General features: G+C 44.0%; 3 protein-coding genes across 3 annotated transcripts; 2 read left to right on the top strand and 1 right to left on the bottom strand.

Annotated features, from left to right (window-relative positions):
• Positions 1-72,675: 72,675 nt before the first annotated feature.
• On the top strand, positions 72,676-83,891 carry DBI (diazepam binding inhibitor, acyl-CoA binding protein). The gene is made up of 4 exons (XM_060261817.1): positions 72,676-72,925; positions 74,137-74,254; positions 82,387-82,449; positions 83,650-83,891. The coding sequence occupies exons 1-4, from the start codon at positions 72,857-72,859 to the stop codon at positions 83,724-83,726; spliced, it is 327 nt and encodes a 108-aa protein (XP_060117800.1). The 5' UTR covers positions 72,676-72,856; the 3' UTR covers positions 83,727-83,891.
• A 27,611-nt stretch (positions 83,892-111,502) lies between these two features.
• On the top strand, positions 111,503-124,250 carry TMEM37 (transmembrane protein 37). The gene is given in 3 exon segments (XM_060262031.1): positions 111,503-111,585; positions 123,639-123,879; positions 123,882-124,250. Coding segments are annotated over 3 exon segments (591 nt in total). The 5' UTR covers positions 111,503-111,564; the 3' UTR covers positions 124,211-124,250.
• Positions 124,251-142,234: 17,984 nt separating this feature from the next.
• SCTR (secretin receptor) lies at positions 142,235-245,849 on the bottom strand. Its single transcript, XM_060261815.1, has 13 exons — positions 245,723-245,849; positions 222,810-222,939; positions 214,392-214,502; positions 208,344-208,462; positions 197,803-197,900; positions 194,847-194,982; positions 194,188-194,341; positions 194,029-194,089; positions 187,484-187,550; positions 187,305-187,396; positions 167,445-167,583; positions 156,046-156,087; positions 142,235-142,625 (listed from the first exon to the last, which is right to left on the bottom strand). The coding sequence occupies exons 1-13, from the start codon at positions 245,765-245,767 to the stop codon at positions 142,419-142,421; spliced, it is 1,401 nt and encodes a 466-aa protein (XP_060117798.1). The 5' UTR covers positions 245,768-245,849; the 3' UTR covers positions 142,235-142,418.
• Between the last annotated feature and the right edge of the window lie 15,526 nt (positions 245,850-261,375).

Genomic DNA, 261,375 nt, shown 5'->3' with positions numbered 1-261,375 from the left:
GCAGCAGAGTAGGACTTATATTTCCAGCTGAACTCCAAATACTACTCCTGCAGACAGCAGTGGGGGGAGCCAGAGCTCTGCAGAGAGAGGAGGAATTGGCAAAAAAAAAAAATCTTCCCCCTTCACCCTTTTCTATCAGCAGAAATTTTCCACTGGATCCAATCCAGTGTTCAGCTTTCAGATAATCAGGATCAACCAACATGGTAATTCTAGTAGAACAAATTATGATAAACACCTAATTTCTGTTGTAAAAATATACCACCATCACCTGGAACTATGTATTTTGGTAAAATATAAACTGCCTTGCCTCGTGTCGGAGGCCCAAGGAAGTTTACCCAAGTATACTTACCCAGAAATACACAGCAATGAAAACCATAAAACCAATACCACCACCAGTAAAACAGTAAACCACATTAAAAGTCATATTCCATGCAAATTGCTGCAAAATTAATACAGTCAGCAGAAAGCCCTCAAACTTGTTTTAAAATCTCCATGTTGAATTCCCCCAAATAAAGGCTGGAGCAACATTATACATTCGCAGGCCTCAGATTCAGCAGGAGCTCACAGGAGAACAGCTCCTGAACCTTTCTGACAGTTCCCCCTCTTCCTCCCCACCTTCCTTGTCCACTGAATAGTAGTAAAGCTGCATAACAATCCCTGGATTAGGAGAGCAGGCAGCCAGCCAGCCACCAGGGGCTTTTCCATGCCCCCAGCAGCCCTCATTAACCCCTGGAGAAGCCCGTGTCACCCTTTCTCCACTTCTTATGTGATTTTGGGTGACAGGTGGCTTGCTGGCGTTTTGACTGTGGGGGGGGGGGGGTGACTGAGGAGAGCCCCAGGCAAGTGAGGCCTGCTTGGATTGGCTGGATCTCTAGCCAGCCCAAACAGGCCTCACTTGACCAGGGCTCTCCTTTCTTGCATCTGGTTGCTTTTGGTTGGGGGGGGGCATATGCTAATAAGTTATGCTAATGAGCTCCATCACCTGTTTTTCTACAAAATGACCCCTGTACGTTTCCCGGACCCAATATTACTGGCTGAAACCAGCTGGCAGCAGGGAAGGACTATCATGATTGAAAACATCACTATTTTGATTCCTTGTATAAAAGTCGATACGACGTTTCATTTGTTTGTTTGCAAGCTCCTGTCCTTCAGGGATTCAAGGCAAGTGACCTGAATACCAAAACTCGCTCTTTTAAATCTCCACGGAATTAGTTGCTATATCCCCAGCACAGGCTCTCAAACTGCTGTGATAAGCACATTGTGAAAGTTTTCAGAACAAGGGCACATCTGTGAAGGATGAGAAAGGCACTTCTTCCTACCACACATGCACTGGGCTAAATGAGAAGGAAATCCATCAACCCAGAACCATTTGAATGAGTAAGCAGAACTGGGGGCGGCGGGGGGGGGGGGGGGGATGAGAGAAGCTGCAGCAGTTTTAATAAAGTGCAGCTGAATGTGATGATGACCGTCGTGAAGAGAAACGCTTGAGCACCCAGTCAGCTGAGCAGTCCATGAAGTGGAACAAAGCTCTTGGAAGCTCCATCATGTAGACATCTCCCCACAAGTAATAACATGTATTGATCCCACTGGACAACATTAGTTAGCCAGCATTATCATGAGGATTATGCCTCATAAACTCTCAAATACCGCACAGCATATGTACAGAAAGGGCTCCTGCATACACAGTAGATGCAGAGGTGCAGCTCTATTACCATTACAGGGTGAAACCACTGAAATGGCTGGGTGAGTCTGTTGATGTCAGTGGAGTTAAGCAGTTTCATGCAGAACCATTGGTTGTTTTGTAGGACTAGTTACAAACGGGGGTAATCCAGGTCTCATTTTGGACAGGAGCTCACAGAAGCGGAGCTCTGGAACCTCTAAATTTTATTGTGCTTTCTTTCTCTCCCTCCCCCCAATACTTGCTTCTGGGCTCCATTGTTCAACCCCCCTGTGAGAATTTTGCTGAACTTTTAAGATTTGACAAACTTTCTAATATTTTTCCTCACAAAAAAAAACCAGAAGCTTTGTTTCACTTACCATGAAGCTTCTTTCTCGCTGGTCCTGGAGTGGGTCAGTCCTTACTACTGGGGATGGAGCTCCTCCTCTCCAAGGACAGGGCCAGCTTAAACTCGATCCTGGAGGGGAGGGGCTTATCCCCTGGTTTCCCAGTCATATCCAAGCCTCGCCTCCCATCTCCACTATTTAAAATAGGGAAGGAAAAAAGATGCTTTTCCTCTGTAGTCAAAGACCTACATTAGGGGAGCTCAAAAAAAAGACCCCAGGAAATCAGAGAACCCTGCTCTCAGGGGTAAAACACAGCATAATGATCTGTCTGAACCTGCATAGATCTTAAGCAAATCATCCATACTTGGAAGCTGCCCCATGTCAAAGGGTGAGTAGGACTGACCCACTCTAGGGCCACCAAGGAAGAAGCTTCTTGACAAGTGAAACAAAGCTTCCGTTCTCCGGTGGTCCTGGGAGTGGGTCAGTCCTTACTTCTGGGACGTGACAAAGCAGTGCATCCCAGGGTGGGTTTAGCAGCTTCTCCAGGCAGCCACAAACAGAAAAGCCCCGAAAGGCACACAACCGATGATGCTGCAAAGACTTGTACAAACTTTTATATATTTATAAATGCATTACTCATACGTGCTGACTTGTTGGAAACACTTGGCACAAATTTAGAACCCTCCTACTGAAAGCAATCTCTGCTGAGGCCAGCTTATCTGTCCTGTACTGCAGGGGCGGGGAACCTTTTTTCTGCCAAGGGCCATATGGATATTTATAACATCATCTGCGGGCCATAAAAAATTATCAACTTGAAAAACAGTGCTCCGCCAAGGGAGAATGATTCAGGCTAGCAAAATTAATGCAAATAATTGTTTTTCTATTTGAAGTCACGTGGGAAAAGCCTAATGTGGCACGCACACACACACCTGGCCTGCTGCCCCAGGCAAATGCATAAGTCCAGGGGTTTTTTTGTAGAAAAAGCCCAGCAGGAACTCAGTAGCATATTAGACCACATCCCCTAATATTAGCATATTAGGCCACACCATCTGGAATAATCAAGTGCAAACTGAACTGTGACAGTAACTTTTCCAGGCCCTGCAGCAATTCTGGCCGGACGGCCAGGCCCCAGGGAGACTTCCGCACAGTACATCTGGGCCCTGTGATCCCTGCCTGGCCCTGGGGAGGCTGCTGCACAGCGTGGCTGGGCCCCATGACCCTCACTGGCCAGCCAGGCCCCAGAGAGGCTGCCACATGGCTTGGTTCGGCCCAGCAATCCCCGAGGGCCACACCAAGTGACCTTGAGGGCCGCATTCGGCCCTCAGGACGGAGGTTTCCCACCCCTGCTGTAGTACCTGGTAAAGAATGAATTGACTTCCATGTGGCTGCCTTACAAATAACTTCCAGTGAAGGAAAGAAACTACAGGCTACCAGGGTGGCCACTCCCCTCAATGGGTGAGCTGTAAAACTTTGGGGAGGATCTAAATCTTCAGCTTCCTGATACAGTCCCTCAACCACCAATGTAAGGTTGAAGCCATGAACTGCTTCTGTAAAGATGCTCTCCCATAAGAGAGGAACAAGGCTTCAATGGATCTGAGTGGGTTAGTCCTATCTGGCCAGGACATAGGACCCTACGAACATTCAAACAGTGTCACTCTCTCTTTCTGTCAAGTAATGGGTAAGAACAGAATGAAGGTAGAATTACGTGTTCTGATCTGTGAAAAGAGAATTAATGTTAGGAGTAACCATCAGTGCTGGGCGTCACATAACCAATACTCCCTCTAAGCTGTGGAGTTGCCAGCCACCGCACAAACCAGTCCACTCTGGGGCTACACACCCTGAGCCAAGGTGAGCATGTGTGAGCCAGAGACTGAGAACTGAGCCAGCTCATACCAGCTCAGCTGAGAGGGAACGTTGAATGCAACCTTATCAACATGAAAAATGCATCATTTCTTGTCTATGGACAAGACCCTCAGCTCCAAAAAACCTCCTAGCTGATGTAACCCCCAGTAGAAATTTTGCTTTATACGTCAGCTCCTTCAGACTCTGGGAAGTCATTGGTTCACAGGGCTTCTTACACAGAACCTAGAATGCCCCATTCAGCTTCCTAGAAACTTCCCAGAAACTTCCTTTCTTTTAGGGAGCCTATGTACTGCCTCCTAAAAGAAACTCTTAACCTGTGGGTTATAAGACCAAAGACTTTCTCCTGTTTGTCCCCTGATGACTAAAATAGCCACCACCTGTCTTATCAGGGTAGTGGAACTAAGGCTTTTCTCTAGACCAGTCTATTAAAAAGGCCACCACGTAACTCAGTGGATCTAACCTGTATCTACATCTGTGACTGAAAGGACCCTCCATAGACCCTTGGCAGAGACTCTGTGGGGGGCTAACATATTGTGACCACTTGAGTGGTACCAATGCTATCTAGTTGTCACCGCTCAACCTCCAGTTAGTGAGGTTGAACATTTGCAGCTGGGTATGTGTCAGAACTTAAGAACTCCAGGCAGATCCCATACTTAGTTTCCAAGCTAGGATTTTATTAGAGAGAACTAAGAACTGTTAGATACAAGGTACAAGATAACAGTGATGGCGAGAGCCAGCACTGGCCCAGTTTTATATAGTAAAACAAACAACCCACAAAGCTTTAATTCACACCGTTACAGGCACATCTGTCTTCCCACCAGTGCTATCAGCAAAGACGTTGCCTCCTTACTCTGAAGGCCACACGATTCGGCTTCAAAGGGTGTCAGTGTGAGAAAGTACAGAGATACAACATTATTCAGTCTACAGCCCCCAAATACTTTGGATACCATCGGGGCAGGGTTAACTACTACTCAGGCACTTCAGGTTAAGAAAGGTTACAATATGGGGTCGGTCTGGTTCAACGCTCAGGTCCACTCTATGCATACTTGCCAACCATCAATTATACTGGTTCTACATTAAGCTAGCAATAATAAAGTTACAAGTTCTGACATACTGCCCCCCCTAAGCGCCCTCCCCCGGGGGGTGGCGGCTTGGGCTTGTGCGGGTACAGCAGGTGAAACTTTTTTAACAATTGCGGCGCAGCTACGTTCTGAGACTCGACCCATTCATCACAGCTCGGGGGGAAGTGCTTCCACCTGATTAAGTAATACAGTTTCCCCCGTTTGACTTTGGAGTCCAGGATTTCGTGGACTTCATGGTGACTCTGACCCCTCACTGTCGTCGGAGGGGGCGGCGGAGCCCTGGGATGGAAGGACGTGGCACCAGGGTCTTTCCGGAGTAAGCTGCAATGAAAAACAGGATGGATTTTGCTTAGAGACTTGGGCAGCTCGAGTTCTGCAGTCACCTTATTGATTACTCGTTTGATCCTAAAAGGCCCAAGAAACTTCAACGCAAGTTTGCGGCAGGGCTGAGGAAGGGGGAGGTTTTTTGTGGACAAAAAGACAGTGTCTCCCACTCTCAATTCCCATTCAGGAGAGTGTTTTTTATCAAACTGTTTTTTGTAAGCCTTTTTCGCTTCCTCCAGGTTCTCCTGAATTCCCTTCCAGCTCTCCCGAAGGCCTTCCCACCATTGTTGGCACGATGTGGGTTCTGAGGGGGTGGCAGGGAGGGGAAGCGTTGGGAAAGGCTTGCCCTCATAGCCATTTATGATTTGGAAAGGAGAGGTTTTAGTAGAGCTGTGAAGGCTGTTGTTGTAGCCGTATTCAGCGAATGGGAGTAGGTCCACCCAGTTGGACTGTTGGAAGTTAATGAAACAGCGGAGGTACTGTTCTAGAAGGCTATTAACCCTCTCCGTCTGTCCGTCCGACTGGGGGTGGTAGGCTGAGCTGAGGCCCTGCTCAATACCTGCAAGTTTGCAAAACTCCCGCCAGAAGTTGGCAACGAACTGCGTCCCGCGGTCGCTAATGACCTTGTCTGGGAACGAGTGTAGGCGTACAATGTGTGTAAAGAAAAGTTGGGCAAGTTTTTTAGCCGTGGGGAGCTGCTTGCAGGGGATGAAGTGGGCTTGTTTGGAGAATGTATCGACCACTACCAAAATAACAGTTTTGCCCTGCGACGGCGGGAGCTCCACAATGAAATCCATAGACACTACCGACCAAGGCCGGGTGGCTGTTGGGAGGGGCACTAGGTGGCCGGGAGGTTTACCCCCTCTTCGTTTAGCCATCAGACAGGTGGGACATGAGAGGACGAATTCGGAGACGTCTCTTTTGAGCCTAGGCCACCAAAACTGTCGGGTAAGGAGATTGAGGGTTTTGACATAGCCGAAATGGCCCGCCAGGCGGCTGGAATGACAATGCTCTAAAATCTGCTTGCGGAGGGAGGAGGGCACATAGATCTTTTCGTTGTGCAACAGGAGGCCGTCCTCGCTTTTACGGAGGTTCGGTGGTTGGTCTGCCTCCCGAGCAGTCTCCGCAACTAACTGAGACAAGAGGTCTGGCTCCGGGGGACCGATCCTCTTCCCGGAGCGGGTGGTGACCCCCCCCGCGATGGCCGAAGGGGGGATAAGGGAGTCCACCACCTCCTCGCGGAGGCTCTCATGCTGTGGCAGGCGGGAGAGGGCGTCCGCCAAGAAATTCTTGGCACCTGGGATGTGTTTCAGTACAAAGTCGAACTTGGCGAAAAACCCAGCCCACCGGATTTGTTTTGCAGTCATTTTGCGGCGCCCGGTCAATGCCTCGAGATTTTTGTGGTCAGTCCAGATTTCAAATGGGACTCTGGCCCCTTCAAGCCAGGAGCGCCAGGTTTTCAAGGCAAACATGACTGCAAAAGCCTCCTTGTCCCACACTGACCAATTTTTCTGCTCGTTCGAGAACTTTCGTGAAATGTAGGCGCAGGGGCGCAGAACCCCGTTGTCCCCCCTTTGCATTAATATGGCTCCGACGGCGGCGTCGGAAGCATCACATTGAACCACGAAAGGTTTTAACTCGTCAGGGTGGGCCAACACGGGCTCCGAGGTGAAGAGGCGTTTCAATTCTGTAAAGGCTTTTTGACACTCGGGCGTCCACGTTAGGCGCGCGCCCGGCTTTTTTGCCTCTGCCCCCTTCCCCTTTGTTTTAAGGAGCTCCGTAAGGGGTAACATGATGGTGGCGAACCCCTTTATGAAGTCGCGGTAAAAATTTGCGAACCCGAGAAAACTTTGGAGCTGTTTGCGGGTTCGTGGGGGCTCCCAGTCTAGCACCGCTTGAACCTTTGCTGGGTCCATTGACAACCCTTCCCCCGATACTCGGAAGCCTAGATAGTCTAGTTCAGTCTTGTGAAATTCACATTTTGATAGTTTGGCATACAACTTGTGCTTGCACAGGGTGCTCAACACTTTTCTGACTAGTGGTACATGTGACTTGAGATCTGGCGAATAGATAATGATGTCATCAAGGTACACCACCACCCCCTTAAACAGGAACTCTCGCAGAACCTCGTTGATAAAGTTCATGAATACCCCAGGGGCCCCCTGTAGCCCGAAAGGCATAACCAAGTACTCAAATTGTCCTAGCGGGGTATTGAACGCGGTCTTCCACTCGTCCCCCTCCCTGATGCGGACTCGGAAGTACGCGTCTCGGAGGTCGAGTTTTGTGAATATTTTCCCTGTGGCCACAGTATTCAATAGGTCCTTAATCAATGGGATCGGGTAGGCATTAGACATCGAAATCCCGTTTATCGAGCGAAAATCTGTGCAAAGTCTAAGCGACCCATCCTTTTTCTTTCTGAAGAGGACGGGGGCGGCATGGGGGGCTGTTGCCGGTCGTATGAACCCCCGCTTCAGGTTTTTGTCCAAAAATTTGCGGAGTTCCGCTTTCTCCGCCCAACCCATGGAGTACAGTTTCGCTTTTGGCAGTTGCTGCCCCGGGATCAGTTCGATTGCACAGTCCGTGGGGCGGTGAGGTGGTAACTCATCCGCCTCCTTCTCACTAAAGGCCAGTTTTAAGTCCCGGTATTCTTTGGGGATCGAGGCGACCTCCTCGAGGGTGAGGCAGGCTCGCTCATTCCGGGGAGGCGGATGCGGCCCCCATTCGGGGCGCCAATGGTGGTGTTCGCACCTCCAGTCCGGGAATCGGACGATCTGCTCCTCCCACCTTATGTCTGGCTGGTGGCGGGCGAGCCAACCCGAGCCCATCACCACATCAAACGAGCAAGAGGGGGCAATTACAAAAGTTTCGATCCCCCAATGCTCTTCGGTCCCAACGGGGACCGCCTGCGTTTCTAGCTTACATGGCTCTCCCCTCATGGGCCCCCCGTCCATCTGCTGGAAAAGCATGGGTAGCGGGAGGGGGGACGTGGCTAATCCTAGCGCCTCTACTAGGCGGGGGGTGATTAAGTCCCGGTTGCACCCCGAGTCGATTAGTGCTCGGGCATGCATGAACCGTTTTAGGTTCGGGTTGAGAAGGGTTACGGCCATAAACAATAAACCCCCAGTGGCTCTCACCGTGAGGAGTGCCGGCTGTTGCTGGACCTGCTTCGCGGCACCCATTAAAGCAGGTCGTTGTCGTTTCCCGCCGACTCGGTGTCGTCCGACTCCCCGGTCGATTCTTCCACGGTTTCTGGTTCGGCGGTAAAATCCTCGTCAGTCGCCAAGGTGGTGGCGACGGAGCCCCGTCCGGGCTCTTTCGGCCGACTACTCTTTTTCTTCTTGGGCCCCGATGCGGTTGGCCTGGCTGTCGGCGGGGTGGACCCCGCTTTGGCTGGGCAGTTGGAGGCGAGGTGGTCCGGGTCGCCGCACCGGTAACACTTTCGGGCAGTGGTGGGGGTCGAGGTTGTCGGGGCCCGTCGCCCCTCCGCCTTGGTGGGTGTGGATTTCAACCCCTTCTTCGCCAGTTGCTGTCGGCGAAGCCCCACGTGCTGGATGTTGGTCTCGACCTCTCCGGCTAGCTGGATCCACCCGACCAAGGTGTCGGGTCGCCCGTGGCTGTAGCAGCGGTCGAGGACGTTCGGGTTCAGCCCGTTACAAAAAGCAGTATATTTCATAATCTCGTTCCACCCTCTCACTGCCGCGCAGTAGCCCAGGAACTCCGTGGCATACTCGCGAATGGATCGGTTGCCTTGTTCGATGCGCTGGAGGGCTGCGATGGCTTTCTCCTCGCGGAGCGGGTCGCCGTACTGGCGGAGCATGGCGTGCAGGAACCCCGCTACAGTTGCTAGCTCGGGCTTCCTCGCGGTGAACAGCCCGACGTACCATTTGCGGGCTGGACCTCTCAGTCGGGACGCAATGTGGTACACTCGGCTGGCTTCGGTCGGGTAGTCCGCACCCCAGTGGGTAAAGAACGTGTCGCACTGTATGGTGAAGTACTCCACGTCCTCTGGGCTCCCGTCGAATGTAATTTTCAGCTCTCTCCCCCCCCCTGCGACCGGGGGTGCCGCGGGTTGGGGCACCGGGGCCGGCAGGGCCGGTAGGGCTGGTGCAGCTGGGGCCGGCGGCGCTGGCGGTGCGGGCACGGGGACCGCCGGGGGCGCCGGAACTGGCGGCGCCGGAGGCGCTGGGACCGGCGGCGCGGGGGCCCCCGGGGCCGGAGGCGCCACTGGTTGTGGGGCCGGTGGGGCTGGAGCGGGCACCACCGGCGGCGCGGGAGCCAGCGGGGCCGGTGGAGCCACGGGCGGTTGCCCCAGCGGCAGCCCTCCCACGGGGATCCCCAGGACCGCCGTCTGCAAGGTGCGGAGCTGGTCGTAGATCGCGCCTAGGTTCTGTTGCATCTCCTCGGCCATCATAACTCGGGAGGCGTGTACGTCGTTGTGAATTTCCCGTACATAGTCGAACAGGTCGTTGCGGAGGCTCCGGACCGGGTCGTCCCCGCCTCGCGGTTCTGGACCTTCGCCCTGGTCGTCGTCTCCGTCTCCGCTTGCCCCGTCGCCCAGCATACTTCTGTACCGCTGCTCCGCCGCGTCGATCGCCGCCGTGGACTTCCGCGGGCTCCAGGATCGGGGTGCGGCGAACGCGTCCACCGAGAAAGGTGCGGGCACCTTAATCTTGCGCCTCACCCCCGTCACCTTCGGGTCGAGCGGCGGGTCCTCCGTTGGAGTGGTGGGCTCTCCGTTGTCTGGAACCTTTGCAGCCATCGGGCCGGGTTTCCAGTTCAGATAAGCTCCGAAACAATGGGATCACTGTTATAATGTCAGAACTTAAGAACTCCAGGCAGATCCCATACTTAGTTTCCAAGCTAGGATTTTATTAGAGAGAACTAAGAACTGTTAGATACAAGGTACAAGATAACAGTGATGGCGAGAGCCAGCACTGGCCCAGTTTTATATAGTAAAACAAACAACCCACAAAGCTTTAATTCACACCGTTACAGGCACATCTGTCTTCCCACCAGTGCTATCAGCAAAGACGTTGCCTCCTTACTCTGAAGGCCACACGATTCGGCTTCAAAGGGTGTCAGTGTGAGAAAGTACAGAGATACAACATTATTCAGTCTACAGCCCCCAAATACTTTGGATACCATCGGGGCAGGGTTAACTACTACTCAGGCACTTCAGGTTAAGAAAGGTTACAATATGGGGTCGGTCTGGTTCAACGCTCAGGTCCACTCTATGCATACTTGCCAACCATCAATTATACTGGTTCTACATTAAGCTAGCAATAATAAAGTTACAAGTTCTGACAGTATGTTACACTGCCCCCTGCACTAGCAGGTCCTCCTGCGTCAGGAGTCTCCAAGAGTCTTCTACAGAGGGTCTGAACTGGACCCTTCTGAGCTAGGTGGGAGCAATTACTATGATCTCTGCTCGAACAGTTTCTAGATAATCTGAAGTGGTGGAAAGGCATATAGAAGACCCCTTGACCAAGCCTTGTTAAGCGTGTCTATGCTACTGCCTTTCGATTTTGTAATCTGGGCATTAATAGTATCAGATTAAGATGGTCCTCTATAACCAAGAGGTCAACTCTCAGTGTCCTGAATTTCTGACACAACTGTAGAAAGACTTCTCAGTTGAGCATCCATTATGTTCGCTCTTCCATTTGCCAATCAAGCTAGACCACTACCAAGTTGTTCTGACCATCGCATGAATAACTTTTGGGGACTAAAGATGATGCTCTGCCCATCAAATCAGTTGCCCGTCTCCTTGTGTAAAGTCTAGAAATGAGTCCCTCCCCCATACTTGTGGACATAAGCTTTGGCTGTAGTAGTGGCCATCTGGACCAAAACGTGATGTCCCTTCCAAATGTTCTGGAACTGCATCAGTGCCAACCTAATAGTACTCAGTTCCAAAAAGTTAATGCTTTACTGCTACTCTGGAGGGAGACCAGCTCCCCTGAGTCATCTGACCTTGAAAATGTGCTCCCCAACTCAACGGACTAGCATCCGTCATCACCACCAACCTCTGTGGACCCTCAGGGATTGCCCCTCGAGGAACAACATGAGACTATCTGATCTGAACTTCACCAGAAAGTGAGGTCTCAGCACCTCAGTGTGAGATGTAGGTCTAAGGACCTAGAAGGGGACGAGGAGCTGCTGAGGGGAAGGGGAACTGCTGAAAAACATGGCCCATAGAAGGATCTCATACACGGACCCTCATGCCTAGGAGATGGGCCAGAAGCATCAGCTTTATGGGATTCATCCCCAATACCTGTGACAACCTGTGAATGTTTGGTATCTTTATTGTGAGAAGAACACTCCATCTCAAACAATGTCGATCTGAACCTCTAAGTGAACAATCACCTGGGTTGGAAACAGAGTGATCCTTTGCACAGATTCATAGAATCATAGAGTTGGAAGGGGTCTCCAGTCCAACCCCCTGCACAATGCAGGAAACTCACAAATACCTCCCCCTAAATTCATAGGATCCTCATCGCTGTCAGATGGCCATCTACCCTCTGTTTAAAAACCTCCAAGGAAGGAGAGCCCATCACCTAATTAGGAAGCCTGTTCCACTGAGAAATCGCTCTAATGGTCAGGAAGTTCTTCCTAATGTTGAGCTGGAAACTCTTTTGATTTTATTTCAATTCATTAGTTCTGCCCCTACCTTCTGGGGCCATAGAAAACATTTCCACACCATCCTCTTTATCAGGGGTGGCCAACGGTAGCTCTCCAGATGTTTTTTGCCTACAACTCCCATCAGCCCCAGCCAGCATGGCCAATGGCTGAGGCTGATGGGAGTTGTAGGCAAAAAACATCTGGAGAGCTACCGTTGGCCACCCCTCTATATGACAGCCCTTCAAGTACTTGAAGATGGTGATCATATCACCTCTCAGCTGCCTCCTCTCCAGGCTAAACATTCCCAGCTCCTTCAACCTTTCTTCATAGGACTTGGTTTCCAGGCCCCTCACCGTCTTTGTCACCCTCCTCTGGACCCGTTCCAGCCTGTCTATGTCCTTAAAATGTGGTGCCCAAAGCTGAACACAATACTCCAGGTGAGGTCTTACCAGAACAGAGTAAAGTGATACCATCACTTCATGTGATCTGGACACTATACTTCTGTTGATACAGCCCAAAATTGCATTTGCCTTTTTAGCCACCACATCACACTGTTGACTCATGTTCAGCATATGGTCCACTAAGACCCCTAGATCCTTTTCCCACATATGACTGCTAAGACAAGTCTCCCCCATCCTATAGCCACGCATTGGATTTTTCCTACCTAAATGCAGAACTTTACATTTATCCCTGTTAAAATTCATTTTATTGATTTTAGCCCAGTTTTCCAACCTGTCAAGATCATCCTGTATCCTTTGTCTGTCTTCTGTTGTATTTGCAACCCCTCCCAATTTAGTAATCTGCAAATTTAATAAGCATTCTCTCTATTCTTCATCCAAATTATTTATAAAGCTGTTGAACAAAACAGGTCCCAGGACAGATTCTTGAGGCACTCCACTTGTCACTCCTCTCCAAGAGTTTGAGGAACCATTCACAAGCATTCTTTGGGTGCGATCTGTCAACCAGTTACAGACGGTAACAGGATCCAAGTTGATGACAAAGCTGTGGTCTCTCAGGACCTCCATAAGTTATCTGTAAGGACTTGAGAATCTGATCCCGGGAGACCACCTCAACTAGGTTGTCAACTGGAAAGGGAAAATGGTTCAGTTCCCTGCAGCCACAGAAAGCTATCAGGGGAAAACTAGAACCTTAGTGAAGAAAACCCCAAGGGGAGGACTTCAGACCCAAAGGCAAAGCCCAATATTGAAAATGAAGTTCGTTATATGCAAATTGAAAAACATTGCAATGGCCCAAAGCTATAGGAATGTTGAAATATGTCTCAGATAGATCTATGGAGGCCATGACGTCCCCCTGCTGGAAAGCAGCTGTGATGGCCTTCAGGGTCTCCATTCTGAATTTCCTGGTGCCTACACTTGGTTAATCCGTGTTAAATCCAGGATGACCCTACCATTCTTGTCCTTTTGTGGACTATGAAGAACACTGATTGTTCCTGAAAAGACACAGGCTCTGCAGCTTCTATGTCCAGCTGATATAGAAAGGCCAGCTGGAAAGGATTGTGTTTGTTTGGGAGATCAGTTCTTGGAAACTTCCAGGAAAATGATGGCAAGTACATTTTACCCCCAGCAAGCCGGGTACTCATTGTACCAACCTCAAAGGGATGGGAGGCTGACTGAACCTTGAGCTAGCTACCTGATCCCAGCTTCTGCTGGGATCGAGCTCTGGTCATGAGCAGAGTTTGGACTGCAGTACTGCAACTTACCATTCCATGCCACCAGGTTCCTATGCTGGTGACAGACCTGTGCCACTGGAATGCAAACCTCTGTAAATGACCCCCCAATTCTGATGCCATGTGGGTTTGTGGCATACTGAATTTGTTTCTTAGTTCCCTTAGAAGCTTGACTCTGTTTGCTGGAGAAGAAAGATGACCTATTCTCTCTGGATTTGCGCCGCCACTTCTCTTTAAAAGGTTTGTTGTAGCCTGGCCTAGGATCACGTCTGTCAAAAAAAAAAAAATCACAATAAAATGGTTAGCACCATTGAAAGAGACTTCTGCCATTTTAGCTCTTGTTGCTGGGACTGCACCCCAGTATCTGGTGCTGTTCACATTGGCCAGGTCAGAAGCCCAGGAGGTGGCTGCTCTAGTGAAGGAAGAACATGTGACTGAAGAACTGCAGGGATTTTAAAAAGTATCTCAGGAGCCCTCTGAAGGATCTGTTCTGTCCTTTGCCATGCCATCTGTGCCCATGGGGAACACTGAGAAGGATGCAAAACAACTGATAGGATCATCCACTGCTGGGAGTCTGAATTTTTTTGGAAGCTCCTGGTATGAGAGAATAAAACTTAGCAAAAAGAAGATTTAGCTTTAGGTTTCGCTGGCTGTTCCCATTCAGCTTCATCACTGAGTAAAACTCCAGCTGATAGAGGCACCCAAGGTGGATTTATTCCCTGACTTTGGCAGTGATTTTATCAGAGCCCTTGGGAAATTCAGCATCCTCATCTATTATCCCATTTGGAGTACAAGAGAGGTCCAATAAAGCTCTTGGGGAACCAGCCTGGCTGCTAGGCAGTAGGCAAAATCTCTGCCTCTTCCTCATATAATTCAACTTCTGCTTTAACAGAAGAGAAGTCTGAGGACTCAGAACCCCCATTTTGGTCACTAAACAGAGGACTGCAATCCCGGGGGGGGGGGGGGGCAGGCTGTACTTTGTTTTGTTCAAGTTGTCGTCTTTTTTAAATGGGTTAAAAAATTTACCCACACCCTCATCTCTATCCCATTTCTTGGGCTTAGGGTCTTTCTCTGTCTTGGAGCCCTCTTTCCAAAGGTCTCTACAGTTATCAAAGATTTCAGGTTTTCACGGCTGGTAACATCATTAGGGTTTGTAGAATCTTTCGGGCTCAAGTGCCGTGTTCTACTGGAGAAAGTTTTCCTTCCAGACGTTTTGTTCTCAGCTGCGGAGAACATCCTCAGTGGCGTTGCAGCCGGAGCAGGCGCTCAGACCTTCTCTACAGTTCTTCCTGATTCAGCCTACAGCCATGTAGGCTTTGGCACTTTCCCCTGAAATATCCATGGTTTGACTCTCAAACTGCATGTGATTATTGGATGAAGAAGAATTTGGCAGTTAGAATTCACATGATGAATCCCTGGGCTGCAACTGAAAGTGAAAGCAGTCCCTCAGTCTGAAGCATTAATCCCTCTAGGACCCAGGGGCTGATTCAGTATAAGGCAGCTCCTAAAATGGCCACCTTTCCCTCTCTTTATGTTGGGATATGCGTTTTAAATTCAGAGGTGTGGAGTGGCAATAAATGGAGACGAGGCTTAAGCTTATCAAAAAAAATAAAGTTTACTAGAAAAACATCAGGAAAAGGTACTTGAGATAATTTAGCTTACTAGCATGGCTAACTACGTCTGATCTCTACATGGCTACGGTTTTATTACTCTTTGTCTCCTGGCTTCTTGTTCCCAGAGAGCATTTGGAACAGGAAGCCATTGAGCATGTATACAAGATCAAAGCTTTTCACGCCTTAGGTGCTTTCTGACCAATAAGAACATAAGAGAAGCCATGTTGGATCAGGCCAATGGCCCATCAAGTCCAACACTCTGTGTCACACAGTGGCAAAAAATTTTATATACACACATACACTGTGGCTAATAGCCACTGATGGACCTGTGCTCCATATTTTTATCTAAACCCCTCTTGAAGGTGGCTATACTTGTGGCCGTCACCACCTCCTGTGGCAGTGAATTCCACATGTTAATCACCCTTTGGGTGAAGAAGTACTTCCTTTTATCCGTTTTAACCTTTCTGCTCAGCAATTTCATCGAATGCCCACGAGTTCTTGTATTGTGAGAAAGGGAGAAAAGTACTTCTTTCTCTACTTTCTCCATCCCATGCATTATCTTGTAAACCTCTATCATGTCACCCCGCAGTCGACGTTTCTCCAAGCTAAAGAGTCCCAAGCGTTTCAACCTTTCTTCATAGGGAAGGTGTTCCAGCCCTTTAATCATTCTAGTTGCCCTTTTCTGGACTTTCTCCAATGCTATAATATCCTTTTTGAGGTGCGGAGACCAGAACTGCACACAGTACTCCAAATGAGACCGCACCATCGATTTATACAGGGGCATTATGATTTTATTTATTTATTTATTTTATTTATTTGGGATTTATATCCCGCCCTTCCCACGAATGGCTCAGGGCGGCTTCCAACAATTAATCAGACTTAAAATTTAAACAATTTCAAATATAAAACAGTTAAATATTTAAACAATTAAAAACATTAAAACCAGAGTAATTCAGTTTCCTGTAAACAGATGGCTGGCCAGTTACCTCAAGTTGTTATCCTAGCTAAATATAGGCTAGGTATAGGCTAGCCGGAAGAGGGTCGTCTTACAGGCCCTGAGGAACTGCGCCAAGTCCCGCAGGGCCCTCACTTCTTCCGGCAGCTGATTCCACCATACGGGGGCCATAACGGAGAAAGCCCTTTCCCTGGTGGCCTTCAGGCGGGCTTCTTTTGGCCCGGGGATAGTGAGGAGATTTTGTGTTCCTGACCTCAGTGCTCTCTGGGGTACATGTGGGGAGAGACGGTCCTTCAGGTAGGCAGGTCCCAGGCCATATAGGGCTTTAAAGGTAATAACCAGCACCTTGTACCGGACTCGGTATATCACTGGAAGCCAGTGCAGAGTCCGGAGACCCGGCCGGATGTGTTCCCACTTTGGGAGACCCAACAGCAGCCGGGCCGCGGCATTCTGCACCAGCTGCAGTTTCCGGGTCCGAGACAAGGGCAGCCCCATGTAGAGGGCGTTGCAGTAGTCCAACCTTGAGGTGACCGTAGCATGGATCACTGTTGCTAGGTCGTCGCGCTCCAGAAAGGGGGCCAGCTGCCTTGCCCGTCTAAGATGAAAAAATGCGGACTTGGCAGCGGCTGCTATCTGAGCCTCCATCTTTAAAGAAGGCTCCAATAGCACCCCCAGGCTCTTGACCCTGTCCGCCGCCGTAAGCGGCGCACCGTCAAAAGCCGGCAGGGGGATCCCCCTCCCCGGGCCGCGGCGGCCCAAGCAAAGGACCTCTGTCTTCGTAGGAGATACTGGCTGATTTGTTTTCAATTCCCTTCCTAATAATTCCCAGCATGGCGTTGGCCTTTTTTATTGCAGACGCACACTGTCAATATATTGTTTAGAATTTTCCCGGGCATAGAAGACTCAGTTTCTAATTGGGTTTAAGCTACAGTACATCGTTTCCTCTTCCGGGTAAACAAACATTAACTCTATAATGGCTGGAATGTAAATAACTTGTATTCCAACATCCCCCTTCTCAAGTTATAATATTGCAGTCATTAGCAATTTCAATCAAGTTCATACTTTCACTTAGTCACTCAAACTTCAGTCTGTCAAGTGGCTTCGTCATGATGGCAACAATCATTTCTTCAGTAGGGCAATATTGTAGTTCAATCAGTCCTCCCTACTTGATGACAATATGTTTGTTATCCAGCTTTATGTTTTCAGCTTTGCATATACTTATGCATGCTTGGTTGTCTTCATACATGAGTACTGGTTTAGGTTCCTCTATTCCAAATTTCTTTAGAAGAAAAATAATCCATTCTAGCTCATTGCATGGCTTTTGTGCAGACACATTCAGCTTCAGCAGTAGATTGAGATATAATGTTTTGTTTCTTAGTGTTCCAGTCAATCACACTATCTCCACAGAAGAATACATTGCCACTTGTTGATTTTTCATCTTCTTCATTTCTCCCAAAGTTGGCATCCATGTAGACTACTAGTCATCACATGCTGAAATTAGTAATTTGTACTCGGCAGTTTTGGATAGATTTCTTGCCAGTCTTTTTATGGCGTTCCAGTCATGATGATTTGGTGAACTTGTCTTTCTACTCAAGATTCCAGAGCAGTAGAAATATTTGGTCTCGAGATTCTGCTTAAGTATAGTAGTTTTCCAATTGCTTCTCTATAATCACAACCCTTTTCAAGCAATCTTCCATCTTTCAAAGTTAAGTATGCTGGATCAAGTGGTGTACAAATGTTTCCATGTTTCTTCATTCCCAACAAAGTCCATGAATTCATGTGTTTGGTTCAGCAGAAAACTTCCATCTTCAGCTCTTTCAATTTGTATTCCAAGGTAATGTTTTATATCTCCCAGTTGTTTGACTTCCACATCTTTGTTCAGCTCATCAGCTATTTCTTTGATGTCTTCCTTGTAGTTTTTTTTAGTCTTGTAAACAAACAGGGTTCTGATTTCCCTTGTTGAAATCCTTGCTTCTTTAGTAGTTCTGTCAGCTTATCTGACCAACCTCTCACAGCTTGTTTTAATCCATAAATTCCTTTTTGAAGTTTACACATAAATTTTTCCTTTCCAGCTTCTTCAAATCCTTCAGGTTGTTCCATGTAGACTTCCTCTCTCAATAGAGGAAAGCTATTTTAATGTCCACGTGTTCAACTTTCGAGGCTGCAATTGCTAGGAGTATTCTGAACGCAACATGATTTATGACAGGTGCAAAAGTCTCTGTGTAGTCAATTCCTTGCTCTTGCTTGTATCCTTTTGCTACTAGATGTGCTTTGTATCGATCCACACTGCCATCAGGATTGTATTTTACTTTGAGTATCCATTTACAACCAATAGCTGTTCTTTCATGAGGTAAGTTTGTAAGTGTCCAAGCTTGCTTGTCATGTAAGGATTTCATTTCATCATTCATTGCATCCTTCTATTTCTTTCTTTCTGGATCAGATAGTTGACTTATTTCTTTCCAAGTTGAGGGTTCTTTGACAGGTTGCACTGTTGCACAAATGCCAAGTCTTGGTAGTGGTACACCTTTGTAGCTCCTTGCTGACCTTCTGTGGTTGTCTCTGCTTCTCTTGGGCTTCCTGCTTCCCCTTCTGATTCATTGCTTTCTTGTGAAGGTGGACCTGCCTGCTCACAGGTGGTCTCTGCAGGTTGCCAAATAGCATAGTCACTGAAGGTAACGTCCTGTATAGGATTCTGAACAGTTTGTACTGTGGATTCAGCTTGCATAGGAGCTTGCAAAACACTGTTGCCATCTATATATACCACACTGCATTCTTTTACAGTGTGTGCATTAGGGTCTAGGATTCTGTATCCTCTTCCACCATTAGCATAGCCCACAAGTATACCAAGTTCTGCTCTGGGGTCTAGTTTTCCCCTTTTCTCCTTAGGTACAAATGCATATGCTTTGGAACCAAAAGGTCTTAAATGTTTCAAACCGGGTCGTTTGCCATACAAATCTCAAATAGTGATTTGTTAGTCACTTTGGATGGAATTCTGTTATGCAAATAAACTGCAGTATTTATGGCTTCACCCCACATATATTCTGGCAGTCCAGATTGCAATAGCATTGATCTGGCCATTTCTAGAATGGGTCCAGTTCAGTCTCTCAGCTGCACCATTTTGCTATGGTGAATAGGGTGTAGTGGTTTTATGTTGAATGCCTTGTTCTTCCATAAGCCTTTGGAACTCACTGCTACTGTATTCAGTTCCATTGTCTGTAAACAATACTTCTGGAACTTTGCCAAATTTATTTCTCACAGCAGTAACATAGGCATTAAATTTGTCAAATACTTGATCTTTGCTTTTAATTAAGTAGACATAGACATATCTTGACTTAGCTTCTGTGAATGTTAAAAAGTACCTGCTTGCACCAGCCAATTCTTTGATTGGCCCTGCAGTGTCTGAGAATACTATTTCTAGAAATTGTTCATTGTTTTCAAAAAGTTTTATTAGTTTCAGAAAAGGAAGGGAATGGGAAAAAATAAAAAAAAACCACAATACATTCCGGTATTATTTTGCATAGGAATACTTTCAAAAAGCTGAATTCTACAATAATTTGTTTACATAAATTGTCCCCTATTATTTTGTCTCAACTGCACAGAATCCATTTTCAAATTTTATAGTAGAGATCGTTTGTTAAAATTGTCTAGTAATTTTGACAATTCCAGTAAAAATAAATTTTATAATATAAAGTACAGGAAAAAATAAGAAAAAATAAGTTCACATCAGAGAATCTTAAGAGTCTTGGTTATCCAGGCATAGAATTTCATCCAATATTTTCTTGCTAACAGCTGGGATAAGAAGTCCAACTCTGCTGTTTCCAGAACTTTTCCCACCAGTTCCATTTTTGTGGGGATTTTCTGAGATTTCCATCTCTGCGCCAAAAGGATCCTAGCTGCTGTATTAAAGTGTGCCAACAAGTGTCTCATCTCTTTGGAATAGTCCTCATGGAATATATTCAATAAAAATAGCTCTGGTTTGAAATGAATCTGCGTCTTCATGATCTTCTGTAGCATTTCGTGCACCATGAAATTGTTCATTGTGTACAGTATTTTTGCCCATGTATTTTAAGGCAGTACCTTTTGCTTTTAGGCATATATCACAACCAGCTTGCATTTGATCACAATCAATAACATCAACATTATAGTCCTTCAACAATTTTTGCATACTTTGCACACTACGGTGACCCATAGTTATATGCCATTTAAGAAGACATGATTTATGCTTACATACAGATTGCATTGTATTACATCAGTAACATTTTCAGCATCATTTTGCACAACATCATCATCAACATCATCAACAACAATATGCTTTAGATAATGAAGATCATCAACTACATCAAGCATAAGTTCAGTTCCAAATTCAGGATCAACAATATTTCCATTTTTCTTTCTGAGTACAATCTCATGATCTCTTCTGACAATTCTTTTTGTTGATACTAGGTTGCTGACTGCCTCAGGTGCAAATGCACACTCTGTTAGTGTAACCTTTTTAATTTCTTGACTTTCATCCATAACATTTAAGATTCCTGTCCCACTTCCTTCAACTTTCAGTAGCTGTCATTTGGCTTGCTCTAATTTAGGGCAATTGTTCTCATCCAATTCCACAAAATATTATTTTCGATTGCAAACATGAAAATACATTCTCGAGTCAAGATCCAATGATCCTCAAGATTTGCATTTGATTCAGTAATTGCATATGTAAGATTCCCACCAGACTGATAATTAGCCTTGGCTGCTGGTTTTACAGATTTAAAATCACGTTTTTGTTAGTTGCTATTCTCCACTTGCCCACTGGGTGTCGCTACTCCAGTAGAAGCATTTGCACTTTGATTACTTTGATTTTGTTTTAATTTTTTCTTACATTCAGACTGATAATGTCCTTTTAATCTACAAAAGTGGCAGATTATTCCCCTTTTCCCAGGATGGACTCTAATAGACATTTTATTATCAGTTTCAAAAAGCTCCCTCCTCCTTACTTCATCTCTCAAATATTCCAAAATATAATCCAGTTCCTGTTTCTCTCTCATCCTCAACAAGGATGCAGTATTATTATAGCTTTTAGGAAGGGATTTAAAAATAGCAGCAGTGATCTCTTCATCTTCAATGGTTGCCCCAATTCTCTTAAGTTCTGAAACCACTTCCATTATCTGATTCAGATTGGTAGCCATAGAATCTGTATCTTTCATCTTAAAATTGTATAGCTTTTCTCTAAGAAATATTCTCTGAGTCATAGAAGGCTTAAATCAGGGGTCTGAAACCTCCGTCCTGAGGGCCGTGTGCAGCCCTCAAGGTCACTTGGTGTGGCCCTTGGGGATTGCTGGGCCGAAACAAGGCATGCGGCAGCCTCTCTGGGGCCTGGCTGGCCAGTGAGGGTCATGGGGCCCAGCCGCACTGTGCAGCAGCCTCCTCAGCACCTGGCAGGGATCACAGGGCCCAGATGTACTGTGCAGCAGCCTCCCTGGGGCCTGGCTGGCCAGCCAGAATTGCTGCAGGGCCTGGAAAAGTTACTGTCACAGTTCGGTTTGCACTTGATTATCCCAGATAGTGTGGCCTAATATGCTAATCAGTGTGTGACCTAATATGCTAATATTAGGGGATGTGGTCTAATATGCTACTGAGTTCCTGCTGGGCTTTTTCTACAATAAAAGCTCTGGACCTATGCATTTGCCTTGGGCAGCAGGCCGGGTGTGTGTGTGTGTGTGTGTGTGTCAGATTAGGCTCTCCTCACATGACTTCAAATAGAAAAATACTTATTTGCATTAATTTTGCTAGCCTGAATCATTCTCCCTTGGCGGAGCACTGTTTTTTAAGTTGATAATTTTTTATGGGCCGCAGATGTTATAAATATCCATATGGCCCTTGGCAGAAAAAAGGTTCCCACCCCTGGCTTAAATGATTGCTTTTCTAAGAACATCCACATCTCCCTACTTGATTCACAGTCAAGCAATAAAACTGGTTCCCTTTCCGATATGGCATTCAGGATAATTAATTTTCCACAATTGTCTTTAAGATCAAAACCTTGGACCTCGTCCTTATTTTCAGTGATGACGGCATCAAAACAGTTTTTTTTTTTCATGAAAGAGTAATTTTCTTTTTAGAGGCCAAAATCTATAGTTGGTGGCGTTTAAACATAAAATTTTAACATTGAGTGGATCGTTACTTACGACCTGAGCCATAGTGTTTGCTGAGGTGTCATTTCTCACAACTGCGGAGGTAGAAGGAAGCTCCTTTGTGTCAGACATTCGAATCAGACTTCAGCAGGCAGGGAAAAAAGCAGTGTCTGTGGTCTTTCAGCTCCTCGCAGCCTTTGGGGGATGCAGAGTTTCCCAGCTTCTAATTGAAATGCAGATTCTTCTCAGCGGCATCAAGCAAGAGACAAGGCTTGCCTTCCAGGGGTCCTTTGTTCCTCTCAATTGTTCCGGTAGCAAGAATAGTGCTCTCAGAAAGCTTCTGTTTACTCTAAATGCTTTAACTGTCTATCCTGCCTTTAAAAAATCACTCTCCAATATGCCAACTCATATCCCAATATGTTGGGATATGCATTTTAAATTCACAGGTGCGGAGTGGCAATAAATGGAGACGAGGCTTATCAAAAGAAATAAAGTTTACTAGAAAAACATCAGTAAAAGGTACTTGGGATAAAAAGAAATACAACTTAGCTTACTAGCATGGCTAACTGTGTCTGATCTCTACATGGCTACAGTTTTATTACTCTTTGTCTCCTGGCTTCTTGTTGGCAGAGAGCATTTGGAACAGGAAGACAGGCCATTGAGCTTCCATACAAGATCAAAGCTTTTCACACCTTACGTCTTTCTGACCAATACATTGTTTAGCATTTTCCCGGGCATAGAAGACTCTGTTTCTAATTGGATTTAAGCTACAATACATCATTTCCTCTTTCAGGTGAACAAACATTAACTCTATAATGTCTGGAGTGTAAATAACTTGTATTCCAACACTTTTTCTCCCTGAAGGCCTGCAGCCTAAGGGGAACAAAGGGGCCTTATTACCCAGGGAAAAACAAACCTCTGGCTCCCAACAACACCAGAAGAAAGGGAGGGGGAAATTTTTCTTAGCCATTTGCCCACCAGGTTCCCTTTACAAATGAGTAACACTGGGGCCCAGGCAGAAGAAAAGGGAAAATGCTGGATCAGTGCCCAGGGCACAACCCTACCTTATTTGCAGGGTGCAGCCAGCTTGGCCCTTCCTGTCTGGTTCCCTGTTCGCCTCAGTTTCTTTTTATCAGGATCTTCGAGCTTGACAGACCTCAAACTAACACATCCTGCTTCAAGGGCTGGGAAACCAGAGGATAAGCCCCTCCCTCCAGGATCAAGTTTAAGCCGGCCCTATCCTGTGAGAGGAGGAGCTCCATTCCCAGTAGTAAGGACTGACCCACTACCAGGACCACCGAAGAATGGGAAAATAACAAAACATATCAAGCAGACAGATGGAAATCTCCGTCATGGCACTGTGGCCACATAGGAGAAAGTAATTTAAAAAGTATGATGGGAGTAAGGTTTTATTATGGCAATTATAATTCAAGACGCATTTTAAGGTAGATGCTGAGCTGATATAATGTCCGGTGATGTCAGGGGTGTCTGGCATATGCAAATGAATTGTGCTAATGAGCTCCGGCATCTCTTTTTCTACAAAATGACCCCTGATGGAGGATAAGACTAAGAGGGGGCTGACAGAAGGAACCATGGAAACCAGAATAAACCATTTTGCTACTGTGTTTTTTGCAAGAAAGGGACAGGAAGAACAACTGTAGGTGGTGCCTCTTGAGGCAAGAAGAACAGTGTGAGCCTGAGGGAAAATGTCTCGAGGGTGATAGCAGCAAACAAGCAGGCTGAAGGGCTACACAGGAAGACCGCAGGGCCACAGATTGGAGCCCCTCCTCTAGACATTTCATCTAGGTCCATCCTGCCTGTGGAGCATCCCTAGCCTATCTGGTGCCCTAGGCATGGTTAACTTCTGGTGCCCCCTCCCCCTTGAAAACCAAAGGTGATCCCTTTTACTTTCCTTTCAAGAAAATATAATCAGCCAAAAGCTTACCAGAACCGAATGCGTTTTCCCCATGCTCCCCCTCAGTCCATATCCTGTTGCATTCCTTCTGCCCTGGGAAGTGCATTGTGTTAAAAACAAGCCAACGGAAGGAAAACACCTGCTGGAACGTGTGGCAAGGCAGCTCCTAAGCAAACATGGATCCCAGGCTGTATTCATAAATGATTCAGGAAAGGCCCCTTGATTCAGTCATAGAAGCAGGTTAAGGATCAGGGCGGGAATTGGAGGGTACCTCTCTTTTCTAAAACCTAGGGGGCTGCATGTTAGAATCCCCATCAAAGTGCATTCATGGGATCATGGCAAGGGCACCTACATCCCCCTCCCCCAAAGCTGGTTTTAGACCTGGGGGGCTGCATTCCAGGTCCTTTATTGTAGTTAGCCATTGGCTGTTACAAATCTACAAAAATCTCAAGAAAAAGGAAAGCCAACTAGAAGTTAAAACATACAAAGTATTGTGTAAGGTATAACAAGGATATAACAACAGATGCAATACAATGGCAATAACAAAGATGAAGACATGAATCGAAATGTTATCCCTTCGCATTGCCACCTTGGCACGTATTTTCTTTGCTGCAAGGGCAAAGACTGAAACGTTCTGGGAGATATAAGCATCAATATCAGATAAAAGAAATACTATTTTTCCTCAACTGAATAAGCACTCAGGCCTGACAGAGGGAGGGGGCACACCGCTTGGCTCTTCGTTGCCTGCTCCAGCCTTGCACACTGTGGTGGTGGAGCCCCAAGAGTAGCGCCTGCCTTAAAGAGCAGATTTCCATTGTTGCATCGTGAACAAGAGAGCCATGTATAATGATCCCTTGTGGTCAAAATGTGAGAACCCAGATGGCCGTGATATCAGAAGATGCCCCTCTAGATGCCACAGTTGCAGCTGTCATTTCTTAAATCCAAGGCCAACTTCAGTATATTCACATGTAGAATTTGCCATTGGAAAATGAGGCCAAATTTCAAAACGGCTCCTTCAAGTCAAACATAGAACATTCTTTGCCTGCTCCCCATACATAACATTGAAGAAGTTAACTCATTTTGTTAAAACAGTTGTTCTCTTTTTTAAAAGTTACAGTGGGGGTGGGGAGAACCCTTTGTACATAGTCTCTGCATTTCTAATCCACAGTATCAGGAATATAAGGGTTATATGATGCTTGCTTGAAAATTTACTATGTTATTTTTGTATGTATATTCTGTATAGATATATTGCTACAAAAAGAAGAGAAAGATACGATGTATACTGTCTGTATCAATGTTTTCTGCGCTAATTTGTGCCTTGGGAGTTACTATCTTGCCTTGTAGTGGACCTTTTATTCTTCCTGCTGTCATAAACAAAATGTAATCAGAATATATCTATGAACAGGAAACATTGATACTACCTAACTTCTTTTTTAGCTTAGAGTGAAATGTCCTCTTGCCTAAATTCTGTGTTTTCAGCTTATGAGCCACATCGCTGCCCCCCCCACCTGACAACGGGTGAGGTATCTGGGTCGGGGTTGCCAAGGGCCAGGGAGGGAGAGCATCCCAACCAAACAGTAGTGCCATTTGTAACATTTTGGCCAAGAAACGGGAGAGCCAGTATGGTGAAGTAGTTAAAAGTGTCTAACTAGGATCCAGGTTCAGATCCCCATGCTGCCACTGCTGGGTGCCCTTGGGCCAGCCAGCCCAATCTGCTTAACAGTGTTAACACTGGACAAAAAGGGGGGATATAAATCGAATGCATAAAGTAAACAGGAAGGGAATACTGTTAATTTATCTGTGGGCCCTGGCAGTGGTCCATCCACAGGCCCAGCAGGAAAAGCCAACTTCCCCAGTGCCAGCTAAGGCCTCCAAGGGCCAAGCCAGCTGCTGCACAGGCATAAAGAGCTTCAGCTTCCCCCGGGGCTCCAGGAAGCAGAGTGGTGGTTCTGGAGAGGCTCCTTTCTGGCTTGCACCAGGCACTCCATCCCTCCTCTGGCTGCCACAGCCTGTGCATTGCTGACCCAGCCTGAGTGCCAGAAGTCAGGAAGGGGCCTGCCGTTGGGTCATCAAAAGGGACCGTGCTGAGGATCACATCCTTATGAGCTAAAACCATGTTGTGATGGGGTCAGGAGCAGAATTGGGTGAGACTGAATGAAAAAGCTGACTGGTTGTGACTAAAAAGAAAATTTAGAAGAAAATTTTAAAGTGCTGTCAGGTCATGAAGCTATCTAAGCCAAAAGCAGTCTTTAAACACTGAACTTAAGCATATTCCTTTCTCACATCCACCTGACAAATACAAGCTGCTGTACTTACAGGGCACTCCTAAGCAGTGTCACATACAGACTTCCATGGGCTGTAACTGCAACTTTGCACTGTTAATGGCACAGATGTTAATGACATGCCTGACCTCTCTTTATGTTCTCCTACAATCTGATCCTATCATAAACATAAATGACCTCTGACCAACTGGCAACTTACTAGTCATAGTAGGAGCCATTCATTGCCATATGATGAGAAGATTACCATATATCTGCGCCCAATCAGAAATACAGAGAAATGGGAAAGATAAAATTCTTATCACATAAGCAGGACCAGTGCATGGGAATAGGTGGGGTCAGCGGCTGCCTAGAGCACTGCCCTGCCTTGGGAGTGCCACCAGGCACCCCATTACTCTCCAGAGCGCTACACTCTCCCCTTACTCTGCAGACCGCTACACAGAGCAGTATGCTCTTTGGAGGCAGACTGTTTTAGCACTTCCTGGTTAGAAGCAGCCAAGCGGCACCTTCCCATTGCACTGATGAGAGCAATGGGAAGGCGCCACTCGGCCACTTTCAACCCGAAAGCGGCTGGGCAGCACTAAAATAGTGCGCTCTTTGGTGTGCTCAGCTTGAGACCCTGGAGAGCCGCTGCCAGTCTGAGCAGACAATACTGACTTCGATGGACCAAGGGTCTGATTCAGTAGAAGGCAGCTTCATATGTTCATATATATGTTCATATGTGCTCCGAAGAGCATATTGTATATAAGGGAATGTGGCTCAGCAGCACTCTCGTGTGCCACCCATTGCTCCCCCACCCCATGCAATGACGTCATCGCGCTTTGCGCACACACGCATTTATTTTCTTAACAGGCTTGGGGTTGGGGGCACAGCACAGGAGTTTGCATCGAGTGGCAGAACCCCTTGCGCCTGCACATAAGAAGCTGTTAGCAATTTTCCTGAGTCAACTAAGGTATATTATCGCTTCAGAAAACACATTACATCCAACCAGCATGTACAGAAAGTGCATGGAACTTTCCCATGTTCCTCTCCAGAAAGATCACTCTTAAAGTTGTAGGATCTGTATGATGGAACAGCTGCTTGGGTCAGGAGGCTGCAGTGAGAAGTGGGTGAAATCACCCCTCCTCTCTTCTGGCAATGAAGCTAGACTTCTGGGAGATTTCATCCCAGAAGAGGAGTGATTCCATCTCCTTGTCCTCACTGCAGCCTCCTGTCCTGCACAGCTGTTCCTTCGTGCAGGTCCCATGGCTCCAGGAATGACTCTTTCAGCTATCAAAGGGGCTGCAATAATGGACAGGGACACAGGAAAAATCAGCATTCATTGCACAAATGGTGGATACAGGCTGCTATCACCTATACTCATCCTCACTATTGTGGCATCCACTTTGAGTGGTTCTAGGCACCCTGTCTCCCTTTTCCCTTTGGAAGCCTGTTTGGTGTAGTGGTTAAGTGTATGGACTCTTATCTGGGAGAACCGGGTTTGATTCCCCACTCCTCCACTTGCAGCTGCTGGAATGGCCTTGGGTCAGCCATAGCTCTGGCAGAGGTTGTCCTTGAAAGGGCAGCTGCTGTGAGAGCCCTCTCCAGCCCCACCCACCTCACAGGGTGTCTGTTGGGGAGGAAGGGAAAGGAGATTGTGAGACACTCTGAGATTCGGAGTGGAGGGCGGGATATAAATCCAATATCATCTTCCTGTTAACCATGGCTCTCTTCAAATTCTGATTAAACATAAAAATAATAAAACCCCAACAACCATTTTCATCATATTTGGCTTTAGAAACATTCTCAGCTTTGCTTCACTTCTGTCTCAAATCTCTAGTTGGTTCCAGATTTCTACATCAAACCCTATTGCATCATCTATTGGATGTCCTATCCTGTTGATTGTACTGACTTTTTCTGTGCAATCTGCCTTGAATCCCAGTGAGAAAGGCTGACTATAAATAATTAAAATAATAAATTAAAAGTGACAGGACGGTTATTTGAAAAGGGTGCATAAATAGAATGCCCACATTGTTCTACATGGTGACCTGCATTCCCTGAGGCTGGAGGTGAGAGTTGGGCAACTTCTTTTAATGGAAGAGCCACTTAAGTTGGAGGAAGGCTCCTGAGGCCAGAGGAAGGCTTCAAACTTTGCTCACTGGAATGGTAAGAAACATGTCATTTTTTATGGTTATTTTCTGGGAGCTGAAGAGGAAACGAGAGAGAGAGAGATCTGAGGGAGATAACTGGCTGTGGAGCAACAGAAGACCCCAAAGAGCAGCATCCTGAAAGAACTGCACATAATTCTGAACACTTAATAAATATTTAAAATTTAAAATCAAGATACAATTTTAATGACATTTCATTTATTTCCTCCATTTGTAGGCCAACATTTCAGAAGTCAATGAGAGTCTTACAGAAATAGCTTCAACGTGAGAACTCACTGACACATTATTTAGAATAGTACAGGTATTCAAGAGGCTATTCAATATACTTCTTTGCCTCTCTATATTTTGGGTTCCTGTAACATATAAAAAAGAGTCACAATACTTATGATAGACACCTTTAGAGTTTATTAATTATTACAACAAAATGGAGGTGATGCTTACAAAAAAATCAGGGGGGGGTGTTTCTCTCCAAGTCTCAAAATCTTCACCAGGCTGCAATAGGATTAGCTTTATATTTTCTGTAATCATCCATGCAGAAAAATGCTAATACTGTTTCATGTGCTGAAAGGGAAAATAGTTAATGCATTTGGTAAAAATATAAAATTTCAAACCACAGAACACCAGAATAACATTATTTGGGATGAGAGTTTATGCGGTTTAAGGCTAGTTAGCAGCAGCACTGCTTTTGCATTAGATCTAAGTAGGACAGATAAATATTCAAAAATGAACATTTCAAATAATGTACTAGATCATATATGAGCAGACAGGGAAGAAGAGCCCTCTTGGTTAAAACTGTTCTTAAAGCCAAACAATTCACATGGCATTTTACATACTCAAAATAAAACTTTTTATTAAAAAAAAAAAATCTCTCGTTAGAATTGAAGAAAACAAGAAAGAATTGGTTTTTAAAAGTTTTTTATCTGTTCAGGGAGGGAAGAGTGTTCCCCCTGAAACTAACCTGTAGCCATAATAATTTAATACTTAGAGTAGAATATTTTACAGATCACTTTATATTCTCCCTCATGGCCCATCAAAAACGTGTGTCTGAAGAAGCTAATTTTTTGCCCTGCTGATGATTAATTCATGAGGCTTCAACAATATGCAAAGTGAAAGACACAAAATTGGCTTCTCCAGCAATACCTTCAAATGCCTCTAATTATTCACAGGGGATATGGCAGAGCTAAAGGACCCACAAAGGTTCTGAGCAGTCACAATTCCTTCCACCCAGCAGGTCAAGGACTTCCTCTTCTAAAACAATAAAGTCAGCAACATTACTAATTCAGAGTGGAGACACGGCTGACAGAGAGCCATCACAATTAGAAGACATGAAACTCTTTGAAGTGGTGAGCCACCAAGTTCTACACTTTTTAAAAATTAAACCTGAAGTTAATGAAGTCTGCCTATATTATGCAGAAAGGGGTGGGTGAGTGGGGGGTGGGGAGAGACTGAGTCTTGACTAGGAGATCAGTAGAATTTGTTGGCAATGAAATCTGAATACCAGAACTTGGACATGCAGTATATTGGGAGGGCAGAAGGAAACATGCTTGCTCATCAGATGATGGCTGCAGAAAAATAATTACTACTACTATTATATTTGGTAATGAAACTTCTTCAAATATTTCAATCCCGCATCTAGTGTTTAGGGGAGGGGAGTTAGGAAGGAGCTTCAGGCTTGAAAGTTCCCCAAATGTAATTAAAATTGTAAAAGAGAGAACACAAGGCAGAAGAAACGTCTGTACAGATGCACAGAGGAAACAAAGTGCAGATAGTACTTTTCCTTTCAGGTACAGAAGGCAGAACATTTTGTTAGCTTCAGACTTTGCCATTAAATATGCCATTTCAGGAAATGAGGTTCCTTCTTTCCAACTTTCTCCAGCCACTCTCATGCAGTTCCCTAGATCAGTCCTATAAAAAGAGTGAAAAGGTATTCAGTTCCCCACAGACTCCATCTAATGGTACTTCCAAATTCTAGGGATTTCACTTGGCAAAGCCTACATGACAACTACCACATTCTCGTTCAGTGCAATATTTGTTACTTATGCATAACATTTATATCCCACTGTTCTCTCTGTCCCAGGTAGCTGAAAGACACAACTTGGACATTTTCACTCAACAAGGCCAATTGTTCTCTGAACCACTGACAGTATCAGGAATGCCACCCTGATCCCACTGAATGAATCTTTTTTTAAAGCCAGTTTGGTGTAGTGGTGAAGTGTGCAGACTCTTATCCGGGAGAAGCGGGTTTGATTCTCCCCTCCTCCACTTGCACCTGCTGGAATGGCCTTGGGTCAGCCAGAGCTCTCGCAGGAGTTGTCCTTGAAAGGGCAGCTGCTGTGAGAGCCGTCTCAGCCCCACCCACCTCACAGGGTGTCTGTTGTGGAGGGAGAAAATATAGGAGATTGTAAGCCGCTCTGAGTCTCTGATTCAGAGAGAAGAGCAGGGTATAAATCTGCATTTTTTCTTCTTCTAAAAGAAAAAAGTAAACATGCCTTAATACATTGTACTACTTTAATATTTGTAAGTCTAAGCCACTGTTTCTCAGATTGGGGTCTGCTGATCCCTAGAGTTCCATGAAGGTACTCCACGGGGTTCATTGGACAGTCCTCCTTTTGCCACCCAGTGAATGTCAAAATGGAGCATTCTTCTCCATTTTTTTAGTTGAAGGGGAAGGGACTTTCCATCTCGGATGATAGAGCTGGCTTTCCTCCCATTTGAATTCATACAGCTGTCATCACTAGCAGTAGAACTGGGAGAGAGGGCACAATCTCTTCATCATTGTACCAATAAGAAATATAACATGCGGTGAAAAGCTGGAAGTGATGTCATCATGTCTGAGCAGCATTCTAGGATCCACCCAAAAGTCTATTGTTAAACCATGATGATCCTAGAGCATCATGCCTTTGCAATATCTTTTATGATACTGCCAAGGCCTGCAGGCCCCAGGGAAGCCTGCTTAGGAATTACTGGGGAAAGCCTACATCTCCCAGGATTCCCCCTGTCCCTCTGATTGGGTAGCAGGGGTTTCGGAGGGGAACAGGCCCAGAGAGGGGTGGGGTCTGGGAAGAGAATATATAAAAACCAAGCCCAGGGAGTGGGTGTTCTTTTCCTAGGAGGCAGAGCTGCAGAGGAGCTGCTGCCAGGAAGAGACCCTCACCCTGTGATGTAGGGTGAGTAGGCTAGGTCTGACTGAGACAGTAGGGACAGTAAGCTCAGACGCATTAGGGCATTTATTTTCCCTTCACCCTTTTACTGTTTTATGCACCTTGTTTTGTTATCTTGCACTGACCTTTTAATAAACCTTTTTGTTGTTCACTCTGTCTGGTCCTCATGCCCATTATTTGGCCTAAGCTAAGGGAGGTCTGGAAGGGTACTCTGGGCCAGAGTGGTGGCAGCAATTGGTAAGACACCCCCCCCCCCCCGAGTCATGAATTGGCATTGATGTGACGCCTAACAGCCTTCCCATTTTCCCTCTAGCATCCTGCCAAAAAGTGTCAGGGATGGGGCCCCTAAGTCACCACCAATACTTATTCAATTTCCAGATCACCTCAAGTCAGAACATGTGCTGAATGGTTGCTGGGAACTACATCACCCCTGTGGATGCCTGGCCCTAGATATATAGGGGGAATACAACCCTACTGATCTTCCCTACTGAACTTTAAATGGTTTTCAGTACTACCAATCATAGTATCTTTCTGGACTACCTTTCAGAGCTGGGACTGGGAGATACCATTTTACAGTGGTTTTAGTCCTACCTGGAAGGCAGGTTTCAGAAGGTGATGCTAGGAAACCACTGATCAGCTCCTGGCTTTTGACCTATGGAGTCTTGCAGGGTCCCATTATGTGCCCCATGTTACATGAAACTGCTGGGTGAAGTTATCTGGAAATTTGGTCTGGGTAGTCACCAATATGCTTATGACACTCAGCTCTATCTCATACATTGGGCTGATCCAGAGAGGATGTAGTGGTGAAGGATGTAGGCTAATAAACTAATACTTAATTCTGCCAAGACCAAAGCAGAATGAGTGAACTGGGAACTGAGGTTGTTGTAATGTGTACAAAGAGCTTCTAGGGGCAAGTTTCTGCTTTGCATGTCCTTCACATTTGGTCCTTCAGGGCCCCTGTGTGTGGCTGAGCAAGCAGATAAAGAAGCCAACTGAAAGAAGGCCCAGAGAGAGAATGGGTCAGAAAGTTAAATAAAAAATGCTTCCTAAATTGAAGCAAAGCTGACATGTCCTGTTGTTCATGATACTACAGAGGCATCTCCTGTTCTGGATGGGCTTGCAGTTCTCCTGAAGCAGCAGGTCCATATCTTGGGGGAGTGCATTGACACAGCCTTACTGCTTAAAATGGTTAGTTAGCGGCAGCCTTTCCTGAGCAGAAAATATCTGGTCACAATGAGGCATGTCCTGGTAACTTCAAAATTAGATAGATTAGTGCAATGTGCTCTACACATGAGGCTGTCCTTACAAAGTGTTCTGAAACTTCAACTGCTTCAGAATGATGCAGAGCAAGAATCAGAGACAATATCACTCACATCTTGGCTTATCTTTTCTGGCTCCCTTTTTTTTCTGAGCTCAATTCTAGGTATTCATATTGACCTTGAAAGCCCTATGGTTCAAAGGACAGCCTACTCCCATATGAAACTACCTGAACTATGTGCGAAAAGGATCTTAGTGGACCATACGCTGAACATGAGTCAACAGTGTGATGTGGTAGCTAAAAAGGCAAATGCACTTTTGGGCTGTATCAACAGAAGTATAGTGTCCAGATCACATGAAGTGATGGTATCACTTTGCTCTGGTAAGACCTCACCTGGAGTATTGTGTTCAGCTTTGGGCACCACATTTTAAGAAGGATATAGACAAGCTGGAGCGGGTCCGGAGGAGGGCAACGAAGATGGTGAGGGGTCTGGAGACCAAATTCTATGAAGAAAGGTTGAAGGAGCTGGGCATGTTCATCCTGGAGAGGAGGTGGCTGAGAGGTGATATGATCACCATCTTCAAGTACTTGAAGGGCTGTCATGTAGAGGATAGTGTGGAATTGTTTTCTGTGGCCCTGGAAGGTAGGACCAGACCCAACGGGCTGAAATAAAATCAAAAGTTTCCAGCTCAACATTAGGAAGAACTTCCTAACTGTTAGAACGGTTCCTCGGTGGAACAGGATTCCTCAGGAGGTGGTGGGCTCTCCTTCCTTGGAGGTTTTTAAACAGAGGCTAGATGGCCATCAGACAGCAATGAAGATCCTGTGAATTTAGGGGGAGGTGTTGGTGAGTTTCCTGCATTGTGCAGGGGGTTGGACTAGATGACCCTGGAGCTACATTCCAACTCTATGATTCTATGATTATGGTCTGAGGCCCTACTTCAAGTGCCCAGGCCTTGGAAGTTAGGCAGCCAGCAATCATAAGTAATTAACTTTTTTTCCTAGCTCCTTCCCCAGCCTTCTACCTAGAACAGGGGTGTTGAACTCCTTTGTTATGAGGACTGGATCTGACATAAATGTCACTTTGTTGGGCCAGGCCCTGTGTGCCATAAAATGTAACATGAGGTACCAGAGATATAAACTTTATAAAGATTATTTCAGATGTTGAATGGCAATAGCAGACTTGACTGAATGAGGTGTAATATGCAGTGGGGTAGAAGTCATGGAGATGTCAGTATTGGTAATGAGACAGGAAACCTAGGGCTCAATTTGGTACAGGAGGATTCAGCCCAGGAGGATGCAAAGAATAAATGGAAATAAGTCTGAAGAAATGAGGAATGAGTTTTCTTATAAAGGTATTTCAAAGGAAGACTAGAGAGACTGCTGAATTGCAACTGATAATGAAGCTCAAAGCAATGCATCCTCCTGGACTGAACTGAAACCTAGGTTTCTTCTCTCATTTACCAAGGCCTGCTATTGCCATTTAACATCTGAAAGCACATCACTTGCCAAGGTATCAGGACAGATGAACTCACATTCTAGCTGTATCTGAAGAAGCGAGCAGTAACTCATGAAAGACTCATGCCGTGCCATAACTTTTGTTAGTCTTGTTAGTGTCAAAACATCACGTTTCTGGGAGGGGTCCAGAATTTCCAATTGAGAGAAAAATTCCAATTAACAAAAATAGAAGGTTCCTTTTTGTCTGCTACTTGGTGCAAATTCACCCAATTAGACTAGTAATGAGGACCAGAACTCCTTCCAATTAAAATATTAGAAGGATACAGTTTATTTACAAGACAGAATTAAAAAAAAATAGAGGTGTACAGACAAACAAGAAAGACAGAAACAAAAAGACCTTACTAGTCTATCCTAACCAATACTTGCTATAGCCAGTAGCTTCTCAAGGTTGCTTGCAGTTTCTCTCTCAGCAATACAGTTCAAGTCAGGACACTGAGGCAATTACACAAACTTCTCTGAAGAGTTTCAACCTGTAGCTTGCTCCTCACAAGGTTTTATGCAGAGCATCCTCTTATAGTCCTCTGATTACCAAGTGGTTGCTTCTGTTGATTTCAGCCAACCACAGTGCCCCAGACACAGAGACCAATTTCCCACTCACCTTACACCGCTCTGAAGCTCCTCTTCTCAGTGGGGCTTCCCTCCAATTTCACACTATCTGCCCCAGGGCTGCAACTAGCATTGCTTTGGGTTGAAATAGAGGGACCAAAAGGAAATTTAACTATGGGAGTTTATTATCGCCCACCAAATCAAAAGATAGAGGACGATTATAATATGATGGAAGGATTAAAGATAGCAGCTAAACATAAAAACTGTGTCATAATAGGTGATTTTAACTATCCACAGATTGATTGGGTCAATATGTGTTCAGGTCGAGAGAAAGAGATTGAGTTTCTTGATGCTCTCAATGACTGTGCTATGGAGCAGATGGTCTCAGAACCTACCAGGGGTGGGGCAATCCTGGATTTGGTCCTAAGTAGTGCCCAAGACTTGGTGAGAGATGTAAAAGTGATTGCACCACTTGGGAGCAGTGACCATAATGTTATTGATTTCACCGTTTGTATAAATAGAAAGTTGCCCCAAAAGACCGGCACAACCATGTTTAACTTTAAAAGGGGCAAATTCTCTGAGATGAGGAGGCATGTGAAGAGGAAACTGAAAAAAAAGGTAAATACAGTCAAAACTCTTGGGGAAGCTTGGAGGCTATTTAAAACTACAATCCTAGAAGCTGAGATAAAATATATACCACAAGTTAGGAAATAAAAATATATTATACCACAATATAAAATATATACCACAAGTTAGGAAAGGCACAAACAGGTATAAGAAAAGGCCTACATGGTTAACAAACAAAGTAATAGAAGCTGTAAGAGGTAAGAAGGACTCCTTTTAGCGGTGGAAAGCTAGTCCAAGTGAGATTAATAAAAGGGAACAAAGGCAGTGGCAAATCAAATGCAAGACTGTGATCAGGCAGGCAAAAAGGGACTACAAGGAGCATAAAACAAAAAATATAAAAATTTCTTCAAATATATTAGAACCTGGAAACTAGCCAGGGAGGCAGTGGGGCCCTTGGATGACCAAGGGGTCAAAGGATTACTGAAGGAGGATAGGGAAATGGCTGAGAAGCTGAATGCATTTTTTGCCTCCGTCTTCACTGTGGAAGACGAGAAGTGTTTGCCTGCTCCAGAACCACTTATTTTGGAAGGGGTGTTGAAAGACCTGAGTCAGATTGAGGTGACAAGAGAGGAGGTCCTACAACTGATAGACAAATTAAAAACTAATAAGTCACCAGGTCCAGATGGCAAACATCCGAGAGTTCTGAAAGAACTCAAAGTTGAACTTGTGGATCTCCTGACAAAAATATGTAATTTTTCATTGAAATCTGCCTCTGCTCCTGAGGACTGGAAGATAGCAAATGTCACCCCCATCTTTAAAAAGGGTTCCAGAGGAGATCTGGGAAATTACAGGCCAGTCCTTGCTAAGGATATTCCCAATCTTTGTTTGTATTCAGTACAGTAACAAGGACTCAGCTATACCACTGATCTTTTGACCTTTTTGGTCTCTCCGCCCCCACCCCCACAGCTGAATAGACAAGTTTGAGAAGCCAGCTTTCTGCTGATGACTGAATTCTGCTTTCTTTTAATTGATTTGGTTTTTATGATTATGCTATACATTCTGAGTTTTCTGTTTTCAGAAAGGTTACATGTAGAGTTTTAAAACAAACAAATCACCAGTCCACAGCTTGGTTGTTTTTTAGTACATGGTTACTGAACCAAGGATATCTATAGGTTATGCCTAACTGGATAGAAGGTACAGAACTGAATTGAAGAACACTAGAACTCTACCTGCTGACTATTGGGAAACTATGACTGATCTCACCTAAAGCTGCAAAATCATTCACTGACCTCACCTGGAGTCATTCCCAGACACACATTTATTTATTTATTTATATTTCAATTTATATCCCGCTCTTCCCACCGAAGCGGCTCAGGGCGGCTTACAACATATAAAATCTAACAGGTTTAGCTTTAAAAACATCAATTTACAACAATTTAAACAGTAAGATAATAAAACATATAAAACAGCGGTCTGTCGAAATGTTACACTACATTTAAAGAACTTCTTAACAATAAAGTTAAAGATAAACAATAAACTAAACTTGCATTAAAAAAAACAATAAAAAGTTGAAATTTCCAGGATTCTGATGTGGGAACAAGAGTCCATAAATAGTGAAATGAAAGATTTTGCAGGATACACACCTGTGTATTTTCAACAACTGTTTAAATTCCACTTCAGATTTTAATTCTATTTAATCTAGCAAATTTGTACTTAAGATCTTTCCTGTTTACCTCCCGCTTCATTCTCATCTTTATCTTATTTACTATGTAAATTATTTCAGTGCATCAGCCTCTAATTCTACATTTCCATCTCCTGCTTGGCTCCCCTTTCTGACCTCACAATTAGTTGCTAGACATTGAAATGCAGAGGCACGCAGAGAGCTGCAACTTCAAAGGATTGTGGGTCAATAGCAGCACCAACATGCAAGTCAAGTTTAAAAGGCATTTTAGGAAGATGATAAAAAATTAATACCCCAAAGAAACCCCTGCCAATTAACAGTAGAATGAATGTGTCAGCTAACACTGAAATGAATTTCAAGATCTACATCGGCTATTCAACGAATAACTCTGCGAGGTAAAGTTCCACCCACCATGGAACGAGAATGCCTGATCTTTTCCCTTCCGGTCCCCCTTCCCTACCCACCACTGTCCAATGTTCCCTCTTTAGAACAGCATTTCTGCAGCATCCAGTTTTAAGCTGTTTAAATTTTTATTCCTTCAGAAACCTTCATTGCTCTTTTTCCTCAGCTAGTCCAAGTCCTTATACAAAGAAGTACTTTTGCAATCACACCAATGGCAGATGCCAGGCATGCCCCAGTAGTAAATCTGGAGAACAGGACAAATAAGACTTCTTCTTCCAGACATAACTAATATAGGTAGATTGTGAGGTATATTTAGAAAAAGTCAGTGGGAGTTTTAAAAAAAAACCATACACAAAATTCATTGTCCTTCAATGATAAAAACGTGACCCCTTTCAATAGCTTTACATCTGAAGAGCTGCAAATCACAGTAGTTTATACTGAAATAAATATTGTTAGTCTCTGAGGTACCACCAGACTTCTGTTGGTTTTGCTATAAGAGACTAACAGCGCTGCCCTTTGCAAGTTAAAATCCATTCTGTTTTGTATTCCATCGCCTAGGCAGAGCTTTTCTAGGTCCACTGAAGTCAATGGGCCGAGAGACCAGGATTCCACTGATATTTGGGGAAGCTTATTGCCCAGCTTCCCCAAACAACAATAGAGGCTGCAATATTCAGATCAAGAAGGAAAATGTCACCATAAAAACATTGCAGTTAAGCCCAGGAATATTCAACATCCATATTTTGATGAACCAAACTTTCCTGCAAAAAGCAGTCTGGAGATAAGTTGCCACACATATCCTCACAGAAGACTTAGGTTATATCACAAAGTTGGTTGCATCCAACAGTAAGGGCTTCTCAGCTTCCAGCCACTTGAAGGTGAGCACAAGTACCAAGGCATTGCATACAAAATATAAAGAAGGATGTTATGTTACAGTGTGGGCCCTTAAACCTCACCAATAAAAATATGCCAAGACCTTTTATCTTACTTTGAATTAAAATTCAGTAAGGCCACCAAAGCTAGACAGAATTACTCTTGAGGGCCAAATCCAGACTACCAGCCCCTATGGTCTTTGAAAGTCCATCAGATCACTTGAGGTGGCCTTATTTTGACACTGCGGCACAACTCGGGTTGTGTGGCAACAGGATTAAATTATTTATTTATTTATTTTATAAAATGTATATCCCATCTTTCTGTTTTCATAAGGGCCACCAAGTTGGCTAAAAAATAACAAGCATAATAAAGTCATACCTTTAAAAACCTTAGACCCAAGAGACATTGACACTTAAAACAATACCTAAAATACACACACACACAAATAGAAAAACAACAGGAGGAGGATCACTGAAGGAATGCCAAATTAAAAAAATGTTTCCACCTGCTGGCATAACATGGCAACAGAAAGAGATGGGAAAGTCTCCTTGGGGAGAGAATTTCACAGTTTTGGTGCTACAATTGAGAATCCCCTTTGGCTGCATAACCTCAGAAGGCAGGGGCATCTGAAACAGGGCTTCAGAAGATGACTGCAGTGATGAGGTAGGTTCATAACGAAGTAGACATTCCTTCAGGTATGTTGGTCCCAAACCATATAAGGCGGTGTTTCTCATTTGCAGGGTCGCGACCCAGCACCTGGCCATGAAAACCTCAATACCTGGTCGCAAGAAAAGCCACAGCTAGTCCCGCCCCCAGCAAAGCATGAGCTCTGCTCTGCTTCCTTCCTCCCCCAGTCTCTTTGTTGTGCAAAGAAAAGCAAGGCTTGAAGATTGACACAGATGCAAAGCCTGAGCTCTGTTTGGCTTCCTTCCTGCCCCCATCTCCGTGTTGTGCAGAGAAAAGCTACTCTTGAAGACTGACACAGGCTGCAAAGCCTGAGCTCCATTTGGCTTCCTTCCTTCCCCCATCTCTGTGTTGTGCAAAGAGGAGCTGGGCTGCCTCTCCTTCTTTCTCCCCCTCCTCCCAGTGTTTGAAAGAAAAGCTGGAGTCCACTGGCACTTTAGATCCATGAAGTGTACTTCAAGATATGAGCTTTCATATGCCTTGCAATATGTTCTTTTGGGGAGATTTCCCCAGGAGGCCTGGGTGGCAAAGACAGGGGAGATGTTTTTTTCAGCTGGGAGGGGTAGGGATTGGGCATTCCAGTAGCTTTTTTTTTTTTTTTTACCAAACAACCCCTGGACAGAATTGTTGCTGGCTGGGGTCATTTTTTTTCTTTGTCCTCAATTTGGTGTAGTGGTTAAGTGTGAGGATTCTTATCTGGAAGAAGAAGAAGAAGAAGAAGAAGAAGAAGAAGAAGAAGAAGAAGAAGAAGAAGAAGAAGAAGAAGAAGAAATTAGATTTATATCCCACCCTCCACTCCGAAGAGTCTCAGAGCGGCTCACAATCTCCTTTACCTTCCTCCCCCACAACAGACACCCTGTGAGGTAGATGAAGATATTGGATTTATATCCCACCCTCCACTCCGAAGAGTCTCAGAGCGGCTCACAATCTCCTTTATCTCCCTCCCCCACAACAGGCACCCTGTGAGGTCGATGAAGATATTGGATTTATATCCCGCCCTCCACTCCGAAGAGTCTCAGAGCGGCTCACAATCTCCTTTATCTCCCTCCCCCACAACAGGCACCCTGTGAGGTAGATGAAGATATTGGATTTATATCCCGCCCTCCACTCCGAAGAGCCTCAGAGCGCCTCACAATCTCCTTTACCTTCCTCCCCCACAACAGACACCCTGTGAGGTAGATAAAGATACTGGATTTATATCCCGCCCTCCACTCCGAAGAGTCTCAGAGTGGCTCACAATCTCCTTTCCCTTCCTCCCCCACAACAGACACCCTGTGAGGTAGATGAAGATACTGGATTTATATCCCGCCCTCCACTCTGAAGAGTCTCAGAGTGGCTCACAATCTCCATATCTTTCCTCCCCCACAACAGGCACCCTGTGAGGTCGATGAAGATATTGGATTTATATCCCGCCCTCCACTCCGAAGAGTCTCAGAGCGGCTTACAATCTCCTTTACCTTCCTCCCCCACAACAGACACCCTGTGAGGTGGGTGGGGCTGGAGAGGGCTCTCACAGCAGCTGCCCTTTCAAGGACAACCTCTGCCAGGGCTATGGCTGACCCAAGGCCATTCCAGCAAGTGCAAGTGGAGGAGTGGGGAATCAAACCCGGTTCTCCCAGATAAGAGTCCGCACACTTAACCACTACACCAAACTGGCTCTCCGGGTTTGATTCCCCACTTCTCCACTTGCTGGAATAGCCTTGGGTCAGCCATAGCTCTCACAGGGTGTCTATTGTGAGGAGGAAGATAAAGAAGATTGTGAGCCGCTCTGAGACTCTGAGATTCAGAATGGAAAGTGGGATATAAATCCAATATCTTTTCCTTTCTTTCCCTGAAAGTGATGCTCTGTCTGTATTCTTGGTGTGGGGGCGGGGGAGCAACAGTGAGAGGGCTTCTAGTGCCCTGGCCCCACTGGTGGACATTCTGGTGCTTTTGGGGCATTGTGTGAGAGAATTTTGGACTGCATGGTCCACTGGCCTGATCCAACATGGCTTCTCTTACGTTCTTTCTTTCCATGTATTTCTTTCCAAGTCTTTCTTTTCCTTTCCTTTCCTTTCCTTTCCTTTCCTTTCCTTTCCTTTCCTTTCCTTTCCTTTCCTTTCCTTTCCTTTCCTTTCCTTTCCTTCCCTTCCCTTCCATTCTTTCTCTTTCTTTCTCTCTTTCTTTCTCTCCTTCCATTTTTACTGGATTAAACTTTTCTGTTCATCATACTGTTGTTGCAGACATAGGAGCTCTGCCAATGAAAAGTTTGCACCCCAGTTGTAGCCAGCTGGCCTTTCTATGAGATTTCTCTGTGAGTGAGTGAGAGGTGTGGGACAGAAAGAAATTATCGGCGATTACTGCAGTATAACTCAACAGCACTGGAAGTGATGGTACTATGAACTTGGCACCATTTTACTGGTCCTGCTTTTAACAGCTGTCTGACATCAAAATTAAACTCCTCCTGTAGATATTAAAAAGGATGAAAGAAATTCACTGGCTAACTATTTGCGCAACAAGTTGCTGTTAAAGGCATGCGAAACACAGCCAGTAAAAAGCTGCAAGCCCCTCATAAATATCCTTTTTGGGATAACTGCAGAAAAGCTTGTATGAACTTCATATAACTTTAAATTAATTCATTAATTGCAGTACAATTCTCTGCTACCTTTCACAGCAATTTCCCAGTGTTTCAGCCAAGGAAAAGTATGAAAAATAGCTGTCAAAAGATTTTCTTGAAACCAAGCAAGCTTGGTTATAGCTTGAGTCAGGGTTCCAGTAGTAGCAGCTGAAGGAAGGGCCTACTAAATGTATAAGCATATTTTGAGGTAGAGCATCTGCCAGGGCCCAGTGTGAGTGGTACACAGTGCTGTCATTCCTGATGACAATGGCAACAGCACTTCCAACTGCATACACTGGCCAGAGCTGTTGAGGAAGGGGTGTGTAGGTGGTGCAGGGAACTGAACATGGGCATTAGGAGTGCTTACAAGCTGGAGAAGAACACACAAACAGGTGCATACAGATGTGGGGGTGGAAAGAGAGGACCCTAGGAATGTATGAAAAAGTTGCAGACCACCCACTTTCCACCCCCATTTTGGCTCAGCATGAGTTTCAGAGAGATTTTTCTGAAAACAAAGTTACTTCAGAAAATGTGGCAGGTTTGGGGGATTGCCCTGGAAGTGACATCACAGGAAAAGGTGGAGTTTTGGTTCAGTGTGCCCCGGAAGTTACATCACTTGGCCCTTGACTGGCAGTGACACCACAGAAAATGACATAATTCCTGTCTCCCAGCTCCACCCCCAAGTCTCCTGGCTCCACCCCCGGATTTTAGTGGGTCACAAAGGAGAAGTGTAAAAATGACGGGACCATGGGAAAGAAAAGTTTGGGAAGGCCTGATATAAGGTTTCAAAGATCAACAGTAGCACCTTGAATTGTATTGGGAGCCAGTATAAATAGGCCAAGACTGAAGTGATGTCTCTGTCACCTACTGCTGTCAATATCCTGGCTGCTAGCAAGGGACAGAGGAACTACAGAAGAACAACCAGTAAAATATCAAAACAAATTTATAGTCAGAACAAGTTAAAATATGGCAACAAAGTGATATAAGAATCAAAGTCCAATATGTTACAAGCATATGTATATAATAGAATAATCAACTCAAAAACATTTATAAAAAGCAGAGGGCAACATGGCATCTGACTAGAGCACAGCTTTCTTGTGCTCTCTGCTTCTCGACACCAGGGCTTAAAGCCAGGCAGAACCCCAGCCCCCTCCCTTTACAATACAGGGAGGGCCCCAGTGAAACCATTTTGGAAGCATGGAAGATTTTGGGTTTCCTTTAATTAGGGGATTCAAGGTCTCCCGGCTTCTGCTCTGTGGCTACCATCAAGCATCTCCCAAGAATGCTGGCTGGAAAACCAAGTAAGTTTGCCTGCCCTTTGCAAATATTTTCAAACAGATCTTACTCATAACATTATTTAAAAGTTCATCTCACTAACTTTTATAAGGAACTGGAACGTTATTTTCTTGCTATCTCAGTGGCATTGGAGAATCCCAGGGCTCCTTTTATTTAAACAGATTTTATTAAGTTTTCCAAAGGGTTGGGAGGGGGAAGGGTGGAGAAAAAAGAGAAGTTTTCAAATTTCAAAACTCACTTGGATTATCATTAGTCAATTCTATAGACATGTAACAAAAGTCAACGCAATAAAATAAGTAGTACATGATGTCCATGAGTAATATACATGTCTCTATACTCAATTCAGTTATAGTGCAAGATTAACCTGCCATTCATGGAGGGATACCCATATTTATTTTAAACCAATTATAAAATGGTGATCAAATGTCTTTATTTCTTTGGGTGTCACTTCCACTTAAAGCAGTTGAAAGAGTATCCATTTCTGCCACTTCAAAGATTTTTTCAAATAGTTCTTCTTTGGAGGGTGTTTCAGCATTTTTCCTTAATTTTGCCATGGCAATTCTCGCTGCTGTTATCATGTGTATAATTAAATACTTAGAATTTTTATCAATATCATTTGGTATTATATTTAACAAAAACAATTCAGGATTAAATGGTATTGTTCTAGATAACAATTTTTGTAGACATTCATGTATCATCTGCCAATATTTCTTTACTAAGTCACAAGTCCACCTACTATGATAATATATTCCTGTTTGTTTTTTACATTTCCAGCGTTTGTTAGACATATTTGGATACATCTTAGCAAGTTTATCAGGGCACAAGTGCCACTATAAAACATCTTATATATATTTTCTCTATACGAAACTGACTTAGGCATTTTCACATTACATTTCCACATTTGTGTCCAATTTTCAAAGTCAATATTATGCCCAATATTTTGGAACGTTTAATCATACAATCTTTAACAGTTTCATCCATTAGTTTAATGTGTAGCAGATACTTATAAATAAGCTTAATAGGTTTGGGTTCAAACCCACATAGTATCTTATCAAATATGCCATATTCATCAGAGAACCCATTTATTTTATCTTTTGTATAGCAAGATTCTAACTGTAATTGAAAACAAATCAGCCAGTATCATAATGCCCCTGTAGAAATCAATGGTGTGGCCTCATTTGGAACACTGTGTACAATTCTGGACACCGCACCTCAAAAAAGAGCATTGGGGAAAGTGCAGAAAAGGGCAACTATAATGAACCTTTCCTTGTGAAGAAAGGTTAAAATGTGTGGGGCTCTTTAGCTTGTAGAAACGTCGACTGCGGGGTGACATGATAGAGGTTTACAAGATTATGCATGGGGTAGAGAAAGAAGTACTTTTCTCCCTTTCTCACAATATGAGAACTCGTGGACGCTTAATGAAATTGCTGAGCAGTTGGGTTAGAACTGATAAAAGGAAGTACTTCTTCACCCAAAGGGTGATTAATACATGGAATTCACTGCCACAGGAGGTGGTGGCAGCTACAAACATAGATAGCTTGAAGAGGGGATTGGATAAACATATGGAGCAGAGATCCATCAGCAGCTATTAGCCACCGCGTATTGTTGGAACTCTCTGGGGCAGTGATGCTCTGTATTCTTGGTGCTTGGGGTGGGGAACAAGTGGGAGGGCTTCTAGTGTCCTGGCCCTACTGACGGACCTCCTGACGGCACCTGGGGTTTTTTGGCCACTGTGTGACACAGAGTGTTGGTCTCGATGGGCCATTGGCTTGATGTAACATGGCTTCTCTTATGTTTTTATGTCCTTAAGAGTACAGACCCAACCTTTTATCATATGTGGTGGCCTTATAACAAAGCTAAAAAAATATTGGATAAAGATCCATGAAGAAATACAAAAGATACTGAAAGTCAACTTTCCAATGAATAAAAAAAATTATTAAGCACAGTACCATCTAATGTATCAAAAATTCATAATGAACTATTTAAATATATGGTGACGGTGGCAAGAGTAGTATTTGCATCAAAATGGAAAGCTGAAACATGCCCAGAATTGGAAAAATAAACTAACTGATTATATGACCATGGCAAAGTTAACATCTTATTTGCATAATGGACCAGAATCTGAATTTCAATAAAAATGAAATGTATTTTTGCATATGTTGACCAGAATTAGGTTGCAAAGCTTTAAAGACTAAAATAAGAATAAAATGATAAAGTCCAAAAGGATTAAGAGACAGAATTGAGTAGCATATATTCAAAATGTTTATGCTTACAATGACCTAACATCAGAAATATCAAAATTGTCAAGAATGTTGGGGATATAAATGTACACCAGAACAAAATCTAAAGTATGTAAGTTACTTGCACTTAAAAATGTAAGAGCTGTTCAGCAATTTTATAGATAGAAAAATGTTATTAGTTACAACTTATTAGATAATATTGATGGCTTCTCTCATTTACTGATTTTTATGTTCTTGTTGGCCAAATATAATTGTTTATGTATAAATGAACCACTGTGGTATTTCTCTTATCCTACCTCTTTTTATGTTTCTTTGTTTTCTATGTTTGTCTATATAAAATAAAAATATATGTTATTCAAAAAATAAACATTTATAAAAAGCAGATGCCAAAAAAGTAGATAGTAGCAAAAACACTTTTGTGTCCCAGCACAAATCTAAGGCATCAGACTTCCTTCGTAAATCAAAACAATGAGAATTGATGATGGCAACGTGAAAGGAGTTTCGGCTACAACTCTCCACAAGTTGATTCTAATTTTGCCTTAGCATCTCCTTTTAACTATTTTTATCTACTAGATGTTGAAAATATGTATCTGTTTTGTATCTCCTTTGCAATGTTCTAAAGTTCCAGTCATTACAGGGTTAACACTGTGCCTGATTTCCTATTGTCTGCATGACCTGGGAAGAAGATACTGACTGCTGTCAATCAAGGTCTAGAAGCGGGAAAACCTGTTATGTCAGTTTGGTCAGTTAGTCAGGTGACTTCCTTTGTTCAGGCAGAAAGGTCAAGAAGGAGGAAGTACATGATCTTCTAGTGTAAGCATGTAGTTCTATAGTGTTTGTTATTTTCACCTCCCAGTACCCTTGCCCTGTAGAAATAAATACGTTTTTGCTTTTTCATGTTAAATGCCTCTCAATGATTATTTGATCCAGTGATCCATCGCACTGTTTGAGATAAAGAAATAGAATTTCAGACAGAAATCCCTAACACTAAATTGGCAATGGCTTAACGGTAGCAACTTGGAACAATATAAAACAAAAAAAGACACTGGTATTTTACATTGAACTTTTGCCAGAGAGAGGCTAATGCTGAGCTGATAGAAGCACCAGAAGGTTGTGAAAACAAAGCCTTGGTTAATTAATGTCAGCTCAACTACTTAAAAGGCAATTTTTGGATAGCCACGTTTGCTTTTTACTTGCTACAGCTAAGGAGGAAATTATTAAGAAGGAAACTACAGTATTTTGAAGTTTGTTATACCCCCAGAACTGCTGATAATATTACCTTGTGGTGAGCAGAAAGCATAATTCAAATAGTTCACACCTGTGGGGATGGTGCTGCTGGGAGCCTTGTGTTGGAACTGATAATACAACTCCCAGAAATGGGTCCCTGTAAAAGGCAGTGTGAACCAGAAGATTTATCTTCTCCACCAGTTAGTAAACAAAAAAGAATTGATGATTATTTGGTCTCAAGTTCACCAGTATTGTCTGTTATTCCAACTTCCAATCGCTTTACTCCCCTTATAAATCTTGACACTACTACAACTAACTGTATTGAAAAGAGGGAGGATATACAAAATTTGTCACAAAGGACACTGGATGATCCTGTGCTTGGTAATTATAGAATGCCTGAGGAAATGCAGTTTACTCCCCTTATAAACTTTGATACCACTGCAACTAATGGCTTGATGAGAGTAGGCTTCCCAATCCCCAGGTCCCAGAGGGGGATCCCCCGGTTTTACAGGCTTCCCCCCTCCCCCAGCCAGCTGGCCGGCAGGAGAAGCCCCACCCCCACAGCCATCATGCACCTCCATGAACGATTCCCATAGGGAATGATGGGGAATTGATCCACGGGTATCAGGGGCTCGGGGAGGGGGCTGTTTTTTGAGATAGAGGCACCAAATTTTCAGTATACCATCTAGTGCCTCTCCCCAAAATACCTTCCAAGTTTCAAAAAGATTGGACCAGGGGTTCCAATTCTATGAGCCCCAAAAGAAGGTGCCCCAATCCTTCATTATTTCCAATGGAAGGAAGGCATTTCAAAAGATGTGCCGTCTCTTTAAATGTGATAGCCAGAACTCCCTTGGAGTTCAATTATGCTTGTCACACCCTTGATCTTGGCTCTGCCCCTAATGTCTCCTGGCTCCACCCCCAAAGTCCCCAGATATTTCTTGAATTGGACTTGGCAACCCTAGATGAGAGAGAGGATATAAGAAATCTGAATGATTCTGTGCCTGTTAACTATAGACTGCCTGAGAAAACGTTGAATGAAGTTATTCAATTAACAGCTAAGACTTTGGAAGTTGTCCTGAATAGGATAACGGTAATTGAAAATGAAGTGGACCATCTTACTCAAACTATATTGAACAGAAATAAAAGTAATTCAAGTCCTGATGGGCTATCTCTGAAAAGTTTCCCAGTGTTAACTCAGAAATAGAACCCTAAAAAAGAAAAAGCCTGGCAGTCTGGAAAAGAAGCTAAGTTTCATTTGAAGTTACAAGTCAGGAAAATAAGCTTAACAACTGGTAGATACAAAGGCCTGAAGATATTATGGAATGCAAAGGGGAGAGTTATTCAGCATTTAAGAACTCTCTTACAGATAAAGAGGTCTATAATTGATTTAAACTCTGCTGAGTTTCTAAATAACTCAAATCAAGCACAAAGCTAAACACGCCCAGCTCCAACCCTTCTTCATAGGGCTTCGTCTCCAGTCCCCTCACCATCATGGTCGCCCTCCTCTGGACCCGTTCCAGCATGTCTGTATCCTTCTTAAAATGTGGTGCTCAAAGCTGAACACAATACTCCAGGTGAGGTCTTACCAGAGCAGAGTAAAGCGATACCATCACATACGTGATCTGGACACTATACTTCTGTTGATACAGCCCCAAATTGCATTTGCCTTTTTAGCCACCACATCACACTGTTGACTCATGTTCAGCGTATGGTCCGCTAAGACCCCTAGATCCTTTTAGCACATATTACTGCTAAGACAAGTCTCCCCCGTCCTATAACTGTGCATTGGATTTTTCCTACCTAAATGCAGAACTTTACATTTCTCTCTGTTAAAATTCATTTTATTGGTTTTAGCCCAGTTTTCCAGCCTGTCAAGCTCATCCTGTATCCTGTTTCTGTCTTCTACTGTATTTGCAACCCCTCCCAATTTAGTATCATCTGCAAATTTAATAAGCATTCCCTCTATTCCTTCATCCAAATCATTTCTAAAGACGTTGAACAAAATAGGTCCCAGGACAGATCCTTGAGGCACTCCACTTGTCACTCCCCTCCAAAAGGATGAGGAACCATTCACAGGCACTCTTTGGGTGCGATCTGTCAACCAGTTACAGATCCACCTAACGGTAACAGGATCTAAACCACATTTTACCAACTTGTCAACAAGAATAGTATGTGGAACCTTATTAAAAGCCTTACTGAAATCAAGATGGCTACAGCATTCCCCTGATCCAGCAAGGTAGTCACGTTCTCAAAAAAAGAGATCAGGTTAGTCTGACATGACTTGTTCTTGAGAAAACCATGCTGGCTCTTAGTAATCACAGCCATTCTTTCTAAATGTTCCAGGACCCACTGTTTGATGGTTTGTTCTAACACTTTTCCAGGTATAGACGTCAAGCTGACGGTCGGTAGTTACCCGGATCCTCCTTTTCCCCCTTTTTGAAGATGGGGACAACATTTGCCCACATCCAATCTTCCGGCACCTCTTCTTTTCTCCAAGAATTCTCAAAAATAATAGCCAGAGGCTCAGCAATTACATCTGCAAGCTCTTTTAGAACCCTTGGAAGCAGTTCATCTGGCCCTGAGGACTTAGTCTCATTTAAAGAAATGAGGTGTTTATGTACTACCCCTATGCCGATCCTAGGTTGGAACTTCATGCCCTCATTATATGTTCTGTTTTTGCCATGTTGAGCATTATTTCCCTCAGAAGAGAAGACTGAGGAAAGGTAGGAATTGAGCAGTTCTGCCCTCTCTTCATTACCTGTTACAATTTCTTTCCTGCCCTCGCAATAGGCCTGCCATGTCCTTGCTCTTTTTCTTACTCTGAACATAAGAAAAGAACCCTTTTTGTTGATTTTAGCATCTTTGGCCAGCCTAAGCTCATACTGGGCTTTAGCTTTCCTAACTTTTTCTCTACAAGCTCTGGTGATTTGTTTATATTCATTCTTTGTTATAAGGCCCTCCTTCCAATTCCTAAAGGAGTCTTTTTTATTTCTCAAGTCTTTAGAGAGCTGGTGATGGAGCCACCTCGGCTTCTTTAGGCTTTTTCCATTTTTTCTTCTCATAGGAATCGTCTGTGATTGCGCTTTCAGTACTTCGCTTTTAAGAAACTCCCACCCTTCTTGAACCCCCTTCTTCCTAAGTGTTTCTGACCACACACACACACATTATATATATATAATTTGTGTGTTTAAGAAACAGATTTGTTTTTGGTAGATATTCTTTTTTTTTAAGGGGAAGTAGGAGGGGAGAGGGGAGAGAGAAATAGACTTGGAATATTTTAAGCATGTATTACAATCAGATCAGAGTTTTAACATTTATTTAGTTGTATTATAATTTATATTTTTTGGTTCCGGATTGATAGAAATCTTACAAAACAGGTACATCCAGAAATGGAACATTATAGGGTGCAATCTTGTAATGTAAGAGGTTTGAATAATGGGATAAAAATAAAATGTTTGACTCTGTAACTGAAAAAGCATAAGCAGATTTCTTATTGTACAGGAAACACACTTTTAAAAAGGTGTTCAGAAATCTCTGAATCTAAAATGGTATGATTCACAATTCCTTGCCAGTGGAAATTCAAAATCTAGAGGGATTGCAATCTTAATTGTCAGATCAGTTCCTTTCCAAAAGATAGACTCTTATGCTGATCCAAGTGGTAGGTTTATTTTTGTGAAGGGTAAGATCTAGACCAAATAAATTACTCTGGCTTCAATATATGCCCCAAATGACCACCAGATACTATTCCTAAAATGGACATTCACATTACTGCAAAACTTCACTGAAGGGGATGTTATAGTAGGGGGAGATTTGACAAATCAAATTATAAGAAACAACAACAAAATCAGAAAGAATCTTCAATGCACTTTGTTGACCTATTAAATAGATTCCATCTGAGAGATGTATGGAGATTGGCCCACCTTAGCCAGCAAAATTACACATATCACTCACCCAGACACCTCATACTAGAATCAGTTATATTTTATTGTCCCAAGATGCGATAGCAATGGCGGACTCCCCTGAAATAATTCCAACATTATGGATGGATCATGCAGCAGTTACATGTACTATTGATTTGCAGGACAGAAAGAAGACAGAGAGAACATGGTCCTTGAATAATCATATTTTATTAGAGGAGAAAAGTAGAGAAACAATTATAAAAGATATAATTAATTTTTTGAGGACAACTTAAATGGGGAGGTAGACATCCAACAGTCTGAGATGCCTTTAAAGCAACAATCAGGGGGCGTCTCATAGCACTATCTGCACATTTGAAAAAAGTAGAGAACAAAAAATTAATATCTTGAAGGAAAAAATTAAGACATTAGAAAAATTAAATAGAATGGTAGCCAAAAAGAAAGAATCTTTTGGCAGAAAGAAGAATATTAGAATCTATAGAAATAATAAAGGTTCATAGAAGAAGTCGACAACATTGGATTTATATTCCGCCCTCCACTCAAGAGTCTCAGAGCGGCTCACAATCTCCTTTGTCTCCCTCCCCCACAGCAGACACCCTGTGAGGTGGGTGGGGCTGGGAGGACTCTCATAGCAGCTGCCCTTTCAAGGACAACCTCTGCCAGAACTATGGCTGACCCAAGGTCATGCCAGCAGGTGCAAGTGGAGGAGTGGGAAATCAAACTTGGTTCTCCCAGATAAGAGTCCGCACACTTAACCGTTACACCAAACTGCCTCTCTAGATATTTATTATCAATAAAGCAACATACATGGCATAGAATGCCAAGAACCTTAAGAATCTTAGCATAGAAAACTAAAGACATGAGAACAGCGAGAAAGATTCTTAATGTAAAGGATTAGGGCAAAAATGTAAAATTGAAAATTTAAGAAATCCTGGAGGAAATGGCAAGGTATTATGAGAAATTGTACACTTCAACAAATTCAAATCCTAAACAAATACAACAATTCTTCCAGAATAATAATCTCCATCATAATCTAATGGCTGAACACTGCACTTTTCTGTAGGAGGAGATAACTTCAGCGGAAAGTATACAGACTATAGAATTACTTAAACCAAATACTAATTATACAGACTATAGAATAACTTAAACCAAACACTGGTCTGCCTCCTATTTTTTATAAGACATTTAAAACAGAACTGGCTCAACCTTTGAATTTGGTGACTAATGAGATTCTTTTTTCAGCTAAAGCACCTTCATCATGGACAGGGGCCTTTATAGTTCCAATTCCTAAGGAAGAGAAAGATCTTGAGGAACCAGCCTCTTACAGACCTACCTCTTTACTCAATTGTGATGCAAAAATATTTACAAAAATTCTTGCAAATAGACTGAAATCAATCATTAATTTGTATATTGACCCATCTCTCTCCTGAATGTCGATGCAAAAATATTTACAAAAATCTTAGCTAACTGATTAAAACCAATTATTCCAAATTATATAAAATCTGATCAGACAGGTTTTATTTTTCAAATAAATATTACTGATAACACAAGGTGAATACTGAATATTATTAATAATTGTAATAACTCAAAAATAGAATCAACACAGTTATCATTGGATGCAGAAAAAGCATTTGTCAGTGTGGAAATATGGTACCTAAAAACTATTTTAATTGATATGGAATTTGGCAACATTTAAAAGCAATACAAGCTATTTATCAAAGCCAGAATGCAAAAATTAGAATTAATGGATTCCTATTTCAGAATTTTTTTCTTGAAAGAAGGACTAGACAGGGCTGCCCACTATTGCCATTGCTGTTTGCATTGGCTATAGAACAGTTAGCGGAAACAATTAGATTAAATCTGTGCATTAAAGGAGTTAGAATTGGAAATAAAGTGCATAAAATTTCTTTATATGCAGATGACATTGTTTTGTGTCTAACTAATCCTGTTGAATCATTACAAGAAGTTCAATTTACTCATGTCTCTGGCCTTTAATAAGAACAAATCAGAAAATTATCCTATAAATTTAAGACAAGATACAATAAACACAATTCATAAATGCTATACCTATACTTGGACAACCAAAAGACGGTGATATTTAGGCATCAATATTCCAATAGATTTTCAAAAACTATATAGCAACAATTTTGACAGTCCGTTTAAAGAAATTAAGAAATTAATCAATAAATGGAATTCATTTCCATTTATTAGCAGATAGAATAGCAGATAGAGTAGACCTGATCCGTAGTTTTTTATTACCAAAATTTACTTTGGTAAAATTTGTTTTAAAATTTGTTTAAAAAAACAACCCCTCCTCTCAAAACTGGCTTTATCCTGGGATGAGCATTTACTGATAACATCTGCTGCACAATTGATATCATTGATTTTTGGCAGATTGAAAAGATTCAATTTTATGTTCAATTGATATCGAGAAGGTGTTTGATAGTGTTGAGCCTGCATATTTATACCACTTATTGGAGGCAATGAACTTCGGGCAACATTTTGGGATGGCTATCAGTTCTCTACATAGGGCAAACAGGACAAACCCTCTGCCAAAGGATAAATGGACACAAATCTGACATTAGGAATTACAGAACTGAGAAACCTGTGGGGGAACACTTTAACCTTCCAAAGCATTCAAAGGGTGACCTCAAAGTAGCTGTTTTACTGCAAAGGAACTTCAAGAACAGAATGGAAAGAGAAATTGCTGAATTATAAATTATTATGAAACTTGGAACAAACACCTCCCCAGGACTGAACAGGGATATTGGTTTTTATCTCATTACAGATACTAAACCCACTCTCACTGAGTATAGATATATGTCCACAGTATTCCAATCTGTTTCTCTTTTAGAATAGTGTATCAGAATAATTTTTTATATTGACATACTCAAAATAGGGATATTGGCTGTTTATCTCATCACATATACTTTACCTATTTTCACTATATTTTATTGTATTCTTTTTCTCTGTGGCAAACTAGATGTCTACATGTTATAAAGTAAATTAGGTGGACAAGAACATCACTATCCAATGTATTTCTCTTTTAGCTGTTTTGACACACTCAAACAGGGATATTGGTTGTTTATCCCATTACATATATTGAACCATCTCCCACTATATTTTAATGTATTTTTCTCCTAATGACAAACTATATGTTTGTTGCATGCTAAAAGGTAAATTAGTTGGATGGGAAAACTTCTGAGATAGAAATTCCTTCCTTTTGGACCAGGTTTATAACAATAGAGTCAGTAACAGACACTCACATTTTGACATGCTATGGTTTTGTTGCTTTTGCATGCTCATGCTACTCAAATCAAAGATTTGCTCAATTTGTTAATTTTACTATTCTGTCATTGATCTTATATTTGTACCATTTTACATTCTAACCACTGCCTACCAGATAATTTTACTATTCTGTCATTAGATCTTAAATCTGTACCATTTTGCATTCTGAGCCACTGCCTACCAGCTATGTATGCCTCTGCTCACTGTGCCAGATTCCTCGTCTGATGAAGTGTGCTTAGAGCACATGAAAGCGTACGTTCTGAATAAAACTAAGTTGGTCTTAAAGGTGCAATTGACACCTGTTTTGTTCTACGACTTCAGACCAACATAGCTGCCTACTTAGAACTCTTTATGCTCAACCATTGACAAGAGTAAAGTCAAATGTCACACTCTCTAGGAAATTCCCTTTGGCCAGAGGTACCAAATAGGGTTGTCCTTTATCTCCTTTGCTTTTCGCATTGGCAATCGAGCCCCTGGCGGAACAAATTAGACAACAGCGGGATATTAAGGGGTTGGATCTGTCCTCTCAGGTTCATAAGGTTGCTCTTTATGCATATTGTACTTATCTTACCCAATAAACTCGCTGCAACATTTTCACAAATATTACAGGAGTTTCAAGACATCTCAGGTCTTAAGATGAATAATAAAAAAACTTTACTATTCCTGATTCATTTGAAGCAAGATACTTGTGCTGAGCTCAAAAAGTCCTTCCAATACCAATGGGTGTCTTCATCTTTCAGATATATGGGAATACAAATTGCAACAAAATTAGAAACCTTAACTAGCTCTAATTTTTTTTAAATATATCAAGAGACTAAAGCAATTCTCAAAAAGAGTTCTGCACAATATCTTTCGTGGGCTGATAAATTGAATATTATTAAAAGCTATATACTCCTGAAATATATTTCTTTTTAGAGCGCTTCCTTTAACAATTCCTAAGCATTTTCTTAAGAAAGCACAATCGGTTCTTTCAAAATTTGTTTGGTCTTATAAGAAATATAGGGTCAATTCTGTGACTGTTTCTCGTTCTGTTAAGCGAGGAGTTTTAGGACTACCAGATTTAATAAAATATCATGATATCTGCAATTTGGTTCCCATCTTGAGGATAGTAAAATGGTGAAATGATACTTTATTGAAGAATGTCAGACTACACCACTTACTTTGCAAGAAACTTTCTGGAATGCAGTCACTCCTCCAGTGCAGACCTCCTTCTCTGGACCCTGATGGGACTCAATGCATCTATGGAAGAAATAGAACCGAAAATTAATTCCAACCATCTCTCCTTGTTCAACATTACTTTATCAAAAATGGTTCCCACCTGGACAAGAACTAGGAGCCTTTAAACAGTGGAAGGTAGCTAACAAGCACAAAATACTAGACATGACTATAGCTAGAAAATGTCTTGAAAAAACCCAGATGGAGGAACAGATAGGAACTGTGATTCCTTGATTCAAATATTTACAATTGGTTCATTTGATTCATTCTAAATCGATCCAGGACTCCCTTATGAGAGCATCATCAGAGTTTGAACTTTTAATTAAGCAACATAATTCACATTCGAAAGGTGAGATTTCACACTTATATCAAATTCATTTCGGATACACCTAAAAAAAAGATGGTCTATCAAAGTCAGTGGCAAGCAGAAATCTCAGAATCCCTGTCAGAGAAGACCTGGCAGAACATTTGGAAAGCACCAAATTACAGTTCTAATACTTTTAATATTAGATCCACATATTTCAAGGTATTAACAAGATGGTATATGACCCAGCAAAACTTCATAGAATAAACCCAAAATATGATAAAAAATGCTGGAAGGGATGTGGAGTTACAGCAGATTGCAAACATTGTTGGTGGGCCTGCACAAAGATAGAAAAAATTTAGGAGGACATAGTAGATCATATTAAACAAATGACAGGATTATACTTACCTTATAATGTTGCGTCAATCCTCCTCCACAATCCTCCACTGAGAGCCAGTTTGGTATAGTGGTTAAGTGTACGGACACTTATCTGGGAGAACCGGGTTTGATTCCCCACTCCTCCACTTGCACCTGCTGGAATGGCCTTGGGTCAGCCATAGCTCTAGCAGAGGTTGTCCTTGAAAGGGCAGCTGCTGTGAGAGCCCTCTCCAGTCCCACCCACCTCACAGGGTGTCTGTTGTGGGGGAGGGAGATAAAGGAGATTATGAGCCACTCTGAGATTTGGAGTGGAGGGTGGAATATAAATCCAATATCTTCTGTCCTCTTCACTGGCCAGATGCATCCTATAATGAATCAGGAAATTATTAACCACATGTCTAACAGTTGCCAAATATTTAATTGCTTCTACAGTTAAAATGTGGTTTAATAGCTTATGGGACCACTTTATATTAGGTAAGATTGAGGTGACAAAAGAGGAGGTCCTACAACTGATAGACAAATTAAAAACTAATAAGTCACCGGGTCCGGATGGCATACATCCGAGAGTTCTGAAAGAACTCAAAGTTGGACTTGTGGATCTTCTAACAAAAATCTGTAATCTTTCATTGAAATCTGCCTCCGTTCCTGAGGACTGGAAGGTAGCAAATGTCACCCCCATCTTTAAAAAGGGTTCCAGAGGAGATCCGGGAAATTACAGGCCAGTCAGTCTGACTTCAATACCGGGAAAGTTGGTAGAAACCATTATCAAGGACAGAATGAGTAGGCACATTGATGAACACGGGTTATTGAGGAAGACTCAGCATGGGTTCTGCAAGGGAAGATCTTGCCTCACTAACCTGTTACATTTCTTTGAGGGGGTGAACAAACATGTGGACAAAGGAGACCCGATAGATGTTGTTTACCTTGACTTCCAGAAAGCTTTTGATAAAGTTCCTCATCAAAGGCTCCTTAGAAAGCTTGAGAGTCATGGAGTAAAAGGACAGGTCCTCTTGTGGATCAAAAACTGGCTGAGTAATAGGAAGCAGAGAGTGAGTATAAATGGGCAGTCTTCGCAGTGGAGGACGGTAAGCAGTGGGGTGCCGCAGGGCTCGGTACTGGGTCCCATCCTCTTTAACTTGTTCATAAATGATTTAGAGTTGGGAGTGAGCAGTGAAGTGGCCAAATTTGCGGATGACACTAAATTGTTCAGGGTGGTGAGAACCAGAGAGGATTGTGAGGAACTCCAAAGGGATCTGTTGAGGCTGGGTGAGTGGGCGTCAACGTGGCAGATGCGGTTCAATGTGGCCAAGTGCAAAGTAATGCACATTGGGGCCAAGAATCCCAGCTACAAATACAAGTTGATGGGGTGTGAACTGGCAGAGACAGACCAAGAGAGAGATCTTGGGGTCATGGTAGATAATTCACTGAAAATGTCAAGACAGTGTGCGTTTGCAATAAAAAAGGCCAACGCCATGCTGGGAATTATTAGGAAGGGAATTGAAAACAAATCAGCCAGTATCATAATGCCTCTGTATAAATCGATGGTGCGGTCTCATTTGGAGTACTGTGTGCAGTTCTGGTCGCCGCACCTCAAAAAGGATATTATAGCATTGGAGAAAGTTCAGAAAAGGGCAACTAAAATGATTAAAGGGCTGGAACACCTTCCCTATGAAGAAAGGTTGAAACGCTTAGGGCTCTTTAGCTTGGAGAAACGTCGACTGAGGGGTGACATGATAGAAGTTTACAAGATAATGCATGGGATGGAGAAAGTAGAGAAAGAAGTACTTTTCTCCCTTTCTCACAATACAAGAACTCGTGGGCATTTGATGAAATTGCTGAGCAGACAGGTTAAAACGGATAAAAGGAAGTACTTCTTCACCCAAAGGGTGATTAACATGTGGAATTCACTGCCACAGGAGGTGGTGGCGTCCACAAGCATAGCCACCTTCAAGAAGGGGTTAGATAAAAATATGGAGCAGAGGTCCATCAGTGGCTATTAGCCACAGTGTGTGTGTGTGTGTGTATATATATATATATATATATATATATATATATATATATATATATATATATATATATATATATATTTGGCCGCTGTGTGACACAGAATGTTGGACTGGATGGGCCATTGGCCTGATCTAACATGGCTTCTCTTATGTTCTTATGTTCTTAAATCAATATTTCTCAACTGATTCTGGGAAACACTGAGATACATTTGTGCAGATGTGGCTCCCAATAGTTATTTACCTTGCTGAACATGATATACTGATTTTTAAATTATTTGAAAGTAGATTATAGTTGAAAGTATAATTGCATAATAGTATAAATATTATATCATTTTATCTGAAAGATTATGGTAGAGGTATTTACCTGTAATAAGATTGTTGCTCAGTTACTTTATGATATTTGAATGTAGATTGTAGAATGCAGAATTTTGTATATTAATAAATTGTGGGGTGGGGGGAATAAACCAAAACAAGCTCATAATAGAATGAACTGTTTTATGAATTCTGCAAGTCCTTGAACCATCAGAGTATTGTGGCTTGTAGAAAATAGAATCTATTCCTACGCAGTTCTGAATAGTCAGTATTTCGAACCTGTTCTTTCCTCAGGAGAATCCGGGTAAGTCTTCCTTTACAGACATAAATATACATGTACAATCGAGGTCCTGACCAAAATATTCCAATTAGGCACAGCTCCATATCTCTCATCAGTTGAATTACCTCTCTGTTTTAATACATTCCACCATTATGCCCCAAGGGGGACATTTCAGGGGGTCTGGATTGACTTTCATCCAAATGCCACCCAAATTGCAACACAGTGAGTGCTGCCTTCTAAAGTATCCCCAAGTTTCAAGTAAATTGGACCAAGGGGATAAATTCCACAGGCCCCTGAACAAGCTGCTTCTGCTCTCTGTTTTCCTGGCTACAGCATTCTGCACCAATTGAAGTTCCTGACACTCTTCAAGGGCAGCCCCAAAGTGCACTGCCATAATGTAAGCTAGATAAACCCAGGACATGCACCACAGGATCAAGATCCTTTCTGCCCAGGAATGGTCACTGCTGGCTAACCAGTTGAAGATGGCAAAAGGCACTCCTGGACAAAGCTGTCATCTGCTTATCCAGCAGCAAATTCTTGGTCCAAGAGTACTCCAGATTGTGAACCTGTTCCTTCAAGGGGAATGCAACACCATCCAAAATGGGTAACACGTTAAATCCCCAGTAGGGTTGCCAGGTCTGACTCAGGAAATATCTGAGGACTTTGAGAGTGGAGCCAGAAGACTTTCCCATTCCCTAAATAAATAAATAAAAATAGGGCACTGCAGTTCCCCTGAATACAGTCTTCATTTCCACATCCTCTTTTTTGCCTGTCCTGGCAGCTGCACTTCCACTAAATAAAAGTGAAATTTGTCATACCCTCACAATTCCCCTTGTCAGGAAGGAATTCCAAGCATGGCTTTTTTAAAGAGGCACACACACATTCAAAAAGCAGCCAAAATAAACAGTTTGCAAGCCCACACTTTTGTGCGATCTTACTGAGGTAATCTACTCACTGGAAGCTGCTGAATGTAACAATCTGCTGTATTTCAGCCAGCTTCCTCAAACACAGGAACACAAATGGAAAACAGCCTAGCAGGGTGGAGTTTTCCTTCCTCCCGTAATCGAGTTCTAGCTAACTACTATTTTACTGTAGAAACGACTTCTGAAGCAAATCCAAAACAAATAGAGGGACTGTGCTGGTTCCTCTTCTTTTCTCATAGATTGATTCACAGCCACATGGCTCTGCCTGTTCACCCTGCAACTCTTCTCAGATTATTTAAAGTCACCTACACATTTGGAAACACAAAGAGTTGCAAGTGTCTCCTAACCCTGCCAAGATTTAAAGGCACATGGAAGCTGTGAAGGGCCAGCTGACTGCTGTTGGGGAGGAGCCTGAAAAGCTGGGGGATTTCCTACCTGGCAAGCCTAATCCCAGGTCAGGCCTACCTGTCAACAGTAGCACTTCCATCTTGTCAGGATTAAGGTTCAGTTTCTTAGCTCGCTTCCAATCCAAAATAGCCTCCAGGCCCTTATTCAGGATTTCTACACCCTTTCCAGGGTTGTCCAGAAACACAAGACAGAATTGAGCATCATCCACATATGATGACTTCAACCAGCAGTTTAAAGAAGATGTTAAAGAGCATAAAGGATAACATGGGGCTTGTAAGACCGCACAGGCCAATGGCCACGGGACTGAGCAACAATCCCCCAGCATCATGTTCTAAATGAAACCTACCCTCCCAAAAGAACCAGAAACACTGCAAAAAGGTGCCTCTCAGCCCCAGCACAAAAAGCTGGTATGGAGTTCCAACCTAGGATCAGCATAGGGGTAGTACATAAACACCTAGTTTCTTTAAATGAAATTAAGTTCTCAGGGCCAGATGAACTGCATCCAAGGGTTCTAAAAGAGCTTGCAGATGTAATTGCTGAGCCTCTGGCTATTATTTTTGAGAATTCTTGGAGAACAGGAGAGGTGCCAGAAGATTGGAGGTGAGCAAATGTTGTCCCCATCTTCAAGAAGGGGGAAAAGGAGGATCCAGGCAACTACCAACCGTCAGTTTGACGTCTATACCTGGAAAAGTGTTAGAACTAACCATCAAACAGTCGGTCCTGGAACATTTAGAAAGAATGGCTGTGATTACTAAGAGCCAGCATGGTTTTCTCAAGAACAAGTCATGTCAGACTAACCTGATCTCTTTTTTTGAGAAAGTGACTACCTTGCTGGATCGGGGGAACGCAGTAGACATTGTTTATCTTTAATTCAGTAAGGCATTTGATAAGGTTCCACATTCTATGCTTGTTGACAAGTGTAAGTTGGTAGCCTTGCAGGAGAAGTAGATACGGGGACTGGAGGCATGATTGTCCACACTACAGTGTATAAAGAAAGGTGAGAATTTTTTTGACATAATCCATTCAATCATTCAATGGGTGACCTCAAAGTAGCTGTTTTACTGCAAAGGAACTTCAAGAACAGAATGGAGAGAGAAATTGCTGAATTATAAATTATTATGAAACTTGGAACAAACACCTCCCCAGGACTGAACAGGGATATTGGTTTTTTATCTCATTACAGATACTAAACCCACTCTCACTGAGTATAGTTATATGTCCACAGTTTTTGGTCCCTGGCACTGCCACGAAGCCGTGGATCCACGATTTCTGTGTTGCAAAATCTGCCCAAGGACATGATATGTGATTGGCTGGTGATCTTGGGTTGGCCCAAAGCAAAAATCATGAGGATGTATGAGGATCTGTGGTTTGGAAACATGTTTTTTCAGTGCTGTGGCGCCACAAATTCGTGGAGGCATGATTTTTCTGGTGCTGCCTATAGTCTAAGAGAGGATCTACAACATGATGTTGGTTTGATTTCATTTCACCATAAAAATCATATGAATTCATGAGGATCCGTGCTTTGGAACCCTGTTTTTGCACTGCTGAGGCACCACGAATTCGTGGAGGCCTGATTTTTGTAGTCCTGCCTATAGTCTAAGACAGGATCTACAGAACAGTACTGGGTTTATTTCATTTCAATGTAAAAATCATATGAATTCATGATCCGACTTTTCCCCTCTTCAGTCATGTGTAAGGCAGCTCGGAAATAAAAGCTGCAGGATTTAAAAACCAAGCAATTGTACAAATACAAACAGATGAAAAAGCACACATCGAAGGCAGAACTGGTCTATGGTAAAATCCATACATAAAAGCACTGGTTATTGCACCCAACTCGCAGGGTTTCCCCACATACTGCACCGCCCCTTGCCTCCCACCAGGCGGCGCTGCCTCCCTCGGCCTCCGCGGCTTCCCCCGCCCACTCCCATGCGCCTCTTCGCGGAAGTGCTCGTTGCCTTTTGGCCCCACTCCTCGTCAGGGATTGGCTGCTGCATAAATATTCTGCCGCACCTATTGGCTGAGTTGCATCTTTGTTCTGCCTCTGCAATTGGAGCGCTTCCCATCCTCCAGCCTGTGAAGGCGCGGGCAGCTCCGTGTTTCTCCCGCAGGCATTTGGAAAATGTTATGCAATAAAACGCAGGAGTGTTTTGGGAACCTTCTGGTCCCTCTGCGATGGTGCTGGCCGACTTCTAGGAAGCAGCCTGTCCCAGAGGGCCGAGACAGCGCACCTGCGGGCTTACTCAAGCCGCTCTCGCTCAATGCAGTCATCAGGCTTCAGAGCACTGCAGGCTCTCCGTCAATTCGGCTGCAGTAGAGTAATAGCCTGGAGTTGCCAACCTCCAGCTAGTGGCTGGAGATCTATTATAATTGTTCTCCAGAAGAAAGTGATCAGTTCACCCAGAGAAAATGGCCGCTTTGGAAGTAGGGTTGCCAAGTCCAATTCAAGAAATATCTGGGGACTTTGGGGGTGGAGCCAGGAGCAACGGTGTGACAGCATAATTGAACTCCGAAGGGAGTTCTGGCCATCACATTGAAAGGGACAGCACCCCTTTTCAATGCCTTCCTTCCATGGGAAATAATGAAGGATAGGGGCACCTTCTTTGGGGCTCATAGAATTGGACCCCCTGGTCCAATCTTTTTGAAACTTAGGGAGTATATTGGGGAGAGCCACTGGATGCTATACTGAAGATCTAGTGCCTCTACCTCAAAAAACGGCCCCCAGAGCCCCAGATACCCGCAGATCAATTCTCCATTATTTTCTATGGGAATAAGCCTCCTTAGGGAATAACAGAGTTCCCAGCAGACATTTCCCTCCCCTCCCCTCCCCCCGCTTTCTGATGACCCTGAAGCGGGGGGAGGGTCTCCAAACTGGGGGATCCCCTGCCCCTACCTGGGGATTGGCAACCCTATTTGGAAGGTGAACTCTATGACATTACACCCAATTGAAATCTCTCCCCTCCCAAAACCCCACCCTCCTCAGGCTCCACCTCTCAAATTGCCAGGAATTTCCCAACCCCGAGCTGGAAATCCTGCAAATAATATTTTTTTAAAAATTAAAGATGGGGCATTTCTCTTGTCCAGAGACAGGTCCTCTTAGTTACTTTTGATGCCTTTGGGGTTTTTTCCTTGTTAAAAGTAAATGTGACTGGATGCAGAAATAGAAATACTTTGTCATTGCAGTGATACAACACAAAATGCCAAATGCCCATACTATTTCAGATTTTGATGTGGTGCAGCAAAAGTCAGGCTTTTTGAGAAAAAAAAATTAAATTGCATAAAAATGAAAATACACACACAGTCCAGTGTTATTGTTCTCATGGGGCAGGGGCTAGCAAGAAAGAAAGGAAAAGGTGACGGTTTAAACTTTAAAACAATCCTATCCCCATAATCTGGGGGAGGGGGAAGGTTGGAGCTGATTGATTTATGGAAATCCTGTAATCTCATGTAATGTGCTAACACTAGTTTATTATAGATTAGAAAGGAATGAGGAGCCTGGTGGTGCAGAGTGGTAAACTGCAGTACTGCAGTGAAAGCTCTGTACTCAGCTTGCTGGGGATAAAGTGTAGATCAGGGGTGTCAAACATGTGGCCAGGAGGCCGAATCAGGCCCTTGGAGGGCTCCTATAACCCCCCCCCCTCCCCGAGCAACTGGCTCTTGTCTGCTTCCTTCTCCCTCTCTTTTGCTTCCTTCTTTATCTCAGCTTGCTTTACACAAGACTTGCTCAATCGCACAGAAGCTATAGAGTAAAACCTCAGTTTTTTCTATTGGTTGAGGCTCCTCCCCCACCTGGTCCCCTGGGGAGGGAGGGAAAGAGCCAGAGCTTCCTTTGCCCAGTTCCCTGGATCCCTGGGAGAAATACAAAGAAAGCACCTTTAAGACCAACAAGTGATAATGTTTTAAGCATGTTTTATCTTAAGGTGTTTATTTAGTCATGTTTGTGTCCTTTTAAAAGTTTATATCTCTGCTACCTACTCTTAAATAGGTACACACGTGGCCCGGCCCGACCCGACATGGCCCAGCCCGGCCCAACAAGGTCTCATTTATATCAGACCTGGCTCTCATAACACATGAGTTCCACACCCCTGTGACTAAGGAAGGCAATGGCAACCCACTCCCTAAAAAGTCTGCCCAGAAAACGTCAGGATGTGACGTCACCCCATGGATTGGGAATGCCTCAGTGCTTGCGCCTTTACATTTTTAACGTGATAAGAATGAAAAGCATCTTCCATTATGATCTTCACTTTTCAGAGGAGATCAACAGATTGTTTCACTCAATCGTCCAGTATACAAAGGCTTTCGGAGCTGGCATCTAGCAAAGAGTGCTGTGGCTTGTCACAGAAAGGAGACCGAGACCTCTCGCTGCTGCTACACCATTTATTTCCCTTCTGCAAACAACCAATCAACCTCCGTTTCTTTTTATCCCCTTCTTCCCCGCTCCTGGCTGCTCACACAGCTGTCCTCCCTAACCCAGTGGCTCCTGGCCTCTTAAAGGGGCCGCACTCTCACATCCCTGTCACACACCCCTTCCCTTAGAGTGCTGCTTTCGCCCAACTGGGCTGCTTTCGCCCAACGTGAAAAGAAGTCGGCATTTGCATGCAGTCTTCCTGGTCGTTGCTGTATCTGGAAGGCACAGGGTCGCAAAGCTAGCATCCACCTCTGCACCCGATCATTGTGGTCTCCCCGATCCTTCAGCCATGTGAGGGCAGTGTGGTCTGTAATGAGGGTAAAAGGGCTGCAGAGCAGGTAATAGTGCAGGGATGTTGCAGCCCATTCCACTGCCGGGGCTTCCTTTTCCAGGGTTGAGTAGCGGCGTTTCTGCAGTAGAAGCTTCCAACTCAGGAAGGTCACGGGGTGCTCTCCTCCCTCCTGTTCTTGCATGAGGACCACACCCAAACCGAGGCGTCAGTGTACAACCAGAAGGGCTGTGTAAAGTCTGGCGCCTTCAACACGGGGGCAGATGATAGTATGGTCACCAGGGTCTTCAGAGAGTTCTGACATTGCTCTGTCCAGGGGAGGGGTTCTTGCACTCCTTTCTCTTAAGAGCTGAAAGAGGAGCTGTCAAGGAGGCATAGCGGGGCACAAATCTGCTATAATACCCCACCAGCCCTAACAATTCTCGCATCTGCTGTTTAGAGGTAGGGGAAGGCAGCCCCTTTAGAGCCACCACCTTGCACTGAACGGGCCAGACCTTTCCACTGGCCTAAGTATTGTAACCGGGAGCGAGCAAAGGCACACTTCTGGAGGTTAAGGTGCAAACTGGCTTCCTTTACCAACTCCAACACCCTTCTGAGGTATCGTGGGTGGTTGCCCCAGGAAGCACTATACATAACCAAATCGTCAATATAAGCTGCTGTATAATCTTGGCATCCTTCTAAGAGGAGATCGACTAACCTTTGAAAAGTTGCAGCAGCCCCGTGCAGGCCAAAGGGCACAGCAGTGAACAAAGCTCCCACAGAGTTGCAAAAGCTGTCTTTTCCCTGTCCTGTAGCCTCAGTGGGACCTGCCAGTAGCCCTTTGCCATGTCTAATGTAGTCAGGAACCATGCCTGGCTAAGTTGTTCCAGCAACTGGGGCACCCGTGGCATGGGGGATGCATCAAACTTCGATATTTTGTTGACTGCCCTAAAGCCAAGGCACACCCTGATGGTCCCATCTGGTTTTGGGACCAGCACCATGGCACTATGCCAGGGACCCTTGGAGGGTTCTATGACTCCCACCCACAACATAGGTTCTATTTCCCTTTTCATTGGTTTCCATGCCTTCCGGGGAAGTGGCCTCACCAGGTTCGCGTACGACCTTCCCTGGCTCCGTTTCAAAGGCAGGCTCTAGTAGATAAGTCTGTCCCGGTTGGGAGGAAAACACTCCCTTATAACGAACTAAAAGGGCCATCAGTTCCCCTTGCTGTTCTGTCAAATCTGGGCCTAAGTCTATTGTCTGAAAGGACCCTCCCTCCCCCTGTCGGCAGAGAGGGACAGCCTGCTCATCATCCACCTCCTCTGCCAGCACAAAGTGAACTGCCGTGTCCACCCAAGGTTTCAGTAAGTTGGCGTAGAACCAGCTCTGGGAGAGCCCCCCCCCGTACTCCATATACTGCATGTCCCCAGTGCCCTTCTACCTGATAGGGTCCCAGCCACGGGTCCCCTCCTGCCTTCCGAAGGGTTGTTGCCTTTACCAACACTTTAGAGCCTATGGGAATGTTACGGTCTTTCACCCGGCAATCATACTGCTGCTTCTGTCGCTCCTGCGCTACCCCCAAATACTGAGAAGCTACCCTCCTGGTTTGCTCTAGCATTTCCTATAAGCGACCCATGTAGTCTTCTACAGGCTGTGGGTCCTTGTGCGTGGGCAGTGCCCACCCCTCTGCTAAGATTGCTAATGCCCCCCCGGGGGCACGCCCATAGAGGAGTTGGAAAGGGGAATGACGAGTGGATTCCTGGGACACCTCTAGGGCTTCAAATAGGAGGGGGTCCAAGGCTAGGTCCCAGTTGGTTAGCGCTTCCCCTAGTGTTTTATGCAACATAGGTTTTAAAGTCTGGTTAAAGCGTTCTACCAAACCATCTGTCTGGGGGTGAGACAGCTATTGGGGGGTGTTTGACCCCCAATAGCTGACAGAGCTAATGGAAAAGTCAGGATGTGAAGCTGGGGCCCTGATCTGTAACTATCTCCATGAGGACCCCCACCCATGCAAATAGGGAAATCAGCGCCCGGACCACTGCTGGGGCTTTCATCGTCCTTAAAGGAAAGGAAGCCAGGAAGCGGGTGTCATAATCAAAGACCACCAAGACGTATCAGTTAGCCTTCCTAGTCTGGGGCAGGGCCCCAATGAAGTCCATTCTAATCCGGTGGAACAGCTCAGCAATCAGAGGTAAGGGCTGAAGAGGCAGGGGTAGAGGCCCATGAGGGTCTGCCCATTGACAGCGTGGGCAGGTTTGGAAATATCGCCCCACGTCTTCTGCTATTGTCGACCAGAAAAAATACGAGGGCCTTTTTTAGCTTCCTGGTCTTGCCCAGATGCCCAGCCCATTTGCTTTCATGTGCCTGCCTTAACACTTCTTCCCTCAATTACGGTGGCAAAATCAGCTGGCAGAGAAGGGCTGTGCCTCCTGCCCCCTTTGTCTCCCTCCACCAGCGCCCTTGTTCTTGCACAAACCAGGGTAGCCTCTCCCCAACCCAGGCATCTACTCTTGTCCCTTCTACAAGATGTGCCCTTACTGGCTCCAGCATTTCATCTTCCTGTTGCCAGCGGGGGAAGTCACCAGATCCAGCCCAGCACTCTTGTGTTGCCGCTTGTCCCTCTATGTCGCCCTCGGGGGTTTCTTTACTAATATAGCAAGGGCTGCCTGGAGCTCATCTGGGTTCAGTAGGCAAGGGCAGGAGGCCGCCCCAATGGTGACTTGTCTCCAGTAGGGATAATCCCGGCCCAGCAGCACCAGCACTGGGAGGGTTGCCTTAATATCCATTTTTATTCTAGCGCTAAACAAACCAATCCAGAGTGTCCCTCTCATGGTGCGCCACTCCTCTGATGTCCCGTGGACACATCTCACTGCTTGGGGAACGTCTGGCACTCCCCCGACCAGCACCAGGCTTGTTCTCATTATGGTGAGTGCGCTTCCCGTGTTGACTATGGCCCAGGTGACTTTATCCAATAACTCCACTCTCACAAGCAGCGGAGGATCAGTGGGGCTGCTGGAGGTTTGGAGCACTGGCACCGAGAGATCACATTCCATATATGGACAGTATCTTTAATAGTATCCCATTTGCCCACAGGTGAAACAAGCACCCCAAGGACCCGCCCCCAGCGGACAGCGTTCATTGGCTCCCCCGTGCTCTTTAGTTGTGTCAAGCATAGGAGTTTCAAAAGAACCAAGCGATGATTTGGATACTAAGTCTTAGTTTATTGATAAACCATTGTGCTCATGGATGGAACAGGTTGAAAGTGATACAGTTTAACATATAGCAGCTGGCTTTAAGGGATACATCAAAGAGGACAGTAGAGATAACTAGGAATTCTAACACAGGCGTGTGAATTACTACAATTATGCGTTTGGTTATCTTTTGCGGTTAGCAACATCCTGGGTCCCAGGCTTGAGCTTGGGAACTGTCCCGGGAGGCACTCTCTTCAAAGCAGACATTCCTGCATTTGTTACAAGAGGTGAGAACTAAGGAAGGGGTCGCATAGCTTCAATATGCATTAGCAGAATAACAATACAGCTTTCTATTAAGGATACTAATACTAAACACTAAGGATACAATACTAATACTAAGGATACAATGCTAAACAATACAGCTTTCTATTAAGGATAACTTGTATGCTTGACAAGTTGGCCCGCTCCCCTTCTGCGCCTCTTCGCCTTCCTTCTCTTCAGTAGCAGGAGGAGGCGGGATGAAGGGGAATCCGAACCACGACCGGCCCCGCCCTCCCGACTGCGTTGTTGGCGTTCGAGCTCGTCCCTCTGCTTTCCAGGCATGACCCATCTCCTTTGCTGCCCCGTCTTCCTGCCCCCTCTGATTCAAGGCTCTGAGGGCGAGGGTTTACTCTCTGGCGTGGGGAAAGCTCGTTCGGCTGCCCAATGATTATCCCACAGCTGGGCCACAGCCTCTACTGTGGAGGGCTGTTGACGTAGCACCCAGGCTCGGCACATTGGCGACATCAGTAAAATCAGCTGTTCCGCCACCACCTTATGCAGGACTTGCTCAACGGAAGCTCCATCTGGCTTCAGCCACTTTCGTGCTAACTCCTTGAGTGCATAGGCCACTTCAAATGGGCTTTCTCCTTTCCACAAGGTTTAAGTGTGGAGTGTCTGGCGATAGGTCCCGAGAGTGATGTGAAACTTTTTAAAATATCATTTTCTTTACCTTCTCATAATTGAACAAAGCGAGAGTCAAGTTGCATCTTTAAGACCAACCAAGTTTTATTGAAAATGTAAGCTTTTGTGTGCTCTCTAAACACACTTCATCAGACGAGGGGATCAGGTATTGTGGGCTGAAATACATTCAGTTTGTTGTTTAAGAGGGCAAACTGTGGTCACATGATAAAACAGTGTGGCTTGGCCATTTGGTCTGGATAGACATAAAAGGTAATAAAGTTCCCTGCCAATTGGTGTTTTTGCAAATCACAGAAGGACATGTATTTCCTAGTTGCAGGCTACCTAATTTACTTATCAGCATCAATCTATACATTATAGTAAGTAAGTAAGTAAGTAAGTAAGTAAAATTTTATTTATATCCCGCCCTCCCCCGCCAAAACAGGCTCAGGGCGGCTAACAACATCCATAAGCAAACAATACAGTAGATAAAAACATTAAATTAACATTATTTAAAACCAGTCAATACTTAATTAAAACATTACTAAATCTGACGGTAACATTGTTGTTTTGACACTATCCTTGTCAGTTGACATAATAATAAACAAGGTCCCTGAACCGAACCATTTTGGCGTTTTCCTTTATTACAACTATAATTCAGCAGTTCATATTATAAACATCATTCTAGTTTGCCATTAAAAAACAAGAATACATACTTATTTGAGTATGTCAATATAAAACTTTATTCTGATACACTATTATAGAAGAGAAATACATTGGAATACTGTGGATGTATAACTATACTCACTGAGAGTGGGTTTAACATATGTAATGAGATAAAAAACCAATGTCCCTGTTCAGTCCTGGGGAGGTGTTTGTTCCAAGTTTCATAATAATTTGTAATTCAGCAATTTCTCTTTCCATTCTGTTCCTGAAGTTTCTTTGCAGTAAAACAGCTACTTTGAGGTAACCTTGAGGGTATAAGTGAGAACTGAGAAACTTAGCATGCGTAGTGAGGGAAGTAGCCAATATCTCTGTTAAGTCCTGGGGGTTCCATTGTTCTGAGTGTTGTAATAGCTTGCAATTCAGCAGTCTCCTATTCCCATTTGTTTCTGAAGTCCCTTTGCAATAAAGCAGCTACTTTGAAGTCCCCCACTGAGTGTCCTGGAAAGTTGAAGCATTCTTCTGTTCTTGCATATGTTGGAAGTACTCCTTCAGGCATAGATGGCAGGAAAAGTCTTTCAGATCCCCAGACACAATGGACAAAGGGGCAACCAACTAGCTAATGGACATCAAGAATCACAAGACTGAGAAGCCTTTAGGAGAACACTTGAATCTTCCAGGACACTCATTGGGGACCTCAGAGTAGCTGTTTTATTGCACAGTTGCGTTGAATGAACAACAACTCTTTTCTGTTCTGCCCTAGCTCAGAGACTCCAGCCATGCATTTACCAAATGAAGGTATCTGTGATGCCATAATTTTGTAAATTTCAGTACAATGTTACCTTTATGAATAAGGCAGAAACAAGACACCTGTAAATGGACATCCAGGGAAACTTTTTAAAAAGCTTCCCTAAAGGCTTTTCTGTGTTGCCTTTTACTGTCAAATCTGTAACCATTAGTTTATCCTATGCACATGATATGCATGTTTGCAGATCTTAACGTGACTTTTCATTCTAATAGTGAATTTCAAAAACAGGACACAGCAGGAGACTTCTGAGATACTGCTAAAACCACTGGCCAACTCCCACCTTTTCCTGGGTTTGGCCCAGCCCAGGGGCATTGTTGGGGGGGGGGGTTCCTACTAAATTTCCTGGAGGCTTCTCCCTAAATTCCCCATGGCCCCACTTCCATAGGTAGCAATAATGGAGGCCCCCTCCCTGTGATGTCACTGACTACTCCCTATGATGTCATTGGATCCCAGTTCTTTTAGGGACCTATCACAGTAATGCCTCTGGCTGAGCTTCAGCAACACCCCCCTGCCCCGGGAAATTGGAAAGTCTATGCCCCTGCTCACTTTATTCAAGAAAGCTTACTCCTGGTGCATGTTGCACCCAAACAATGCAATTCTATGCAGACTGATGCCAGTGGTGCCATTCTTGCACAGACTTGTCCTGCAACTTTCCTAAAACCATTATATAGTCTTCTTGAAATTAGACTGTATAGCACAGGGGGGTCGAGCTCATTCGTTATGACGGCTGAATCTGACATATATGAGATCTTGTTGGCTGGGCCTTGTGTGTATGTATTTAAGATTAGGTAGCAGAGACATAAACTTTATAAAGGACACAGATAAACACAATTAAAGATTTTTTTATATAAACTTAAAATAAAACATGACTAAAACATTACCACTTCTTGGTCTTAAGGGTGCTTTCTTTGTATTTCTCCCATGGGATCCAGGGAACTGGGCAAAGGAAGCTCTGGTCTTTCCTGCCTTCCCCAGGGAGGCCTGTGATGTCATTGACTAGAAGTCAGGGAAGGAAGCCAATAGAAGAGAAGCTTGGCTCAGTAGCTCTGCTGTGCAATTGAGAGAGTCTGGCAACGCAAACTCTGCCTCGCCCCTTTCTTCCCCAAGGGAGGAGCCTCAGCCAATGGAGAAAATAGAGATTCTGCTCTGTAGCTCCTGTTTGATTGAGCAAACAAACCTTGCAAAGCAAGCGGTGATGCAGAAGGAAGCAAGATATAGGGAGAAGGAAGCTGATGACAGCCAGTTGCACATGGGCCTGATAGGAGCACTCCAGGGGCCTGATTTCATCTCCGGGCTGCGTGTTTGACACCCCTTGTATAGCATATAAGATCCCATTTTTAAAAAATTCAGTCCTAAATAGTTGTACCCGTGTAAATGCACTGGAGATGGTGGACATGTCTGTTTAGTTCAGTTGCCCCCTCAGCTCCCATTCTAGCATAAAACTTGTGCTCAGCACAATGCAGAAGCATAGTGCTCCATTCACATATGTGTGAACACCGTGTGCGCTTACCACTCTAATAGAGCCAAATGGAAAGTCCAAATAAAACTGGAAATCAGGAGGTGGGTATTTTACTTTTTCAAAAAAGCACCCCAAAAGAACAACATATTTGTATAGTATTTAGAACAACACATATTTTATTTATTTATTTACCTTAGATTTCTATCCTGCCCCCCTCTGCAAGCGAACTCAGTGACTGTAATGCAATAAAATTGAAATATACTGCACCCTAACTAAAAGAAAACAATGCTGTTCATTATGTTCATGCTTGAGGGGAGAAAGATGGCACATCATAAAGGAATTTGTTAACTTTCCCACAATTAGAAAATATTCTCTTACACACTTATCTCCTATTTTAACATCTTGATTGCTTCAATGGTGTCCCCCTTAATTGGATCCCTACAACTGTTGACCCTGTACACTGGGCTTGTTGTTCCTGGTTTGTCTCAAAATGTCTATACCATGTTATACGCTAATCTGCTTTTGAACCCTGTCTACAAACTTGAATGGTTTTCTACTCCCCCCCCCCCCCATTTTATTGTATCTGAAGAAGTGTGTCTGTGGAACACAAAGTTCATACCTTAAATAAAACTTTATTGGTCTTAAAGGTGGCCCTGAACTCTAATTTTATTCTGTTGTGGGGAGAGGAAGGGAAGGAGATTGTTAGCAGCTCCGAGACGCCTTCAGGCGGTGAAGCGGCGAGTATAAAACCAATGTAGGGTTGCCAAGTCCAATTTAAAAAATATCTGGGGACTTTAGGGGTGCAGCCAGGAGACATTGGGGTGGAGCCAAGATCAAGACTGTGACAAGCATAATTGAACTCCAAAGGGAGTTCTGGCCCTCACATTTAAAGGGACGGCACACCTTTTCAATGCCTTCCTTCCATAGGAAGTAATGAAGGATAGGGGCACCTTCTTTTGGGGCTCATAGAATTGAACCCCCTGGTCCAATCTTTTTGAAACTTGGGGGGTACTTTGGGAAGAGGCACTAGATGCTGTACTGAAAATTTGGCGCCTCTACCTCAAAAAACAGCCCCCCCCCAGAGCCCCAGATACCCGCGGATCAATTCTCCATGATTTTCTATGGGAATAAATCTCCATTTGGAAGAACAAAGTTCCCAGCAGACATTTCCCTCCCCTCCCCCTGCTTTCTTACGACCCTGAAGCGGGGGGGGGGGTCCAAGCCGGGGGATTGGCAACCCTAAAGCAATGAGCCTCTCTCCCCGCGGTGCTTTCCAAGCGCTCAGTCCCGCACATGGCGGAGTCCGCCTGCTGCAATTAGAAGCCGGAAGCGACTGCTGCGCGGAAGTGTCCCCGCCCCCTCCCCACGCCTGGCGCGCGGGCTTGAGCAGGAGGTAACAAGTCTCCGCCTCCCGTGGGCTCTTGTGATTGGTCGGGCTCATCTGGGCTGATGCGAGGAGCTGGAGGGGGCTCTGGCTGTGCTGCGAAGAGGAGCGCCGCTGCTTCCATCATGAGCCAGGTGAGCGTTTGCGGCCAAGTCAAGCTGGCGGCCCTTCCAGAGAGCAGGGCTTCCCCCTTCTCCGGTGGTGGGCTGGGCTCGCTTCGAGCTCTTTTGCAAAGCCCGGGGGGGGGGGGGGGTTGCACAGAGGACTACCTTTCCTTTCCTTTCCTTTCCTTTTTAACGCCCTCTCTTCCCACCCGCCGCCCTTGGTTTGGTGCTTTTCGCCCCTTGCCCTGTGTCCACGGGCGGGGGCGGGGGAGGCTTTCCTTCCTCTTGCGCGGCCCCCGCGGTGTTGCAGGAGAAATGAAAGCTGCGCTGCCCCGGCTTTCGTAGCAAAGTGCTTCCTAGACTTTTTAAGCACCGCACAAACTTTGCGTTTAGGAAGTGAATGGGGGCCCAAGTTGACGCTGGTGAAAGTCGTTCACTGCCTCTCCAGTGACGGCTTGCTTGCTGTGAACGCCCAACTGGAAGTCTTTCACTGTTTCTTTGCCGACGAATGGTTTTCTGCAGCCCCCCTGGACTCTGCTAAACTGCAGTCCTCCAAGCCCTTAACGAGAAGTGACATTTCCTTAGAAGCCCATGCTGTCAAGGAAGGGCCCATAGACTACCTAAGAGACGCCACCGAGTTATAGTGGAGAGCATCAAACTTGTGTGTGTGTTTTCTGGCTGATTAATATGGCTGAGAAAAATCATGGTTCTTTAAATGTAAATTCTTAGGCATGCCCAATGCCTGTTAGAACTGCCTTGGCTTCTGAAGGAAGGTGTGTCTAGTAATTGCTTTCATTTCTCTGTTCGCCCCCCCTGCGGGCTGTAAGAGAGTAACTCCCAATGCTGGGAACTCTGTAGAGGAAAGGGGTTCCCAGAGTAAGTAACTTTCTTGTTGCAACAAAGTCATGCATGAAGGAATTGTGTAACATGAAGCAGATCTCAGAGCAATGCTGAATCGCTCTTCCTCCTGCCAAGTGTCAGAAAGACAACTGGTTTTGTAATTCTTTCCCACCCACAGGGTGATCTATCAAGTTTCTGATCTCTCTTGCTATCTCTCCAATTGCGGCCCGGGATTCCTATTCCTTTAACACTAGAGTAGCCAGTATAGTTGAGGTAGTAGAACTGAACCTTTGGAAAGATTTTAAGGCTTTTGTGGGGGGTCTTCCAAATCTCAGCCTACTGGCGGCAGTGGCAAGTGGAACAAGCAAGAAAAAATTATTTCAATGTATTCACTGATACAGGCAGAATTCGATAAAGCTGCTGAAGAGGTCAAAAAGCTGACGGCTTTACCAACTGACCCAGAAATGCTGGACGTCTATAGCCACTTCAAACAGGCGACTGTTGGAGATGTAAATACAGGTATGAGCTTGGCCTCTGATATCGTTGCAGTCAGGCCCAAATGTGAGATATTAAATTAAACTTTTGCAGGGCAAAGGTGCTGTGAATCATTTGGCATAGCTTCCCGGACCTCTTGGAGAATAGGAAACTTCACCACAAACCACACATGATAAGACAAGTGACTTGTTGGGAGCATCTCTCATGATTGGTTAAGCTCTTACCTGCTTAAGCCTGGGTATCTTTACCATGTAGTGGTTACAGTGTCTGTAGGATGGGGAAGGTGTGGGTTCAGATATCTACTTGGCCGTGGAGGCATTTGGCCAGTTTAATCCTACCTAGCAGGATGGTTGACCTGAGCTGCTTAGAGGAGGTTGGGATAAAACTGGCTTGACAGATGCTAGATGTGATGCATATTTTAGATGCAAGGTGGATGAGCACATATTAAAAAGTCATGCAGGTGGCTTGCCACTAGGCAAGTAACGATTAATGAGCATTGGGCGATCTGTGCCATACTACACAGTGACATATGCATCTCTTGCTTTTGTGTGCATATATGATGAGATGGAAAATTTCTGCTAATCTTGAAGCCATGGGAAGAGAAAAATCTTTTCCCCACTATTTGGGAAAAAATGAAATATGTGCAATACCTACTGATTTCACTGCTTGAACAACATGAAATGCATCATGCATAACTTAGCATATAAAATTGTAGTATTTGACATATTTATGGAATTAAAAAATTATAAACACCTTAGTTTTTGGATAAGCAAAACTGTATATATACCCAGGACTTAAGATAAAACTGCTAGCAGATGCACTCTTGACTAGATTACTGCAATTTGCTCTATGTGGGCTTGCCCTTGAATCTGATATAGAAACTCCAACTGGTGCAGAATGAGGTGGTGCGCCTGCTTGCAGCAGCACCTATGCAGATGTGCATGCAACTGGTGCTCTGCCAGCTCCACTGGTTACCAATTGAGTAATGGCTCCAGTTCAAGGTTTTGGTTCTGACCTTCAGAGCCCTGAAGGCCTGGGACCAGCATATCTGCGAGACCGCTTCTTCCCAAGTACCCCGGAGAGCCTTGCGCTCCATGGATCGACATCTGCTGGTGATCCCTGGCCCAAATGAAGTCCACTTAGCCTCAACCCAGGCCAGGCATTCTCTGTCCTGGCCCCTACCTGGTGGGACAAACTCCCATTGGAGACTAGGGCCCTGCAGGGCCTGTAAGATGGAGCTGTTGCACCAGGCATTCCACTGAGGCAGGGGGCCTTTTGTTATTCTGTGGCCTCCCTGCTGCAGGGGCCCTGATGAAATAACTCTGTCGACCCATTTATCTTCTACCAGCTGAGGGATGTATGGGAGCAGTGGAGGCAACTGATATCACCAACTGCAGAATTAGAGGGTTTTTTTAATATTGTTATATTGTTTTTATATTGTTTTATTATATGAATCTGATTTTAACTTTGCATTATTGACAGTTGTTACCCGCTCAGAGCCCATTTGGGAAAGGGCGGGCTATAAATTGAATGTAATAAATAATAAAATCGTAGATGTCTTGGCACACGTGCCTTAATTTTTGCTGTCTGATTAGAGAGAACTAAACTTTCAGTGTAATCTTCAGTTTTCCTCTGAGACTTTGGTATAGTTTCTGCCCCACATCCTTCATTTTTTTCCCCTTTCCTGCAAGGTAGGGCAGTTAGCTACTTTTTACTCAATCTGTGGGTAAATATGTCAGAGTGGTTTGAGGGAGAGGTGAGAAGATCAACCACATCAGGTCAAAAGGACAACAGAAGCCATACAACATTTGAGAAGCCATGAAAGCCCTGCATACTCCCCTAACGAAGGTTAGATATCCTCCTTGGTGCAAAAATGCATCTTGGATTTAAAAGCTGTATTTTTTTTTTTAATCTAAGATTTATATCCCACCCTTCCCACCAGGTGGCTCAGGGCGGCTTACAACATATAAACTAACATAAAATCTAAAATTAAGCATTAAAATCAACATTTCATAAGTTATAGTTAAAAATCTAAACATTTGTATGTGTCTGACAGGGGTTCCCAAACCCATCTGTGGCCTGTTCACACCTGGGCCACCACTCCCTGGCCTCTGACACCCCCTCGCTGCTGCTGCCTCCTGACCGCCGCCGTCACCCCCCCCCCCCCAGCATGATGAGGCTCGGCTTGCCATTACCACCAGGGCCTGTCCCCTCCCTTTCCCCAGTGCCGCACCGTGCTCCTCCCCCCTCCGCTACCTGCGCGATTATAGAATCATAGAGTTGAAAGGGAGCACTAGGGTCATCTAGTCCAACCCCCCTGCACAATGCAGGAAACTCACAAACACCTCCCCCTAAATTCACAGGATCTTCATTGCTGTCAGATGGCCATCGAGCCTGTTTAAAAACCTCCAAGGAAGGAGAGCCCACCACTTCCCGAGGAAGTGTTCCACTGAGGAATCACTCTAACAGTCAGGAAGTTCTTCCTAATGTTGAGCCGGAAACTCTTTTGAATTGGTTCTGGTCCTACCTTCCGGGGCCACAGAAAACAATTCCACACCATCCTCTATATGACAGCCCTTCAAGTACTTGAAGATAGTGATCATATCACTTCTCAGCTGCCTCCTCTCCAGGCTAAACATGCCCAGCTCCTTCAACCTTTCCTCATAGGACTCAGTCTCCAGACCCCTCAACATCTTCATCGCCCTCCTCTGGACCCGTTCCAGCTTTTCTATATCCTTCTTAAAATGTGGTGCCCAAAACTGGACACAATACTCCAGGTGAGGTCTTACCAGAGCAGAGTAAAGCGATGCCATCACTTCACGTGATCTGGACACTATACTTCTGTTGATACAGCCCAAAATTGCATTTGCCTTTTTAGCCACCACATCACACTGTTGACTCATGTTCAGTGTATGATCCACTAAGACCCCTAGATCCTTTTAGCACATACTACTGCTAAGACAAGTCTCCCCCATGCTATAACCATGCTTTGGATTTTTCCTACCTAAATGCAGACCTTTACATTTATCCCTATTAAAATTCATTTTATTGATTTTAGGCCAGTTTTTCAGCCTGTCAAGCTCATCCTGTATCCTGTTTCTGTCTTCTTCTGTGTTTGCAACCCCTCCCAATTTAGTATCATCTGCAAATTTAATAAGCATTCCCTCTATTCCTTCTTCCAAATCATTGATAAAGATGTTGAACAAAACAGGTCCCAGGACAGATCCCTGAGGCACTCCACTTGTCACTCCTCTCCAAGAAGATGAGGAACCATTCACAAGCACTCTTTGGGTGCGATCTATCAACCAGTTAAAGATCCACCTAATGATAACAGGATCCAAACCACATTTTACCAACTTGTCAACAAGGATAGTATGTGGGACCTTATCAAAAGCCTTACTGAAATCAAGATAAATGATGTCTACAGCATTCCCCTGATCCAGCAAGGTAGTAACTTTTTCAAAAAAAGAGATCAGATTAGTCTGACATGACTTGAGAAAACCATGCTGGCTCTTAGTAATCACATCCATTCTTTCTAAATGTTCCAGGACTGACTGTTTGATTATTTGATTAGAGGAGGCTCAGAGGCCCAACCTGCTTCGACAGGGCCCAGCCTGATCAATGTTGTTTGAAGAGCAGGCTGAAGGAAGAGGAGTTTTACCCCTCCCTCACTTCCTTCAGCACACTCTTCAAATAATTTCCAATCAGGCTGGCCCTGCCGAAGCGGCCCGAGCCTCCTTGTGGTGTCCCTCTGATCCTCTAACTATAGGAACTTCAGCCAGATCACAATAAATCCTCATGAAATATTTCAGTACTTCTTTGGTGGTGCCCAAGGCCAGTGCATAGGAATATGCCAGGGAAGTAGCTGCCTAGGGCGCCACCTGGCCTAAAGGGGTGCCCCCTCTCCCCGAGTTTGTGCTGGCTTTTCACCAGGAAGGTGAGAAAGGTGGAGTGATGTGTGCACTCTTCGGATCTCACCTTCCCTTGCAAGCGCACATGCCACTCCACCACTTTGGACTTTGGGACAGAGTGGCATTTGCACTCTTCAGAGGGATGGTAGGCTCCAAGACCTGCAAGGGACGGCAGAACACACGTGCCCCGCCACCCTCGCCTTCCCAGATCAGGCAGGGTTAAAGCCTAGGGCCCTGGTGGTAAAAAATATCCCACACTGATGTGGGCAAATCAGTGATGTCGGGTCTGGGAGAGATTGTTTTATACTGCAATTTGCATTGCTTTAATTATTCCAGTTCATAGTACAGCCTGTTTTGGTAAGGCAGGAATACTTTTGATAAACAGTTTGCCTGGAGCTAAACTTATGCCTGCACCCTGGGTAGGCAGGCTGAGGGAAGGTTGGCATGAGTGGAGCACCTGAGCTGGCCCTGCCCTGCACTCATTGCCCAGAGGACTGCCTTGGTTGCACCCAGCCCTACCTGTGTTGGTCTGTCTGTCTGTCTGTGTCTGTTCATCTGTTGATTTGTGTTTATTTGTCTGTTTTTCCCTTCCCTCTGCAGCCGCAGGACCAGGCAGGAGGAGGGAGGGAGGGAGGGAAGGAAGGAAGGAAGGAAGGAAGAGCCACTGCACACCCAAGAATGCCCTTCATGGTTGCCGCTGCTCCTTCTCCAGCATCCCGCAGGCGATATGCCAGTCACCTGGGCAATCATATCCTTAATTCAGAAAAGGCAAGCTAGCCCCTGCCAGGCCATGTGGAGAAGCAGCAGGTCTCCTGCAGAGGAAAAGAAGCTGGAAGGCTGGCACCCCTGCTGCTTCTGCTTCACCCAGCCATGCGGCTCCAAGCTATGCAGTGCCACATGTAGCCCACCAGCACCCTCACCTGCCCCCCCCCACCAAGCCCAGCACCCCAGGTGGAGGGAGGGCTGGGAAGAGGGCTCGTGGGCAGGGGGCACCTCAGCTGGCCTTGCCCAGAAGACTGCCCCAGTTGTGCCCAGCCCTCTCTTTTGGGGATTGGTGATGGTTTCAGAAATGTCTTTGCCTGCCTCTTGAGGACCTGTCTGTGTCTGCCTGACTGCTTGTCTGTCTTTCTATCCATTTTTTTGTGTTGATCTATCATCTGTCTGTGTCTCCATGTTTATTTATCCATCCATCAACCTATCTGTGTCGGTCTGTCTTTCCCTCCCCCCCCAGCCCCACCCCCCAAGACCATTGTGTATCTTCCCACAATGGGCCTTATTCCTAGTTAACTCCGGGGGGGGGTGCTTGTAGCAGGACCTCCGTTGCATATTAGGCCACACACCCCTGATGTAGCCAGTCCTCTCAAGAGCTTACAGTAGGCCCTGTAAGAAGAGCCCTGTAAGCTCTTGGAGGGTTGGCTGCATAAGAGGGGCGTGCCCTAATATGCAAAGGAGTTCCTGCTACAAAAAAAAGCCCTGGTTAACTCTTAACAAAACACATTTGTATAACTTGCCTGTTAAATTGGATACACAGTCTTCTCAGACCACTCAGCTGTTTCATACACAAGGCAATGCAGTTTCTTGAACACACTGCAGTTGAAATGAACTAGTTCCATTCATCACTCACCCGTTGTTGTAGAGAAGATGCAGCTAATGATAGATATAATGTTGAGCCTTCATTGCCTTCCTCTGGTGACAAAGTGGGCAGATGAACACACTCTGATGTGGCAGTCGCTGTGTTAAGCTGCGCAGCCAGTCAAAGAGCACGCCACCTGCAGGAGTTCAAAAGAATTGCAAAGGCAGCCCCACCGCTTATCAAAGGGGTAAATCTTGTTTGTCTTAGCGATGGATTTCTGTATTGGCCCTTCTGCTTTTCAAATACTACTTGCAGTCATAGCAAGAAATGGTTAAAATAAGGTTGGATTGTGCAGCCTGAAAACGCCTTTATAGCCTTTCTAAGAAAGTGAAGTTCTTAACGAGTGCAGCATTCTTGTCAGGTTGAGAAATAAACTGTTAATGGAAAGAGGGTGAAACACTCTCAGCCGTATCGTGTTAATGCCTGAAAAAAGCGTCAGGACCGTACTTCTGGTAATCATGAGAACAACTGTGGTACTTAAAAGTTCAGGTCTAAATTTCTTCCCCTCCTCTTCAGATGTGCTACTAGCATTTTGATCTACTAACCTGCTTAGGCTGAACCACTTGATTCCATCAACTTAAAAAAAAACAAACTGTGCTTCACCTGTCTTAATTTTAGATTGGGCAAGTTGCAACATAAATTGGCTACTGAACTTGTAGGGAAAATAGATCCTCCTTTTTCCCCTTCTTGAAGATGGGAACATTTGCTCACTTCAATCTTCCAGGACATTAATTATTGCTTAGGATTCTTTGGCAATAATGCTGCTACTGTTGGAATACATAATGGGATGGGAGAAGGAGACTCTGGAACTCATGGTTGACGTTTGCTGTGGAGGGTAGGGGACAGTAGTGTAGCTTTTTCCTGCCAAGATGCGACTGCCCAGTAGCACTAAAGGTAATCCACTGGTTTTTTGGCCTTGTAGGCTGCTGATTCTTGCTTAATGGTAAAGTTACTAGCCTGGGAATATAACAATGTATGGTGCTGCATGTAAGTTCTGTGACTGATGTTTCTTTGATCTATCTCAAAGGAATTAGGTGCGGGAAAGTAGATCAGAGGGTGCTGGGGCTTCTTTAGTTGAGACCTGAGAAAATAACAGGATTTTAAGAACATTTTTGGCCCATTAGACCAAGAAATCCTGCAGTGTGACTAAACAAGGGGAGGGAATCTATACTGGCAGGGTAGCTGCTGTATCAGTCCCATTTTACATAGTGCACTAAAAGCTAGACAGGAAGTCTCTGGTCCAGAGTTTACCTCACTAAAGTTTCCATGTGATATGTGGCTGTGAAGACTGCTTAACACTGAATGCTTAAAACAAAATTTATAAAATGTGTTTTAGTTGTAAGCTACCTCAAGCAAGCTGCTGGAGAGGGATCACATTTTACAAACAAATATTAACAAGGAACACCCATGGTGCTGACAGCATGGGAAATAGTAATGTTGTTGTGAACACGAGTGAAATTGATCCATCAACAGTGGAGAGTGCTGGGGAGCACATTCTGCTTCAGGGGTGGCCAGACTGCAGCTCAGGAGCCACGTGAGGCTCTTTCACACACATTGTCTGGCTCTTGAAGCCCCCACTGTGCCCCCTCAACTGGCTTGGAGAAGGCATTTGACTCTCTAAATCACTTCTCCAAGCTGGCGGCTTGCAGAATGCATTTAAAGTTGAAGTTTTTTTTCTTTCCATGTCTCCCCCTCCCCTGTATATTTGCCCTCCTTCCCTCCCTCCAAACATCTGACGTTCACGTCTTGCAGCTCTCAGACTTCTGACATTTATTCTATGTGGCTGTTATTTTAAGCAAATTTGGCCACCCCTGTCCAATATTCAGAAAAGCGAAAACTCAAATGGTCTCATTGCCGTACAGAATACAGATCAATCTGCTTTTGGGTTACATTTAAACCACTGATCAGATGCAAAGAGAAATTTGTTTTCTGTGAAAGCAACTTCTAAGTTTAGGAAGTGTATATTAGCCAGTCATTTGCCGCATCTGTACTGCAAAAAACTGCTAGAACAATTATTGTTCGACTTGCAGTAAGATCTTGTCTCTGTGCTTAATTTTTGATAATAAAAGACAGAGTTTTGTATGCTTGCTGGAAACTTCTATTGATCTGTAAGCCTCTCAGCTAGTAAAATTAGAAAACTCTGTCTTGAGGTTAAAGTGAAATTTGGAGGCCAGATCCTTTTAATGTAGACTACATAATTTACAGCAAAGGATTTCAGTCCAGATTCATAATCCTACAAGAGCAATGAATTACCATGCACTAATGTAGATGACTGGAGAAGGCAATGGCAAACCACCCCTTTAAAAAAGTCTGCCAAGAAAACGTCAGGATGTGACGTCACCTCATGGGTTGATGACAACTTGGTGCTTGCACCTTTACCTTTTTTAATTTAAAGAATATATGAAATCCAAATAGCACTTCATTAAATCGATTGGTCTATTGTTGATCTAAATTCTTACTAGTATCCTAATTGGATGCTAATTCCAGTGGATGGTAGTTCTACTATGGACACTTTGATTTAGCTGGGGGCAGTAATTTGTAGCCCAAGAAGAACCACTTAAACCCAAGACCAAAACTGTTGCTTTGCTGTGTTAAAATGGTTTCTTTTTCAGACCGTCCCGGGATGTTTGACTTCAAAGGCAAGGCCAAATGGGATGCCTGGAATGCCTTGAAAGGTAAGCCGCAAGTAAAAAAAGTATATATGATCACATAGGCCTGCAGTGGAGTCTTGGCAAAGCAGCTGTTAGCCACAAGCTGAGTTTACACAGGAATGCATCAAGATGTAACCGATATGTTGTTATTGAGCACTAGAGAAACTGTTAATTCAGATATAAGACTCTGCTATTTCTGCCCTGTGTAAAAGGGCTTATATAACTCAACAGCGCACTTGAAGAAACTAAGTCTCTTCATGGTTCATGTGCACATGGGAAGATGGAGAGAGGACAAGTAAACGTAGAAGAAGCTTTTGTATTTGCAGCACCCGAGCAGAAGGTGCCAAAAGAGGCAGGGTGGGTTCCTCACATTTCTACCACGCCAAAAAACAAAACAGAACCTGGCAGTGTATGCTAAATGGCGATTTGTAAACTGGGCTTCATAATCTTCAATTATAACAATTTTATAAAATTGTATATAGAATCAGAGAATTGAGTATTAAATTCCGAGTGATCTCATTTGGCTACTTTCCCTAAAGAAAGTAGCGTTAAATGAACAGTATTGCAATTTACAAGCGATGAGGTTGAAATTCATTTTCATAGGACTGTATATGGAAGAGCCATTGTGAATTCTGAAAGAAGTAATAATTTTAAGCGCCTAAATCTGTAAGTTGATGTGTTTCTTTAATAGTGCCTCAAACTGTCCTCTCCCAATTAAACCAGTACAGAATAGTACATAACATTCTTCCATAAGTTACTGTAAATTCCCAAAAGTAGTCAGTGCACTCTCCATGGTATCTAGAAGCTCAGTGAGGTAGGCTGTTTGCAGTTTCTTGGACAGATTGGAGAAGATGTCATCAGGATGGTGTTTCAGGACAGTTCTGTGTGAAAAACACAACATATAGAACAGACCCACAAAATGCACTTTCCATTTGTAACATCCTGAAACATTTGGTATCTCCCAACTCAGTTATGCTTGGAATATACTCTACCCATTCATCAGCAGCATATAAATGATACTACTGATGTCAACATGTTAATGTTGATGAGTTGGCTTGGGTTAGATAGTGCAAGTGAGCGCTTACTTAAGCAAGATTTCTCAACTTTGTTGTTGTCCCACTAGAGTATGGTATAAACTATGGAGTGGATGGGAGAGGATGTTGATTCTGCCATGAATCAAATATGCTGTTTCCACATTGTATTTTCATCTGACTGATCTTTCAGGAATGTCCCAAGAAGATGCAAGAAAAGCATATATAGCAAAAGTGGAAGAACTGAAGAGCAAATATGGGATGCAATGAACTCATACATGCTGCCTTAAAAGAAAACATGCCTTGGTGATACTGTGGATAACCTATTGTTGTGCCAAACAGTAATGCCACTTCAGAGATAATAGCTATGTAAATGGTTTGCTCTGTGAACTTCTAGCAATTTATAGAATAAAACTACCAAGTTCATAAAAGAAATCTGTTTGCTATAATCTTATTTCTGCATTGCTGAGGTATCATGTAGAAAGGCAGTTCCCATTTGCAGGGGTGTGACCTGGCACCGGGCCATGGAAGCCTCAATACCGGGTCACAAGAAGTTCACTGGCTAAATATCTGCACAACAGGTTGCTTTTAAAGGCATGGGAACCCAGCCAGTAAAAAGCTGCAAGCCCACATTAATATCCTTTTTGGGATAATTGCAGAAAAGCTTGTATGAAATTCATATAACTTGAAATTCATTAATTGCAGTACAATTCTCTGCTACCTTTCACAGCAATTTCCCAGTGTTTCAGCCAAGGAAAAGTATGAAAAACAGGTGTCAAAAGATTTTCTTGAAACCAAGCAAGCTTGGTTGTAGCTTGAGGCAGGGTTCCAGAAATAGTAGCTGAAGGAAGGGCCTACTAAATGTGTCAGCATATTTTGAGGTAGAGCAGCTGCCAGGGCCCAGTGTGAGTGGTACACAGTACTGGTATTCCTGATGGCAATGGCAACAGCACTCCCAACTGCATTCACTGGCCAGTGCTGTTGAGGAAGGGTATGTAGGTGGTGCAGGGAATTGAACATGGGATTAGGAGTGTTTACAAACTAGGGAAGAACACGCAAACAGATGGGTGAATGCAGGTGTGGAGGTGGAAAGGGAAGACCCTGGGAATGTAAGAAAAAGTTGCAGACTGCCCACTTTCCACCCCCATTTTGACTCAACATGGGTTTCAGAGAGATTTTTCTGAAAATGAAGTTACTTCAGAAGAAGTGAAAGGTTTGAATGCCCAGGAAGTGACATCACAGGAAAAGGTGGTTCAGTGTGCCCTGGAAGTGGCTCTTGACCTGGAAGTGACACCACAGGAAATGACATAATTCCTGGCTCCACCCCTGAATTTTAGTGGGCCACGAAGGAGAAGTGTAAAAATAACCGGGCCGCAGGAAAATAAAGTTTGGGAAACCCTGATTTAAACCACTCTTGATAATGGGTATTGGGGTGTGCAGTTTTTTAAACTGGTATTTTTTGTTTTGGGTCTATTGGGAAAAAAAATTCTAAATTCCTGAAAAATCCCAATCCCCAAACTGGTACAGTATTCATATTTAGGATTTTTTAGAAATCCCGTATTTCTTTGGGTCCAGTAGGGCCAAGAAGAAAAATATTGGGAGTTTTTAAAGCTAGCCCACTCCTGGGGCTGGTTTGGCTTCTCCTGCAGCCCAGCTTTAACCAGGTTGTACAAGAAGCCTGCCCCAAGCCAAGCCGGCAGAAATAGTCTGTTCCCCACTGAAACAGGTGGTCTTCCTCAGCCTGACAAACAGCTGAGATGTGGGAGCAATTTGCTCCTCCCTTTCCGCTGTTTTTGGATCTTACCAGCAAATTCTGGAATATATCCAGGATTTTTAAAAGTTTCTTTTTGTTTTCCTGAAAACTGTGATACATTTGGAATGCTGAAATATACCTGAAAAATACCAATAAGGGTAGAGGGTTTTTTTGTTATATTCTTGGTTCTGAAGATCTGAATGCACACCCCAAATGGGCAAGCAGGGCTAAAGGCTGTCTGTCTGGCTTTATATTCTAATTATTTAAACCTTTCCCAAGGATGCATATACATAATGAGGCAATTAGCTGCTTGTATCTGGAATCTAATACTGTATAAAAGGAAAATTAGAGGAACCATTGCTTATTGGCTTAAGAAATATGGCTTGAAAAGAAGGACCATGCTTTAGGGCCACTTTAACCAGTGGCTCTTATGGAAGAAGGACCCTACAAGCTCTTGGTTGGGTCCAGGCTAAATTTCCCACCAGTGGAATGGAACTTTCTCTTCAGGTGATATCACAAAATGGTGTTCCTAAAGAGTAGAGGACCTTAAAGAATGACAAGGAAGGTGGTATTGCCCGAGGGGACTGTCTTCAATTTTGATTGGGGGAATTAGAGAAGGCAACAGATTTAGCAAGAGTGGGTAATGAGCAAATAAGGGGATTTTTCCCTTGTAGCTTAACCAAAAAAGGTTGCTTTATTGACAGAGGAAAGAATAAAAATCTTTACATACATAAATGCACATGGTAAAACACACATGAAGCAGGAATAGGAGGAGGGTTTTTTGCGGGGGGAGGGGGATTATAGTTACCAGTCCAGGAGACTAGAGTCTGCAGAGAAAGCTGTGAAATGGACCAGTGCTTCACAGAGATGGAAGGAGACCAAATGAATTTGGGAGTGAATTCTCAGTAGGTGCCCAAAACACTACAAACTGCATGGGGCAGAGCGGTGCTTTTTTTGTAGAAAAAAACCCAGCAGGTGCTCATTTGCATATTAGGCCGCACCCCCTGATGTCACCAGAAGTGTTATCCTGCCATGCCTCAATCAAAACATAGTCTTGCTGTAATACTTCTGCTACAGAGATCAAGATGGGTAGCCATGTTAGTCTATCTGTAGCAGTAGAAAAGAGCAAAAGTCCAATATTGAAGATGTCAAGAAACTGTACGTATAGTTTTACAGCGTTTATACAAGGCAGGGTTGACATTAAGGGGGCAAAAATGTCAGTTTGGAGGTAAAGTTACATATTTAGGTTACAAGGTTGGTGATGGGAAAATTAGGCCCATGGAGGCCAAAGTGGCGAGTATCAAAGAATGGCCTAGACCAGTCCTGAAGAAACAGGTTCAGAGCTTTATAGGGCTGGCCAGTTACTATCAAAAATTTGTTCCACATTTCAGCCGTATATCTGCACCTCTTACTGACCTATTTAGGAAACATGCTCCGAACAAAGTTATTTGGACATTGGAATGTCAAAGGGCTTTTGACCAGCTTAAAGAAAGGTTGGTGATGGCTCCTGTCTTGGTTGCCCCGAATTATGATAGGCCCTTTGTGGTGCAGACCGATGTTAGTGAGAGGGGCCTAGGGGCAGTACTGGCCCAATACAACGAAGAGGGAGAATGACGTCCAGTTGCATTTATGAGTAGGAAGCTTCTCCCACGTCCTATGCTGTGACAGAGAAGGAATGCCTTGCAATAGTATGGACATTGACTAAATTACGCCCTTATCTAATGGGTATGAAGTTCCATGTACAAACGGACCATAACCCTCTGGCTTTTCTAGACAGAATGAAGGGGACAAATGATTGGGACATAAGATGGGCATTACGCCTGCAAGACTATCAGTTTGAGATTTCCCATATCAGTGGTAGGGAGAACATAGTTGCAGATGTGCTAAGCCGTAGGGCATGAAGAAATTGTATTTTCTGTGACATTGCATGTGGGAATGTATTTGTTGAAACCTCATGTTAAGTTTCCATTGCATCTGTATGTTTTTGTCTGGACACTTTAGTGGATACGTATTTGGTTTTTTAAATGTTATGTAGTGTCTAGGTTGTATAGCAATGTTGTGCGTAAGTGTTTTATGTCTTAAAGTTGCTATGATCATAGCTTGAGGGCTATAGATCAAGCTTTTTAAGAGGGGGTATGTCAAGAAACTGTAAAACATTTAAGTGTTTGTGTGACTCAGTGTCTTTGTATGAATGTAAATTTGCCAGGATTTGCACCAGCGTTGTAGCTAAGATAACAGGCACTTGCCAATTAAGCCCAAAGGTAATGTGTCACACCTGTGAAGTCAGCCCACAGTGACAGATAGATCATTTAGATCTAGCCTTGACAGGTTATCATCTAAGCCAAGGCTAGATGACAGCTGCTAGATTAGGTCACATCAGCGATGGGCTAACCAGTTGACTAGCCAGGATGTAATCAGGCTAGGTGCTCACCAACATCACTCTCCAGAAGACTTCAAGACAAGACATTAAGAAGAAAGTATCATCACAACGAGGTCAAGGAGGACTGGACTCTGAGATGTCTCCTGGTGTTGTGGGCCTGACTGCATGAGCGTCAGTATAGCATAGGTAATTAGCTGAACTTGACTACACAGTCCAGTGTAGGAAAAGGAGGCAAATTGCCTCAGGATTTTCTTTGGGGTTCCTCTGTGCACAGTGTATTCATTTTACTTGGTTTTTATATTCCTTTTTATGTTACCTTATTCCCTTATCTTGTAAATAAAGTATGTTTTTCCATAAGATTTGCCTTTTATTTGATGGACCTGGGACCTGATAGCACACTGGCCAAAACAACCTATGTGGTATTTTTTTAAGCTTTCCCAAGTTATTTTATTTTCTCCCTTCCCTTTAGTAGGCCTCTAGAGCATGACACATACTCCCTGGGCCTGGATGTCAGTTATGACATGTCAGCAACTGGGTGTTAGTGTCAGGCATATGTTTCATTGAAGTTATTGATTCTTTATTTGTTTTTAGATGCATTTAAATGGTCTATGTATATGTTCTTTTTTTGGGTGTTGATGTGTTGGTATGTTTGTGGAAGAGCACCTCATTTCTTTGCTCTCATTTTCTTTTTTGAGAACAATGACAATAAATTTATCTATCTATCTATAATTGCTTTTGATACCTGCTTACTAACCCCTATTGCTGAATAAAACTATGCCATTAATCCTTGTGCCCTGCAAGAGAAGGAGGAGGGGTGGGAATGTAAGTTGCCAAAACTCCAAAGGCCAGCAATGCCTTTGGAGTGCAGAGTGCCAAGCTAGCTGCTCTGGTGCCTCCCAAGGAAGAGCAAGGACATCACCAGGGGGGAGAAAGCAACCATCACCGGTGGGAGATAAGTGAGCCTGAGAAAGTGTTACTTGCAGGAACGACTGTAGTTTATTATGAGAAGTGATTTAAAGCTCCAAGCCTTTGAAGTGTATCCATAAATGCCAATGTTTCCAGCTACCCGTTATCAGTTTCAATGAACCTATATAGAGAGTAACATTGTTGTAATCAATAAATGAAACTTAGTTTTGAACAAAGACAAGTCTGATCATTTTGAGACTTCAATGAACCCTTTGCTGACAGTTAGTAACAACAACAGCTGCAGTTCTTGATAGAAGACTAACAAAATTTGTGGCAGGAGCTGAGCTTTCAGTCACTGCTCACTTCCTCAGATATAGCCGCAACACAAATACTTCTTCAGATACAGCTATATCCAGGGCTTTTTTTGTAACAGGAACTCCTTTGCATATTAGGCCACACGCCCCTGATGTAGCCAATCCTCCAAGAGCTTACTGGACTCTTAGTACAGGGCCTACTGTAAGCTCCAGGAGGACTGACTGCATCAGGGAGTGTGGCCTAATATGCAAAGAAGTTCCTGCTACAAAAAAATCCCTGCCTATATCTGAAAAAGTGATCTATGACTTATGAAAGCTCATAACCGGCCACAATTTTTTTTAAGTCTTCAATGTGCTACTGGACTCTTCCTCTTTTCTACTGTAATACTCCTGTACTCCTCCCAAATGATGTTGGTAGAGAACTTCATATATTGAAGTATACAGGATCACAGAATCATAGAGTTGTAAGGGGTTCCCCCTAAATTCACAGGATCCTCATTGCTGTCAGATGGCCATCTAGCCTCTGTTTAAAAATCTCCGTAGAAGTAGAGCCCACCACCTCCTGAAGAAGCCTATTCCACTGAGGTACCACTCTAACAGAAAGTTCTTCTGTTGGATACATGAGCCTGTTGTTTCTTCATCATGGAGTTTGGCTGATGATGTTAGCCTTGGACAAGGGCTTTTCATGGAGAAGGGCTGGAAACCGCTTGACGGGACAGCTCATGGCAGTGTGACTTCTTCCACTGCAGTGGCCGAGATTGTGCACGCAAAGAGTGGCACAGAGCTTGTCTGTACTTCTGGCTAGCACCCTTTCAGAGATAGAGAGTGCTGCTGTAAAGCTGAGGCTTTTAGTATCCACATAAGTCTCTTAGAAAATGGTGGGTAAAACCCACGTCTTAGAGCAGATGTGTGTGAGTTGCAACTCCAGGCACCCTGGCAACCAAATGGGTGATCACGTTGTCCGTATATAAGTGAAAATAGGGGGCTCTCGCTCACACCTTTCTTTTGCCTTCTGTCTTTCTCTAGAATTTTATGCTCTGCCAAAAGTGTTTTTTTTAAATAAATGAATGGACTGCCAGTTTTTTTGTTTTGTTCTTTCAAATGTTTTATGTTTGACATTAACTTATTGATTTCCTTCTCTTTTTTTCTTTTTTTTTTAGGTGTGAGGACATAGATATCACTTGACACAGGGCTTTTTTTGTAAAAAAAAAACCAGCAGATACTCATTTGCATATTAGACCACACCCCCTAACACTAAGACAGCCAGAACTGTATTCCTACTCAAAAAAAGCCTTGGCTTGACCCTTAATTAAGCTTTTAATGCATCCCAGATCATGATGTCAGCTTGTGTTCATATTGATTCTAACTGCACTGATACTAACCAGATTGCCAATGCTGTTTTGCTAACTACTAACCCAATTGACCTGTGACAGTATTCCAGTGGGAAAGAGGGGAAGAGTAAGGGAGGGGGGAGCGCGGCGCCAGGGGTTGTAAAAGGTGTTTTGAAGTGCAGAAACTATGTGGCTCGCTCCCAGCCGCTACAAGGCCAGCAGCGGGAGGGAGGAGTGGTGGTGGCTAGCTAAACTAAGATAACACCGTGTGAACCTCGCACCCTTTAGAAGTAGAAAGTAACTGTATTGTGAGAATGATTTAAATCCCCAGGCTTTGATCCTTGTCCATAAATGCCAATGCTTTCCTTTGCGTGTTATCACTTTCAAAGACTTCTCGTAGCAGTAACATAGATGTAACCAATAAAGAATACTTATTTTCAACTGAAAAGAGACTCTTCATTGTTGGAACGTCCATGAACCCTACGCTGACACATGAGCTGTGAAATGCTACAATTATTGTTGTTATTAAGAACATAAGAGAAGCCATATTGGATTAGGCCAATGGCTCATCCAGTCCAACACTCTGTGTCACACAGTGGCCCAAAAAACCAGGCACCATCAGGAGGTCGCATCAGTGGGGCCAGGACACTAGAAGCCCTCCCATTGTTGCCCCTCCCAAGCACCAAGAATACAGAGCATCACTGCCCCAGACAGAGAGTTCCAACAATATACTGTGGCTAAAGCCATTGATGGACCTCTACTCTATATGTTTATCCAATCCCTCTTGAAACTGGCTATGCTTGTAGCCACCACCACTTCCGTGGCAGTGAATTCCATGTGTTAAACACCCTTTGAGTGAAGAAGTACTTCCTTTTATCCATTCTAACCCGACTGCTCAGCAATTTCATTGAGTGCCCACAAGTTTTTGTATTGTGAGAAAGGGAGAAAAGTACTTCTTTCTCTACTTTCTCCATCCCATGCATAATCTTGTAAACCTCTATCATGTCACCCCGCAGCCAACGTTTCTCCAAGCTAAAGAGCCCCAAGCGTTTTAACCTTTCTTCATAGGGAAAGTGTTCCAACCCTTTAATTACTCTAGTCATGGGTCATTTTGTAGAAAAATAGGTGATGGAGCTCATCCAGAGATTGTTATGCAGCTGCACCTACTATTCAATGGACAAAGAGGGGGAACTCTCAGAAGGAGGAGGTGGAACTCTCAGAAAAGTTCAAAAGCTGTGCTCCTGTGAGCTCCCATTGAATCCAAGGCCTGATTGTAGTTGCCCTTTTCTGCATTTTTTCCAATGCTATACTCTCTTTTTTGAGGCGCAGTGGCCAGAATTGTACACATGAGACTGCACCATTGATTTATACAGGGCATTATGATACTGGCTGACTTGTTTTTAATTCCCTTCCTAATAATTCCCAGCACAGCACTGGCCTTTTTCATTGAAGTTGCACACTGTCTCGACATTTTCACTGAGTTATCTACCACGACCCCAAGATCTCTCTCTTGGTCAGTCTCCGCCAGTTTACACCCCATCAACTTGTGTTTATAGTTAGGATTTTTAGCCCTAATGTGCATTACATTGCACTTGGCTATGTTGAACCTTATTTGCTATGTTGACGCCCACTCGCCCAGCCTCAACAGATCCCTTTGGAGTGCCTCACAATCCTCTCTGGTTCTCACCACCCTGAACAATTTAGTGTCATCTGCAAACTTAGCCACTTCACTACTTACTCCCAACTCCAAATCATTAATGAACAAATTAAAATGCATGGGATCCAGTAATGAGCCCTGCAACACCCCACTGCTCACCACCCTCCATTGCAAAAATTGCCCAATTTATATACACTCTCTGTTTCCTATTAATTAGTCAGGTTTTGATCCACAAGAGGACACGTCCTTTTCCCCCATGACTCTTGAGCTTACTTGGGAGCCTTTGATGAGGAACTTTATCCACATGTTTGTTCACAAGTTTGTTTAAAGAAGTTTTGAATGTCTTTGGCAATTTGCTATCTCAGATGTTCTTCTAATAAAATTGATTTATTAAATACCCATGCCTTCTCTATGGACTTGTATTTAAAACCTTGCAATTAATAATGAACAGGAGCATGATTTGACCAAATTTTTATCCCTTGTATGTTACTAATACCAAATTGATTAGTGAGTGTGCGATCAGAATGTAATTGATTCTTGAGTAAGATTCAAATCTTGGGGGGGGTGGGAATAGGTAGAGTCTTGCTCTTGTTGGAGTAAATGCCAGGAATCATGCAAATAATGTATTTGGCACAGATTACAAAGTTCAAAGATGGGGTTTTCCCTGATGATCAGTGACCCTTTTGAACCAGCTCTATCTAAATTGGCATCAAGAATGCAGTTTAAGTCCCCTCCAAGGATAAAATGACCTTCCTGGAAGTCATATAGTATGAATAGTGTTTGCTTTAAAATTTGGATCTGGGCTGAGCTGGGAGCATAGGTTGAGCCCAAGGTAACTAAATGTACATCTGTTTTCCCCTTAATAAAAATATAACAACCTTGAGATGTTACAGTATCTGTTAGTAGGAAATGAAGAGTTTATGCTGATAGAGCAACCCCACAAACCTTTGATGTAACAGGATCTTGCAACTGATGACTACAAAACCAGAAAAGCTGAAAAGATTCTTTGATAAAAAGAATATGTGGTTTTGTTTTTAGAATCCATGAAGTTATTTGGTTTTAATTCTGTTTTTGAGGCCCCAGATGTTAAAAGACATTAGACTAAGAGTGTTCTCCATGATTCTATTTCAGACAAGCTATATTAAAGGCTAACTTTGTATTAACAATAGAATTTGACTAATTATATATGTAATCTTAAACTATTGGTAGAGATGAATATACACTTATTACAATTTCAATATATAGAAATTCATGGATTAATCCAGGGCTTTTTTTGTAGTAGGAGCTCCTTTGCATATTAGGCTACACCCCTCTGATGTAGCCAATCCTCCAAGATCTTACAGGGCTATTAGTATGGGGCCTACTGTAAGCTCTTGGAGGATTGGCTACATGAGGGAGTTGTAGCCTAATATGCAAAGGACTGTTCGAATTGGTTCTCGTAGACCCTGTCTGGCTTGCAATCACCGTGGCGACAACCACCATTGCAAGGCCACTTTCATCCGTGGCTTCCTCTGAGCAATGGCTGTCTGGAAGGGACGTAGAAAGGACTAGATTGGTCATGTATGGGAATGTGCCCATTGCACAAGGTCCTGGCATGAAACTAAGAGTCCCACCAATTTTGCTAGCATCATCACTTGCGTGGTTTTGGCCTGTAACACTGAATGGATCAGTTGTGTCAGTTTTGCTTGTCTTTCCTGGGTGAGGAAGACTCTGTCTTCCCTGGTATTGATTTGTACCCCCAGGTGAAGGATGGATTGAGCTGGTGTGAGGGAACTCTTCTCCCAATTTATGACAAACCCATAGGAGGATAGAACATCCATTGTCTCCTACAGGGCCGCCTTCGTCTGCACAAATGATGGTGCCTTGACTAGGGTGTTGCCCAGGTATAGAAACAATGACATTCCCCTAGACGCAAGGCTGCCACTAGAGTCACCAGTATCTTTGTGAAGACTCTGGGTGAGGACTTTAAGCCAAATGGCAACGCCTTGTATTGGTAGTGGCTGCCATCGTAAGAGAATCTCAGAAAACGGCGGTGCCCCTGCCAGACTGGTATGTGTAATTAGGCCTCGGATAGATCTAGCAATGCCAGAAAGTCCCCGTTTTGTAGGGCTAGGAGGATCAAACGCAAAGTTTCCATCCGAAACTTCTTCGTCTTCACCTTTTTGTTGAGCCATTGCAGGTCTAAGATTGCTCTCACATCCCCATTCTTTTTTGGGATGATGAAGAAGATTGAGTAGACACCCTGGGTCCTCTCCTCCTCCAGCACTAGTTGTATAGCCCCTATATCGAGGAGATGGAGGATGGCTGATAGCAGAAGCTGATGTTTTTGAGGAGACTTGTTCCTGAGAACTTCCAGGAATCTGTCTCGTAGAACTGTCTTGAATTCTATACTGTAGCCTTTGGACCACCAGCCATCTGTCTGTTACTGTCTGTCTCCACACTTTGGCAATGTGTTGGAGACGGCCCGCTATAGCCCCTGGGGGACTGTTCTTGGCATAGTAAGGTGGCATTGCCTTTCCTCAGGCCTTTGGAGGACAGCCCTTTGGTACTGAAAGAAGAAGATCTGGAACCGCGGGGCTTCTGTTGCCATCTTCCCCTATAGGATTTGGAGTAATTCGACTTGGAGTCTCTCCTTTGATCCCGAAAGGGCTGGAAACATCTCTTATCTCTGTCCCGCTTTTTGGATGGGAGAACCTTCTCCTTATCCTTGTCCTCCACCAGGTAGTGCTCTAGACCTTGGCCAAAGAGTAAATCACCTTTAAAAGGGACCGCTGCTATTTTGGCTCTTGCAGATGGATCTGCGTCCCAGTTTCACAGCCAAGTGTTCCGTTGGGCCGTCACACTCGAGGCTATGGCTCTTGTAGATTGTTGCATAGTGTCCAGAGTAGCGTCCACTGCAAAGGCTGCAGACAAGGCAATCTTTTTTAGCTCATCTTTAACTTCCTTGGGCAAGTCTTGTTTCGCCTTGGCCAATTCTGAAGCCCACGAATAGATGGCTCTGACAGCCAAAGAAGCCAACACTGATGCCTGCAAAGAGGTGGCTGAAGCTTCAAAATCCCTTCGTAGGGCTTGTTAAGTCCTTTTATCCATGGGGTCCTTTGGTGTGCCATCGGCATACAATGGTAGAATGGAAGAGGAGGCGAGGCTATTAACTGGGTCATCCACTCTGGGCAGCTTGAGCCATTTCATGGCCTCTGGAATAAGAGTGTAAAACTTGAAAAAAATTGAATGGATTGCCTTTGGTTTGGCTGGGTGTTCCTATTCTGCCTTCATAATGGAGAAAAACCCTGCTGGCAGTGGTACCAGTTGTGGCTTGGATCTGGCCTTAGGAATAGTTTTCTCTGACCCCATTGGGAAATCTGTTTCCTCTTCCTCTTCAAGTTCATAATTCAGTTCCAAGGCTCTGACAATTTTTGGGAAGAGCCATGAATAAATGTCAGGGGGAAACAACCTATTCTGAGATGATTGAATTATCTCCACCTCTTCCTCAGAAAGCTCCACTTCTTCCTTTGAGGAAGATAGTTCTGAGTCCTCAGAGTCTTCCCCTAGCTCAGATGCTTGAAAACTTTCCAAATCTATGCATCTCTTCTTTCTCTGTGAAGGGGCAGTCTCAACTTCCTCCTCCATCAGATGCTTAGTCTTCTTTTAGACTTCAGCTTGGGGATCTGACTAGGATCCTCCTTGCTAGACTATACTTCCTGTTTTACTATCTGTTGGATCCAGGCAAAGAGATTTGCCTTGGTCTCAGATCCAGATAAATCCACTATTGGGCTTTCCGTCTGGTCCTCTTGAGAGGGGGAGTCAGACAAGTCCAAATCACATATAGCTGTGTCCTTGTCCTTGGGGAATTCAGATGGGGTAGCCATTTTGAAGTGCCCAGAATACTGTAAAGAGAGAAGACACAAAATGGCTGCTTTTCCTGCCTAAATTTTCCTTCCCCTTCCACACCTGTAGGCCCTGTTCATGCCTTGCTACTGGGCTGTGGGACTCCCTTTTGTTCTCTGGACCTCCTGTCCTCCTGGTCTTCCTTTATGAAAGTAATCAGCCTCTGGGCTAGTGCTGTCGTGCCATCTGGAAAAAACCTGGCACTAGGGGCCCCTGAGGCTCAGTTATGCTAGCGAGAGGAAAGGTGGGGGGGGGGGGCGCCCAGTGTTCATTAAGTCCTCCCCCAGGTGACCTTGCACAGGTCGCCCTACTTTCCCCCATTGCTGAACTTCCTCCTCCACCAATACCCCCATCCGTAGGTCTCTGGGACCCTACCTGTTCCTCTGGAGGGAAAAGGAGTTCGTCGCTGTCCTGTCCACCCTGTGTGCGCTGCCGGGTCCAGACAGAGGCTCTGGATGTCTGCGGGGCCGCCGACACGTGCTACTATCTCTGCCCTGGTTGTCTGCAGTCGCTGCCGTGTTCTTCACTCCCGTGCGCTTCGTTTACCCGCGGCTCAGCTGTGTGGGAAACGGACTGGAGCCAGCATGGCTTTGCCGCCGCACTCAGGGAGGTGTGGTGAAACTGCAGCCACGTTCCTGGGTCTCCCAGCTTCTGCTGGACTCCAGGAAGCTTCAGGTGCCAAGGGAAGGGGGGAGAGTAAGCTGCTCCATCCCTTTCCTCATCGCTTCTGCTGTGGTGTCTCTCTCTCTCTCTCTCTCTCTCTTTTTGCAAAGTTGAGCCGAAGCTCAGCTGGCACGTCCTGCTCTGGATGCAGGGCCAAGCAAAACTGAAAGCTAAGGGGAATAGCACCCCCTCCTGGAAGGAACTTGTTTGCTGGCCTTGCCTACAGAGAGGAGGAGCTGCATTCCCATAGGTCAGGACTGACCCACTACTGGGACCACTGGAGAAAGTCTGATTCACGTTTTGTCTCATTCAGTAAGGCCTCATTGGGTCAGCAGGTTTCCACGTCATTTCTGAGCAGGTGCTTGAGGAACTGTATTTGAATGGCGTACACAGAGCAAGTACAGGTTCCTCTGGGGGGAGTCACTGCTCATTCCCTGCAGGGGGCAGCTACCTCTTCTGTGTATCGGGCATTTCCTTCCTTGGAAATAGTGTGTAAAGCGGCTACATAGAGGTCGGTGCACACATTTACCAAACACTGTAAGGTTGATAAGTGGGCATCTGCGGAGGCAGTCTTGGGGAGGTGAGTGCTCCAGCATACGCTCTGAACAGGGAAGCCGATCCAGCCCTGGGGCATATAGCTTTGGTATGTCCCAGTCGTACGGACCACCCCACTGGCCAGTCCACCAGAGAATGGAAGATTTGGATCACTTACCGTGAAGCTTCCTTCTCGGTGGGCTGGCAGTGGACCGATCCAGCCCACCTGTTGGTGGTTGAGTGGCTTCCTGGGTTTTGGAGTAGTATCCTGAGGCCAGGTTCTGAAAATGGGGTGAACCCCCTTTCTGGCCATGAGCAGATACAATGACTTTTTGGGTGGTGGTTTTGTCTTGGAATGTTCTTTGTAAATTCTTACAACCATGAATATTAAAGTTACTTTCTCTCGGCACACTCTTTATGGAGTAGTGTTTAAGGGGAGTTGTGGGGAGTTATCTTCCTTTAGGGGGAGTGTTCAGCTTGGAGACAACTGGAGAGATCACTGGAGATAGGCCACCCCCCCCCCCCATAATTGTATTTTTTTATTATTATTTTATCAAGAGGAACAAAAAATAAGGCAAAATCTACTTCCCTCTGGGTCTTCGGCAATTGCATGGTGCATAATACGTGCAGGTTCCAAGTTTTGGCAGGCCTTGGGCAGACTTGTGTCCACTAGGGCCTGATGATGCCCCCGTTTCTTCCACTCACCAACAGGCCTTCTCCTCTACCACTTGCATCACATTCATGTCCTTTTCCCAACAGCACACTTGCTATGCAGCTGCTTTGGCACAGCAAAGTATGCCATCAATGCACACTGTCTGCATAGGGTTGCCAGATCTGACTTAGAAATTATCTGGGGACTTTGGGTGTGGAGCCAGGAGACAAAAATAAAGTGTAAGCATTCAAAAGAGCACCTACCTGGTATCACTTTGAAATGGGACTTTTCACCTGGATTCCAGAGAGCTTATCTTATTGCCCTCCAAGTCGGAATAAAGAGTCAGACACAAGGTATTGGGTATAACTAAGGGCCACTTTATTAAAGTATAAGTAACGAACGGCAAGGGTTAACCAAAACTGTGTCTTGGTCAGGGCCAGTGGTCTCAACAGACACCTCTGCTGCCATTCACAGTCGAGGGACCCAGCCCCCAGCCGAAGCTGTACGTCACAGCTCCCGCCAGGACAGCTCAGCAAGAAGGCAATCCCCAGAGGGTCTGTCCACTAGATGCACGTCTCAATGGAAGAAGAAGAAGAAGAAGATGATGGTCTTGGATTTATATCCCGCCCTCCACTCCAAAGAGTCTCAGAGCGGCTCACAATCTCCTTTCCCTTCCTCCCCCCACAACAGACACCCTGTGAGGTAGATGAAGATATTGGATTTATATCCCGCCCTCCACTCCGAAGAGTCTCAGAGCGGCTCACAATCTCCTTTACCTTCCTCCCCCCACAACAGACACCCTGTGAGGTAGATGAAGATATTGGATTTATATCCCGCTCTCCACTCCGAAGAGTCTCAGAGCGGCTCACAATCTCCTTTACCTTCCTCCCCCACAACAGACACCCTGTGAGGTTGGTGAAGATATTGGATTTATATCCCGCCCTCCACTCCGAAGAGTCTCAGAGCGGCTCACAATCTCCTTTACCTTCCTCCCCCACAACAGACACCCTGTGAGGTAGATGAAGATATTGGATTTATATCCTGCCCTCCACTCCGAAGAGTCTCAGAGCGGCTCACAATCTCCTTTCCCTTCCTCCCCCACAACAGACACCCTGTGAGGTGGGTTGGGCTGGAGAGGGCTCTCACAGCAGCTGCCCTTTCAAGGACAACCTCTGCCAGAGCTATGGCTGACCCAAGGCCATTCCAGCAGGTGCAAGTGGAGGAGTGAAGGCACCCTCCAGTACTGAAACTGCAGCCTGGTCAGGGCCAGGGCCCCACTCCAGAACTGATAAGTAGGTCTACAGAACTGATAATAAGTAGGTTATTTTTGTTAATTATTATGCTTCAATTATTTAGCTTCTGTTTTTTTAACTTTAACAAACAGGACTATATGTTTATCCATTCATCCTTGGACCTGATGAAGATTTGAAATGGTGCACATTGGATCGACCCACTGTTGTCCATATATTTGAAATTCATTGCTGGAATTTGTATATCCATATGTTTGGAATGTATACTTGAAATTAGTATGTTTTGTTGTGTATGACTGGCTACTACTAAATTACTCTTATTGTTGTGTTGATGTGCCTGACACAGAGAATAGAATACATCCACACCCAAAACAAAAAACCACCAGGAAACAGCAACAAGACATTGCAATGCCAATGCATAGAGTGATAGGTGGAACTAATGGCTTTACTCCATGGAAACAACAGTAACCAGGGTTGGAACGAAACGGCTGTGGACTTGTACAAAATTAATCAGAGTTATCTGCAGTATAATGCTTCAGCACACAATTGTTAAAAAGGAGAAAACTTTCCCAAAAGCTTATTATCTGAATTCACCCTGAGAGTCGGAAGAAGAGCCTGGGGAAAGTGGTGGCGGCAAAAACGGGGCTGTGGGGAGAGCTTGGGAGGCTGGGGAGAGCAGCAGCAGCAAAAACCGGGTTGCAGGCAGTGTGAGAAGAGCGGGAGAAGCAGGGAAGAGCCCGGGGAGAGCGGCAGTGGCGAAAACGGGGCTGCGGGGAGAGCTTGGGAGGCAGGAAAGAGTCTGGGGAGAGCACCGGCGGCGAAAATGGGGCAGCAGGGAGAGTGGAAGAGGCAGGGAAGAGCCCGGGGAGCAGCAGCAGTGAAAACAGGACTGCAGGGAAAACTTGGGAGGGAGGGAAGAGCTCAGGAAGAGTGGCGGTGGCGAAAACAGGGCTGCAGGAAGAGTGGGGGAGGCAAAATTCCAGAGCTGGTTCCTAGCTGTGATAATGTCATGCATTGCCCTTAGGCCACTTTCAGGGGAATGTAGCTAATTTTTTTTTTATGCAGAACTATACCTAAATATTTAAATTTCTTAACCCCCAATCCTATTTCCGTAGACCTATTTATCTCATGCCTTTCTTTTCTGTTAACATTAAAATAAATTATTTCTGATTTTGCCAAATTGACCCCTAGCCCTGAACACTTTTCAAAGTCTTCTAGGATAATCTTAATCTCTTTAACACCTTCTTTAGGGTTAGTCATAATTACAATAATATCATCTGCAAAAAAAGGTTAAGCTTCATCTCTTCATTACCTATCTTATAGCCCTCAATTCTACCTGAATTTCTAATCCGTTCTGCTAGTTGTTCCATTGCTATTATAAATAAGAGAGGATATAGAGGACAACCCTGTCTTACTCCTCCTTGTATAGGAAATGCTTGTGTATGGTTATTATTTACTCTTACTTTCGCATTTCCTCCTTTATAGATCTCCTGAAATGCCTGTAAGAACCTTTTCCCTATCCCAGTTTTCCCCAATATTTGCCATAAAAATTTGTGAGATAGAGTATCAAAAGCTTTATAAATGTCCAGTTTTAGTAACCCTATTTTTTTCCTTCTGACCATGATATAGGACATTGAGTATATTTCTAATGGGGTGTGTGATGTTTCTACCCTTAATAAACCCATATTGGTCCCCTTTAATGATTGTCGAAAATACCTTCTGAAGTCTGTTAGCCAATATTTTTGCAAAAATCTTATAGTCTTGGTTTAACAGGCTTATTGGTCTATATGAACCTACCTCTTCCGGGACCTTTTGAGGTTTTAGAATTAATATTATTTCTGATTCCCTCCACGTATCTGGGGCATTCTTTCCTCCCAACACTTCATTGAAAACTGCTTGCATTTCAGGTGCAATAATTTCAATAATTTCTTTATAGAATTCACCTGTAAAGCCATCTAGCCCTGGTGATTTGCCTTTTTAAAAACCTTTTATTACATCCTTTATTTCCTGGACTGAAATATCGCCTTCTGATGCTTCGATCCTCTCTTTCTCCAAAGAAAGACTAATTGACTCCTGGAACTCCTTTATGGGCTTTTCTTTATACAAATTTTTATAAAAATTCTCAAAGGCCTTAATAATTTCCTTAGGGCTTTGTGTTGAGTTTTTGTTAATTTTTATACTTCTAACCTCCTGTTTTGCTTTTTTAATTTTCAAATAATTCGCCAGTCTTTTCGCCGTATTAATACTATTTCTCTGAAAATCATTCCTTACCATAGTTTCCTTTTTCCATATTGTAGCTATGTCTAGTGCCTCCAGCTGTTTTTGGAGCTCTTTTATTTTGTTCTGTTTTGCAGGGCAATATTTTATCGTTTGTTCCTTTTGTAACTTCTCCAATTCCTGAAATTTGGCTTGTCTTTTTTCGTACCATTCTCTTTTCATCCTCTTTTCGCTCTTTATACAATGCCCCTTATTACTGCTTTGGCAGCATCCCATAATATATTTGTGGGAACCGTTCCTCTATTTTCCTTAAAATATAGGTTTATCTGTGTTTTCATAAAGTTTCTATCCTCTTCTTTTGCCATTATTAAATTATTATATCTCCAGGGTCTATTTGTTATTGGTAAATTTAACTCCAGTTCAATACTTAAAGGAGCATGGTCAGATATCCAGATTGGGAAGGTTATAATTTCTTTTATAGACATATTATTATTCTTTTCCAGGATTATATAATCTATGCATGACCCCATTTTATGCCTACTAGATATGTGTGTGGGTCTAGGTCTAGAACCTGTAAACTCATGTGCTTCTTTCAATCCCCATTCTCCCAACTTAATATTTTTATTAAAGTCCCCTGCATGTTAAAGTCCCCTGCAACTATTAATTTCACCCTCTGAGAATTGTTGAATCTTCTTAAAGACCTTAATTAGAAAATTCTTTTGTTTTTTGTTTGCTGCATAAATATTTACTAGGGTAACCCGTTTACCTTCCATTTTAAACTTGACTAATAGGTATCTACCTTCCTTATCTGTTAAATGTTTCAGTATCCTCTACTGTTAAGTTCTTATGGATCAAGGTTGCCACCCCCCTGGCCTTGGAAGTCCCTCTAGCTTCTGCTAAGACCTGCCAATATGGATCTTTTATTAACGGTGTTCTATCTTTTTTTTTTTAATGTGTCTCTTGTAGACACATCAAATCTATCTTTTGTTCTCTAGCTAATTTGGTTAACCTGTATCTCTTAAGATTTGATGTTAAACCATTTACATTCAGTGAAAGTATTCTTAATGACCTATCCATTTTCTTTATTTTTTTTTACTCATTGGCCTCCCTCGCTGCGGGTGCTTATTTATATATATTAGGAAATGCCTTCCCTCTCCCCCCCCCCTGTGGTTGAGACAGAATTGTGGACGAAAACATCATCCCGTCTCCCACCTTCCAGATTGTATGCATCCCTAATTCTCCCCCTACATATCATTCCAGATAGTTAGCTCATTAAACTCTTGTATGCTTCCCTTTATGAGAAATCCTCAAGAGAAGCCGTCCTTCGCCTTTTATCGAGCCTGCTTGATGCTCCTTCTCCTGGATCGTCAGGTGTCTCCATGGTTTCCTCTTCTCTATGTGCACTCAAGTCGTCTGTGGCAAGTCCCAATCTTCTCAAAAGTTCTTCTGCCTCCTTGGGGTTTCTAGCTATCATCCTCTTCCCATCCTTAAATATTATTATTGTAGATGGGTACCCCCATGAAAATTTTACTTTGTTGTCATATAGCTTTTTCCCATAAGGTCTCATTAGGTTTTTCTGCTTAATAGTCTCTTGGCAGAAGTCTTCTCTCACCCAGACCTTATTGCCTCTGAAGGACAAATCCTTCTTCTTTTTCAAAGTTTTATAAACTTCTTGCTGTAGCTTCTCTCTTGTAAATTTAATAATAACATCTCTTGGAGCCCCTCCCTCTCTTCTCCTCTGTAGTCTATGGGCTCTTTCTATTTCTTGAGGCTGAACCTTAACTCCTTTTTCTTCAATCCATTCTCTCAGCATTCCCTCTAGAAGCGTATTATTTATCTCTTCAGTAACTCCTGAAAATATGAGGTTGGCTCTCCTGTTCCTGTCTGAAATCATTGCCAGCTGGCTAGATAACTGATCTATTTTTTGTTTATTTTTACTTGCAAGTTCCTTGGCTAAATTGGCCGTCTGAGTTGTATCTCTGAGTTCTTCAGCAATACTCGAAACAGCTTCTTTTACTGTTTTGATTTCTTCCGATAGCTGCCCCAGTGAGGCTGTTACTATATTTTGAAAAGCAGACAGTTGCTCAGATAACTCCCTAATTGTCTTCACCATTCCTCACACTTTACTAGGCCTAATGAGAGCTTGTATTCACTCAGGGCGTTGCCTCCTTAGAAAAGTAAAAAATAGTTGTTTTCTTACCCTTGGAATGCTCAGATAAGACTTCTTTCAGTCACTAAAAACTCCTACAGCAATTTCCTCTTACTATTAGCCTTGAGGACAGACTTATCTCAATTTATTTGAGCTTTTAGCAAATTATGCTGAGGAGAGAACGGGCCAGCTGTCGGCTTTCTTCAGCGCATGCATACAACCTCATGTAGCTAATAATAGGGTTGCCAAGTCCAATTAAAGAAAAATCTGGGGACTTTGGGGGTGGAGCCAGGAGACATTGGGGGTGGAGCCAAGAACAAGGATGTGACAAGCGTAATTGAACTCCAAGGGAGTTCTTGCCATCACATTTAAAGAGACAGCACACCTTTTAAAATGCCTTTCTTCCATAGGAAATAATTAAGGATAGGGGCACTATGTTTTGGGGCTCATAGAATTGGACCCTCTGGTCCAATCGTTTGAAACTTGGGGGGTATTTTGGGGAGAGGCACTAGATGCTATACTAAAAATTTGGTGCCTCTTCCTCAAAAAATAGCCCCCCCAGAGCCCCCAATACCCACGGATCAATTTCCTATTATTCCCTATGGGAATTGTTCTCCAAAGGGAATAATAGAGTGCCTAGTAGACATTTCCCTCCCCCCCCCCACGCTTTCTAAAGGGGGGGAGGACTTTCAAACTAGGGAATCCCCTGCCCCCTCCCTCTCACACACACACACTTACCAGATCTTCCTCCGGACAACTCTACTTCCTGTGAAAACAAAAGCAAAAGGGAGGGGCCGTTCTCAGAAGCCCTTCCTGCTTCCTGCCCAGCCTTAAAGGGGCAGACATTTTGCAAATGGCTCAGGAGCTCTACAACATGAAGCCTAAAGGTATGTTCTCCCCCCCTCCACCCCCCAACCCCGCTTCCAGAGTTTTGAAGAGCGGGAGATGAGGCTGCGAACCCAGAAGTCTCCCACCAGAGCGGGAGGTTTGGGAAGCCTAACTAATAAACATTTCCATTTCTTCTCTGTTTTTTAGAATGAGCCACTTCCACTGGACTTCCTGGGTTTTTCTCTCCATCAAGAGAGAAGTGAGATCCATTTTACAGCTACGATTTGAGGCAAAATGGGAGGCTTGTCAAATTAAGGCAAAAACAAGGAGGCTTGTCATCTGCATGTTCTTTAATTATTTAATTGATTCCTTTTATGGCCTTGAGCAAGTCTTGTATTCTCTGTCTTTATTCCCCCCATATATAACTGTAAGCCCTTAAGCCTACTTTTATCTTATCTTCTTATGCTACAATAAGCACATTGAAACAGCTATAGAATCCAAGGGCTGCAGATCTTACTTCAGATGTGAACTTCTTTTCTAACACAGCTACTTTTATAACTAGAGACCCTGGGTCCATGCCAAGTGCGTGATCTTATCACTCACCTACAACTTAATATGAAACTGTATGATAACAGCCTCTGCCTACATGAACATTAGTACAAGAATATCCCTTGCAGAGCTGTGACTGACACCCTTAAGCCTAAACTGCTGTGTCAAGCAGGGCAAAGTTTGGAAGCAACAAACAATACTGCATGGCCTGATAAGGAAGAATGTTTTCCCCTAAGATTTGCATGCTTGTTTGAAGCAGTAGTCACTTTATCAAATGATGACCAGATGCAAAAAATGACTATTATCATCCTAACAGTGCTTTTCTTGTGATGCAAGTATGAGATATATCAGAAAATATATAAATACTGGAGGGGGGGGGCTGTTGTGAGACCCTTTGTCTATACCCTGAGCTGTATAAAACTGTAGATGACATCCTCTGAAATATAATTAGAGGATCATCTTAACAGTTTCTGTTGATCCTAATAACTAGCAGCTTCTTTCAGAAAGAGAGATATCTAACAATGTCTAATTTGTTGCACACTGCAAAAGAAGCCTAGGGAAAAAAATGTAATGTCCTTTAACACTGCCAACATACTGCATCCCACCAAAGTGAGTCAGATGCCTCTGAACTTTGCTTAAATTAGAGTCATGTGGAGGTGAAAAATAAAAAGGTGGTGATATGAGGAAATGGACTATACCAACACTTAGAAGACACAAAAGATACATCTTATGATGTGGTGAAACTGTTAAGCATTCAGAATAACAAAAGTGGAGAAACTCATCAGAAATGTATTACAGTTTAGAAAAAAAGAAAAGATTTGCTCCAGTCGTTTTGCAAATGCAAAAAAAAAACACACACACAAAGAACCTCCAATTGCAATGCTCAGATTTGAATACATTCATTTTCACTTAAATACTCTGCACAACATGTCCTCAACTGTGAATAAAAGTAAATAGGTTCCATTTTTTAAAAAAAAGTAATTTGAAAGAATCTTAAATATATATCCTAAAATATACAGAAAGTTTTTCAGATTAGCCTGAACAGGAACTTTAGCTTGAATGAACATCTCTCCTGGGTTTCAGGTCTGACAAATCTGAACTCATGATGGCAGGCTAAATATCTGTTTTGGTAATAAGGGTGAAACTAAACATAAGATTGCCAATCTTCAGGTGGTGACTGGAGACCTCTTGTTATGACAACAGATCTCCAGGTGACAGAAATCAGTTCACCTGAATAAAAAGGCCACTTTGGAAGGTGGATTCTGTGCACCTTCTACCCTGCTAAGGTCTTTCTCCTCCCCCCAAATCTCCAGCTGTTTTCCAACCTAGAGCTGCCAACTCTAATGAGACATGAATAACAGGCAAAAAGTAAAACTTCCCTAAAATAAAATCAATATTCCAAAATGTCAGAACCTTAATCAGTTCACTGGTGAATGAGCATCCGTGGTACAAAAAAGGAGAAAGAAATACTGCTTTATTGGCAGTGCTCCTGCTAATGCAGCTGGTAACAAAGCCTAATTTTTTTAAGTGCATTGGTAACAAAAACTGATCTAGTAGAAAGTGGGCAGGCACTTTCACTTTCACTTTCCATCAGATCTCAAACTATGGTATGGAAGGAACACAGATGTCTGGAATAAAGTCTAACATTATTAACATAAAGCCCATACTTACCTTGTTAGGAATTCAATCAACCAAATATAGATTAGTCACATTCTTGGCTAGAGTCAAAAGATAAAGCTCTTCGACTGAAACCTGCAGTAGTCTTCTTAATCCATTAGGGGGGGGGAGCCTGCTCACTATTTGGTGATTTGGGTAACAGGTGGGGAGTAACAGAAATAGTCTTCGCCAGTTTTCTCCATCCTTAAAGAAGTGGATTAGGGAAAAGTAATGCTAAGATCAGCCCTACACATGAATTTGTACAGTTTAGACAACGATTGCTGTCCATTGCTTTAATTTGCAATTTAGCATTTGCATTTCTCTGTTGCTCAGCTGTTACATTTCCCCCTCTAGCTGGTGTTGGGACTGCTTTAGGTTTTTTGGTAAAATCTGACTGAAGAACAGAAATGGAATTTGAGTGGTGGCTCAAAAGACTGATCTTTTAACTGAATTATGTCTTAAGTACCTTGAGTTAAAATGGTAGCTTAGAACTCATTTCATAGTCAAAGACAAAGCCTTCCTTTAGATTGTCCTGGGCTTTTTAAAAACCCTCCCTCAACCTTTTAATTAGTCATCTAATTCACGATTGGAAATGCTTGATGAATGCCATCCAAACTAAGATTAGAATCAGCTTGATACAGATCACCTGGAGAATTTAATGAGAATTAAACTGCATGTGCAAATGAGTATAATATCTATACTGACAGTGTTTCCAGTTTCTGTTTTCAGTTTCTGAAAACAGAGAAAGGAAGAAGAGTTAAATTAAAACATTTTCTGTTAACAAAATTTGACTTGCTTCTGTTTACAGTTCTAGAAAAAAGAGTCCAGTAAACACCTTAAAGATTAACAAAACGCATGGAAAGGTATGAACTTTTGGCTGCCCATCTTGATCTGTTTATGGTTAAATTTAAATCATTTCTAAAATATAGTTTAAAAGAATTATTTAAGTAATATAAATATAAGTAAGTTCCATATAAATATTTAATTTGTAATACAAATGATAATAATTTATATTTCATGTTTGCATGTTTGTAAACTAAAACATAAAATATAAAAAATGTAGGCCTGCTTACAATTTATAGCTAGCACCATTTTTGGAAAATTTTTGGCTCACCACACTCCACAAAGGAAAATTTTTGGCTCACCACACTCTACACCTTAGAGCAGGGCTTCTTTTGAGCTGGAATGCACTGGAACACCGTTCCGACTGGTCTGGCAGCATTCTGGCAGCCTAAGTCAGAGTTCTGGCCACCACACTTGCATGGAGCCACACTTGCATGGAGGCTTCCCGATGTCCTTCTGGCCACGGGGCTCAATGGGCCCAGCCTCTCTTGCACGGGGGCCTCCTGATGTCCCCCTGGTCAGAGGAGCTCAGGAGGCCCAACTGCCCTTGAACGGGGGGCTCCTGCTGTCCTGCTGGCTGGCAGGGTTCAGGGGGCCCAGCTGCATTCGCGCAGGGGCCTCCTAGCGTCCCCCTGGCCAGGAGAGATCAGGGGATCCAGCCGCGCGGGGGCCTCCCTATGTCCTGCTGGCCGATGGGGCTCAGGGGGAGCAGCCACACTTGTGTGGGAGCCTCCCTATGTCCTGCTGGCTGGCAGGGTTTAGGGGGCCCAGCTGCACTTGCGCGGGAGCCTTCTAGCATCCCCCTGGCCAGGGGAGCTCAGGGAATCCAGCCGCGCGGGGGCCTCCCTATGTCCTGCTGGCCAATGGGGTTCAGGGGGAGCAGCCACATTTGTGTGGGAGCCTCCCTATGTCCTGCTGGCCAATGGGGCTCAGGGGGCCCAGCCGTGGTTGTGTATGGGCCTCCTGACGTCCCACTGGCTGGCAGAGCTCAGACAGGCAAGCTGCGTGGTGCAGAGTCAGCAGTTTTAAAGGTGAGTTACTCCCATCCCCTTTCTTTCCATTTCTTACTTTCTTTTGCTTTCTTTTCTCTTTCTTTCTTCCTTCCTTTATCCCCTCCTTTCTTTCACTCCTTCCCTCCCTTTTCCTTTCTATTTCCATTTTCTTTCTGGAATTGTGTCCTTGCAAATCGAGCATTGATGCTCTGAGTCAGCTTTGTCTCTCCTCCCCCCCCCCCTCAGAATTCATTACTTTTTACTGATTTTTTTTCATCATGAAGTCAAAATGCAGGCAATTTAAAAGATCTTCAGACAAGTCTGTGGGCATTTTCGCACTGACCTTAATCGGCAGCGACGTCCACCGCGCAGGATCTGTGCGGATTTCGCACCAATTGCTGCGGAGCACCTACTAAGTACTCTTACTTGGGAACCCACAAAGGGAGATATTACACTGGAGAGCCATTGCTAATCTGAGTAGATGGGGTGGAGGGGTGGAGGAGAAGCTTGAAATGCCCTGCCAATTCATGTTTTCCCAGGCTGGGTGCATTTTATATCTTTAGTTTTCTGCTGTGTGATACATGTGCTTTTTCTTGATGATTTATTTTTAAAATTGCATTGCAAAATCCCACCATTCTCCTACCTTTCCTAAACAAAATATTGCAAGAGTTATTTTAAGCATGTTTGTATTTTAAGTTAAAAAATAATATCTTTAATTGTGTTTGCCTGTGTCCTTTATAAAGTCTATATCTCCTCTATCTGGCATTATATTCTAGGACACGCATGGCTCGGCCCCACAAAGTCCCATTTATGTTAGATCTGGCCCTCCTAACATGTGAGTTTGATACCCCTGATCTAGAACGATGTATCATTTGTATGCTGACAAGACCCAGATCTGTTTCTGCTTTGCATCTAAATTAGGATGAGGCTATGGATATTCCGAACCAGTATCTGATTCTGTAACTGGGTAGACAAAGGCCAATAAGGTGAAACTCAGTCCAAATAAGATGGAGGTTATGTTAGTGGGTGAAAGAGCACTTTGCCAAAGTCCAGTAGAAAGGGGTGGTGGAGAACTCGGTTATACATCGTTTTAAAAAGTTTAATTTAAAAAAGGGAATGCAAAAAAAACCCCTCACCCCCCCACCACCCCGTGCTTGCTACAAGGACGCCCACCCACACCGGCTTTGAGGTCCGTGTGTGTTTTGAAGAGACCTGCTGGAGGAAGTTTCTTCCCACTCTTTTCCAGGGAGCTGGCTGCCGCAGGGCAAGCTGCGGGGGGAGGCGGGAGGGAGCTGGCTGCGGCGGCAGCAGGGTGAGTTTCGGGGGGCAGGAGGGAGCTGGCGGGGGGAGGGAGGCAGACGAGGTGGTTGTCTTGGGCACTAGGAGGGGGGGAAGCCCAATTTGGCGCACCCCCTCCCGGCACCCTAGGCAACCGCCTAGTTTGCCTAGTGGGCGAATTAGCCCTGATTATGTGGCTCTCAAAGCCACCCTTCCCACAATTGGCGGGCTTGGAGAAGCCATTTTTCTCTTTCAATCACTTCTCCAAGCAAAGCCAGCCAGCAGCTAAGAGAATGCATTTAAAGTTAGTTGCTTTCTTTCCCCTTGTCCCTCCCTCCCTTTCTTTCCTGAGTGGTGTGCATTGTCTTCTGAAGGACTGCTGCTGGAGTATGTGGTTGCCTTTAAAGGTCTGGTGGGAGCAGCTGCAGATTCTGCATGGAGGGAGGGGGGGCAGGTGGGGGGCAGGAGCTGACTACCATCAGTTCCACATTAGGTGTGGCCTAATATGCTAATGAGTGTGTGGCCTAATATGCTAATATTGGGGGGGGGTATGGTCTATGCTAATATTAGAGTTGCTGCTGGGCTTTTTCTTCCAAAAAAGCCGTGCCTTAGAGGGAACGTTGCAAGCATATTTTTAGCACCACACCAGATTGAAGCAAGGAAGAACAAAAGATGCAAATCCTCTGTCCTTCTCAGTCTAACATGCCCTAACTAGAAGTTAACATTTGGACGGGCTCTTTATCTTCGGTGTCCTAGCTCTTGAAAGATCTTCCATTACTTTAACTATTGCTCCCAGCTCTTTAGGCCAGTCACATGGTCCAAAACTGGCCACTAGCTCTCTACCTCAGCCAAGAGGTCTGTCCAGCTCAGCATCCTACGGAAAAGGGAGCCTGACTTCCCCTCGCAAGGCAGTTTTAACAAATCTATATGTCCTCCCTCTTGACCCAAAGCAACCAAGGTCAATAATTCTTTTCCTTTTATCTCCAAAGATTTACTACCTCAGGCCTCTCTAGATTTTCATTCCTCTCAACTCTTGTTTCCTGCCTGGAGGGGGGGGGGGGGATGAGTGACCATTCCTTTGTCTAAATCCATAACATCTGAAGGTGAGCTGATGTTCCAGTGAACAAAATGCACAGAGAAGGCTTTTGCTGCTTGCCAGCCTCCCTCCAGGAGAAAATGCATTTCTCCACAGATGCCAATGTAAACGTTCCGAAAGACTCCGGGTGGCTTCTGAAATCCCAAGGATGCTTCCCTTGGAGTACACTCCATTGAATAAGGTGGGACTTATTTCTGAGTAGATCCACTTAGGATTGCTCTCCTTGCCTCACAGCAGTGTACAAAAATCTGTTCTTCATTAGTCACAACATGACCACCCCCAAGCATGGCACACATGGCTATATGTTATGCAGCTCTAGAAGCTGATGTGAGATTGGTTCTTAAGTCTTCACCAGACTTGGCTACGAAAACCTAAATCAAAGGTACAGCAGTACAACAGATCCTTTTGCTTGACTGCAGGTCCAATTCTCCCCATGTAGCTGAAGCAAGTCCCTGACATTCTGGCAGCCTGGGGATATTGGAGAAGGCAATGGAAATGGCTTATGCTCATCGTTGTTTTCTGCCCCAGTGCATCCACTTGTTAGATCCAAAGCAAGCCCATGAGTTGCGGCAGAATTGCTGCAGCAAAAAGAAAAGGGGGGAGGAGGGAGGGAGACCTTCCTTCTCCTCCCTTTGGTTTGCTGACTGGTACACAGATGACTTCATGGTACATGTTGCTTTTAGGAAGGCGCCCAAGCCTACTCCTATCAGTAAAGAATTGCAAGGATTCTTGAACTATGCTTTTGTACTAGCCAAGCTACGTACCTATCTCAGCTGTGCACGTCTTCTAGCCATTTACTTTTGTGTGAATTGGTGGCATAAGAGGCCAGCACATCTGCACTTTCCCAATGCCTTGGTTCCCCAGAGCACCACCTCACCTCTTGTCTCTTTTCCCTTCCCTGGTTGCCAGTTCCAGCCGCTTTTGTCTGCCTGCCTTCCTCCTCCTCCTCCCCTGAGCTGCTGGGCTGCTGACTCAGCCAGAAGGAAAACTCAAAGGGCACTGAACAGCTCTGCCTTGAAGCAGCTTTCTTCTAGGATGTTGACAAGAGCAGCTGCTGCCTTCAGAACTCTCTTGGCTGGGCCCCTGTGGCCCTGAAATAGGGGGGTAAGACTCTCCTATCAGTTCCAGAAACAAAGCACATTCTAAGTTCCCCTCTGGAAGGAGCAGAAGTCAGCATGACAGCAATAGCAGTGCAGGTAATTGGGGGACAGTAGAGCCAGGAGTGGCTGGGAGGGTGGAATTCTCTGTTGTTTGGGAACTAGAGACAGAGTGTTGGAAATCCTGCAGGCTTGGAGCTGTGGTCCTTTGTTTGTAAGGTGCACTTGTCTCCTACTTTGTTCTACTGTTTCAGACCAACACGGCTGCCCACTTGGATCTATTTGCCCTACAGACAGAGCAGCCCCTTGCAGCCAGTTAATATGACTTCCCACCTGTTGCTCTTTGTATTCCCCCCCCCCTTTAAAAAAAGAGTTCTTCCAAATGCAAACAATAAATCCTTGTTGCTTTTGCTTTTCTTTTAAGCAAGCTTTCCATATCTGGATATATTACCGAGGAGAAACATAATGGAAAGCAGAAAGAGGCCATCTATTTTGCAAATGTAAATTGTTTCCCTTCTGAGAAATCAGTTTGGTTTCTTGTTTTCTTAAGTTTTATTTAAATCTGCACACTAATGATAAGAATCAAGCTTTCAATAATTATCCAGACAAACAATAATTTTTGAAATAGAAGATATAGTTGAGATGCATTTCAGGATTTGGGGGAAAATACATTAATCCCTGCAAAAACAACACTTTTGCTCCGCTTTCACTGTGTGGCTGTTGTTAACAAAGAATTCAGATTGTCTGTTTTCCTTTCTGTCTTGGGATGCAGTGAGGCAAAGATCTCATTCTTGGCATATACATGAAACTTCACCGTTTCAGCAATTTTCTCTCTCTCCCTCCCCCTCCCCCCCCCCCCAGGGTTTTATTGCAGGAGTTCTAGTCAAGAAAAGATGCTCAAATTTAACAGGCTGCAAAGTGAGAAATGGAAATAGCATGGCATCATCTAAGGGACTTCTAACAATGTTGTATGTTTCTTTATAATATATTTAGTATTTATAAATACTTCAGAATCCTAAAAGTACTTGTTAGTACCAGGGTACCTAAAATGCTTTGAAAAGTGCAATACACATTTGAAAGTACAATATAAACGCTAAATATCACATTATTGAATGTTATGCATAAGATTAGTTCCCAACCTAACAGAGTTCATTGGGAGCATATTTTTCTTGTCTCACTCCGTTTCCCCTCTTTTCTAAACTACATCTCCACCACTGTTCCCTCTAAGCTGAGTTAGTATGAGCTAGCTCACAGTTTTCTTTGTCTTAGCTCAGGAAGGATGGCCCCACAGCAAACTCATTTATGCAATAGCCAAATCTCTTACCAACAACTTTAATTCCAGTAGCTCACAAAGTAGAATTTTGCTCACAAGACTCCACAGCTTAGAGGTTACATTGATCTCCACACTAGGAGTGTGCAAAAAAAAAAATGGAATTAATCAGATTCAGAAATATACGGGGCCAAAAAAACTCGGAATACCATATATTTCTGAATACCAGTACTCAGAATAGCCGTATGGATGGATGTACGGCTATTTCTGAATATATGGCCCCATTATACCCTATGGCCATTGAAATCAATGGCAAAATAGGGTATATTGGAAGCCACCTGGAGGGGAAGGGAGGGGAGGGGGTTTGAGGAAGAGCCCCCAAATTTGCAGGGGATCTGCTGGGGACTTTCCCCTACAAACCCCCCAAGTCCCAAAAAGTTTGGGCCAGGGGGTCCAATTCCAGGGGCACCCAAAGAGGGTGCCCCTATCCCACCATTATACCCTATGGGCCATTGAAATCAATGGCAACATAAGGCATCATTAACTGGAGGGCAGGGGGGTTGAGGGAGAGCCCCCCAAACTACAGGAAACCCACAGGGTACTCTCCCCTACAAAACCCCCAAGTCCCAAAAAGATTGGGCCAGGGGGTCCAATTCCTGGGGCACCCAAAGCCAAACCTAACTTCACACCAGAGAATCTCTATAGGACCCAAATGCACTACATCCATCTATCTACTCTATGAACCCTGTTGGCCTGGAACCAATATAAACCCAGTTGCCAACATCACTGCCACACAAAACACAATCTGCAGACCTGGCTGCAGTAAACCCAGATGCCAGCTCTCCAGCCCTGCCCCAAACAACGCGGGGAGAGCTGGCCAAGCACAACAAGCATGCTGGTTCTGGGTCTCTCACCCAGATGCCAGCTTCCCTGCCACAGAACACGCAATCTACAGATGCCAGCTCTCCAGCCGTGCCCCAAACAATGCAGGGAGAACTGACCAAGCACAACAAGCATGCTGGTTTTTGGTCTCTCACCCAGATGCCAGCTTCCCTGGCACAGAACACACAGAACTCACCAGCCCTGCCCCAAACAACACAACTCTCAAACAAGAGAAGTGGTGGACAGATCCAAACAGATCACTAAGAAAAGTACAAGAAACTCAACTGTTAAAAAAGTGACCTTTTCAACAATAAAAAAACCTCAGGCCAAATCAGTCAACAACACCGCCCCCCCCCCCCCAAAAAAAAACAGAACCAGGAAAAGGGACAACAGGACACAATGCAAAACCAAAAGCAACAGATCCCAATCACTGAGAAAAGGCCAAGAAACTCAACTGTTAAAAAGTGACCATTTTAGTAATGAAAATTAGGTGAAACAGCCCGCCCCCCAAGAACCAGAACCAGAAGAGAAAAGGAACAACAGCAGCACAACACAGCAGCAACAAATCAAACACAGAATCCTTTTAAAACAGTAAAAATCTTAACAATATAGGAACTTTACCAACTCCTCCCCACAAAAAAACCTTCACCCTAACCCCAAGAAATCCAAGCCACCCAAATCAGGAAAAGTAAAAGGACACTGCACTTTTAAAAGTCCTCTCACTAAAGTAATATATAGGCAAATTGACAACCCCCCCACCCCAGGCCCCCACCCCCAACAGAACCCCCTAACCCTAACCCCAAATAAGCTACCCAGTACCCACCCACCCAAATCTGGATAAGTAAAGGGACTCTGAGTCTTAAAAAGTATTTTTACTAACTGAAATAAAAACAAGAACCCCACGACTGTCTTACCTTAGATGTCTTCTCTTCTCCAGGCAGGTCAGGCAAGGCTGAAAAAGAGCAGCAGCAGCTGAGGCCAAGGGCCAGCACAGCACAATCTCTGTCTCACACCAACACAGCAGCAGTGGAATGGAGTCCAGCCAGGCAGACTACTTAAAAAGGTTCTCTGGCCCTACACAGAGCAGTTTCAAAAAATACCACTGCTCTGTGATTGGCCAGAGAACACTGTTTACTTGGATACCCAAGTAAATAAAAGAACAGCAATGTTGCTGATGGCTGGGGGATTAGCGCAGCCATCAGCTACACAACAGCCTTGCAAAGCATGCATTTGCAATGCATTTTGCAAATGCATGCTTTGGATTGGCTGCTGGAGCTCTTCTCCCCCTCTGCCTCCCTCCCTGATCCCAGGGAGGCTATGGGAGACATGGGAAAAGGCTTCCAAAGGCGGGAAAGGAGGCAAGCAGCTCCCCTGAGGCTGCAGAAGCTCCTTTCCCGCCTTTTCTATGGACTTCCATATACTTCCGAATACTGATTCGGAAGTATACGGGGAGCCGTATACAGCTCCCGTATAATGGCTTCCAATTGGATTCAGAAGTATACGGTGCTGTATACTTCCAAATCAGGGGTGATTTGGAGGTTTCTTAAATTCGGCTGAACCAAATGCACACCCCTACTCCAGACACAAAAATCCAAAACCCTGTAATGTAGCCCAGTATTTATTACTGCAGTTTAAGGGCCAAGGCTGACAAATAGGGGCTTGCTAAAGCCGTCTAGTGAGCGCATAACTGAGTTGCATTTTGAACTCTGGGCTCCACAATTCAGTTGCTGCACTACAGTGTTATCTATATCTCTGTGTGTATCAGCATTGTGTCATCAGCAGAATTGCTTGACTGAATTTAGACTGACTTTCTCCCTTGTACTCTGTCAACATGGTCATTAAAGTATCATCAATTATTTTGAGTTTAATTCCTAATTGTCCACAGAAACACTAGGAGGTAGTAATTCTTACCCACTGGGCCAGTTTGGCATGGGGGTAAACTGAAGCACTGCAGGGCTGGTTTGTGCTGACGTGTGGAAAAGTGGTTCAAGGATGTGTCAAGAGATCCCTGGTTTAAATTATAGCTCCACCATAAAGCTGTTGGATGACCTGAGGCCAACCACTACTCTCTATCTTTTGGCCTTAATGTCCCCATCTGTATCACTGGCATAATAAAAGTAAAGGTAGTCCCCTGTGCAAGCACCAGTTATTTCCGAATCTGGGGTGATATCGCATCATGACATTTTCACAGCAGACTTTTTTACAAGGTGTTTTGCCATAGCCTTCCCCAGTCATCTACACTCCCCCCCCCCAGCAAGCTGGGTACTCATCCTTGGAAGGATGGAAGGCTGAGTCAACCTTGAGCCAGCTACCTGAAGAAGAAGAAGATATTGGATTTATATCCCGCCCTTCACCCCGAAGAGTCTCAGAGCGGCTCACAATCTCCTTTACCTTCCTCCCCCACAACAGACACCCTGTGAGGTGAGTGGGGCTGAGAGGGCTCTCACAGCAGCTGCCCTTTCAAGGACAACCTCTGCCAGAGCTATGGCTGACCCAAGGCCATGCTAGCAGGTGCAAGTGGAGGAGTGGGGAATCAAACCCGGTTCTCCCAGATAAGAGTCCGCACACTTAACCACTACACCAAACTGGCTCTCCCACCGGGATCGAACTCAGGTTGTGAGCAGAGCTTGGACTGCAGTACTGCAGCTGACCACTCTGCACCCTGAGGTTCTCATTGGCATAATATCAGCATGCTTTATAATGTGGTTGTGAAGATTACTGAATTATTGTATGAGAAATGCTTCAAGTATTTAGGAAATAAAATTACAAATACTACATATAGGGGAGGGTATTATTAAATTGCAACTTAACCTACATTTATTGTGCAATTATGTGGTACACATGGGCCAAGTCATAAACTGTGGTAAAGCATCATACCTCAGTTATTTAGCTACATTCATTCGGAGTATTAATTATTTTGTTATAATTAACCCATACTAAGGGACAGTTCACATAGGCTCTTGGTATGAACACCAGATACATGCTGGGATTCATGAATTAGTCTATGGCTCCCAAATCTCCTGCATGTACACACATACCTCATTGCACATAGAAAGCCACAAAATACCCAGGGTGTGTTTTAACACAATATTCTTTCCTTGAATGGCTGGTGGATCATATGTATAGGATATATGAGTCATGTGCCCTACAACATTGAACACTTAGAGAAAGGTGTATGCAAGTTTAAGACTTGCTCCCACAGTTGCTTGCAAGTACAGCCTATGCACAATGGACTTTGTGATTGTTTTATTAGTTCCTTCTGTCCATCAGCATTTTTTAAACCACATAAATCTTTGGTAGGGCAAACCACAGGTATCCAATTTGTACTTTCAGAGATGTTAGATCAGAGGTCCCCAACCTTTTTGAAAGTGTGGGCACATTTGAAATTCTGAGGTACGGTGGTGGACATAACCATAACAAGGTTGGTGCAGGAGGAGAAGCCAACCACAAAATGTCAAGGAGCAAGGTTATGCATAACTCCCATAGTAATTCTTCAATGTTTAAGGCAGAAGCTCTGTTTAATAAGATGCCTTTTTATGTGTGCAGCCAATGAGAAGCACGGCCGTGCACAGGCTCCATCTGGCCCTGCTCACTTTCTGTAGAAACACTTGTGGGCATCATGCTGGGGACCTCTGTTCTAGATTCTAATCACGGATCTGGCAATATATTCCAGCACATAACTGAGAGGTCAGCTTCATAAGAAAGTCAGTGCCCCTTAGAAGAAGAAGATGATATTGGATTTATATCCCGCCCTCCACTCCGAAGAGTCTCAGAGCGGCTCACAATCTCCTTTACCTTCCTCCCCCACAACAGACAACCTGTGAGGTGGGTGGGGCTGGAGAGGGCTCTCACAGCAGCTGCCCTTTCAAGGACAACCTCTGCCAGAGCTATGGCTGACCCAAGGCCATGCTAGCAGGTGCAAGTGGAGGAGTGCGAAATCAAACCCGGTTCTCCCAGATAAGAGTTTGCACACTTAACCATTACACCAAACTGGCTCTCCTTGCAGAAAGGGCTTCACAATAATGGAACACTTGGGCAGCATGAAGTAATTTTGTGGGTGCAAGGTGATAAATGTGCATTCCAAATATTCCCCTCAAGACAGAGACAGATTGAGAATGGTCTGTTGCCTTTCTGGAATGTGTGCAGGTTAGCTGGCCATTCTCCATTTACTATCACATCAGTCAGTTGTAGACCTACACTTTTGGAACTCTGAAGCTTGAACTGTTATGGGGGCCCCTTCTCAACCAGCAACAATAGGACAACACCCATCAAGGTCCAAAGGGCCTTGCTGCCTTTACATGGACCTCGAGGCCCAAATGGCAGAAAGTGGAGTGGTGGAGTGGAGCCCTTGAAAATGAACTGTAGAACTATTAAGCCATGCACCAACAAAGGATTCGAGGACCCAGCTGCTGAAATGTAGGCTGACAAGCTCAGCAAGCCCATACAGCTGGGGTTTCGGGTGCTGCAAGCCTCTGAAAAAAAATTGAAATTTGACCAATTGCAGGGACATTTTGAGGCTATGTGAAACAGAGCATATTCTAAGGTCACTATTACGTCAACCCATTGGCTTATGATTCTGTCACTAAAATAGCCTTATTTTAATAACAAATACTTTTTTAAAAAGCCATCAATTTTGTTGAAAAATTCACTCAATTAAAAAAAAAAGTTGCTTCAGGGGCCTTCCAGGATTAGGGGACCTGAAGCTTAAACTTCATTAGTCTCATAGTAGATCCACCCCAGCATCAGCACAAGGATCCAACTCCTGAAGTTCTGTGGATACAAGAGTGAAAAGGGAACTGCTGCCCCCCTTACTTGCATAGTCTGATATAGAAAACCACCAAGAAACAATTTTTTTTTAGGGTTTGTAGAATCTTTCGGGATCAAGTGCCGTGTTCTACTGGAGAAAGTTTTCCTTTCCTTTCCTTCCTTTCTCCAGTAGAACATGGCACTTGATCCCGAAAGATTCTACAAACCCTAATGATGTTACCAGCCGTGAAAACCTGAAATCTTTGATAATTTTTTTTTAGTTATAGAGTTAATACATTCAATTTCAACATAATATTCTATCACAAGCCAGTGTATATAATAAGAATCAACCTTTTTCTTTTACAACCCTCCAACCCATTTATTTACTTATTTATTTTAGTATATTTCTATTCCGCCCATTCCCTGTAGGGCTCAGGGCGGAGTACAACATATGATGAAACAATAAAATGCAATAAAAACGTTCTATAAACAGACAACTTAACAGCACTCAGATGACCATGTCATCGCATATTGCCCAGCCTAGCCAGCTCACATCATGATATCTCACGGGGATGGCAGTTGTTATTCCATTTCCTGCACAGATGACAGTGCTGGCCGAGGAAGCCAACCAGATCAAGAATAGACACCCGCAGCCTCAGCTAAAAGCCTGACGGAACAGCTGTATGGAAGGCTAATAAGCCAGGCAGGGCCTGGATCTCAATAGGGAGCTGATTCCACCAGGTCGGGGCCAGGACTGAAAAAGCCCTGGACCTAGTTGAGGTGATGCAGGCATCTCTTGGGCCAGGGATGGCCAACAGATGTTGGGAGGCCGAATTTCACGACCACCTGGGCATATATGGAAGGAGACGGTCCCGCAGGTATGTTGGTCCCAAGCTGCTTAAGGCTTTAAATGTTAGAACGAAAACCTTAAAGCGGATCCGGTACTCAATGTGCAGCCAATGCAGACTGCGGAGCGCCAGCCGAATGCGCACCCGTAAAGTCAGCAGGCGAGTCACTGCATTCTGCACCTACTGCAGTTTCTGGATCAGTCTCAAGGGTAAGCCAGCATAGAGTGAGTTACAGTAGTCTGCTCTGGAAGTGACCATTGCATGGATCACTGTAGCCAGGTCCTGGGGGGGATAGATATGGTGCTAGCTGCCTGATCTGCCGAAGATAACAAAAGGCAAAACTGGCAACCATCGTGATCTGGGCCTCCATGGGAAGGGAGGCATCCAAGGTCACTCCTAAGCTCTTCACCTGTTGGGCTGGCACCAATGTGGCACTGTCCAAAGCTGGGAGCTCGATGCCCATCCCCATCCCACCCCAACTCAGGTACAGGACCTCCGTCTTAGCTGGATTCAATTTCAGACGGCTCTGTTGCAACCACCCAGCCATGGCTCGCAATGCCTCAGACAACTGGTCAGGGGTGGCAACTGGCCGGCCACTCATCAACAGATAGAGCTGAGTGTCATCAGCATACTGGTGGCAACCCATCCCAAAACCTCGGGCAATCTGGGCAAGGGGGCATATATAGATGTTAAATAATATTGGCTAGAGAATGGCTCCCTGTGGCATTCCACATACAAGTTGATGCCACAAGGAAGTCTGCTTGCCAAGCACCACCCTTTGTCCCTGTCCCTGGAGAAAGGAGGAAAACCATTGTAAGGCCATCCCCTGAACTCCGGCAACGGCAAGGCGGTGGGTCATAAGGTCATAATCAACCATGTCAAATGCTGCTGACAGATCAAGAAGTATCAGGAGTGCTGACCCACCTTGATTCAGGTGCCGTCTTAGGTCATCTGTGAGAGTGACTAGGACAGTTTCCTTCTCATGGCCCAGGTGAAAGCCAGACTGGAATGGGTCCAAGGCAGATGTCTCATCTAGGAAAACCTGTAACTGCTCCACCACTGCTTTCTCAACTACCTTGCCCAGAAACAGTAAATTCAAAACTGGGCGGTAGTTGGCCAAGATCCCAGGGTCTAATGATAGTTTTTTCAAAAGTGGGCAAACCATTGCTTCCTTCAATTTCTCTGGGAAGGTCCCTGTTGAAAGGGACAAGCTGACAATATCACCCAGGGAGTCCCTGATACCATCCCGGCAGGCTTTCACCAGCCAGGATGGACAGGGGTCAAGTGGGAGGCTTCACTGCAGCCAGGATCCTGTCCACATCCTCCAGCAAGAGCCCGCTGAAGCAGTCCAAGATAGGACCAGAAGACAGCCAAGAGACTTCCAGCTCATGTGCTGTATCAATCGTGGCAGGGATGTCCTGGTGGAGAGTCAGGATTTTTTCTGCGAAATATGTCGCAAAAGCCTCAGAGCCAATATCCAATTCTTTACCATTTTGTTTGCCTGATGGCAAGACTGTTTGTCTGCAAGGTTCCCTCCACAAGTCCCAGCAATTCTTTTATGGGAATCACAGTGGGCTGCTGGGGAGATGGGAAAGGCAGGGAAAAGATCTCTGCCTATCAGCAGAAAACCAATAAAATACAGCAGCTACTATGATGAGGAGGAAATACTTGGATACTTCCCCAATGCCAAGATAGTTGAAATCTGTTCCTCTTGCTATCCAGTATATTCTGAATGTGAGCAAGTACAAAACAGGGATATTTTATCTATCTTATTTGAGAGCATGAAGTATCTCTTATAAACTGCAACCAGTGATCCTGCAGAGAGCACGCAAAGGCAGAACAAGATGGAAGGTTATGGAGTTCCAATCTAGCCTTAGATCAGAGTTGAAGAGCTGTGGTGGCAGTCAGAAGCACATGTATTGGACTTATTCATACACAATCCTTTATAAACCCTGAGATGTGCACATGGGGGTTGAATCTTAGTGGCAGCCAAGAACATGCATGTGCCTGCTAAATAAAAACTGTGTATTAATTACATCAGAAAAATATGGTGTCTCATTGCTGCTTCGAGTAGCTATCAGCCAAGGCACTACATGTAAAACCCTAAAGTGGAGCACAATGTTTGTGTTCAATAGCTGGATTCAAATGTTTTGCATCCTTTCCCCTCTTACTGTATGGCTCCTCTCAGGAACCTCAGGACTTCAATGTAATGTTTAGACCTCCCTCCCACTTAGCCATCCTGGTAGCACAAGCAATTATATTTAGTTAAAACAGGAAAAGATACAACATGTTACAATGTTCAACAAAATCACAGTGTTAAGGCCTCACCCCAAAGTCTTATGGGGCAGGTGACCTTCCATGTCTAAGTCGTACAGATCCTGTAGAAATGGTGCTAGTGAGCATTGTCTATGACACGGCATCCAGAAAGGTGGGGTTCCCTGGTGAAGAGCAGAGGATGAAGGACATCGCTCCTGGTAAGTGACAGAAGAGCAGACAGGAGCTCCTGCAGGGTGTCTTTCTGACTTCCTTTCAGCTTCCTGCTAGTCGTCTTGATCAGACTTCCACAAGGCAGCAGCCTGCTTACATCTGAAAGGAAAGATTCAGGTGGGTAGTTGTGTTGGTCTAAAGAATAAATATTTCTAAAGAACAAAGTTTGAGTCCAGTGGCACCTTTAGACCAACAAAAGTTTTATTCAAAGTAAAAGTTGTAAGATTTGCAAGTAACTCTCAGGTAGACTTCTCTTTCACAAAGATAGATGAAGCTTTATTAGCGATTTGCTACAAGCATTATCTTCCCTGATGGGGCATTGCCAGGAATGAATGCCAAGCAAACTGTTCTAAAATAGCCCAGTATTCCCTCTCCCCACCTACACCCAACGTTCTAGCCAAAACAGTAAAAGACATTCTTTAGGCTAACTAAAACACTATATAGTTCAAAGAGTGTTATCAGAAGGCTGTGGCGAGATGGCATATGTGTGTGTGTGGGGGGGGGGGGGGGGTTATATATGAGTGTTTCCAGATCTCAGATAATTCACATGGGAATGTGTTTCATGTTGTGACTCAATTCTCCCAAAGATGAGAGATATCCCCCAGATGGTCAGGCATGAAAAAGGATCGAGAGAAGGAATGGGGGAGGGGGGAAGGAACAAGGAAAGAGAAAGGGAAGAGATGTGAACCTTGGCAAGCAGTATACTTCAATAGTCAGCTCTATGGCTATAACAAAGGCACCTTGCGGTTTATAACAGCAATGCATAGCAGAAAACTGGGAGGGGTTCTGACATAAGCTTCCGTGTGCACGCACACGAAAGCTTATACCTTGAATAAAACTTCGATGGTCTTAAAGGTGCCAGTGGATTCAAATTTTCATTTGAAAGGAAAGCTCCTTTTCAGTTTCCAGAACAGATACTTCGTTATTCCTTCCACCGAATAGGGTCAGAGCAATCAAAGCTTGCATGAGACAGCAGGAGGTTGTCACAGTCATAAATTTTAGCTCCACACAGGCATTTTTATAAAGCAAATAATGCTCCTCCCCTCAAGTACGCAAATTAGATTACTGCCTTTACAAACTTTCCCTGCTGTGCCATTTTCTGCCAGTAAGTGGCTGCTTTCTTTTCTTTCTTTTGTAAAGCATTATGTACTTTATTTTTTAATCCTGTGTTATAGAACACCACAGAATAGATACCACAATTTTAAAACAAAAAAAAGCCCTGGCTTATTTGGAGAAAGATCCGGGTGGGCAGCCGTGTTGGTCTGAAGTTAATAGAACAAAGCTAGTGTCCCGTAGCACCTTTAAGACCCACAAAGTTTTATTCAGATCGTAAGCGTTAGCGTGCATGAACACTTCATCAGCACATGAAATCTTACATTCTGAATAAAACTTTGTTGGTCTTAAAAGTGCTACGGGACACTAGCTTTGTTTTATTTGGAGAAAACTGTCGCATTTGCCAATATTCTTGCGTCATTTAGGTATGTTAAAATTTCCACTTTCTTGAATGCTTCTTTCCCCTGTTTTCATGCTGACATTCTCAAAAAATGTTCAATAATAATAATAATAATAATAAATTTATTTTTATATCCCGCCCTCCCCCGCCAAAGGCAGGCTCAGGGCGGCTAACACGACACAGTATATACCGTGATTACAGTAAAATACAATATTATTGCAAACAATTGGACAGTTAAAACAAATAAATTACATTCATAAGTTAAATTAAAATTAATCAGCAGTTAAACCGTTATAAATTCTAAACTTCAAAGTATATAGAAATGATTCCAAAAATCATGACTGTTTCTGAATATTCTTTTTGAATCAGCCTCAACAATTCTTGCCATCTGTTTGGTAGCCATAATTTAAATGAAATGTGGAATGCATGTTTTAACATTCTTTTCTTTTGGGAACTTCTCTTTAAGGCGCAGCAGCTATTTGCTGACAGAAAATCCAAGAGATCATTCTTTGAGACACTCATAAGAAGCCTAATTATCCTCTGTGTTGCAATAGCAATAGTCCTGTCATCCATTTCCGTGTGTGATGGTCACTGGCTTTTTGCGAAAGGAAAACTCCTTGGATTGTGGCACTTCTGTGTCTTTGGGAACAATAGTGCCCTGAAATGTACCACTAGTCTTACGCTGGCCAGCATCAGTGGGCTCACTGTTGAATGACTCTTGCAAGAAGTATGGTGTCTTTTGCTGTTGTGGTAGCAATCTTTGGCCTGGAACTCCTAATGGTCTCTCAAGTATGCGAAGACATCAGCTCAAGAAAGAAGTGGTCTGTGGGCTCAGTCCTCCTCCTCCTCTCATTTGTGCTCTCATCCAGTGGAGTTTTGAGCTTCTTGATCCTTCTAAGAGACTACGTCACCTTTATGGGCTTTACATTAACCTACTGGTGTGAGTTCATTGCCACCTTCCTTTTCTTCCTTAATGGAATCAGCGGGCTTCACCTTAACAACATAACATTTCCTCAGAACAGTATGAGAAAAAATTAAGAATGCTGGATGTCAGTTCTGCTAACCGCAGCATGTCAGAACTCTGGTGCACAAAAAAAGCCACCCAAGTTCTTGGAGCACATACCAAACATTTTGCAGCTGTATACCACTTTCAGAGGATGTGTCCAGGATAAGTTGAAAATGGATGTTTGACTTGGGAAAGCTGGACATTAAGGCCAGCAGGGGGTTATTTAAAAATAATAATAATGTAACTGTCAATGATAGTGGAATAAGAAATGAGTGATTTTTATAATCCAAAGCTTAATACATCAGGCTAATAGTTCCAACCCAGCTTTGATAAACCATGAGTAGCAGTACAAACCTATGCAGAGTTACTCTGGCTAATGGACTTAAACTACAGTAACTCTGCACAGAATTGTACTTCAAGTCCTGATGACAATAATGTGAAGTGCCGTGTCCTGGATAGTGCAGGCGAGCCTGATCTTGTCAGATCTTGGAAGCTAAGCAGGGCAAGTATTTGGGTGGGAGATCTCCAGAGAACACCAGGGGTTGGAGACAGAGGCACTTCTCCATGCCCAAGCAGGAGTTGCCAGAGATCACCATGATTTCCAGGTCTGAGTGCACAAAATTCAAGAAAGAAAGAAAGACTGATTAACAAATATCATTACTTTCAATGAGGCTTAAGTAACAACTAACTTCAGATGTTTTACACAAATTCAGTATAGTACTGGAACGAGACAAATACTGAGCACATTATTCTTCTGCTAAATCTTGGTTTGTTCACTCCTGCATTGCTATAGTTAGGAAACATTTGTGCAAAGCAGGATATTGGAAAACACAAAGCGGATAATCAGCTTCTGATAAACCTAGATATTTTACATGTTAGTATGGCCTAGGTTAAACCATTAGTTGAGCTTTGCTCCTCATCAGTTCCTTCATGACACCATATAAACTTCATCTACAATTCCAATACTTTATCATATTAGTGATAACGTTATATCGTATGCTATGGTGTATCTTACATTCTTTGGGGTCATTTCTTCAACCAAGTCTTTCATGGTGGTAATGTTATTCTGCTTAATACAGAGATGATCTCATCTCCTCCCATCCATGGCCATCCATGGGGTAACTCAGAGGCATCGAACTCATTTCTTATAGATGTCACTTTGTCAGAATGGGCCATGTGTGCCATAAAATGTAATGCAAGGTATTGAAGACATAAACTTTTTAAAAATAATTTCAGATGCCAAATGGCAATAACAGACTTGATTGGAGTAGGTGTGCAGATATCAGCGCTGGTAATGAGACAGGAAACCTAGGTCTCAATTTGGTCCGGGATTCAGTCCAGGAGGATGCACAAAATAAATGCAAATAAGTCTGAAGAAGTGAGAAGTGACTCACAAGAGCTCATACCCTACTGCAATTTTTGTTAGTCTTCAAGGTGCTAATGACTCTTAGGGTGTTTTCGCACTCACGTTTTACTGGCGCCACGACCCTCCTCACGCCGGCGGATCTGCAGTGATTTCGCACCAGAAGCGCCGGCGCAGCCCATTGCGCCGGCTACTTCCGTCGCTAAGCCAGCGCAAACGTTTTCCTGCATCTTTGCGATTTCCGTTTGCGCTGGGTTAGCGACGGAAGTAGCCGGCGCTTCTGGGTGCGCCGGCGCTTCTGGTGCGAAATCCATGCAGATTCGCCGGCGTCAGGAGGGTCGTGGCGCCAGTAAAACGTGAGTGCGAAAACGGCCTTACTCTTTCTACTGCTGTTAAAAACCACAACATGCAAAAAACAGTGAGTGAACATTTTAATCTTCCAGGACATTCCGTTGCTGACCAAAGAATAGCAGTTCTCTTACAAAGGAATTTAAAAAGGAAATTAGAAAGAGAGACTGCTGAATTGTAACTGATAATAAAGCTCAAGACAATGCATCCTCCTGGACTGAAATGAGACCTACGTTTCTTCTCTCATTATCAAAGACTACTATTGTCATTTGGTGTCTGAAATCACTTTCCAAGATATAAGGACAGATGGACTCACATTTTAGCCGTATCTGAAGAAGTGAGCAGTGACTCATGAAAGCTCATGCCCTGCAGCCACAAATCTAGTTAGTAGTGAAGGTGTTACTGGACTCTTGCTCCCTTCCATTAATAAAGACTGCAAGCTGTGCTGCGAAGTTTCTTTTTTTCCTTCATCTGTTAGAACTGGAAAGGGGGATCTCTCTAAGTGAAATAATGTTGATTTAAGACTGGACAAAATGCAATGAAACAGTTAAAAAGCAAGGGGGGAAGTGTACTGTGAAGAAAAGCAGCCAGTGAGGTGGAAGGAGAGAGAGGAAGACGTGATGAACTGGAATATATGGAACCATAACGTATTTTAAAATACTTCGGCATCTACTTCCAGTCATTAAACTATGGAATTCAAAGCAAGTGTTGCCATTCCCAATCAGGGTCTTTTTGAAAAAAATAAAATCCCAGATAGGCAAAGAGAAATCTAATCAATTTTTTTTTTTTAAAAAATAACTTTTCAGAAGAAGCCAAAATAATTTCCTTTTAATTCCCTTATCCCAGATGTATCTCTTTCCTGCCCCCAAATGTGTGTGAGATCATGTCTCAACGTAAACAGCAGAGCAGAGCAATCCTAATGTAAATTGTGCTTGCCAGAAGGATTCCCCTCCCTCGCTCTCTCTGAAGAAGTGCTTGCACGCAAAAGCATATACCTGGAATAAAACTTTTGTTAGTCTTAAAGTTGCCACAGGGCTCTGTCTCTTGCTCTCTCTCTTTCTGACACATCCCCATGCTAAGGACGCTGCCCCCTTTAAGAAGACATGCAGTGGTGCCCAGTCTAAACAATACTTCTAGTGCCACAAGCTTCCATTTGGAGTGCCACCAAGAAGCCTGTATTCCAAAAGATATTTGAATAAGGAACTATTCTGACTGCTTGCCCCCTGCACCCCAAAATACAGGATGGACCACCACATGCCATACATACCTACATTCAGGGCACTCTGCCCTTTGACAGGACAAGTGCTGCCTCATGGTCCCAAGAGTGGTTCTCATGCCAGCTGCTCCAGAGCAAGGAGTCCCCAGGACACTCAAAGAGGCAGACACTGGGGCCAGGCTGTACCCCAAAACAATATTTGGACCACCCCAGGTGACACATCCCCATGCTCGGGACACTGTCCCCTTCAAGAAGACATGCAGAGGGGCCCGGTCCAAACACTGGTTCTGGCACCACAAGCTTCCAATTGGGGGGCCACCTAGAAGCCTGTATTTTAAAGGAGATTTGAATAAGGAACTATTTTGATTTGGAGCCCTCTACATCCCAAAAAGTAATATGGACCACCACATGCAATACACCCCCACATTCAGGGGATTCTGTCTTTCGAGAGGACATGTGCTGGTTCCTGATCCAAAGGATGGTTCTCGTGCCAGCTTCTCCAGAGCATGGTGCCCCCAGGAGACTCCAAGAGGCAGACACTTTGGCCAGGTTGTTCCCCAAAGCAATATTTGGACCACCCCAAGAGACACATCCGCGTGCTCAGGACGCTGTCCCCTGCAAGAAGGCATGCTGTGCTGCCCAGTCCAAACAGTACTGGGGGTTAAACCTTTTCTTGCACACAGACACCCCCCTAATAGCAAAGAAATCCTCACCCTCAACAATACAATCTCTCACTTGAGCATGGACACTGGTCTCAAAGCTTGCAGTAAACTCAAGTGCCAACTTTGCTGCCGCACACACCCAGACAACACAGCCACTGGGCCTAAGAGCATCAACTGCACCATCTCAGGCTCATTCACTTGTTTCTCTTCCAACATTATATAAGCCATTAAATGCCAACAATGCCCTTCCGTTCTCTACACAGGGCAAACAGTTCTCTACATAGGTTGGTATCCCAATGTCTTTGTGTTTTAGAATAATATCAGAATAATGTTTTTTTGTGTTGACATACCCAAATAAGGGATATTGGCTGTTTATCTCATCATATATACTAAACCCATCTCTCGCTATATTTTAATGTATTCCTTTTTTTCTAATGGCAAACTAGAAGGATGTTTGGGACTTGGGTGTGGTACATTAGCATCAAAGGTGGGGCAAGAATCCATTGAGCCCAGACGGGCCCATCATTCTGAACTTGAGAATTAATTCAGATTTAGAAATCTCAGTTTCTTACCATGAATTGAAGCTTGGAAGACTGTTACTCCCTATTCAGCACCAAAATGGCTTTCACCCTAAAGGGGTATAAAAGCTGGCAAATCACTGGTTCCTTTATCCAATGTACTTTGAAAGACAGGACTTTACAGTGGTCTCCCAAAACCAGGAGAGCCAGTTTCGTGTAGTGGTTAAGTGTACAGACTCTTATCTGGGAGAACCGGGTTTGATTCCCACTCCTCCACTTGCACCTGCTGGCATGGCCTTGGGGCAGCCATAGCTCTGGCAGAGGTTGTCCTTGAAAGGGCAGCTGCTGTGAGAGCCCTCTCAGCCCCACCCACCTCACAGGGTGTCTGTTGTGGGGGAGGAAGGGAAAGGAGATTGTGAGCTGCTCTGAGACTCTTCGGAGTGGAGGGCGGGATATAAATCCAATATCTTCATCTACCTCACAGGGTGTCTATTGTGGGGGGGGGGAAGGGAAAGGAGATTGTGAGCCACTCTGAGACTCTTCGGAGTGGAGGGCGGGATATAAATCCAATACCTTCATCTACCTCACAGGGTGTCTGTTGTTGGGGAGGAAGGGAAAGGAGATTGTGAGCCACTCTGAGACTCTTCGGAGTGGAGGGCGGGATATAAATCCAATATCTTCATCTACCTCACAGGGTGTCTATTGTGGGGGGGGGGGGAAGGGAAAGGAGATTGTGAGCCACTCTGAGACTCTTCGGAGTGGAGGGCGGGATATAAATCCAATACCTTCATCTACCTCACAGGGTGTCTGTTGTTGGGGAGGAAGGGAAAGGAGATTGTGAGCCGCTCTGAGACTCTTCGGAGTGGAGGGCAGGATAGAAATCCAATATCTTCATCTACCTCACAGGGTGTCTGTTGTGGGGGAGGAAGGTAAAGGAGATTGTGAGCCGCTTTGAGACTCTTCAGAGTGGAGGGAGGGATATAAATCCAATACCTTCATCTACCTCACAGGGTGTCTGTTGTGGGGGAGGAAGGGAAAGGAGATTGTGAGCCGCTCTGAGACTCTTCGGAGTGGAGGGCGGGATATAAATCCAATATCTTCATCTACCTCACAGGGTGTCTGTTGTGGGGGAGGAAGGTAAAGGAGATTGTGAGCCGCTTTGAGACTCTTCGGAGTGGAGGGAGGGATATAAATCCAATATCTTCATCTACCTCACAGGGTGTCTGTTGTGGGGGAGGAAGGGAAAGGAGATTGTGAGCCGCTCTGAGACTCTTTGGAGTGGAGGGCGGGATAGAAATCCAATATCTTCTTCTTCTTCCCAAAACAAAGTGTGTAGTACCATACTTTTTAGTCGCCGGCATGAGAACCGCTCTTTGGATCATTAAGCAGAACATGCCCTCTTGAAGGGCAGAGTCACCTGAACATGAGGCAGCACATGTCTTCTCGAAAGGCAGAGTTCCCTGAATGTGGGGGTGTATGGCATTTTTTTTATTATTATTAATTTTTATTTGTATCCCGCCCTCCCCGCCTATGCAGGCTCAGGGCGGCTAACAACATTCAATAGGACATAATAGAAATACAATAATTAAAACACATTAAACACATTAAACACATTAAAATTATAAAACAGCATAACATTTTTTAAAACAACACTAATCCAGCATATATAGTCTATAACATATATACTCTATAGTTTAACGACAGCAGAGGTGTTCCGGGCGCTGTTACATATTTAAATATTTAAATAGTGGCAAGAATTATTGAAGAATCACTTTATTGGATCCTCCGTTCAGTCATCCTCTGTCAGCATTCTGAGAAAGCCTGCCTAAAGAGGATGGTCTTGCAGGCCCTGCGGAACTGATCTAAGTTCCGCAGGGCCCGCACCTCCTCCGGGAGTTGATTCCACAGGCTGGGGGCTGCCACGGAGAAAGCCCGTGCCCGTGTGGTCTGTAATTTTGCCTCCCTTGGCCCAGGGACAGTCAGCTTGTTCTTCCCTGCTGACCTCAGTGCTCTTTGGGGCTTGTATGGGGAGAGACGGTCCTTCAGGTAGGCAGGTCCTCGGCCATATAGGGCTTTAAAGGCATGTGGTGGTCCATATTGCTTTTTGGGGTGTAGAGGGTGAGCAATCAAAATAGTTCTTAATTCAAATCTCCTTTGAAAAATAGGCTTCTAGGTGGCACCCCAATTGGAAGCTTGTGACTCAGAAACCAGTGTTTGGACCGGGCCCCTCTGCATGTCTTCTTGAAGGGGACTGTATCCCGAGCATGGGAATGTGTCACTTGGGGTTGCCCAAACATTGTTTTGAGGTACAGCCTGGCCCCAGTGTCTGCCTCTTTGAGTGTTCTGGGAACACCTTGCTCTGGAGCAGCTGGCATGAGAACCGCTCTTTGGACCATGAGGCAGCACGTGTCTTCTTGAAGGGCAAAGTGGCACTCCAAATGGAAGCCTTTGGCACAGGAACTATTTTTTGGAACGGGCAGCAATGCATGTGTACTTGCAGGGGACAGTTTCCTGAACATGGGGGATGTGCCACTTGTGGTGGTACAAATATTGTTATAAGGGTACAGCATGGTGTCAGTGTCTGCCTCTTTGAGTGTCCTGGGGGCAGCTTACTTCGGAGCGGCTAGCACGAGAACTGCTTATTGGACCATGAGGTAGAAGATGTCTTCTTGAAAGGCAGAGTCCCCTGAACATGGGGGTGTATGGCACGTGGTGGTCCATCTTGCTTTTTGGGGAATAGAGGGCCCCAAATCAAAATAGTTCCTTGTTCAAATCTCCTTTGAAATACAGGCTTCTAGGTGGCACCCCAATAGGAATCTTGTGGTGCTGGAAGCAGTGTTTGGACCGGGCACCCCTGCATATGTTCTTGAAGGGACAGTGTCCCGAGCGTGGGGATGTGTCACCTGTGGTGGTCCAAATATTGTTTTGGGTTATAGCCTGGTGCCAGTGTCTGCCTGTTTGAGTGACCTGGGGGCAGCTTGCTTTGGAGCAGCTGGCACAAAAACCGCTCTGTGGCCCATGAAACAGCACGTGTCTTCTCGAAGGGCAGAATCCCCTGAACCAGGGGGTGTATGATATATGGAGGTCCAGAGCTTATTTTGGGGTTCAGAGCTTTCAAACTCTCTTCAGTGTTTTTGATTGAATTCACAAATAAGGAATGAATAAGGAACTACAAATTAGGAACCAACTTCAGCCTCCTTGTAGCGCCACACCTTTTAGAAGCTGGCATGAGCTCTTTGGACCATGTCCTCTCAAAGGAAGCACATGTCCTCTCGAAGGGCAGAGTCCTCTGAACGTGGAGGTATATGGCATGTGGTAGTCCAAAGTGCATTTTGATATGCAGAGGGCAAGCAATCAAAATAGTTCCTTATTCAAATCTTCTTTAAAATACAGGCTTCTAGGTGGCACCCCAATTGGAAGCTTGTGGTGCTGGAACCAGTGTTTGGACCAGGCAGCACTGCACGCCTTTTTGCAAGAGACAGTGTCCCGAGCGAGGGGATGTGTCACTTGGGGTTGTCCAAATATTGTTTTGGGGTACAGCCTGTCCCCAGTGTCTGCCTCTTTGAATGTCCTGGGGGTACCTGGTCTGGAGCAACTGGCATGAGAACTGCTCTTTGGATCATCATGTCCTCTCAAAGTGCAGAGTTCTCTGAATGTGGGGGTGTATGGCATGTGGTGGTCCAAAGTGCATTTGGGGTGCAGACGGCAAGCTGTCAAAACAGTTCCTTATTCAAATCTACTTCGGAACACAGGCTTCTAGGTGGCACTCACAATGGAAGTTTGTGGCACTGAAACCATTGTTTAGACTGGGCAGCACTGTATGTCTTCCTGCTGGGGACAGTGTCCCAAGCGAGGGGATGTGTCACTTGGGGTGGTCCAGATATTATTTTGGTGTACAGCCTGTCCCCAGTGTCTGTCTGTTTGAGTGTCCTGGGGGGGGACCTTGTTTTGGAGAAGCTGGCACAAGAACCGCTCATTGGACCATGAGACAGCACATGTCCTCTCGAAGGGCAGAGTGCCCTGAACATGGGGGTGTATGGCATATGGTGGTCCAAAGTGCATTTTGGGGTGCAGAGGGCAAGCAATCAAAATAGTTCCTTATTCAAATTTCCTTTAAAATACAGGCTTCTAGGTGGCACCCCAATTGGAAGCTTGTGGTGCCGAAACCAGTGTTTGGACCGGGCACCTCTGCATGTCTTCTTGAAGAGGACAGTGCCCCGAGTGTGGGGATGTGTCACTTGGGGTGGTCCAAACATTGTTTTGGGGTACAGCTTGGACCCAGTTTCTGCATCTTTGAGTGTCCTGAGGGTATTTTGCTCTGGAGCAATTGGCACGAGAACCACTCATTGGACCATGAGGCAGCCCGTGTCTTCTCGAAGGGCAGAGTCCCCTGAAGAAGAGGGTGTATGATATATGGGGGTCCAGACCTTATTTTGGGGTTCAGGGCTTTCAAACTCTCTTCAGTGATTGTGGTTGAATTCACTAATAAGGAATGAATAAGGATCTGCAAATAAGGAAGCAATTTCAGCCTCCCAGGCAAGACAGCCCTGAAGCACTGTGTCTGCAGTCCTGACAGGGTTGGATAAAGGCACTCTCAGAACCTTCGTAGTGTCACTTCTGTCAAGATCGATCAGGAATCAACTCAACAAGCTCTGTCTTATGAAAACAGGTAGAGTTTATTAGTTTTGATATAAGAGTTAAAACCTTCCAGCCCAGGGGGCTGCATTTGCTAGGAATGAAACTAACAGTTACAAGGAGTGATAAAATAGTCAAGTCGTGTGAGCAAATGGTGCTCATCCACTCCTCCCACCTTTTCGTTTTCAAAAAGTTTTATTAGTTCCAGAAAGAAAGACAAGATAAGGAGAGGGGATTGGGAGATAAAAGACACCTTACATTCTGTTGCTATTTTATCTAGAAATTCTTTCTAAACTTATAATTCTACATTAACTTTTTATCATAGCTTATCCTCTATTATTTTATCGCAACTGCATCAATTCCATTTTACATTTTATAATATGTTCTTTTTGTTAAAATTTACTAAATTTGAGAATTCAATAAAAACAAATGTTATACTATAAAGTACAGGGAAAAAAAGAAAAATAAGTTCACATCAGAGAACCCACCTTTTCACACACCAGATGGTATAGCATCAGAAGACATCACAGTTTGGAACACTTATGCCTCCAAGGCCAGTCACATATCCCGGTCATAGGAGGATTATTCCATTCCATTCCAGGCACCACAGCCCTGTTTCCTTGGCAACTAGATAAGTGATGGGCTACAAAAATGCAGAGCACTAAATTACAAAGCAAAGAGCATCATTCCTCCTCCTTCACAGTATGCAGGCACAGTAAACATGCAGCAGAAAGAGTTACCACAAAGCATCAGTTCTTCACAGTACAATAAAAGTGTGCAGAAAATCCCTGGAGCAGCGCTCCAGAAGAGAAGCCGGGCCTGCACTGGCCACGTTGCCCAGCTTCTCTCAGGCAATACTGCCAGTGTGGGACTAGCTTCTATTTCTGGAGAGAGACCTCTCTGCTGCCCACGGATCCTGGGGCTGGCTTCTCTTCCCAGGCAGTTTAAACTGTCTAGCAAGAGGAGCCTGTAAGCAGACCTCCCCACTGCACTGAGATCCTGGCCCTAGCTTCTCTTGCAGGGCACTTCCTTCCTTCCTTCCTTCCTTCCTTCCTTCCTTCCTTCCTTCCTTCCTTCCTTCCTTCCTTCCTTCCTTCCTTCCTTCCTTCCTTCCTCCCTCCCTCCCTCCCTCCCTTCCTCCCTCCCTTCCTCCCTCCCTTCCTTCTTTCCTCCCTCCCTCCCTTCCTTCCTTCCTTCCTCCCTCCCTCCCTCCCTCCCTTCCTTCCTCCCTTCCTCCCTCCCTCCCTTCCTTCCTTCCTTCCTCCCTCCCTCCCTTCCTTCTTTCCTTCCTTCCTCCCTCCCTCCCTTCCTTCCTTCCTTCCTTCCTTCCTTCCTCCCTCCCTTCCTTCCTTCCTTCCTTCCTTCCTTCCTTCCTTCCTTCCTTCCTCCCTCCCTCCCTCCCTTCCTTCTTTCCTTCCTTCCTTCCTTCCTTCCTCCCTCCCTCCCTTCCTTCCTTCCTTCCTTCCTTCCTTCCTTCCTTCCTTCCTTCCTTCCTTCCTCCCTCCCTTCCTTCCTCCCTCCCTCCCTCTCCTTCCTTCCTTCCTTCCTTCTCCCCCACCTCATCTATTTGCTTTCTTTCTCTCTGATTCTCTCATTAGCATAACTCATTTGATGACAGGAGGTGTTGCATATGCAAATGAGTTATGCTGATAAGCTCCTGGACCCAAAACATTTGGAAGGGCACAGTCCTGACAACTTCCATGCTATAAAAAACAAAGGGAATTCCTGTATTCTCTCAAAGGATAACTATAACTATTTGAGTAGGTAATATTGGTCCAAATCCTCTTCAGTATTCTTGTTAAAAATAAATGTTCAGACAAGAATATTTGGAGGGGTGGATTTAGTATATCCTGGAGTGATATACTTATTTTCTGTTAAGTTTGGTGTAGTAGTTAAGTGTTCAGACTCTTATCTGGGAGAACCGGGTTTGATTCCCCACTCCTCCACTTGCAGCTGCTGGAATGGCCTTGGGTTAGCCATAGCTATCGCAGGAGTTGTCCTTGAAAGTGCAGCTTCTGGGAGAGCTCTCTCAGCCCCACCCACCTCACAGGGTGTCTGTTGTGGGGGAAGGAGGTAAAGGAGATTGTAAGCAGCTCTGAGACTCTGATTCAGAGAGAAGGGTGGGGTATAAATCTGCGGTCTTCTTCTTCTAGCAGGAATTTTTCCCCTCTTAGATTCGTCTAAATACATGTTCATCAGATATTTTTATCTTCATAATTCTGTGTGAATCAGCCATTTCTTGACAAAACAACCTTAAGGTACCTTTAATTTTTTCCAGTGTTTATCTGCACTCATTTTGAGTTATGTTGCAAAGAAATAATCATTTCACAAAGCCAGGATCCACACAAGACAGGCTACTGTGAGGTTCTTCAAGGGTACAGATTTCATGTCATGTGAATTTATTCAAGATATAAAGAAAGCAGTCAAAAGCATGAAGGGGTGACAGACATTTGTTCATAACTATTTTGCATAAATCTTAAGCAGTTGTGCGCAAGTGGTGCAAATAGTTGAGATTTGAGATCCAATGGGAGAAAATAATAGCATGTGTGAATCTGTGGTCAGAAATACCTACCATGTAGAAAAGTCTTCAGCACAGTTACTTTCATCAGTGAAGTAGAAGCCATTTCAGGGGGAAGTGACACGGTCAGCTTTAAAAGTAACCAACTGCTGTGTCTGTTTGCATGTTTGTAGAAACAGACTCTTAACTGCTGATTTGAAAAGCCAGTTGTAACGATCCAGGAATGTACTTATGAAACACTATTCTTTTCTATCTCTTCCAGGCAAATAGATTGTATATCCAAATTTAAACATGTTTATGTCTGTTAGCATGTTTGTTCTTCATTGTTCCATAGCAACCTTGCAGTCTTGAATAAGTGGCTTCATACTGTGTTTTATTATAGCATAATGCAGCGTTGAATAACCTGGGGGTAGATACTATCCTTTTCTTCTTTCAGCATGGTGTAGAAGTGTACCTGCTAGGGTTGACAGGTTCCTTGGATGTGCTGACAGGGAATGGGGGTGAATTTACTGGGAGCAGGACAGTGTGCCAAAAATAAACATGACATGCCTATGTGAGCCAGAAGTTATGTAAGCACATCAGGGATGGGGGGGGGGGGAATACTCTGGTTTGGAGGCAAAACTCTACGACAGAATTAAGCCCCAAAACCAGAGTGTCACCCCCCTGACATCCCTAACATGCCCACATAACTTCTAAGTCACAAAGGCATGTCATGTTTAATTTTGGTGTTCTACCTTGTTTGAAGAGGAATTCCGCCCCCCCCCCTGCAAGCCAGCTGGCCATAAGTGGAGAGGTGGGGCCCAAAAGTGGGGTGAGGAATTGTTGTCTTGGCGGTGAGGAATTGTTGCCGGTGAAGAATTGTTGTCTTGGCCAACCGGCACACATTCACTCAGTTGCACCAGTAGTACAGGGCCAGTGCTAGGGCTTTCGGTGCCCTAGGCGAGCTACCCACTAGTGCCCCCCCCCAAAAGAAAATGAAGAAACTTGAAACTATTTACATTTTTAATTTACAGGGGGTTTTTTTAATTTTAAATCTTCATTTTTTAAAAATCTCAATTTTTTTAAAAAATTGTGAGATTAAACAATAAAAATTGTGAGAATACTACTTGATCCTTTTAGCTGGAGGTGGCAGGGACAAGACCTTCACATGACCATTTCTCCTTGATCCTTTTAGCTGGAGGTGGCAGGGACAAGACCTTCACATGACCATTTCTCCTTGATCCTTTTAGCTGGAGGTGCCAGGGACAAGACCTTCACATGACCATTTCTCCTTGATCCTTTTAGCTGGAGGTGGCAGGGACAAGACCTTCACATGACCATTTCTCCTTGATCCTTTTAGCTGGAGGTGGCAGGGACAAGACCTTCACATGACCATTTCTCCTTGATCCTTTTAGCTGGAGGTGGCAGGGACAAGACCTTCACATGACCATTTCTCCTTGATCCTTTTAGCTGGAGGTGCCAGGGACAAGACCTTCACATGACCATTTCTCCTTGATCCTTTTAGCTGGAGGTGCCAGGGACAAGACCTTGTGCATGCAAGAAAGATGCTCTACCACTGAGCTAGGGCTCCCACCCCAAGTAGAGTAGGATGAGTGGCAGCATACAACTTCAACAGGGGCGAATTTCTAGAAACTGTAATTGACTCTTCAGCTTTTACAATTGGTTAATTTATCCCTGCCGGGCTCCAAGGAGAGCACTGTGCAGGCACCATCTGCTTTTGCGTTTCCCAGGTCTGTAACAGACCAGGGGAACACCAAACTGGCCAGGCAGCATCTGCGCTCCATGGAGCCTGCTTTCCATTGGGGAAGGCAGACTCTAAGGAGCACACACACTGTGCATGGTAAGAGGGGGTGCCTAGCAACACCCCCTAGACCAGGTGGTACCCTAGGTAGCCACCTACTTAGCCTACTCCCATGCATCGGCCACAGCACCAAGTGGAGTGAAGATGGCTTGCAGTGCTCCTCATCCCAGGATCAGGACATAAAAGTCTGGAGGGCCAAAGACTGAGTTCTCTGCTGCACCTTCCAGGGTCATGGGCACAGGGTGAACACGATGGCTCTTAGCACAGATTACGCTCTCTGCACTGGGGCTTTTGAGCCATCCGAGGCTTCCAACAACCCCCAGGATGTGAGCAGATCTTTGTCAGAGATAAAACAGAAAACTCTACAGAAGTACAACCAAGTCGGGGCCAAGGGTCAGAAAGACTGGTCTTGGGATCAGACAACTTCACACTGTCCCCCTGTAGAGGACAAGAAGGCTCTGCAGAGGATGATGGGGCATCAGGCACTGATCAACTAACTTCTCCTTTCAATGGATGCCTGCATCATTGCCAGTGCATCCTTCGACAAGTCCATCAAGTTGTGGGACAGGAAGACCGGGAAATTCTTGACCTCCCTGCAAGTGCATGTCTCTATGGTATACCAGATCGCCTGGTCAGCTGACAACCGCCTCTTGGTCAGTGGGAGCAGTGACAGCACCCTCAAAGTGTGGGATGCCAAGACCCAGAAACTGGCTATTGATTAGGCTGGCCATGCAGATGAAGTGTGTGCAGTGGAGTCCATGTGGAGACCACTGAGTGGACTGGAGTCCTGATGAACAGCAGGTGGCAAGTGGAGGCAAAGATAAATGCCTGAAAATATGGCGGAGATAGTTGGACCAAAAGACTGCTGAGACATGCCTGATTTGCCCCTCAGGCCTTCCTTCCTCCATTTTAATCAAGGGCCCTTTTAATTAAAAGAACCTAAGACTCTTTTTTGTATCCAGACTAAATTATTTATTGTATACACTTTTGTTGTAAGCTGCCCTGAGCCCTGCTTGTATGGAAGGACAGCCTAACAAATCTCATAAATAAAATAAAAATAAATACCGTACCTTCCAGTGCAATCCTAAGCAAATTTTCACCATTCCAGGCCCATCATCTTCAATGGATATAGAAGGTTAGCACTCTGCTCGGGGTTACATGCTTCACTTCTTGCACATATACACTGAGTAACATGTAAGTGAATAACTGAGAGGATTTTATTTTTTATTTATTTAGGCAATTTATAATCTGTCCTGTCCCAAAAGTGGGCTCAGGGCAGATGGCAACTGTTCCAGTTACCCGGTTGAGTTACCCAGTTGAGCTAATCCTGATTGTATCTGCTACGATTCATGATTTTTCTGTGTTTGTTGACATTAAGCTGTTTTTGTTTGAAGCATTCCAGTGGCTTGATAGGAAAATGTTCAAGGCAGAAAGTACTACGGGCGATATGCTGTACCACTGTTGTACAGATTCTGTGAAATAAGCTCTCTACATTGTACATGTAGCTTGCTGCCCAGTGGACAGCTTTGACCTCACTAGTTTTAACCTTTTGGACTGTGGCCTCTTTTCTTTTGTCTATCCCTGTATAATTTCAGGATGGGAGGGTCCATTTCAATTGGCAAAACCACATACCACAAGAAAAAGTTAAGCACACTACAATGGGGATACAGGTATAGTCTACACATGCAGAAATCAAGTCACAGGATACATAATTATTCCACCAGAAATCGACTTTTTATTCAGCACTGTGGGCGGACCTTCTGCTAAAGGGCAAATTTAATGATGCATCACTTTAAAAATACAGAGAAAGAGAGAGAGTGAGAACGAATATAGCAGCTGGTTAGCCAAAGATGACACATATCACACTTCAGATGTGATGCCAGTTGTGCAGGTCTAGTGTGAGTCAATGCATGATGGTTCTTAAGAGGATATGATGTTCAATATCAATATCACACCTTTGTTGGCATAACCAAAAGAAATATACAGAAACTTGTCAGCTGGACAACAAGCAATCCAATATATCAGTTCAAAGCATAAAAGGCTAAAATAAGGTTAAGAATCACAATGAAACTTGCTTAAAATGATTTTTGACAATTTCAGCCAAGAATTTGGCAACAGCTCTTGCAATATCGGTTATGTTGTCATTTAATAGGAAATGGCAATCAATCCTATTTTCTCAATTATAGATGGTAAGGAAAGACTATCTAACAGATCCTTCCAGAGATTTTCAGCTGACAGTTCAATAAAATATGCTGGATGGAATCAGGCGAGCTTGATCCGCATAGACAATATCTTTCGCTGTAAGGAACTTGAAGAAATCTCCCATAGAGAACACTGGAAGGAAATGTGTTGATCCTAGCCAGCATAAAAGCTCTCTGATGTTGCAGGTTATCAAGTCCGAATTAATATTTACCCACTTTCCTGGCAGATTGATTAAGTCCGAGTGAAGCAGGAGAGCAAGTGTAAGATTAGGCATGACACAATTTATGAAATTCTAAGTCTCTGTTTAATAAATCTAAAATTATATAATTAATCAGATGAAAATAGATCATCAATTACAATTCCCATGCGTTTGAGCTTCGACATGATTCCATCTAGCCAAGCAGCATTATGAGGATCTCTTTTTAAGTAGCTGAGCAGACTAGCTGGTTCAGCCCTGTAATATATTCGTAACCAATATTTAAAAGTTAGAATCCAAGCTTTTGTTTTAATCAGAGATTGGCCTGTTTCTGAGTAGATTACAAAATAAGAAACACAACTGGGGATTCCTAAAAGTTGTCTCAGAAATGCAGTCTAGATATTTTCTATTTTCTGATTCAGAGCATTAATCCACAAGGGGGTACCATACAAAAAATGTGATAGCGTTTTAGCATTAAAAACTCTGATTACAGCAGGCAAACATTGGTTACCATTTGGATTTGGATTGTTCATTTGGATTTGGATTGAAGCATTTGGATTGTTCAATTTCCTGCTTGCCTATATACCATTTTTGTGGTTGTCAACTTTTAGAAAAGACAACAACCTTAGATTTGGAATAGTTTATAGCAAGTGAGTTAAAATGGCAGTAACTGTCAAAAGCATTCAAGTATCTCTGTAGGCCCATTCTTGTGCAAGAAAGAACAGTTGTATCATCAGTGTACAATAATACTGGGATTGAAATGTCATTTAACTTAGGTGGGTGCCCATTTATGAAACTAAGATATCGTGCCACATCATTTTAGAAAAGATTTAAAAGATGTGGGGTTAACACACACCCTTGTTTAACACCTTTGTGAACTGGTATTTTTTTGGTTAGATGCCCTCGAGATGTGTATTTTACCTGGCAAGTCATATTTGTGTGTAAATTCTTTAATAGAATTAACAGACAAGGATCTATCTTAAGATCCTTTTGTTTCTTCCATAGCTTGTTTTTGTCCACAGAGTCGAACACACTCTTCAGATCTATTAAAGCTACATAAAGCTGACGTCAGCTGACAGATTGGATACATTCAAACAACATTATTGGCCTAGAGTAAATAGGTTTTTCCAAAAAGAAATCTACTATTGATCACTGTGTTACATTGGCTTTTCTGACCAACAAATACATAAATACAAAAAGGATGTGATGTTGAATTCATAAAGATCCTGATTTGCATGTTTAGCTGCTCTGCCTATTTTTGACTCTGTTCCATATGTGCAGATTTATAGTCAGATTTTTTAAAAAAAAAAATCCTGGCACTTTAAGAAATGTAACAACTTCGCCATCTTTGACTCAAGGCTGGTTTACATAATTTCCCAATTGGATATAACAATCTCTTTTACTCTGAAGTTGCACAACTAAGCAAGCAAATGCTGCCATAGTTAGTAATCAGTGGAGTTACAGTTTACATCAGATTACAGAGAAGACATGGCCGAGTTGATCTATTGCAGCAAAAACTACAGCTTGTGGCATTTTAAGACCTCACGGGGGAGGGTTAAGTTAACTCTACAAGTTTTCAGGCATTTCTGCAAAACCAAGGAAGCCTACCCTACCCCAGGGTGGCCCCATTGTATGGTTTTTTTCTCACTTGGGAATTAGATATATGTTGATGGGATTGCGTACAACAGGCAGCCTAGAAGGATGCGCTTATCCCACTTGGGCAGGATAAGATGCTGCTTTAGCTGTGTCACTTAACACAATTGGCATTCATCCATATTCATAACAGGTTTCTAAAAATACAAAAATAAAACACTATAACAATAACAAGGCTTCCATAAATACTTCTCATGAGGCCCGAAGAAATCTTATACACATCCAGAATATTTGGCATGTCTCCCAGGGAAGGGAGTTATGGGGCTGTTATCATAAATACATATCAAAGTGTGCTTGATGTTTTGTTTTGATGTAGGATATTCTCAGCTAGTGACAAGACTGTGCTAAAATGTAAGGAGAAACTAGTCTGTAAGGTATGCAACAGCGAAGATATCTAAAACTTTACAGGCCAAAAACTGCACTTTGAATATTGGCCCAATGACCCCTGGAAAGCAGAACAGAGAATGGAACACAGAGATGGTGTGCCTGTGGGAACCCTGCTTGCATTCTATACCAGCTTTTAAAAAGCATCCCTGGCAGCCCTTCACAAAGCACAAAGCTGTAGGCTGGCTGCCAGGTGATAGGCTAGACAATGGTTGCATCACCTGCGGTCTTCTGACGAGGTGCTCACAGTTCCTAGCTCGTAGCACATTGTTCATGTCGATGAACTTTAGCCATGAGTGGCTTTTTTTCTTGCGTTGTATTTTAAAGAAAGTTTGTCTTCCAAAATGTGTTCCCAGGCCACACAAATTTCCCCCAAGAACTACATGCAGCTCATGGGTCATTTCCATCCCAAATGACTGTAGCCTATATAATGTTGAACAGGAAGGAAAACAAGCATACAAGTATTTTAATCTGACACTCAATTCAGCTAAAAGGAACAAGAAAGGAAATCATTAGGGTGGTGGTTGCAGAAGGGAAAATAAGCAAGACTGGAACAGGAATAATCTTCATCCTCTAGGAAATTAATGTTTATGTACCATCATAAAATACTCCAGGTGATAATAATATTCAGGCCATATGCAAAACTAGGCTCTAAGCAGAGCTAATTAAGAGTCACATTTAGCTTTCATGTCCATAATCACAGAGCCTGATGAGGCAAGTGAGAGTCTACCTCCAAGCAAGCAATTAGATCTTTTCTGCACTAGACTGGTGCATTTTGCTCAGTTCTGAGGCATCCATTCTTCTTTGCTCCTGAGGGTTGGGCTTCATCAGCTGCAGCTCCTGTGTAAATCCACTTACTTCATTATGAGATGAGGAACTGTGATGCTTACGTAAATGAATGTACTTCCTTAAGTGCCACTGGCACCATTTTCTGTGAATCTCCTGTTGCACCTAAGTGAAACGTTTCAAAATACTTTAGGCAAAGAGCACTCCTACAAAGAGCCAAACATTTGCTAGTGGGGAAGCCAGCTTCTGGAATGTGTGGGCTGCATGGAGTTGGCCACCCAGATACCTCCAGCCTCATCACTGACAGCATGACTCAGTTGGTCAGTGGGGCCACCTCAGAAGCTGAATATGGCTAATGGAAGCAAAGACAACGCAAGGTCAAATGTCATGAGGGAGCACTAGGGAAGCCCAAGCTGAACCGCAGGGCACCAAAAGGCAAAGCCAGGCATGGAGATAATCACCATGGAAATGGGGCTCCTGAAGGGTGCAGTGGCAGGGCCTGTAGAGCTTCCCTAGCGGCTGTTGAAGCCCTTCCAGCCAGGGGCCAAGGAGGACATCAGGTTGACTCTTCTTCCAGACCATGACAAGTTAAGCTAAGGGAGGAGCAGGACACATGCAAAGGCACTTGAAGGTACTACCACCCCTCTAAACCTCCACATGGACCATAAAATAGAGCAACAACGTATTTTAGATCTTCCCTACAACCAGAGCCATACAAACAATTGTGTGCATGGTGTGCTATACCCCCATTTGTGGGTATTGATTGTCAGTACAGTAGGCAAGCATAGGCAATAGGGATGGGCACAAACTGGCTTATGAACTGAAGTTTGTCACAAATTTTGGGCAGTTAGTGGTTTGCAAAGTGATGTTCATGGAAGGGAAGCCCAAATGTTCCAAATGTTCCGCAAACTTTGGTGCTGTTCATGGCAGTTTGTGGTGGTTTGTGAATAGAAACACTTCCAGACAGACTGTCTTTGCTCAATTCAACTGTTTACAAAACTCCAGGGCGATGGGGGCACAATTATCCAGACTTGGAAATACTAATAGGAGCCCTCCAGTGCTTAACAGGCACTGCTGGCTGCCTAGCTCAGCTCCACACCGTTTTGACAGGTATTTGCAGAGAGTCAGGGAACTTATCAAAAGCTAGCTAGCAGAGCACATTCATTTATTCCCTCCTGATTGTGAACTCTTCTTCCCTGCTGGGGTTTGGGTGTTAGATGGACTCAGAGCTCTCTGTGTCTCTCTGCGCATACAGAGCAGAGGGGCTTAGATACTGGGTGCCTTGATTGAGTGAAGACCCACATTTTTACTGTGATCCCTCTAGGTGTCAAGTTTGCTGTGATTCTGGTCAGGCCTGCACTCAATCTTTGGTTCAGGAGAGAAGCATCCTGGGTAAAGCCATACTGTATTCCAATATATTCCAATGCTGCTAGCTTGAGCTCTCCTCACCCCCCCCCTCCTTTCCTTTGTTATGTAGTCTTGCTTTGAAATGGGAATATGTGAAAGAGTTTATCGGGCCTTCTCAGGCTGGGCATCGGGGGAGGTTGGCGCCAAGAGACGCTCAAGGCCAAAGCAGGCCTGAGAACGAAATTGTAACATCAATGTGTGAATGTGCCCTGCAAGGTACCCCTCCCTCAAGAATCCCTTTGAAGTACACCTTATATGATGGCATTCTACTGTATGATCTTCAGTCTTTCAATTTCGCTGTAGTCGAGAATCATGATATCAATAAACTAGCTATTTTGTTATCAACAAGGACTCGTTATTGAATCTGCCGACTTGACACTAGGGTTTGAGTATTAGATGTACACAGGACTCTTTGCCACCCAGTCTCTCTGCTAATGGTAAGCAGTGAGGTTTAGCTACTGGCTGCCTTGGCTGAGAATCACAAACAATGTTTGTGATTGTGATTCCTCTGGGACTTGGGTGTTAGGTGGACTCAGGGCTCATTGCCACTGTGTTCATACTTAGCTATTGGATGCCTTGGCTAAGTGAGGACTCATGTTTTATACCCTCCTGATTGTGAACTCCTCTTCCATGCTGGGGTGTGAATATTAGGTGGACTCAAGACTCCTGGCCTCGTATGAGAGGTCAGGCCAGATGACAGCCTTGCATGACCAATACACCAGGGGATCAGTGTCAGGGCTCTCAGGGGACTTGATGAGATAATCCCTCACCATCACCTCTGTCAAACCCTCCATCATTGCATGTCTGGCATGCCCACCACTGCTGGCTTCCTGGCTCACTACTGACAACCAGTAGTGGAGCTTCTCCTTGACTGGGCTCTTTGAGGCAGCATCTTTGATTCACTGTTGGCCTGCAGCCTCCATAGTCTTTGCAGAGCTTGTGCTTTTATTGCAAGAGTTCTGCATTTAGGAGAGCAAGGCTGCCTTTTATATGAGGGTTATTATACCGGCCAGCTTGTTCTCCCATTTATTGCAGAGAGGATGCAACTTGATGGTGATGCTCACCTGCAACCTCTCTGCTAAGGCCCTGACCTGTGGGAGATCAGCTAGTTCCAGTGTGGAGGCCAGCACCTGGTCCAGCCCTCAAAACAGGGAAATATCTTGCCTCAGTCTGACGGTACGGGTGCATAGCACAACATTGGTGGTGTCCTGGAAGGGTTTGAGGAAACACACCACTTGGGACGAGGTCAGCCAATCATTGGAGCTCATGTTGAGCTCCTATATCCCATGCAAGATGGTCATGGAGGAAATGACATCCTGCATGGTGTTCTATTGCTCCACCAAATGTGCAATCACAGCACTGGTGGAGTTCCTTATTCCTCTCCCCCTGCCTCTTGTGCAGCAGATGGGCAGATTTGATGCTGCTTGAGAAGTTTCAAGCAATCTGCTTCTTGAGGGGGGCAGCACCCCAGGTGGCCTTGACAGAGTTCCACAACCCCAGAGCATCTTTCAGCACTAGCTGAAGTATGTGTGCCAGGCAGACAATGCCGTTGAAGTGCACACACTCCATCTCTGCCATCATTTTGGACTGGAATCTGTGACCATATAGCCACAGTTGATGTCACCACTGACCACTGACTCCTTCAGGCTTCTCTATATCACACAGTGGCAATGTTTTCTACCATGTGGTCTGAATCCATCCCTTGCTCATGGAGCAGAATACTTAGAATAATAGAATTATAGAGTTTGAAGGTCATCTATTCCACACACCTGCACAACGCAGGAAATAACAAATACCTCCCCCTAAGTTCACAGAGACAGCAATGCTGCCGGATGGCCATCTAACCTTTGTTTTAAAACTTCCAAGGAGAGAGAACTCCACACCTCCTAAGAAAACCTGTTCCACTGAGGAACCACACTGTCAGGCAGCTCTTCCTAATATTCAGCCCAAAACTCTTTTCATTTAATTTCAACCCATTGGTTCTGTTTCGACCTTCTGGGGCCACAGAACAACTCCACACCATCCTCTATATGACAGCCCTTCAAGATCTTGAAGATGGTGATCATATCACCTCTCAGTACTGTCTTCTCCAGGCTAAACATACCCAGCTCCTTCAACCTTTCCTCATAGGACTTGGTCTCCAGATCCCTCACCATCTTCATTGCCCTCCTCTGGACACACTCCAGCTTGTCTATATCCTTCTTAAATTGTGGTGCCCAAAACTGAACACAATACTCTAGGTGAGTTCCAACCAGAGCAGAGAAAAACAATACCATCATTGCACACGATCTGGACACTATATTTCTGTTGATATAGCCCAAAATTACATTGGCCTTTTTAGCTATGGCATCACACTGCTGATTCATGTACAGTGTATGGTCCACTAAGAACCTGAGTTCCTTTTTTACACATACTACTGCCAAGACATTTGGTATTTGTATAAGGCGAAAAACCTAAAATCTTTAACCTGGTGTCGGCTTCCCTTAATATGTTGCTACATCAGCGCCTCAGGCACCTCCCTTTCAAGACGTGCCCTATGTTCTAAAATTCGTACTTTAAAGGTGCACATCGTCTTCCCTATGTACCAGACCCCACATTTGCATAAAGCTGCAAATGTTGTATTGTAGAGTGTTGTATTACTATTGACTTATTCAGGCACAGAAGATGGATACATTGATGTTTTCAGACAGTGATAAAGATAGAATCCTGACCACTTTTCCAGGTATGTTTGAGCATAAAGAGGCAGAAATGAATAGAGACTGGAGTCAGCTAGTTAGCATCCAGAAAAAAAGAGTAAGATATTCTATGCATGCCAGCTCTCTAGTTGAATATTGCAAAGTTAACAAAATACCAAGAGGTTTACACATTCAGAAAGCACCGGCTTTGTTCACTAATTCTGAGACTTTCAGAAAGAGATGGATAGCTGTGCTAAACAAATGTTCACCCATAACATAGCCCAATGGCACAGAGTGGCAGTCCTAAATTCTGCTCATGACCTGAGTTCAATCCCAGAGGAAGCTGGGTTCAGTAGCCAGCTCAAGGTTGACTCAGGCTTCCACCCTTCCAAGGTTGGTAAAATGAGTACCCAGCTTGCTAGGGGGGAAGTGTAGATGGCTGGAGAAGGCAATGGCAAACCACCCCATTAAAAAATCTGCCGTGAAAACGTTATGATGCGATGTCACCCCAGAGTCGGAAATGACTGGTTCTTGCATAGGGGACTACTTTTTTAAATAAATTAACCCATATTTTTCCAACATATGGATGTTTAAAAGAGACATAGATGATTTGTTTATTTTATACATTAATGACAATACTGCTGATAAATTTTTGAATTGGATTAATAATTTGCATAGCAATATTAAATTTAAAGACAGGTGGAACAATAAGAGAATTAACTATCTAGATGCAACTGTTGAGAAGGATGAGAAAAATGTACTGTTTGTGGAAACTTATAACAAGCCTACAGATAAAAATAGGCATCTTCATTATTGATCATATCATCCGAAGCATATTCGTACAAATTTACCATATGGTCAATTTCTGTGAGCATGAAGGAATTCATCCAGATTAGAAGACTACTGTAGGGAAGCAGAGAAATTGACAGAACAACTTAAAGCAAGGGCATATCCTAGGAATGTAGTATTAAAAGCTAGGACAAGAGCAAAGGGATTTGATAGGAAGGAATTACTAAAGGATAAAATGAGACCAGAACAAGAAGTCATGACTTGTGGTTTTTTGAATTCACCAATAGCATATCAATCAGTAGATCTATAAAGAATTTATGCCATATAGTGGCACATCTTCCGGGATGCCAGTCACCCCTCAAAATTGGTTATCGTAATCCAGTAAACCTGAGGAATAAATTAGTAACAGCTGAATTTAAACAACAGCAAGAAGTGGGGGGAGGGGGGAACTACAGGAAATTATCCCTGTGGAAACTGTTCCGTGTGTTGTATGATGCATACAGTAAAGGAGTTTGTTAATCCAGCAAATGGGGAGAAAATTAAGTTGAGACATTTTTCAAATTGTAACTCAAAACAATTAATTTATGCAGCTTCATGCAAATGTGGGATCTGGTACATAGGGAAGACGATGTGCACCTTTAAAGTATGAATTTTAGAACATAGGGCGCGTCTTGAAAGGGAGGTGCCTGAGGCACCAATGCAGCAACATTTTAAGGGAAGCAGACACCAGGTTAAAGATTTGAGGTTTTTCACCTTTTACAAATACCAAGCCAAATCTTACGTCAAAGAAAACGTAGAAAACATTCTTTTGCAACAAGAATGTTATTGGGTTCATAGACTTCATACTGTAGCACCAAGAGGAATGAACTGTAGCATTGATTTTTCGGCATTTTTGGGAATGTAATATGTATGTGATATATATATAACTGACATGATTGTAAGACTGTAATTCCATTTATGATTGTTTCAGTTTAAGAATATTTATGTATGTCTCTTTAAGTAGAAACAGCTTTGGCTATATAATTAGTCTAAGGAAGTGTGAAAGTTGAGAGCCGGAAACGGAAATTCTAGAGCAGTATGCGTTGATCCGTGTTAGAATACTTGTACTGTGGGTGAGTTGTTTCACAATGAGCACATGTGGGGGAAAGTGGTTGGTTCTTTTGTATCATATATTGATGAATTGTTTTAAATATTAGCTCCAAAAGCAGCATCAACGGGAGAAGGCTGACGAAGGGTTGAGAACGCAAAACCATAAAGAATCCTGGAGATACGGTTCCTTTGTTTCTCTCTGTGAGAATCAACAGGTGAATGCCTCTAACTACACCCAAATTAAGGACTGCTGAAAGCAACAAAAGGCTGCGCCTTATGGATTTTGTATGAAGTAAAGACTGATAAGTGTGTTCTGGCTTTGAGAAGCTGCATAGGATATGTTGTTACATTGTATGTTGATAGCATTATATAGTATATTTATACACACATTATTGTGTGAGACTATCAATTTGACTGGTGAGTTTTCTTGCAACAGTGCTGCTGGCTGCTCCAGATGTTTGCCGTGAAGTGCACAGTTCTGACTTGCATGCCAGAGACCTGAGCCTTTACCATCACCATTGCAGCTGGTGATAGGCTATGTCCTCCACAAGGGAGAAGGGTTGGCCATCCACAGCAATCATCTTGCTGCTGACAATGCAAGTGATTGCTTTCTGGGCCCTCCATGCAAACTTTTTGACCTCTTGGAGGATGGCCTACCTTGATGTCCCATCCATGGCAGCCCAAGTTCGAGGAAACTTTCTTGGAGGGGCCTCCTGCTCCCCTTCCATTTCTCTTTGCTGAGAGGGAGTGGGTCTCCTCTCCCTCTCACTGGCCACCACTTTTTCCTCCTGCGACAACATAGTTGGGTGTGCCGTTTGTAGGTGCTTGCAGAAGATGGAGGAGAAGTGTTGGGGCAGGTTTGCATCCCTCCAGACATGGGTGTGGCACACCAGGCACTCTACCGCACAGGGAGGGTCTGAAAATGTTTCCAAAGTGTGGCCCCAGGATTGGAGAAGATGAGGGCCACTGCTTCTTTCTGGTGCTGGGCTGGAATGGGCATGGAGGGGTGTAGACAATGTGGGAGCAGCAACAGGGAGATGTGGGAGGATGCTTCCCCTCCCACTCTGAATCACTGCTGTCATTGTCCTCCTGGCCAGAGAATGTTAGCAACTGCTGGTGTCTCTGAGGAGGGCTGCTAACAACTCTTTTGCCTCTGTGGAAAGCCCCAGGGCCAGGAACAGATAAGGGGTAGGAGGCGCCAAGACTTTGGGGGGGGGGTGCTAGAGAAGGGGTTTTAAACCTTAAATCCCTTCTCTGGGGTGACACCGCAGAGGTGGCCTGATCTCTCTTATACTATGGGCCCATAGGATAGAATGGGGGAGGGGGGTGGAGGTGAAAGTAGTTATTTCTGCCTAGGGCACCAACGGTTCTAGGGCCAGCCCTGCTCCTTTCAGAAGTCTCTTGTCATGTCTGCCTTTCTGTGCTTCCAAATCTGTCTTTGAATAATTGCGGGTAGCCCAGCCAACCTGACACTGACAAGTGTTTGTTTTCCCCCAGAGAGTAGTAGAAGAATTTGCTGTGTCAGCCCTTAGGGGGCTGTGAGAGTTGTGGGCAATGGGCATGCTTCCTTTGCTTGTCTAACGAGGCTGGGGGGCCCACCATGCTGTTGTCATAGGGTTGTAATGTTGTTGCATCACTTAAAATGGAAAACACTGATTTTGACTGGTCTGGTGGGGCTGGGGTGCACACCAAACTGTTGTGGAGTAACTTTGGGGAGCCCACGTTGAAACTCTGGGGATATCTTCCTTTCTGTCCTTTGGAGGGATTTATGTGTGTAGGGCTTCCAGTGTCTGGCCGGGGGGGGGGGGGGGGTGTTGCTCAGGTGATCTTTCCCTGTGAGTTTGGTGTCACTGGCTTGTTCCTGAGCCTGTCTATAGCTCAAAGCTGTAACTGCATCTGTCTTTTCCAGAGGCTGCACTGGGGTGGGAAACCTTTTTTTGGGGGGAGGGGGATCCATAACCAGGACCCCAAAAATGTAATCCTTCCCTAACTTGGAGAAATTGTAGAGAAGCAGGCAGCAAAGTGAGGTTCCCTGTGCATTTGGTGTGTGTTGCTTGCAGGGATTCATTCTATACACTTTTGTACCTGTGTCTGACATTTTCCCCGAAAACACTTTCTTGACTTTACCTTGGTGCTGTTGGGTTTGCAGTGCCACCAGTGGTGTTGCGGAAAAATTCTGAGTTGACTCCTTTATGAAAACCATAAATTATTCACACACTAATTGACGTACTTAAAAATTACTTATTGCCTATAAGCTTTGCAGGATTTAGCTGCTTGAAGAGTATTTTAGGTCAGGAGAGTTTATCCTAAGGAGAATCTTAGATGGGAAAGAAGCAAATTGGCAAGAAAGATGTTTTGCTTAACTGAAGATGAGAAACTTTAGATAGCAAAAATTTCTCACTGGCCTGTTTTGTTCAACATCTAACAGGGATAAATGTAAAGTTCTGCAATCAGGTAGGAAAAATCCCATGCATAGTTATAGGATGTGGAGTCTTGTCTTAAAAGTAGTATGTGTGAAAGGGATCTAGGGCTCTTAGTGGACCATATGCTGAACATGAGTCAACAGTGTGATGCGGTGGCTAAAAAGGCAAATGCAATATTAGGCTGTATTAACAGAGGTATAGTGTCCAGATCACATGAAGTGATAGTATCGCTTTACTCTGCTCTGGTAAGACCTCACCTGGAGTATTCAGTTTTGGGCACCACATTTTAAGAAGGATATAGACAAGCGGGAACAGGTCCAGGGGAGAGTTACAAAGATGGTGAGGGGTCTGGAGACGAAGTCCTATGAAGGAAGATTGAAGAAGCTGGGCATGTTTAGCCTGGAGAGGAGGAGGCTGAGAGGTGATATGATCACCATCTTCAAGTACCTGAAGGGCTGTCATATAGATGATGGTGTGGAATTTTCTGTGGCCCCAGAAGGTAGGAACAGAACCAACAGGTTGAAATTAAATCAAAAGAGTTTCCGCTCAACAGTAGGAAAAACTTCCTGACAGAGTGGTTCCTCAATGGAACAGGCTTCCTCAGGAGGTGGTGGGCTCTCCTTCCTTGGAGGTTTTTAAACAGAGGCTGGATGGATGGCCATCTGACAGCAATGCGGATCCTGTGAATTTAGAGTGGGGGCATGGCAGTATTTGTGAATTTCCTCCATTGTGCAGGGGGTTGGACTAGATTACCCTGGAGGTACCTTCCAACTTTATGCATCTATGATTATCTGAGTCCAGCTTGAGATATAAGGGAGATGGACATTAGCCAACATGGGATCCCATCTGCTCTAACAGGTGCTGAGAAAGATGTCAAAATAAAATTAATAGGCAAGATATTTATCTGTGATAAGCATGTGAAAAGAGAAGGGTTCTCAAAGCTAAAAGCTATATAACCCTTAATTTTTTTCCCATTTCTTGCCAGGAGCTCCTTGCATCCAGCACACCCCCAAGACTTCTGTCCTATGGGCAGATAGTCATACATGTGACACTCAATGCAAAACACTGGAAAGCCCCCACCCCCCTGCTGGCTTTCTACCTTCATGATAGCTTTTTTGAATATATATATATATATATATATATATATATATATATATATATATATATATATATATATATATATATATATATATATATATATATATATATACACAGTCCCCTTTTAAATCCTGTTTGTTTATGTGGCTCCCCTTCTGGAGGTCAACTTACCTTATTGGGAGCACAAGGAAAGTAGGGATCTGGGTTCCTGATCCTTACAGAGCCCCTAGGCTAAGAGCCACAGGTCAAGAGCTCTTTAGCTCTCTGGCAAGGCGCAGCTTACCAATGCAAAGAGGGTGGGGAACACAGCCGCTCCTAATCAATCAGCAACAATCACCTTCACCTTCAGCCCACTCAACCAAATAAACAGCAGTTCCCCAGCAACAACAAACTCAGAATTTTCAGCATTCACACAAACTCAGAAATTCTCAGCAACTTCCCCAGCTGCTCACCCTTATATCTGTTATTCTCTGTTCTATCTCAGAGCTTCTCTGCTCTCTCTCAGAACTCTAAAAAGTACTACTGCCACCTTTTTACTACCCACAGGAAAATTCAGGTATTTTCAATACCCAAATTCCAGAAAAATCTTACCTGTTGTGTTTATGTGTTGCTTTCACCCCATAGCCACTGGGGGCGGAGGCTGTTGGGGCACTGCCCCCAACTTCAAGATCCTCCCCCCAAAATTCCAGGGGGCCCTCCAGGGTGCAGCCTGCTTTTTTTCTTTTTCCCATGGCTGAGCCAGCAAAGCAGCAGCAGCTGGAGCTAGGAGAGCTGAGCAGGGCACAGTGCACTGCTGCAGCAAAAGCAGCAGACAGAAAGGAGGGAGGTGGAGGAACCAGAGGTGGAGGAAACTATGTGGAATGGGCCGGGGAGGAGGGGACAGATGGAGCCACTGGCTGCAAAATGCTGGGATGGGGAAGAGGGAGGTGGAAGGAACCCCCCCCCCCCTTCTTGCAACATGCAGTCCCTTCTTGACTCCAAAGTTTTAGGGTTGGCTGCCTTGACTTGGCCACTTTCAGAGCCTTCAGCTTTTACCCCTACCTCAGCAAACTTCTGAGAAGCAGCAAGCCCCACAGTGGATGGGAAAGGGCGCCCCCTTACTTTTAAAGTCCTGGCTACATCCCCGGCTGCTTTTAAAACTATGGACAGTAAAATTGGGGGCAACACTACTGAAGAAATTTGAAGCATGTCATGGGTTCTAGTCCTCCATTTTTTGTGCATTGTGCCACCAGTCCCAATGGACCTCTGCCAAGAACTCATTTTGGTTCACTCTGATTCATAAGGCTTGCTGAGCCCTTCCTCTGGACTAAGAAGTGGAGGGGCTCTTCCCTCATTATAAGGGCTATACCTCCCCTCACTGTATCTTCTCTCATATAGCTTCCCACATTGTAAGGACCATATGTGAATCAGCCCCTATGGCTTAGCCATGGTGTAAGAAAAAACCTAGCTAGAAACAAGTGGAACTTCAGGGAAAGTGCACAGACTAAGAAAACAAAACAAAAAATCCCCATGTGACAATAAATATATACGTCACTGAATATAGTTTTTATCTTTTTAATATAAATATTTGCTGTATTTGTATGTGTATCAAAATAATATATTATATATTGCTCTATTATTATATCATACAAATAAGCAAAAGAGAAAGCCGTGTCAACTGAATAGCAATCAATCAGAATAGCAAAAGCACAAGCTCATGGCTCAATACTGCAAATATTAAATATATTTATGCACACATAAAAAGCGACATCAAAATACTTATCAAAAATACAACTATATGCACACACAGTTGCACAATAATAACGCTGACCTGAACCAAAACAGTCAATTAATGATGCCGCTTCACTTGCCAAATGTGCATCTGTCTGTAATTTAAAGACCAAGCGCTCTATTTTTACTCATACGCTCATATGAAGTCCAATATGGTGAGATGAAATTGTCTTTTGATGATCACTGTATTTCAAAAGTCCCAAAGTCAGAAACCCCAAGCGTAATGGCGGACCAGTAAACAAACAGTTTCCCAGAAGAATGTTTTGTCAGGCGCTGATAAAATGAAGTTGGGACTAACTTTCAAAAGAAGAAACATATTAAACAAGTGATGCAATCACAATAACTTTTCAAGTCAGTGTAATAATGCTCCTGCTTTCGGACGTATTTTGATAAGTCACTTTTTATGTGTGCATAAATATATTTAATATTTGCAGTATTGAGCCGCGAGTTTTGTGCTTTTGCTATTCTATTATACCATACAACAGTAAGGTTTTGCTCAGGAATCACTCAAGTAGACTTCTCATGTGGAAGCAGCAAAATGGGTGAGGGTAGTTGGAACAGCAAAATGGGTGAGGGTAGTTGGAACCCCAGCCGCTCCATTTCGTTCCAGATCAGGAACCTCCAGCACCATCCTGCTGGCAGGCTTCTCCTCAGAAAGGCAGGTAGCCCAGTCCCTGCGTCTCTAGTTCCACTCATGGTAGAAGAAGAAGAAGAAGATATTGGATTTATATCCCGCCCTCCACTCCGAAGAGTCTCAGAGCGGCTCACAATCTCCTTTACCTTCCTCCCCCACAACAAACACCCTGTGAGGTGGGTGGGGCTAGAGAGGGCTCTCCCAGCAGCTGCCCTTTCAAGGACAACCTCTGCCAGAGCTATGGCTGACCCAAGGCCATTCCAGCAGGTGCAAGTGGAGGAGTGGGGAATTAAACCCGGTTCTTCCAGGTAAGAGTCCACACACTTAACCACTACACCAAACTGGATCTCCTGGGTGATGTCTGGGGTTGGGGCTGCACTTAGTAGGAAAACTGAAAGAGTCTTGGCAAAATGTAAGATTTTGCTCAGGAATCACTCAAGTAGACTTCTCATGCAGAAGCAGAAAAAAGTTTATTTGAAGTGAATCAGCAAAACAAACTCCTTGTAGCATGTTAGCAAGACTGAGGTCTTGCCAGGACTAAACTAAAACAAAACCTAAAAGTCTTTTATAGATACAACCTGTCATGCATACTCCTGCTTAACCCTCCTGCCTGTATCAGTTCAAATTGGGCTCCCAGGCTTGGATGTTTGGTATAACCAAGGCCACACATACCAGGATAGACACATCTTCAGTCACTGATAGTCTCCATAACCAAGGAGATATGAGTTCGCACAGATGTTTTCATTTTCAGGAGGCTCCAATCTCACACACATTATAAAGCTACAAAGAGAATAATACTTTCAAATGCTCAAGGTTTTAATCTAATCTAGATGAACATGATAGTTATATATAAGTGAATATATGCACAAGAATTATTATAAGAATACATCATAAAATTTATGTGTTTAAGTATAAAAAACATTCAGTGCATAATAAGCAATGACAGTAATACTAGGATAATCCAAACCAATTAGAATGAATAGACAGCACTGAAGCAGAACAAACAGCCTTGTCAGGATCTTGTTCACAAGAACAACATCGCAAAAATACAATACAAAAATAAACTCACAATGGCAGAAAAAAATATAAAAATGTCCAAAAATTTCAGTCAGTGCCCAAAAATGCATCCAGCATTCCAATAGGCAAAAGTAATGTACAAGGGTGAAAATGATGAAGAATTATTGACAGCAGATTTAAAGAGCCAATTGTGGCAAAAAACCCATTAAAGCAACTCATCCAGCTTCTTATAGCCAGTGTGATTGAAGAGACCTTGAAAGCTGGATGCATTTTTGGACACTGGCTGAAATTAAGCCTTGAAAAAGAGCATAAAGTTTGAAATGGACTATATATAGTTAATTACATCCATCAGGTTTATCATGTATGATCTTCGGGGTCCAGTAGAACAGTATTGGTTCTTATACATTTTTCTGCTATTGTGAGTTTATTTTTGTATTGTATTTTTTTGATGTTGTATGGTATAATAGAGCAATATATAATATACTATTTTGATACACATAAAAAGACAGCAAATATTTATATTAAAAAGACAAAAAACATATTCAGTGACATTGCATACACTTATTGTCACACAAGGATTTTTTTTGTTTTGTTTTCTTTGCTTGTAAGAAAAAGCCTGGCATGGTTGACATGATGAATGATTGATAAAAGTTTTAATGAATTTGTGTTTGAGTGATGCTTACCTCACCATTAAGAAAGCAGTAAATCACAGCCACAACAAAACCCTGAAACAAAGCAGAGCCATATTACCAGATGTGTGTGTAAAGCGCCATCACGTCACATGTGACTTATGGTGACCCCAGCAAGGGGCCTTCAAGGTGTGAAAAGCAGAGATGGTTTGCCATTACGGTACTTTCCCTTTCAGAGTCTTCTTTGGTGGTCTCCCTTCTTAGCTTCCAAGATCTGACAAGATCAGGCTATACCATGCTGCCTTCCCTCCCCATATTACCAGATATACAACTGAAAATGGCTAATTGGATTCCAGAGTAGCCGAAACACAGACTGTATACATACGCAGATTGTTGTTGGTTATATGTATGCCAGTTCCTTCCAAAGACCAACTGACTTATTCTTGGTGGGTGTTTCCGCATGGGTTATTTGCCCCAAATTTGATGCTAGGAAATGTTTTTTCCCCTTGCTTTCACACAGCATCTTGGTGCATTCATGCATCTCTTGGGGTTTCCACAGTTTTTCTCTTACCACTATATTATACTTTCCCAAACCTGCTTTGCGCTGAAGTTTTGAGAAAGATCACAACAGAGCCTGGCGAATGCTCTGTGAGTGGGAATATTTTCCCAGTCCTACCCGCACTGCAGCCATTTTCTTTTTCTTCCCTTTCCCTTTCAATCAGCAAATGAATGCCATTATATTGATGTACTATTATACCAATATGTGTATCACGTTCCCTTTCATTGTGAAGATATAAGGGATATTGCTGCAAGAAAAGGAGTTACTTTTAAAAAGTATAATGTTTTTAAACTTTTAAAGTTTTTAAAAATGAAATTCAGAGAGTGCGGTACATATATTGATATTTAAAAGTATCAATATAACGTACAATTTAAAAAAAGGAAACCTGCTGTGTGGAATATTACCAGAATATTATGAACCAGCTACAAGAGCACTTCACTCCCAAGCCCTCCATCATTGAGGCTTCATGCATTCCTACATGCATTCTGTGCGAGGAACCAGGCAGCCAGGGAGTCAATCACTGCCTTCATTACAGGGGCCCGCTACTGCAATTTCAGCAACCTGAAGGAAGCACTCCAATACAGGCTAGTGTGCGGCCTCAAGGACAAGTGAATCCAATGGAGGCTCCTTGCCAAGAAGGACCCCATGTTCCAGGTTGCATTGGAAGAGGCCCTCACCATGAAGGCAGCCGACCAGTTCGCCGTCGAGGTCTGCCAGTAGCAGAGCCCACCAGCTTTGTGAAGGCCTGCCGTAGCAGCCCACCATGTGGAGTCTTCCGACGAGTGTGAAGAGGCCCTCCAGATGCCCTGGCCAGCTCACCACATCACTCGCCCTACCTCTGCTTCTTGCACTGCCGCCCCTGCCACCTCGACACCCTGCGCCAGTTGCAGAGACCTCCACTAGCAGAGGTCCTGCTATTGCCGCAACACCATATGCCGCAATTGCAGCAACAAATGACTTTCCTCAACAACAAATGACTTTCCTCAACTTGACACTGTGTCAGCTGCTCCTGCATTGCCTCATGTATCTGAGTATTCTCCATCCAAGTTGACAACTCAGCCACCACCATCGTTGTCGGCAAACTTCAATAACACAAAAGGTAGCTCCATCAACCTCAAGCAAGAAAACCTTGGGAAAGAACTACCTAATACCCTTCAAGAACGCATTATGAATAGCCATAAAACCCTGGAAGGTGCTTTAACAAACAAAAATTGCTGTGTCTTTTTAGACAATGAAGGTGATCTGAATACAATTTCAGCTGCAGACTGTTAATATTGAAAAGGCTCCTTGCCTGATGGTGTTAGACATGGGCTCCTCCATTTTGATCATTTTGGAGGAGACTCTCAGGAGATTCTGTCCCAAGGGGGGCCTAGCCTCAGGTCTGCGGATTTCACCCTCAGACTTTTCTCAGAACGAGGTGGCCATAATGGGGTGGGGCAAGTTCAGGGTAGGGTACAGGCACTTTAATGGACTTTTGGACCTGCTGGTGGTTGGGGAACACCGCATGAGTTTGCTAGGACTGGCATGGTTCACGCCCATGGGTTTTACAGTCACCAAAGTGACTTGAAATACTTGAACCCTGTATTTGACTCCTAATGCTTGGGGAGGGTATGTGATGAGTTCCTCTCCGTCTTTGATGGGACTTTGGGCTATCAACCAGTATCCTTAGAGCTAGACCCTCAAGTGCATCTGTCAAGCGTGCTCATTTCTGGACCACATTTTTTCTATGTAGAGAGCAAGTCATCAGCTCTCCACCTCTCCCCCCTTATTTACAGCCAGCAGGCGCATAGGAAAACCATCTGACCCTGGAATGTTTATATTACAGGCTGGCCATTATTACCTCCAAGTCGCCTCTCCCCCGGTTTCACACAGACAATCCTTACCTCTCTACAAAGAAGTGTGAGAAGGTTTGGTGTTTCCAATAGCCTAAAATTCCTTAGTAATAAAATAGATAGTTGCCTAGTAACCTCTGAACCCGTGACTCAATATGCAGCTGTAATGTAACCTTTGCTGACATCCTATATAGCAACTGTGTAACTGTTTGTACCCCATTACTCCCAAGGCTTGTGTCCTTGACAAAGCTCTTGAGTTTCTAACAATAAACCTGCTTTTGATTATAAACAAAAGACTTGGTTATTGAGAAATATCGGCGCTTGACAGCATCTTATAAGGATGAAGACCCAGGGCATTCCATTCATGCTCAAACCTAAGATTGAGGCGGAGTTAGACCACCTGGTGGCCCAAGAGGTCCTAGAGCCTGTGCCTCATGCAACCTGAGAAACCCCCATAGTGACCCCCATTAAGTCCAATGTGGACGTCCACATCTGCATGAACTATAAGTGCACTTTAAACAAGGCACTACAGGACCACTCCTACCCGGTGCTGTTAGTCAGCAGCCATGTTTTAGCATCCCTGGCTGCTGCAAAAATATTTGGAAAATTGGGCCTGGTCCAGGTCTACCAACAGTTTCCCATAGATGAGTCTACCACAGAGGCACAGACAAATGTAACACACCAGGGAGCATTCTGGGTGAGGATGCTGCAGTTTGGGGTCAGCGTGGCCCTGGGGATCTTCCAGAACTTAATGGACTTTCTCTTAAAAGGCATCCCCGGGGTCCAGCCCTTTTTTTGACGATGTTCTGATCACAGTTCCTACGGAGGAGGACATCATCAATCGTCTCTGCGCCGTCCTGTAACGTTTCGAATTGACTGAGCTCAAAGTGAAGTGGGAAAAGTGCCTCCTGGGGGTTCCGCAGGTTGAGTAGACACAGAGGGTATTCAACCAGCACCCAGCAAGATTTGTGCCATAGTCGATGCTCCCAAACCCAAGTCCAAGCAAAAACTGCAGTCTTTCTTGGGGCTCCTGAATTTTTATCATTCCTTCTTGCCTCTGAAAGCAATGTTCACTGAGCTGCTTCACCATCTTCTCAACAAGAAAGCCCCCTGGGTCTGGGGTCACAAGCAAGCCTCTGTGTTCCAGGCCATCAAAGACCTGATTTCCAACAAAGGTCCTGGTGGAGTTTGATGAAAAGCTGCTGGTCGTTCTCGCCTGCAACGCTTCTCCATATGGTGTGATGCCGTCCTTAACCACCGACTCCCGGACGGCAGAGAGGTTCCCGTGGTGCAGCCATGCCCAAATTGATAAGGAGGTGCTGGCCATCATTGCAGGAGTAAAGAAATTCTAAGACTATCTCTACAGGTGGCCATTCACCGTAGCAACAGACCACAAGCCCTTGCTGGGTCTTCTTGCCTCAGACCGGCAGACCCCCCAGATGTTGTCTCCATGGGTGTTGCGTTAGTCCATTTTCGTGGCGGGCTACCAATACTCTCTCCAGTACCATCCCAGAAAGGTGATGGGTCACACTGATGCTCTCAGCCACCTGCCGCTTCACGCTAATAACCCCAATCCGGCACCTGCACACCAGATCCTGCTCCTAAAAGACCTTCCCGACTGGCCTCTGCAAGCCATGGACATTACCCACCATTCTGGTAAGGACCGCATTATCTCTCACATTCTGGACTGGGTGGGGAGGGGATGGCCCACCAGCCAGGTGGGCCCGGAGTTTACAGTCTTCCCTTCCCACTAGGATGAGCTCTCTACACACAAGAGATGCCTGCTCTGGAGGAGCCATGTTGTAGTCCCAGATCCCTTATGTCAGCATACTTTGGAGGCTCTGCATAAAATTCACCTGGGCATAGTAAGGATGAAAGCGCTCACTCGCAGTTATGTGTGGTGGCTGGGAATGGACAGTGAAATTGAGGCCTGGGTCAAGCCTTGCCAGGCCTGTCAGGAAACCAAGCCTGAACCACTCCACACTCCTGTGTAACATTGAGAGTTTACCCACAACCCCTGGTCCTGTTTGCACTTGGACTTTGTTAGCCCCTTCCTTTTGGTGTTTAGTGTGTGGTCTCTTGAGACTCGAAGGAATAAAGTCTGCACACAGCTGCTTTTAGGCAAACTATATACACTATTTATTTACAGATGTTTACACAGACTAACAAAGTGCTCCGCATATACAACCACCATCCATCCACCACATATACCACTGGGCGACATTACATTTATACAGTTCAGCACAATTCTTTATCCAATCAGCTTAGTGCTGAGTCATTATACTCTTCCCCCTTACATCATTCTAGCTGATGCAATCTGGAGGACTGCCAGTTAGATCACCTACTGTCATGTAGATCATTGCAGTTCTAGCTGTGGTCTGATGACTGTATACTCTGACACCCCTCCTCATGTCTCAGACCATTAGCTTCAACATTTCTCTCAGCTTTAAGAATCTGTCCACTGCTACATTCTTTGTAAATACGTCTGCCATGTTACCACAAGATTTACAATGTTTAAGAATGACCATTCCTTTATTTACAGCTTCTCTAACATTTTGGTAACGGATATTTATGTGCTTACTCCTGCTTTTTATTCCTCTGTCAACTGCTAGATGCTGAGCAACCATACTATCACAATACACCTCCACCGGTGTTGGATCTTGTATTCCCAGATCCCTCGTTAGCTGTCTTAACCATTCAATTTGGATGATAGTATCACTTATTGCAGAGTATTCTGTTTCACAGCTGCTCATTGAAATATGCATTTGTTTCAGCGCTTTCCAACTAATTAGTGCACCATACATGAATATTGCACTTTCAGAGGCAGACCTCCCGTCCGGTCTTTCCCCCCAACTTGCATCACTGTAAACCATTAGCACTTGTTCACTGTCAGTGCTCATCATTAATTTGTGTCCTGCTGTACCTTTCAGGTACCTAAGTACATGTTTGGCTGCAATCCAGTCCCCTTGCCTTGGCTCTGCACATTTTTGACTTAGCAGATGTATGGCCATACAAATATCAGGTCTGGTCCAGCATGCCAAATATAATAGTGATCCCACTAAGGACTGATACATTTGTTTATTTTCTAGAACAGCATCATCCTCTTCTTTCATATAACCAATTGTCATAAGACTCTGCACGACCTTTGACTCAGACATCCCATACACTTTTAAGAGCCTTTGAATTTTCTCTTCCTGGCTTAATTGGTAATGGCCTTCTGCACTCTTAGTAATCTCCATGCCGAGATAGTGCTGTATCTCCCCCAGGTGTTTGATTTTAAACAGAGCTTGAGCTGCTTTCACAAACCACTCAAGTTGCTTATTGCTTTTACATAGAAAACACAAATCATCTACATGGAACAAAATGTAACATTCTTGTCCATATACCTCATGACTGAATAAACAAGGGTCAGCCACACTTTTGAGTAAATCCTATACTCTCCAGTGCTTTACTTAAACATTTGTTCCATTCATTTGCTGACTGCCTAAGACCATACAAGGCTCTGTTTATTTTTAGGACAGGCAAATCATTTGCATTAGGGAACCCAGGAATTTGCTGTAGATATAATTCCTCCTTTATGGTGGCATTTAAATATGTGGTCGTAACATCAAAATGATGTACTGCCATGCCACTCACCCCTGCTTTACACAGTGTTGCTTTCAGTTTTTCAATTCTTACAGTAGGCGCAAAACTTTAATCAAAATCTCTGCCCTCTAGCTGTGTAAATTCTCTAGCTACCAGTCTCGCCTTTTTCTGTAAAGACCCATCAATCAGGTGTTTCAGCTTATACAGCCACTTACAGCTGATGACTGTTTTACCCACTGGTAGAACCGCAGGTGTGAATACATTGTTTTCTTTCAGTGAGTCAAATTCTTTCTGCATTGCACTCAGCCAACCATCCCGTTCCTCACGGTCTAAGCCTAGTACTTCTTCATAGTTTTGTGGCTGTTTAGAATACACATAGTTTATAGCCATACTAAACCTGTACCTCTCTGGAGGCATTGACTCTGCTAGACACTCTTATTTCCTGTTTTGTACTCTCTGAACTCTCAGAGGACTGTGACCTCTGTCTTGCTCTTGATGAGGATGCTTCTTGCTTTATAGTTACACTCCCTTCCTCAACCTGCTGAGATAGAGGTAACACTGCAGTTGAAGGCATTTCATTCGCATGAACCCTTTGCCAATTTTGATCCTCACAAAACAATGCAGACCTACTAAAGCTTAGCATGTTATGCTCGTCTGCAAACCTATAAGATTTCATACCATTCTGGTAGCCCAGAAATAATAATTTCTTAGCTCTGGCTCCACCCTTTCTCCTTTTATTCACCGGTATGTTGACCCAGGCTTTTGTGCCAAAAATTCTCAAGAACTCTAGACTTGGATTTTTGCCATATAACACTTTATACAGTATCCCATTTATGGCTTGTGTCCACAGTCTGTTTACAACGAAGCATGAGGTTTTTAGTGCCTCACACCAGTATGTGATCTTTAGATCACTATCCTTGAGCATAACATGGAGCATAGTTTGAAGTATGCCCCCTTTTCGTTCAGCCACCCCGTTTTCAGCTGGTGCTGACACATTTGCAATTCTATGCTCAATCCCCTGTTCACTCAGCCAGGACTTGAACTGTTGTCCAATAAATCCCCCCCCCAAAAAAAAAATGTCGGGTTGCAAAGCACCAATTTCACAAATCAGTTGCTTTTGCACTCTGTTTGCCCAGTATTTAAATGTGGTAAACACCTCAGATTTATTTTTCATAGCATATACCCATGCAAAACGACTTTGCATTTTGTTCTAGCACATAGACATTCTCCTTTAAATTACCTTCGGCTAACAATTTATGTCTTTTAAAGATTTTACATTGCTTATCATCAAAAGGCACAGAAAAACCTGCTTTGGCCAAGGCTGACACACTCAGCAGGCTAGTCTCTAAGCTTGGAACACACAGCACATTTTCAAACTTGTGTTCTAGCTCTGGGAAATATACACTCCCCATGCACGGTACCTCAGCCGTCCTGCCATCTGCAAGACTGACAGATTTTAGACTTGCTGGCACAATGTCTTGGAGTAGTTTCTTCTCACAGCAAAACATCTGTGTAGCTCCCGAGTCCACAATCCACAGAGCATGCAGCAAGTGCAAGTCTGTCCTCACCAGCGTAGCCTGCTGTCTCTGAGACGACTTCTTCTTGCCTCTTTGCACCTCAGGGCAGTTTCTTCTCAGATGTTTCTCGAACCCACAGGAAAAACATTTTCTTACTTGTAGAGCTCGCTCCTCCGGCTGCTTCCAGCTGGACGTAACTCCTCTCTCGTCTGGTTCTTCCACTTTCCCCGGCCTCTGGCTGAGACTAGCGTGGGCAGCTTGCTCTCTACATTCCTTCTGCCGCTGGTCCTCTGCCAAGAGCTTCCTGGTCACATAACTCAACGTGATTTTATCAGCTTCCTGCGCTTCAAAAGCCATGAGCAGCATTGCAAACCACTCATGGAGAGAGCTTAAGATTATGTAGACTTTATCCTCATCAGGAATCACCTTTCCTCTCTGCTCCAGCTCCTGGAAACACACCGACAAGGCGTTGAGGTGGTCTCTCACCGACTCCTCTGGCAGCATTCTTTTATGATATAGCTTCCTTGTCAGGGCAATTAGGGAGCTAGCAGTCTGTCGCACGTACATGGCCTTCAGACCTTCCCAGGCTTCCTTTGCCTGCGTCTTTCCCGACACGTGCACCAACTGGTTGTCTGCAACACTGAGGATTATGGTGGCAAGGGCTTTCTGGTCCCGGACGGTGTCTGCAGGTGTGGGTGCATCGGGAGGATCGGATATGCATTCCCACAGCCCTTCTCATTTCAGATAGTGTTCCATCCGCACCGCCCACACATTGTAGTTAACGGGAGTTAGCTTCTCCACCAGCAACATAGCTGTAGCCTGAGCCATTCTGCTCCGCACCTGGTTATCAGCCTTGCTGGTCTCCTCCTCCGAGCAGCCTTCTCCCTCACTCCTGGAGCTTTCCTTCGTCTCCTTCCAATGAACCACCACAACTCAGGGTACATAGGCATAGCGGAAGCATGCTGGGCCCATAAACCTGTTGCCGTTTAGTGTGTGGTCTCTTGAGACTCAAAGGAATAAAGTCTTCACACAGCTGCTGTTAGGCAAACTATATACGCTATTTATTTACAGATATTTACACAGACTAACAAAGTGCTCCGCATATACAACCACCATCCATCCACCACACGTAGCACTGGGCTACATTACATTTATACAGTTCAACACAGTTCCTTATCCAATCAGCTTAGTGCTGAGTCATTATACTCTTCCCCCTTACATCATCCTAGCTGATGCAATCTGGAGGACTGCCAGTTAGATCACCTACTGTCATGTAGATCATTGCAGCTCTAGCTATGGGCTGATGACTGTATACTCTGACACTTCCAAGGGCAAATATTCTTTATCCTGGTGGGCTCCTACACTGTGGTTGGAGGTGGTACCAGTTGTCTCCATCTCTTTCAGAGTGGCAGTCGGGGCACTCTGTAAGATTTTCTGCATGCACAGCATACTAGACACTGTAGAGACTGACAACAGGACTGCCTTCACATTGGAGGAGTTCCAAGAGTTTCTGGACCACTACCTGATCAGGCACATCCGCTCTGCTCCATTCCACTCAGCCACCAATGGGCAAGCGGATGCTGCACACCACCGTGGAGTCTCTCCGGCAGCTCATCCACAGGGATTGGGACCACCACTAAGCTGCATTGCTTTTTGGCCATTGCGTGACCCTGAGTGCTACCACGGGCTGCAGCCGTGAAGAGCTCCTTGTGGGCCACCATCTGGCAACCCAGCTGGACTGCCTGCACCTGGATCAAACCCTGGAGCCTCGGCCATCCCCAGAGTGCCAAAACACACCACGAGAGTTCTTCCCTGGTGACTCCGTCTACGCCTAGAACTTCAGCCCAGCCTGGATTCCAGCCAGAGTAATCCATGTCACCAGCCCAGTATCCTACGAGGTATTGACAGACGGAGGACAAGTCCTGTGCTGGCATGTGGACCAACTCCGCTGCCACATGCTTCCAGTGGAACCAGACCTGTTGTCTGTTACCGAGGTCCAACTGCCACCGCTAACACAACAGGAGCCAGCAGCATGCAACCAGACAGCCCGGAGCCAGAGATACCCCTGCCTGTTGCCATGGACATTCCGGTGTCTGCACCCACTCCTGTTCCTCTGCTACCCACCAGCTCCTATCAGGCCCTCGAGCAACTGGCTGTCTTCTGCTTCCTTCTCCCTCTCTTGCTCCCTTCTGCGTAACAGCTTGCTTTACAAGGCTTGCTCAATTGCACAGAAGCTACAGAGCAAAACCTCTATTTTCTCCATTGGCTGAGGCTCCTCCCCCTTCTAGTCCCCTGGGGAAGGCAGGAAAGAGCCAGAGCTTCCTTTGCCCAGTCCCCCAGATCCCATGGAAGAAATACAAAGAAAGCACCTTTAAGACCAATGAGTGCTAATGTTTTAAGCATGTTTTAAAGTATTTTAAAGCATTTTTTAAAAACCTTTAATTGTGTTTGTCTGTGTCCTTTATAAAGTTTATATCTCTTCTATCTAAAATAAGTACACATATGGCCCGGCCTGACAAGATTTCATTTATGCCAGGTCCGGCCCTCATAACAAATGAGTTTGGCAACCCTGGTCTATAGCTTTGTTTGGACTCCTGTGCTCCTCCTCTTGATTGCAGCTTAGGGGCTGAAGGAATTCAGTGATATGATCAGCATCTTCATGTACTTGAAGGGCTGTCATATAGAGGATGGTGTGGAATTATTTTCTGTGGCCCTGGAAGGTAGGACCAGAACCAATGGGTTGAAATTAAATCAAGAGTTTCCAACTCAACCGTTAGAGCGATTCCTCAGTGGAACAGGCTTCCTTGGGAGGTGGTGGGCTCTCCTTCCTTGGAGGTTTTTCAACAGAGGTTGGATGGCCATCTGACAGCAATGAAGATCCTGTGAATTTAGGGGGAGGTCTTTGTGAGTTTCCTGCATTGTGCAGGGGGTTGGACTAGATGACACTAGAGATCCCTTCCAACTCTAGGATTCTAAGTGGGCTCCAATGGTCCAATAGAGAGCAGCACAAGCCAGTGCACTTCCAGGACCATGTTTGTTATGTGTCTTGGGACTTAGGGGGGAGAAGTGTTGTGTATTTAATCAAGAACATTCGAGGATGTTCTGCCAGAGACTTGCTGAGCTTGAGGCTCTATAACAATAACAACCTGGACTTGGGTGGTGGCCAATGGGGACTAATGGCTTGGCTATTGTTCCAATAGTTGGGTGCAACTGAGAATTAGGTGTGGGTTTTGAATGCTACTTAAGCGGGGCCAATTGCCCTGAGTTGCAGTCTTATTGCTGATTTCACAAAATAAAGCAGAGCTGCTCAGTGCAATGCATCTTGAACCCAGTATTTAACATCTTCAAAACCATGCAATGAAGAAAATGGGTTTAACCCTTCAATCTCTACTCAGTTTCACTATTTGAAACCTGGCTCCCTGCTTTGTTGTTTGCATTTTAAGAGAACAATGTCCTGGGTGTCTGTGCCTCTCAGAAATTTGCCTAAAACCAGCCACCCATCTTCTGTGGTGCTTCTTCATGGACACCCAGTTGCATTGGCCCTATGAGCTGGCCCCTGCTTAGAGCAGCAGTAAAACTAGATGTCCTCAACCATTACATATATGTAGAGGGAGGGGCAGCTGATTGCCAGGGAGGGTCAACCTTCCTGGCAAACAACCTCTCCCCCCTCACCTTTAAGTAATGGTTGAATACACCTTGTTTTACTGTAGCTGAAGAAGCATGCATGCGCACAAAAGCTGATACCTTGACTAAAATTTTGTTGGCCTTAAAAGGTGCCACTGGACTCAAATGTTGTACCTATGGCTACATGTAATGGATATCTTTGTGTTCTACTAAATTTTTGTTGTGAACACCCATGCCAGAAGAAAAGTCCTCCCACTTCAACAATTTGCAGTTTCTTTCACTGACTCCAATTGAGAAAGAAAAGCAGGAGCTTTTGACATTTAATAAGAGAATTACCTGGAAAGATCCTAGGGCAAGTTCAAACAGAATCTGAATCTCCAAGACGCTGCTGCTGGAATCATCCGGGAAAAAAGCACAGATGATATAATGGGCTCCAAAAAGTGGGATGAGAACAAGTGTTGATTTTGCAAGTCTCCTAGGAGGAAGAACAAGAAAGGGATGTTGACAGAGAGGGAGCGTCATGTTGCCTTCAGTATAGTGAGACCCTATCTCAGGTTGTGGCAACAGCAGCACAAGGAGAGGACATTTCTTCAAGTTTTAAGGGCAGTGCATACAAAGCAAACAGAGCATATTTGCCTCTCTGAATCGGTCCTCCTCATTACATATTTTGGCTTATAAGTTATAAGAAAGATGGCCCTTAAGCCCACCCCTTGTTCTTTCATTTCCCCAAAAAGATATTCATAGTATTCCTGCATTGCTGATAAGCTCTCCTGCCACAGAAGGCAGGGGCAGTGCCCAGTGTTTAAGCATGGAAGAGACAGAGCAATCTTGAGCAGTTCTACTTAGGTCTATTTGATCAAGCTTATTCCCCGATAGGTTCTGTGAGGAACATACAGTTTGGTGTAGTGGTTAAGTGTGCGGACTCTTATCTGGGAGAACCGAGTTTGATTCCCCACTCCTCCACTTGCACCTGCTGGAATGGCCTTGGGTCAGCCATAGCTCTGGCAGAGGTTGTCCTTGAAAGGGCAGCTGCTGTGAGAGCCCTCTCCAGCCCCACCCACCTCACAGGGTGTCTGTTGTGGAGGAGGAAGGGAAAGGAGATTGTGAGCCGCTCTGAGACTCTTCGGAGTGGAGGGCGGGATATAAATCCAATATCTTCTTCTTCATCATCTTCTAATTCTAGTATCAGGAGCCTTGCACCCAGTTCTATACACAGCTGCACAGAAGATCATTTATTTATTTATGTTAATTTGTATTCCACCCTTTCCCACAAGCAGGCTCAGCACAGATCACAACAAGAGTCAAAACAATTAAAAACTACAAGCTAAAACCATAAAATACAATAAAACAAATAGCACATATATCAAAGGCAGTGGTTCCCATTGGGTGCAGTCTATATATCAGCACAGCAGAAGGCCCAGTGATAAAATAATATAGCCCCATGGCAGGCACAGGAGGCCAAGCAGATGGCAAGGGGTAGCAAAGCTGTGCTTTCAAAGGGTTACAATGTCACCCAGAGCTTTATTGCACTCAGGGTGTTTATGTCAGAGAGAAAGAAGTATCCTATTTGGAACTCCTCTTTAAAGCATTGTGATTGAGAGGTCCATTCTCAAACCTGTAGTATCTTTCAGTAGCACTGACGGAGCTGATTTTAGTTATGGCAGGGTTGTAAGAGGTCAAGAAGGCAAGTTTAACAAAACTGTGCTGAATTATGGGCTTCTATTCTAGAAGAAGTCTCGGGCAATAGAATGGGGATTTGAGGTAAATACTACTTCCCCCGTCCCCTTCTTCTTCAGTGATTCACACCAACACCTTCCTTTCACAACCCAAATAAATACGTTTTATTTTCTCTTCTTCAGAATGGTTCAATGCTTAGTGGCCTGTTGGATAAGACATGAAATGTAACAAGTTATTAGTTCTTACTAGAGATGTGCACAAAAAACCCCCAACTATTTTCAGGTTTGGGTATATTGAACCTGAAAAATATCAGTATTTCCTGATATTCTCAAATCCCAATATTAGTATGCTATTGGGATTTGGGAAATAATCAGGATTGCTGGATTTTTTGGCTTCTTAGACACCTTCTCCAGGCAGGAGTTCACACACTGTTTAAAGGGACTGATCCCTTTGGGCACCTTCTCCAAGTGGTGAGTGAACTCACAGCTTAGGGAGGGTGTTTAAAGGGGCTGCAAATCCTTTGAATGCCTTCTACGTTGCTCCTGCCTGGGATCACTTTCTTCTGCAGTCTGCGTTAGATTGTGCCAGAGGAGGAAGAGACTGGATTTGTACCCTGCTTTCACTTGTAGTCTCAGGGGGACTCTACATTCACGTTTGAGCCTGATTTTCTGAGAACCGAAGCGGCCTTATAGAAATCCAGATTATTTTGTACCATTCACTCCTGGTCCTGTTCACCGCGTTTTCTGAATTATATACAACACAATGGTTGTATCGATGTGCTTCATCCACAAGGTGGTGCCATTGCTCTCATTTTCACACATGTGGTGCCGTGTTGGTGTGAATTTCAAGATTGACAAAGCTTTACTCATAATAGAACAGATCCAAATAGGCGGCCGTGTTGGTCTGAAGTAGTAGAACAAAATAGGAGTCGATTGCACCCTTTAAGACCAATCTAATTGGTCTTAAGGGGCAATCGACTCCTATTCTGTCATAATAGAGCATTCTCTTTTAACCTATGCATTTCAAAATATGCATTATAATGTATTAGAATATAACTAAATCCATGCTGGAGTATGTTACTGCTGATTTGAAATTACCAATTACATTTCATTACGCTAACAATATTCATTCTCACATATCCTGTCACGGTTCTAGAATTGGAGATTGCTGTTGGAAGTGTTTGTTGTCCGAGAGCAGAGCAATCACCAATAGTCTTGGTAGTTCTTATTTGTATGTGTGAAGCCCTGCAATCATAGGGGTTGCATGTTCAAGTCCCACTGACCTCTTTTTCTTTTTGAGATAAATTATGATTTCTCTACATTGAAACCTTTTGTTATTTAAACTGAGTACACTCAGTGACCTCTCCTCTCCACTTATGTTATCTATTTCCCAGATTGTATTGTTTGCTTTGATTAAGTTCTCCTGTTAAAATTTCATCCATGCAGTTTATGCTTGGACTCCAATAGGCCTCTGCCTAGGAAATCAGCAGCCATGCCTTTAACGGCAAAGCACTATGAGGTGTGGGAGATAAATTTCATGATGGGAATACATTGATGCCTTTTTAAAATTTATTTAATACGCTCAGTGACCACTCCCCTTGATTAATCTTGTTTGTTGCCCAGGAGGTATTGTTTGCTTTGGTTTGGTGTGATGTCACTGCCAGCACTTCGCCCTCCATTCTCTCCTGCGTGAGTCTCTCTCATTAAACAATGCTGTCAGGACCCCTAAAGGGCTCCCTGCAAAAATTGCTAGAGAAGGAGAGGCAGGGACAGATGTGCAGAAGCTGGAAGAGGATCCCCAGGACTCCAATATGCCTCTGCCTAGGAAAGCTTTACAAATAACTGAGGAAAGAAGGAAAGCGAAAGGCAAAGGTGAAAAGGAAAGATTCGCCCAACTGAATGCAGATTTCCAGAGAACAGCAAGGAGAGATAAGGAGGCCTTCCTGAAGGAGCAATGCAAAGCAATAGAGGAAAATAATAGAATGGAAAGGACAAGAGATCTCTTCAAGAAAATTGGAGAAATCAAGGGAACGTTTCGTGCAAAGATGGCCATGATAAAGGACAAAAATGGAAGGGACCTACAAGAAGAAGAGATCAGGAAGAGGTGGCAAGAATACACAGAAGAATTACACAAGAAGGATATCAGTGTCCCGGACAACCATGACAGTGAAATCGATGACCTTGAGCCGGACATCCTGGAGTGTGAAGTCAAATGGGCTTTAGAAAGCATTACTAACAATAAAGCGAGCGGAGATGATGGTATCCCAGTTGAGCTATTCAAAGACCTAAAAGATGATACTGTTAAAGTGATGCACACATGTCAACAAATTTGGAAAACACAACAGTGGCCACATGATTGGAAAAGATTAGTTTATATTCCAATCCCAAAGAAGGGTAATGCCAAGGAATGTTCAAACTATCACACCATTGCACTCATTTCACATGCCAGCAAGGTCATGTTAAAGATCCTACAAGCTAAGCTTCAGCAGTATGTTGATCGTGAACTACCAGAAGTTCAAGCTGGGTTTCGGAGAGGTAGAGGAACTAGAGATCAAATTGCCAACATTCACTGGATTATGGAGGAGTATCAGAAAAACGTCTATTTCTGTTTCATTGACTATGCTTAAGTCTTTGATTGTGTGGATCACAACAAACTGTGGCAAGAGATGGGAGTACCAGACCACCTCATATGTCTGCTGAGAAACCTGTATAAGGGTCAAGAAGCAACTGTCAGAACAAGATATGGTGTCAAGCATGGTGAAATTCCATTGATAATTGATTGTTTTAGGGTCCTGCCTAACCTGGTCTGTGAAGGATCCAACTTTGCTAGCTTGTTATTCTTTCCCTTCCCCCTGTCTTGCTTTATGGCTTATAATTAGAAGTAGTGAGTGTCAGACATTGAACTTCAAACAAGAACGAATCATTTTGTTGCAAAATTAATCCATTTATTTGAGAACAAGCGGTCTGGTATATAAGCAGATTGAGTTTGATGCTCTCTAAGGTTAAGCCTTGGGGTTTTGTACTTTACAGATATGCATAACAATAAAACGATTCTCACACTCTGAGAGACAGTTGACGCTTCCCATGTCCCCTTATCTCCTTCCCAGAGAAGGAACCCTGCTGGTTACCTTGGGGCCTGCTAACTTCAAAGGCCCCAGATGTTCTTTGTACCAAGTGAGAACTTGGTAGAACTTGCAGCCCCCTTTAGTTTAGAGGTGAGGTAGTCGACCCGGCTTGCTTCCGTGGGGAAGGTCACCCCCCAATGGGTCATGAAGCTGTTGCACTGGATCGTGAAGTATTCCACCTCCTCCGGGTCCCCATCAAAGGTGATCTAGAGCTCTCGGCCCCTCGGGTGGCTCTTCACCTGGCGGGCCCCGAGGCACGTCTGTGGGTGCTGCCCAGATCTGCTCTCGGATCGCGTCCAGTTGCCTCTGCAGTTCTCTGGTGAGCTGTATGTGGCTTGCCTGGGCCTCGTTGTGGATTTCTCTCGCCCAGATGAACATCTCGTTCCGCAGGAGCTGCATCTCCTTGGGGAACCTGGCCATTCCCCTCTTCTTAGTTTCTCCCCGGCCCGGTCCCTGCCGCTGCTTCTTCCCCATTGGCCCCCGCGCCGGTCAGTAGGGTAGTGTAGTGCCCGGCTGCCTCATCCATCAGGGCCATTGAGGTTCGCGGCTTCCACTGCTTCGGGGTGTAGAGGAGTATCGAGAAGTGCACCGTGGACTTCGCCCTCTGCCTGGTCACGGTCACTCCCCGCGGGACAGTCGATTCTTCTATCGGTTCGGTGGGCTCTCCGTTATCTGGTACCCGGTTCGGATAAGCTCCAAAAAGGATCAAACTCAAAATGTCAGACGTTGAACTTCAAACAAGAACAAATCATTTTGTTGCAAAATTAATCCATTTATTTGAGAACAAGCGGTCTGGTATATAAGCAGATTGAGTTTGATGCTCTCCAAGGTTAAGCCTTGGGGTTTTGTACTTTACAGATATGCATAACAATAAAACGATTCTCACACTCTCAGAGACAGTCGACGCTTCCCATGTCCCCTTATCTCCTTCCCAGAGAAGGAACCCTGCTGGTTACCTTGGGGCCTGCTAACTTCAAAGGCCCCAGATGTTCTTTGTACCAAGTGAGAAATTCCTCCCCTTGCGGTCAGTGATTGCTTTGAGTGAAATGCACATCTCTGTTCCCAGGGTTAGTAAAAGGCACAGAATATAACAGTTTACAAAATGGGGTTAGTCATGTCAAGCAAGCATATTTCTACTATAGCATTAAGACTGAATTACAACGTCTGACATAGAGAACTGAAACCAAGTAATCAGCACCTTCCCATACATTCCTGTAAGGGAGTGAGAGCCATCTGGGGAAAGCAAGGCTGCAGTCCTGATAACACTATGGGAATGTAGACATTTATGATAGTTTATGTGTGAATGCTACCCCACAACCCCATCCCTTGGAATCCTTTTGAAGTAAGCTTTAAAGGTACTGTATCAATGTATTGTCAGCATTACTCTCAAGAACCTGTACACCAAAGTATCGGTCTATCAATAAACGTAGTCTTTGTATCAACTTCGACTCGTCATTGAGCCCGCATGCTTGAGATTTGGAACAACTGATTGGTTTAGAATAGGAAAAGGAATTCGACAAGGATGTATACTGCCATCCTGCTTATTTAATTTATATGCAGAGTACATCATGCAGAATGCTGACCTGGAAGAAGCACAAGCCGAAATTAAGATTGCCGGGAAAAACATCAACAACCTCAGATATGCAGATGACACTACTCTAATGGCAGAAAGTGAGGAGGATCTAAAGAACCTCTTGTTGAGGGTGAAAGAGGAGAGCACAAAAGTAGGCTTGAAACTCAACATAAAAAAAAACTAAGATCATGGCATCTGGCCCCATCACACCTTGGCAAATAGAAGGGGAAGATACGGAAGTAGTGACAGACTTCACATTTCTGGGATCCAAGATCATTGCAGATGGTGACTGTAGCCACGAAATTAAAAGACGTTTGCTCCTTGGGAGGACGGCTATAGTGAACCTGGGCAGTATAATAAAAAGTAAAGACATCACCCTGCCAACAAAAGTCTGTATAGTCAAAGCGATGGTATTCCCAGTAGTAATGTATGGCTGTGAGAGCTGGACCATAAGGAAGGCTGAGCGCAGAAGAACAGATGCTTTTGAACTGTGGTGCGGAGAAGACTCTTGAAAGTCCCTTGGATTGCAAGAAGATCAAATCAGTCAGTCCTAAGGGAAATCAACCCAGACTGTTCACTGGAAGGTCAGATGCTGAAGCTGAAGCTCAAATACTTTGGCCACCAAATGAGAAGGGAGCACTCCCTGGAGAAGATCCCGATGCCGGGAAAGACAGAAGGCAAAAGAAGGGTATGGCAAAAGATGAGATGGCTGGACAGCGTTACTGATGTGACAAACATGGATTTGAACAGGATGGTGGAAGACAGGAGGGCCTGGCGTGATTTGGTCCATGGGGTCGCAAAGAGTCGGACTCGACTGTGCGACTGAACAACAACAAAGGAAAGCAACAGCCATGCCCTTGAAACAAGTCATAGCAAGAGTACACTTTTATTAACCCTTCCATCTTCAGGTACCATTGTTTCATTTAACTGTCCAACCATTCAGATATAGTCTTTTACATTACTGGTTTTGTTCACATTAAACCACACTACTTTAGTTTTGAACTCACCTTCCTTTTGAGCCACTGCATGTATTAGGATGGATTAAGATGGTCCTGCAGAAGTGTGAAGTGGTTTAAAATTCCATGGGGTGTTCACTTTCTCTCATATTTAGCTCAAGAACAATTGCTGCAAGCCAGCATAAAACACTCGATATATTAGAGAACCTGGGACAACCAACACTACGACAACGACGACGATGACTGTAGATTTATACCCCGCCCTTCTCTCTGAATCAGAGGCTCAGAGCGGCTTACAATCTCCTATATCTGCTCTGCCCTCCTGTAATCTGACCAACTATCCTTTCCACATCACTCTCTTTGGTCACCTCTATCTTTTCATATTAATATTCTGGTACTTGGTGACAAAACTTTTCACACTTTTGTGTGATGCCTGAGGAAAGTGAATACATTGATGGATACCACTAGACTGAATAGATGCAACTGGCTATGTGCGGTACTGCTGAAACCATTCAAGTTATTTTGTTTTTTATACATTTTAATATGACATCTGTGTTCTACTGTTAGCTGGCTAAATACTCCAACAGGTCTAGTGGGACAGGAACAAACTGACTGATTTTTTAGTGGGGGACCTGCGAAAACCCTTGGGGAGCCCTCCACTCCCAGTCCCTAGCCCTGTGCTGTGTAGCCTGCAACTACTTGTCACACATAACTTTGATGCCATGATTTGAGCTCCAAGCCACAACTGAACAGGAAAGTGAAGTGGGCTTGGGGCTAAAAGTATGCCTGGGGCATCGTTAACACTGGCCATCGTGTGGCCTGCCCCTCCCACCTAGTCCTCTATTGCTCCGCCCTCCTGTAATCTGACCAACTATCCTTTCCACACCACTCTCTTTGGTCATCTCTATCTTTTCATATTAATATTCTGGTGCTTGGTGACAAAACTTTTCACACTTTTGTGCGATGCCTGAGGAAAGTGAATACATTGATGGATACTTGAATGGAATAGAAAGTGGCATGGTATGGAGATGGCAAATCATCTCTGCTTCTCACTTGTTTGCAGTCCCCATGCTGGCATCTGTTTGTTGATGGTGCTGTGGAACATGACTCCCATTTCTTTTCCACTTTGCAGCCTTTCCCAAAAACCAGGACACACCTCATATTTGTAGAAATGTCTCCCATATGTCTCCATGGCTCCCACCTCTACCTGGGGAAGCTGCAGGAGTCAGTTCACTTCATGTGCCCATTTCCACCACTAGATTGACAAGATGTTTTTTCTCCAGAATAATTTACTGAGTAATCATTTGCCTTTCGCATGGACATTTCTGCTACCAAATGTCCACATTATTGTCATGTTAGCAAAATGGCTATGTATTATTAGAAGGGAAAGCCAAAGTTTATTATTTTGCATTATGACTGCATAGCGAAATCAATACTTCCCAAAATCTGAGGCCTAATACGCAAGATGTGTATCAGAAAGGCTACATGACTGAGCAAAGGCAGCCCAGCACCGCTCCTGAAACCTGACCAGAGGTTTCCAAATGCAACCGTTCAACTTTGTACCTGAGACACCTCAGCAGGGTATAATGCCATTCAGTCCACCCTCCAACATCTTTGGAGATCTGTTGTTAATTCTGTAAGATTTCTAGGCCTCACATTTTCTCTAGGGGGACTGATCTCTGCAGTCTGGCCTTCCTCTACAGAGTATTCCTTGGCGGTCTCCCATCCAAATACCAACCTTGTTTAGCCTCCAAGATCTGACAAGATTGGGCTATACACTATAACATCCCACATTCCCCACAGTAGGACCTATACTAAAACATCCCCCCCACCCCACCGAGATGTACTAACAACTGATCTCCAGACAATCATAAACACATTTAAAAACACAATTTTGGTGCTTTCTCCCGCCCGGGAGATGGCAACAGTTAACTGGACACATCATAGGCCAAACGCAAAAAGCGCTGCCTGGGCTTAGTGGCCGAGGTGGCGTAATGATGAAGGAGGAGGGAAGGGGAGTGAGGGTTGAATAGGAGGGATTATGCAGATTGCTCTTCTAATGCCTGTTCCACCCTGTTTTGGGCGGATAACCGTTGCCCTCCTCAACCGCTATTTTCAGCATTGACATACTCAAATAAGGGATATTGGCTGTTTATCTCATTACACATACTTAACCCATTTTCACTACATTTTATTGTATTCTTTTTTTCTAACAGCAAACTAGAAATTTACTAGAAAGTAAATTATGTGGCCAAGAACATCACTAGGAAATACATGTCCTTATGTTTTACCTAGCAAGAGCAATTAACAGGCAATTATTGGTTTCCCACGCAAATGCTATCCAGGCCAAAAGGTATTCCAGTTTGCTTATTACACTATTTTGCCATTTGATCCTAACTTTGTATCAATTTACACTATTAACCCACCAGCTATATGTATCTCCGGGGACAGGGTAAAAGCCGAACAGGCCGGAACAGCCCATAACAGGCATAAAATAATGTAGACTTCACAAAAAAACACTGGGATGCATCACAGACATGAGAACAATATTCTACAGCAGAAAAAGGGGAACTCACATATTCTTATTACCACATTCCAAGCCAAAATGCCTCCAGAACACCATGGAACTGGCTGGAACGGGCATCAAACAACCTGGGCTGCCACAAAAAACACTGGGATGCATCACAGACACTCGAGAACAACATTCTAGAACAGAAAAAGAGGAACTCACGCGTCCTTTTTACCCCATTCTGGGCCAAAAGAAGATATTGAAGAAGATATTGGATTTATATCCCGCCCTTCACTCCAAAGAGTCTCAGAGCGGCTCACAATCTCCTTTACCTTCCTCCCCCACAACAGACACCCTGTGAGGTGGGTGGGGCTGGAGAGGGCTCTCACAGCAGCTGCCCTTTCAAGGACAACCTCTGCCAGGGCTATGGCTGACCCAAGGCCATGCTAGCAGGTGCAAATGGAGGAGTGGGGAATCAAACCCGGTTCTCCCAGATAAGAGTCCGCACACTTAACCACTACACCAAGCTGGCCTCCAGAACACCCCGGAACAGGTCAGAACGGGCATCAAACAACCTGGGCTGCCACAAAAAATACTGGATTGCATCACTGGCCCTCCAGAACAACATTCTAGAAAATAAAAGTGGAAATCACACATTATTATCCCATTCCAGGTCAAAATGCCTCCAGAACACCATGGAACTGGCTGGAACGGGCATCAAACAACCTGGGCTGCCACAAAAAACACTGGGATGCATCACAGACACTCGAGAACAACATTCTAGAACAGAAAAAGAGGAACTCACGCGTCCTTTTTACCCCGTTCTGGGCCAAAAGGCCTCCAGAACACCCCGGAACAGGTCAGAACGGGCATCAAACAACCTGGGCTGCCACAAAAAATACTGGATTGCATCACTGGCCCTCCAGAACAACATTCTAGAAAATAAAAGTGGAAATCATACATTATTATCCCGTTCCAGGTCAAAATGCCTCTGGAACACCCTGGAACAGGCTGGAACAGGTATGAAACAACCTAGGCTGCTACAAAAAACACTGGGATGCATCACAGACAGTCATGAACAATGTTTTACAAATGAAAAGAAGGAAATCACAAGTCTTTATTAACCTGTTCCAGGCCAATATGTCTCCGGAACACCCCAGAACAGGCTTTAAACAATCGATGGAAGAACATTTTGGAAATACAAATGCAAAAATGTCATTCTGTTATTTTCCTGTTCCAGGCCAAGATTACTCTAGAACACCTCCAAACTGGCTGGGATGGGCATTTAATAAGAAAGCGTACCACCAAAATATGTGCGATTCATTGAAGGCACTCCAGAAAAACATTTTAGAAAATCCAAATGCAGAAATACAGTGCACTTGTTAACCTGTGGCAAGTTAAAATGCCTCTAGAAATATTGTGTATTCATTTCCTCTTTCCAGGCCAAAAAGGCTGTAGAACAAGCCAGAAAAGTCCTTAAACAAACAATAGTTCCTGCACGTTCCCTAGGTAGAGCAAACAGCCATGGATAGATAGGAGATACATTTCTAAAGATATGAGGGATGTCCTGGTTTGTGGAAAAAGCTGAAAAGTAGAATTAAAAATGGGAGTCATGTGCCACAGCACAGCCAACATATAGATGCCAGCAAGGGGATTTCAAACAATTGAGAAGCAGAGATGGTTTGCCACTGCTATCCCATGCCACTTTCTTTCCCATCCAAACTATCCATCAGTGTTTGCACTTGCTCAGGCATCACACAAAATTGTTTGAAAAGTTGTGTCGCCTAGCACCTGGAGATCCCCATGAAAAGGTAGAGATGACCTAAGAGAGTGCTGTGGAAAGGACACTTGGTCAGATTACAGGAGGTGAGAACAACAGAGGACCATTGGCAGTGGCAGGCAAAGGGTCAGGGCTAAAAATGCACCCGACATATTTCTGACTCCAAGGCCCCTGAACTGTCCTGTCCAGTGTGGTTTGGGGCTGAAATCATGGCCTTAAACTAATGTGGGTCAGGTAGCTGCAGGCTACACAGCCTAGAACGGCTAAGAAAGGGGCTGGCAGTGGAAGGGCTCCCCAAGGGTTTTTGCAGGTCCCCCCCTCACACATCAGTCAGTTTGTTTGCATTCCACAAGACCTGGTGCACTATTTAGTCAACTAACAATAGAACAGAGATGTCATATTGAAAGGAATAACTGGAACGGTTTATGCACTACTCCACATAGCCAGTCGCATCTATTCAGACTAGTGGTGGTTGCTGCAGGTTTTCTAACGTAACAAGTTTTCTAGGCTGAACTGAACATAACAAAAAGTGAATCTTCTGTGGTATTTTCTACCACTGCACTATACCACTTCTGCAGGACCATCTTAATCCATCTTAATCCACGCAGTGGATCAAAATAGTACAGCAATGGGGGGGATGTCCCTAGTGCACTCTGGGTTAATTAATGTGAACAAAACCAGTGTTGTAAAGACTGGCTTTAAATGGTTGGAAAGTTAAATGAAGCACAGTTAGCTGAAGACAGGAAGGGTTAATAAAAGTGTACTCTTTCTGGGTTTTGTTTCCCAAAATTTTGTTCTGGAGTGCCTGTAATGCATCCAACCTTTTTCAGTGATGCTATTATTTCTTGAATGTCCATCCCGTTGTGTTTTGGAAGCATTATGGCTCAGAACATATTAATAAATGTGCTAATAAAGACGTGTGAGTTCCACTTTATCAGTTCTAGAGTATTGTTCTGGAGTGTCTGTGATGCATCCCAGTGTTTTTTGTGGCAGCCCAGGTAGTCTGATGCCCGTTCCAGCCTGTTCCAAGATGTTCTGGAGGCATTTCAACCTGGAACGGGCTCATAAAGATGTCTGAGTTCCAGTTTTTCTTTTCTGGAATCTTGTTCCTCAGTATCTGTGATGCATCCCAATGTTTTTTGTGCCAGGACTTAACAGGGATATTGTTTTTTTTATCTCATTACAGATGCTAAACCCACTCTCAGAACTTCAAGAACAGAATGGAGAGGGGAATTGCTGAATTACAAACTATTATGAAATTTGGAACAAACACCTTTCCAGAACTGAACAGAGATATTGCTTTGTTTTTGTTTTTTTAATCTCATTACATATGCTAAACCCACTTTCACCAAGTATGGCGATATAGCCACAGTATTCCAATATATTTATCTTTTAGGATAGTATATCAGAATAATACTTTTGTATTGACATACTCAAACAAGGGATATTGGCTGTTTATCTCATTACATATACTAAACCCATCTTCCACTATATTTTAATGTATTTTTTCCTAATGGCAAACTAGAATGATGTATATATTTATGTTGCATGTTAAAAGGTAAATTAGTTGGACAGGAAACACTTCTGGGAAAGAAATGCCTTCTTTTTGACCCAGGTTTGTTAGCAGAATAATTAACAAGCATTCTCACATTCTGACATGTTACTGTTTTATGATTTCCCACACTAATACAACCAAGATCAATTTTCTGAATTTGTTAATTTTACTATTCTGCTATTGGTTTTTAACTTTGTACCACTTGGCATTCCAAATCCCACCAGCTATATGTGGCTCTGCTTACTGTACCTCATTCCTCGTCTGAAGAAGTGTGCATGCACACGAAAGCTCACGTTCTGAATAAAACTAAGTTGGTCTTAAAGGTGCAATTGACTCCTATTTTGTTCTATTAATCAGACCAACACAGCTGCCTATTTGGATCTATCTGCTTGAAAAGAGTTCCTTTGAACAGTCTTGAGAAACGATCATTTATTTCTTTATTGCTTTATGACCCTTTACTTGCAGAGGGGTTTGTTTACTTTATAAAAAAAACCAGGCCAACTTCATACCTTAAGTATTAACCGTGATTGGAATGTCTGTCTCCCTCCATCCTCCAATAGTCACTGAAGGGTATCTCTCAAATAAACCTTCACTGGTCTAAATACTTTTATTTACATATATTATTTATACTGGACTCTATAATCTACTTTCTCTTGAAGTCCCCACTACTCCATTTGCCAGATTGGAGAAAACATTTGTCTCTTACAAACAGATAGGTGGCAGCTCGGAGAAGAATTTGCATTTAAATGTTGCTTTATCCCCTCATTCTATGTCTATTTGCCTTCCTTTCTTCTTTTTTTAATGCTTTGCACCCTCCCTTCCCCCCTCCCTCCATCGCTTTGTTGAGGCTTTGAAAAACTCTGATATGCACATTTTGCTGCTCTCAGAAATCTGATGTTTATTCTATGTGGCTCTTACATCAAGCAAGTTTGGCAACCACTTATCTACACCAAGCAAAAACCATGTAAGAAAGCTGGGTTACCACCTCAGATAATGTAAACATTCCAAAATGTTTTTGATGTGTGTGGGGATGGGGGGGGGGTGTTTTGGAATTTCCAGGACCGTTGTCCTCCTCAGCCGCTATTTTCAGCATTGGAAATGATCCTTTATATTTGAATATTAAATGTGGCACCGTGAGATCTCCAGTTTCCCCCTTTAATTTAGCAGGAAATATAAAGAAATATAAAACACACTATTAATTGATAACATTAAACAGTAGAGAAAGGGAATACACATATTTTCCACTGGCAGTGCCACCTTTCCCCCTTTAAATCCAGTGCCAGAGGTTGGCAGACTGTCTTTCCCCCCTGACAACCCAGCCCTTGAGACTGGAAAACTACCTTTTCCCCTGGCAATCCAGTCCTGGAGGCTGGCAAACTACCTTCCCATCTTAAAAGTTGGAGAACTGGAGAACAGAATTGGTGAGTGGCAGGCTGTAGAATGAGAGGCACCTTCAAAGCTCACAGCAGAAGGAACGACAAGAAACGCGTCACATAGGAGCCACCAATAGCAAGTGCTGCAGAAAACGCCACCTGCTGGTGGTAATGAAAAAAAGCAACAAAAAGAAGTAAAGCCATCTACACTCATGCCGTAGATGGGGAGCAAACGGGAAAACTCCACTTAACAAGTGGTCTGCAAAAGTAAGGAGCAAAACCGTGCTGGAAACAGCTTCACTGCCGATCCAGGATTTTAAGTGTAAATGATAGCCAAAACGCCAGAGCAAGACAGTAGTGAGGCCAGTTTGTAATGTAGATGGTCATATCTGAAAGGGTAGCATTACTGGATCTTTTGCCCAGTGTAGAATCCCCCTCCGAGTGGTTTACAATCTTCTTTCCCTTCCTCTCCCCACAACAGACACCCTGTGAGGTAGGTGGTAGGGGTGTGCATGAAAAAAACAATTCATTAAAAAACGGTTTTGGGTTGATTAAGCAAAAAAAAAAAATCATCATTATTCCCATGGAAAGCTGAATATCATATTAGGTAAAGGGAAAAAACATTTAAAAAATCGGTATTCCCAATTTTTTTTTGGCTCCATTATACTCTATGTGCCATTTTAGTCAATGGCAAAATCCCTCAGAGTACATTCCATGTGCTGGGGGTGGGGGGAGATTTGAGTGAGAAGCACCAAATTTGCTGGGTACTTGCTGGAGCCTCTCTCTAAAAGAACCCCCAAGTTTCAAAAAGATTGGGCCAGGGGGTCCAATCCTATGGACACCCAAAAAGGGTTCCCCCATCCCAATTGAAATCAATGGTTGCAAAAACACCATTGGTTTCAACTGGGTGGGGGGGGGATGACTAAGGTCAAATAAGAGAATCTCTTACCTAAAAAACAGTGTTTTTTCAGTCAGCAGCAGAGCCAGTGCATGTGCCCAGCAGAGGCAATGCTACTATGGCATTCACGAAAAAAAAAATCCAGGACAAACATCAAATTGGGTAGGAGGAATTTCCTGGGGAACCATTGTTGCCAATCTCCAGGTGAGGGCTGGTGTGCTTTCCAGGTGGCAGAGATCAGCTCCCCTGGAGAAAACAGCTGCTAAAATTAGGGTTGCTAGCCTCCAGGTGGGGCCTGGAGATCTCCTGCTTTTAAGATCTTATCTGGCCTACAATGTTACTCAAAGAATTTCCTGTCTCAGACCCTAATTATTTTTAAACGCCTACTAATAGCCCTAACTAAGTTGTAAAAACTCAGAGGAACCCACTGAACAACTCTCAGACCAACCAGCTTGCCCCTGAAAAACAACCTTCTGGAAGTAAAATCTATACCCCCCCCCCCCACAACAAAGCAATTAAACTTTTAAAAAAATGCCTAGGCAAGGGCAGCCTTCTCCCCAGCCCAAAGTAGCCCCCCCTTAACAGCCCTCCCTTTAACCCACTAGGCAAATTGAAAAAGACCTAACAGGAAGATATTTTTAAGCATGGCCAGGCAAACCAGGAGATGTCTTCTTCCTGCAGCCAGGGACAGGACAGGAGTCAGGGGTATTCCTTCAGAAATGTTCAAGGAATTCAGCAGCAGGGTCATGCTCTCTGGCCATCAAAATGTGAAAAATCCCCTGTGACTGGCATGCACTTCTTTGGCCCTAATTGGTCAGATTGTCCATCTCTCCCTCCCACCCACCCCCCTTCCTGCTGGCTGCTAGGCCTTACAAAGGAAAGCAATTTAACTATACTGTGTAATTAAAGGAAACACAAAGGCATGATAAATTAGATAAATTACATACTAGCCTTGTTTTTAGCTATTGGTTTATTTCAGAAGTTCATTCCTTTGCTAATCCATTCCTGAGTATGTGTGAAATTATTATTATTATTATTATTATTATAGTAAACTAAAACTTGCTGCAACAAATCCCTCCTCTCCCCCCATTGCCCCGATTGAGTTCACACTGATAAAACAGTTGTTAACTTGATGGCTGAGTGACTGAGGAACACATTGAGAATCTTCACCTCTTAATGGATTCTAATTGTAGAGACAAAAGAAGATGAAAGATTCTCCTGAAGTATGCAAGGAAGGAGTATTCTTCTCCCCTTTCCCCTGCCATCCTCCTGATTCCTGAAGGAAAAAAGCTGATTTTTTTTTTTTTTGCTTTTTCTCTGGTATGCTTAATTCGGCTACCAGGTTAGATCAGAGAATCTGACTCAGCTTTATGAAAGCCTAAAATTACCGAAAAGGACATTTTTCGGGGGTTTTACCAAATGCACATCCCTACTAGGTGGGGCTGAGACAGCTCTTGAGAGAACAGCTCTGAAGAACTTGTGACTGACCCAAGGCCATACCAACAGCTGAATGTGGAGGAGTGGGAAATCAAACCTGGTTCTCCCAGATTAGAGTCTGTGCTCTTAACCACAACACCAAACTGGCTCTTGTAGCTTGGGGAGTGAACTCACAACTTGGGGTGTTTAAATGGATGTTTAAATACTCCTTTTGAATGCCTCCTACATTGCTCTGTGCAGCACAGGAGATCCTGGCTGGGGTTGCTTTCTCCTGCAGTCTGGTTTAAACTGGGCTGCTGGACAAGCAAGCTCCAGGAACTGCTGTGCCATGCAGAACACACTGCTACCGGTGGCACAGAAGATCCTGGGCTCACTTTGTGCTGCATTCTGGTTTAACCAGGACTGCTGGAGAAATGAGCCCCAGGAGCCAGTGAATGAACTTGGAAGGCGTTTAAGGAGCTCCCAGTCCCTTTAAATAAACTTCAACCATGGCTATCCAGCTAACCTGAAAAATCCCAAATATTTTGGGATTTTTTATCCCAAATATTTTGGGATTTTTTGGGTAGGCCATTTTTTTGATAGCTGAGAAAATGTCCTACTTGCTAACTGGCTGAAAAAAAAATACTAGTATGTTATTTTAGGGGGGAGGGGAGGTTGGCCTGGTTAACCCGAATGGACTCCCCTAGTTCTTACAGCAAGGGGTGGTAAAGCTGTGCTTTCAAACAGTTACAATGTCACAGAGTTTTATTGCACTCAGGGTGCTTATGTCAGAGAGAAAGAAGTATTTTATTTGGAACTCCTCTTTAAACCCAAGAATCTCAACCTCTACTGAAACAGAAGAGAAAAAGATAAGAGATTGGATTTATACCCCGCCTTCACTACCTGAAGGAGTCTTAGAGTGGCTTACAGTCTCCTTTCCCTTTGCCTCCCCACAACCGAGTATTGTTGATGCCAGCAGTTCCAGAGCCAAAGCAAAGAGGACCAGAGAACGATGATAGCCTTGTCTGGTCCCACAATATAACTTGAATGTTTCTGATGTTAATCCATTTATGTGAAGTTGTGAGGCAGATCGGGCTGAGAGAGCTCTCCCAGAACTGCTTTTTAAAAATAATTAATATTTTTATTTTTTGAAATATATAGAATATAAATGTGTAATTGGGGTCAAGAATCCCAGCTATAAATACAAGTTGATGGGGTGTGAACTGGCAGAGACTGACCAAGAGAGAGATCTTGGGGTCGAGGTAGATAACTCACTGAAAATGTCAAGACAGTGTGCGTTTGCAATAAAAAAGGCCAATGCCATGCTGGGAATTATTAGGAAGGGAATTGAAAACAAATCAGCCAGTATCATAATGCCCCTGTATAAATCGATGGTGCGGTCTCATTTGGAGTACTGTGTGCAGTTCTGGTCGCCGTACCTCAAAAAGGATATTATAGCATTGGAGAAAGTCCAGAAAAGGGCAACGAGAATGATTAAAGGGCTGGAACACTTTCCCTATGAAGAAAGGTTGAAACGCTTGGGACTCTTTAGCTTGGAGAAACGTCGACTGCGGGGTGACATGATAGAGGTTTACAAGATAATGCATGGGATGGAGAAAGTAGAGAAAGAAGTACTTTTCTCCCTTTCTCACAATACAAGAACTCGTGGGCATTTGATGAAATTGCTGAGCAGACAGGTTAAAACAGATAAAAGGAAGTACTTCTTCACCCAAAGGGTGATTAACATGTGGAATTCACTGCCACAGGAGGTGGTGGCGGCCACAAGCATAGCCACCTTCAAGAGGGGTTTAGATAAAAATATGGAGCAGAGGTCCATCAGTGGCTATTAGCCACAGTGTGTGTGTGTGTGTGTGTGTATATATATATATATATAATTTTTTTGCCACTGTGTGACACAAAGTGTTGGACTGGATGGGCCATTGGCCTGATCTAACATGGCTTCTCTTATGTTCTTACGTGCTTAAACAGTCTCTCTTTGACATGCATACTAGCTACAACACAACAAAGGCTTTTGGGGTTAGTATGAAGAGTCCATTTGGTTAGTGTTATATGGCTTTTATTATAGGAAAGTTACAGAGCCTGACACTACCCTTGTCTCAAACCCGGAAGCTTCAATTAGTGCAGAACCCAGCAGCCAGGTTGTTAATGGGTCTTCCTTTACGGGAGCACATTCAACCTGTGCTGAAAGTGCTTCACTGGCTGCCTATTGCATACCGGGTTTATTTCAAGGTGTTGGTTCTCACCTTTACGGCCCTATATGGCCAGAGGCCTGCATACCTTAGGGACCGCCTTTCCCCACATGTTCCCCGGAGAGCACTTCGGTCTGGAAAATCTACTTACAATCCCCGGCCCTAAGGAGGCCAGGCTCATGACAACTAGAGCCAGAGCCTTCTCTATAGTGGCCCCGCGCTGGTGGAATGAGTTGCCGGAAGAGGTCAGGTCCCTGCGAAAGCTTATACAGTTCCGCAGAGCTTATAAGACGCCACTCTTCCACCAGGCATTTGTGAACTAGGCTGCTGGCCACTACAGCTCTAAGCAACATATGAACCAACAACAACAACAATCTGCGGTACAGCAGCTGCAGAGAGGACAGAGCAGATCTGCTGTATAGAGAATTATAAATCTGAAAAATGTAACACCATAGCACCGAAATATTTTTATGTATTTATGGTTTATATTATTTTAGGTTTTATGTTTTTAAATGTCGCACTACTATGTTTAATCATGCATATGCATGTCTATGTATTCCGCAGTGAGCCTGCCTTGGCGGGGAGGGCGGGATATAAGTGGAATTAAAATAAATAAATAAGGGCATTGCTGTTTTCAGACAAAATGGTGAATGCTTGTACTAACATAAGTGCATGTAGCAAGCTCTCCCAGTATCTGGGATGAGCCCCAGAAATGCAGTCTCTGAAAAGGGCTGGCGTCAGTCACTTTACTGGGAATAGTACCCTTGAGTGTAAATAGCTTACCATAAAAGTTACATTATGCCTAGTGATACCATTAAACAATGCTTGGGTTGACCAGACTGATTTGCAAGCAAATCTGCACATTAAAGATAACAATAAATAACGCAAAGGAACACATTTTCTTCACTACTGTTCCAGTACTGTTTGCTGCTTCAACACACATGTGCCAACAAAACAAGTTAAAGGTAAATTCTTGGGGAAAGGTGAGCTTTTCCCCAAGCATTTTTCCAGAAAACTGATTAATTCTCAGGTCATTCCAAACTGAGTAGAGAGAGTTTGTTCATCTGTGACACATAACTGCAGGCTGTGACTGAACAACAACAATAAAAAAAGAAGTTAACTTACTTGTATTGATTTGAATCATTACACCTTCTGCTTGGCTTTCTAAGCTTTCCCAGCAAAATTCTTAAAGTATTGATAAAAAGAATGAAATTTATCTGCAAAAATAACAAGTTGGTATTATATATTAAAGATGTATTGTGGCCTTCTCCACATTTCGATAGAAAATTGTGAAACTGACTTACAATAATAGATACCAGCACAGGGCCTCGAATAATCCACCAGATGTTTGTAGGATTAGTATCCCAACATCTGTAAAGATAGAAAACCTAGTTATGATGATTCGATCAGTGAAGGGTAACAGAATTTAGAGCGTGCTGACACAATTTCATGTTAGAAATTTTTAAATTCTTTTATTATCCCAAAATAAAAATACTGTAGAGCAATTCCCCCTCAGCATTCACCATGGTTATGATTAAAAGTTACACCATCAGAGGAAACTCAATTGTTCATTACAAGCAGGGAATACATAGGAATAAGTTCCTTTTGAACACTGATAAGAGAAATATCATGATTCCGGGAAAGCTCAAGACATTTTCAAGTTTCTAGTCACGTGATGAAACAGAAGTAAGGGGTCATGAATATGGTCCATTCACATTTCCGTTTTCTACACTGTTCTGCACGACCACCTACTGCCATATGTTTTCTTTCCTCACTTTAAGATTGTCCCAGGAGTCCCTGTTCTGGGTGACGTCACAGAGTATTATAGACATTTCTTCCTATAGAGGATGTCTCCTTTGGTACACCCTAGTTTTTAACTTGCAAGCCAAGGCAGTTCTCTCTGCCGAAGAGTGGTTGGAATGCTATGGTTGTTTTCAGCCCTCCATTAAGTGCTGCAACTGTGAGTTATATTTGGCTTTTACAAACTACATTCAACCATTTGTTTCCAATGATGAAGACACTTCTTGTTGGAGGAGGGGGGGGGGGTAATTCTGTCGATTGCCCATTCACACTGCAGACCTTATTGATCCCCCCCAAAAATCTGGTGGGTGCTGCAGTGTGAGGAAGAAACAGGAAGAGGTCACATCCCTCACACATTTTTTTAGGCTATGACCTCGTGTTTTAGTAGCCTTGTTTTTATAGCGGCTTTTAAAAATGTGGTTGCAATTTACATTTTGGTTTTTATGTCATTTTTTCCCCCATTAACCACCCTGGAGATCTGTATCGAAAAGACTGGGCAGAAATATTTTGAAAAATGTAATAAATGTATGTTTAAAGGCATGTGTGTATTCATCTTTTTGATGACCACTGCAATATTGTAATAATCCCCATGGGTGAAAATCATCACTGACAAATGAAACGTCATTACCGGAGCTGCATCAGCCACTTCAGAGCAATCCTGAACCATGTTCCTGCTGCGGCACCCAGCCACAGGGCAAGGCTGCCACCATTGCGAGTTGGCTCCCTAAGGGGCAAGGGGAGTGGGGTGGCTGCTTGTGAGGCTGTGTCCATGGCAATTCCACCTGGCAGCTGTATAAGGGGCGGGGCACTTCAGGTTGACGGTGCTGGCCAGTCCCAAAGACAGATGTCATCACATGTCACAAGTAGGGGGCAGGGAAGGGCAGCTCAAGAGAGCCCCATTCTCCTCTCCTGCCCCATCCCCTGACAGGGACCCATGGCATGACAGGGACATGGTTGCCTGACACTGGGAACCCCCATGATCCCCTGTGCTACTTGCACAGCTGCCCCGCTGGGTGCCAGAGGACCCCGTCCTGGAGCAGACACACAGAAGCCTCATCCACGTACTCATTCCATTAGCGACCTTTCCTCCTCCCGTAGCTTGCATCATTCTCCTCTTCTCCATTTCATGCTCACAACAACTCCATGAGGTTGATCAGGCTGCGGTGTGCATTTGGTCCAAGGCCACCCACCTAGCTTCCATGGTACAAGTGGGGAACATAATCTGGGTCTCCTGGGTCCAGCCTCATCTTTAGCCATCATAATAAGCTGGCTAATCCACCCAGACCACCCCTGTCCACTGCACACAGAAGCCTGTGAGGTGAGCAAGTGAACCTGTCTGTGCAGCTGAGTTCTTGTCATTGGCCTGTGGGACCTGTGCAACCCGCTCCCCAGCACCCAAAAGCCCTCTAAATTCTTAGACATTTCCTAAGAATGTTTCCTAAACCCAGGGCTTTTTTTGAGCAAGAATGCACAGGAACGCAGTTCTGGCTGGCTTGGTGTTGGGGGTGTGGCATAATATGCAAATGAGTTCCTGCTGGGCCTTTTCTAGAAAAAAAAAGTCCTGCCTAAACCTGCAGGGGAAGTGGCAGATGGAGCATGGAGGGAGTGGGCAGGGAGGGGTGTTGCGCTCCTGTCACGTAGCAGAAACCAAGCAGCAGAGAGACACGCAGTTGTGGCACAACATAGATTTTATTGCACTGGAATCCATGGCAAGGGAGGATGACTCCGTCCACTTCCACCAAATGGAGGGGGTCTTCGTACTGGGCCAACAGAGCCTGTAGGAACGTTGCTACATAGTCCAGTTCTGGGCTCATGGCTTCGTACAGGCTCACGTACCACCTTTTTGCCGCCCCTTTCAGTTTCGACCCCCGGTAATCCACTCGGCTGAACTCATCCGGGAAGGTATTTCCCCAATAATGCATATAGCTGTTCGCCTGGATTGTAAAGCATTCAACCTCGTCCAGGTCCCCATCGAAGGTAGCGTCGAGCTCCCTTCCTCTCCCTCCGTCGTGAGGAGCAGGAGGGGGGGCCCGCCGGGGTGCATTGGGTGGCGCTGGGGCCACAGCCAGTGCTGCTGGCACGGGAATCGCTGGTGCTGGTGGCTGCTGGATGGGGGGGGGGTGTTGAGTAATCCTTCTGGGCCCAGGCAGCCCTAGAGAGCGAGAGATTTCTCTCGTGATCTCTCCCGCCATGCGGTTGGTCATGGCCTGCATCTCCATCTTCAGGCCCTTGACCACACTCTCCACTTCCTTGCGGACCATGGCTCAAAACTTCCTCGTCCTCCTGGTCCCTTGGGGCCGTTGCCCCCAGTTCTCCCTCGTTTGGTTGCGGGCACTCCTCATGTAATGGGACCGCCACAAAAGTGTCGATCTCCCCCAGCTCCATGGGTTCCAGATTGGGCCCTTCCGCGTTCGCTATTCGCACCCTTCACATGTGTCAGGTCAGGATGGCTTCGCGTCTAGCCGGGGCCTCATCCATGGTGCTGGTGGAGGTCCGGGGCTGCCACTGCCTTGGGGTGACGAGCAGCTGCTGGAACTGTGGAGGAGATGCCGCTACTCTCCGGGCATCCAGGACATGCCAGGGAATGGACGGCCCTTCTTCGGTGTCAGGAAGCTCACCGCCTTCTGGTATCTTTTCAGCCATTTCGCTGCAAAGTGGCCAGGGTGGTTAAGCTTCAAAGTTGATTCTTAGCAAAATGTCAAGTCAACGGATTCAAGAATGAGTCAAAGTTGATACTAAGTCTTCATTTATTGATAACCGGTACTCTGGCGCAAGCCTCTAGCTTTCTAAGAATGAAAGCAATACATTGATACATGGGTTTTAAGGTACACTTCAAAAGCATTCCTACGGGGGGGGCGGTTTACAGGAGGAAACATTCACATGCAACTACTAGATACTTTCTCAGACGATCGCTAGCAAATGCTCTTGAATTGTTATGCAAGGCTTCCTCCCACCTCAGGCCCTGAGAAGGCGCCGGCTAGTTCCTTTACACCAGTTACAAATCAAAATAAGAAAAGGGGGGAAGGGGAGCAACTAAGGTAGAACATTAGCAGCAGTGGATCCATTATGATTTTAACAGGGCCTATTGCTTGGGCCATGATCCCCCAGTCTTAAGTCGTTATTAGTCGATCTTGACAGACCTGACATAGTGATGAAATTCTACCACTGAAGAATGTTATCCGATTTCGGGACTCTACTTGTTATGGCAGGAGCAACACCAGACAATGGCAATGTTCCTGAACTTCTACAAAGGAGACACCCAAGAAGGAATCAGACTTGGGGGCAGTACTGAAACCTCTGTGGCACATATTTGGCCAGCACCAATCTCAAGAGAGCAGCTCACCTCTCTACACACAGCACATGTTCATCACTCCTTGGGTGTGGAACCATCGCAAATCCACCAACATCATGGAAGCTGGGCAAGTCCTAAGGACAATCATCCTGGCAGGGAGAAGTGAGACCCAAGAGATAGAAGAAAAACTCATAGAGGGGGAAGATGACAGCATGTGATTCTCAGTGAGAGCTCCCTCCCGGGACGAGGGGGAAAACTTGGAGGGCGACGATCCTGCGCAGTCCCTGGAAGCCAAGATGGTGGACCTAGCCTGTACCCTGAGACAAGAACTGTGAGTGACCACTAACTTTCTAGTGCAGGAGATCTACCAACCAATCACCCAAGCTTTGCCCCAAGAAAACCCTCCTGCTTGAAATGGGGACAGAAGGGAGAGAAACCCACCCCCGGCTCTGAAACTCCCACCAGATCTTGGGAGCTCAACGTGAAGTTCGATGGGGACCCAAAGAACATCTAATACTTTGTGATTCAAGCACTATTGGAGGAACACCTTTCCCGACAAGCCTGGTCAAGTGGATTATCTGGGCTCCTTTCTAGAGGGTCTGGTTGCTCACTGGTACATCAGCCTCTATGAAGCTAGGGCACTGGAGCTGGACTCAGTACAAAATTTCCTGCAAGTCCTACTGGAGCAATTCCAGGAACCCTTGCAAGAGACGAGGCCTGAAACAACCCTCCAGAACCTGCAACAGGGTGGCTGGTTGGTATGCGAGTATGCTGCCAAGTTCCGAGAAAATGCTGCCAAGGTAAAAGGCTGGAAAGAAGCAATGAAAATACACCAATTTCAGGCGGGTCTCAATGCCAGTCTTCTGGATAGAGTGCTAAGGCAGGCTAACCCAGACACTTTGGTGGGTTGGATCCAACTTTTTTTAAGGCAGAACCTAAAAAAAACCCCTGGCCCAACAAGCACAGACAAGAAGCCAAGGGGCACTGTTGCTACTGATGCAATGCAATGGATCACCTTGCTAATGAATGCCCAGAGGGACCTCAAGGTCCTCCCCTTGCTCCGAAGATGACCCGTGCTCCCAAAATCAAGAAGGACCAACCCAGTGGGAAGAAACCAACCTAACTGAAGACCGCGGCATCAAGGTCATCCACACTTGGAGACTATCACTTTTGAAGTAACTGGCTCTAGCTGGAAATGGTAGGGAAGGGGGATGCTTCATTCGTAGAGAAAAAGGCACTCACTGCTTCAAACTCGTAACAGACTGGACCACCTAATGTATTAACTATCTGTACCTGTGGGACTCAGTTCTACCAAGACACAGTCTTTGTTCTGTAATGTCTTCATTAATTGATTAAACTATGATTAACCACCATTATTGATGGAATCATTGATGGATTCCATCATTGATGGAAATTGTGAAGTACTTGACACTATATGCATGTGCGCACAGCAGCTGCCACATCAACACCCGGTCAAGCATGCATATTTCTGTGTGCCATGACGGATCCTTAGACAAAGAGCAGGTCACCAGTCTCTACCACCCCCCTCTCCTTTACAACATTTGGGCAAGTAATAAATCCATCTAGCCCAAGCTTCAGCCTGGCTGGTAAAGCTGTGATGTGCCTCTCCCCCAGATTCACACAGACAGTTCTTATCTGGTCCCAGAGAAGTGTGAGAAAGGGAGATGTTTTTAATAGCCTAAATTCCTTAGTAATAAAAGAGATACTATGTAGTAACCTTTGAAGCAGTGACTCAAGCTGCATCTGCACCCTTTGAAGTTATCCTATATAGTAACTATGTAACCCTATATACATCATTACTTCCAAGGATTGTGTCCTTGGTAAAGCTTCTGAGTTCCTACAATAAAGCAACTTTTGATTGAACAACAAAAGACTGTTTATTGAGAAATATCAATGCTTGACACACCCTCTCTTTACTTGTGCCTGAAGAAAGCGCCCCCTCTACCCCCTTAGATCCTGCCCTGAGGCTTATGCAATAATACATTTGTGAATTGTTTAGATACAACAGCAGAATTGCATTACTATCCCTCTGGAAAGCATAACAATTGCAGTCATATATCTACAATTGCAATTCAGAGAGTTCATAGTCTGGAGGGCTTTTATAAAGGTCTTGCTTTTGTAGTGTTCAAATGAGTATCACGTTTGTAAAGTTACTTCCAGACTTAAGAGTCACATGGTTGGTGATAGAAATGTGGCCTGAAACCAGATGAAACACGAGGCTGGATCCTGCCAGCTTTTCTGCTAGTGCAAGACAGAGGAGGAATGATTTCATCCAGATCAGTTCTTCACAATGGTGCTAGTCGAAGTTTCTTCTTGTATACCTTCCTCCTATGATCCCTGGCATAAACTTTCCCATGGTCAAAAGAGGTCCTTCCTACCTCTTGCACCAGCAGTAAAAGTTCATAGTATCCAACCCATGCTGTTGATCCTTGGAAACTGCATTTTAGTGAGGATCCTGAGTACTGGGAATCCATAGCTCCTTCAGAACACTTCTTAGGATTATCTGACTAGGAGTTATGATAGTTAAACAGATTTGAAACTAAAATAGGAGAACAAAAACACACCCCTCAGCTTATTTTATAATTCTTTTTTTTCTCAAAATTTCTACATATTGCAAGATAATATTACAGCTGATTGAAAGCAGCTCGTAAAATCTTACTTGTAGAAACATAAATGAGGCAACACTAGTTTATAAAACATAAAATTTGGGGGAAAGTTAATAAAATTGTGGCTTACCCGATATTTTCATGGAATTCTCTGACGAGGGCCCATGCCATAATGAACAGGGCTGGGGTGCCTGTAGTGGTGAGTTCATTTTTTAAATTAGTTCTTACTCATGCAAAACAAATCGCAAGCAAACTGAATATTTTGATTGAAAACATAAGTTATCCTTACCCCATCCCAAAACCACAAACCACAAAAAGTACTTTCTTTCTGAGAAGAAAGAAATCACAAGCAAAGTATGAAGATACAGCCCTTCCACGAGAATCCAGCTGTAGTTAGACATAATGCAGAAGTGGAAGAAGACCATAGCAATCTTACATTTTACCTGAAGAAATAAAAAGAGAATACGATTTATGACTTCTCTCTGTGTGTCTGCCTCTTACACAGACTTCTCCACAAGCACAAATCTTAATTTTCTTACAAGATTGCATTTTATTTTGGATCTATTGACAATCTTATAAGTCATGAACAGTATCCACACTTGCAAATTTATTACATATTATTCCAGGTTCACATTTATTTCCTTGTAAAATCAATACGTTTTGAATTATGTGCCTTGATTCTCTAGAGTGAGTTCATGACATTATATGACATGAAAATGTAATCAACCAGAATTGTTTTTAAACCTGTTTGGTGTTTTACTTTCTCTTATTTTGTATGGTCATGTGGTAGTTTCACCTCCCCCCCACTCACACTTGCAATTGTCCTTATGGACTTAGCCTTTCCTGTGGTGATTGAGTTCAGTTCTTCCTAAACAAATGGGACATACATACCTAGGGCCATGTTTGATTCCCTGTTTCCTGAATCTGTTTCCAGACTCTTTTTCTTACCATGAATAATCCACAGTAGACAGAATCATCTGTATCTTCAGACAGTACAGCATCTTTGATGAAGTTTGCCACAGCTCGCAAAATGAAGGATGCAAAGAGATGCATATGGATGTAATTCCTTGTGCAGTGAAGTCTTCTGTGTTCCACAAAGGAAAAAAAAATAGCATTGGTTTTTGAACAGGAAATTTCTCAGTGATCTCACCAGTTGTATGAACACGTACATCTGCCCAGGGGTCGTTTCGTAGAAAAATAGGTGGAGGAGCTCATCCAGGGATTGTTATGCAGCTGCACCTACTATTCAATGGACAAGGTGGGAAGGGGGAGGCGGAACTCTCAGAAAAGTTCAGGAGCTGCACTCTTGTGAGCTCCCACTGAATTCGAGGCCCGCATCTGCCCAATATAATAATAATAATAATAATAATAATAATAATAATAATAATAATAATAATAATAATAATAATAATAATAAATTTATTTTTGTATCCCACCCTCCCCTGCCAAAGGCAGGCTCAGGGCGGCTCACAGGACATGGTACAACCATGATTTCAATAAAATACAATCAATACAATAAAACATATTAAAATACAGTTAAATTGCATTTATAAATTAAGTTAGAATTAGATAAAACAGCCGTTGATGATGATGATGATGATGATGATGATGATATTGGATTTATATCCCGCCCTCCACTCCAAAGAGTCTCAGAGCGGCTCACAATCTCCTTTCCCTTCCTCCCCCACAACAGACACCCTGTGAGGTAGATGAAGATATTGGATTTATATCCCGCCCTCCACTCCAAAGAGTCTCAGAGCGGCTCACAATCTCCTGTCCCTTCCTCCCCCACAACAGACACCCTGTGAGGTAGATGAAGATATTGGATTTATATCCCGCCCTCCACTCCAAAGAGTCTCAGAGCGGCTCACAATCTCCTTTATCTTCCTCCCCCACAACAGACACCTGCATCTGCCCAATATAATAATAATAATAATAATAATAATAATAATAATAATAATAATAATAATAATAATAATAATAATAATAATAATAATAATGTGGGTGGGTGGGGCTGGAGAGGGCTCTCACAGAAGCTGCCCTTTCAAGGACAACCTCTGCCAGAGCTCTGGCTGACCCAAGGCCATTCCAGCAGGTGCAAGTGGAGGAGTGGGGAATCAAACCCGGTTCTCCCAGATAAGAGTCGGCACACTTAACCACTACACCAAACTGAAACATTCCACTACACCAAACTGAAACATTCCACTACACCAAACTGAAACATTCCAAAAGCTGTTACCATTTTTATGAACCAGTTGTCACCTTATCTATAAGATGAGAAAAACCAACAGCATTTGGATACAATCCATTATGTCTGTCTACAGTATCTTTAGCCCACCTTTAAGAACATAAAAGAAGCCATGTTGGATCAGGCCAATGGCCTATCCAGTCCAACACTCTGTGTCACACAGCAGCCAAAAAACCCAAGTGCCATCAAGAGGTCCACCAGTGAGGCTAGAAGCCCCTCCACTGTGTCCCCCCCCCACCAAAGCGCCAAGAATACAGAGCATCACTGCCCCAGACAGAGTTCCAACAATAAGCTCTGGCTAATTGCCACTAATGGACCTCTGCTCCATATGCTTATCCATTCCCCTTTTGAAGTTGGCTATGCTTGTAGCCGCCGCCACCTCCTGTGGTAGTGAATTCCACATGTTAATCACTCTTTGGGTGAAAAAGTACTTCCTTTTATCCATTCTAACCTGACTGCTCAGCAATTTCATTGAATGCCCATGAGTTCTTGTATTGTGAGAATGATCTTAGGATGGCAATGATCATAGGATGGCATATATGATTCTCCCTTCTGTACTGTTTAAAAGTCATGTAATGACCATCACATATTTCACACACAAAAATGCACTATTTTTAAAATAATACCTTTAAACTTTTTATTTTATTCTATTTATTTGTTTTACTTATATCCTGTCCTCCCCTGCAAGCAGGTTCAGTGTCAAGGTGTTTCCTTGCCATAAGCACGTCCATGTTGGTTCAGATTTTACAACACTGGGCTATGGTGCTTAGAGTGGCAGATGGCTGGCTAATCATGCATATTTTGTCTGCGGAACGTACAAGTATCCTTTTCCCTTCCTGAGGTATGCGGGGTATTCAAGGTTGTGCTCTCAGAGACTATCACTTAGCTGCAGATGGTTGTAACTGGAATAGTAGGTGGGGGAAGGGAAGCTGCTTCATTGGTAGAAAAAAGGCACTTTTTACTCAAATGAAGTAGAACCAACCCATATATTGTTTGTAACCCAGCCCCCCAGTTCTATCAAGACGAAGTCTTGCCTGAAACAGCTTTGTTATATGAATAAAGTTTCTATGATTCAACAAACAAAAAGCTCATCATTAATGAAGACTGTGCAGTACTTGACACTCAGGGTTTTATTAGTGATATGTGCCTGTATTTGTTAACAATATGAAACCTATTTTCAAAAGAGAAAGGAATGGAAACTTCTTTAACGAAGAATACTGACAAACTACCTAAGGATACAAGATTTCCTTATTTGCTTCCTACCTCATAAGGTTACATCTTGCTATTTCTTCAATATTTTAAAAACCTCCGCAAGTAGTTTTTCAAGGGGCAGAGAGATGTGGAAGGAGAGAAGGATCTTTAGAGCCTACCAGTAGTAAGAATGGCATAGGGAAGAACAATGATTTGCAGGAAGGAGGATGTCTCGATGGTAAGAGGGGGGAAAAATATTCCATGCCAATTTATTTTGAAGATTAATAAATCTGGTCCTTTACAACTTTGGCCTCTTCTGCCCTTCACTTTTTATAGACATGTAGTCCTAATTTTTGTTCATTCAAAATGTCATTCAAAAACTGCAAATACTATCATTTAGTGTATTAAAGGATTGACCAGAGAATGAGAACAAATGAAAAGAAAGAAGGAATAATTTTTCCTCACCTGAAAGAAGCCAAAATGCCTAAGGCAACTGCCAGAGCCGTCAGGGAGAAACTGTATCCAACGGTGTATGCAGCATTTAACTTCATAATATAAGACTGCTGTAAAAAGACGTCCAATAGCACTTAGTTCAGGCAGAAATGTCCTCACCCAACTCATCATCTTGTTAACGTTGTTTACAACATGCACTGCCATTATTCCTTCTAAAGTTGCCACTACCATCAATTAACCAGTGATCAATATTTGCCACAGCCAGACAAAGAAACATTTAAAGCAGGTCCCCTGTCCTTGTGGCAGCGCTGGTGTACAAGGAGCCAAATGGCTTGGAGAGACATGTTGCAATGCACTGCTAATGCTGCATGTGTGGAACCAGGCCCAAGTAATCCTGAACAGGTACACTTCTTTTACATATTTCATATCATGTTTAATGCGGGATTTTGAAGGGAAGACTACAGTGAGAAAAACATCCTCTTCCTAATTCTCAGTCTAGCAATATATTATTATTTAAAGTGATGCCGATCATCACGATGGTATGCTTTAAAAACTAGCCTTTGACAAACAGGACCAACCTACTAGGACCCAAGTCCACAGCACAAAACTGTTAAAAAGCTAGGAAGACATGATAGGTGGTCATGTGTCTAACCATAACAGCAGGTTTGTAGGGAGTGGCAGTGCTGAGAAGGCCATACCCATGGTATAAGTGGATGACGAAGGTATTTCCTGATTAATTGCTCTGGACCATCAAATAAATACCTGATGAAAAGTATACAACGAGCTATCAAGACCATGATCACCCCAGTATATTTAGTACTGATTTGTGCACTTCTTGGACCACTTCTGGACTATGCAATCCTGGTTCTTATCTGGTGTACCTAACTTTTCCTATGTCCTGCTTGCCAAACATTCTTGATTTAAGGTTCCCTTCATGTGGAGGTTTTATTGCCTGTTTCTTGTAAAACTGCAGTGTTGTGGGCTTTTTTCTTCAACATGTTATCATTTAATCAAAAGAATTTTCCTTTCAAAAGAAGCAAATGCAAAGAAGATTTGGAAACCATGTAGCTGGGAAATCATTTTCTTCACCTCCACATTCCCATCTTGGAACATTTCCTCTCATGCCTCTCATCCTCCCCTCATGCCACCAGCAGTTTTTTTGCCAACTTTAAAAAAAAATTAGTAGGTTTGTCATTGTAGCATCATTACACTGTTGTGATATATTTACTACCAATTTTTTTTTCATCCCAGGAAAAAGCATTCTGGCAGTGAGGGAGGAGTAGGTGGGTACCAGAAAAGTCTTGGCTTCCAGAAATGCAGAGGCATTTGGTGTGGCAGTGAAGGTTCTACAAGGGAGATTTTCCATTACCAGGACTGTATATCAAGAAATCTTCCCTCCCTGTGTGGGTGTCTTTACTCAAATCCTGACTTGATTGAGACTGACTGTCAAGTAGACAGATTCAATGATGAGTCAAAATTGATACTAAGACTACATTTATTGATAAACCGTTACTTTGGCTCAAGCCAATTGCTTGAAAGGAATGAGGACAATACATTGATACAAGAGTTTTAAGGTACACTTCAAAGAGATTCCTAGGGGGGCGGAGAGCAAAGGAGCATTCACACATAACTGCAAAGATACTTTCCCAGGGCAGTTATCAAGCTGGTTGTCCTTGCATTCGTATGCGAATCTTCCTCCCTCAGGAGGCCCTGTGGGAAGGCACAGATTACTTTGTTCTCAACAGTTGCCAGCCATAAAGAAAAAAAGGGGGGGTAACTAAAGGGCAATAAACTAGCAGCATTTGGTTCATCATGATTTTAACCAGGCCTGGTTTTGACAGGCCAGAACCCCACAGTCTTTGGTCAGAATTATTCGAGCTTGACACTGACCTCTCTTTACTTACCACAATCACAGGGTTGAATTCTGTAAAGCACAAGCACAAGGCAACAGAAGTGGATCTTCCCCAACCTTCCCAGTAGCAACCCCTCCCAAATTGTCTTTGTGTTGATAGGGGGCTATCACAGACAAAATGCCATATAGGAAGTGAAGCTACCGGGTGGAGACAGATTTTGTGAAAATCATCACTCCAGCCTCTTCATTGGCAAAGAAACTGTTCAGCTGAGGAAGGCAGGAGATGTTTGTCTCCATGAGCTCCTTCATTTGTAGTATTCAATCCACCATCTCCTTTCCAAGCAATATCCACCATTCAATCCCAACTTTATCAACCAAAATTACAAAAATAAAATTAATCACGCTCAGAGTAACTTTACACATATTAAATTTATATTTGTATATTTGATTGTACTCCACAAGTCTTTGATTGCATTTAAACCTGAGTGGAGAAGTAAAAATTATCTTAGGGTTGTGATCTCCTTTGTCTGGTCAACTGTTGTTTTGTTGCTGTATCCCCTCCAATGGATGCTCTTCAATTACTATGATGGTTTGCTCCCACAGAACAGAAAACAGTTGCCCTGCTACAGACAGTTTTTCAATTTTGTTTGTTCTGATTGGACAAAGCTATGTTTTGTCACTAGGAGCTGCTACTTTTCTTGATTTTCCAGATCTCTGCCATGCCGTCTACCAAGTAACCAACCATAAGAAAGGTGAACCTAGCATTCTAAATGTACTGGAAGGATTTTTGGATGCTTCCACATAGTAATGATTGCATGCATTGCTTTTATCACTACTGTAAATGCAGAGGTATGCACATAGAGGTGGAGCTTCCACATATGGAAGTTTTCTGCAACTTTCCTCCATCTTTTTTCCAGCTTTTCATTGAATCATAGAATTACGGAGTTGAAAGAGACCTCCAGGTCATCTAAGTTCAACCCCTGCACAATGCAGGAACTTCACAAATACCTCCTCCCACACACACACATCCCCAGTAACCCCTGCTCCATGCCCAGAAGATGGCAAAAGCCTCCAGGATCCCTTCCCAAACTGGCCTGGAGAAAAAATACTGACCCCAAAGTGTCAATCAGTATTTCCTTTGGTGTGTAAGAAAGGGCCACAAGAACTAAGCATTAATACAACCTTTCCTGGCCTCCTTCTCATGAACTGCCTAACTCAAAGAATCAGCTTGTCTATATCCTTCTTTGACTGTCATGCCAAAACTGGACACAATACTCTAGGTGAGTATTGTGTTCAGTTTTGGCACGACAGTTGAAGAAGGATATAGAAAAGCTGGAATGTGTTCGAAAGAGGGCAATGAAGATGGTGAGAGGTCTAACCAGAGTCGAGTAAAGCAATACCATCACTTTACATGATCTAGACATTACAGTTATGTTAATACAGCCCAAAATTCCTTTTGCCTTTTTAGCTTCCACATCACATTGCGAATGGTACACTAAGACCCCTAGATCCTTTTCACACATACTACTACCAACACAAATCTCCCCCATCCTATAATGATGCATTGGATTTTTCTTACCTAAATGCAGAACTTTACATTTATCCCCATTAAAATTCATTTTATTTGTTTTTGCCGTTTTCCAGCCTTTCAAGATCATCCTATATCCTGATTCTGGCTTCTACTGTATTTGCAACCCCTCCCAATTTAGTATCATCTGAAAATTTAATAAGCATTCCCTCTATTCTGTCATTCAAATCATTTATAAGGATATTGAACTAAATAGGTCCCAGGACAGATCCATGAGGCACTCCACTTGTCACTCCTCTCCAAGAGGATGAGGAACCATCGACAAGCGCTCTTTGGGTGCGATCTGTCAACCAATTACAGATTTACCTAAAAGTAACAGGATCCAAACCACATTTTACCAACTTGTCAACAAGGACAGTATGTGGAACCTAATCAGAAGTCTCACTGAAATCAAGGTAAACTATGTCTACAGCATTTACTTAATCCAGCAAGGTAATAACTTTCTCAAAAAAAGAGATAAGGTTAGTCTGACATGATGTTCTTGAGAAACCCATGCTGCCTCTTAGTAATTACAGATATCTTTCTGATATGCTCAAGGACTGACTGTTTGATGATTTGTTCTAAAACTTTTCCAGGTATAGAGGTTGTACTGATGGTTGGTAGCTACCTAGATCTTTTTTCCTGTTCTTTAAGGTAGGGACAACATTTGCCCACCTCCAATCTCCCAGCACCTCACCTGTTCTCCAAGAATTCTCAAAAATAATGGTCAGGGGCTCAGAAATTACATCTGCAAGTTCTTTACTACCCTTGGATGCAGTTCATCTGGCAACAAGGACTTAGTTTCATTTAAAGAAACTGTGTTTATATACTACCACCATGTCAGTTCTAGGCTGCAATTCCCTTCTCTCATCATGTGTTCTGTTTTTACCATGTTGAGTACCTTTTCCTTCACAAGAGAAGACTGAGGAAAAGAAGGAATTGAGCAGTTCTTTCCTCTCTTCATCACCTATTACAATTTCATTTCCTGTCCCTGTAAGGGGCCTACCAGGCCCTTGCTCTTTTTATTACTTTGAACATAAGAAAAGAATGCTTTTTCTGTTGTTTTTAGCATCTCTCCCTACCTAAGCTCATACTGAACTTTAGCTTTTCTCTACAAGCACTGATTATTTGTTCATCCTTGGTTATAAGGCCCTCCTTTCATTTCCTAAATGAGTCCTTTTTGCATGAGCAAATATATGAAAAGGACTCATTTAGGAAATGGAGGGAGGGCCTTATAACCAAGGATGAACAAATAACCAGAGTTTGTAGAGAGAAGGTTAGGAAAGCTAAAGTTCAGTATGAGCTTAGGCTAGGGGGAGATATTTAATTAATATATATAATTAAAAATACAACCAATTTATAATCTATAAATAATAATTATCAAGTCAGAAGTGGGCTAAAACATTGAGTGAAGGGTGTGATTGTCTAGATTGTGTCAGACAATGTAACTTTTCATGAAATAGAATGCTTAGCTGAGCTGCTACCATCTTGAACCAATGTTACTAACCCTGAGAAAGGCCTTGCATATCAAAGTAAATGTTGTAGATTGTTGCTAGTGCTTGATGTGAACATTTCTTTCCCTTGATACTAACAAAAGCAAGAACTCCCCTTTGAAGATAGAGTGCCTCCAGGGACAGCCGCTTGGCCATCCCTGGAAGACAAACCATAACAATAAGATAAGGAGAGGGACCGTGTGAACCTTCGCACCTCAGCCCAGCAATGTTTAGAATTGTGACTTGGTATAGCACCCTTTGATGTATTTCCCTTAAAGCATACTCTAGCCTGCTACAGAGTATCAGTCCCAATCTTCTTTCGTTCTGAGACTTATGGATTATCAAATAAAGCCTAACTTTGTATCAACTCAATGTCTGGTTGATTTGAGATCCCATTGTCTGACAGATTGGCTCAACAATGAGATGGTTTGTTCTTTCTCCAAATATGGGAGCCATTTTTCTAGGTAGGAGGCAGGACTGCTTTCTGATTCATTAATATTTTCAGCAATTTTATCAAATATAAAATAGTCCCAGACTTATATATACCATTGATTGATGGTAGGAAGTGTAGTATTCTTCCATTGCAAAGCAATTAGATGTTTGGCTGCCATAAGAAATAATGAGATGAATTGTCTTATTTCACAGGGGACATGATTCTCATGCCAAATGTGCAATAAAGCTATAGATGGAGTCTCTGGAATCAACAGTCCCAAGATCATTTGCATTTGTTTAAACACTGACTGCCAGAATGGCTGGATCACTTTGCACTCCCATCATTGGTGCAAATAAGTGCCTTTAAGATATGAACATCTCCAACACTTGGGAGGAATGTTAGGATTCATCCTATGCAAAAGAAGAGGAGCATGGTACCATCTAGAGAGAATTTTATGAAACATCGTTTGAAGATTTGAAGATTTTGTTGAAGATGTAATTGAAATCCAGACCTTTACCCATTGTGTGCTATCTAATGTTATATTTAAGTCCTTATTCCAGTTGGATTGGTAACTTAAAGGTGTGTCCTGTTTCACACAGCAGCACATTATATATCTTTGAAATTAGGCCCTTGGTATTTATATTTCTAGAAATAATCAATTTTTCATATTCCGTAAGGGTATTGAAATTGGAAGAAGTCTGGAAGGAGGTTGCAAAATGTTGAATCTGTAAATATTATAGCCATGGGATATCATACCCAATCTTTTGTTCCAAGGCAGTTTTCATTAAAAGTTTGCCCTTGAAAAAAATATCACTCAACAGAGTAATGTTTGCTTCTATCCATGAGCAAAATAGAGTTTTGTCAAAACCTAGCGAAATTTTTTTCTGATCAAAAAGAGGAGCAGCAAGTGAGTACCTTGAGGTAAGTGATTTTCTTTCTGAGTCCCATATTTTGAGTGACGCTCCCAAAAATGGATTAAGGTAAACATGCATAGGATGGTCTCTTTTCGAATTCCAATAGACCTCATGAAGTGTTCTAGGAAGACAATACAACTCTTCAATTTGTTTCCAATCCAAGGAACAGGTATCATTTATAGAACGAAGAATATTTGATAATGTCACAGCTTTAAAATAAGATTTTAAATCAGGCACAGAAAATCCACCTTTTGTTGTATGATGTCTAAGAGTTTCAAAGGATATCCTGTGCCGTTTTGAGTTCGAAATAAATTTTAAAATAGCTTGCTGTCACTTTAGAGGGAAGCAATCTGGAATTAAAATAGGGATTGCACAAAATAAATATAAATATTTTGGAAGAATGTTCATCTTAACCATTTGTATTCGTTCAAGTAAGGAGAGATATTTGGAATTCCAGGAATTTAGGAGACTCTCAATTTGTGTAGCTGTAGAAACAAAGTTTAGCTTCAGAAGGTCCATCAGATTTAAAGGGATATGAATTCCCAGATGCTACAAAGAGTTCTTTGTCCATTCAAAAGGGTATAAAGTTTTAATATGCTGAATCAAAGCTTTTGAGATGAAAATTGGATAAGCTGTAGATTTGGATTCATTCACTCTAAGACCCAATACTAAGTTAAATAAGTGCAAGGTATTACTGAGAACTTGGAGAGAGTTCATTGGGTCTTGCAAATAGATTACTGTATCATCAGCAAATAAGTTGACCTTGTATGTAGTACCTTGAATTGGTTATTATTTCAAATAGCAATGGCTAGTGGTTCTAATGCAAGAACAAATAACAAATAATAATGGGGATAAGGGACACCCCTCTTGTGTCAATACTGGATAATTTTGGCTATGCCAATGTGTAAATGCAAGGTATTATTGAGAACTTGGAGAGAGTTCATTGGGTTTTGCAAATAGATTACTGTATCGTCGGCAAATAAGCTGACCTTGTATGTGTTGTTGTTTATTGTAATACCTTGAATTTGGTTCTTCAAATAGCAATGGCTAGTGGCTCTAATGCAAGAACAAATAATAATGGGAATAAGGGACACCCCTCTTCTGTCCCCCAGAAAATTTTAAAAGAATTTGATGATGTTCTGTTGGTTAAGACTTGTGCAGTAGGTTATAGATTGCCTCTAGGACCGACCTAAAACGCAGACCAAAATTCATATGGACAAGAAGTGACTTAAGATAAGGAATCTCTAGGCAATTGAACACTTTCTCCATATCAAGAGAGAGCAGAATGGAAGGTCCAGGATATCAATTTGGCTAAATAAGGCCAGGTTTTTCGCCATTCAGGTGTGACACTGACAGTACCCCCACCTTTCTGCTGGAATTACCCCCAATCCTGATCAGTTTGGGTCCATTATTGCAAATGAAGCTGGTCATATCTTGTCCCTCCCTTCCTTTTCTTGTCTTCACTGAGGAATCTCTCTTCTTCCATCGCTGAACAGGTATCAGTATCACCCATTCATCGAATTCCCTGCTGTCAAGCATCAGTATTTCAAATAAACAAGCAGTTGTTTGATACAAAGACTCGTTTTATTGATAATCTGTTGTTGGCTCAAGGTATGGTACCTTGAGAGTGATACAAAGCTCTACACAGCATAGTGTTTTAAGGACTACTTCAAAGGCAATGATAAAGATAGCTTCAAGTCATAACATACAGATGTGAATTGCTACAGATATTCAAAAGTACTACCAGTTACTATCATGTGGTTATAACTTCCCTGGTTCCTAGACATTCCTGCTTCTCTTGATAAGCGGTATGAATGGGAACTCTTGGGGGAGGTGCCTCCTTTCTTTCTATCATCAAAGTAACTTGAATTCCTACATTTTCTAAACAGAGGTGGGAAAGGAAGAGAAAGGCGAGAAAAAGGGAGGGGGGAATAAGCTTTGAAATGCAACTCTAGGAAGGAAGAGATTTGAGAGCAGAGAGAGAGGAAATGAATTCCAATAATTGTATTGATCTAATACACAGAAATAGCATGCTTGACACCTGCTAATGCAAACATCCCTAGCAATTTTCCTTCCAATTTTTCCTAGGTCTGTATGTGTGATGGGTATTTGTGTTTTCTTGTGTACTTGAGTGTTTCCTAATAAAAATCTATTTTTAGTTTATAAATCTCATTATTTACAAGGGGCTCCTACAGAGGACTAGCTCCTGTATACACAGGTTATTGCTCCCAAATAGGTTGGCCATCTTTGTCCATCTAATTAAAATTCCCCCATACCTCTCTTGAGGACAATTTGGCTAACATGGGATTCTACCCAGCATAATGTTAAGTTTGTCAAAAATTTGCTTTCCTGAAGTCCAACCTTTCCCTTCCCCAAGACTGTAAATTCCAAAATTACATGGTCAATATTACCCATGGTGCCCACTACTTTTACTTCATCAACCAGTTCTTCTCTGTTGGTGAGAATACATTCCAAGATAGCAGATTCTCTTGTTTCCCTTTCCACTTTCTGGAAAATTAAGTTGTCAGCAAGACAAGTCAGAAATTTATTTGACCTTTTGTTTTTAGCAGAGTTGGACTTCCAACAGATATCCGGGTAACTGAAATCTCCCATGACTATCATGTCCCGTCTCTTAGAGAACTTTGTAATCTGTTCTAGGAGTTTTTCATCCAAGTTCTCTGCCTGGCTTGGTGGTCTACAGCAGCCCTCCACCATAATATCACTATTATTTCTTACTCCTTTTATTTTTATCCAGAGACTCTCAAATGAACTTCCACGCTCAGGTTCATGTATTTCCTCACAAGGATATACCTCCTTTACATATAATACAACCCCTCCATCCTTCCTTACTTGTCTATATATTTTAAATAAATTGTATCTCTCAGTCCTAATATTCCAATTGTGAGTGTCATCCCACCATGTTTCAGTAATACAAGAACTCGTGGGCATTCGATGAAATTGCTGAGCAGAAAGGTTAAAACGGATAAAAGGAAGTACTTCTTCACCCAAAGGGTGATTAACATGTGGAATTCACTGCCACAGGAGGTGGTGGCGGCCACAAGTATAGCCACCTTCAAGAAGGGTTTAGATAAATATATGGAGCACAGGTCCATCAGTGGCTATTAGCCACAGTGTATGTGTGTATATAAAATTTTTTGCCACTGTGTGACACAGAGTGTTGGACTTGATGGGCCGTTGGCCTGATCCAACATGGCTTCTCTTATGTTCTTATGTTCTTATTTTAGCTTGATTAACCAATGGATAAGGCAGGTGCCCTGAAAACAAATGCCTCCTAATTCAGCAGCTGTGTGTTCATTCAAACCACCTACACCATAAGCTTTTGCCATATGTGTGGTTGTTCTTCCATGTTTAGTTTCTTGGGTTTGAGAGCGGCAATAGTGTTTGCATACAGCATTACAAAGCCCTGGGGTTGACAATTCTCAGTTGGGGGCAGGTGATCATCAAGTTTGGAGCCCTTCCCTCATCTTCAGAGCTTTCAGAAAGTGGGGGGAAATGGCTGTGAGGTACAGCCATGGGAATTACCCCTCCCAAACAGTGGGAATTACCCCTCCCAAACAGGCAAGAAGTAGGAAATAAACATGACATGTCAACGTAACAGGAAGTTTTGTAGGCACATCATTGAGGTCTGGGGTGACACTCTGTGTTTTGGGCAAAACTCCATAGTAGAATTAGCTTCAAACCACAGAGGTCTGCCCCAAAACCAGAGTGTCTCCCCCCCCACATGTCAACAAAATGCCTATGTCATTTCCTGGTGATGCGAGCATATCATGTTCATTTCCTGCTTCTCCCTCCTTGCTCCTGGAAAGGTAAGTACCACTCCCCACCTGCTAATCTGATCGAACTGGCAATCCTACAAAGCCATTCTTGTTAAAAGTTTTGAAATCAGCAGTACCTATTGACAGAGCATAATATTATCCAATCAATCCGATTGTCTTCACCTTGGTTTACTTATTTATAATTTTTTAAAAAACCTTGTGTTTTAGCAAGTAGGGCTCTCTAGCAAATTGCAGAAATAAAAAACAAACAAAACACTGACATCACTGAACAAACATGAGCAAAAAAATAGGAAAATGCTTAACAAAGCATCACATATTCTAACCAGTGAATGTATGGGTGAATTTACGAGCACCAAATTACACTCTCTGATGAAACCCATAAAGAAATTAATCCCATAATCCAGGGCCCATAATTGAAAAAGTGTTAATTGTGGTGACCACCAACCTGGCTGAAGGAGGGACCACTAAATTCTTGTTTGTACTTTATTTGTACTCACCCGTGGTCTTTGTGCAATTAAAGTAGCATTCACTTCTTTCAGATCATAGTCGCACGCAATGTGTGTTCTAGGGAATCTCTTCGACCAGCCTTCCCTGGTGCAGTTACGATACAAATACCCTGGATGTCAATGACAGTAACAAAATAAATCATATGATTATGCAATGCACTGTACATTGGTCTCACCTCAAAATCAATTCAGAAAATACAGTTGATGCAGAATGCCACAGTTCAGCTGTTTCCAGAAGCTAGATGGATAGATAAATATCTAATATCTATTTACGACAAAAGCCAGCATCCTAAACAAAAAGAATATCTATACATATCCATAAGAACTATCTGTAAAAACATGCTAAAAGTATTATGACATTATTAAAATTGAGAAATATACAGAAATGGCCATTAAGACAAACATATTCTGGCATTTTAAGCTGCTAATCATTTTCTTGTCCTAAAGGCGAACCAACCAAATTTAGCTGTTTTAAGAGTAACTGCAGGATATTTGCCCTGCAGGAGTTCTTTAAGTTGGTATATTTTTGACTGCTTGTAGGAGGAGTAATCATAGAAGGCAAGAGGGTTTCCCTATGGTTACTATACACTTTGCATTCATAAAACACATGAACTAATGACTCTATGCCATCATTACAGCAAGGGCAGAATCACTCCACTGGCTGCCTATCAGTGTAATATATTTTTTTTATTTATTTATAACCCACCCTTCCCTCAACGGAAAAAGAGGAGTCAAGGGGCTCACATTTGGATCTGAGCCTTACTAGACTCCGGGTGTAGCAGAGACTTGATTAGCTCAACACTAATCACAGGGCTGGGGCTGGAACTAGCAGAACTCCAAGAGTCCATAAGATTTGAACAGATGGATGGGACATCCATGAGAGTGGACCCCTGCTCCTTTGAGACTGAATCGATACCAATGGAGATGGGGAATCACTGGGAGAAGAGGGCTTTTGTACTAACATCCACAGCAAGATTCCCAGTAGTGTTAGGAGTCCATTGACTTACGGACCATAACCCCTACATACAAGGAGGAAGAGGTGAATGAACTGCCCCCCCCCCAACCAGGTCACAGACTGTGCCATTGAACTGATTCTGAGAGAGACGCTCCCCAGGAGAAAGATATACTCTATGAGTCAGGCCAAGCAGGTTGAGCAGCGGAAATTTATTGACAAGAACTTAGCAAGAGGCTTTATATGTCCTGCCAGCTTCCCACGTGCAGCCCCACAGATGGGGGGCTCAGACTGTGTATGGATTATCAAAGAATAAACACCGTATCAATGTCTATTGCTTACTCGCATCCCTTTGATCAGAGCAGAGCTTTCCAAATTTTTCGTGTTGGTGACACACTTTTTAGACATACATCATTTGGTGACACGGTAATTCAGTTGTACTAGCAAACTCAATTTAGACTAACTTGTTATAAGAGATACGGACACACATTGTAACAACAAAATATATGAGGACACAACATAACTCATGAAACCTTTTCATTTATTTTCATTTTATCATATTTATATCCTGCCCTCCCCTGACTAATATATGATTTGTCAGATAATAACATATATTGTTGAATAACACCAATAACTTCTTATCATTTAAATAGGATGTATGAGGTTGATGGGATGAACACAGCTTCTGAGTATTTGTTGCAATATTAGACAAGGATGCTCACATTTCGTCATCAAGCATTTTTAAGCTTCCATGTTTCAGCGTTTTTAAGTTTGGCATCGTTGAAAAGGAAACTTCACAAATGTATGTAGTAGAAAACTGCAGAAGACTTTTTAATGCTTCTAAAGTTATATTTGGATGTATTTTTAAAATGTGAATCCAAAAGTTGTCTAAGTTTCCCTCTTCATACATCATTAACAGCTTTCGATCATTTAATTCTTCTTCAGTAAGTGAAAAGTTCCTAATTGCAGTTGAAAGAAATAGATTTCTGATCCAATCATAGTCTTGGATTTTGACATTTGGGAAGTAATGTTGAATTTTCTCTCCAAGCAATGTTAAATAGTCAACAGTTAGTGAGCTGATATCACATTTTTGTTCGTACTCATGAGTTTTGGGAAACATTTCAAAATTTCCTTTTCACTTTCCTTTTCCAAATTGCTATTTTGTCTCTCCTAGCACAAATTTTAAATACCGTATTTTTTGGACCATAAGACGCACTTTTCACCCCCCCAAAAGTGGGGGGGAAGTGTGTGCGTCTTATGGTCCGAAGGTACGTACCTTCGGGGGGCGAGGGGGCGATCTGCTGCCTCTTCCTCCGATCCGGCGCTTCCCCGGCGCCTGCTTGCCTGGCTCCATCTTCTTCAGGCAAGCGTGGGATTGCTCCACGTGGCCCCAGCGCTTCGCAAGCGCGGGCCGCAGAGGCGACAGCGTGCTTCCTACTTCCCTGTGTTCCTGCCTTCAGCTGTGACGTTTAAAGCAAGCGCTGGGATCGGAGGGGGGGAGGGAGCGATCCCAGCGCTTGCTTTAAACGTCACAGCTGAAGGCAGGAACACAGGGAAGTAGGAAGCACGCTGCCCTCTCCACAGCCGGCGCTCGCAAAGCGCTGCGTTTGCGGAGGGGGCGGGTGCTTCCTACTTGCCTGTGTTCCTGCCTTCAGCTGTGATGTTTAAAGCAAGCGCTGGGATCGGAGGGGGGAGGGAGCGATCCCAGCGCTTGCTTTAAACGTCACAGCTGAAGGCAGGAACACAGGGAAGTAGGAAGCACACTGCCCTCTCCACAGCCGGCGCTCGCAAAGCGCTGCGTTTGCGGAGGGGGCGGGTGCTTCCTACTTCCCTGTGTTCCTGCCTTCAGCTGTGATGTTTAAAGCAAGCGCTGGGATCGGAGGAGGGAGGGAACGATCCCAGTGCTTGCTTTAAACATCACAGCTGAAGGCAGGAACACAGGGAAGTAGGAAGCACGCTGCCCTCTCCACAGCCGGCGCTCGCAAAGCGCTGCGTTTGTGGAGGGGGCGGGTGCTTCCTACTTCCCTGTGTTCCTGCCTTCAGCTGTGGTGTTTAAAGCAAGCGCTGGGATCGGAGGGGGGAGGGAACGATCCCAGCGCTTGCTTTAAACATCACAGCTGAAGGCAGGAACACAGGGAAGTAGGAAGCACGCTGCCCTCTCCACAGCCGGCGCTCGCAAAGCGCTGCGTTTGTGGAGGGGGCGGGTGCTTCCTACTTCCCTTTGTTCCTGCCTTCAGCTGTGGTGTTTAAAGCAAGCGCTGGGATCGGAGGGGGGAGGGAGTGATTCCAGCGCTTGCTTTAAACATCACAGATGAAGGCAGGAACACAGGGAAGTAGGAAGCACGCTACCCGCTCCGCGGCCGGTGCTTGCGAAGCGCTGGGGCCATGTGGAGCGATCCCACGCTTGCCTGAAGAAGATGGAGCCAGGCAAGCAGGCATCGGGGAAGCGCCGGATCGGAGGAAAAAGCATCGGATCGCCCCCCAGGAGGAAGGTGCGTCTTATCCTCCGGTGCGTCTAATCGTCCGAAAAATACGGTACTGCTAAGATATTTTCTCCTTTTCCTTGCATACTGGTGTTTATTTTATTCAAATGTTCAAATATGTTAGCAAGATATACCAGTTTTGCACACCAACGTTTGTTTTGAAGTAAACTGCAGAATTCATGTTGCTGATTTTCCACAAAAAAATGCAAGCATCATTTCCCTCAATTCGTATACCTGACAAAGCACTCAACCTCTTGAGAGCCAGCAAACTTATCTGTGTATTAGAAGCTTTTTAAACTTTGCCTCCATTTTTTCACAAATATGAGCAAATAATCTTGACTGAAGAAGTCTACTTTTAATGTAATTGACCATCTGAACCACAGTCCAAAACTTTAAAAAATTAATTTTCAATGGTTTGTGCGACTAGTGCTTCATGTTGTAAAAAACAATGAGTATTTTCATTCTTTTTCTTTGCTAAAGCTATAAAAGCTGTTGTTGAACCAGCCATTGAGGGTGTGCCATCTGTGCACATTCCTTCACAATTTAGCCACTGCAAATTATTTTCCTTTATGAAGCAATCTAAAGTTTTAAATATATCTTCACTTCTGGTTCCCATTGGAAGTTCTAGACAACACAAGAATTGCTCAGTAATTCTATCAGTATAAATGAAACATATAAAAACCAATAATTGTGCTAGCCCACTGACATCTGTTGCTTCATCCACTCGCAATGTAAACATATTATCTTGAAAAATATCCTTCATTTGCTACTTAATATCATCAGACATGTCTTGAATACGTCTTTCAATCACGTTATCTGTCAGAAGATTTTATTAACTTCTATCTCAAATTTGGGCCCAAACATGAAGGTTCTTTTTACCATATGTGGTGGACTTGTGGAAAAGCGAAAAAGTTTTGGCAGATGATACAACAAGAAATTTCTAAAATTTTGGGATACGATTTTAAGAAAGTTGCAGAGACTTTTCTGCTTGGATTACAAATGGGAAAATTTCCAAAAGAAGATAGGACTTTAATTTGGTATTTGCTCTCAGCTGCTAGGACATTGTATGTGCAGCTGTGGAAGCAAGAAAAAATACCAGAGAAATGGGACTGGATCGTGAAAGTTTTATCGTGGAGTGAGATGGACAAATTAACAAGAACTTTAAGAGACTATGATTTGGATGTGTTTAAAAAGGAGTGGAAGAAATTTAGAGGATATATAGAGCAAGAGTGGAATGTAAAAAGACATTGGACAACTTTTTAATATGAATGTGAGAAAAGAAAGACATTGAACTTTGATTGGTTAAGGGTACCTTTATAATTGAATTTAAGTATATAACCTCAGCGGGAGTCTAGTTACGAAGGGAGGGGGGATTGAAAATATCATATGGGTTAGAGATAGCAAGGATATAATTTGATATTGTAACCATATGTTATCAATAAATTGTTTTAAAAGAGACTACACCCCTAGTATGGTGACCGGCTGAAGCCCAGCAGAACTGCTCAGGGGTAGGAGGCTTAACACATTACTAGACTGCATGCACCCAGATCGGGTCCCAAACCTACTGGTCTGGGCACTCAGAGGGTTCAACACAGGGGAGCTGGTGTTTGCTAAAAACTTTGGCGGGGGGAGGGGAGCCAGCATGGATGCTGGCCCGAGTCTCTGGGGGTGATGATGTATGAAGTCACCTCAGAAGGGGGATTCACAATGAGGCAACACATAGACCAGAGGCACCAGAGGGCAGAGCGGTGAGCCCAGATGACCTGCCAGCCAACAGTCTGGAGGCAGAGACAGAAGAAACGGCCACCCCAACTGCCGCAGCTCAACAAGCACCCAAGCCTCAGGGGGAACTGGAACAACCAGCCAGAACCGAGATTCAGGGAGACCCCAAACCACTGGCTGAGACGCCAACACCACTGGCCCCCCCAGCTTGCAGCACCCAAGGCCGCAACCGCTCCACCAGCAGCCCCAGCGCTCAGACGGTCAACACGGGAGCACCGCAAGCCAGCATACCTACAGGATTATGTGCAATAGGGCTTGCGAACTTAGGGGGGAAGGATGTTATATATGTGCCTTAAAATATGTGATTCCTGCCGGCTCATTTGAGCCAGGAAAGCAGAGCTTGGGGACTGGAGAACAATGGACAGTGGGATCCAATACCTGCTGCCCTACACCAATCACAGACCCCTACCTGTTTGAATGAACCAATGGCAAGCTTGCTCGGGAACTTAGAGTTGTATATAGGTTTGGCCTGTAGGCCCTTAGTCAGTCTTGTTGGGATCAGCCATTGCTATGCTGCCTCTAATAAAGAGCTATTATCACTGTTGCCTCGTCTCCTCAATGCTTTAAACCCACTGTATTATAGGCTGACTAATTTAAAATAATTACTAGCAAGGTTTACATAATGCAGTATTTGTCTGCAAACAGTTTCTTGATTTCTGTTAGATTCTGCTCATGGAATTGTCCTTGAGAAGTTAAATATGACACAACTTAACAAAATAAACATTTTTCATACAATACATCAGAATGTTCCTTTAGTCCTTCATACTGAACAAGTAAACTCTGGCCTGTGTCTTTTTAAAGTAAATTCGTTTTTAGCTTTACCTTTCTTCCCAGTTACGATCTCGAAAACTTTGGGGCAAGGAGCTCTAATAGTTTGCCCAAATGAAGAGGACAGCCAACAGGTTATATTATCCCACATTCCATGGCATCCACCTATAATTCAAGAATAGAAACACAATTGTTTAAATTCTAGACCCTGGGAGAAAATGCATCCAGTGGCTATGGTAAAAGAAAAAGTTTAAGATAACCATGGTTGGATACAAGCTCTTATGAACTGAGTGAGTTTGTAGGGCAGACTTCTCACCCTTCCATCCCTCCAGTAGCACCCTGAATCCCATGAAAAGTTATTTCTGAGGGCCAGGAAACTTTCCAAAACAATCTACCATGTGGTTCGGAAGACAGAAACTGGTCAAAATCAACCCACCCGCTACCTCACACAATCCCCAGGTGGGGGCAGGGGATCTCCCGGTTTGGAGGCTCTCCCCCCACTTCAGGGTCATCAGAAAGTGTAGGGAGGGGAGGGAAATGTTTGCTAGGCACTCCGTTATTCCCTATGGAGACCAATTCCCATAAGGTATAATGGAGAATTGATCTGTGGGTATCTGGGGCTCTGGGGGGAGCTGTTTTTTGAGATAGAGGCATCAAATTTTCAGCATAGCATCTGGTGCCTCGCCACAAAAATACTCTCCAAGTTTCAACTTCTTGAAACCAATACACTTCTTGTACAAATAAAGTTTTATTTTGTTTATTGTTAACCTGGAGTCAAATGCTATTTAAACACTAGGGTCTCATATTCAGGACCAAAGGAGCCTTAGAGTTTAGCATAATACCATGGGAAAGGTTAATTGATAGGATTGGAATTAAATTCCTGGTGGCAGTGTTACATACCTTGAGTGAGAGAAAGAAACAAGAAATTTAAAGACACATCATATCTAATCTCACAAATTGAAAGAGAAGTCATGACAGGCACCAATCTCAAATAACATCCCACAACATATGTTAAAAGAAATTCACCCTACAGGCACTGAACAAGCCCCTCTGAAGGTGTAACCTAGTGTATGACATCACATATTGAAAGGATTGCCACAAGCTAAATGGGTGGGTATTAAGGATTCACAGGAGGGGTGTGTGTGTCTGAAAGTGAAAGTGGGAATTTCTGCTTTCATTTTTGCTTTCCTGGGAAATCTCTTATTTCCCTATAATGATTCCACTGCACCATCCCACTTCAGCCCCTCCTGCTGGCTCCATGGTTGATAAACTGGTTAAACTTCTTACATCACTAAGGTATGAGTTTGACTGGGAGAGTCACCTTGGATGTCCACTTGCATTTGAGATAATCAGGCTCCCCCAGGCTCTCCCGATTCCCTCAGTCATACCCAGTAGTATATAGGGGGAGAATTCCCAGGCAAGACAATACATATTCCCTTGGTCCTTTCTCCCAAGGCCACTCACCAAGCAGAATTATATGGAGGACAGAACTTCAGCAATGTGGTGCCAATTCAAAAAAGAACATTCCACAGGTCTCGGGTGCTTAGAGACTTAGGCACATTGCCTGGTTCAAACCCCAGGTGACACAGTTATAAAGCTACAGTCAAAACAATCAGTAATCCTAATATAACTATCTAACATTTCCCTACTCTAACCATACAACCCCTGTTAGCATTCTCCTTCCCTCTCATCTCTTTCCTCCTGAGAGATGGGAAGCCACTTGGCTCCTCAAGTCAAGCCTTAACAAAAATGGCTTCTCCACAACTGCCACCAGGGTTTCCGTGAACCGTGGATCATCAACCACAAATTCATTTAAATAGTCTTTGTACTGACTAATAAGGTGCAAATACAATTTGTATTGTTATTTTATAGTATCATGAGTGGTCCATGGTCAAAGTCCAGATGTGGAACACTAAAGACTGTAAGTAACAATTCCATGTATACATATACAATAGTGCTATGCAACAGTGTACAATTACACCTCAGTTCAAGACTGTAAACTGTGGGAGTCTGTTCCCTTGAAAAGTTTAGCAGCAATACTCAGATTTGCAATCCCAGTTAGTCTCTAAGTCATGCGAGTCAACTCCCATAAACAGTTCAACAACGATTCTCAGACGCACATCAACAGATCTCAACTACGAGTCCTCCTGTCTGCAGCTGTAGAAGGGAGATTTAAAAAAACTCCCATGAAGGAGAGAACTTGTCCATGTGGCATTGAGGAGGTAGAATCTGTAGAACATTTACTGTTTTGTTGTTGTTTCTATCAGGATGTTAAATCTAAAGTAATTTCCCTTCTGCTTAATAATTACTTAGGTTGCTCTGATGCCGTTATTGTAAGGAAGCCTTTGATGGGTGCGAACCCGCAGGTTCTGTAAAATCTGTACCATGTTGCATTCTGGACCACTGCCTACCAGCTGTGCATGGCTTTGCTCCCTGTGCTGGATTCATTAAGAGCACACAAAAGCTTGCGTTCTGAATAAAAATGGGTTGGTCTTAAAGGTGAAACTTGACTCCTGCTTTGTTCCACAGGTCATTATTAGCTGTGCTATATTTTTCTCAGCAGCTTGTAGAATCCAGCATGAAATTTTATGTATCGATTCTAAATTTTAGTGATATCTAATCAGTGTAGATCTTAAGGTCGTACGGATCTTAAAGATTATAAATTTTAAATCTTAGAGATATTTTTCTTATATTTAGACCAATTTTATACTTGAATGTTTTACTAAATAGTTCTTGCTTTTGATATGTACTGATCATTGGCTGAATAAATTGATTGATTTACAGATCTCAATTAAGGTTTCTAAGTCATGGGAGTTTCTTCCATGAAAGGTTCAGCAATGCAGCTCAAATGCACAATGGCAATATATGCTTACTGATACTTGCTCACAAAGGCAGGAGATATTTCGGCAGTTGGCAATACGGCAATGTAGTTCTGTTTTCTTATGTCAAGCAGTTGCCAAATGTATCAAAGCAGATCAAAACAGGACATGCCTGCTGGTTAAATAGCTGTTTTGTGTATCAAACTTCATCAACTGTCTTGTATATCTTTCTGTTTGATCTTAAATGGAACCCAGTGAGAATAAACACCCTGCAAAACACCCTGCAATAACCTTAGCATTTCCCATCTCAGAGGGACCACAGGCTGAGTCTGCATAAGAAGAACTTTATTTTCATTGGGTTCCATTTAGGATAAGGCAGAAAGATATACAAGACAGCTGTTTAACCAGGAGGTATGTCCTGCTTTGATCTGCTTCCCATACATTTGGCAACTATATCCTCAACTGAAGCTGAATTTCTATCCACAGCAGAAGTGTGCAGAAAACTGAAATAGAGGAACTGGATAGAGGAACCCAAACCAGTACAACTCTCTGAACCAAGGGTGCTTACAACTTGCACAGACAGAGAAGATAAACTCAAGAACTAATCACATGGATGTGAAGCATCACATAGTAAGAAACATGCAAGAAGAAGGGCTTGTTGAGTTGGAATACTGTTCTACAAATGAAATGATTGCAGACTCACTCACTAAGCCACTTCCTTGAGAAAAGTTTGAAAGTCCAGGGCTTTTTTTGTAGGAAACTCCTTTGCATATTAGGCCACACACCCTTGATGTAGCCAATCCTCCTGGAGCTTACAGTAGACCCAGTACTAAGAGCCCTGTAAGCTCTTGGAGAATTGGCTACATCAGGGCTGTGTGACCTAATGTGCAAAGGTATTCCTGCTACAAAAAAAAAGTCTATGCAAGAAGATGAATTTTGTGTAATTTGTGCCAGCTAGACCTTGAGAAAGGATGTTGGAAAAGGCAATGTCTGATGTACAAATAAGAAGAGAAGAAGACCCTGAAGGGAGCAGCCAGAAACCAATTAGGTAGGATAGTGAGGGCAGCACTTTCTCACCTGTTAAGTGTTAATCCATGTCTTTTTCCAGATTGCTACGCTTAGGACAACGTCCTGCTTCTTTTTGAAAGTCTCTCTCTCTCTCTTAGCTAGAGGTAGTTAGAACCCTTATCTCTGTCTCTCCTCTTTACTATCAAGTATCATAGAATCATAGTTGGAAGGGGTCATACAGACCATCTAGTCCAACCCCCTGCTCCATGCAGGATCAGCCCAAAGCATCTCTGACAAATAATCATCCAGCCGCATTTTGAAGATTGCCAATGAAGGGGAGCTCACCACATCTGAACTACTCTGGTTCCACCTCTGAACGTAAAAATTTCCCCCCTAATATCCAACCGGTACCTTTCTGCTTATAATTTGAGCCAATTGCTTCGGGTCCTATCCTCAGCTGCCAAATGAAACTGCTCCTTGCCCTCCAGCCTTTCAAATATTTAAATGTTCCCCCTCAATTTCCTCTTCTCCAGACTGAACATTCCCAAGGCTCTCAGCCTTTCCTCAGAGGGTTCTTCCTCCAGGTCCTTGATCATCCTCGTTGCTCTCTTCTGCACCCGCTTTTTTTGAAGCGAGGCCTCCAGAACTGCACACAGTATTCCAGGTGTGGCCTGACCAAGGCAGTATACAGTGGAGCTACGATTTCCTGTGATTTCAATGTGATAGCCCTTTTGATACAACCCAGGATTGAATTTGCCTTTTTTGCCATGGCATCACACTGACTGCTCATATTTAATTTACAGTCCACTAGCACTCCAAGATCTCTTTTGCACACACTACTTCCCAAAAGTGCATTCCCCCATCCAAGTATTTGTGCTTCACATTTTTGTGGCCCAGATGTCAGACTTTGCACTTATCTTCGTTAAATTGCATCCTGTTCGCAGCTGCCCACTTCTCAAGATTATTCAGATCCTGTTGAATTTTAACTCTATCCACCTGGGTGTTTGCTACTCCTCTCAATTTGGTATCATAAGCAAAAGTTGGGGAAGCTTGGGGAGGCTAAGTTGGATAGAAAGTTGGCATAAAATAGTAAATTACATATAATAAAATAGCAGATCCTGCTCATGGCAATCTAGGTGCTGTTGGAGAGCTACAGTTTGTATGGCCTGGCCTTTATATAACACAACCACTTATATTCTTTCCCCTCTAATGCTGCTGGTATTTCCCAGATGCTGGAAGAATACAAAGGGCTTCTTTTATTTACCCTGTGTCATATAATAATATGCTTTGGTTTAGACAGTTTACTCCATGTAATGTACTCGATGACGAGACGTGTTGAAGGCAACATACTTTATTAGCTGGTACATCACAAGAGGGCGGAACGCGGGCCGGGTCCCGCTTTATATACAATACCCGGAACAGCCCTCCGACTGGCCCAGTCCAATCCTGGCCAGTCAAACTTCCCGCCACAGATCTTAATTGGCGGAGTACTTTTGCGCGCTACACCCAGTGCCCAGGGCACTTCCTCTGGTCACCTCTGCCGCGTCGCTGTGCAGTACTTCCGGATTCCATTGCAAGACACAACACTCCAGTTTCCTGCACAACCCAAACATCACAAGAACTGGCTGTATACAAGCCTCCATTAGCTAATCCTGATGGATATTTATCATGCACTTCTAGGATTATTTGTTAAAGAAATCATGATAAATGTGCTGGGAAAGGGAGGACAGCTGACCTTGTAAGCCGACTTCTGTTTCAACACACACACACCCCGCTTAACCATTTCAGATATATTGAATATTCATAACTGAGCGTCTCCGACAGCAAGAGCTGAGTGAGCCCAAACATTAGTGGAGACCAGGCAGCCAACACACACGACCATTAGGGTCAAAGGTTCCCCCAGACCAATGGTTGAATGTTGTAGAGATATAATCTGAATTCAACTCACTGGCCGTTTTCCCACTTACCTTACCCCGGAGCGACGTCCCTCTTCACCGCGCTGCGTCTGCGTGGATTTCGCAGAAACTGCTGCACAGCACCAGGAAGAGCCGCGTAGTCCTACGCGGCTCTTCCTGGTGCTGCGCAGCAGTTTGTGCGAAATCCACGCAGACGCAGCGCGGTGAAGAGGGACGTCGCTCCGGGGTAAGGTAAGTGGGAAAACAGCCACTGATAAACAGGGTGGGCAAGGCGACTGTGTTTTGTTTATATAAGACAGTGTATCAATAAAAAGTCATTAAGCAAGACCAGGAAGCAGCAGATATCACTCCTCAATCAGCCATTGTTCTGAAATCTCCTTTCCAGAAGACAAATGGTTTCCTAACCCTAGGAACATACCGTATATCATCCTCAATAATTTACCTAAAAATATCATAAAGAGAGACATAAAGCAAGCTATGCACCAATACCAGCAGTCTAAACACACCAGATATGATTACTACATGCACTGTTTCTTCTATAATGGAGGGAAAAGGAGACCTTTGGTAGATACGTCACGTTTTTCAAATATTACCAAACGGATGCAAAAACAGAGGCATAATAAAATTAAACTGATTTTAAGTGCTAATGGGAACATCCCCTGAGGACTATTAAATGGGGTTCTGTAACCATTTTAATATGGTAAATATTAATGGAGGGTTTTTAGTGATGTGTAGGATGTTATTGTTAAGAGATGAAAGAAAAATGTAGTCATATTGAAAACAGAGTTAATGCATTCATTTTCCAAAGAGAATCTTCTCTCCCATCTCCCAGACACAAACTGACATACAGCTTCTGAGAGAGAGCAGCATTCATTCTGGTGTGTGTCACATTCCTTCCCTCTAGATGAGGAGATGTCAGAAGGTTCAATGTGATCAAGGGGGCAGGAGAAGTAACGTGTCTCTGGCACCCAACCCATAGGAAGAGCAAGGGCCTTTTTGTCTGAGCACTTCCTATTCCCATTTACCTTGGGGCCATGAGAAGAACTTCACTGTAAGAAGAGCTCTGTAAGCAGTTAAGAGAAAGGGAGTGGGTGCTTCTTCCCCCTGTCTTCCCTGGGCAGAAAGGTCTCCAAAATGCAGTCACATTTGACTAGCACCAAGTAGTAATACCAAGAGCCAGGCCTCGTTTTGGACAGGAGCAGAGCTCTGGACCCTCTAAATTTTATTGTGCTCGTTCTTTCTTACCCCCCCCCCCAAATAATTGCTTCTAGGCTTCATTGTTCAACCCCCCCTGGGAGAATTTTGCTGAACTATAAGCATTGACAACTTTTCTAATATTTCCCCCCACACACAAAAAAAATGGGAAAATAACCAAAATATATAAAGCAGACAGATGGAAATCTTCATCATGCCACTGTGGCCACATAGGAAAAAGTAATTGAAAAAGTATGTTGGGAGTAAACTTTTATTATGACAATTATAATTCCAGAAGCATTTTAAGGTAGATGCTGAGCTAATATAATTTAGTCCACCTTCCGGTGATGTCACGGGGGTGTGGCATACGCAAATGAGTTGTGCTAATGAGTTCTGGCACCTCTCTTTCTACAAAATATAGTGAAGAGCGGAATTGCACAGCTTGGTCCTGCCATCCGACTCCACACATTCAGATGAACATCTGCAAGAAGCCTGATGTACAGACAAATGTATGCACACAGACATTCACCATAGGGTTGCCAAGTCCAATTAAAGAAAAATCTGGGGACTTTGGGGGTGGAGCCAGGAGACTTTAGGGGTGGAGCCAGGAACAAGGATGTGACAAGCATAATTGAACTCCAAGGGAGTTCTGGCCATCACATTTAAAGGGACAGCACACCTTTTTAAATGCCTTTCTTCCATAGGAAATAATGAAGGATAGGGGCACCATCTTTTGGGGCTCATAGAATTGGACCCCCTGGTCCAATCGTTTTGAAACTTGGGGGGTATTTTGGGAAGAGGCACTAGATGCTATACTAAAAGTTTGGTGCCTCTACCTCAAAAATTACCCCCCCCCAAGCCCCCAATACCAACAGATTAATTCCCTATTATTCCCTATGGGAATCATTCTCCATAGGGAATAATAGAGTGCCCAGTAGACATTTCCCTCCCCCCACGCTTTCTAAAGGGGGGGAGGGCCTCCAAACCAGGGAATCCCCTGCCCCCTCCCTCTCTCACACACACAAATACTTACTAGATCTTCTTCCTGTAGAACTTTGCTTGCTGTGAAAACGAAAACAAAAGAAAGGGAGGGGCCGTTCTCCATGGAAACTGTTACTGACCCTTTCTAAAGAAGCCCTTCCTGTTTCCTGTTTCCTGTGCAGCCTTAAAGGGACACACATTTTACAAACGGATCAGGAGCTCTACAACTACATGATGCCTACACGCATGTTCTCCCCGTCCCCCGCTTCCGGATTTTTGGAGAGCGGGGGAGGAGGCTGCAAATTCGGGGGTCCCCCGCCGGGGTGGGGTGGGGTTGGGAAGCCTAATTCACCAGGACCTGAATAGAGCAACCGACATCAGAGTTTTATACTTAAGAGGCCAAAACATAGAATCTCTTTGCATGCCACCCTGAGCTCTGTGGAAGTAAGGTGAGATAAAACTGTGATAATCACAGAAGAGAGAGGGGGAGGACATCTTATTTAAGTGAATAATCTGAGAATAGAAGTGTTTTTCTCACAGAGTTGATATTTTACCTGAACTTCCAAGCCGCTCATTTTCAATTGTCCTATTCTCTTCTTCCTGGGAGAGGATCAATGTGCAGAGTTCTTCTTCCCTTTTCATAATTTTCAGCACTTCACATGATGTAATCATGGCTTCAATCTGCTATTTTTAGAAAGTAACTACTTCATTATTTGCAAATAGCTAAACATACTATCTACAATATAATATCTACATGAAGTTGTCTGTGACGCATTTGATTATAATACATGACTCTTAAAGTGCAGGGTTTTGAAATTTCATTTATATCCTGCCCTACCCCCAAAATGGGCTCAGGACGGTTTATCTATTTGATTTATATCCCGCCCTCCCCGCCAAGGCAGGCTCAGGGCAGCTCACAAATAAAACAACAATAAAAACAAAAACATGAAAACAGTTTCTAAAAACATCTACATATTCTGGTCTCAAGGTTTCAGACAGCGATCTGACTGAAGTAATAAAAATAACGGCTGAGATAGGTGAAGAAAAGTGGTTGTCATATAATCAATTATTAAAAATACAAAGTTGCAAAATAGAACTGAAAACTGCTGAAGAGTTGAATAATAAATATGATTGGTTCCAAATGCAACAAATAAAGAGTTTGGTGGATAATGATATCAAAACTGAAGGAATAAAAAAAGAACAAACAGAAATGAAAAAAGTTCTGCTTGGAGATAATGAAAAATTAATTTCAAAAATTTAAAATGGGCAAGGGGTTAAATACAGAGGCATTGGGCTAAGTCATTAGTCTTAGCAAGGTGTACTGCCTTACGATACTTGAAATAAACTACTGAACCGTTGACCTGAGTTGTTCCTTGAGTCGGGGTCCTGACAGTGATAAGATCTGTGAAAAGCAGTGAACTCACACACTCCCGTTTTTTCTATACTAAAGGGAACCAATTTATACCTGCTGTTCTTAAAGTGTTCAACTATAAAATATGTACCAAACTATTATATGGTGCCCCAATTTGGATTTCCACCCATAATAAAATTTAGTCCAATCTAAATTTCTTAAGAAAAATTTAGGGCTTCAAGCTTGTGTACCTTATGCAACAATATGCCTTGAGACAAACCAGAGACGCTTAGCCACAAAGGCATGGATCTCAACTTGGCTGTATCTTCATTTCAGAAGTGGGCCTAATAGTCTCATTGCACATATGCTGCATGAATCTTTTCTATCTGATTGGCTGACCCACATTGAAGAGAAAATCACATCAATGGGGCTTAACATCGATGATCTGACTCTTTTTTCGGAGAAGCATGCGTTTGTCACGATTAAACAGAGATTAATTGACATGGAGATTCAAGACCTTAAAAGTCTCGCTTCTGAGCGTTGCTCTCCGATGCAATGGGAGATTCATTTTAGTGGTTCACTTACAAAGTATTTTTTCTTGTTTGATTGACCCCCATATTCAAAGGGCGTTTATGTTAGCTTGTTTTAATGTGCTTCCTTCTGCCATGTTATATGGGAGGTTTAAAAAAAATACTATTCTTTGATAGGCTATGTCCCTGTGGGCTGAAGGAAACTGAAGGAACAGACCATGTACTTTTATCCTGTAGATTCTACTGTGATTTACGTGCATCTTATCTGGATCCTGTATTACAATCCCTGAAGGGTAAATCTGATGAAAGAAAGATAGTAAGTGTACTAGCCTCAAATAAGACTGAAACATTGAAGTAGTGGCAAACGTCCTTTACTGTGCTTATACTCTTATAGAGGAGAAGTCTGTTTAGAATGTGTAATTAACCACCTTTTTCCCTGCTTCCTTGATTTGATTTAATACTGTTGTTGTTATACCAATAAAGGTTCTGTGACTGTGAATAGCTCCCTGAGGCACACCACATTCCAGTGAGCGCCGCTTGGAGATCTGCTTGCCAAGCACCACCTTTGTCCCCGACCATAGAGAAAGGAGGAAAACCACTTTAAGGCAACCCCCTGAACTCCAATGCAACTCCATGCAAGGCGGTGGGTCATTAGGTCATAAGCGACAATGTCAAATGCTGCTGATAGATCTAAAAGCAACAACAGCGCTGACCTGCCTCGATCCAGATGCCTTCTGAGGTAATCTGTGAGGTCAACCAAAACCGTCTCCGTCCCATGACCAGGGAGGAAACTGGACTGGAAAGAGGCTTTCTCTACTAATTAGATGTTCATTAAAGGTAAAGGTAGTCTCCTGTGCAAGCATGAGTCGTTACTGACCCATGGGGTGATGTCACGTCATGATGTTTTCTTGGCAGACTTTTATGAGGTGGTTTGCCATTGCCTTCCCATAGATGTTCATTAACTCCTGCTAAATGGAATTATTGGGAGATCAAAGGAGAAGATCATGGAATGATCCAGGCAACTGGAACTGGTTTTAGATCGCTGTTTTAAATTATTGTATAATCTTATATTGTTTTAGATTGTTATTTTATATTACTGTATAACCTAATTGTTTTAAACCCTATATTGTATAACTTATTGAAATGTTGTTAGCCGCCCTGAGCCTGCCTAGGCAGGGAGGGCGGGATATAAATAAAATTTATTATTATTATTATTATTATTATTATTATTATATAAGAGCACTGTGTTTTTAAAAAGGCCCTTGCTCAGTCTAATGTTGCCTCCCATTCTGCCACAAGCTGCCTTCTGTGCTCTCCAGTTTCTCCTGTCACACGTGCCCCAGACACTTGTCGGTTGTGTTCATGTTTTGTACACAATAAGAACATGAAAGAAGCCACGTTGGAGCAGGTCAATGGCCCATCCAGTCCAACATTCTGTGTCACACAGCGGCCAAAAAAACAAAACAAAACCCAACCCAGGTGCCATCAGGAGGTCCATCAGCAAGGCCAAGACACTAGAAGCCCTTCCACTGTTGCCCCCTCCCAAGAACCAAGAATACAGAGCATCACTGCCCCAGACAGAGTTCCAACAATACCAATAGCTACTGATGGACCTCTGCTCCATATGTTTATCCAACCCCCTCTTGAAGCTGTCTATGCTTGTAGCTGTGATCACCTCCTGTTGCAGTGAATTCCATGTGTTAATCACCCTTTGGGTGAAGAAGTACTTCCTTTTATCAGTTCTAACCTGACTGCTCAGTATGATTAACATGTGGAATTCACTGCCACAGGAGGTGGTGGCGGCCACAAGTATAGCCACCTTCAAGAGGGGTTTAGATAAAAATATGGAGCACAGGTCCATCAGTGGCTATTAGCCACAGTGTGTGTGTATATACAAATTTTTTTTGCCACTGTGTGACACAGAGTGTTGGACTGGATGGGCCATTGGCCTGATCCGACATGGCTTCTCTTATGTTCTTAATTTCATTGAGTGCCATGAGTTCTTGTATTCTGAGAAAGGGAGAAAAGTATTTCTTTCTCTACCTTCTCTATCCCATGCATAATCTTGTAAACCTCTATCATGCCACCCCTCAGTTGTCGTTTCTCCTAGCGAAGAGCCCCAAGTGCTTTAACCTTTCTTCATAGGGAAAGTGTACCAACCCTTTAGTTGCCCTTGTCTGCACTTTTTCCAGAGCTATCTTTTTTGAGGTGTGGTGACCAGAACTGCACACAGTACTCCAAATGAGGCCTCACCATCAATTTATACAGGGGCATTATGATACTGGCTGATTTGTTTTCAATTCCCTTCTAAAATGTACAGGGAGATAGTGAATTCAGCTCTTTATTCAGTGATTCAGCATAGAAAAGGTAAAAATGGAACTGGCTTGCAGGGCTGACAGCCCTGCTTATATGCATGCAAATAACCCCACCCAAAAACCCATTACAAACAACTATAGGCTAGCAGCTGGCCCAATGATCCCTGATAGACCTCCTTCCTGCATCCAGGAGGCTCTTGTTCTGGGGTCTCAAGCTCAGCCAAGTCTCTGCTGGCCCTGAGGCCAAACTCCTGTCCCAATACACAACACCTTCCTAATAATTCCCAGCATAGCATTGGCCTTTCTAATTGCAGTCGCACATTGCCTCAACATTTTCACTGACTTATCTACCACAACGATAGTTCAGTGCTGTCTGCCTGTGCCTGTTTTATATAGGAAGTTATCTAAGCTCTGGTACTGGCTGTCAAGGATGGTAGTTTATATTACATTTGGTTTTCTGGAAAAATATCCAGAGGGATAATGTAAGAGATGCAGTGTGACCCGGTGCTCTTCAGAGGGCTGCTGAGGCCAGCGCTGTTGGGGGGAGGTGGGGGGGAATGTGTGTGTGAATGCGTTGGGGGGTGGAGGGTGAAGGGAGGAGAGGGGAGGAGTTGAAAGAAGAACAGTGGGGGGGGGGCCAAGTAGTAAATCTTGCCTAGGATGCCAAACAGTCCTGTACAGAAAGGAAAAAGGCTTACCTATCATAATTATATATATCAAAGATGATTACATATAACAAAGTATAAAAGACAAAAAATATTTTCCCCCAATGTTCCTCTCATTACATTGACTATTTTTAGGACTTTGTCTATAACATACAATGATATTTACTTCTCATGGGGTACAGTTATATCCATCATTTTACACTTCAAACTTCGTAACTAGTCTATTTTGTAGCTACATTATTAGTTTTTCTCATTGCTACATACTCAGTATTACATTTTATTTTTATTTTTTTGGCTGAAAGATTGTATAAGAGAACTGAAGGCCCAAATCCTTTTGCAAAGGAAAGGAGGTAGGGAGAGATGGAGGGGAAAGGAGTAGGCTTCCCAATCCCCAGGTCCCAGCGGGGGATCCCCCGGTTTTACAGACTTCCCCCCTCCCCCAGCCAGCTGGCCAGCGGGGGAAGCCCCGCCCCCACAACCATCATGCACCTCCATAAACCATTCCCATAGGGAATGATGGGGAATTGATCCGCAGTTATCAGGGGCTCTGGGCGGGCTGTTTTTTGAGATAGAGACACCAAATTTTCAGTATAGCATCTAGTGCTTCTCCCCAAAATACCTCCCAAGTTTCAAAAAGATTGGACCAGGGGGCCTAATTGTAGGAACCCCAAAAGAAGGTGCCCCTATCCTTCATTATTTCCTATGGAAGGAAGGCATTTAAAAAGATGTGTAGTCCCTTTAAATGTGATGGCCAGAACTCCCTTGAAGTTCAATTATGCTTTTCACAGCCTTGCTTTTAGCTCCGCCCCCAATGTCTCCTGGCTCCACCCCCAAAGTCTCCTGGCTCCACCCCCAAAGTCCCCAGATATTTCTTGAATTGGACTTGGCAACCCTAGAAAGGAGTAGAAAACGAAGATCAGTTACAAGGAAATATTTCTTTGGTGTTCTTGCTTCCCCACCCCCAAATATGCTGTCAGTGTTTTCATCTCTTCTGCATACTCACTATTACTTTTAACAAGTAATAAATATCTCAGATTGTTAATGTTCTTTCCACCAATTTTCACTCTACCTTCATCTAAATCGAATCATTTTTTTCTTATATGTTTTGCATTAAGATTAAAGAGATAGGGAAACAAAATACATTCTTGTCTGACACCTTTGCCAATTTGAAACCGCTATGTTTCTCCACATTGAGGGGGTGGAGCTTAGTCCCACCTTCAAAATGGCAGTGCTCAGCTCTGGAATCCTCCCCTTTTTAAAAAAAAAAACCTAAGCAAAATTCAGCTGAACTGGTGAGGGGATTTTTTTTGGCAAGATTATCATTAGGTTGCCATGTCTGTGTGGATCAGGAAACAGGTTGGGAAGGCTGGTGCCAACTGCAAGAGACTCAGGGATAGGGCATGTGAATACCATTCCCATGCACTTCAGTTCTGCTTGTCATTGCTGGTATAGCAGTGATGGTTTTCCTGCCCCATGTAAAATCAGCCAAAGTGCATCTATTCATCTCCATGACAATTTCTAAATCAAACAAATAAGGAACAATTCTTTGAATAAAGGAACAACTGGCAAGCCGAAAAGCAACCCTAGGTGAGTCTTGCTTCTGGCAGAGGAGAGGACCATTCACTCCATTCTGGCTGGCAGACAGCAGAAGACATCTCCCTCATTTGGCTTTTAGATGTTCTGTCAGAAAGTATGGAGGCTGAAGCCTGCCTTGATAATCCCCTTTCAACACCCTATGCATCTTTAAGGGGGACGGCCTAACATTTTGAGAATCACCAGTTTAGCTGCCTACATTTTATAACAAACCAGAAGTATTAAAATCTATGACATATGGCAAACCTGTTTATTTCAAAACTAGATGTTTTTCCATTTTAAAAAGCTAAAGGTAAAGCCCTAATCTCATCTTGTTAGGTGTGAAAGTGTCCGAAAACATAAACATTACATAGGGCAGCCAGACCACAAGTCCAGCCCGGGAATTCCCCAGCCTTTAGGGCTCCGACCCAGCCAGCCCCTAGATTGTCAGGAGCAGCACCCAAGCAGCTATCTAGTAACATTTTACAAACGTAGATCAATAAAAGCTATTTTGAAAGGATGCTCTGCTGCACAGTATCACCAAACAGGAAGACTGAGCACAGATACAGTCATATAAGAACATAACATTCCTTTGCTCCAGCGCCAGGATAGCATTTGCCGCCATCACTGCTGCATCAGCACTGGGGGAAAGCATCAGTGGAAAATAGATGGTGATCATAGCTCAAGGGCAAATAGCGTGGAATGCATACTTGCACATTCTCAGGTTCTCAGGTATTAGAGCTAGGGCAGGCATGGCAAAACTGATACCAAACTGTTGGAAGAGAAGGACTAAATGACAAGAGAGTCAGATAGACAAGCAAAAACTGTGAGCATCCTTTCTGTTTACTCTTCTGCCTCAGTCCCTTTGATGTGTGGACTGATACTGTCAGGGAATTGTTTCCTTCCTTCTGTTCTCACCTCTCTCTCACACACACACACACACACAGGGAGAGAGAGAGAGAGAGAGAGAAGGAGCACATTGCTCACTAAAGCCCCTGGACACAGCGGTATTCCACCTGAATTTCTAAAAGAAAATAAGGAGTGGTGAGCCTCTTTTTTGGCTTCCCTCTTTACACACATTGATGATTCAAGCTGTATTCCAAAGTCATGGGGAATGGCTACCGTAGTTCCATTATATTAAAAAAGCAAAAGGGAGGATCTAACAAATTACAGGCCGATAAGTTGCTTAATGTTATAAGTAAGGTAAATGCAAAACATCTCCTGGACAAACTTCTGGATTGGTTTGAACAAGAGAACTTTTTAGTGGCAGAACAGGCAGGTTTAGGCCAGGGAGATCTACTGTGGCGGAACCGGCCCGATTCTGGTTTCAGACCCGGTCCCGTCAGCTCCCTATTGAGTCGCCAACTCCTGGAGGGAGCTATTTCTCCTCCTGCCCCTTGGTCTCGCTGCCACCACCTGCTCAGTCCCGGGGTTCAGATTGAGAGGAACAGGACTCCGAATCCCCCTCTCCAGCTGTGAGGCTAGGCCTCAAGGTCCTCTGCCACCCTGCACTTGGGTTTCACAGAGACCTCAGCGCTTCTTTGGGGCACCCCTGGAGGATTGGCACCTTATCCAACTGCATGCCTTCCCCCTTCCCCGGGGCCCCCTTCTTAACACAGCGTGGTCTAAAGCGGTCTGGGGATCTAGGTGGTACAGAGATGAACTGCCAGCATTTAAAACAGAAAAAAACATTTATTTAAAAGAGAAAAATATAGGAAAAGAAAAACACAAAACAAAAACAGTTGCATTTAAAAAGTTAGCACCGCACAGCACAGCACAGCAAACAGCATAACAAAGGAAAGTTGTTTATAAACGCTTTCTACTGTCCCTGGTCTAGACTTGTCCTGTCTTGAGAATTACTTACGTTGCCTTGCTGCCTGGAGCCTCCCAGGCAGGAGCTCACAGCCAAGCAGCCTCCCTTCCCGAGCGCCTGCTGCAAACTGCGAAACTCTTCCTGCCTAGCACATGGCAAGAACAACAGCACTTCCTGCTTCTCTAGGAGACTTTCCCCCTAGCGTTGTTGGTTTGGCTCTGGAAGGGAGGGGGGGAGTGAGGGGAAGGCTACAAAGCCTGCTGAATGGATTTACTGATCCCTGCCTTTTTGGATGAAGCACCAACACTCTCAGATGGCGTTTCTCCACACGTCCCCCTCCTTAAATTCTGAGCCGGAGGGGTTGCCTCCTACAGAGGTGACCCCGTAGCAGAATCCAAACAAACAAGGAGAAACCCATTAACCAAAATATTACACAAACCTTCAGGTATTTCTCCAATAATACACAAAGTCCAGCACCCTAGGTGCCCATGTCCTTTCTGGACAAAATGTTGCATGGCTGCATGCAGCAGAAATGTCCAGTCTTTAAGATGTACTCCTCCATCTCCCAGGACCACCTCTGGAGTTTGGTGCTCTCCCTTCGTTGCTGCTGTTGCTGGGGTGAGTGGTCCATCAAAGGAGGAAATTCCTGGCCCCACATATGGGGTTGGAAACTGCCCAGTTCCCACACAGTTGCTTCTTCTTTATCCCTCATTGGTGGAATGTTCCCTCTGTCCACTCTGTCCTCCCAGAAAACTACCTCTGGTGCTGCAAACAATTGCTGTCCCAGCTTCTTTTTGTCTCCTTCCTTCCTACCTATATGCAACACCATGGGCCTCGCAGAGACTGGCTGTGGTACATTCACCTGCACCACTTTAACTGCCTTTCCCATTTTCTCCATAGCCACCACATAAGTAGCCTCGTCTAGGTCATCCACAACCACATGGGGTCCCACCCATTCCACTTTCCGTTCACCAGTATGAAGTGGCAGGGAAACCATCACCCTATCCCCTGTCTCAGCTTCTGAGAACTCCACTTTCTGGTCCCTTGCCAACTCACACAGTGGTTCCAGCCTAGGGTCACTTTGAACCTCAGACAGGAACATTTCTGGCTCCCCCAGACTTCCTATCATCTGTTCCTTCAAGCCACCCCTAGTCCCACTGTTTCCAGAACACTCAGCCAAAGTTTGATCTGGGTTCTCCGCCCCCTCAGTTGGTTTTTCAGTGTCAGCCAACTGAGCTCCTTCCTGCCTGGAAGACTCCACCGCATCCTGCTGCCCTTGCGGAAATTGGCACCCCTCTTCCCATTGGGCACACCCTCCTGCAGGGCTTGAGACAGGCTGGTCCTCCCCCTCCCAGGTTAGTGGTGAGGTGGCTTCCCTAAAGTTGCCTTCCTCCCCCCACCTTCCCCTGAGGGTTTGGCTTGGGTTCTCAGTCCCCTCGGTTGGTTTTTCAGTACTACCCAACTGACCCCCTTCCTGCCTGGAAGGTTCCACAGCTTCCCAGGATTCCTGTCTGCCCTGCTTCAAGACGACCTGTTTTGAGAGCGTCTCGGACGATCCCACTCCCTGATCCACAGCTACTTGGTGAACCGGTTCCAACCTAAGGCCGCTCCGGACCCCCTTCTGGAACCGCTCCCGTCCCCCCAAGCCTTCAGCTATGTGCTCCTCTGAGCCCACATTAGCCTTGCTGCTCTCAGAACCTCCTGTGAAATCTCCACTCTCCACCTTGGTCTCTTCAGCATGCACATCCTTTATGCTAGACAGGTTCCTTTCCTTGCTAGGAACATCGACAGCCTCTTGCTGCACTTGGGGAAAGCTACACCCCTCTTCCCCTTGGGAACACCCTACTCCAGGGCTTGAGATAGGCTGGTCCTCCCCCTCCCGGGTGACTGCCCTCTCTTCATCCTCAGTAACCTGGGCTACCTCCCCCTCCCTGGTTGGTGGTGAGGTGGCTTCCTTAAAGTTGCCTTCCTCCTCCCACTTTCCCCTGGGGGTTTGGCTGCGGGGTACAGCCTTGATAGAGTACTGGCCAACCACCAAATCCCGGCCCAATAACATTGGAACTGTTTGTTCCTTCATTACCCCACATTCAGAATAGGATTTACCTTCTTGTGGAGCCAAACCCCTGAACTGCTTTCGGGAGTGGTCTGGCCCCAGTTTAAACCTTTTAAATACAGTGGCTTTATAGGCCGCAAAAGTTATCCCCCCATCTTCCATAGGCATGCTGTAATAGATGGCTGAAAGCTCTCCAGTCAGGTTGCTACAGAGGTAAGACATATAGTCCTCCTCTGCAATCCCCCACTGTTTGGCTGCCCTCTCAAAGTTGGAGAGGTATGTGGAGGGGTCTTCTCCCTCTTGGTACACTGCAAAGTCCTTGGGGGTGACTTGGATCTCTTTGCTTAGTTCAGCTTCCAGACGTAGCACCTCAAGCTCATGGCGGCGTTGCTCTTCCTGTTCCCGTCTGCGGATCTCTGCTTCTTCCTGTCTGCGGATCGCATCCCTCTCTGCTTGTCGTTCCTCTCTCTCTCTTTCCTCCCGTCTGCGGACTGCATCCCTCTCTGCTTGTCGTTCCTCTCTCTCTCTTTCCTCCCGTCTGCGGACTGCATCCCTCTCTGCTTGTCGTTCCTCTCTCTCTCGTTCCGCCTCGATACGCATTCTTGCCAGTTCCAACTGTAGCCGCAAGGTTGCTTCTGACTGGGTGGGGCCCACTTTTGCAGGTGCCCCTGCATGCTCAAGATGCTCCAACAGGAGGACTTGCATATCTACTACAGTCAGGTTGTCACACTCCAGCTCTTGCTTTGCGCACTCTTCCTGGAGCTGTGGCTTTGTCATCTTCAGGATTTCCAGTTTCTTAGCACGCTCCATCCTAACTAGCTAAACTTTCCCTACTCCAGTTGACCCGAAAAGAAAACAAAACCGCTGTTGCTTCCTCTGGGTGCTTGCACGTATCAAAAAGCAAAAATGCCTGGCCAATCAAGTTCTCTGTTTGTTCTTATCCCACCGCTGCCGCCAAGTGTGACGGAACCGGCCCGATTCTGCCTCAGACCCGGTCCCGTCAGCTCCCTATTGAGTCGCCAACTCCTGGAGGGAGCTATTTCTCCTCCTGCCCCTTGGGCTCGCTGCCACCACCTGCTCAGTCCCGGGGTTCAGATTGAGAGGAACAGGACTCCCAATCCCCCTTTCCAGCTGTGAGGCTAGGCCTCAAGGTCCTCTGCCACCCTGCACTTGGGTTTCACAGAGACCTCAGCGCTTCTTTGGGGCACCCCTGGAGGATTGGCACCTTATCCAACTGCATGCCTTCCCCCTTCCCCGGGGCCCCCTTCTTAACACAGCGTGGTCTAAAGCGGTCTGGGGATCTAGGTGGTACAGAGATGAACTGCCAGCATTTAAAACAGAAAAAAACATTTATTTAAAAGAGAAAAATATAGGAAAAGAAAAACACAAAACAAAAACAGTTGCATTTAAAAAGTTAGCACCGCACAGCACAGCAAACAGCATAACAAAGGAAAGTTGTTTATAAACGCTTTCTACTGTCCCTGGTCTAGACTTGTCCTGTCTTGAGAATTACTTACGTTGCCTTGCTGCCTGGAGCCTCCCAGGCAGGAGCTCACAGCCAAGCAGCCTCCCTTCCCGAGCGCCTGCTGCAAACTGCGAAACTCTTCCTGCCTAGCACATGGCAAGAACAACAGCACTTCCTGCTTCTCTAGGAGACTTTCCCCCTAGCGTTGTTGGTTTGGCTCTGGAAGGGAGGGGGGGAGTGAGGGGAAGGCTACAAAGCCTGCTGAATGGATTTACTGATCCCTGCCTTTTTGGATGAAGCACCAACACTCTCAGATGGCGTTTCTCCACATCTACAATAGACCAATGCCTGATTATCCAACATCTTATTGAGAATGCTCTTCTAAGGGAATAACTTCACTCTATGCGGCTTTTGTTGACTTCAAATCTTCATTTGACTCTGTATCTGGAATATGACTCCAGGACAAACTAACAAATCCATCCATTAATAGAAGACTCCTATACCATATTCAGGCCTTACACAAACAAACAAACCTACCTGAAGGTCAGATGAAGCAGACAAGGACATCTTACTGAACCCACCCAAAACTACAGAGGTATCAGGCAAACTGCTTCCTAGCATCGGCATTATCTTTTATATAAATAAACTATCTAGCTGGTTTAATACCTCTGAATTCCATCCTCCTAGACTTGCCAATAGGATGGTACCAATGTTATTATATGTGGATGTCATTGTGTTATTCTCCAGATCCCCTGTAGGATTGAGGAGGGCCCTTGGGAAACTCTCCTCATACTGTGAGATTGAGTTCCTTACAATCAACCATCAGAAAACCAAGATCATTGCTTTTGGGCATAGACCGAAGAATTGGTCCTGGTTGATCAACAGCAACTTAATAACTTCAAATATCTTGGGGTATTACAGGCCTCAGGCTCTAGGAGTCAACATAGGGACCAAGGAGAAAGCTCTGCAAATGATATAGCAAAATTTCATCATTCTCAAGGGGGATCATATGTTCCCACAACTCTTAAACAAACTGAGAGTCACTTTAGTGTAGTGATTAAGAGCACAGACTCTAATCTGGGAGACCCGGATTTGATTCCTCACTCCTCCGCATGCATCTGCTGAAGTGACTTTGAGTCAGCCACAAGTTCTCGCAGAGCTGTTCCTCTCAATAGGAAGAGCTCTCTCAACTCCACCTATCTCACCGGGTGTCTGTTGTGGAGAGGGGAAGGGAAAGGAAATTATAAGCTGCTCTGAGACTCCAAGTGAAGGGCATGATATAAATTCAATCTCTTCTTCTTCTAGAGCCAGTTTGGTGTGGTGGTTAAGTGTGTGGACTCTTATCTGGGAGAACCGGGTTTGATTCCCCACTCCTCCACTTGCACCTGCTGGAATGGCCTTGGGTTAGCCATAGTTATCGCCAGAGTTCTCCTTAAAAGGGCAGCTGCTGTGAGAGCCCTCTCAGTCCTACCTAACAGGGTGTTTGTTGTGGGGGAGGAAGATAAAGGAGATTATGAGCCACTGTGAGACTCTGATTCAGGGTAGAGGGCGGAATATAAATCCAATGCCTTTTTCTTCTTCATCATCCATATAAAGCCAAGATGTTAGGTCTAGGGATGGGCACAGAATGCAAAAATGGTCATTCATTTCATTTTGTGGTTCATTGGGTTGCCCGAATTGATGGTTTGATTCATTTTATGTTTTTTCAATTTCCTGAATAATTTGTGGTTTGTTGGTTTGATCTGTTTAGGAAGACATAGAATGACCTCCGAGGGCTAGGGATGTCAAACTCTTCAGCAGACCCTCCTCTACCTGCCTTCCAAATTTGGTGCAAACTGGATTTTGGAGGCTGAGCTACAGACCCCCAAAGCAGGTGCCCGAATCAACTGCTCTACTAGGAGCTGAGGAAAGAAAGGGAAGCTGTCCTATAGCTTCCTGTCAATTTCACCCCCAGGAAGCTTGGAAACAGAGTAGATGCTGCAGTTCCGCTCTCCTAGCTTCTGACAAGCAGCACAGGGGTCAGGTGTCAAGAGCCTTGCCATGATATATTGCTTTAAGATATGAATGAGAATCCTGAACATGATGTGAAATCTAGTATTGTTCCTGTTGCTTTGCTCACTTTGCTTCCCCCACGCTCTGCCGACTGTTATCTGTGTAACATATTATAGAATACACTCTGCCAGCTTGAGGCACCACCTCAAGGTCATCGCAAAAGCCAGTTTGATAACCACCTGCATTCCCAGGGCACTGGGAGGGCGAGGCCCAATCTCCCAACAAAGATCCCTGCCAAGCTTTCCCGCTTTTTATTGAAAATGCAATGGTTTTGAGGTACCTATATATTGGAACTGTTTTGCATAGAGCTTCAGTCTTGGCAAAACCCTGTTTTGCCTTCAGGTCAAAACAGTAATAAACTTAACCCTTTCATATGACTGGCGTGAGTTACTGAACTGCCAGGGTCTTGACACCAGGGAGAGTGGAGCTACAGCATCTAATCAGTTTCACTGGAAAGTGATGAGAAGCACAGGGGTCAGGAAGAGCGGAGCTGCAGCATCTAGTCAATTTCATTGGAAACTGACAAGAAGCTCAGGGGGCGGGGGAGAGTGGAGATGCTGCTTTTAGTCAGTTTCACTGGAAACTGATTAGAAGTGCACATGCCGGTGCCAGGCTGTCTGGAAAAATGAAGCAAACATAAACCAAACAACATACAAAAAAAAAAGCCAGTTCATGTTTGTGTTTAGATGCCGTGGGATCAACCAAACCAGTTTGGAACGAACCATGAACTAGCCATTTTTAGCATGAACCATGATTTGTGCTTTCGTTCGTACCCATTCCTAGTTAGCTCAATGGTTATATGGTTCATTTATGGGGTTGCCCGGCTCATATTTTGTACCCGAAGAAAGAGTTCAATCTAAGTTCTTATGAACTGTTTTACAAGTCCCAAGATGTGTGTCAAATGCCAGCGTAAGACTGGAGACAGGTTGTCTAGAAGTTAAAGCCTGGGTCTGTATTCGAACTATTTATATGTGGCTAAAGGGACGTCTTAACCCACAAGATTTACTTCCTCTGATAAACTGTGACCATTTCCAATCAAACTGGTATAAGTCTGTTCGAGTTATCTGCTGATAATTGGTTCTCCCCCACACACAGGTGCTCTTGACCTGTGAAATAGATCAGGTAAAAAAATTAGTTAAGCGGATAATTGATACAGAACACCAATCTGATCTCTCTAGCTTACAAAACACTATGATGAGGGCAAGCATCAAAAACACAGTGGAACCAGCAACTATTTAACATCTTTGGAAGCAAAAGGGTTTAGAAGAACCTTCGCTCTGGCAAGGTGCTCGGCCCTCCCTTCTGCCGTACTTGAAGGGAAATATAAGAACATTTCTTTCATAGAAATGCTCTGTACCTGCCTGTTAAGGGAGGCTGAGACTACAGAGCACATGTTTTTCATATGTCCGTATGATAAGTAAGAAGATCATCACCCCATTGATTGAAAAAAAATTGGGCCTTCTAGAAAAAGCTAAACTTGTGTCTTCTATCTGACAGATACCCCAAGATTACCAACCAAGTAGCCGGAATACTCAGGTTATGGAAACTGCATGGTTAGATATTAGAAGATTATGGTAACTAGATATCGGATGGAATTTTAAAGTTTTAATAATGTTTTTTAAGTATTTTAAAATCTTGGAATCTTCTATATTTGTATTTTCCTTCTGTATGACAGGTCTAAGGACTGCTATATTAATAAACAAACAAAGCACATTGCTGTCTATCTTTGGCACCGTGGGATGTAGGACATGTATCTCTGCATCTGCATCCATTATAGCTAATTTAATCAGATTCTGTTTCTATTTCTCTCATCTATCCAATCTAGAATGGAGTTCAATAAATAAAGAACTCTTTAACCTTCCTGAGCATTCAATGGGTGACCTCAAAGTAGCTGTTTTACTGCAAAGGAACTTCAAGAACAGAATGGAGAGAGAAACTACTGAATTACAAATTATCATGAAACTTGGAACAAACACCTCCCCAGGACTGAACAGGGATATTGGGTTTTTATCTCATTACATATATTAAACCAGTTCTCACTGAGTATAGCTGTGCATCCATAGTGTTCCAATGTATTTCTCTTTTAGAACAGTGTATCAGAATAATGTTTTTTTGTGTTGACATGCTCAAATGGGGGATGTGGGCTGTTTGTCTCATTACATATACTAACTCACCTTCCACTATACTTTAATGCACCCTGTTTTTCTAAGGGCTAACATATTATTTCTCTTTTAGAACAGTGTATCAGAATTTTGGGAGAGGGTTGGTTTTTTTTGTATTGACAAACTCAATTGGGGGATATTGACTGTTTGTCTTATTGCATATACCAACCCATCCTCCACTGTATTTTAATGTCTTCCTTTTTTTCTAATGGCAAACTATAATGGGTGTTATAATCTCTAGAGTAACCATGCCCTCTATTTAAACAACAAAGCCAGAATGTTACCTAGATTTACGGCACCCCTACGACAGCAGTCTGCTTTTTATCACCCTCTAGTGTTTTTTCAGCCCTGTTTTGTCCTACACTAACAAACACAGATCTCTATCTGTGATTCTTTTAATCTGCTAAAAACATTCCCATGATTCCACACTGCCCATTTATATTAAGAATTGCTGCTTCCATTCCCACTTGTCTGATGAAGTCTGCTTAAGAGCATATGAAAGCTTACGTTCTGAATAAAACTTAGTTGGTCTTAAAGGTGCACTTGTCTACTGTTTTGTTCTAAAGAGCTCTTTATTAGTTTTTAAACTGACAAGTCGCTCTGTGTAACTTTGCAACTTTGCTAGCACATACAGAACAAAGAAGCTGCTGCTATGTGTAGCCTTTTGTGCACTCTGCTAAATGAGATAGAGATTACTGGCTTACTATACCAGTGAATCTAATACAAACAACACAGGTAATACTGGACTTAATGGGCCAATGCTTTTATTCAATGTAAGGCAGCTCCTTCTAGTTTATCATCACCTTACATGCAAGGAGCTTTTTCCAGGTCAGGAGGAAGCAGAACATTCATGTGCAGCCCAAAAGCCTAGTGCCTGGGGGAGTATCTCCACACACAGAGTTCTGGGGTCTAGTTGCCCCAGCAAAAGTTGGAGAAGTTATGCTAGGCAACTGGATATTTATGGTATATTATACTAGGTTAAAGTCCTGGTTCAAATATCACCTCGGTCACAAACTCACTCTAGGGGCTTCCTGCTGCGCTAGCATGAAGGCAAACATTCAGTTTCTTGCAGTTTGGTACAGCCCTCTGCTGCCCAGGAAGCCTCAGATCAATTTGGACATTTTTTCCTCTATACATTCTGTGTTTTACCTGGATTTTGTACATAGTTACTTTGCTATTTTAAAGGAGTGTCCATAGTTATACTGCTATCACAGCCTGGTCGTAATAGTAGAAACCTGTTCTAGGGATTACGAGGCTGTTCTAGGGATTACTTAGGGTCTATATGCCATTTATGAGTCCACCCATGTCTGCACCATGTCCTGTCAAACAGACATGCCATGGGAGTTCCCTGCTGAAAGTTAATCCTCAGATGTGTGAGAGCCCAAGTTATATCAGGACTATGGCACACGGAGAGAGGGAACTCTTTCCCTATACCCCCTTTTCTGGATCCGAAATAACCTCGGGTACTGATGGGTTATACATGTCCAACCTGACATGGAATTTTTAACTGTGGTGTATGAAGACCAGGATGATTCACGTTCAGATCCCCAAATGGCCATAAAGCTCACTAGGAAACTTTGCGCTAAAAGAAAACTGCAGAGACATTTCTGCTTGGATTACAACTAGAAAAATTCCCAAAGGAAGACAGGACTCTAATTTGGTACTTGCTTTCAGCGGCTAGGACATTGTATGCGCAGCTTTGGAAGCAAGAAAAAATACCGGAGAAATGGGACTGGACTATGAAAGTTTTATCTTGGAGTGAAATGGACAAACTAACTAGAACACTAAGAGACTATGATTTGGAGATATTCAAAAAGGAGTGGAGGAAATTTAAAGGATATATGGAGAAAGAGTGGAACGTAAAAAGACATCGGACAATTTTTTAGCATTAATGGAAAAAATATATATGTATTGAACTTTGATCAGTTAGAAGTACCTTTAGTATTGAACTTGAATCTATAACTCCGGGAAGTCAACACTGGAGGGAATGGGGATTGTAATGCCATATGGGTTAGCACTGAAAATTTAAAATTAAGATTTGTAACCATATGCTATCAATAAATTGTTAAAACACAGGAAACTTTGCGCTAGTCACTCACTCTCTCAACCAAACCTACCACACAGAGGATCAAATGTCGAAGGAAGACAGTGTATACTGCCTTGAGTCGCTTGGGTCAACCCCCCCCCCCCCCCCAAATAAAGTATTTGATTGCTAGGCTTGTAGCTTGTGTGCAACAACAGTGTCCCGTCCCTTCTGAGACAGGACTCCGTCGGGGGCTCCTCCCACACCCCCCAGCTGCGATGGGACATTGCCGGGAGCCCCCCTGCGCCCCCCGACATGGTCCACCCCTCCAAGACACCGACCAGAGCTGAGAACCGATGGGCCCGCCCCCAGGCCCGGGCAAGGTGGCCGAGCCACGACTGTAGCTGGGGGAGAGAGAGAGCAGGATCGCTGCCCGGCTGAGAGGGCAGGGAAGGCAGGAGCCCCGAACCATGGCAGCGCCAGCCACCGCACCCAGAAGCAGCCTCAACATCCCCATCCACATGCCTGCTACTGGAAGGCCACGTCCCAGGAAGACCTTCCTCAGCGTCCCTGCTTATAAGCAGGGGCAGAGCTACCCGGGGGTGGGACCAGGGTGGCAGGGAGGGGACCGGGAGAGGGATAAAAGGCCACAAGGCTGAGAGGTCAGGGAGGAAGCTGGCTGATGCGAGAAACGGGCTGCCGAGAAAGAGAGAGTGGAGCCCCAGCACAGCCGGGGAGGACACGAGTATAAACGGGTGAGGTAACCCAGCTCTGTCCTCCCACATTCTGAGACCTCTGGGACGCCTAGCCGGGTCCCGGCCCAAAACAGGTCACTAAGTGAGCGGGTCATGGCGGGGGCCAGCAAAGGTGTGACAAACAGGAACAACTAAAAGGATTTGCCCATTTGTACGTCTTTGCCATCAAATATTTCACCTTTCTTCAAATGTTAGAACTGGAATACCTTTGCATGTGAGGACTGTGTGAGCTGGAAATATAGAGCCAGTTTGGTGTAGTAGTTAAGTGTGCGGACTCTTATCTGGGAGAACCAGGTTTGATTCCCCACTCTTCCACTTACAGCTGCTGGAATGGCCTTGGGTTAGCCATAGCTATTGCAGGAGTTGTCCTTAAAGGCCAGCTGCTGTGAGAGCCCTCTCAGCCCCACCCACATCACAGGGTGTCTGCTGTGGGGGGAGAAGATATAGGAGATTGTAAGCCACTCTGTCTCTGATTCAGAGAGAAGGACGGGGTATAAATCTGCAGTCTTCTTCTTTCCACAAATTATGCAAAATTGAATTGTTCAAGAGGGCTATTCTACACAGGCAATAGGATAACATTGTACAAAATGAAGTATATCTGAAGAAGTGTGTGTGCACATGAATTTTGATACCTTGAATAAAATTTTGTTTGTATTTAAAGGTGCTGCTGGAGTCAAACTTTGTTCTACTGTACAAAATGGCTCACAAAGTTACTTGGATGAATTATTAGGGACAGTGGACTATACTATTGTGTATAGTTTGCTGTAAATTGGATTCTACTATGTAATTTTGCATCATTTAATGTTATCTTAAATATTTATGCTTTGCTTCAGTTCTGTTTTTTAGATTTCTGATTGGTTCCACAACCTAAATCCTATTTCATTGTTAACTGAATGTCCAGTCCTGTTGATAGTATTGATTCACTCGGTGTAATCCATCTTAAGCCTCACTTCTTCCCCCCCCCCCCCTCAAAATGTTTATAATCAACAAAAGAAAATTCTATGTCACATATGTGGAATTCATTACTGCAAGACACTGCCAAGGCCGGATGTTTAATTGAGGTTTCTAAAAGGAACTAGACAGGATTAATGGAATGGGGAAGATACAAACTGGCTTCCTGGTTTACTTTACTGGACTAACAGGAATGTTTGATATCAAAGATTCTGCATAGGTCAAAAATATTCTTGTTCCCATGTTGACAGCTTGGAAGGAGCTATGATTTAATTTCACCAAAGTCTTCTATATAATTTCCAGAATATTTTGACATTTTTTAAACATTAGAATGGAAATCATTTTAAATAAAGTTTTATTCCATGTGCAAGGAATGCATGTTTTAATGCCTTTGCTGTTTCTTTTATATACTTTGTCCATCTGTTAATGCTATCTGTTCCTCAATTGGTATTAATAACCAAGCACAAAGTGAACAATATTGTAGCATGAAGAAAAGTAAACAAGCTTTTGAACCAGATGCACATCAACAGACAAAGTCAGTAATTTGACAGCAAAGTGGCTCTTATCTATTACAATTAATAATTATTATGTTAAAGCTTTCTCAGTCTGCTTTAGGTAGATGGACAAACAGCAATTATATATTTTAAGGCATTAAGAAACTGACAATGCCATCCTATGCAGTTACAAAGCCCCAAGCTTAGAAAAAGCCCAGCAGACCCTCATTTGCATCTTAGGCCACACCTCCTGATGTCACCATTGTTTCACACAGGGCTTTTTTGTAGATAAAGCCCAGCAGGGACTTATTTGCATATTAGGCCACACCCCCTGACATCAAGCCAGCCAGAACTTCGTTCCTGTGCATTCATGCTAAAAAAAAAAAAAAGCTCTGCTAAGCCCATTAATTTCAGTGGGTTTAACATGGAGTAACTGCACAGGATGCTCTGTGAAAGACTGATCCAATAAATTGGGTAGACCATGGCTCAGTTGTAAAGCATCTGCTTGGCATGCAGAAGATCCCAGGTTCAATACCTGGCACCTCCACTTAAAAAGATCAGATAGTAGGTCACATGAAACACCTCTGAAACCTTGGAGAGCTGCTGCCAGTTAGATTATACAATGGACCTGTGTATTGACTCAGTCAGTGTAAAGCAGCTTCATATGTTCATGAACTGATGTCTCCAACAACCTACCAGCTCCTATGTCACACCTTTCTGCTTTGAGCATAGCAGAGGAAAAGATAGGAAATTTTCTAGTGAACTCAAAGCATTCCCATCTTGGGTTTCTTAAGAACAAGTCATGTCAAACTAATCTTATCTCCTTTTTTGAAAAAGTTATTTCTTTTCTGGATCAGGGGAATGCTGTAAACATAATTTATCTTGATTTCATTAAGGGTTTTGATCAGGGCTTTTCTTGCAGCCGGAACTCCTTTGCATATTAAGCCACGCACCCCTGATGTAGCCAATCCTCCAAGAGCTTACAATAAGCCCTGTAATAAGAGCTCTGTAAGCTCTTGGAGGATTGGCTACATCAGTGGGGTGTGACCTAATATGCAAAAGAGTTTCTGCTACAAAAAGCCCTGCTTTTGATAAGGTTCTACACAATATTCTTGTTGACAAATTAGTAAAATGTAGTTTGACTCCTATTACTGCTAGATCTGTAACGTGTTGACAGATTGCAACCAAAGGGCGATTTCACACTTATCCTGGGTTCAACCCTGTTCTCGAAATTGCACACCCAGGGAAATGCTCTTTGCCACTTTGGGGTCAGGCAGCAATTTTTCTCCAGGCCAGTTTGGCCAGGGATCATGGAGGTTTTTGCCATCTTCTGGGCATGGAGGAGGGGGTCACTGAGGTTATGGGAGGGAGGTATTTGTGAATGTCCTGAATTGCTCAGGGGATTGGACTAGATGACCATGGAGGTCCCTTCCAACTCTATGATTGCATGAATATAGTAAACCTGGAAGTTGCCAAAAAGTGCTAGTTCAGGGGTAGGCAAATGCCATTTGATGCATATCCAAAGATGTGGTAGCACATAAAAACATGCTGCATGGCACCTGGAGATTTTTCACTATTACAACTGATCTCCAGACAAGATCTATTCCCCTGGAGCAGGGGTCCTCAAACTACGGCCCGCGGGCCAGATGCGGCCCGCTGAGGACGTTTATGCGGCCCGCCGGGTTATGGCAAAATCAGACCGGAAGTGACGTTCGACCTAAACTCGCGTTAGCAACGCACACTTCCGGCACTGGGCTGAGGTGGCGGAGACAGAGTGTGAGGTGATACCGAGGTGAGGTGAGTTCCCAGGCCGGGGTGTGTGGTGTGGGAAAGGGAGAGAGATGCAGAAGACAGAGAACTGACAGCCCGCGGCCTTGTACAGTAACGGCAGTCCGGCCCTCCAACAGTCTGAGGGACAGTGAACTGGCCCCCTATTTAAAAAGTTTGAGGACCCCTGCCCTGGAGAAATCAGTTGTTTGGGAGTATGGACTCCATAGCACTATCCCCTGCTGAGGTCCTTCTCCCCCCAAACCCATTCTTTTCCCAGGTTCCAGCTCTAAAATTCCCAGGTATTTCTCAACCCAGATCTGGCAGCACTATACATAAGCAGGTTTTCTGTTCGAGAAACCACGATGCGCCCCGGAGGTCCTGGTGGCGCCACTGGGGGCAACAGCAAGGAATAAAATAACGGGAATGACTTACTATCATCAGTGCCTTCTGCACCCATGCAGTCCCTAACCATGTTTAAAATAAGTCCCCCAGACATGGGCAGAGCCGCTAGGACTTACCTTGTTCTCAGTGTGTTTGGCCAATTCCAGTTCTCATCTCACCACACATTTGTATTAACTGTCAGCACATCAACATCCTCACAAGTAGATGTGGGTTTGGTTTTGTTTTTTTGCAAAGAGACATATATGGACATATGAAGCTGCCTTCTACTGAATCAGACCCTCGGTCCATCAAAGTCAGTATTGTCTACTCAGACTGGCAGCGGCTCTCCAGGGTCTCAAGCTGAGGTTTTTCATGCCTACGTGCCTGAACCCTTTTCAGTTGGAGATGCCGGGGATTGAACCTGGGACCTTCTGCTTACCAAGCAGATGCTCTGCCACTGAGCCACCGTCCCTCCCCTGTAATGTCCTGTAATTATTGTGAAACTAGGCTCCGGGAAACACCATAGAAGACTGCTGGGTGACTTTAGGCTAGTGAACCTATCTCACAGGATTTTTGTAGGGATAAAATGGAGATGAGAATGGCAAGGTATAAATGAGCTAAATAAAATAAAATATTGTCTACCCCTGTGCTAGTTTCTCACCTCTCTTCTAAAAAAAATTATCTCACAGCACTGCTGATCACTAACTTGATATTTGAAGTGAGCAGTGACTCACAAAAGCTCACATGCTGCCACAAATTTTGTCAGTCTTTAAGGTGCTACTGGATTCTTGTTCTTTTCTACTGCTAAAGATAAACTGACATGGGAACCCATCTTGCTCTAATCACCAACCTGAATGTTTTGTTGCATTTCCCCCCCTACATCGGCTATATAGGACACTGTTCATTCTCCCATTTTTTTTAAAAAAAAAACAAGCTTTAAACTCAAAGTTAGACCTACATCTCTCTTCAGGGAATGAAACCCAGATTTCTGCAGACATAGTATAAACCAAACTTTTCCTTATATATTCTTTCACCTAGCAATTGCACACACTCTGATGGAACATATGTTCATCTCTGTGCCTAAGGATACAATAGAAGCCTCTTTCGTTACTTACAGTTAGTGACGAAATTGAGAAGATAATAATTAGGATGGTCCACATGGTCAGGTGTGGTCCTTTTCTTGCATTCTCATGCACAGGACTGGAGGTCACTTCAACAGGTTTTCGAGTGTTCTCCAGCAGGTTCTCTTTCATTCAAATCTCTGATCTCTCTCTCTGATTCCATAGTTGTTCTCCCATCCCATGCTGCAGAGAACTTGCAGGTCCTTCAGTGCCTTTGTGCCGCAAGATGCTCTTCTACTAGCTTCGAAGTCACAAGTACCTCTACAGTCCACGTCTCAGATGTCTTTATCTCTCTTTTCCATTACTCATTGTTATCATTTGCACATCAGTGAGGAATGAGCATGTTTTAGACTCCCACAATAAGGAAACAAAGAATGCTCCTGCCTCAGTTTCAGGAAGGCAAAGACTAATCTATCAAGGGGGAAACCATTATTATTATGCGTCCTGGAAGGAGTGGAGCAGTCATGGGCTATTTCTAGCTGAGGAATGAGAGGTTTGCAGAGTCCAATTCAAGCTGACCATCTGTTGAAGTCAGCTCAGATTGTGCTTTCCTAGGGAATGCACATGAACTGACAACAAAAACCAGTAGACTAATTTCTGCAGGGACTATAGATGCATAAGCTTCCAGTCAAAGAAAGAAACAAGTAAGTCGGGAGCAGTTTCAGGGCACAGTTCTGCAGAAGTGTAGATAGGAGACTGGGAGAAAACCTTGTTACAAGTGAAAAATTACCAACATTAAATCACTGTTACTCATGAGAAGTACTGATTACACGTTGCTTATTATTAATAATCTCTCTCTCTCGGCTTGGCTTCGCGAACGAAGATTTAAGAAGGGTGCAATAGTCCACGTTTGCTGCAGGCTCGCTGGTGGCTGACAAGACCAATGCGGGACAGGCAGGTCCGGCCACAGCGGCTGCAGGGAAAAGTCTGATTTAGGGTTGGTCCTGTAGCAGTGCGATTCTTCCTCAATCTCCTTTTGTCCTCAAGACCAGCTATGCGTGTGTTCTCAAAGGAAGAGACAGCCTGGTGGATGGTGTGCCTCCATGCTTTGCGATCTGAGGCTAGGTCAGACCACTGGTGATGGTTGATGTGACAGGTGCTAAGGGATTTCTTCAAGGAGTCCTTGTACCTCTTACTCATACATTGAAGAAAGCATACACTGAAAATATGAACACCTATGTCAAGCCACAATAATTCCATGTATAGTCCTCCTGCGCAGGAAAAGCACTTAATACATGAAAATTATAGGAAGGTGCCAGAATTTTCTCATCCAGAAGAACATGTGAATGTGACACGATTCCAGTAAAGTCCGTGTTTCGAATGCGATTCTTCGTCTGGCGAAAGAAGGTAGTTTTCTGGAACCACAGCTCTGTTCATAATATGCTTAGGTCAATTTCATTAGGCAACAGTTCGCTATGAGCGGCCAAAGCCGCAAGCTGAGAGCAATTAATCTGGAACCAGTATAGTCTATGATGGCAATGTTGTTGATCAGTTTACTCAATGCAGGCTCTATCAGTTCTCACTAGTGTAGATAGGAGCAAGCTTCAGTGGGTGGGCATGGCATATGATCCATTGTGCGTTATGAATCAAGTACTTCTAATCTACCAACAACACCTGTAACTGTATACTACACCAGGGGTGGCCAAGGGTAGCTCTCCAGATGTTTTTTGCCTACAACTCCCATCAGCCGCAGCCAGCATGGCCAATGGCTGGGGCTGATGGGAGTTGTAGGCAAAAAAACATCTGGAGAGCTACCCTTGGCCACCCCTGTACTACACTATAAGAGCAGGAATGAAGTTCTGTGATTATTTTTCTTAACAACTTATAACAGAGACTCAACCACTGGGGTGGGGTGGGGGAGAGAGAGAGAGAGATGCAGGCAGAGAGGATTATTTAACAATCCCCTTGCATTGTTTTCCCACTGAAAAATCACTAACCTTCTGCAGATTTTAAAATTTTTGAATACCTGTATGTTTTTCCTCACTGGCAGTAAAAGCAATTTGAGCTACTGAAGGGGGCAAATGGGAGTGGGTTGAGGGTTCTCTCCCACATCCTTACCCCAGGTTACCATTAATCCAGACAGAAAAAACAAGACAAAGAGTGCCCACCTTTTTTTCTTACTTCGACTGAGGGCTGGAGAAGGTGAGCTGAAGAATCCTGGTTAGACACAGTGAAGTATGGTTACCCATGATGTAGGAACACAGGTACACAGGCTAATCAGAGTTAGTTCCAATACCCACAAATCAGAATGCTAAATCAGAATTTAATCCACGTTTAGAATCCCAGTTCCTGAATGAAAAACTAGCTCTGGATAACATTTGCACATACATTTGTACATAAAAGCCAACTAGAGTTACAGTGCAATACTAAGCAGTTATATCCTTCTAAGCCCATTGATTTCAACAAGTGTATGTGTATAACTCGGTTTAGGATTGCACTAGAACAAAGTTGGAGTCCAGTAGCACTTTTAAGACCAACAAAATTTTATTGAGAATGGAAGCTTTGGTGTGCTAAAAGCACACTTCATTATGTACAAATGTATGGGATGGAATTAGCACCGGCAATCGAAATAGAGGGGCACCAAAGAAGAGGTACAAGGACTCCTTGAAGAAATCCCTTGGCACCTGTCGCATCAACCATCACCAGTGGTCTGACCTAGCCTCAGATCGCAAAGCATGGAGGCACACCATCCACCAGGCTGTTTCTTCTTTTGAGAACGCACGCATAGCTGGTCTTGAGGACAAAAGGAGATTGAGGAAGAATCGCACTGCTACAGCACCAACCCTAAATCAGACTTTTCCCTGCAGCCACTGTGGCCGGACCTGCCTGTCCCGCATTGGTCTTGTCAGCCACCAGCGAGCCTGCAGCAGATGTGGACTATTGCACCCTTCTTAAATCTTCGTTTGCGAAGCCAAGCCGAGAGAGAGAGAGATACATAGAGAGTGGGCAGTGAAATAGTATGCAAAACAGTGAAAATGCAACGCCACTGAGGATGTTCTCCGCAGCCGAGAACGAAATGTCTGGAAGTAAGTAAGTAGTAGTAAGTAAATTTATTTTTATATCCTGCCCTCCCCCGCCAGAGGCGGGCTCAGAAAAGAAAAACTTTCTCCAGTAGAACACGGCACTTGAGCCCGAAAGATTCTACAAACCCTAATAATTTATGTAGTAGCTCACAACTATAATGCCAGTAGCTCACAAAGTGGAATATTTGCTCACAAGACACCACAGTTTAGAGGGACCATTGCTCTCAAGTATGGGTTGAACTAACAACATCCTTTTCTAAGAGTAGTCCTATTAGAGAGATTTCTACTCTGTTATATTGCATAATATCACAGGCATTATTCTGATACACTGTTCTAAAAGAGAAATGCAGTGGAATACAGTGGATGTATAGCTGTACTTGGTGAGGATGGGATTAGTAGATGTAAAGAGGAACTAAGACACAGCTTTTGTCAAATCAAGATTTGATGAGGAGATAAATCCCCCCTTCCTGGCTCCCTCCTCCCACCCACCAGGAACTGTCAAGGGTGGGTGGAGCCATCCCCCTGGGGCCTGGACTTCTGGGAAGAAGAAGAAGTGGCAAAATGGCTACTGTGGGTTTTTTTAATTACATAGGTGAAAAATTGTTTGGTGCAAACTGTATTTTTGGGGGGAGCTGTGCATTTGTACAATGGAAATGGTTTAAACGTGTGCTTTTGCAGCTTATTTTTAGAAAGTGCACTTTTGTACATTGTGGGAAAAATGTTTGGTGTGCTTTGAAAACTGTATTTGAAAAGCAGAGTTGAAATCACAAATTCCTGGAAATCTCCAGTTCCCACCTGGAGAATGTTTGCTGGGGCTTCCTGCAAGCCCCAGCAGTTTCCCCACAAGGAACAGTGCCCTTTTTTAAACTTAAAAGGCACTAGAATGGAGAGGCTGTAACACTAGGGTTGCCAATCCCCAGGTGGGGGCCGGGGATTCCCCGGTTTGGAGACCCTCCCCCTGCTTCAGGGTCGTCAGAAAACAGGGGGAGGGGAGGGAAATGTCTGTTGGGAACTCTATTATTCCTATAGAAAATCATGGAGAACTGATCTGCAGGTACCTGGGGCTCTGGGGGGGCTGTTTTTTGAGGTAGAGGCACCAAATTTTCAGTATAGCATCTAGTGCCTCTCCCCAAAATACCCCCCAAGTTTCAAAAAGATTGGACCAGGGGGTCCAATTCTATGAGCCCCAAAAGGTGTCCCTATCCTTCATTATTTCCTATGGAAGGAAGGAATTGAAAAGGTGTGCCGTCCCTTTAAATGTGATGGCGAGAACTCCCTTTGGAGTTCAATTATGCTTGTCACAGCCTCGATCTTGGCTCCACCCCTAATGTCTCCTGGCTCCACCCCCAAAGTCCCCAGATATTTCTTGAATTGGACTTGGCAACCCTATGTAAAACAAGCAGCTCCTCTCTTTATAAAACAGAGCCATTTCCCGAGAGAGTTCGCTTTTGCAAGGAACAGACACCATTTATTTTTTAAAGCCAGCACAAAGGCTGAGAGAGACAATTTACCCTCGCACAAGCAGAGTTAGATGATGATATTGGATTTATACCCCGCCCTCCTCTCTGAATCTCAGCGTCTGAGAGACTCACAATCTCCTTTACCTCCCCCCCCCCCCAATAAACACCCTGTGAGGCAGGTGGGGCTGAGAGAGCTCTCCCAGAAGCTGCCCTTTCAAGGACAACTCCTGCGAGAACTATGGCTGACCCAAGGCCATTCCAGCAGGTGCAAGTGGAGGAGTGGGGAATCAAACCCAGTTCTCCCTGACAAGAGTCTGCACACTTCACCTCTACACCAAACTGGCTCTCCCTAGTTTGGCAGTCTTCTCTCCCATTATTTCCTATGGGCAGCCTTCTTTCCTCCGTCTCTACGCACCAAAACCCTCCAATAAGCAAGCCGTCCCTCCCAGTTAACTGATGGTACAGTCCTGTTGAGATTATTCTATCCACTCCCCAATAAAGCCGCTTTTTAGCGCTACTAGCACGGACACCTAGATTTAAAATCATAATATGTTTTTTTTTTTTTTGCATTACCCATGGGAGGGGGAAAAAAAAGAGCAGTCTTTCTTGACTTGCAGTTAAAACTTTGCAGCTCCTCCCCGCCAAGGAGCCGGGAATGGTAGGGCTCAAAGCCTGCTTTGCGCCTTGGAATTGTTTGGCCGCCTGCCTAGCAACCGAGTTCTTGGGACTGTGAAAATGGAAATGAATTTAAGATATACAGTCTACCAAAGTGGACTACTTCGGAATTTTTAATCAGTTTTTAATCATGTTAAACTAAAAGGAAACCACTTGAATGTGATCCATTTTTTAAAGCAGGGTACTTCAAAAAGTTACGTAATGCAAGCAGATTGTGAGTCTGCCAAAATCCTACACATCCCTAAAAAAGTTCACGGTGCAGGCAACTTTATAGACAGGCAAACTGACATCAGGATCATGCAAAAGGTTTACACGCTTTACCCCAATTTGTGAACCTTTCAGGAGATGTTGTGTTCTTTGAATTGTTTCATGCCATATCTATCCCTAAACTGCATAGTTCGATAAGATTAACACCCTGAATATATACTTCAGCTCTTCTCTTGAGTGTACATGCTAGCATGGGGAGGGGGGGGCGGGGGGCGGGAATGAAACACATTTTGACCTCTTAAGCCGGAAAACTTTATTAAAATAGAGCATTATAGAAGGGGAGATGGCAGTTGTGATTACCAGACACACAGATTTGGGAGGGACGGTGGCTCAGTGGTAGAGCATCTGGTTGGGAAGCAGAAGGTCCCAGGTTCAATCCCTGGCATCTCCAAAAAAGGGTCCAGGCAAATAGGTGTGAAAAACCTCAGCCTGAGACCCTGGAGAGCCGCTGCCAGTCTGAGAAGACAATACTGACTTTGATGGACCAAGGGTCTGATTCAGTGTAAGGCAGCTTCATATGTTAGGGGAGGGATGGTGGCTCATTGGTAGAGCATCTGCTTGGGAAGCAGAAGATCTCAGGTTCAATCCCTGGCATCTCCAAAAAAGGGTCCAGGCAAATAGGTGTGAAAAACCTCAGCTTGAAACCCTGGAGAGCAGCTGCCAGTCTGAGAAGACAATACTGACTTTGATGGACCAAGGGTCTGATTCAGTAGAAGGCAGCTTCATATGTTCATATGTTCATATGTAAAGAAAGAACAGTACTATACTGGGAAGACATCATACTATAATGTATGTAAAACACATTCTAACAGCTTATAACAAATTGACATCACGCTGTTTTACCTTTTAAAAGTCTTCATAGAACAATGCGTCTTTCTTATATTATTATTTTCCACCATAACTAATTTTGTGATGAGTGCAGGGGGCTGTTCTGCATGACAAAGTCATTGTTGTGCTCAACATTAAGAGCCAAAGACCCCCCTAGCTGAATTTTGACAGAGACGCTTTTAACAGCATTTGATGTTGGGCTTCATGCCTATGAGTTGAGAAAACAGCAGCAACTGCTAGGAGGCCTCCAGGATACATCTAGGAGCAAAATAGTTTCACAGCCTCTCAGCCTTGCAAGAATATCTATACCCCACTGTCCCTACACTAAGAGGCTTGTGCAAAGATAAGATGGCTCAACAATTTTGCCTCTGAGGGAGGCACCCCATTAAAATGCCTCAGAGATACACAGCTTTTGAATTTGTATGTTTTAAACACTGCCACATGTTGCAAAGTGTCCTGGAATATCTATGTTGAATAATTTCACGCCTTCAAAATGTCTTACAACTAAGAAATTATTTTGAAGCACAGCTGGGACACACCAGGTACACCGCTGAGCTTTGCAATTAGCATCAACTCACAACTGCTTGAATATCCAACAGAACCATTCCACTAAGGATGATGATATTGGAGTTATACCCCGCCCTCCTCTCTGAATCTCAGAGTCTGAGAGACTCACAATCTCCTTTACCTCCCCCCCCCCATAAACACCCTGTGAGGCAGGTGGGGCTGAGAGAGCTCTCCCAGAAGCTGCCCTTTCAAAGACAACTCCTGCGAGAGCTATGGCTGACCCAAGGCCATTCCAGCAGCTGCAAGTGGAGGAGTGGGGAATCAAATCCGGTTCTCCCTGATAAGAGTCCGCACACTTCACCACTGCACCAAACTGGCTCTCCCTAGTTTGGCAATCTTCTCTCCCATTATTTCCTATGGGCAGCCTTCTTTCCTCCGTCTCTGGCATCTACGCTCCAAAACCCTCCAATAAGCAAGCCGTCCCTCCCAGTTAACTGATGGTACAGTCCTGTTGAGATTGTTCTATCCACTCCCCAGTAAAGCCGCTTTTTAGCGCTACTAGCACGGACACCTAGATTTAAAATCATAATATGTTTTTTTGCATTACCCATGGGAGGGAAAAAAAAAAGAGCAGTCTTTCTTGACTTGCAGTTAAAACTTTGCAGCTCCTCCCCGCCAAGGAGCAGGGAATGGTACGGCTCAAAGCCTGCTTTGCGCCTTGGAATTGTTTGGCCGCCTGCCTAGCAACTGAGGCGGCAGCCAATCCCGGCAGCCAATCCCGGCAGCCTGCAGGGCGAGTCTCCCTTCCGCAGGTGTGCGGGGTCAGCAGCGGCCGCCCTGCGCACGGTAGGTTTGCCTGCAGCGGGATTGCGCTCTCCAGGGCGCGAGAGGGGGTTCTTTTAAGCAGCTTTTGTGCCGCTGGGTCTATAACGAGAGTATGTCCTTGCTGGCACAAGGTTAGCCGAACTTTTGGTCTTTGTGCCTACAAACTAGGGATGCCAAGTCCAATTCAAGAAATATCTGGGGACTTTGGGGGTGGAGCCAGGAGACTTTGGGGGTGGAGCTAGGAGACATTGGGGGCGGAGCTAAAGGCAAGGGTGTGACAAGCATAATTGAACTTCAGGGGAGTTCTGGCCATCACATTTAAAGGGACTACACATCTTTTTAAATGCCTTCTTTCCATAGGAAATAAGGATAGGGGCACCTTCTTTTGGGGTTCCTAGAATTGGGCCCCCTGGTCCAATCTTTTTGAAACTTGGGAGGTATTTTGGGGAGAAGCACTAGATGCTATACTGAAAATTTGGTGCCTCTATCTCAAAAAACAGCCCCCCCAGAGCCCCCGATAACTGCAGATCAATTCCCCATCATTCCCTATGGGAATCGTTCATGGAGGTGCATGATGGTTGTGGGGGCAGGGCTTCCCCCGCTGGCCAGCTGGCTGGGGGAGGGGGGAAGCCTGTAAAACCGGGGGATCCCCCGCTGGGACCTGGGGATTGGGAAGCCTACTTCAAACAGATGTAAAGAGAATGCTGTACCCCTTTCAGACAGCCGCTTCTAGAGCATAGATGGCCATACTGCGGTGATAGTGTCCCATAGGGTACACGAGTTGGTATTTGTGATGCACTCCTAGACAGGAATAGGAAGGCCGTTAGCTATGGCACAGGGCCACAATTACTCTTGTGTGTGTGTATGTCCTTAGCCAGTTGCCTCATCATACTTTGAGTTTGCATAGATACACATGTCCCAAGTGGCTGTCTATGACTAATCTAGAAACCCAATATAGAAAATTGGAGCGACGGTTAAATGCAATAATAGAAAAAAGAATCCAACACTAGGCAATGTAAATAAATCGAGTCTCACGCAGTTTTCTGGCTCAGTCCAAGTGGTCCACCATACGAAGACACCCAGGTTTTTAATAACTGTTTCAAGAATTCTTCCACAGTGGTGTGGGCTATAACAGATGCATAATATATACATTAGTGTAACAATAATTTTTTGATAAAGCAATATTAATAATTTTCAGTTTTTTACAACTTTGCCATTTTTCAACAGGCTGAATATATATTATGCATCTGTTATAGCCCGCACCACTGTGGAAGAATTATTGAAACGGAATTATTAAAAACCTGTGGTCTTCGTATGGTGGACCACTCGGGCTGAGACAGAAAACTGTGTGGGACTTGATTTATTTACATTGCCTAGTGTCGGGCTCTTTTTTTATTATTACTCTCGAATGTTTGACTTTTTTTTTCAAAATGCCATGTTAATGCCTCTTCGGAAATCACCATTCCTTGCATTTTGACATGCATGTAATGCTCAGTTGTGTTTTTGTCCAAGTCATATGGGCTATGCTTATAACCATTTTTGTTTTCTTCATCAGGGCTGCATTAAGAAATGCTGGAGCCCTAAACTATGGCATTTAAGTGGCCCTGTAGTATTATCTAAATAAATAGGTCATTTAATATTTTTTTGAATTTATAGGCCCTTCATTATCTGAGGTCCAAAATTCTAACATAAGAAGAGGCCTGCTGGATCACTCCAATGGTTCATCTAGTCCAACGTCCTGTCTCACACAGAGGCCAATCCATTCCTCTGGAGGGCCAACAACAGGGCATAGAGACTGAGGCCTTCCCCTGATTTACTTAGGATAGGATTCACAATAATGTGTTTAAATTATGAGCAGAATGATACCAGCTGGCTATTAGGATTTTTTTTTTTAACCAGTTAAGAGTAGTTCAGCAGCTGAATCGGCTGCCCAGGGAGATGGTGAGCTCCCCTCACTGGCAGTTTTCAAGCAGCAACTTGAACAAACTTGTCACAACACTATGATTCTGTCCAGGCCTCAGATTCAGTGAGAGCTCACAGGATCACAGCTCCTGAACCTTTCTGAGAGTTCTTCCTCCTCCTCCTGAGAGTTCCACCTCCTTGCCCATTGAATAGTATTGCAGCTGCATAACAATCCCACCACTTATTTTTCTGCAAAATGACCCCTGATTCGGTCATTCTAAATACATCTGTGGTTGCCATTGCCAGCTTGTTTGCGATGGGATTGTACTCCTTAAGAGTTAAATTTGCATCTTGAAAGTGCTCCTGAATGCACTGCTGGCAGCTGCAGCTAGGACATTTTTGCTCAGTTGTATGTTGGTGCACCAGCTGGAGTCTTTCTGATCCGACTGTTGTCCTGCTTGTGTCTTGGTTGTTTATAAGGCTGTCTCTGAACAGTGTTCAGAAATAGTAGCTGAACGATTAGAGATGGAGGCCAGTTTATCATCATGTAACTTGGATGTCATATCATATTAACTTGACTCCTGATTTTTCTTCTAAGCCCAATTCAAAGCACATTCCAAATCTTTAAAGTCATAAATGCCTTTGGACCGGAATATGTAAAGCACTAAAGAACCTTGTCTGTTCCATCACAGTTTGAGGTGCAGTGGGTTTGCATGTGAGACCAGACCTTCTCACTGATAGCTTCCAAGTTGTGGTATTTTCTACCATGAGAGATAGAATCATAGAGTTGGAAGGGACCTTCAGGGTCATCTAGTCCAACCCCCTGCACAATTTAGGAAACCCACAAATACCCACCCCAAATTCACAGGATCTTCATTGCTGTCAGATGGCCATCAGTTGTTGTTGTTCAGTTGCACAGTCGAATCTGACTCTTTGCGACCCCATGGACAAAGTCATGCCAGGCCCTCCTGTCTTCCACCATCTCCGAAGTATTCTCAAATTTGTGTTTCAATCAATCAATCAATCAATTTTTATTTGTATCCCGCCCTCCCCGCTGAAGCAGGCTCAGGGCGGCTAACAACATAATCAATACATTAGTTTTACAAGGTATTTAAACATAACTAATTAACACATTAATTAAAATTCTACTAAAACTCTAAAATCAATAAAATCATTAAAATTAATATACTGGTGCTATTGTGTAGGTTTCACTAGCAGTTTTCCTTCGCCGGTGAAGGCCAATCGAAACAGGGTGGTCTTGCAGGCCCTGTGGAACTGTTCAAATTCCCGCAGGGCCTGCAGATCCTCCGGAAGCTGGTTCCATAGGCGTGGAGCCATAACAGAGAAAGCCCGATTACGGGTGCTCTGAAGCTTTACCTCTCTCGGCCCAGGGATAGTTAGCAAGTTCTTCCCAGCTGACCTCAGCGCTCTCTGGGGTTCATATGGGGAAAGACGGTCCCTAAGGTAGGCAGGTCCTTGGCCATATAGGGCTTTAAAGGTAATAACCAGCACTTTGTAACGAATCCGGTATATAACTGACAGCCAGTGCAGTTCACGCAGCCCTGGCTGTATGTGCTCCCCCTTTGGGAGCCCCAACAGTAGTCTAGCAGCCGTGTTCTGCACCAGCTGCAGCTTCCGGGTTCGGCACAAAGGCAGCCCCATGTAGAGGGCATTACAGTAATCCAGTCTCGAGGTGACCGTTGCATGAATCACTGTTGCCAGGAAGGGAGCCAACTGCCTTGCCCGCCTCAGGTGAAAAAAGGCTGACTTGGCAGTGGCTGCTATCTGGGCCTCCATTGATAATGAAGGCTCCAGTAAAACTCCCAGGCTCCTGACCCGGCACGCCGCTTTCAGCGGCGCCCCGTCGAAGACTGGGAGAGGTATTTCCCCTCCCAGAGTGCCCCTACCTAGGCAAAGGACTTCTGTCTTCGCTGGATTCAATTTCAGCCCACTCAGCCGTAACCAAGTTGCCACAGCCTGCAGAGCTTGTTTGTTACATCAGTAACACCGTCCAGCCGTCTCGTCTTTTACCGTCCCCTTCTTCTTTTGCTTTCTGTCTTTCCCAGCATCAGGATCTTCTCCAGGGAGTGCTCCCTTTTCATTGGGTGGCCAAAGTATTTGCGCTTCAGGTTCAGCATCTGACCTTCCAGTTAACAGTCTGGGTTGATTTCCATTAGGACTGACTAATTTGATCTTCTTGCAGTCCAAGGGACTCTCAAGAGTCTTCTCCAGCACCACAGCTCAAAAGCATCTATTCTTCTGCACTCAGCCTTCCTTATGGTTCAGCTCTCACAGCCATATATTACTACTGGGAATACCATCGCTTTAACTATACGGACTTTTGTTGGCAGGGTGATGTCTCTACTTTTTATTATACTGCCCAGTTTCGCCATAGCTGTCCTCCCAAAGAGCAAACGTCTTTTAATTTCATGGCTACAGTCACCATCTGCAGTGATCCTGGATCCCAGAAATGTGAAATCTGTCACTACTTCCATGTCTTCCCCTTCTGTTTGCCATGGTGTGATGGGGCCATGCCATGATCTTAGTTTTTTTGATGTTGAGTTTCAAGCCTACTTTTGTGCTCTCCTCTTTCACCCTCAGCTTGGAGGAAGTTGACAGAATCCTCTCTGCTGCACGCCCAACAACTTGTGATCTGGACCCATGCCCCTCCTGGCTAATTAAAGCTTGCCAGGAGGAGCTAAGATGTCCTATACGGGACATCATAAGTAGATCTCTTTTGGAGGGTCTTTTTCCAACCCCTCTAAAAGAGGCAGTGGTCTGCCCCCTCCTGAAAAAGGCTACATCAGATCCGGCTGAATTGGCGCATTACCGGCCAGTCTCAAACTTGCCCTTTTTGGGCAAAGTTATTGAGAGGGCTGTGGTGTTGCAGTTGCAGAGCTTTCTGGATGACGCTTCCACCTTAGATCCTTTTCAGTCCAGCTTCCGCCCAGGCCACGGGATGGAGACAGTGTTGGTCGCTCTCATGAATAATCTCCGGCGACATCTGGATCGAGGCGGTGTGGCGGTATTGCTGCTGTTAGATCTGTCGGCAGCGCCCGATATGGTCGATCACCAGCTGCTGACCCGCCACCTCGCCAACGCAGGGATTCAGGGGTTAGCCTTACAGTGGCTTTCCTCTTTCCTTGAAGGCTGGGGACAAAGGGTGGCGATTGGGAGTGAGCTGTCCCAGAGGCAGCTACTTAATTGTGGGATGCCCCAGGGGCAGTTCTCTCTCCGATGTTATTTAACATCTATATGCACCCCCTTGCCCAGATTGCCCAGAGATATGGGCTGGGTTGTCACCAGTATGCTGATGACACCCATCTCTATCTATTGATGGGCAGCCGAACTGGGGACGTCCCTGTAAATCTGGACCAGGCGTTGCAAGCCATGGCTGATTGGATTAAGCTGAGCAGGCTGAAACTGAATCCAGCGAAGACAGAGGTCTTTTGTCTAGGTCGCAGCGGTCCGGAAGGAGGGATCTCCCTTCAAGCTTTTGACGAGGCGCCATTGGTACCAGTGTGCGAGGTCAGGAGCTTGGGAGTGCTGCTGGAGTCTTTCTTGACAATGGAGACCCAGATAGCAGCCACTGCCAAATCCGCCTTTTTCCATCTTAGGCGGGCGAGGCAGTTGGCCCCCTTCCTGGAACGCCATTGTCAGAACTTGTAACTTTACTTATATGCTTAGCCAGAGTATATTCTGTTAGCCCAACTGACTCCATGTTGTAAACGCTTACTAACCCTGTAACTTTGCATTTCAAACAAATACTAACCATTGAAGGGTGACTGATAACCTCTGGCAAACATCTGCATATACCCTTTGAAGCTGGCAAGCCAGAGAAAAGCAGCAGGACTCTTTCCTCCTTGATTGGAGATAAGAGTCCTGGGAACAGACAACTGTCTCCCTGAGTGTGAGAAAGGATTTATTGTTTTATGTTACCAAAGTATAAGAATGTACCCGATGGCCTTGGAAGCCATCAGAGTCAACTTGCTTCTTTCGTGAACAGAGTTCTCAATAAACAGATTAACTTTCGAAACAAAGTGATGCGTTTCTTTTGAAGTTCCCAGTTCTGACAGCCGTGACCTGGCAACAGTGATCCATGCAACGGTCACCTCGAGGTTAGACTACTGTAATGCCCTCTACATGGGCTGCCCCTGTACCGAACTCGGAAACTGCAACTAGTGCAGAATGCAGCGGCCAGAATGCTAGTGGGACTTCCTCGGTGGGAACATGTGTGGCCTAGGCTGCGGGAACTGCACTGGCTGCCAATTGTCTACCGAGTTCGTTACAAGGTGCTGGTTATTACCTTTAAAGCCCTATATGGCCAAGGACCTGCCTACCTTAGGGACCGCCTCTCTCCATATGTTCCCCAGAGAGCACTGCGCTCCAGCTCACAAAATCTTTTGGAAATCCCTGGGCCCAAGGAGGCCAAATTAAAAACAACCAGGGAGCAGGCCTTCTCTTTAAAGGCACCCCAATGGTGGAATCAGCTACCAGAAGAGGTGCGGGCCCTACGGGATCTTAAGCAGTCTCATAGGGCTTGCAAAGCCGCCCTCTTCCAACTAGCCTTTTAAGATGAACCTGGAGTTAACATTAAGCCATCTTGTATATACTGCGACTGTAGCACCATTATATTGTTTTTAGATTGATGATTTTAATGTTAACTTATATATTGTATAATTTATACTGCTCTGTTTATTGATTGTATTACTTTGTTTTATTGTTATACCATGATATTTTATATCATGCTTTGTAAGCTGCCCTGAGCCTGCTTCGGCGGGGAGGGCGGGGTATAAATAAAAACTTATTATTATTATTAATTAATTAATGTGTTATGCAGAATTTGGCATTATGTGCTTTGCCCATCGTGCCATGTATAACGAGAGACAAGACAGGTGTTGTGAGAGGAGGAGTGGAACTACACTTTGCATAATGCTGCTGCCATCCCCATGTTGAATTTCCCTGCTAACAGGATCATTTTTTTCCCCATAGCCTATAATGTTATCTGTTTTTGCATTACCCAGTCCCTGACAGCAGCAGCCAACCATCTGGAGAAGGAATAGGGCAAAATCAGAAAATCATCAAGACACAGGGAGAGTGATGGCTACGTGGAGGGGGAGGGACCTACTTTAAGCAGCAGCTCCGTGTTGAGCATAATGGGTAGTTAGAGTTGCCAGCTGCCAGAAGGAAACAATGGTTTAATGGGATGTTATTTACCTCCATGCCATGAAAAGCTTTGGCTGCCAATGTCTACATACTAACCTTCTGTTAAAGGTACAGGATATTTTACTCCAGGTCTATTGGGAGTCCTACAGGTTGTTCCACTGAAGACAATTCACAGGTTTGTTCTTTTCCTTGCTTTTGCCACAAGGTTTGACTTGGTCCTTTTTGGTAGTCATTGCTTGTCTTCGTCGTTTTTGACATTGTGAAGGAGACAGCTATGGCAGAGCCCAACTGATAGTTGTTGTTCAGTTGCACAGTTGAGTCCGACTCTTTGCGACCCCATGGACAAAGTCACGCCAGGCCCTGTTCACGCCAGTGAATAGAGCAGGCAGCTTATTGTTTAATATTCTGTGGCAAGCCTCAAGATTGTATATATGTTTAGATAACAGTGCTTATTTCAGTTGGCCCTGTAATCTCTCTCTAGCCCTGGCCGTGGTATGCAGTTGTCTTCATTAAATAAATAAGTCATCCAAAAATTATTTGGAGCAAAGAACTGAAATGACGTGGCTGTCACCCCTCCCATTAACATTTAGCGATTGAAGAAGCTGGAAAGATAACTTTGAAGATTTCCAGAGATGACTAGTTTACCAGATTTTTTTTTGGGGGGGGGGGGTTGTCATATTTTCTTTTCCAGGGCAATAACATTGAGGAAAGAAAAGTCTCTGTGTTTGCATTTATTTAGTCACGTTTCCTAGACATAAATATAGTGAGAACTGGGCTGAACTATTCCTTGTCTGCATTCCTACAATGAAAACGTATAATGTTGCGTAGGTGAGCATTCTGGCTGTTTTGAAGTTCTTGAGAGTAATTCAACTTTGTTGTTAGGATTTCTGAGATAAACCTGGATGTGTACTGATGTTGTTGGCAAGCGTTAGTCCATTCCTAGGAGATAGAAGGAGTACTTGCCCAAAATATGTAAAAGTCATATTTAAATCCT

The sequence above is a fragment of the Heteronotia binoei genome, chromosome 21, assembly GCF_032191835.1.
Source record: "Heteronotia binoei isolate CCM8104 ecotype False Entrance Well chromosome 21, APGP_CSIRO_Hbin_v1, whole genome shotgun sequence".
Taxonomy (NCBI): Eukaryota; Metazoa; Chordata; class Lepidosauria; order Squamata; family Gekkonidae; genus Heteronotia; species Heteronotia binoei.
This window is presented reverse-complemented; position numbering and strand designations above follow the sequence as displayed.

Coding starts and splice junctions, on each gene's coding strand:
- DBI (XM_060261817.1), top strand. CDS start 72,857: ATGCGAGGAGCTGGAGGGGGCTCTGGCTGTGCTGCGAAGAGGAGCGCC. Junction 72,926..74,136: donor CTGCTTCCATCATGAGCCAG/GTGAGCGTTTGC, acceptor TCACTGATACAG/GCAGAATTCGATAAAGCTGC. Junction 82,450..83,649: donor TGCCTGGAATGCCTTGAAAG/GTAAGCCGCAAG, acceptor CTGATCTTTCAG/GAATGTCCCAAGAAGATGCA.
- SCTR (XM_060261815.1), bottom strand. CDS start 245,767: ATGTGGACCATCCTAATTATTATCTTCTCAATTTCGTCACTAACT. Junction 197,901..208,343: donor TAATTGCACAAAGACCACGG/GTGAGTACAAAT, acceptor GTCTTTTTACAG/CAGTCTTATATTATGAAGTT. Junction 156,088..167,444: donor TTGCCCTAGGATCTTTCCAG/GTAATTCTCTTA, acceptor GCTTTGTTTCAG/GGTTTTGTTGTGGCTGTGAT.